We start from the raw sequence: 288358 nt of genomic DNA, 5'->3' as shown, positions 1-288358 counted from the left end.
TGAACCCCCCTCGGCTGTACTGAAACTCATTCGAGCACGTCAGGCTGGTAATGTCACCTGATACAGACCAGCAAAGGCCAGCTTTTACTCCTTCGCACGCGACACACATCCGAAAAAATAAAAACTTCCTACCCGCCGGTGCTTCCCGCCTCGGGCGGTAAAATAAAAATTCCACTCTTTTTACAGTCACGGCGAACCGAGCAATCGCTCCCTGGGCCCCGAGGCCAGTACCTAAAAAAAAAAAAAAACTCCTTTCGCGCATCTAGGGGAGGAAAAAGAAGGAGCGCAAAAGTCGAGGTTGAACCGGCGATTTCCAGACCGAGGACCTCTTTCGCAATTACGTTCGCATGCGTCGACCGAGGACGAGGTATAGAGGCTTTCAAAGCAGCCCGGGATCGGCTCTTCGAGGAAGAATCCACAGTTCCAAGGCGTCTTTATTGCTGTTTGGCTATTTGTCCGCGGCGGGAGGGACGGTTGTTTTTATTTGGTGGGGCGATTGGGCTCCGATTGTGGAATCACGAGCAGCTTCGTGACGGAGGGGTCTGTTTTGTCATTGATCGGTGGGAAGACAGTTTTTTTTTTTTTTTTTTTTTTTTATTTAGTCAATATATGAGGTTGGATTTTCCCAAGCTAGCATATAGTGGTTGTGCTTCGGGTAAGCTTACAGATTTGACGAAACAAAAGATTATTCCACGTGTAGTGCACTGTGAAGGTTTTTGGACGGTAATGGTTTGGTTGTGGGGGAAAATGTTTGATCAAAGTTGAAAGGTGGGGATCAACGGAGTTTGAATAATCCGAGGGTTGGCGAATATTTTTACCACGTATCTGACGAGCTACACGTGATCGGCTGCGTACACTTGGGCGAAACGAACAGTTTGAGGTGTACTTTTACTGATCAAAAGCAGTTTGGAAGCTTAAGTTAAGTAAATATTGTTCAGAGCAACTTCCAAATCAATCCGGTTTTAGCAAAAACAGTCAAGTTTCGTTGCAAAAGCTCATTTTGAACTTGGCGATTTCAAGTTGGAGTGTTTATAATGTCATTTACCATGATGAAAACAGGGTTTGATATTCTAAAGCTCACTTAGTCCTTTCACAATCCGATAATCACGATGATCCATCGCTAACTCCGATCGACTCTTTGACATCTGGAACTTAACGATCATTTTCAACTCTGAGGGATTTCAATCAGGTCTTAAATAATTTATGAATGATTCGCGATACGTAACTGTAGAAACGAATTTTCGAGTCATGTATTTGACTCTTTTGATATTGATTATGTTAAAGGATGCACATGCTAAAGCTTATCTTAAGACTTTCAAAGTAAAACAAGTATACGAAATAATAATTAATGAAGTTGTGAAGTTAAATTTTTAAAGGGGAACAGCCAGTCCATAGGCTATTTGAGGGATAGTATAGTTATTACTACACAACTGTCCCTTTTGTGCAGCTTTCATCTTTCTTCTATTTATAAATGAATGTTAGTATAATCGTGCATAAAACAGCACGTACCGGAACAATTATTTTGGGCTCCCACAATTGTTACGTATAAGCATAAAGTAGACGTGCGTGCGTTCTGCGGTAAGGCGTGTAATTACACCGCAAAAATACCCACCCACTGGAGGACCGCAAGAAAATACATATACATTGGGGAGAGGAGGAAGATATCCCACGCGCGTGCCTTCAAAAGTGTAAACAAACCGGGCATGGGGGCGACTGCAAGATACAAATATCCGGGTAAGGACCGTCTCCCCTCGTTTGCCTTCATTTGGAATTTTCTTTGTTTCCACTTTTGAGGCTTTTTCAGGCTGTGTTTAGTTTACACCGAGTAATTTGCGATTATTTCAGTCATGTGATCTACATGAATGTGAATCTGTGGCTCGTTTGAAGCCTGTGGTACTGCCAGGAAGATATTTCGTTACTTTTATCCTCTCGAATATTAACGAGATACTGAATATTCCGACGTCAATGCATCAGCGATTCTCACATGATTCTCTTCTTCCAGAGCTCTGTTTCATGATTACTATATGATTTGTTATCTCTAAAGATAATTTGTCTTCAGTCTTTACCTTCGATGAAATACTTCTAAAAGAAGTTTCACTTTACATCGATTTTTGGATATTTTTTCGTTGACAACACCCAGATCTTGGACTTATGTATCAAATCCAAGGAAACTAGTATAAAAAAATAACAAACGGTAGATGAAGTGATAACTTATGAATCTCAAACTTGTCTTTCATCCTGAATGGATAAAACAATTGGCAGAAAAATGCTTTTTCATTTTTATGGGCAACATAAAAAATGTACCATTTAACTGAAGTATTGACATTAGCTTGATCGACAAGGTCACGAATTTTCTACGCTGAAGTCCAAGATAAAAGAATACTCGATCTTAGATGCAAGGGTCTGAAAGGTGCACTGATGTTAAAAGTTAAAACTACGGTGAAATAAACTTAAAAGCTTCTTTGAACGCCAAACATTTCATAAAAGCACGGAACTAGTGTCTTTACGTGCGCGTAATATAAATATATCTTCGGATCCCTCTCACTATTACGAGCTCCCATAAAACGATATTTAAACGTCAAAAGCTCACAGCCAAGCAGCACATTGAGAAACGTACAAATGAGAGCTATAGACTCGGTTGCGTCAACGCAATTAGTATCACATGCACACAAAAAATGAGTGCCAGGAAAGTAATTGTGATAATGGCTCACTTATATCTGGTGAGGAATTTGGTTTTTACAACGAAACTCCGAGTCAATTTTTTTCCCTTTCTTTAAAAAAGTTCATGGTTGATCGGTGAAAATTCCGAACTATATTTGCATTTTATCGGTCACACGACAAGATAAGTATTGAAGATGAGATCCTCATGATCCACACAAAATTCTCGGTAAATCACGTCTCAAATAGCGCAGCATCGCAAATTTAAAATTTCACCACAACCTGATGCGTTCAACTTCGCGACTTGGCAGCCTTTGTGTTTAAATACGCGTTCTCGTTTCATCACGCCCACGTCCTTTTTAATTTGGTTTGCTTGGGTGCAAAGTTGCAGCTTGATTAGATGGACATACCGGGAGGTACTTCATGAACGGGCTACGCTGTAGTTACAGGATTAAATTCGAGACTCGTGGCATTGTGCAGGTACGACCATGTGGCTTGTATCGTTCTTCCTCTGAACTTGTCATGATTGTTCTTTAGTTATGGAACCACGACAAAAAATCTATGAAATTTCGATTGTCAATCCAATCTGATAAAACTTTTCAGTTTTTACAACTGGATCATTTGTATAAATTCTAGTGGATACTTCTACGAGATTTTGTAATTTTGTTAGTGTGATTTAGAAGGTTTTAAATGATAAAAGTAATGTGATGATTTACTTAGACACATATATATACCTTATTTGGTGTTACGATCTTTAAAATAACACTAAAGATATGGACTGCATAGTATGATATTTCATTGTCCAAAAAGCGAGCAAAAAGTACATACCATTCTACAAGCTACAAAAGTACTCACAACATGATTTATTACAGCTAAACACCGGTCGTGGTACAGCAATTCCATGCAAACATTAGGTAATTGAGTGTTTGAAATACAATTTGATGATATTTTTTTCCACAACAATTTTCACAAATCTATTACATTCACTGTCTCGACCTTGATACATCAAAAACTACTGCCATTGCTTGAATTAACCATTATCTATCATGTATTCGTGTTTCAATCAATTTTCAATTTCTAATAATTCGTGCAAGTTAAAATAAACCGAAAAAGAATATTATTACGTATATGACGTACACATACATGAAAAGTGATTTCATCACATCATCATTAGCACTACTTTTCCTGATACACAAAACCACCGACAGAAGTTGGAAAAAGTCGAATCGACAGTCCGCTAATAGCCCCTTGGTTTATTATTCAAAAATTACACTTGGCTATAAGCTACCAGTACTCGTACCAGTAAGTATGCACTCGCGTATGTAATTATACTCCGAGGAATTAAAAGTTCCGAGGTGAAACAGTCGCGTATGGTAGCGAGTGCCACCTGAGCACGTATACATTGTAATATGCAAGCCACGTGGGAGCATACCTCTGCGATGCACTTTATTGAGACAAACAATCTCTATATACCTATTTTAGGTCTGTTCTTTGATTTATTATTATTAATTTTTTTTTTTGCTGGAGGTATGTTGAAAATCGTTTTAATATACCATAACTTTATTTTTGCTCAGAAGTCTCTCACGCTTCGGTATTCGATTAAGTGTTCAAAATAGAACCTCTACCAAAGTAAATTAAATCCCCTTGCTGATACTTCACGTGCCCCAGTTTAAAAAAATAACTTCCTGACTTTGCGAAACGATGTAATTCTAATTCAATTGCTCGTACCCTGAACTGTATCGTTTTTGTATTCTCAAATTAATTAAATTTCGCAATTTCATACCCTACTAATTATCAATCCCGATTGTGGTTTTTCAAGCTATTCACGTTCGCGTACATGAGCTAATCTTCTTTTATATATGTAAGTCAATACATCGACATTAAACTAATCATAAGAATTAGTAGTGCATATAATGTCTAATAGGAACTATTAGTAATGAGACGATATTAGTGGCAAAAAATTTTTCACCCCCATATTACGAGTTTCAGAGTGATGATAGGGCGTTGGTTACTTTTTCATGACAGAAATACATTTATCTCGTGGATCAATAAAACATCGATACCTCTAACATTTATGTTCTATATTGCACCTAAAGACATACACGCAAAGTTCGTAACTACTGTACTCTATGCATTTTATATGGTTTTTTTTTTTCATACCACTTTTTCAACTTTTACTCTCTCTCAACGTCATTGTTTATTGAAACCGTTTACTTATAGTTTAAGACTACAATTGGAATTTTTATTATGCCTTTGGTGCTCGTTACTGTGAAGTAATGTTTAATGAAAAAAAAAAAAAAATAATAATAATAATAATAAATAAGAAATGTACACGTAAATACATTTAGATACTTTATTTTGGAAGAAACTTTGGTATTTTTGTAATATTCTAGTGTTTAGTATTTCGTTGAAGTGTACATATGAATTTTTCATTGTGAGACAATTATGTAAAACAAAACACATACTCTCTCGTGTCAAAATCTTTTTATCTGTTTAAGAGGAGATGGTCTTTCTGCGCAAAAGAACTTTAACATTTCAGAAAATACTGTTGCTTTTAACGCTAAGCTCCAAGTGAAGAGGGTAAGGGGGGTGAGAGGGTAAAGTGGGAAAAATCTATAAGTCATAAATTACAGGGGATGCTGTTGCCATTAAGGAAGGAAAATAGAAAATTGCCTTGTAGGAGTCAGTGGTGGTGATAGCTTGAGTCATCGTTGGAGAGAGAAAAAAGTAAGGGGCAAGAAGGGCGTGTAGCAGTGACGACGATAACGATGTCAGCTCCGAGAAAATCGCCCTAAGAGCTGCTGGCAATGCGATAAATCGCGAATGCATTTTCGATCTCGGCACGAAGAAGTTTTGCGTGTACCATTTTTACTAGACTAAAGACTGTCTCTGTTTGTATGGGTGACTACAAGTATGGACATTTTTTTCTCATGTCTAAGAAATTGTTTTAATTGTAATTAGGTGATGTATAGTTTTTTTTTTCCTTCATACGTCAGATGAACAATTGAATGCTGGTAACAAAAATCTTGCATGAAAAAGTATAATGGTATCATTACTGGGTCAACGTTTATCGATTTTTGTAACGATGTGTGTACAGTGGCAAATGACGTTTCTGAGAAAAGTAAAGCGACAGTTTAAAGCAGTTTTATTTAATTGTGAGAAAAATCCATTGGACTCGCCGTACTTTTACTAAACGTTTGTGGAGTTATTTCTGATAATCGGCTTACTCGAGGGAGAATTTTTTTTTGTTACAATAGAAATAACAACGAACGATATCATTAGCCTCGTAAAATAGTAACTTAAGTGTTCCAACGAAAAATGAGCCAAAATAACCAGCAAAAAAAAAAAAAAAAAGAAAAGAAAAAAAAAGTGCCACAACTCGCACCACCAGTGGCAATAAAGCAGAGGATAAGCCGAAGCGCCCAGCAGTCGACTTTTTAAAATCGCTCCCGCAGCCATTCGTCATCTTCGAGAGCCCCCCCTATGTTATACCTTCGAGCCGTACATGTAGCTCGTGCATGTGTCCTTAACTGCATTCCAATAAATAAGTTTTATGCGCGCCATGCCCCAATACCAGCACCGGTACGGTGGAGTTGCTACACCAAGATTTAAGGGGGCTGGCGTTGGAGTCTTCCGGATAGCTCCACACACGTGCCCGCAAATACGCGTCGTTATTGGGGGGGGAGGGGGGCAAGAGAAAAGTCAAAGGGAGATAGAGATGGAGAGGGTGAGGGAAAAATAAGGCGGGGAGAACACGCGCGATCGAGCGCCCGCGGAGCTTCCTAATTCGCCATTTCCGCTTCCGCGCCCGACTTTTTCGCCAACATCTGTCTCCCCCCCGCCCGTAGATCGTAACCAATACAAGATAGAAGGAGCGAAAAAAAAAAAAAAAAAAAAAGATTAAAGTGAAAAAATAAGGCCTTTTGCCCAACCCCCCTCTGCACTACTTTTCTTTTTACACCAGGGGTTCACTTATGGGTACAGATAGGGTATTTGTACGTGTGCACGATTTTTTTTCTCTCCCCCGCTCGGTTCACGCACGGGGTCAGGATGGACGAGGGCTCTTTTTTGGTTCCAGGGAGGGCGAGTGGGGATGAATTTGCCGCTTCTACTAACGAGGGAGTGAAGCTTTTTTGGTATGATTGTTGGTTTTTCCTGGAGTAAGTGTATATTGCCAATTGGTCCTGAAAAAAATAAATTACAAAAAAAAGGGGGTCCCTGGCAGGGTTACTCGATTGTCCAAGACCAAAGTGGCAGTTTTTTTAGTGATTTTAAAAACTTGTTTTTTAAGCGATTTTCTTTTTTATTTTCAAGTTCTATACGATAATACACAATACTGTGTGAGCAAAGAATATATGTAATTTTCTTGGAAGTTAAAGAAAAAAAGAAAAGACATTATTGCGTTGAATGCATGAAATCTGGAATAGTACCCGAGAGCTGTTTCTCTATGCCCCAAGACGAGCAAAATTAGTTTAGGAAGGGAAAAGGCTGCGCTCGTCAGAAACTTGGTTGGATTTTTTTTTTTAAGTTGTATCCAACGAAAAATATGATTTTCAATTTACTGGAACATATAATACAAGGCATACAAAACAGGGAAAACGTTTGTTTTATAAAAAACAGAGACGCTAGTTGCTATGTCTTTTTTAGAGTCCCTTTTTCTTTTTGCGAAGAAACTCTTGATTTCATTGTCAAATGTATTTGAAATTTTATTTAAAAATTGATTTAGTGGTAAGACTTTAAACCTGTACTTCTGAGAAAAAAATTGAAAAGCAATTAAGCTCCAAGGGTTTCTCAATCCACAAAAAAGCAAAACAAAAAAGAGAAAAGTTCAAAGAAACCGCGTTCAAAAGAAAGAAGAAGCAGATGCAGCCGAGAGGAAAAGGCAGCTCTCGACGATTCGCGGTCAATTAACCAGCGGCATTTAGAGGTGCTGCAAAAAACAATCTCGCGAAAATTACCCACTGCGGAAAAGCTCTAAACTATCGGCTGGGAAGAACTAACTTTAACGAAGCCAACTTTGATTTTTCCGTTTTTTTTGCAGATAACCAGCGCTCGGATACTCGTACCCGTTAGAGAAGGAAAAAAGCACGCCCTAACTACCAAAGTCTCCCAACTGCAGTGGCCGAAAACAGGTAAATATCTCTATCATTTTCACTCTAATGCATCGTTTTAACTGTGTTACATTATAACCTTGAAAAAAAATATATAAATCTGTTACCAAAGCACTGCTACCCAGACTGTTTGTTTAACGCAGGTTGACAATATTATCATCTGTTGGACAAACAAATAGTAATCCGATCCAAGCAATTCTATATATAGTATGTCGAAAGTCGTGCGCGCACAACCATATGGTATCAAAACTCACGGGGGACGAGCGTATCCTCGTTGAGCTGTAAAAAAAAAACCGTGACAACAGGCGCAGTAACTACCCCTCCTGGTTTGTACGCGTTCGTTCGCGAAACCTTCACGTACGGTAGTGCGGTAAGTGTTAGTTGTACGGGGGAGAGTTTGGTATAACAACGGCAGCCGTCCGAAGCAGATTTTTCCAGCCCCGTAAATCAAGCCACCGCACCACCAGAGCTCCCAAGCCCCCAGTTCTTTCGACCTCCATTTTCACGGGCGCTACAACACGTGTGCACTCTAACGCCTTGCACTTACTCTTGGAGCATTTTCTCTCCACGCCACGCGGGATCTCTGCTTTTGTTTTTGTTTTCATCTTACGCGATACAATGTTCTTGTTTGCAGTGGGTTTTTTTTTTTTTTTTTTTTTTTTTTTAGCGAAGGAACGAGCGAAAACTGTACATGTACTCATGGATGGGCGAGAGAGAGAAACATGTGGCGGGGGGGGGAGGTGATTCCCTCCCTGGGGGAAAATCTAATTCCTAAATGCTCATTCGGTCCCGCTGCTAATTCCCGGGCTCTCTCGAGGCTCTTCCCCCATCGGGCGGTTTCTCCTTCGTAACTCGATAGAAATCGACGAGTGGCCGAGGAGACGGCTCCTTTTAAAGTCGGTGCTTTCTTTGTTTATTTTCTTTTTCTTTTCACCGCGTAATTGGTGATTCGTCGCGCAAAAGTGCAGGATCCTTTGAAAACTTGATTCTACGTGGGGTTGTTTTCTCTTTTACTGGTATACGCTGTGGTGTGGGCAATTTCAAGCTTAGGTGACAACGGGAGGACGCGAGTGCGGCTACTTTTATACTGCCACCGCAATGAAAGACGATTGATTTTCTGAGGGGTAGCAATACTTTTGATTTAAAATTGTGTGTGCTCATCAAAGGGATACTTTCTACGTTTACCCATTTATGTATGCCAATAAGAATACATATTTTTACTGATCGTATAGAACAATGAAATTTTCCCACGTGAACAGTTGATGGTGAATGGGATTCAGTTTGAGTCAATTAAGTGTCATCTAGTATATATCTCCAAGATTTCGAATGCTCTTACTCTTATTATTCCAATTATGCGATGATCACTACTTTTTTTACACTTGTACATTTTCTGGTACTTATATTGAAATTCAGAAATTTAAACTGTACATAATCTGGTTATAACATTTTCGTATGCTTCATCTTACCTATAAAACTGATGCAATTTAAAATGTAAACACTTTATAAGTACTTTTAATTAAATGATAACGAAAGTTTCTTGGCGTTTCCTTCCTTAGTATACACATAAAAAACCATGACACATAAACTAGGACAAACAAAATAAGCTCTTTAAAGGAATTTACAAACATAAAATATATTGTATGAAAAAAATGTACTCCAGAAAATAAACTTTTCGAAAACGTTTCCGAAAAACCAATTGGATTCACTTGCTTGATTAACTATTTCAAATAACTTTTTTTTTTTTTTTAACGAAAGTTAGATTGAGAATGACATTTGATACGTTATTCTCCTCGTTAATGGTCGAATATCGACTAGACTGACTCTATTGAAAAACAGATCACAATACGAAAATCGAATTGGCATCGAAAAGTAAAATAAAGTACATCAATGCACAATGCGACGAAAAAAGAGAAACTAGTAAGTTGTCAATGCACTCGCTTGCACTGCCAGCAAGGCCAGTGTCTTTTAGGTAGACATCGGTTTTCCCAATTCTCTGCACACGCTACGTCCGACCTGTCCGATTTTATTTGAGCTTATTGGAAATTTTCAGGTTGGAGCGGCTAAAAGGTTCGAAATTTTTTTTTTTTTTTTTTTTTTTTGTTGGAACGAGTGGAATAAAAATAAAATATATACGCACAGGGAGCCGGGAGGAAGCGAAGTGTGATGGCAGTAACGAAAACTCGAGTAATCGGGTACAAAGGAAATTTTTTAACGTCTCTCTTGGCTCAAGTCTCGTTTGGTGATTGTTTTATTTGATTTCTACCAAATGTTCCAAAACTCGCTCGGTTTTACACCAAGTTTTAATAGGACTATCAATATAAAGATCTGAATTAATATTATTTCCTACATGAATGCAGTTATACAAAGGCTTGAGTTAAAAAAATGAAACATTTTTATGCTTCGAGGGGTCCTATTCTTTGGAAGGAATCCAATAAAATCTTAATTAAAAATTTTACAACCCTCAAATACAGGAGAAACAAGGGTAGCCATGCCGAGATTGGTACACCGGAAGGTAAAAGTTGGGGAAAAAAGGGTGGAGAGAAAAATGAACGAAAAAAGATGATCAAAAAATAAAAAACAAAAACGATGAGGGAACCAGAAAGAAAAATAAAAGACTTGCTATGGGAGCATCATCAGTCCAGGATATAACGTGCACATATACGCACACATGTACATCACCGCAATTTTTGAAAGAGTAGGAATATAAGCTTGTAGTGAGCAAGCAGTACATTCTATTACATGAAATTTCATCTCACATGTAAATACTATCTATTTGATTCCTGAAAAGAAAAAAGTGGCGCAAAAAAGGGATTTCGTTTTAAAGTCATGAATAGAATTTTGCTGCTTCTATTATTGCTGTCAGTTAGAACGAGAAAACGGTTGTGAACTAAATAAAATAACCGATGAACAAAAAAAAAAAAATCATCAGAATCGGAGGTAGTGGCTCGATTAACTTTGATTGTTATTGACGTAATCAACAATTACCAATCTACAAGATCAATAGGAAAAACTTGACGTAAAAGGCTCACGTGACAGCACATAATATCCAATTGATCGATATTTTATTTATATGCGGTTTTCTGCCAATTTGTTTACCCTTTGTCCTGCAAACTGCAAAATTTGTAAACCAAATGGACGAATGGCAATATCTCGAACTCGAGGTGATTTTTGAGCGAAAGATAGAGGAAACAGGAAGAAAAGTGTCCTGCGACATTGATGTGATGAGACAAACGTGTAAGTACACTGGGTTTACAAAAAAAGACCATGGGAGGTGATGGACATGTGCTTGGGACTCAATTCGGTGGCACAGGATAATCGAAGTGGACCGTATAAGGTACTTGTCTTGGTCTCTCTCGACGAGCACGTCAGGCTCAGACGCTCGAGAAATGCTCCCACACGTATATATACCTTTCCTGTTGTATGTCTATGGTCTGTGTGTAGACATATAGTTACGTGCAATCGAACCTTCACTATATACGTGGCGGGTGTGTATGTGTAACCCATCGAACGACGTGGTGGCTTTACACACTTGCTCAGCCATTGGCGACGACGAGCATCAAGTTATTGGTACAGCGTGCCGGTGACTTTTATCGCACTTTGGGATAGCTTGTCCCCCTTTTTTTTCCATTATTGTTACTTCCAAACGCCGTAGCCTGGCTCGAAATTTATGAAAGTTCAAGAGCTTCGTTTTCCGAAATTTAATACCACAAATTGTTTTTTGCGAATCAGGTGAATCGAGGTGGACAAGGAAGGCTTTTACGTCCTGTTGCGCAGATGAAAAAACCCCAAAGGCTTCATTTAACAAAAAGGATTTACGAGAAGTGACGTTTCAAGCGCATCAGAGCTCACGTGAACGTTATCGATGTGATTTTCAACAAGCCCCGTGACAAACTGAAAAAACGCTTGGGGCAATAACGATCGAATGAAAAGTAAATCTACAAAAAAACATTTGCAAAGTGTAGCTCTCGGTGGATTTACTGTATCAAAATAAACAAATAATACCACGAGCAGCGCCAGCTTTCCTGCAAAACATTGACAGAGCCCACGAGCACTAGGAATCCTTCCAGGTAACAGATCGCGGTGGCTCTGATTGTACGGGAGTTCTCGAAAACAAAACAAACAACCAGGAGGCTATGCATCCACACGATTCTTCAAGCATATCACTGACAGAAATAATATGAAGTGAAAAGTTTAGTTTATCAAAGTATCGAGGGTTAAAACTACAACGTACATTTGTACAGGAGAGCAGCAATCGATAGTGGCGATTAACTTATAAAGGTATACCTTAAGTTAGAAAAACGGCAGTAGTACGAGTCAAGATTACGTCAGACGGACAGTGTAATTCGACATCTGCTGCTTTCGTATGTTCTCCCTTGTTAATCTCACGTAACTTTCTTTTTGTACTTTGCAAACAACAACCTGTCGATTGATCGTAAAAGTTTTTCATTGTCTGCGTGTGTGTATTGCACTTGTATATATATTCATATACAATCAAGAGCTTTCCTATACTGCAAGTATTGATTTTCATTCTTTTTTTCTTGTTTTCAATCGGATTAATGACCACGAATCAATCAATTTCAAAAGTGGCTTGAAAGCAATTCATGAGTTTTCGGTGATGTGGATCATCCAACAGGGACACAAAGAGAAACTCGATGAAAGCGGAACACCATGTGTGCGCGTGTGAAATTCGAGAGCAATGCCGGTAAGTTAATCACCAATGACGATGATACCCTCAAACCCTGCCATTGCCCGTTACGTTTGATGTTCTGACAATGGGCGTATACATTTACGTCCCTTTTCTTAGTAAATACTCGCTTCCAATACTCACGCTGGAATCAATAGCTTCGATAAATGTTCGAATAGCGTTTCAAAAAAAAATTAATTTATTTCAATTATTTGTAAAGCCATTGTAATATTTTTTGCCCATACTTCTCTTACCTCCACCTCTGGTATTTGCATTATTGTATGTTCGATACATTTCCTCCGAAACTTTGAAATATCCATGCATGCAGTACTTTGAATCACTAGATTAAATACGCCTTTTTCACCACGCAATGCTCCTCGAGGAGGGTTTAGGCGACCTCTTCGCAGCAAAATTGCCTAATTCCCCCTACCCCCTCCCAGTAACGGGAGGCCTCCCATCCCTTTCCCAAGTGCTAAGTGCCCATAGTAGTGCCCTTATTAAAGGAGCCGGACGTGTAGAGCACTATAGTTAAAAAAAAAAAAAAAAAAAAAAAAAGATTAAATACGCAACTAAAAACTCTGATTCCGTCCACTTCGCGTTCTACCAAAATATACTACAAAGAAGGGCTGTTTATTTGAATTAAAATTCGTGCACATCTGAAACCATACGTGGAACTGATTATTTTGATAAAACGTGAACGTCCTTTGTCTGGAGTAACAGAGCAAAATTAAATTTTCACAGTATGCGCGTATACACGTTTGTTTGGTATTACTTTTAATTAGTCCACTTTTAACGAGAGAAGCTCATTTTCCCAAATGTTTGACCCTCGAATGTTTTCATCAAATTAAAACGTTGCTTTGTCACTCGGGATCTTTCGCCAAAGTTAATTAAGGTGACGAGAACGCTTTTTTGGCCCCTACACGAGCATTTCTCTTTCCACTAGCGTGGATTTTATAATTAGTAAATCTCCATGATGCGTGTACGCGCCGCTGCTACATCGTGACATACATCGCACAACTCTGGGTGGAAAAATCGTACTCCCAATTATTTTCTTTGTCAAACGTGGAAGTATTGAATTTGATTTTTGCTCATTCAAAAGGATATCCTTCAATGAAAAACAATGTACCGTGAATACATAAAGGCTGATTTTTAGTGGTAAAGTGTACCCTGTAACAACATTGCCGTCAACACATGGGTGCAAATTAATTACGAGATAACGAAGAAAAGCGAACAAGTTCCCTTGCACGAGGCCAAAGAGAACCAAACTCGCCAAATCCCAAACGAGGGGTGTCTTCGTGCTCAATTAGGTGCTCGTGCCGCCTAAAATACAGCCACTCTGGACTAATCGATTCCGCTCCCTCCCCGACCTCTTGATTAACGGCTCTTTAACTCCACCGGAGGCAGAAACGGCACACACTCCTAATTCTTAACTTTCGCCCACGTGAAAGTTAAAAGAACATTGGTTGTTCTTCGCGTGTAACTGCGATACACGAGCCCGTGAAACTGATTGAGAGTTAGATAGGCCTGCAGCCGTAATAGGTACACCCAAAAGAGGAGCTTTGCAGGTCGATAAATCAGCGGGTTGTCGAGCTTTTCTGTAATGAATAAGAAACTCGATCACCTCACGTATAAATCGGAGGAGGGTAATAGTTTAAGAAGTTTACGCCGAGAAGAGGAAGAGGGAGGGGACCGAATAAATCTCTGCAGCAACGATGTACCTCTACACTACCGGAACACGGTCGTAGTGGTGGCAGGGGTGGTAGAAAGACGACAGGCCCATTATCCCGTTCGTTCCGCTACATCAACATCATCAAGCCTTTCAATCGTTTATCGCCTTTCCCATAAATAATCTTTCCTCCCTCCTCTCTTTGCTTTCTCACCTCCACCCCCCCTCCCCCGGAGCTTTGGTACAATTCAATTTTTTTCTTTTTACCACCCTCTTTACCGTACTTACGGAATCACTATTAAGTTCCATTTTGTTTTTCATTGTGTACCTATGCAGTAGTGTTGAATCATCACTTATCAATGTTATCCACAAGTTCACTATAGTTTCTCAATGTTTATATCCATAGATCATTTTCTACTGTTGTTAGTTATTACTACTGACTACAATTGTTCAATGTATTATTTATCGTTCCTTGTTTTTGGTGGTTAAAAAATTATTTCTGATCATTATTCATCACAAGCTCACAAATAATCATTACGAATGATTCTTACTCATCATACGCTCGTTACTTTTTTATCACATCATCGTTATAGTGATTCATCGATGATATTGATCATGAAAAAAGTCAACTAATTACCGTTTTCGTCAAAAATTTATTTTTAAACACCATTGGATCACAAATTATCTTTGAACTCGCCAAAAATAAGGGAACGAAAGTTTTTCCAACGACGGAAACGCGTCAGTGCAAATAATGAAAATCGATTGAACTACCTTGTCCTGTGAGGTGTCGATCACTCACTGCCCTCAGTCCAAAACAACTGCCACTTGCACCGGTCTCAATGACAACGAATAAACAACGAGTCTTCGCGTCGAGCATCAAAATCCATTTACCACGTGGAAAGTAGGGGAGAGCCGAGAGTACACGGGAGAAACTTGCTTTTTTTTTGGCCCCCCGTGAAATTTTTCTTGTCCGTTGGATGTGCCGTCACGTCGAGTTTGGTCGCTCGAAAATTGACATCAGTGCTGCATGGACGGCAACGACGGGACAGCCCCCCGCGGACACACATACCCTCTCGCCTACTCCGGTTACTGCACTGCCATTACACGTACGAGCGGCGTCAGCTCTCGAAGGGCCCTGTGGTGAAACATCATGGAGAGCGTCGAGTTACATCGGACGAGATACGAGAATTTATACGCCCCTGGGCCATTTTTTCCACCGCCATAATCTAAACTGGCCGGTCAACCGTTAATCACGGCGTCTCGCTGTGCGTACCGATGGTCTCGTCGAGTATCGGACGTTGCCTGGAAAGCCGATTCTTTTGTCCAGGAACTCGATTGAATCACCAAAGGACTATATTTTATTTCATCCGGAAATCTTATTCATCTGATGTTGAATTAGGTCGACAATCAGTAATTACCCTGGTTTCTGGGTCCTCGTTGTATTTGTACCAAAAACGGTAATTTGTACTTCTCAGAGTTAAAAAAACACCCGTACACAATGCAGGGAAGTTTGACGCTTTGGGCCCATATATATTCGGAAAACAGTATAAAAGACAAATGTCCCGTAGAATGAGCAGAAGTAGATGTAACATCCGTGCCGATACACACACGTGTGTTCAACCCAACTCCCCGAGCGCCGTCAAGCTGGAAAATTAGCCCATTACGTGCAGAGCAAAGCTCAAGCTGGAACGGAAGGAGAGCTTAAACGAGGGACGAGGGGCTTCATTTTTTTTTTCCTTTCCCCCGTTCGACAAGATCTAGTGCGTGTATTATAATTTCATGCTCTCCCACGTACACAAACACACCCCCCGGAGCAGTGGCCCGTTAACCCCCTCGTTGTGTACTACTCGTACTCCGGACGAATATTCGCGCGGCTCATCTTTCATTTCTGCCATTTTTCTTTTTGCCAACTCATTCCTCTGCCGTTGTATACACGTTGTTATGTACATGCGAAAGAAAGTAGGGGGTTGTGATTTGTCGGCGATAAACATGACAAAGGCATTAGCCTGGTTATTTACAGATGCCTCCCCCCTACGAAGATAGCGTTGTTTGCTTCCGTAGATCGATCTTTGAGAAAGTCAGTTGGCAGAATCAAATGATGAGAAAAAGTTACGTACTGGTTGAATATTTTCTTGGAATCTAATTGGCAAATATGTACAAATGTGGGAAAATTTACTGCCACTGTTTTTCTCTTTTTTCGTATCAAACACAATAATTACCATATATGCATGAGATTTTTTTTCGAGATCGGCGGTAATTTTATGACCTTCGATCAACGTGCAAGTTCAATTTCATCCAACTACGTTTCCGACTCGCACTACCCGCCGTCTCTCCTTATTGTTTGAAATTCTTTTTTCTCCCTTTTTTCCCGCAAATTCTTCTTTCAAATTTCATCCAGCAGCAGAAACAACTGAGCCTTTTCACATACCTCAGATGGGCAGAAGCTTTCAAAGGAGGGAACCTCCTCCGAGACGTGGAGAGGAAGCTGGTAGAAAATCAATTTGTTCCCCCGACGCGACATCCTTTGAAATCACTTAGAAGAAAGGGGGGGAAGAGAGAAAATTCCCGAGAATAAGAGGCAGGAGGGGGTTGGGGGTTGGGGGTGGGGGGAGGTAAAGAGAATCGCCGCAGTGTAGCGCACGACCTGCCCTCGTTTCCCCCGCGCCGCGGCACCCCACTTTTTCATCCCCTTGTTAAGGCTGGCTTTATTTTCTTAATTTAGTGGCTGTCACCTGGTATCTCTTCATTTTCCCCCAGCCCGCTCGTCCGATGCTTTATTTGCCTTCGATCGCTGCTCTCTCATCCACACCCAGCGCATTAATTACGATATTTCATGCCACATTAGGTTCCTTCAGGGAACTTCCTTATACTGTACCTTTGAAATGAATCAAGTGCCTCTCAAAAAAAAAAAAAAAAAAAAAATCCACGCAGACGCACCCACTCAACGGAAGAGCAACAGCGACAAGGAATTAAAGCTCACGGGCGCGTGCGACCTTTTTCTTTCAGCAGCCCCCGTCCGTGTATATACCTCTTATCCCCTTCTCCCTCCGCACCGAGAGCCGTGGGCCAAAAGCTTTTCCCAGTTGCGCGCACGTGGAGAAAGTTACAACACCGTTATATATATATATATACATGTATGCATGAAAGGAAAAAAACACGGGCGAGACAATAAGGGCACGTTACGTTTCCTCGACTGCCAACCCTCCGCTTTCAAAAACGCTTGCCGCCCTTTTAGCCGTCGGTGTTTCTCGTTCTCTCGACGCTGCGGTGCTATACTATACGTACGGAAAACTTTCCGAAAGACTCACGTGCTCGTACTGTGTGTCCTCCGAACCCCCAACGACCTTACCCCCCCCCTTTTGCATTAGCTGCTGGTGCCTGAGGGCAATGATTCTTGTACTTTGCTTGGCTCTGCGCGCGACGTCTCGCTGCAAAAAGTACAGTAGGGGTACACACGTTTTGGTAAATAAGCATCTCTACCGAGGTGGACGGGAGCAGCTTTTTTGTGACAAAATTAATACTCGATGGATTAATTTAGGTGCCGGAAGCGTGTGATGAGCCCCATCGGAGTTTACGCATGAGAATAATGATTTAAAGATAAACGGAAGCAAGTATGTTTTTTTATTCAAAGTTAGAATATTCTTATCACCTGTTGTGAAATATTTTTAGGATTAGGGTGAGGAGGCACGGTAGGGTGTGTCCTTTAGATCAAGAAAAAAAAAAAGACACTAATGTGGCAAGCAAAAAGGGACATGTTGCAATTGAAAGAACGAGTTAAAACAGGGGGGTCAGTAGGTTGAGAAGAAATAAAACTTTAGTATCAGAAAGTAGTAGAAATGAAGCAAAAAAAAAAGTTCTCGAAGGAAAACTTTTTGGGCAAAGAAAGATAAGAGTACGCTGGTGACAGGAATGTGGAGACTATAACACTATAGCTAAATATGATTGCATGCACGTGATGTAAAATAAAAAACAAAAGCAGTACGAGACATGAGCATACTTTGGTGGAAAAAACAAAAAATAAAGAATCACATTGTGAAGGGTGCAGTGGAGAAAACAAAATACATTTTATACGTATAGTCATTGGGCTTACCCAAAATTGATTTGTAAGACCCATTGTTGTTATCCATTTTTCACGAAGGAAACTATTTGGTAGTGTAACTCACCTTACCGAGGGTCACTTACCCTAGTTGACTGATCCACCTGAAAGGGGAAAAAAGTCATCCCTGTCTTGTACATCTGCAATTAAAATTCAAAGAGCGAGAGGGAGTGAGGGCTGGGGGGTGGGGTTCAAAGGGTCGTCGAGTCCGAAAAATCACCAAAGCTACCCCGTGAATACTTTGTGCTCGCCTGTGTTGGCACGGACGCGCACGCAACAAAGCTGCTCGCCCGAAAGTAAAATAATAAAACCAGCTTGCAGAAGTTGGTGAACAATTTCAATACCAAAAAGAGTAGGGAGTTTGTGAAAAGGCGAGGGGATGGGGAGAAAACAGAGGAGAAAAAAGTGGTGAGGAGGGTAGCCGAGGTGCACAGGGGAAAGAGGGTGGGGCGACATTTTTCGGCTTTTAACGGACACGCGAGTGAACTATCACTCGGTTTGACGTTATCGTTAAGTGTTGGTGTTTTGAGGCCTTTTTATACTTCACACTTGGTTTTTGTATGTACGTTAAACTCATTGAAACATCATCAACCTTTTAATTGAAGAAACATTTTCAGTACTATTGATAATAATAGTTTTAATTATTCGCACAATTGTAATTGACACGTAGTGGAAATTGCACTTATTCAACGTGAATCCCGAACAATTGAACCATGTAAATGTCAAACAGCGACTATGAATCTCCATCCATCTCTCTTTCTGTCGCCCAGTGGAACTCAGTATACGCCATACACACCCCGTGGCATTTCACGTAGTTCTCCTTCGTATCCCTCACTCATTTTCCATCCGTTCGTTTGTTGCTGATTTACACCACTCGTATGAATACATACACAGATACTTGATACCACTTGATTGGTATGTTATAGCTTTATTTGCTGTATATGAGCTAGTTATGCGTGAATGTGTACACGAGAAGAGCAAATAAAGAGCAATTGTTTGCCAAGAGATTGATAAGTTCGCGGGTGTGGAGCTTTGGTAAACGCTCTGCCTAATTGAACGAATGCCCACATAATTATCCTTTTGTTTGTATATTGTTGGAGTCAAAACAGTTTTTTCAGCCAAGCTGTGGGTTTTTATTTTTAAATTTTTTCACACTCCCCTTCCAAAAATAAAAACAAAAAAACTCTTTTCCAAAAGTCAACTTTATGTTCCGGCTGGTCGCAATATTTTAATTACAAGCTCGGTAAGATGCGTTAATTCCTGGTAGAGCAAGTGATAACGTGAAAATATCAACTTCCAGGAAATTAAATGCAGAAAGAAAAGGTAAAAAGAAAACGGGGGGGGAGGGGTGAGAGTAGACGCGATGTAATTAAAACAACTTCGGTGAACGAATTTTCGCCCGCGCGGGGCTGCTCTCCGGACTTACGAGCAAGTCGTGCACTAATGTTGTGCAGCTTCTTTCTCCTCGTTAATATATCCGCCCGTTTTTTATAATCACCTCTCTCTCGCTTTCTCTGCAATTTTTCGTACTCCTATTTATCCGTTACCCCCTGACGAACGCAGTAGTCTCGTGCAAAATGGGCGAGTGTGAATTACCGAAATGACAAACTGCCAATTACTATCATTGCTGTACTGCACCCCCGGCGATGGGGGGAGGCAAGAAGCCGGGATGATCCATCCGAGAGCCATTAAAACGTGCGTCGACTCGGCAGTTTGATAGAATGCAAGAGCTGTACGGTACAGAAGAAGAAAGAAAAAAAAAAGGGAGAGGGGTATACTGAATAAGTGATGAAACAACTACGCGCGTGATTAAATCCATGCGGAATTTTCTGCCACGTGACCCTACAATTAAAAAGTGGAAAATTATACAACGATAAGTGCACGAAAGTTGTGATGCTTACACGAGTGGATTGATAGATAAACCCTCAAATAGTTTTGTACAATTTGATACAGGGAATAGGGATCAATAGTCGAATTTTTGTTACTCCAGACGTAAAAATTCATGTAATGTTTTAATATTATGCAAAGTTTTGGATTATCATATTGTAGATTAAAAAAAAAAGCAAACTTCTATGTTTGCTTTAGTGTGCAAAGTAACCAATAATCATACAGATATTTATTCGCCAATTAAAAAGCAAGTCTTAAACATTAAAATCTTCGTACTTATTTGAAAAAAAAGAGCTCTTGCGTACTCGGTGATTCTCTCAATCATGTAAGAATCACGCGTCGCACGAACCCGGCACATCGTGTTCTACATCCTCACTGATTGTTCAAAAAAATGTATTTGAAGCACACCAATAGGATATAAAATATCCATCGCATCCATGTTCTTAGGACTTGAGGGGGGTTCAATAAATTTTGCAAAGGACAGCAGATACGTATAATTGACGTTGATTTAGGCACCCTCTGAGCAGTTTATGGATATTTTGCTAGGCTACTATGAATCGATATTTCACCTACAGCTTGTTTCTCGATGTGCGAAAGTCCACTTTTCACGTAAAACAACTCTCCGGTGCGCCTGGAACAATTTTTCTACATTCAATTCCTTTACACGCATTTTCGCAACCGATGTGCCCTCGGCAAGGGGAAAATAAAAAATAAAAAACCATGAACCAGTTAGTAGCAAAAATGCCGATATCCCCCTCTTCCCCCTGTCGGTTCATCACTCGCGAGAGAGTTTCAGCGCAAAACTATTTTCACGCAAAATACCCAGCCAGATCGTTACAAAGTTAAATCGCGCTCTCTCCCGACCCGTCCTTCTTTCACTCGCGTGTGCTCACACGTGTGTGTGTGTACACGGGAACTCGACCCATTAATAACGGCACACGCAAACGCGGCAAAACTCGGCTGAAAGCGTCATAAATTCAAAGCCCTCCTTCCCCGCGCCAAACCAAGCCCTGTACCAATATCGAGCCATTGGCACTTTAATCGACGCGCACTCGTCAATCCTCTATACCCACGAGCGAGTTGCTAACTCGATACCCTTGATTATTTTGAAGCGCGGGAATTTCAAAAACGCGGCCCTTCGAGGCTCACGGTTGATTTCGAAATCGAGTCATTTGTTCGAGAATTTCGACGATTTTTCCATCTCCTGCACCGGATCAGCCTTTGGGTGTTTGGATTATTTGACGAGCTTTTTTTTTTTTTTTTTTTTTTCATGCATACGTAAACACCTGTGAACCGATGCGTGAAAGCACGGAGGGACACCGAATGCAGTTTCAAATATTTATTATTTTTTTTTTTTTCAGTTTGGTCAAACGGACTAGTGAATTTGAGATTGTAAATCCACCGAGTCGTCCCGGCGATTATCGATCGAACGTGGATGGTGTGTAAAAAGTGGAGGGGCAGAGAAAGAAGAGCTATGTGGATTCGAGAGGCTTTTTTTTCAATCGAAGCGCGCACGGGTAGATCTACATATTGGCACTCGCGCGTATACGTACAGAGGAAATGCCAAAAGATTGATAAAAAAAAAAAAAAAAAAAAAAAAAAAAAGTAGAAAAGAGGAACAGGCGTCATCAATCTGGATGAAGTAGAGAAACGATGCCTGTGGGCTTATGAGGCTTATTCGCGCTGTTCGATCCAATTTACACTCTCAGTTGGCCGCTCTTTTCACTTCACTCGAGCCCGGAAGTTATTACTCGTGTCCTGATGACGTGGGAAACACTATACTTGTAGAACTTAAGGACAATTTAACCAGTCACGTTTGAGACAGTGGAGCCAAATGTATCAAGTACCAAGACAACATTAGATCGAGCTGATGCTTAATTTCACCTGTCGACTCCTCGAAGTAACACTTGCTCATCAAACTTTTCTGCAGCTGTTGAAAATCTTGCGCGGGAAAATTAAGGCGATAAATCCAGCGAGCAGTACGCATAGCAAAAGAGTGATGTGAAATGACCGTTTGAGGAATAATTCAGAGCACGGCGCGTTAACATTAATCCATTCTTTCGCTAGCCCCGTACTTTCAACGCTTGAATAAGTCATTCTCCAATAGGCGCACGAGCATTTTTCATCCAAAATCATCTTTGATCGTCTTTTATAAATAAAGCAACTTGTAGGTAGAGCTATTTGAAAAAAAGTCCATCGTCACTTTACCGAGATGAAAAAAATTCACCATTCGTCGTTAAAGTATGGAAGAAACAAAGTGAGCAAGTTACGCGGGAAAATTGAAAAAACTTGTGACTTAAAGTAGGCAAGAAACAGCAAAAGTAAGGTATAGTTGTAAAATAAGGCACGTCTAATTCCTCCTTTCTCTATGTTGTGAAGCAAGTGGGAAAGCTCGAATTTTAGATCTCGTTAAAATACAGCCTTTTTTGTAGTATACAATTGCCTGTAAGAGGATACATACCAGGATATCGTATTAACATGTTTAGCAAAAATACCACACAAAGCCAGAAAAGTACTGAGATGGTCATACTTGCAGAAGTGAAAAAAGGTATGATGTGCCATTATTTATTATCATACTGTATAGTCATAGGTTTAGAGAATAGTAGAATCTTGTGCCTCACAGTGAGAGCTCTACCACTGGTTGGGGTGGTGCCACTTTCTAATTCATCAATACCAGTTTCTTCTGTATCAGTAGATCGAGGTGCTAGCCACTCTGGCTTAAGGGTAGTCCAATCTCAAAAGTAATAGGGAGGACCGAGAGGACTCGTCGATACTGTTAGAGTCCGTGATGGTACAGTTATAAAAGGAAGTTACGTAAGTATGGCAGTTAACAAAACGGAAACAGAGTCAATTGCTATAGAAATGAAAATGTGGGGATAGATTACAAATTGTCATGATCCTCGGAGCACTTTGCAAACACGACAAAAACAAAAAGTGAAAACATCTCTTTGAGCAGTTTTAGAATCAGAGTAAACGAGGTCAATAAGGTTGGGACGAAAGGAAGAGGTATTATCGGACAAATCGATCAGACAGCATATTCAAGTACATGCTCCCTGCGGACCGACGCTTCTTTCGATTCTCTCTCTCAGCCGCGTTGCAAGCTAATTGCTCTCGTCCTCTTTTCTCTCCACACGCGTCCCTCGGTTTTCTCCGCGCTCCTCTCGTTAATATTCACCTCGCGACTTCAGTTTCGTTCGAGTTGGCGGTGGCGTTGCACCGGCGATAAATTCGATTACACCCCCACTGCGACTACCCCCCGTCCCTTCGCGGGAGAATTAAGTCACGCGCGCTCTTCTACACGCGGAATTATTAATTTGCCCCTCCCTTGTACTTCTTCATCTTCGTGAATCCAAAAGTCTATTCAATGGGTAAATACGTTATTTAAGACTGAGGATTCGCGCGCTTGACTGCACCTTCTCCCGGTGGATGAATCGGATGGAGGATAAAAATTGCAAATTGACGGTCTCGGCGGGAGAGAAGCGAAAAGAGCCAGCCAAGGGGGAGGGGGTTTGACGATTGTATTTTAATATGAATGGAGTTGTAAAGTGCAGTTGTAGTTTCTGCGATGACTCGCGGCTCATTGTTTTGCGGATGGGAAAGGAGATGGAAGTCCCAAAGGAGAGTTTGATGAATATATGTGGGGTATACGCAACATTTATCATCCTGTAAGAATTTCATTGTTTTTTTTTTTTTTTTTTTTTTTTTTTTTTTTAAGGTAAATCGATACAAAAGATCAGAAAAAGAAATTGATACCACCGCTTGTACTCATTACCGGCTCAACGCTGTATGTACATCTTCAATTTAATCTTCCCCAGAAGCACACAAAAAAGCTCTTTGATTGCTCATTTGATAGGAAGTTAAGCGAGCAAACGTATATGCATAAAAAAAGGGAGAAAAAAAATTATGGAAGCTTCAATACCTCATTCGGAGAAATTATTGTGTCTCGAGGCAAAATCGATGAACCGATCACTGGGCGCGCAAAAGCAAAAAAAAAGTCCAACGGAGGAATATTACTTACAGGAGTTTGCCGCCCGGGGGTCATCGAACACTCAATCATCTCTACTATGTTTCACGTTCATTTGCATCAGATGTATGAATGCGGGCCTTTGATGATTCCTCCAAGCCGGTCACTATGTACGCAAATAGGCTGATATATAAGCAAATGAGTCTCGTTTACGGAGGAAAAATCGGCCGATTCAACGGATGTTTATCCCAACGCTGACCGATGCAATGTATGTACGAATCCTCGATATCTCTGGACATTTCTTTCTCTTTCAAAACTGATACTGGATTCAAAGAAATCCTTGGAGGCATTCACTCGCAATCGCGTCATCTGTTATCGACAAGACATAAAATTGCGATAAATCATGGTAAGGGGGAGAAAAAGAAAAATCGACTTGGAGCGGCATGCAATTAAACAAACGAGGCCTCGCTTTTGCGACTCGGCGAGTCTCTGCCCACTCGTGGTAGTAAAAATCACGCTACGCGAATGTTCTTCCTCTCTCTCTCTCTCGGAGTCGGAAACCACCTGTTTCGCGCTAAACGAGCGTCCTGCGATTGGAAATCAAATAAAGCTCGCTGTAGCGGTGGAAAGGAGAAGAAAAAAAAACAATTCCCCCCCACCGCGCAAGAATAATTTCTAAAATCACCCAGGCGAGGGTTCATTCCGCGAAATGAGGGAGCAGAAGAAGAAGGGATCGATAAGCCGCGCGTCGGCTTGGCGCGACACACATGACTTATTCAAGGGTACGAGTACGTAATGTGCAGTAGTTCTAGCAGTACAGAAGAGAGAGAGAGAGAGAAAATACGTATATACGTTTGACTGAACGCCCGTGCAATCTGTAAGAGATGGTACGACGCGAGAGTGATTTCGCGGCTCAATTAGCAGATCAATGAACTTTCGTAAATTATTCCCAGACTCTGTCTCACTGTACTCTCTTTCTCTCTCGGTTGCTGTTGCTTTGCTACATTTGTCTCGTTTGATTGGGAGGTGACACGTGGGAATGGTAGGGAGTAAGCGACGAATATCTTCGGAGTTTGGAAGAGCACAGGGAGGAGATTTTGTTCATTTATGTTGGATTGTTTCAATCGATCGTTTTAAGGGTTGGAGGGACATTTTTATCATTTGTATACGAAATGTTGGTATGGTCATGCGTTTTTTGAGTGCTCCAAAGAAGAAGAAAAAAGAGTGGTGGTCCGTAGCATCAATAAATGGAAAAACCTGGTTTGTTTCTGTCATTGAGAAAAGTAATTACTCGTTGTGTTTCATAAATAATTTTGCAGCAATAACACGGTTACTTACATCAGGGTTCAGAATAATGTTAAATAAAAAACTACACTTTGCTTGTGGAAACACTAGAGAAAAGTCATCATCAGCACATTGATAGCTGAGCAGATGACGAATACTCTTAAAAAATTCAACTATTGAGTACTTATTCATCAAATCTTTGATGTATAACGTGGAATTCGTTAAAGGGGATTTGACTGACAATACTTTTGTAACCATCTAATCCTATTTGTTAAACATCAGTACATGCGTATTCATTTATCGACAGTTGAATATCCTTACACGTAGATGTCAAGTTTATACATCGAATACATGTTAAATACTTCAAAATTGTGGTTGTTACTAGACATTGGTGTTTTATTGTTTTTAAAATGTCATCCAACCCTGGACGTCTCAGCTGTTTATAGAACTATAACATTTGAAGTAGTTTCTTTATATACAAAATTACGTGCATGTAATCACTATACCTTATCATATTTTATAAGAATCTGATGTATTTTCATGACACACTCAAGAATAACCTACTTGTGGAAAAGTAAATCCTTGAAAATTCATAAGGTAATAGGATTCGTGCTCTTAACGCGACAACATTGCATAGAAGCAAAAAGCAGATGACAGTGTATGCGGAAGCTCTAATGAACGCGCTTTAATGAGAAAATGCTTATTTGCATGTAATTAGTCCAGAAAAGCGTCAACTTGTAATGAACGGACCCTCCTATCCTTGTGGAACTTTGTATCTCTTGGAAAAAAAAGATACGGAACGATCGATCAAAAAGTCAACAGCGAAGCTCGTCAACTCATCGCTAACGTTGCCATCGTTGACGTCCTCGTCGTCGTTGGTGATGTCTACAAAAATAAAACTTCATTACAGCCACGGTTGGTGGTGAAGATGTTTTTTTTTTTTTTTTTTTTTTTTTTTCCATGCACACACGTTTTTTTTACCTCGTTCAGGCGCGTGTCTCCCTCTCCCCTCCGTCTCAATTTTCTCATCCGGTGAGATAATTAAACCTCCACATTTTTTTAATGGGGGCCACAAGACTGACGCCTGTTAACAGTGACAACATTATAGTCTGGCTTTCATTGAGCAATTAAGATGGGAAATATACATCGATACGGTTGCCCAATTAGTCAATTAATACCTTTATTGTAGTCCCTATAATATCTATAAGGTTAGAAGAAGCCTAATACACTCAATAGAGTTAAATTACTGTCTGTCAGTACTCATTGTAGTTTAAAATCTTGCTGCATGATTTACTCGTCTGATCATAGTCTTAATGTTATTATAAAAGGCGAAACTCAAGGTATAAGTTAACGTATGACTGTAACTGTAATCTGGAAGTAATTACAGCAGTTTATTTAAAATCGAAAAAATATCTGGTAATGAACAAAGCCTACATTCTTGTTGACATACTTTTTTTGATATACGCGGCCAAGTATGGCTATAAGGTTCTGCGGCAGCGCATTTTTTATGAAGTGGCACCGAAGCATACACGTGCTTAGTCACAGCCGAGGGTCAACCACCTCGTAAAAGGAAATTTTCTATTTTTTCCAGCCAACGACACACCCGTTTCTTTGAAAACCCACGTCAAAGCGTACCATATCTTCCTCACTTTTTCCATGCCGTAAAAACCAATTTGACACCTTTATTGCCGCACTCGTAATCCACTGAGAGTTCAACTACCGCGTAGTTGCTTTGAACGAAATTCCTCTCGACCGCAGTTTTGCATGGAAGCGGAAGGATGAAAAAACCCTTCCCAAATAAAGAAGCAAAAAAGGTGGTAGATGAGGTGGTGACGACCTCCTGGATGTTAAAATTCCGGAAGGAAAACATTTGGAATTTCACCGCGCGAGAGTCCGTTTAGCGCCCCCATATGCAAGATAGGGAGAAACGAGGTCGAGCGCCAGCGCGGAAAATGGCTCTGTTCGGCAAACCACTGAGCTTCGCGGGAACCTTCGAATGTACTAGTACCACACACCTGCCGTGGCTGTTTCTTGTTGTTGCCGCGAGCAGCACAAAGGGAAGGAGAGGAAATTTCGCCCACAATCCGGAGCACTTTGTCTCGCGAAATAATTTTCCGGCTCGTTACATCGATTTTCTTCCCCAACGTTTGTCGCTCCGGGAAAAAAGGATTATATCCGAGAGGCTTTTCTTCCGATTCAACGATTTTAAATTGCACTTTGAAATCCTTTTGCACTTTTTTGCCTTGCGTTGAAACAAAACTGTCGAGTCCGCCGGGAAAACTACTCGACACGTACAGGCACATCTTTCGAGGCAAACGAAGCATTTCGGATCGCTCCTCTCGACGACCCCATAAAGTGCCCGAAAAGAACTCGTGTCGCTCTGATCAAATTCGCCCTGTTCCCTTTTTCTTCGCGCAAACACCTCTCGAAGGAGATGGTTCCCTCAATCTCAGCTCGTTCGTGCGATGCGCCTCGCCTCTGTATCGGACTAATTTCACGTGGACCCTCGAGCCCCGTGGTCGGTGCATTTTTCATGAGCACCGGACATTTATTATTTAAAACGATCACACCGAAGGGCCTCCCTGAATCACGGGAACCCCCTTGTTTGCGCGAGTGTGGCGGCACAAAGGAAAAAGTGGAGACGAAAGATGCGTGGGCGCTAAATTAGATTGAATTTTAGTTGGCTTTGTGGGATATTGCGTTGATGATGGGATTTTATTGAATTTATGGTTAATTCAACCTGACTTTTGGGTGACGTTTTTTACAGCGATCGTTTAAGTGTCCCACTGTGATTTTTACAAGCTTGGGTTTACAGTTTTCCGTCTCTGTCTGTCGATTTATGATTACAAAATCTTATGATGCGACCTTGAAAATGGCCTTGAAGTGAAGTTTGAAGTGAAGGTTATTCCAAGGTTAAGTCTCATTACATAGTCCAAGGGATGGTCTGTTTTTGGCATGTATTGGCACGTATTGTCCATATTTAAAAAAAATGGATAATTCCGCCGTAATCTTATTATCAAAACCTAAGCTGCGATTCCCTACTTTTTGACTGCACTTTGGGGCCAATATGTATGCACACTTCCCAGATTGTTAATGAAGGAATTCGGTTGAAATATTGATGGCGATAGATCGACAATACCCCAAAGTTATTCACGTGTACCCACAGTAAAGGCACATATAACCCCTCTACTCGATCAGCGAGGGGTAGAAAGGTGAAAAAACTATAAAAAACGACCGGAAACGGTAAGGACATTTTGACCCCTTTCTCGCAAATTAGACCCTCAATACCCTCATCTGAGTCAGTTACGGCGTAATCACCTATATATGTACAATAGGTATATAGTAAAATCTCACTCATTGTTGAGATTTTTAAGTGGATACCTTAGGTTAAAAAAAATATCTACTACTTACACCCGAAGAATTCAATCATTTCAATCTCCTTTTCAGCCACGCGATCGCAGTAGTAGTAGATCACCCCAAGTATACATATAATATTCACATCAGTACTCAAACAAGAAAAAACCATCAAGATGAATATCTTCAAAGGCATCAGATCACTGCCCAACGAAACGGATCATAACCGTACGTATACGATAACAAAGCGTATATTATCCACTAAAAACTCCAGCGATGCGAGATGTATCTTCTCCTTGGCTTCACACAATCCCCACAAAAAGGATGATGAGAGAACACGTACACACACACTCCACGTAACATATAACACACACCCCTCCCCGCGACCCCGGCACGTCGGAGCAAATCGACCTCCGCGTCTTTGGAGTAGCCATCGATGCGCGACGCGACAACTGCCTTTCCCCAATTACGCTCTTTTCAAGCGCCCGACAATGCACCCGCCTTGCACAATCGAGGCTTTGAAAAATCAGGGCAGCTGCAGTCTCTCGCGCGGAGACGAGAGAAAATATAAAGGGGGGCGCAAGAAAGGCTCGCGCGGGGAAATCCGAGCCGCGCGGGTCACTTTAACAAGCCAACCGGTGGGTCCGGTGCGCGTATATCATGATTTTTCCCTTACACCGGGAGCCTCTCGGATTTCGATCCGCCGCGTTATTGGGTTACATGATGCATGGCACCGGCTAAAGGAGACTTTCGCCACGATAATGGCCCTGTGACGTTATTCGGGCCCAATACGGGGAGGCTGCTCTTTCGAATGGATGTAGGGATTGTTGTTGATTATACATGGAGAACGACAGCCGAGTGGAACGATGTATGGTCAGCTAATAACACAATGCATGTACGTTCATCGCAAAGTATTTCGGGGATACGGAGCAAACAGTTTCCTCATAAATATTATAGACTACATTGTTATATGATTGTAATTTGTTTTTAATTTTCGCGTTTGGTAATCTATCCTTGTTAGTTTGGAGTAGCGGCTGTTTTCCCAAGGTATGTGGATTGTGCGCGGGTGGAGGGGAAAAGGTAAAGAAACACGCGGAGGAAGAAGACGGAAGGGGATAAACACACGAGCGTATGAAATAGAGCAGTTGTTCTGGTGCTTGATATGGTATTCCTCTGTGGCATGTATTTTAAATGGACGGGCGCGAGTGGAGTTGCCGGGAACGAGAGGCTATGCATGTACACTTGTTTCTGTCGACCTCGTCGGAGGTACATATTGAATGTTTAACGAAATTCTTTGGCAATTGTAGTTTGAGACGTGCGATGCGTGGGCCTTTAACAGAAGAGATATCTGGAAATCACGTTGCGAACGTCGTGCAGCTACTGAATGTAAAAAAAAAATGTGTCATCTTGCCCATCACATATTTAAAGTGTAACCTCGTTGCTTCGGAGTTGCAAAAGTTGTTTTCTCGACTCGAAATTTTGATAGTCACCTTATCGTTTTCTTACTTTATTGCTTCGGACTTTTGGTATATTTTTTTTTTTCAAATTGAAATTTTTTTATGATGAAAAAAAAAAAGAAAGAAAAAATGTTTAATACAAAAAGAGAGAATCTTGTTGGGGGGGGGGGGGATGTAAAATCGTAAATCGTCTCACGCGATCCACCCACCCTCGTGTCCCTTATTCTCCCCATCAAACCGCGCACTACCGTTGAATTATGGAAAAACATCGATTCCGATGGGATGTAAAACATGCACTGCGTGCAAGAAAACGAGCATCTCGTGCATCTGTTTTCCCCATACTTGCACGAGCACGTGTATATTTATACGCGCCTGCTACCCTCCCACATGTATGCATATACATAAAAGGGGAAAAAAAGGGGGACGACGATAGATTTATTTTTTCGCGGCACGCACGGGACGACTCTTATCTCTCGCGTGCGGAGCAAAGCACACACTGGCCTCTCCAACTGTATATACATATACCCTCGGAAGGGAGATGACTGGGTTACGAGATATTTTCCGACGGTAAATATTTGACTCGCTTTTTTGGGAGTAGGTGCATGTTTATTATCGCGGAAGACGAATGGTTCCTTAATGACACGGGCTTCCTAACTTGTCGTCGCGTGTGCGGTGTGCACTTGACTTTTGAGCCTAGAAGGGACGACCCACAAAAATACCCAATACAATCGTACAATGTCTACACGCTTCCAAGTTACGATCACGAGCGATATTTATGAAATGGCCCAAAAGGACAATGAAAGAACGAAACAAAGAAAAGTTTTTTTCAATCAGCTCCCCCCAAAGTGGCACTCGGATCGTGTCTTATAAATCATTCTAAACAGGGCAAAATTAAATTTCGCCCCCTTCTCTCCGCATTAATACTTGAAAAAAAAAAAAGAGGAAGGAGAAAGAAGGAAAAGGCCCACAGCGTTTTCCCAAATCAATTCCCGGTGTGTATACGTCCCGAGACCAAAGAGAGAAAAGAGGGAAAAAAAAGGGAAGGATGAATTTGCATAAGAATCCACCGCCACCTACTCGTGTCGGAGACCCCTGGAAAATTCAACCCCTCGCCGGCCGGTGTACACCGCCTCTCGAAAGATCGATTCCGCGAAGGGACACACCGTCAGAGGCGAGAAGAGATTGCGGAGGGATGAGGCAATCTCCGGCTCGCGTGTGCGTAAACGCGCCCCTGCAGGGTGGACCATGTAAAAGTAATGCACACCCCTCGAGAGGGACGCAGTTTTTATTCGTACTGAATGTATTGATGAGGCCGTAGCGGCCGGGAGGGGAAGGACCGAGGTTGGAGTTACGGCGACGGGAGAGAGACGATTTTTGCATTATGTATACGATCGGAGGGAGGGAATAGCACACGTGGGCACACGGAATGAAGAGGAACGTATATGGACTCGTGTATTATTGAACGGGACAGTTCGCGCGCGATGGAATAACAAATGGGGAGTCTTCGCAAGGCTCCGACTAATGAAGGATCGAGTATGGAGGGGAGCTTTTCTTTCTTCTTTATTGATAACTCCAACTTTTGCGAGCAAAGGCGTACGAGAGGGAGGATTTGTTTTTGTCTATGGTTGGTTTGTCGAAAAACCATACTTTTCAATGAGACTTTAACTAACAATGAAACCTTTTTTTTCTTTTTGTTACAGGTGAGACTCTCTCTCTCTCTCTCTCTGATCTAACTGCTCCCTCGTCCAGCTAAATTGTAAGTGTTACACAATAAATATTAATTAATCATTTTGTACTGATGAAAAAATAATGATAGCAAAAGCCCAAGAATAAACGCGGAGGGAAAGTTGAAAAGTGTTGTTCATCGGGAAAAATTGTCTTGATGAAAAGCTGGGCGCTTGTCGCCCAACGGAACTGAATGTCCCGGGTAACGAAGGAGGAAGCGATGGAAAATTCACGCAGCGCGGAAAATTTAAATCTCAAATTGCCGGCGGAGCTCGTGCGCGCGACAACTTTTCGACCAATGGGGGGGGGGGAAAGGAAAAAAAGGGAAATTTCAGGGAGGGACTTTGGTACCGCGCAACGGGGAGACTGCGAAAAGCATGAAATTAATTCTTCAGAAGAGTACGAGAGAAAAAAAGGGGGCGGAGTCCGCGCTGAAGGGAAGAAAATCACTCGGGCGCTGAATTTTTCAGACCCAGCGGCAGACAACGCACAAAAGACGTAAAAACGTAAATCCATTTGCAGTGCCGTCTCTACGTGTACACCCTCTCTATCTCCGACTTTTTTTTTTCCCCTTCCCTTTCCTGGTTGTAGCCTGTACGCAACGGCCGCTTCCTAGACGCGAGGGAGCAAAGTGAAGCAAATGTAACGGCCGAATCAGGAGGGGTAGTTCCTTAAATGTCGCCGTTGGGCTCGTTGTTCTTCTTGCACGCGTCTAGTAGGCCAGAGAAATTGCAGCGTTAAATAAATTAGGCAGAGGAGGATCCGGCAGGCTGAGATTGAAGGAAGAGAGGTTACCTTTTTTTGGAGGGGGCATGAGACGCACAAGTACGAGAGGCACGGGGTGATGACGGCATCTTGGGCCATACATGGCGTGGGGTTAAAATGAACAAGACCACGCGGTGGAGATCCTTTGGTGGAGAGCTAATGCGCGTCGTTTGCTCCTTTTTTTTATTGGGATGTTACGTTGCAAATTGCTTTTTACGATCGCTCCGGCGCTCGAGCTGATGAGCTTTGAGCGGATTTTTACTGCTTTTGGCCAGTTGGGCGGTCTGAAGCGTAATCTTTTTCGGGGGAAAAGTTTTCCATACCACCAAACCGTGTGTTTTTAACGAGATCTTTGGCCTTCACTCGAAATGAACTTCGATTAGTGTAGTTAAAAAATATTTCTCACTTTTTTCCAAGTCCAGAGTTGTCGAAGGACTGGAAATTCATTCCTCTCGAAGAAATTTCGTTCGAGATGTTAAACATTGCATTTTAGCATAAAGACAAATTTGTCCTCCAAGTTTGAAGCTAATTAAATGTAAATTACATGAGTTGGTTTTGAAACTTTCGTTACATATACGTATATTACGTTTACTCTGCTGGGGAGTAGCTGTACCGTGATAAAACAAAAGCTATGCGATATCCAAACTATTTTAAGGGTAGAGATTTTCGTGAGCAGTCACACACTGGTGCAGTTCCCGTTATATTGAGACGGTCTTGTTTTACCCTCCCACCCACTCATTGCACTAGTAGGTACCTGCGTGTATTTTGTGCTTTTCTCGTGTAAACATCAAATTTTTTAATCCAAACACAGCATGTAATTTATAAAAATGAGTGTACTTTATCACACTTTTTATATGAATACATTTTTTAAACAATTCCCACTAGTTTGTTCAGGAAGACGTAAAGAAGTGATTAGCATGAAATACATATGCCCTGAAAATTAGGGCAGGATTACACGCATACGTATGGATAATAATACGTACTAATGGCAAAACAAGCAGTAATAAAACTGTAAAGTTGCAACCTTAGCAAAGTAATAAAAAGAAAATTAAAGTAATAAGTGTGAGCGCGTAGAAAGCGTTTTACCAATATTTACAGAGTCGTAAAAATAAAACAAAAGCACTAAAGGCTTAAAGTTACTTTTACGGTCTTGCTAGACAAAAAAAATCTTATTATCGTGTAAATTGCATTCCCGAGGCCGTAGTAAGCAAAATATCTGTGATCCTATTCTCTAATATTTTTATGAATATTTGCATTATCATCCCAAGCTTCTGTTGTGCACCAAAGAAACAAATTTTTGCTTTTTCCTGAAAAACGAGGCAGTTTATTATTTGCATCGATGATACACAAATTTTATGCGGATGTGCTTGATTCAGTTACTCATTACATACGAAGAAAAGAAAAGTTGGGTAGACCAAAGGGCAGCGAAATTTCTATTAGTTCTTGTTCTTACTCTATTATCCTCATCAGCCTTGAACTACTACTCTGTTCGATATTTGGTGCTTGAAAGTTTGGATATACCCATCCGCCGGGTATTAACAGTTTATTAAATATTTATTTGCCCGTCTGCACTCTATATCCATAATGGTACGATAATTCAAAGTATTTTGGATGCGATACAATATTAAAGATATGGAATCTACATATGGAATCTTGCAACATTGACGATTTCACACGAACAAATCCCTTGATTCATGGAAGACTTTACAGCAGCGTTTTGGACTCATTGTTGTTACATGGATTTGAAAATTCGCATCAATAATTACGCGATAATTGGATAACACGACTGTCTGGCCTATTTCATCTCCCACGTTCGATAATCATTAACAATTTAAGGGTAAAATATCCGAAATAGATTTGGTTTATCGTTACACTGAATTGAATTCCTCGCAAATCCACAGCATCACAATTTCGTATCGCCATCGGCTCGATGATTGTCATCCCGAAATCTTATCGACAAAACTGTATCATCGATGATTTCATTAAACTCGAGGCTCAGCCCAACAGTGACCATCCGTCCGTTCTCCGAAACTACACGAAGATCCCAAATTTTCACAAGTAAGTTGATTGATGAATTGTAGCGCTCGGCCATCCAGTAATGGATGGTAACTCGAGGAGAGCTGTCAAGAGCTGCAGTTTCCCTTGGACTAACTGAATTTAATCCTTCCTCTCTCTTTCGACACTTCCAGAGAGACCGAACGGGGGGATGAGAACTGATTTTGCTCGAGGGATAGTGTATAGTCCGTAGGTCGATGTTACGTACAACTCACCCATCCACGTTCCTCGCGCTTCATCGAATCCCTCCGACAAGAAAATTCCAAAGTGTTTTCACTGAGAAAATAAAAAAGCTGCCCTCTCCTACTAGGCCTATACTACTTGGTAAAATAATTACAGCTTCGTCTTTTTTTTTGACCTCATAGCCCTTACGTCGACTATGTGCTATTTCAATTAAAAACAGATGATAAGACTTTTGGCACCAAAGTGAGAAAGAACTTTGATGAGGAATTGCATTATAGCAGCAGGTGCCAGTCAAATGCGATGCGTTTAACGTTGTCAGACACACTATGCACGTGGGTGTACTCGTGAACGTCTTCAGAGCTCGTAGGTATTTCTTGCGAGCCCACCCGAAATCACATCAGCTCTTGCATCCCACCTTCTACCACGTATGTAAGTATATATCGTGCTTTCTCGCTCATGCCGAGCAAAACGTGTATACCCTAAGCTTTTGTAAAAGGTTAAAAACCGAAGAGAACAAAGACAACCGTGCACATTCCCAAATACCCTTGCTAAAAAGGTCTTTTTCCTTATTTATTTACGAAATCTCAATACAGCAGTACACGCTTGAAAGTAAGGGAAAAAAAAAACAAATTTTTCTCTCTGTCCACTTAACAGCAGCCATTCATTGTAATGACTTTTGCACGGATCCACAAAACGTAAGGTATAAGCATCAACGTTGGGTGAAAAGAGAAAAAATGAAATGGGACTACATATACGACAACGTCGCTTAAAACGCCCCCGCGCTTCGCTAACGCCACATTACAAGTGTACGGTGGTCTGCACGTGCCATCCGTAACTTTCTTTTTTTCATGCCGAGATAAGAGGAGTTGGGCATGCGAAGAAAGGTAGGTATTATGAGATAAGCACCAAAAGGTATGTACTTACACTTACGTAATGGTAAAAGAGCGATGTTCTTGAGGGAGGAATATTAGAGTTGAGAATGTCTGCTTACTTTAACGAGATTAGATGCCGCGGCTAATGAGCTCGTTGATGCACTTAGGGGAGGTTTTTTAAGGTCTCCTCGTCGTTAGTTGGCAGAGAATCCTTTTTGTAGCATATTTTTGTTGGATTACTGCCACTTGTTACTTATTACATCTTTGCATCAGGGATACCTATTTACCTGGGAATCGGTTGTATTAGGAGACAATAAAACAATTCTCTGCAATTAATTAAAAAAAACTCCACGTTCATCAACACAACCATCCAAGAAACGATTTGCTCTCGCGGTGTATAGGAAAGAATTTCGCGATGAACAAGAAAGTTTTTGTATAGCCAGCTCACAATACTATACGCATATGTGTACACACTTGAAGCTGAAGAAGAGGAAAACAAGGATAAAAGGGCGGGAGAAGCAAGGAAAGGAGTCAGGAAGCGTGGGCGGGGTGGAGTAGCCATGTGGTACACACACAAACACACGTGTACGTATATGGTAGTCAAGTGGGCGACGAGGAGACGGAAAGTGCAGCAAGCACGACGTTTAATGACTGCATGCACTGGAAACGTGGCTTTGTGGCGACGACCCACGCAAAAGTTTCTCCTCTCTCGTTCGTGCACTTGTACTTTCAGGAAAAGGAAGGATGCTAGGAATCACCCGATGAGATGCAAAGTTTTCCTCTATTTTTGTAATTGATTCAAGAGAGCAAACCCCATTGGTAAAGAACAATTTTGTCAAATGTCTCAGGGGGCCAACGATTCAACCGGCTATTTGGAGTAGGTATAACCGACAACCTCTCGTTTTTTTATAAAAATAACACATGGACACTTTCCCCAGCCGTCCCACGCTCTCGAAGAAGAGGTGGGTGCCGATAAGCTATTTGTAGATGCACCTATAATTGGCTGGATGGAAACAGGTTCGGCACACTTTTGTTTGAAAAATAGAGGGAAGGAAGGGAATGTCGATGCGTTACAGAGGTGGTCCGTGTGTACATGCACGCAAGGCCAATTATAACAGCTATATAAGGCGTACCAATGCAAATATATACATCTTCACGAATGAACAATGCAAAGGTGCATCGAAGGTGCGAGCATACAATGGGACACGCTCGCTACACGATATTCATACAAATCGTCAAACGAACACGTACGAGACTAATTGCGGGTAATCACCATTGAAGCCCATCGGTGGCATTTGGCTCATACTCGAGTATTTTTACCTTATCCATCTTGTGTGGAAAGTGTCGATTCCATCCGCACACACTACCTCTCACCTGATCTCCTAGTAACCCAATGGTCACCCTGTGGTGCAGAACCAGCATAGCTTATACATTTCATTGATGTAAAGTACAAGTTACATAAGACGTAGATAAGCATCCCTCCGTGCAACCATTTATTATTGCACATCCATATGCATCCCTGCTCAAGTACCCTTGCATGAAGCCGACCATGTACGCATCATCGAAACGTGGTCGTCCAGGCTTTCTCTCTCTTTATCTCTCGAAAGCAAAGCAAAGCCAAACAGCATCAACAGCGGCAACAGAGCGGCAATTGTAACTCGGGTGCAGCGAAGCGTCGCAGCCATGCTACATCCACGCAATTAACGCTAAGCGTATATCGCCAGTATGGAGCTACAGCCACCGCACGACCCGTTCTCCACCCGCAAACTCTAGCTCGCCGAAACAAACGATTGTCTCTATACCATGTCCTACTGATGCATTCTCACACATATATGTATGCCACACAATCATTCTCTTCTCTTTACATCCGTGTGCGCACTTTGATATGTATACATTTTCGAGCATATACCTCTGTGATTTTTCACATGTGCTTTTTTACCACGCAATGCTCCTCGAGGAGGGTTTTAGGCTACCTTCTCGCAGCAAAAATTGCCTAATTTCCCCCTACCCCCCCCCTCCCAGTAACGGGAGGCCTCCCATCCCTTTCCCAAGTGCTAAGTGCCCATAGTAGTGCCCTTATTAAAGGAGCCGGACGTAGAGCACTCTAGTATAAAAAAAAAAAAATATATGTGTACATAACGGCTAAACGGGTCAAAGCGCACGTATATACCTACCTACATGTATAGATGCGTACATTACATTTATCCTTCGTAGCAAGAGTTGGTGTCAGAGGGAGGTAGAAGAGATATGTTCTTTCCACTGGTCGTAAATAAACGCGAGTGTGCACGCTCATGCTTTAAGTAGCGTTTTACGCGCTTCTCGTGTAGTACCCACCACAACCCCCTGTATTACACTACATTCATGTGTAATAACAGCCAGTGCGTATACATACATACGACCTTACCGTGGTTATACCGCGGGTTCAGTTGTTATAGCCCGTCGAAATTGTGGGATTATCATGCGAACTGGACTATGACAGTCCCGGTTAAGGGATGTGTACAGCGGGGGGAAGGTCTATTGCGGTGCTCTTGCGTCCACGCAGCGAAAATGACACTCGTAGACTGCCTCGTTGGTATATATAATATATATATGTAAAAGGGGGTGGGGTAAGTTTGCGCCGTTTATACTGCGGACACGTTGATTAATCAAATGAAGCTTTTGGGCTGCCGCACTTTCGCGACTATTTCCATTTTTTGGCTGCTGTTGTTTTGCATCAGAGTGAAATTCTGTTGGTTATTGTTGCAGTCGAGGTACACGCGAATCTTTTTTTTTTCGCTCAATTTTCATTTGGCCCATGGCAATCTATACAACAAATTGTTTCAATACCCCGCAAAAACACGATCACAAAGGCTTACTGGGTTTTGTTATATCTACGATCGAGCTATCAATCAAACTCCACCCAATCCGATATTAATGTGCAACAATTAAGAGAACTAGAGATTATCCGAAACAATCACGTACTATTGCAATATAAATCATTTTCAACAAAATTCCAGATAATTGTCTCGGCACCGCTACATATAAGATCTCGCCACTCACTGATTGAGAACTCTCTCGTGAGAATTCAATACACCGCATGGAGAAGTCGAGTAAATATGAACAAGGTCCCGGAAGAGCCAACCATTTTGCCGTCCCAGCGAAATCCCTCCCTCCCCAAATGTCCTCGCTGGCAAAAATTAGCCAACCGCATTTCTCCGCGTATATTACTTTGCTCCGCCTTATCTGGTTCTGATGGTATATACACGTACACATGCACGGGAGGGTCGACGTCGGAAGTATGGTTGCTCGAAAGAGACTCAAAGCTTGTTGTAGGGGAAAGGAGACGGTTTCACGCTTGGGTTGTCATGAACTCAATTTAACCTCGGGCCGAGCCTTTCAACCGGCGACTTAATTGTATAAATATTAAATTATACCGACTACGCGGGAGACGCATGCGGGTCGCGATGTTTCATCGTCTCTCGATATCAGGGACTCGAGTCCTCGGTCTGCTGTGGCGGTGAGTTAATCTATCAAGTCGTTCCTGCGAGAGCGGAGGCTGATTTGATGGAGAAGTCGATTTTTTTTTCTCCTCCCTTCCGACGTTATCGGCAGCGTCGGGAGGAAGGATCGAGCTGCTGATGAATTCGACATCGCCATGTGGAGGAAAAAGGTATACAACCGTCACTAAGATTACTTGGACGCGATAAGCGGAAACTTTTTCCATCGGTTTCGTATCGGATAACACAAGTTCATGGGTACAGCCCATTCCTCCGCAATTTCCCACATCTCATCAAAGAATTGGCCAATTAGTACGAGCAAGGATAAAATGTCTATCCCAAGCGTTAACGTGTATATGAATCCGCTGATGTACAGGCACAACAGACTCTGGTGCAAAGAGACAAATAAAGAAAAACTACGGGGTCGGAGGAGTGTCAGCGGTACAGTAGACGTGCAGTGGTTGATCACTTCCCGCCTTTGCATCACTGCCACGTGCACTTGATATTGAAATAAACGAGCTCGGTTGCTGTTTCCCTTGAAACTCCCGTATATATACAGTTGAGAGAAAGATTCAATCTTCCCATCTAAAAAGACAATGGTCTAATGGTGACACGGCATCGATGGCTCACACGATTCGGGCAAATTGTTCCGTTTCTCTTTCTCGGGTGAGTATAAGCGAGTGGGGGAATTTCGATAAGTTGGTTCATTGACTTCCTGTACGGGAGTTAATACGTGTGAGCGTAACTTTTCCCAAATCAGCCAAGCTTTTTGGATAGAGTGTGTTATCTCCTTGAGCTAAGTAGGAGACTTTTTGATATATGCTGTAGTATTATTGGAAGGAGTGGAAACACCACTCAGAAATTTGATTAAAGGGATAAGTTTCAAACAAACGAAGATGGATGATTGTTCGAGTCATTAAGATGGAATTTTATCGTATTCAGTGAAGAAAGGATTATGGTATGAATGGAAATTACTTTGAGGTGAAGAATCATTTGCGATTCGCGTCGTGTCGCACACATTGTTTTTTAGATGTATTTCATTATGTTATGTTGTGTAGAATCAAATGCTTCGAAATTTAATTTATCTTGAAGTGCACCGGTCATACACGTATAAAAAAAAAAATAATAATAATAATAATTCCAGACATGAAAGGAACGGTAAACTCATCATGTGCTTGGAAATTATTTACATCGGCAAATCCATAATTTGACATTGGACGGAGTAAAGTACATTGATATATAATTTAAAAGAAAAAAGGAGGGGCAGAGAAAAGGCATGTCGCGAGAGAACAAAGCATTCGGACGGGGAAGTTTCGTACACCAGCAAAATAAGGAATATTGCGTACTACCCGCATAATCCCTCTTTGAAGTCTCCCCCGTGCGTCTCAACCCCCCTCCCGCATCTCTTCCATCGATGTCCCGAACCTCGACCGCTTTTCCACTTTCACTTGGCATTTCCACTCTCTTTTTCTTGTATCTGTGATATACGCGATGCCAGGACTTTGTCCAGTGATTACTCGTTTCCTTCGTCCATCGTTGATCCCTACTTGACAGGGGATGATTTTTATCATTTTTCCATCCTCTCACTTTCCTTTTTCCGCATCTGAGTCCTTGTATCATTTGTTCCAGTCTACTGCTTTTTTATCCTTAATGCTGCTGTTTGTTAGTTCCAAACTGTGTACTATATTAAAGGGTTGTTCAAACTGTACTTGTAAATTTTTTTCTCTTTTAATTTAGTTTATTGAAGAAATTTTATTAGTTTGTCAGCCTTACAGAAGAGAGATTGATGGAAAATTATTGATAAGTGACATCATTCTTTTTCACAGAAAATGGAATAACCATGTAATGTACCAAAAAATCGTTTAGTCATCAGTTGGATTACGTAACAATAAGCGATGAAAATATCAAAAGAGTAATAATATGATGGAATTTATCCTAGAATACAATCATCTTAGCTTCGATCACAAAAGTTGTCAAATTTTAGATTCAGCTGTATAGGCCTATCAATATTATTATACTATTGTCTGACTTGATTATGCAAGACATTGAAAAAGAATCACTTTAATTGAATAATTTCAATTTGGCCTCGTATAGACTCTGGGTTAACGATTTCATAGAAAAAATACCAGAACAGGTGACATTGTTAATACTTCTACTCGCACACCAATAATACTATTACCCTTCTGAACAAGATAAAAGTAAATCACAAATACATAAACGGTAATTTCCTAAAAAAATTATACCAGTATTATTCACAACAAAATTAACTCGTACCAAACCAATATGCACATAAATTCAATATACATTAAATTTTCAGCTGCATCGTACATCATCGATTATCGCCAATCCAGTCCGAGATCCCACAAATCAAATTCTCGCTCTCTATTAATATTCATCAAAAGTATATCAATTTCTATATACTTTCCCAAGCAACGTATCTGATGAAACAATAATATAATCTTGTGGACTCCTCGACGAGATTCACCAATCCAATAAATAACCAAACACTTTGCTAATTAAAACTGCAAGCATTGATTAGCTGGGTTGTCCATGCGGGGGTGGGGTTGGGGGGAAGGACAAAAAAAAAGGTATCGAAAAACCATTAGGCAGCAGAGACACAATAAATGAACCGGGGAGCGGAGAGTGGGCCCTTGAGGGTCATAAATCGCAAAAAGAGTCCACTTTGCGCGGGTAACCAAACGCAGCACTCACACGTAAGGAGAAGAGGAGGGGAGCGACCCCAAGACCACTGGTATAGGTATACATACATATATATTTATAGCAAAATCGAAAGATGGAGAGGAGAGTCCGAATGAAGGGCTCGATAGAGTCACATCAGAGATAAGGGACACGCGCAAACGGGCGAGCGGTGAAAGTAAAAGTGCGCCTCTATATATTATATATATATATACGGTAGTTGTGGTGGAGATGGGTCTAGATACATGTATACAGGGATGCGCGCAAGGAGTGGAGGAGAATCGAATTTAGGTGGCGTAGGCGAAACTAATTTCGGTGCGCCTCCTGTTCGGCATCAACTCCTCTTCCTCCTCCTCCTCTTTCTCTTCCCCCGTCCCTCTTTTTCCGGCTGCGTGAAAGCACCCGCACCCCCCCCCCCTCCATACGGCGGAGAGCCGAGACCTAGATTTCCGATACTATTGAAATCCGGTGAAGTGAAAAGCAAATTATATGAGTCCCCCAACTACCCCGTCTGTGTGTATGTATATATATGTATAAGTACACCCTCTTTCTCTCCAAGGGGCTCGCCTAGTGGGCCCTTTGATGTTTTCTCGGTCTGCGACGGCGTTGTACCTTACCCCCTGCTCCCCCCCCCTTTGCTTACAGATATACACGCACGCTATTGCACAAATGTCTTTCAATGTGCAGTGATATACTACTGTCTTAAGTATTCGTGTACATGGTACATTTTAAAATGAGGTCGTGGTGGAGGTGAAGGTCGATCTCGAGGAAAAATTGTCATAAAACCCATACTCGTGGTTGAAACTCCAATCGAGAAGATACCCTGCATGGACAAGTCCAGTTAATCGGTCGTTGCTCTTCCGCAATTGTGGTCGTATCTTTTTCAAAAATCCAAAGAATTGTTTTCAGACAGTATAATAAGTTGCGATGGAAAAGATAATACATCAGCACACGGGAGCCGTCGCATGTGATACCAGAAAGAGAGAGAGAGAGAGAGAGTCATGACTACAAAGCAGAGACGATCACGGCAGCGATGCGTGTACCAGCCGATTCCTACAAAGGCCTCCCGCGACCCTCCCTTCATTGTGCGTCTTTCGAGACACAAGGAGCCTCTCATCCCTCCACCGCCGTCATCCTCGTTATTATAAAGTTAATATCGGCCCACCGGCAACGCACGAGCCAAAGTTATCGGCGCGGAGAATCTTCCCGGAGAGGGTGCAAGACAGCAGCCGGGGAGTATCATAAGTAGCCCCCCGTGCGAGGGATAAATTGCTCGTGTATAATTGAAGACAGGCCCTTTGAACGCGGGTGCCCCCGCTAATCATCATCGGCCCGTTGCGAGCACCCACGGGATGAATGACGTCGATTTTAACGAGCTGCGAGGCTTATCTGATCTCCTTGTGCACGAGCTTGGGCTTTTCCGCACGTTGCAACGTCACTACACGTTTTTTCCCCCCAAACAACCACTTTGTTGGAATCCTCCCCGTGCATGCACATGGTGTTCATCCAAATTCCAACGTGTACCAATGCACTTCGACACTTTGGCCAAACCTGGATTTCCATCGTGTTCCGTCCGACCCGCCACAAGTTGGCTGATAACGTATAACAGCTTTCAGTGGAACAACGTCCGGATCTCTGGGAATAGCTCGCGAGACCTTTTGCGTATACATACACACACACACGCTACAGCCCCCGCGCATTCCTTCCCGAAAGTACATCGATCTCGAGGATCGAACTTTGCCTTTCTCCCGGCTCACCGCGGAACTTTGGGCGTCCAAGTTGTGCATTTCCATCCCCCTCCCCCCGCTGCAGTCAAGTTTACGAGCGATGTTTAGCGAAATCGTTTACGATATGTTGTATAACTGTGAAAATACGGCAGGGCCATTTTTTCGTCTTACCGTTTGCGCTTGTTTCTCCAAAGAACACGAGCGCTAGAGATCGGGTTGAAGCGTGTTGCGAGATGGAATTTTGTTTGTACGTCGAGGATCCGCAAAGGATGAAATATCTGTTTTCGAACGAAAGCGCAAAGTTCGAGGCAAGCCTAAGGATCCCCGTGCATAAATCACAAAGTGAGTTATGAATTTCCAAGTCCCGCTAGCTGCTTGGTTAGTTTGTACTCGTCATCCCTTTAAATAATTCACGGAATGCATCTCTCCCTCGGTAATCTTCGACCGCTCTGGTGTACGTTTTACCGGTAACTCATACTGACGTGCACCTATGCTCTCGGAACATCATTACAAGTGTGATCATCGTCTGTTTAGATTGGACAGTCGTAATTTCTTTTGCTGTGGATGCTCACAAGGTACTACGAGACCAATGCTCATGAGAACAAAGTTCATTTGCCCTCAGGAATACCTATACCCTCTTCATCAGCTTGTGTGCCCTAAAGGTTAACTATTTACAAGTAGAGCAACAAATAAAATGATGTCCATCGTAATGTGCATTGTTGAATCTATTGAAGCTTTTTGCCCATATATCGGTACACTGGCTCGAGGTTTACGTGGTCTGGATTCCTGGGAATCGGCTTTCAGTTCCCGGGAAAAATTTCACGGAAAGCAAAGGGTAGAGATACGCTAATCCAGAAGCATCGCGGCAAAGTTTTGCATTTTCCCAAAACTATCTACACCACGAGTACGCGAGAAGATATACTACGGCGAACATCTTGTTGGTCTCGTCTGTGCGCCGGTATCCGAAGCTAGCAAGTTCCATCTTTAACTCCCTTATTCCTTTGTGTGCTTTGCGGAAGAGTTTCCGGTTTTACGAGGTATGTGCTTGGAATTTCCGAGGTTCGCCAACTACGACGTCTAAGCTGATAATTCTGTACACGCCGATTCGTCCCGGATTGTTTCAATCAACTATTTTCCAAGAAATTATATTTTTTATCAGTCCATGGCTGTTCGCTAAACATGGAACGTGTAGTGTCTTCCAAGGAAAAGATGGCAGCAAGAAAGTTACCAAGATCCCGTGGATTACCACATGCTTTTGCGAAACTTGCAACGTAATCGCGTTTAGGAACGAGTACCAAAGTTCGTTCACGTGAAGTTTATAATCAACACGAGAGTAATTATATTTTGTTTGAATTTGTTTGGTCTGAATAAAATAAGTATTTAATAATAAAAGAGAATCCCACTATACAAGTACGTACCGAAATTAAAACTCGAGTAATTACGATCTCGTTAAGGAAAAGCTTACTACGTACTTTTACTTTAATAAAAGAGGAGCATATTATTTTGTACTTCAACCGATTTTTGAAGGTTTAAATGTTAACCAATGAGCTTAGAGTTAACAAAAAATCTATTTATTGCTGCATTACGATGTTAATTGACATTTTACGCAAGTGTTATTGGCACAGTGACTTTGTTATTATTTTATTGAAAAAACTTAACTTTATGTAGATTTCCATGAAGGAAACCGTAAAACGTAGTATGGTTGAAGGGCAAAGAAGGGGGTGGAGGTGAGGAAAGAAAAATGTGGCGCTTACGAAACAAATTACAAAAGAATGTTTAATCCAAGCTCTCGCGCATGGGCCCGTAAACGCAAGCAAAAATTTTCTTCCAACTAAAAATAAAAAATTTAAAAAACGTGCACTTTATCACGTGGGTACGTGCCTGAGATTCTTTTAAAAGCGCCTCAAACTGGCTCCGGCAATAACCATTTACCTACTTGAAAGTTACTTCAAATATTTATAGACTTATATATAATATACGCCCGGCTAAACGAAAGATTCTTCTGGTTTACGTAGAAGCTGCTTTTAATTGGAAAAAAAACTTACTTCTAGGGATATAAAAAAAAAGAAAAAATTAAATGGCCCCTCTCGCGCCATCCCCACGTGCCCTTCTACTCTGCTATAACTTCAACGCTTCTGTCTTTCCCAAAAGTTATTGTACGTGATTGCACTATGACAGAATTCTTTTACACTACTTTAAAATTGGATTCACCACACTAGGGAAATTTAGCAAAGAAAAATTACACCTGATCCGTGTTGGGGGTGTAAGGTGATGGTACAGATATTCCAACGTAGTAGCTTCAACCAATACATGGCAAAGTTCATGCGTTTAAAGTTATGGACCAAAACCAATGATTTATCTAAATGGTTATGCTGAGAATGTTTCAGCGAATAAGGGAAATTGTTCCCATTTGCAAGTACCTGCTTAAAAATAGACACACTCAACATTATGACCCTTCAGAAACACCGTCAAAGTGGGGGCTTTAGTTTTCTCGAAAAATTCGGCCGATTAGTTCTGCCCGCCTGCCATTGACAGACGTAAAATCTAGCTCTAAATAAAAAGTCCTCAGAGCTCGGCGGAAAAAATGGGCCGAATAAAAGAGAGCCTCTTAACCGAGGAAAACGAGAGGAAGGAAGGAAAGAAAGAGTCTCTGGTATATATACACGTCTCGCGTTAGTCGTGAAACTCGGGAAGCAAGGACGAAAAGGGAAAAAATACACGTCGATTCGACGCTCTATTTGCGAGCCCATTAATATTCGAGAGGGTTTTTTTTTTTTTCTTTTTTTTCATCCAAGGAGAGAAAAGTCGTCGTTACGCTGTGTATTCTTGTGCTCGATGACAAAGAAAGTAAATGCACGTTTATTCTAGTGCTCAAAGTGTGTTATTGTTCCTTTTTCAAGTTCCAGAGTTAACTTTTCATTTTTCAGAGGATTATAAGTGCAAAAAAAGATAAATAAATTAAACGACAACTTGGAATGAAAGTACGAGTACAAAAAGAAAAGCCAAATAGTAGTGAAATTTGGGCTTTTGAGATTACAAAATCATAAAGACCTTGGAATTGAGGATCAGTTTTTATACTTTTATAAACAAGAATATCACGTCGACGGGACATCAGCAACAATAATTTCCAGATTCTCGGTCTCGATTCAATGGGACTGGAAACGAACTTGAAATTTAAAAAATTATTCCACTATCCTCCTTCACGATCACTCTCAAGCGCTTCCTCTCTCGTTAACTTCCTCTCGAAGTTTCTTACACCGTAACTCGACTGTCCACGGCCCACTTGCCCACCCTGATCTACTCTCAAGTGCTTCCCATTGGCGCTTAGCTTTCACATGATCATCAACGTCATTGCTCGAGTGGACACCTCGCACGGATAACTTGACTCCACACACGGCGGAAAAGTCCAGAGCCCGGTTGCTCTTAGTTCGTGTGCTAGATCAGCACCATCTAGTCGATTGTCTTCTAGGATTTCATCGATGGTAAGGATATCCAAGGATTTCACTTGTACAGAACTCCTGAAACTAGTATCTGTACTTATATCCAGACCGAGGCTGACATACCACACGCGAATACGTGAATGTACGTACATGTAAAGTCGTACGGTGTCGCTGAAAGACCTCGATCGAGTGTCCTTAGCGTTTCTCACGCACCTACACAACCGCCAGCCAGAAAAATTATGCTCGCAAGGGGGGACTCTCGTGTGTAATGTTAATGTGGCCCACGCAGTACTTACGTAGACCCAGAGATTTCCTCAGAGCAGCAGCGGTCAGCTCTTCTATGAATCTTTAACCAGACTCCCCTTCGTTAAATATTCACGGATAAAGTCCTTTGCTTCTTTCTCCCCCTTTCCCCCATCCCTGTCTGAAGATAGAGGGCCTCCTCTCGCGCGCATGTGATACGCTACCGTGTAAGTACATAGTCGTCGTCCAACCTGCGTGTATATATGCAAAACCTGTACACCCCCTTCGAGCCTCTTTGGTACGAGGGAGGATTTAACGTCACCTGCACGGCTGGAAGCTACGTATACATGCACGCTCGAGTATGTATGCTCGGCTTACGTATTTGTACTTGTACGAATAGTATATAAGCCCCTGCTATGGCTTTGTCGATGTTTAAGGGTTGCCCGATTCCCGACCATCTTATATCCTTTGATACAAGTCTTAAAACAAGGATTTTCTCTGTTTTCCACGACTTTTACTCGAATTATTATAAAAAGCCGATGTACAAGAGGATATATTAATACCGTCTAAGTTAATTTGTGGAGTGTAACTGTGGGCGTCCCCAATGCACAACTGCAGTTTAAAGGTACAGCTCATGCAGCCGCACGGGGTGGTCAAACGTAAACACTCGCAAGTTAGTGGTGGCCGGCGTCCGCTAAGCGACTCTTGGAAAAAGGTAAACTCACGTAGATCGGCAGTATGACTCAAGAGAGCAATTTTTTTTTTTTTTTTTTATTCGAGCAAAAAGTGAGATTTTCAAACCCCCTTTTGTACACCCCGGACCCTGGGGTATACATGACATGCCAAAACCGCCCCATCAGACACACACTGCTCTCAAGACCGTGACACGTTTGTTTCGTCATTAAATCGTGTACAACGCGAGTGGAAAAAATCGATACGCGCTCGGAATTCGGGACGGGGGGAAAGAAAGTATGCAACAAGCAAGGCGCCTCGTTGTCAAGCCGATAAAGGACTCCCTCAAACTTTCCGGGTTTATTATTGTTTCGCTTCGACGAACGACGCAAGGGACACGCCCGTCGTATGCATAATTCATCTTCATCAACGATTATTACCCCGAAAGTGATCTTGACGAGGAAAGAGTTTTGCGACGGTCCCCCTTGGGCGGATCCTCGGTCTTGCCGATAAAAAAAAAAAAAAAAAGAGAGCCTGCACTGGCCACAGCTCCGTATAGGAAGGACCGGGGAAAAATAGACAGGAAGCGCAGGGAGGAGGATCCATATAAACCCCGCGGTGTTGAGTCCAGGGGGGCCGATCAGTCCACCCTCGAGCGCCGCGACGTCTCCGCTTGCCTTATTTTTTTTTTTTTTTCGTTCTTTACGGCCCGGCGTTTGTGGTATGTACGCGACGCATACCATTCCTCTTGTATGCACACACAAGCGCGCGTGTAGGGGGGAAAAAAAAGTTATCGCGGTGTATCACCCCCCGAGAATCGATAAGATCGTTCCGCGCGCTCGCGCGTAAAGTCCGCTCTTTTATTTTTCAGTCCCACCATATACTCTGGGCATTCTTTCCTCGGAATTGTTCGGCTTAGTGGCTGTTTGGCTGTCTTTTTTTTTTTTTTTTTTTTTTTTTTTTTCACGAGCTCGCCGCTGATGAGCGTTTTTGCGTTGGGGCCTCGTAGATGCTGGTGGTTTGGAAATTTGTCGGGATCGATGATTCATGAAACGATGGAAAAAAAAAGAAAAGAAAGGGTTGGATAATTTCGTGGGCACGGAAAAGTTGAGGGAGAAATCGTTCAGTGATAAGGACGAGCGAACTTTATTTTCTTTCTTCTTTTTTTTCTCGCTCGTTGTTCTTCTTGCGACCAAGGATAAGCTTTTGCTGACCAACTTTGGAGGAAGTGTGTTGAGGGAAAAAAAATTTCTCTCTTTTTTTTACGAGTCAAAGTACAAAAAGTTAAGGTTTCCAGTGGGGGAGGAAGAAAGCAGCTTTTAGTAAGTATCGAGCTTCTGACTCCTGATTACACACCTTTTTTTTGTTAATTCACCCAAAAAAGACTAATTTTGATATTTTAGAAACGTTCACTAGATTTTCAGAAGAGCAAAAGGTGTAATTGTACCTGTGCTCCTTCCTCAAAAGTCACTCGATGATTAAGTATGTACACGAGTCTTGACTTGAGGATGAACTCTTGCAATTATTGAACGTTCGTGTTACCGATACCTCGATAGTATCGTAAAGATGAATCAGCTCTTCAATACTTTATCGGGCAAAAACATACGAAACATACATTGATACTCTGCTGTCCCCAAGCTGTGTTCGATTCATCACTCACCGACTGCGTGCACTTTCGCGTATACGCCATAACAATATCTGACAACAGAATATGGATTCACGGCGCGGCAAAGTGCCTCTGCCATACACTCCCGATGTCACGCTCCGCAAGCGCGCCAATCTTCTTATGCATGAGGTGCTCGAACGGTATTGACTTGGTCGTTCGAGTCATGGAAAATTTATTTTTCATTGGTTCAGAAAGCATTTTTGCCTGCATACATGTATCTTCACCATTTGACGTATTTAGCGACTGTACGGCACCACTCGGGGGTTGACGTTTTCCCTCAAAACCTGTCGCATTTTTCAAGCTTGAGTCGAAGAAAAGTTCCAAATTGCAAAACTACTCTTATTAGGCTATTTTCGAGGTACGTGACCGGCAAAATAGGTTCGACAGCATCCAAGTTTCATAATACTCAGAAGCAAGAATAAATTAATAATAACTTTGGATCAATTGATATAGTAGATTGTTCACATTTTATTTATTTTCGCACAATTTTTCGACGTGTTCCTACAAACAATAGTACCAAAGTTTGTACACGTTGAATGTTTGCCGAAATTTCTTCGCCAACACTGGATGAAATCTTTTCAGATGTTTATAATATCTTAACGTAAGATTTGCAACCCTTTAATTATATTTGTATTATATTAAGTATCGAAAGTCTGCTCGAACCATTTTTTCCAAACTCATTGCTAATTTAGCGAAAATACCCTCTAAAATACATGGCAACTTTAACATGCAAAAGTAAAACAAAAGCTTGTGCAAGCCCCGTACAGTCTCGACCGTACTTTTTTCCCCGAGTGATCAAACAAACCCCCCGTCACCACCACTTAAATTCCGAACAGAGTCCCTGCAAAATCGGTTGGAAAGCTCGTTAATGCCCGGCAAACTAAGTTGAGGAAGGCGTGTATGCCCACACACATATACAGAGCATCAATAATGCAAGCTCGACCCCCAGCCGGTCGATGCCGGGCTGATTTCTTTTTTCTCGCCCACCGTACACACACACTCAGCTCGTAAGGAGTATAAATAACGCATGTCCCATTGTATACACCCATACACCGCAGCCGGCTGGGAGATGGTGCAGCGTCAAGCGGATGCGAGGAAGGTACCGCGCCACTGCTCGATCTATCATTTGTCGGTTTCGCTCGACCGGCGAACGTGTTTCAATTTTTCCTTCGTGCCCCGATCGAGGGAAAACGCGTCCCCGTGTCTGCTGGTGCGCGGCGCCGACGTTGATGGAACCTCCTCTGGCCTGGAGATAATGAAAACGTAAACAGCCAGCCAAAGTGCAGCAGTTTGTTTGTTAGCTGCACCCTTGTTTTCTTCTTTTTTTTTCTCTCTTCTCTCAAAGTTGCGTTTACCTGATGTCTAATTAAGTTCGCACCTACGTGGCGTGGATTTTAGGCGCGATATTGAGATTGATGGGTGGCTTGAGTGCATTTTGATGTTGGTCAACGCTATTGTGTGTCAATTTTTTGTTCATCAGAGGAACCGGTCACTGGTTACAACTGCGTCTGTTTACTTTTTTTTTTTCAATGACCATTGCTGTCACTCAATGATGGCTTCCAAAACGGTCAATTAGAAATCGTGAGACATGATTAGAATTGCGAATTGATAAATAATATTTTCTCGTCCAATTGAGTTCAATTTCTTATTTTATATATATGTACCGATGACATTTTTTGCAACAACACAAAGCAACAGTTCATCCGAGAAAAATCAAGATCAATAAGTCGAACGAGTATGGCTTGTGGACTGAAAATACAGGCAATGAAAAAAAAGGGACTCTGTCATTTCTCCGAAGCTCGATGAAACGTACGGGAAGTTCAAACAAAGCACTCCGTCACTTTTCTCCTTCTCCCTGTCTCTCTCCTTCATTTTATATGTATATATATATGTAGCATCCCTCGGAGTGGCAAGCCAATGTCCTCGAAAGCGAGGGGCGAATGAGTGCAATTTTCATCGCGCAAACAAATAGCCGTGGGGCACCCTAACTTACGAGCTTTAAATCTCGCTCGAGTCGTCCTCGCGATGCCGCGCACTTTGTCTCCTCCGTCCTTATCGCCCCTCCCTCCCACCGTCCCGTTTCTCTTCATCCTTTCCTCGTTTACTCGGAGCTGAAAGGAAGCCCCCACCTCGCGCCGCGTTGCACTTGGTCTTGGAAAAATAAGGTATTTTCCTGGGAAATCGCTTATGTACTCTACTTCGCCAGATTGTTTTATCTCTAAAACTTGATCATTTTAGACTAGGGGAAAAACAAACATTTCTTTCTTTTATCACAAAACTAGGTATTGGCGCAGTAGTGGAAGGTGTCGGACGATCAGGCATCACCCTTTTAGGACTGATTCAAATAACAGTTTAAAACAGCGACTTTTCAATGGCAGATCTCTCATGGTTTCGATTCAGTTCGAGGTCGCAAGTTTTCATCAATCCCAAATCATCCGGGATACTAGAAATTCTTAAAAACTGCAATTGTGGGGCACTAGTGTGACTACCTTACTACTCCAAAAATTTTTAATCACTGATACTGCGGTTTGAGATGACAATTAAATCACGGATAAGCTTTGGATCTCCAAATGAAAGTATCTGAGTATCTTCGATGGCTCGATCGGTTAGTACAAATAGATCAACAGTTTACGTCTATCGTTAGCTGGGTAAAATAACTGCACCTTTATGAGTCGATTACACTTTTATGCGAGCATTACCCCTTGGACGAAAAATTTTTTTTAAACCACCTCGAGCATCACGACCGCGCGTTGTTTCATCCTCGGCGAGGTACAGCCTCTTCCACCTACATCGGGATTTACGGGATGGCACGGCGTGTACACACAAATCAGCCCGGTTGTACACCTTAATCTCGCCTTCTCGCCCCCACTGCTCCCTAGGATCCTTCTTCCTTACCACCTGCCCCGTCCCCTTTGGATGCAATCGCGCTCTGGTCCAACGCGAGAGGGAAAAACGGAATATTTTCCTCGGAAATTAAAGGGCGTTATCCCGACGTGGCTACTTTTGACACGCTTCGCAATGTGTATATGTATATGTACCCCTAATTTCCCCCGGATACCCTTCTACTACTAGTGATTTCCACGGCCATTTGCAGTTTTTTACCTCGGCTGGACCGATAAGGCTTGGAGTTTTTTTTTTTTTTTTTTTTTTTTGTGTCACCTTCATCGTCGGAGGGTCTTTGTTTGCCCAGATGGAATATAAATGCAAGGACATTTCCATGAGGTTCTAGGCTGCAATGGAGATGAGCTCGCTCCGACCATCAAGTCCTTAAACTGCCATTCTGTACACCACACCAGAGCTACCAACCACCCCTCCTACCAGTGTAGTTTGCACAATGTCCGTAACATCACATCGAACCGAGCTGATGTGCCGTGCAAAGATAAGGGAAGATGCAACACACCTCGTGGTCGTATGCATGTATACACGCACGGATGGACAGGTAGCGACGCGTCGAATAAACAAGGGCTCCGTCGGTCCATATAACAGCTTTGCCGCGTCGTTGTGCGGAAATCGAGGCGTCCGATATAACGAGCTGTATACCGGGCCAGGAGAACGAGAACGACCGGACCGGATCGTTAATCGAGCCTCGGTGGTGCATCGACGTGCCACCGCTCTTGTGTACGAAAGGTATATATATACATATATACATGTACGCGAGTAGGCCTTCAATGGAACCTCGTACGTGTGTAGAGGCTGTCGTTCGCCGGTGTACCGCCTGCTGGGCCGTTGTACGGATCGGTAAGGTATACCGAAGGGGCGGGCCCCGTACATATATATGTATATATGGCATCAGGGATGCGCGTGAATATGCATTATCTCTCTAACTGGCGCCTCACAATGGAACCAGGCTGCTGGTCTTATGTGTAGGTACGAGACGGACAAAGGCGACGGGGCGCACGGACACCTTTTGGGTCTTTGGGAGTCAATTTGAAATAATTGTCGTACGCCGTGTAGCCACGGCCACCGCCAGGTGACACGTTTAAACGTGTAAATCCCTGAATCCAGCTGTTTCGTGTTTCACGACTTTACTTTTTTTTTTTTTTTTTTCTCTCTGTTTCTATTGAGAAAAATCGGTAAGGAGAGGATTCTTGGAAAACCGTGTGCTCATCGGCTTATACTTTGCGCGACGTTCGTTATCAGCTACAAAGTTGCATCGAATTTTTCAAACGCTATCTGACGCTCGCAGACGGTGATTGTATACACATCATACGAACACGTCGCTCCCGAGTCGATCGCTCGGAACATCCAGTGGGCGATATTTCAGGTGCCTCCGTATCAGCACCGAAAACCGATACTTTATCGGCTTATTGATCACTCCAAAGCAAAATTACACAATAAAATGAAACGAAAAAAAAAAAAAAACACGTTGGCTTGTCTATTCACTTTTCAATGAACTCTGTATCAAAGTTAACCCATTTGATCCATTCGAACTGTTATATAATAAACGACTGTTTATCGAACGTCACAAAAGGGTGAAAAAAGGGTGGCACACCCAATCATCAATCGTCAAAGAGCCACAAAACTCCAATTGCGTCCTCGTTGCATGAAAGTGTAATGTATAACAACCTTGACCCCCATAAAACGCGTGTAGAGCGACAAAGAGTTCCCCCGTGTGACGCAGGCCCGATTTTCCAGTAGTCCCTCGCATCAATTCGATTAGCGTAACTCGCGTGTCTGCCGCCCATCGTCGCCTCCGCTCGTGCCGCCCCTAGCTCATGTCACCCCACCAAATGCGTATAATCCAATACGCATCAATCATAGGCCATTAGACCCGGGCAAATCGAGCCCTCGCCGCAGCTATACCTGACACCACTTGGTTGTACGTGTACACCCCCTTGCAAGAGTCGAGCCCCTGAAATCTGGAAAGCATTACCAGAGTATTTGTATGAAAGCCGAAAGGTGTGCGCTGCCTGCGGGTGACGACTTGTGGCTCGGGAAAAATTATAACCGTGAGGTCTGCCCGAGTGTATGTATAGGAAACGTGACGAATCTACGGCTTCCCCTGTACCGTAATCCCTCCCCGAAAAAATTGTGAGGAAACGGAGGTTGGGGGGATTTTTCCGCCTCGGCCGAGCCCCGTCCACCTATACCGTCCCTGGCTTCTATGTAAATTGGCGTGGCCGAGCGAGCGGGGGTGTATCGGACACGTGTGCGCGCGTAGGACGATAGTAACGGGGCATTGTACAGACAGGGCGCTTGACTTCTGAACGCGACACCGATGGAGGGATCGGGGTCTTTTTTCTTTCGTGTCATGTATAGGCTGAGAAATTTCGGTAAATGCTTGCTGTGTTGAATACACGTTGCGGATGCGTGTATTGGGCTACAAAGTGCCGATGTTACAGTCAAATGATTTTAAAGATATACGAATGTAAGCTATTATAATTTTACTCATAGTTTCATTGCTGGTATGTTGTATACAATAAGATTTTTTAGCATGTGGTACGATGATTTGATTACAGTGATCGCACAAACAAGTAGAGAAGCTCAATCCAAATGGGTAACAATATTTTCCATGTAGTAGTAAGACAATTTTATAAAATCAAGAAATTTCATGAGGCTATAATAAGAAGATTCAATTACCGTTTCACAATTACGTGTAAATAATGGTTCCATTCAACTTAAGAAATAAATTAAAAAATGATTAAAATTTATAACGAAAATTCATCTACAACTTTGGTACCATATTGGGATCACCTGTTTCCCCCCTTATATTTACAGACCTTGTGATTGATGATCCGTAAACGGAGTCACCATCCATTTAAAAAGAAAATTAGATTGTGCTTCCACATTTTACTTCGGCTACGTTGATAAAGTTGTCCTTTGCATGAAAAATAACCATATTTGGACCATATAGACACTTTTGATTCTTATTACACGAATCAAAAATTCAGCCACGAAACAGAGACTAAACAAAAAGTTATATTCTAGACATGCCTATCATAAGAAATAAAAACTATTTAACCTTTGCTTTGAAAAACCTACACTTTATGACTTTGTCAGGTTATCCAATGAGATATGAAATGGTTAAGGTATTACATGTATTCCTGCCCATCTCCCAGACTTGACCCGATAGCACGACGGTGATCACCAAAGTATACCAAACGCATCTCTAACGTAAGACAGTATAGTTTAACGCACCACCCGGAAGCCCACGTATCTTTTACAATGCAAATAAAAGGTATAGAGGAAGGGTGACAGGAGGGCCGAAAGCCTCTATCGGGCCGAGTCGGAGGAGCAATAAAGCACGCCCGCAAGTCACCGGAACGATCCGAGGGAGATCGAGTGTGCGTACTGCAGCCACACACAGAGTCAGGGCGTTTTAATGCTGCTTGTGTACAGCGCTATGTGCCGAGTAAAAGGCGAGCCCTGCACCTAAAAGCCACCCCGTCGTCAAGAAGTAGCGCTAATAAGGGTCGTGTATACCCACCACAAGGAGGGAAAGGGAGAGGAAGTTATACGCGCTATCACTCCCCCGCATCTCTTTCTTTTCCCGGACTGACACATACGCCGTTTACTACTGCAGTTGGGATTGATGGGCTGTATGGCCGTTCCTGTCGCAGCGAGGGGTCGCAACGATACGTCCAGAATAATGGGGGGGGGGGGGACAACGCACGTCCGAAATGTCGCGTGTTGACCCTCGTGTGTTTTACCTTCCTCCATCGAGTGCATAATTAATGTGTAATTGGGTTGGATAAATGAGCCGAGTAGTACGTAGTTACTGTGTACGGAGGGTATAAGAGTGGAATGAAAAAAAAAAAGAATTACCCTCCCGATCTTGCTTCTCGGGAGTGTTCGGTCGTTCTGGACACTCGCGTGTTTTGATGCCTCGAACTGCTTGGGAATACAGAGCTTGGCCGTTTCGTTTCGCAATTGCAATCGTTTATTGGTGCGTTTTGGCTAAATACTCGAATCGCTGTTACGTCGAACATCCACGTGTTTTGAAGTGTAAAAGTTATCACGTGCCACGATAAAAATCATATCCGACTCTCAATGAATATTTCTGTATCTACTCAGAGGTGATGTACCATAGAATGATTTGAAAAAAATTGCACGCGTATACCTTACTGTGTCACTCGAAAATGCAAAACATACTTATTCATGCAAATAAATACTTGAATCGAAAAATGAACTTTATGTATCCAAACTACCCTTTGCACAAAATTATTTAATTGAGCCTCAAGAGCACGTGTATTCATTTTCAAGTCTCATGTCGAACAAAAAACATAATGTATGTTTCAGAAAGGTAGACATGAAGTACCAAGACCTACAATATCTTATTCAAGACTAAAAAGTGCAAAGTAATAAGTGGACTTGAAAGAGCTTTTAGGAATAATGACGCAGCCAAGTAGTAGCAAAAAGTTACATTTTTCATGCAGACTGACTGGTGCTTGTAAGTTGTTGTTATTATTTGCCCAACTCGTACAGCATAAGTATGCGTAAAAGGTACCGGTAAAACTTTTTCAAAGACACAAGCACTATCATGCAAATCCGATTCGGAACAGAGAACAGTCAGACACCCAAACAACTTTACGATTTCCCCCACAACGTGCAGCCAAACGTACACGCGCGAAACAGAGCCAGACGGATCGTCCGCAAGTTTGAGGGCGAGTTGGAAAATTGTTCCGCGCATTATATTGCATCCCAAGTAGGCTTACTTGTCCGACGGCGATTGTCTTGCCGGTTGGGTCGCTTTTATGTATTTACACCACTTGTCCGACGAGTCACTTTCATTCGTTAGCCGAAAGAGAGTAGTACCATAACTGAATTCCCATCACCGTGAATGCACATGGACAACCCGAACGCGAGTGCCACGCGCTAACTTTCGGAGAGGGTTGTTACTTACTCCACGAGTATAAAATTTACGCCCGAAATACGTGGGACGCATGTACTTGTGGAAGTTGATTAATGGGTCGTGTGCGGTTCGTAAAGTGTTCATACGATCCACAATTGCCCGATTCCTCGTGTCCCTTTGTCGGGGTTGACGCTGTCGCGTTTTTTTTTTTTTTTTTTTTCACTTATTTCATGGTGAGCCAACTCGAGGGTGGAAGTAACCCGGGGGTGCACGTCAAGTTGGTGCTTTCAGTGAATCACGCAAAGTTGACGGAACAACCGGAAGTAAAAGACCCCTGGAAGAAAAAAAAGCCACCGCTCGATGGTACAATCATCACCCCGTCGCATACCCCCGTGATATTTACATTGGAATCCAAACGTATTGCCATCAACGCGGACCTCCGCCCGCTGCTTCCGTGATGCATTATAGCTTATATTTATACACCATCGGACGAGAGCCCGTAATGCCCCGCACTCATCCCCCTGTCATAAATACCAACGACGATGAAGAAGAAGAAGAAGAAGAAGAAGAAGGGGGGAAGACAAAGTAAAAAAAGGGAGCCCAAAGCGAATGAGGTAACGGGGGGTGGGGAATCAAAGAAGGAGAGGGAGGAAGGGGCGGTTGTGTGTGTGCGTGCGTATAGGGAAGAGAGGGGAAGAGAGCGAGTGCCTGCCGTATGGCGTGGAGGGTCCCGGTGCATGGCTGGAGGCGCACTTGGCTCTCGTCGTCGCTCGAGCGCGCGTGTATGTACTTACCGCTCGGACGCGAGCTTTGGTTCGGAGGCGCGCGCGAATCTGTTGAATGAAGCCTGCGGGGGAGTGCTTATCTGTGTTATAAGCTCGCGAAAGTAGTCCTTCTTCTTTTTCTTCTTCATTCGGTTTGGGAGGGAAGAAAAAAAAAGGCCGAGTTTATCGCTTTGTTTAACAATTGTGGTTATTTGTTGTTACTTTTTTGTAAGTGGGGCGAGTGTGAAGAAATTGAGTGTGTCGCAATAATTTTGGTTTTGCAGTTTTTATTTTTTTTTTCTTCCTTCTTCCTTTCCTCCTTGCGAGCATTTTATTCGGGAGGCGGACACGTGCACGCAAAAATTTGATGCAAATTAGCCGGGCGACGGTGTGTAATGTGATACATCTGTACGGAAGTGAAATTTCATACCAGGGGTGGTGTTTTTTCTGTGTGTTTTTCTTTCGTTTGGAGCTAAGGATGATTTAATACAAGCCTGTGAAAGTGATACTTGTGTACTTTGGCGAACTTGATACTCTTGTTGGAAGCGATAAATTCCACTGATCGATGGATTGTTGTTTTTTTTTTCTTCGATTTTACTAGATTTTCATGGGCATTCATTGAAGGTTGGCGAGGAATTTTAGAGTGAAACTTCAAATTCGAGGTAAGAATTGGTCAATCCTATGACATGCTTCTACGAGAAATCAATGCAAAAAAATGGCACAAACTTATTATCTTCCAATATTGTTTTTAGGAGACCAAAAAACTTTTCTTTTTTTTCCATTTATATTTGAAATTTAAGAGTTTTTTTTCCAATTTCCTTCAATAATTACATTAATTTTCCATCTCTTGGGTACAGTTTATGACACACTAGTTGGATAAAAAACTAATCATTTTACGAGTATGTTCAAACGTTTTTCTAAACAATTTTCAAAATAGATGTAGAGAAGAAGAATGCGTTACTCAATATTTTTACAGTCTAAATTTTCAAGACACTACTAACGTTTCACAATTTTTGCTATTGTGTCTAATATCGACTAAAAAAATCGTTTTTTTTTATCTCTTTTTTTTTGTACTCAGAAAGTATTTTAAAAATGATTGCAGAAAATTTTTCTTCTGAATTTTCTCTTCTGTTAGATAAACATTTTGAAAGCAAAGTACAACTTAAAAGCTTTTTTACATAACTTTAATTATTTATGGATAACTTAGTAAATAAGTAATAAGAAATTTTTATTTTAATCTTTTTTAGTGGAAGTACTCATAATATCAATATTCGAAACACAAAATCAACGTGTAGAAAGCATAAATGTGAGATCATCCAATGTACATTAATGAATCACAATCAATTGACTTGTAAACTATTCATATTATTTTTGACGATGATAAGGTTTTGTGAAGTAATCTTTAATAAATACTTTGATTACATTGAATGTCCTTAAAATACCTCATAATTTTACTCTAGCTAGGGTCGATTTGTTTGAAGCATAGTAACCAATAAACTGAGGGCAAACTGTTCAGTCTCTACGCAGTATCATTTACTCTTGATTAGGAGCTAATTAAAGTTTGGATTTAATCCATTGACGTTACTGGATTGCAATGCCTTGTACCATAGTTCTTCCAAATGTCGCGACCTGTTAATTTGTCACTCAATAATTTAAGATTGAAACTTGATCATATAGACCCTTGGTAATTGTATTACACGTTTCAAATTAAGTAAGTAGAGATAATAATTCATAGGTACCCTGACCCGTGCTAATTTTAGCTAATAGGAGTTACCCCAAATGCTCTGCAACCGCATCCGTACTTCAGAAGCGTTATCGATGGCTTGGATACAAAATTTTACATCGTGGGTCAGAAAACCATCTTTTTTGTATAATATTTAAGTAGCTGTATATAGATTTTTTCAAATTTCAAATAAAAAATTCGTACATGTATAAGATATCGCGTAATTACGGCGGGTGATTTATAAGGTGGATTTTGGATTTCTTTTAAATATCTCAATTTACTTATAAATTTATCTTCCAATAAAGGGATCAAAATTGCTTTCAGGCATGAAAAAATCCCAAATTCTCTGAAAAATGTATACGTTGTACATAAAAATAATCTCCCACTGAATTAATCATAGAATTTGTGAAGTAATTCAAAATTAACACATCGTGAATAACAGTGTATGTTGGGTGAAAAAATTTTGTAGCTCTCGTTTGTCACGATCGAATAAAAGACATGAAATTTTGATGTTAAAAAGAGTGTGTTTGTCCTGCACAGATGATGACATGGACGACCGAGAAAGAAAGAAAAAAAAAATGTAAAAAAATTCTGTGCACGTGCAAAAACACCAGTGCGGGTCAATGGCCCGTAGAGTTTATGTCCTGAAAATACGGGTACCGTTAAACCGCGTGCACACACGTATATGTATATATCGGCGCATCCATCTCCACATCAAATTATATAGACGCGCGGTATACTCTCTTTTTTTCCTTACTCTCGTTCTCTCGATCGCAAAACTGCTCGTTACGCACGACGATCGGCCCTCGGCGCGCCAACACGTTCAACCGGCAAATAAAGAGACCCGCTAACTCCAAGTGCACGGCCTCAAGGTATACACAAACATTGATTAGGCACATTATGCCCCCGTCACGTATGATCGCCGCTTTTGCCCCTCTCCCTCCCACGTATATTACAAGTCCATGTGTATGTATATTCACATATACGCGTTTGTCGCCCTCGAGCTTTTTACCCGCTAATAAGGGTATAGCTTCCCTCTCCGATACGTGGCCGAGCCCACGTTTCCGTTAATATTAACCGCGCGCATGTACATGCCTCACTCACCACCTATGCCCATATATATACCAAGTATGTGCGCGTGTAATGCATATATAGGGGGAGATGCGAGAGGTTCGATTGTTTGAATTATGGGTGGTGGAGGCTTCACGGGAAGATAGGCACGTATAGGACGTGTGTGTCCAATTACTCGGTTATCGAGAATGTTTTCGTATTTACATGCACGCGAGGGGTCGATAAGATTTTCCATTCCGGCCCTCCTTTTGTGCATGGGGGGTTTTTTTTTTTTATTATCATTATCGCGATTACCCATCAGCCATATACTGCTGGTATACTAAATCACAACAACGACAATGATGGCCTCCTGGTATAATTTTATCCGTGCGATACTCGCTTTATGTACTTGTCAAAAGACCTGTATACGCCACGACCGTGCATGATAATGAAACAAAAAATAAAGGAAATTATCGAATTCGCGGTGTAATTTTGTTCGTTCGACAGTTTTGGCCAAAATCCCCGAGTACATGTTGCGTTTCTGCATTTTTCAGTAAATACATGGAAGCGCAATATGACGTACAATGAAAAAAAGGGACGGGAGGAAGAAATGGCAGGGGGATCGTTTTCCGGCGTAACGACTGGTAATTTGCGAATAACCACGTTCGCGCTCACGTTATTATTGTTACTGTCGACGGTTTTTTTTTTTTTTTTTTTTTTTCTTTCTTTCTTTTCACTCTACTCTTTGTACCATACGTTTTTTCCTACCCCCCCCCCCATGCCTACGATTATAGGTGTAGTGTAACCCACGTGCGTATACATTGGTAATTTAACCACATGTGTATCATTAAAGTAATCATAATGTTATGAAAAGTTTCAAAGTTCCATACGTTTTAACAGAAAAAAAGTGAATAAACGCATGACGCATATCGTGCAATTTACCTTTGCAACCGATGGTTCATTCAATGTAACTCATCGCAACAACTAATTACACGATGCTTCGAACTGTGTCATCGATGTGGGGAGGAAACATGAAATCCACCATTAGAAAAATTTTGAAAGACCACACTCTTATGCTAACCAATCAAAGAAAAGAAAGGGAGCCTTCCCCTGCATGCTCCGTCCCCACGTAACCGTTCCCCACTCAAAAACGCTCGTTTCCTGTTTCAGAAAGGATCCCCGGGGCATCGATTCGTCTCTCTCCTCGGGAAGGACCAACCTGCGACGCACAAAGTGAGTACAAGCACTGCTCTCTCTCTCTCTCTTTTTTTCTACCTCCCTTTTATCTTTTTCCCTCCCATTATGCTCGAAAAGTTTTTTTCCATCTCGAGCCCCTTCCCCTGAAATTGCTCCTGTAAGCCCTTGTACGTTATACATCGTCCAAAAGCAAGAGATGCGCGATCGGCAATATCGAAGCCGCACGCACCGCGACCGTATAGAACAACGCGCCTCGGCTGCACGCGAGGATAAGTGCTAAAGCATGACCCTCCTCCTCTTCTTTATACGAATGTGCATAATGATGCTCACACGCTTTTCAAAATCCAGTGATGCGTACCCCACTAAACTGGATGCTTTTTCAAACCCCCTTTGCCCAAGCCAAAATGCTGTACTCACGAGGCAGAGAGAGAGAGAGAAGAAATACACCTATACGATTCATCTCGCATCGCATCGAAACAGTTGTGTGAAAATATCAGAGTGTCCGATGGCCACCTTCATTTGGAACAAACTTGACTGGAATATACCAATAGATAGTATTTTCTCGAGCATTGATTTGTGGTGACAATGGGGCAATCAAAGGATACCTATGCTCGAATGTACTTTTTACACTCTCACTTTTAACGAAGTTATAGATCTCTGATTGTAGTACTTGCTTATTTTATGTAAATTGTATCAAAAGTCCTTTTTTTATCACTTTCTACGGTCTCTCTGGATCAATCAACATACCGATCTGTCGCTAGCTTTCAATCTTTTCGCAGATTGTTTTACTTTATTTACCACGTGTACACATTATTTCAACTCGTACGGGTCAAGCATAGTTTTACCTAGTAGTTACAATAAAGCTATTCTCTCGTATGTCTTTTCACACATTTCGTGCACCACGAAGGGGAAGATGGAGAAACACGGCAAGGGATACAGGAAACGCGCAAAAGAGAGAGAGGATGAAAAGTAGGGACTGGCTGCTGGTGGTGTTCCTAGACTGTATGGGAAAGAAGAAAAAAAAGGAAGGAGTAGCCAATATAGCATCCACGTCTTCCTCGCACTCGTCTCAAACGGAGTATAGTGCCCACACGCACGGACAGGAAGGAAGAGCCGATGAGCTCACCGCCCGCCCGAGATATATATCCTTTGATCGCTCGTACGCGAGAGTACATAGCCAATTTCTCTCTGTCTCTCCTATCATTATCAGTTTCTTCTCCTGTGCCTTCGCCGCCCCGCCCCCCTTCTGTGCGATGTATATGTACGGCTCTGGGTGTCCCTTTGGTGGCGCAGACTATATCTCTTTCCATCTTTTTTCGTCTCGTCCTTCTGAATATAGATACATGCACGGTGAGCACTGGTGTATAGTAGCCAAGACCACAAATATGAGGGGGATCGCGATGCGGACGACTCTTCTTCTCCTCGACTTTTTCATGGCAATCAGATAAGTTTACTACGAAGGTGGTCCTATTATTAGTTATATAGGTTTGCAATCGGTTGGGCCTCTCCGTCCCCCATTCCGTGGCTAATGGCCCTTCCTTTGCGGGGAATCGGGCTTCTGTGTACATCTTGCCGTACGAAAGATATCGCGATTTGATTTTATTTGCCGGGAGGGAAAATCGAATGTGTACATCTCGATGGGATGGGCGTTTTATTTGGATTTTTATCCGTGAAAGGGAGAACAGCTTCTTTGTGGAATTGCGATTTTTCTTTTTTTTTTTTTTTTTTTTTAACAGGCTTTTTACTCGATGAAATTACGGGGGTTACAGTATCGAACCATTCACTCGACAGATTCATCAATCGATTCATCAATTAAACCGAGACGTACATGGCATGTGGAGTTAACTTTCAGTGAAATTCATAATTCATAGGGGAATCTTTTTATCCGTATAGACTATGGCCATTTTCTAAATAAGGTACAATGTGAAACAAGAAACTGGCGTAGAGTTAATTTTGAAAAAATGGTGCACCAAAAAAAAAAACAATAACTAAACCAACGAGAAAACGTCCAAAAACCAGCAAAAACAACTCCCGAGTCGAACATCACGAGACTCCTCGAGGAAAAAAAAAAAAAAAAAAAAAAAAAAGAAAGAAAGAAACAGCGTATATCAGTGATGGCAATCGAGGCTAGACGATCCGTGGCAATGTCAACGTACCCGCAAGCTCGCTCTTTCCTCCTCTTCAGACATCCGACGCACCTACATACATGAATACATTGAAACGTCTCGCTGGCGCACTGTATACGAGAGAGCCAGAGCACAGGGAGCAGCTCTCTCGACACCATACTATACCCGTACAACGCGCCTATAAATACGATTATTACGCGCACAGCCTCGTCGAGGGCGTCATGATACATATATATGTAGGGAGGGAGGCTCGAGTGCATTATTACACACGCATGTGTACCAGGGCACGGGAGTGTAGTAGCGACCATACCGTATACATAGCTTGGCGTGCTCTCTCGTATTATGCGTATTAGAGGAGCGCGATAACGCGCTCGCCATTTAGCGCAATTTAGCACCGTCGGACCACCGGAGCTAACCGCCACTCCTCCTTCTCTTTCTCTGGCCTCTCGCTTGGCGAAAATGACGAGGGTGAAGAGGAGGCCCCGAGGATGAATGAACCTCCACGAGGAAGACTTGTACGTCGCTTGTACTTGCCTCGTTCAACAACGACTGTACTTCATACATATACGTGCTAGAAGTTAAGGTCGTGCGTATTATATAAATCTTACGATTGTATGTTAACTTGTGTACTGCAGTTTGACGCCAATCTACCTAGTTTTGGTTAAACGGCTTTGTAAACGCCTCGACACGCCCTTAGATAATGGCATCGATGGCGTTGACTTTCTCATTAATATTGGCTCATCGACATTTTTTTGCACTTTTCATCCACCCAAGACACTCTGCGGTTTCCTCATGTCCGTATAGAAAAAGTCTCTCTCTATATTGCGTCGTTACTTAACACTTCATGTAGCAGATGCCGTTCGGCTTGGCCATTTTTTCCAGCTCAAAGATTTTCAATGTGCTTCGCCAAATCAATGCTTCCCTCACATCCTCGTCTAAGCAATTATGCTGTGGATAACAAAGGTACGGTAGGTACATAGTGTGTCATCTTAAGGTACTTTTACCGTTTGTACTAATGATGAGCTTGCCAATAAACCCTTGCCATTTGTTCACGAAAGGTGTAATCGAATTGCATCCTTTTCCCCGCCAGTTACCTCACGTTCTCTCATTCGTATCTTTTACGAATTGTTTGTCCACTGTTTTAAATTGCATTGGCATCGGAATACATATACATATAATATATGCAAAAATCTCAATGAGACCAACCCAACCAAATATCGAAATGGGGTAGGTTTTGGGCCGTCACTCGTAAGTCCCAAGTAGCCTAAAGATATCAATTACGAGAGTCGAAGAGTCGCGCGCACCAACATCACTCATGACGCGAGTTACGAAACTAAGTTAAAGTTTGCGTTGTGCACCTTATGGTCCTGGAATTGATCGTACACCCTCTCGCATCTAAACTACACTACGTGACTCACACACACACACACACACCTCGTGGTCATGATCGATATTCTCATATCCGACTGTATTGAATTATCGACTCTCAAGTTACCTATAGTTAGTGAGTACTCCGACTACAACTAATGCGTGTAATACGATACGCGATCAAAAATACATTTGTGGCAGAAACTGCATAGTATAAGAGAAAAAAGGAGATATAGGGTAATGGAAAAATAATTTTACTCTTTACTCAGTTTTTACGTGCAGTTGATGAACAGGCCTTTCAAAGATCAAAGCTAACCCCGACACTTGCCGGGGGGGGGGGTTAATTTAATTATGTTGGTAATCTCCGCGTAACTCGTCGTCAACGCGTCAAGGGGTATACGTGGGCACAGTAGATTTGACGGGCGACGATGTGCAACGAGTTCATATCAATGTTGGAAGCTGCGTCACGCATTTAAATTACGTACAATTGATATTATACGCGCGCGTGTGTGTGTGTGCGTGCAACACCTGTCGAAACTTTTGCGGATCCACCAGCGCACACCCCTGATTTCGATGCTCCGAGTACATGCGTGTCCCTACCCGTCTCTCTCCACGTGTATTTTATTGGCTTCCGAGATTATTACCAACGTGATTAATATGCTTTCTAACTGTACTGGCGGAGGATGAATTCATCGTCCGGATGTGCTGCATCAAATTGCAACGAAGGTGAAATTCAATCAAGTCCGTTGTCGGAATGATCAAAGCAGTTTTGTTAGGTCGGCAGAACCAAGCGGTACCGAGAACAAATGAAAGACACGTGTATAGCAACTGAACAAACGCCGTGGACGTAGATTTTCAATACCTTGTAAATGAACGTGTACGAGACAACAACGGCAGAGCTATGCCAGAAGATTGCGCAACAACAATAAAAGTTAATTAAACGTAAGCGCATTTGAATCCTTTTTTTATCTTCTACTACACGAGAGGGTATCACATTCGCCTTCCCAAGTAGCGTTGTTGGGCCACGTTTCGTGCAAATGTCCAGAAAGTCTCGACTGCACGAGAGACGCGAGCAACAATTACCACCCGGGGCCAAATGATTCCGAGCAATGAATTGGCAAACGTAAGTGCACCGGCGAAACTTCCAACTTTGCTCTTAACTCCTGTTGTGTGTACACATCCATACGATGGTTGGAATCTGCATTTCGAATTTGGATGTGGGTTACGTGCATTTGTACTAAAGTGGTTCATCGGCAAAGTCGCTGAAAGTTCGAACAATCTGACACCGTCGACTGGACGATGGATGCGGGTTGTAGGATTTTTTCGTCGATCCTTGAACTGCGTTTTTAAGTTTTTTGTCTTGGTTAAAAAAGTTTTGAGGAACCCTAACTTTTTTCCCGAATGGAGTGGCAGTCGAGAAATAACACATGGTGAGTTGCACTTTGCTATCGCTTTGACTGCACTGTGTATAATTACGTTTGCTGTACCAAATGGCCTTTTTTGTCGTAGAAATAACAAATTACAGAAGAAAAAAACTCAAAAATTGTGCAGTGTAATTAAAATTGATAATAACAACCGTGCTTGTTTTATTTTTTAAGCATACATAGAGCTGTTTGTAAGAAAAAAAAATAAAAACGGAATTTCTTTTAATTAACATTGGTAACTGGTAACTACGGAGTCTCATTTACATAACGTAAAAATACACGAGCAGAAAATTTTGTACAACGAATTTTGCAAACGTTAATTTAACGATGAATTTTTCCAGAAATTCAATTATTCCAAGACTTTCGTTTCGAGAGTTTGAAATAAAATTTACAACTACAAAAAGTAATTCCTTATAAAATGACTATACTGAGGGTTTAAACGAGCATAATCCGTTTTTACCATGATAAACTGAGTACAAATGTACCTCAACATATTTTTATACCATCTAATATAATTATAATCTAGTAGGATTTACATATGCGAGATTAATCAAAAAAGTGCAACTATAGGTATCAGTCTCGGATCATTTTATCAATTTTAGTTGGTGGGAGAAAAAAAATATTTACAGACGTTTGTTTTGTTAAAAAAAATTCAATTCCATCTGGATCTGAAAAATTTATTATTTCAAAAATATTAATTCTGATCAAGTATCAAACATCAGGAGTGGATTCAAATTGGCTGCGTAGGGCTGAAAAATTTTTATCATGCAGAGCCAACAACGAAAATTTAAAAATAATTCGAAAAAAAATTTCACGCTAAGTATAACCCTAGTCGTATGTACGAGGATTGGCGGACAAAGTGCGCAGAGGGACCAAGTCCCACTAGTATGCACATTCACGATGTGCGTGTATAGAACGAATAAGCAGTAGCTCCTGCTGTTTGTCCAACGTGTTCTCTATACCCCTTAGGTATTAGTCTTCCGTCGGAACTAGCTTGTAGTTGCGTATCTACACTACCTTATTTCACACGCGACCGGATAGGGTTCATTAATTTTGCAACATTCTTTTTTTTCCTCAGTGACAAGATATGGAGACGAGGCCGTGTCGCTCATTTGGTTAATCACTTGGCTTTTTTTTTTATTCTTTCTGAAGAAGAATTGATGACATGTTTATTCAACTCTTGTATGCAGAGACACTAAGGACACAAAGAGGATCAAACAAGCTTTTGCTTCGTAAAGAAAACAATTTTTTTTCACTGGCATGTTTATGAAAATTGTCTTCCAGCTTCGTTCTATTTGTATCGAAAAGTTTTTTTTTTTTTTTCTTCAAAGTAAGTCAATAAGTTATTTCCAGAACTTTTTGAACCAGCACAACCCATGGTAAAATACAAAATGCCACGTGAATTAATCATCAGAACCGGAAACAATGGAGCGAGAGAATTGTTACGTAATTCAGTGGGCATTCGTGTTCATTAGGTTCTTCAAAAATGCCTGGATTTCCGGTGGATCTGTACTTTCCAAAATAGTTGGAAAACGGATGAAATTTTGAAAATTCAAAAGCAAAAGCGGGAATTTTGGTATATCTACGAGATAGACATTCCAGAAGCTAACACTGCATAATGCCGTCAATGTTGTTCATAGGGTCGATGATGCTCTGCTCGAATTTTTCTCAAAACACCCCATCTTTCGCAATACACTTAATCACCCAAAACTCCCACGATTTTTCATCCTCGCCCCCTCCCCAAAAAACCTCCTCCCGAAAGCTCTTTACCCTCACCTTCGTCTCGATACCACGCTCCCAAAGTCGCGAGGCTGTGGTGAAGCCCCGTCAGAGCATCGAAAAGACGCGACTATAGGCAAATAAAATCGCGACTTTACGAGGGCTCGTGTCTATATTGCACGCCCACTCGCGACCGGGCGTCTCTTCTTGACGCCGCGAGAGATTAAAGCCGCTCTCCCGCGTTTGGGGAAGCCGAGACACGACGGTTAAGCCAATTTAGCTGAATTCCCGCACGCCTCGACTTATTAACAAAGCTCGGCTTTGAGATTACTCGGAGGGATGGCGATTGATGTGTATGCATTTAAGGCTGTTCACTGGAGTGGAGCGAATTTTGTTTAGGTTCTCTCGGCTCTTGTAAGGTCTTGCCGTACCTTTGTCGAGCTTTTATATACATCAGATAATAAATTTCATTTATTGTTGTGGGGACACTTGTTTCATTGTACGCGGAAATTTACTTTGAAAAAAAAAAAACAATAATTATTTCTAATTAATTGAAAATCGTCGTTAAAAGTACTGATAATTATTTTTTATCACCACGCTGATTGGCCCAAGAGAGTACCCGAAGCGATGAATGATTCCTCACATTGAAGGGTTTCTCTTTCGAGTACGGAAAGTACCAACCTCGTTTAATCGCTTCTCCAATTAATGGCTCTTTTGATACTTTGATTCTCCATGCACCACAGTGTTCAACGCCAATTCGTTGCGTGAGTTTTATAAAGATTTTTTTTCCACTTGGCGTCAATCGGATTATCAATGTTATCCACGTGTATACATATACTGCATTTACCCAGGCTTCGATTATTTGGCTGAAATGTGTAAATGTTTTCAGTTTATGGTTTGCTCGTACTCGCCAATTTGAAATAAAAATAATAATCTGCCCGAGGAGATTTTCGACAATAATAAGAGTAAACTGGCGAACACGAATTATATTTTGTTACCGCATCGATCAAAGTTTTATTACAAGTCGGAAGCTCCAAAATTGTCCACACCACACTGCTCCATAACCCTTCGACACCTTTGCTCCTGAAAAGAAAATCTATACTGTGCAAAAGAAAACTAAAACCGGCGTATGCGTGATGCGAGAGTGGTGTCAACTTGGTAGTCTGTGTACGTAATCGCGTGGAGCACAATGCAGTTCACGAGCAAGAGGCTTCCGATGTAAAAGAGCCCACGTTACTGATGCTATATGGAGTGGATGAAGGACAGACCGGAAACGAGCGACAAGCCAAGGGGACATAATATGTTGATTCGAGAGAGGATGGAGATACTTATCGATTGCCCGACGATACTCGTTAAAGTGATATGCGGGTGTGGAAGGTAGTCGAAGGTAAATTGATATTTGTCCAACTCTTGGTTGGAAGATCTATCGAAAATTCGTATCCAATCACAATTTTAATCTTTTTTACGATTTCAACACAATCGATGATCTGGGGTATCAAAGGAATAAAATGTTAATTAACAGTTCTCATGACTTTTTGACGCAATAAAGCTTGACATTGGTTTTTCTTTACTGTGAGCTCGTCAATTCTGATACAACTTACGTTTAACCATTTTTTTTTATTTGAATGGGATCCCATAATTCCTGACAAAGAATATAAAGAATGACGACATTGTTTTCAGACCAAAGATATTGTATTGATTTTATGATATTTATAGAATTATATCATTCAACCTGTTACGTACTATTGTCGATTCCATGTAAAGAGAAAACAATTTTTTGGAATAAATCGAGAAGTGACTATACAAGTAATAGTTTGAGTCCTTAGAATATCGTTCGAAGGGGCGTCTATTGCCAAATTTTTTTTGTCTACGTAAAATGTGCGAGTAGTTTGAAATAATATTAGTCAATCGAAAAATAAAAGTAATTCTTTTGCTGATGAAAATGTCATCATGCCACTTATACTGAGAACAAGTATCGGCTTGGTTACGTTGATAAAAAAAATGTATACGTTCGAGCGACTCTGCGAACGTTTACGTGGCGAAATAAATATTTCAAACTAATCACGGTCCACAACTGTGAATATTAAATCAAGGGAGCCCTCGGAGCACTGATCGATCATGAAAAAAAAAAAAAAAAAACTTTCCACACGATTGCACAGTGCGCCCATTAATAAAACATCGCAACACACACACACAACTCGTGTAATTTCGTCTTCAATTAACAAAATTTCATGGTATGACAATCAAGGCTACTCTCTGCACCAGCACGTACACGCACAAACCCACTCTTGGTACGCTCACCGAAACAATAGAGAGAGAGAGCAGAGTTCCCGGTGTTTTTGACACTCGTTAAGCCCCCGGCCCGGAAATCCAGATCAAGCGGAAAATTAAAATTTACATGATGACGTTTCACTGCACGTGCTCTCAATGCACACGCCCCTCGTTCGCCCATCCATCGCGTTGCGCGCGCAAAGTGCATTTATTGTTAATCAACTGGTATTTACCTCCCATCCCCCCTTTTTGTGCGGCTTTTGATATATCTTCCCTCGACGACTTTTTGATCGTCCCTGGATGACTCTCCTCTATAGGCTATACGCAAACAGACCAGGGGTTTACATTGGTCGACAGAGAGAGAGAAAGAGATTTCGAGCTGCGCACGTGTGTCAAGTGCCTTTTTTCGACAACCCCCCCGGCCTCGTCAGCTCGGGCTAGCTCCGGTTTATCCGCGAATTCTTCGTGCTGAATAATCGAATTATAAAACATCGCATAAATTACCGCGATGGCGTACCGTATATACCTACGTTTATGTAGATGTGTGTGCGACGCGAGAGCGCGCGAATTAATATTTAGTTTTGTGTATTATACAATATATTTGAAGCACAGCGTCAGCAGGGGCCTTCGTTGTGCAGAAAAGTTTCACGTCATGGATACAACCAGGGAGGATTTAACGTTCCCTCGTGGCGCTTGATATTTGTTATTTTTCATCAAGTCGCCCCAGTGAGTACGCATTTGGGAATACAATTTGTTTGCTTTTCGTCGGATTTATTTCGTTTTTGGCACTAGCGCGTTATAAACTAGATAAAAACAGTTGTACAGGCTTTAAAAATATATAGATGCGATACGAAATCGAGGCTGGAATGTCGGAGGATCAATCGCGTCAGATGGAAAAACAGGAAAGCAGTGAAGATCCCATAGTACACAAAAGAGGCCCGGGAGGATGATGAATGGTCGCGTCTAACGAGCGCGAGAGAGGAGACAAATTGAAAGCGAGATAGGAGCGGGGGTGTAAGTATAAAAATCGAGGCAACGATATCAATGTGTGCGAAATATGCGACGAAAGAAAAGGCGAATAACAGATGAATGAGCGCGAGGAGTGGCATTGGGACGACGAGTATAAATGGCTCTTGACGCATGCGTGCGTACATGCCGTGTGTGGTTGAAGAACACAAGGGAACGTTGGAAGAAAGGATGTGTGCGTTTGATGGTTCGTTTTTGGTTCTCGAGTCCGTGATTTATATAAAGCCAGTGCGCGGGGGTTGTTTATTTTTAATTGTAGAGTCAAGTTTTATCGACAATAGAATAGGTCTCAAGTACGATTTTTTGTTATACTACAAATGATCAAAAGATGAGGGACATTATGATACCAAAGTCCCTTGAAGGTCAAGCAATTTTTGAAATGAAATTACACGATTTCTCAACCCTGACAATAAAAAGAGCTTAATTTATGGTCTACGTAAACGGTTATAACGAGGGGGTTGAAAAATGTTTCATTTTCCCTTTTGTCAATTTCAATGACAAAAATTATGGTTTTTTTTTTCTCGAGAAAAAGCTTGATACCTTTAAACATTGATAAAATGACATTTTTTGCTCTTTCTACTACTGGAATCGAAGATTGAAGATAATAAAACGATCGTGGTATTGATTTTGAAAACGTAGAAGCGAATAAAAGTTTCAATCAGCTAGGAAGTACACACCTGATGATTTCTTAGCCGAAAAAAATAATCCCCTTGAAATAAGACAACATTGATTTTAGATAAGAAACTATTTGTCAAGTTTGTTGCATTTAATGGTAATTTCACGAAAAAGATAAAACTCTAACTGAAACAAATTTTCTACACAAAGAATATTTTAATATTAATAAATTTCAATGTCCCGACAAAATTATACAATGCCTTTTCCAAGCCCAAACCCATCAAGTCAGAAACCGAGCGATGTGACCTGTATATTCAAACGAAACTCCGACACACACAGCAATACACCCCGTCAAGTACCAGACAGTCCCAATAAAACAACTTGAACAACATGGGACAGCGAGAGAGAAGGAAATCGAATTCTTGGAACTCCCATCCCCATACTCCAGATCACGAGGTCATCTGTAAACGAACAATACCTTGTTTACCACTAAATATAGGAATTCCATTTAAATCCGAGCTCTTTTCAAAGTATAATTTAATTACCATCCCGCTCCTGTTACCATATTCTCCGTATTGATACATCTTGGATCGATGTAGGCCAACAGATCAAGGAGCAACTTGGTATTCGGCCACGCGCGCGACTTTATGCGCGACCGATAAAAATCGTAGGGGGGAAAAGGGTCAACGTCTTACTTCGATTAGTCAAGGAAAAACCAAATAACGTTCTCTCCGGCGTTAGCTACGACTAATTGCGCTAACAAAAAAAAGGTCAAAAAAGCCACGTGGAGGGGAAGGGGAGGTTTGAAGAAGATGCCTCACATATACATTTGTGGGTGTATATGCGGAGCTTGGCTAAAATTTATGTGGTGAAGAAGCGAAAGAATAAATAACGAGACTGTCAGCAGACCCAGGACCACTCTTTCCCTTTCTCTGTCTTGTGTGGTATATACACGAGGAGAGCGTAATGCCGAGGGTAGTGAGAGGCAAAGAACAAAGGGCGCGCAAATGGCCAGTAGCGGTGGTAGCAATAGCGGTGAGGGTTACACATATATACATGGCAAAGGGAAAAAGAGACGTAGGTAGGTATGTGGCAGAAGAAAAAGCTAGTGGACGTAAACGTTAGCGAAAAAAAAAAAAAAAAAAAAAAAAAATGGGGGAAAAGGAGCATAGGCTCAAAGCTTGCAGGGCTTTACGTTGCGTGCAGACATTTTTAATTGCCCAGACGGAATTGCAAATGCCATTGTGGTGCTTTTTGGACATTTTTTTTCTTTTTCTTTTTTTTTTTTTTTTTAAATTTTATTCTCATTACTGAAATTCACTGAGTGCTCGGGTGACCGCACACCCAGCTCTCTCGAGCTCTCCTCGAATAGAATTCCGCTCATCTGCTTTGAGGGCGATAGTTGCAAAGTGAAAAAGTAGACTTTTTCCCCGACGCGCCAAGGGAGGGAAGGAGACCCTCGGAAAGCGAGCTCGAAACCTCACCTTTTACCCGCAGCTTCTATATCTCTTTAATGCGACGGCTCGCGCTTTCGCAGATTAGCTCTCGGAAGCGAGGAGGAGATGGGGTAAGAGCCAAGGATTATGACGGGCCGAAGGGGATTATTCGTGCGAAAAATTTTTGCACGGATGATTTGGAAGTTTTTGGATGCGGGAATGGGATAAAGAACCCTTTTTTTCGAGGTATAGTGCACGTCCTTTGAAGGAGGTAACCACTGCCACTGGGGCCTACGTGCTTTCAAAGTTGAGGGAGCTTTTGGCTTGTTTTTTCCTTTTGTCGATTTTTCAATGGTGCACCCTTATATAGGAATGTGGAGTACGCACGATTTCTAAACACTGTAATGCTAGTTGAATAAATACAAAGTGAATTTGGGAAGATTGCAACGGAGCAATTGACAATTGTATGACAAAAAGTAAAATAAGGAGTACTACGAGGTACGCGCACATCTATTTCAATCCCTTTCACCTTCATGAGTAGATGAGGAAAGTTAATATGGACAGTAGCACTGGTTTTCTCTGGTTTCTCTTTGAGAGGAACGTGCATTATATACGTGTATTATAATCTTGTGCTCTGATTCTATGCTTAATTTGACGTATTCAAGAAAAGCCAAGGGTATGTTGGTGATAGTAAAAAATAAAAGTTGAAGCCCAAAAAAAAGGGAATGACATTCCAAGGGGATTATAATTGATTGCTGATATTCTACACGACTGTACGTGGAATTGACTTTTTCTATATTTTTCGTGGACAGGTGTGTCTTTTCCTTTTTATCAGTTATTACATGATGTGATTTTGAGAAGTTATTATGACACCTCTCACCGAAATCGTCCCAATCGTCATATTTACTGCTACATATCTTTCTCAATGTGTACGTGTATAATGTGGCAAGGACCTATACATTACACCAACTATATATCAATAGCACCCGTTAAAAAGTAGTATCGAGTATTGAAGCTTCAACAAGTCTATTAGCCTAATGAGCAGCAAAAAAAAAACTCATATAAATGTCACACCTGGCTTTGATCAACAACAATTACGAAGTCTGCAACTACGCCCATCGCTCAAAAGTTGAAGGAAATCTCTCATAACGAACAGGACCACCGTGCAAACGGTGGAAGGTTGGCTACACGGACACACTGCATAATACAACGACGTCGACGACGATGACACCGACTTTTATTAATGACCCTTGGCTGGTAGTTCCACGTGCCACCGAAACCCTGTATACACACCATCACCGTACCACCATTTCTCTCCACCAAAAAGCAAACACAAGAGCGACCCTGCTTCGCTCAGCGCTCCGTGTACATCTACATATACGTTCACCAAGCCCCATGATCCTGGTCCGCCACCGACTCCATTTGTCTTGACCGTACGCGGGGTACAAGCTGGCATGCTCCACGCGATCCCGGATTTTCGGAAATTATACATTCCGATTTTCGTTGGTACAGGAAGCTCCTGGGTGCACCAGCATAGACTGGATCCAATTGATTAATGGTAATTGCGCCGATCGAATTCCATAGACCAAAACCACCCTCGACTTTGATTGATTCTTAATTGAGACTCCGTTTGCCGTGAGAACACGTACGACACGCGATTGAAACACATCAAAGCTGCGTTTTGCGTCTCGATCTAACTTGGTTCGTAATTCAAAAAGGGGCAGTCGATTCACACACACGCCTTATATCTTTGGCCATTGAGCAGCACAAGTGTATATATATATATAGAGGTATACGTACGTATGGGATACGAGTTGCACGCGTTTCACGAGTTCCTGGCTAATTCAGCGACATTGCGGCCTCCGGGCATCCGGAGCGGGGCGTGCAATCTCTCCCCTGAGGGACGTGGTCCTGTGAAGGAGCTCTAGAGTTTTTACTCTGAATTACTTGTGCTTGTGCCTCTTATCACGGGGACAAACACATTATAACCTAAAATGTCTACTACCGAAGAAAATTCTCAAATGTTTAGTTCAATCTTACAACGATCCCAATATCCCACCAGAGACCAAGCCATCGTAGTTGACTCAATTGATGGACACCCGATTAGAGATTACGCCCTCGCTATGGCTAGCGTCGTTAATCCAGCAAATGTCATCGGATTTTCTCGCATTGCCCAAAACAGAATTTGTTTCTATCTAAACAACAAAATCCTCGCTTCTGAGTTGGTAGCAAAGGAAACCAAGATTACTGTGGGCAACTCAATTCTACCACTGAGACCTTTAAACACCAAGTCTGTCAGAATAATCATCTCAAACGTTCAGCTGTGCATTCCGAATTCAATCATCGAAACAGAACTTCAAAAATTGAAAATAAAAACCGTTTCTAGCATACAACACGTCAAATCAGGACTGAATATACCAGGATTCACTCACTGGGTAAGCTTTAGAAGGCAAGTGTATATCCATCCAGATTCAGAAAGTAGTGTCCCGCCAAGTATTCAGATTGCATTCGAAGGTATTTCATACAATATCTACCTTTCATCTTCCAAAATGACTTGTGCCATCTGTTCCCATGAGGGCCACTTGGCTAAACACTGCACTGAAGGAATATCTCAAAATGATCATACAAGACACACCAGCAATAACAACCTGTCAGAAGAAATAATGAGTACCTCTAATATCACTCCTTCTCAGTACTCGCCAGAAACTCATTGCAATAACGAGGAGATACCTACCTTAAACGTTGCCTCAAACTCTAAAATAACAGGCAATCCAAACGTCACAGCTGTGCCCACTCCAAATTCTCTCAGCCTAACTCAAGACAAAATGTCACTCCAATTTGTTTCTCTGCCACTCAAAACTACAAAAAGACCCTTAACGGTCTCTTCTCAATCAGAAGAAAGTATACCCAAGCCACCAAGAAAAAAAAATACTGAGTATACAACAGACAATAAATTCCCTGCTCCAAGCAATGCTCCAATAAAGCCAGGTATATCTGGGGTAGAAGAAATTTGCTCTCAACTCTTACCAGCCAAGGACTATATTGACAAAAACCAAATCAGATACGGCCTGAACTTCACTGACATGACCAATCTCCTGCAAGAATTATATGGAAAACCTCGCTTCTCAACGAGAGAAATTGCTCTCAAACATACTCAAGATCTTGACAAGCTAAGTACATACCTTGGTGAGGTAAGTCAACTCATCCAAAATCGAAATTTGAAGACTCGGATAAATAAATATGTAAAGAGACTTTGTTCAAATACTGTCTTTGAATCCGAAGACAATGCGAGTGATAGTTCTTACACGCTAGATGATAGCCCTTCTCTCAATGTATAGCCTGCTGGTTGTAATGCAAAACTTTGATGCTGATCATAACTCGTTAAATCGCTTAACATTATTTTTAACATGTGCGTGCAAGGATGAAATTATGTACTTTAAAAAATGTAAATTATACTCTTTATATTTTTTTATAATTTTGCCGGTTGAAAGTACTCTCCACATTTTGAAACGTATAAATATATACACGATCACTTGTACCCACATGCTCAGCTGGAAGCGTATCCAAATGATCGCATATCTAAAAAATATATATTTGTACGTAAATCAATATGAATAGCCCTACTCTCGCAAGTCCGATCTATAATTCTAGTCTTAAAATACTTTACTGGAACGCTCAGAGTCTAAGCACAAAATTTCTTGAGATTAAAAATGCATCAAAAAATTTTGATATTATCACCATTGTCGAATCATGGTTAAATGCAGAACAAGAATGGAAAATTCCTGGATTTAACATATTCAGAAAAGATCGAGACTATGCGAGAGGAGGAGGTATTGCCATTTTTATAAGACAGGGCCTAGCCTTTAAAGAATTTGATGTCCACTCTCCGCATTACTCTGTAGAAATTTGTGGTTTGTGTCTCAACAATGTACATCCTAACATCAGCCTCATAGTATGTTACAGGGCACCTGATTGTACATTGTCTCAAGTTGAATGGAGGGAAGTTGTGCAGAACGTCGACAACTCCAACTGTACCATACTACTGGGTGACTTTAATGCCCATAATTCTTCTTGGAATTGTCCAAGTACTGATGCCAACGGTATTCATCTAGAAAATGCATACAAAGCTAGAAACCTCTTTCTGCACAACTTCAACTCAACTACCTACATTGACGTTCGCAGAAATTACAAATCAAATCTCGATTTAATCTTTTCCTCCCACAACATCAGAGACCAGATTAACACTGAAGTCAATGACGAGACATGGGGTAGTGATCACTTCCCTGTCTTCATAGATATCTCCATTAATAAACAATTCTTTAAAAAAAAGTCATTTAAATTGCACTCCATGCGCACAGATTGGGACAAGGTTGATAATGAGCTAGAGGGAAAATATTTATATTTTCTCTCTTCTGATTACGAAATCTTAGCACCTCACCTGAAATTCAACTCATTTATTAAAATAATCTCGGATGTTGTAACCAGCTGTACTCCAAAAAGAATAATGAGTTTCAAGCGCAAATTTACTAACCCTGCTCCTTGGTGGGACAGTGAATGTGACCGAGCTAAAAGACTCCGACGTGCTGCTTATAAAAAATATCAATTTTCTCTGGAATTGGAGGATCTTATTATATATAAACAGCGATGCGCTGAATTTAAAAGACTTCTTAAAAAAAAGAAAAAAAAAGATTTTATAAATTTCACAGAAAACCTGAATTTTAACACTGATCCATCTTACGTATGGAATAGGTGCAAAATCCTCAAAAACTGTTGGATAAATGTGAAACCTGCCCATGTTACAGAATATCTACAACCCAAAAACTTTAATTCGGCCCTAGACAAATTGTGCCCCCCTTGGGCTCAAACAGATCCAGAATACATACCAACGTGCCTTCCCAATGAATTTTTTGACGCGAACTTTAGCTTCCTCGAGTTTAACGTAGCGTTAGATGGCAAGAAGTCTGACTCCGCCCCTGGCGTAGACGGAGTCAGCTTCGAAGTCATTAAGAGACTTCCGATTAAATTTAAGCTCATTCTTCTGGATATTTACAATGAGATGTACAGCCAGGGCTTCTTTCCAGCATCTTGGAAAGACGTCTTCGTTTTATTTATCCCAAAACCAGATAAGAGTGGTCTTAGACCAATTTCACTGACGTCAGCATTTTGTAAACTCTTTGAAACTATCATCAAGAACCGTTTACAATGGTGGGCAGAAGTTCATGCTTGGATCCCAAACAGCCAACATGGCTTTCGTAAAGGCCACTCCTGTATCGATAACTTATTGAACTTCACACTATTCACTGAAAACGCATTCCAGGAGAACCAAAGCGTCCTGGCTGCCTTTTTGGATGTAGAGGGGGCCTTTGATCATATCAATATCGACATTCTGCTCCAAAAACTTGCTGACCTAGGATGCTCATACAAGATTATCAAGTTCATAAAGTTCATCACCCATGAAAGATTCATATTTTCTGATGACAAAAAACATAACTACAGAACCCTGCATAAAGGTGTCCCTCAAGGCGCAGTGTTAAGCCCACTCCTTTACTCGCTATACGTCGCTTCTGTAACCCAAAACTTACCTCATAATATGTATGTATCACAGTTTGCTGATGATCTTGCAGTAGCAATAAAAACTGATCCTCATAGCTTCGATACCTCTATCATAGAAAACCCCATCCTAACTATAGATTTAAATCTTACAAACATTGGACTCAGCATCTGTCTACCTAAATCAAAATTTATGCATTTAAACAGAAAAAAAATTACCCCAGGCCAATCCAAAATCTGTATAAAAGGCCAACAGATAATTTCTAGTGATAACATCAAATTTCTAGGTATAATTTTTGATTACCAACTCTCTTTTAATGCTCACGTAAAATATGTCCATCAAAAATGCATGTCAAACATGAACATCATCAGATTTCTCCGTGGCACCTGGTGGGGATCTCACCCAAGTACCCTCATGGGCCTTTACAAGAGCTTTATACGCTCTCGTATAGACTACGGCTGCTTCGTATACTACCCTGGGAACTCGGTCACAAAAAAAAAATTAGAAAGGATCCAATATGCTGCAATCAGATACGCCTTAGGATTTCGGAATAGCACTCCAACAAATATACTTCTCGCTGAGTCCAAGTCAGTATCAATTGAAGAGCGAACCAAATTCTTATGTCTTTGTTTTCTTGCCAAAACCTTCAGCAATTTTAACTCTGAATCTTCCACTATAATTTCTCAATTTTACAATATTCATAAAAACAATTCTAAAATAAATAGGCTATCTTTCGAATGCATTAATTCTCTTCTAAGCTCTAACATGGCACTTTACTCTAATCATAACTTCAACACCTACTGCTATGACTTCACTACAGTTTTCTCAACTCTTCCAATAGATACTGACTTTGGCACGATATTAAAATCATCATCATCCCCCGACGAAACACTACTAAATTATATTAACGCAAACAACAGTATAGCTCTCTTCACCGATGGCAGCAAAGTAAAAGACGCTCCTAGTGTCGGCTCTGCTTGCTACTGCCCACTTACAAAATTTCAAAACGCTCAATGTCTAAACAAAATGTCTTCCATCTTTTCAGCAGAGTGCGCTGCAATAAATCAAGCCCTAGACTACATACTGGTTCATAAAAACAATAATTATATAATTTTTAGTGACTCTCTCAGTGCTATAAAAAGCTTGAACTCTATCAAAACAAACATCTCAATAAATAAATTTATTCTCGATATTAAAAGTAAATATTTACAATACATACATAATAACCCCAACAACCATATAAAATTAACTTGGATTCCATCCCACATGGGATTACAGGGAAATGAATATGTCGACTCTATTGCAAAAACTGCTACTTTATCGACTGCTCCCTCTGAGCCCCAAATCTTATTTCCTGATCTATTCGAAAAATTTAAATCTGATTCTTATAATAACTCTTTTTTACAGACGAAAATTGATAGCGCTCACAAAGGCAAAATTTATTTCTTACTATACAATAATGATAAAAAAATCCCATGGTTTCACAACAAGAGTCTGACACGCTCGGTCATAGTCACGATAAACAGAATGCGCTCAAATCACCACAGCTTAGCGGAATCTCTCTATCGAAAAAACTTAATAATTGATCCAAAATGTAAATGCGGATATGAGGAAGAGAGCCTCAATCACGTTTTATGGAATTGCGATCTATATAATGTACAACGAGGAAACCTATATAATGATCTTCAAAAAATAAATATGTATCCACCTTTCAATGTCGAAAGTTTAATTGCGTCTCCAAATATTCCAGCGTGTTTAAGTATTTGTAATTTTTTTAAGAAATGCGATCTCGTAGTATAATCACCATATCAATTAAATCACAATTACTCTGTAATGTACTTCTAAATTTGTAACAAAAAATGTAAAAATTATATTTTCAATAAAGTAAGTGTTAATACCTCTTACGGGGTCCAAACACTATAATATAAAAAAAAAAAAAAATATATATATATACTCAGTCCTTGCTCCAATGCACTTTGTGCTCAAGGAGTGTCTACAGACTCGCGTATCCATAAGCCAAACGTGCCCCTTCGAAACCTATCGATGCACGTATTTATACGAGGAAGAGCAGATCCTGCAGAGATTGGTCGACAAATCATCATTTCGTGAATGCAGGAGCAACAATAGTAATCACTCCAAGTGGCTGTATGCCAAAAGCTGCGCATATACAGCGACCCTCAAGTGCAGCGTGGATATAACCCATCACCAATGACTTACCTCCACCTCCGTGCCTCCTTTGCTCTTCCGTGTGACAAGTCAGGAGGAGGAGGAGGAAGAGGGATTAATTACCCCCCTATACATGTGGGAGTACTGGCACAGTTGTCGCGTCCTCTTTCCCTCCAACTACTGTTCTGTATACTCTGTACATACCATACCTATGTCTCGTAGACGATGGCCCGCCTGCAGATTATTATATGGCTGAGCTGGATAATACCCATCTCTCGCTTGAGAGTTTAAATGGGAGGGACATTGTTCCGGAGGGAATAGAGTCCTAATGGCGCCTTTATACATACACTTGCCTTTTCGACTGACCCGTATCTTCGTATTCATCTTAACCCATCGCGCTCATTTTTTTTTTGTCTTCTTCATCTCCGGAATCATAGCCAAGTCAATATCACGATCGTTGTACAACAATAGAAACTGATATCCGCTTCTTCTCGCTAACCCAAACTTTGCATAAAGTGCTTCGAAAACTTTTCACGGTATCAATTTAATGGCCATATACGTGTATGGGTAGTAATGGGACTTTCGTCTCCATCGATCCTTCTTCATTCTCTTCCTTCCTCCTTGTTCTTTTTACGGCAACGCGCGTAGTTTTAAGACTCCACCGGATGGTGTTGGTACTCGTGACTTTAAGGAAGAAAATGGAGCCATTGTCGCGGAGAAAGGCGCGTTTGAACTTTTGTAGGTCGATCTCCGACAGCGATAGCCCGTGAGGAGGAATTGCTGGGTTTAATTGTTTCAGGAAGCAATGGGACGTGTCAGTGCGTTTGCCCCGAGAAGAAGATCAATGGATCGCTCACGTCGAAACTACGGTTCGACTGTACCTTCTGACAACTTGGCGATAAGAGCATACATCGAGAACCACCATATTCTATGTGAGGTATTGCAAGCAGCACTGACAGTGGATTCTATGACAATGAGCTAAATGCACGGCCTATCAACAACATAATTATCTAGTGAAACCTAAGCATCTCGATTTCTCTCGGACCGCAAGCATACGTTTTCGGTGAACGCAAGCTCGGCAAGGGAGGGGGGTCTTCTACCCGTCAATCGTTACCAGTTAAGAGGCCAACAGATAGACAGACGGGAATGGTGAACACGATTGTCTATGTAGTTCTTGTACACAGAGAGAGAGAGAGAGAGGAGGAATCCTCGCTACCTCCGTAGTTCCGTAGTATCCGATTCTCATCATCAAGGAGCTCCTCGAGCTTCGCTCAAGCGCAGAGTGGCAGCCGCGAAAGGATAGGTCCATGGGATTGCTCGACCGCACGTCAGGAGTGCGAGTGCCTGTGTGGCGATAGATTAGGTGTATAATCGACCTTGCCAGCTGGAGATGCATTGTACCCCCGTCATCCAACTGGCAGAGTACAGTGGGAGCCGATTACGAGCCTATGTATGTACCCTATTTTCGATCGATATATGTGATCTGTGTAGGTGATGGTTGAAGGACTTGGGGCTCATAAGGGCCAAGGCAAAGGCTTAAGACGATGAAAGCTGGTGCTGTTGTCGTGGTGGTGGCGGGTTATGGTCCGGGGACGTCTTTTCTCCCTCGCTCTCGTTGTCGGAGAAGTTAAGACCCTTTGTGCCATTGTCCCTTGGTTAATTGAACTAACCACTGTTTACGAAGGTGATAGAAGAGAGTGACAATAGCTCGATGTTTTTTTTTTTTTTTACACGAAGCTGTTGGTGCATCGAAAGGTTTGTTCATGATTGTTGATCGACCAAACGATCCCCTAAGGGTTTATTGCTTTTGACTCCAACAAGAAAAGTAACGTACATTTGACAAACCGATATTTCTTACATGTCCCTCGTAATTAATAATTGCCAGCGGGGTTTTCAGTAGCTCCCGAGTCGTCCCACACGAAATACCTCGGCTAACGAAGTTGTCGTCACTGCAGCTGATTTACAACTCGCATCGCCAAACCACGACATTGTCGTACCCCCCCGAGGGGTTGGCCGTCTCTCTGTCTCGAGTCCAAGTGACGGCGAAGGACGTTGGTACAAACGTGGCTACTATATGCGTACGTGGTTGAAAGTTGTAAATCAAAGGCATTGTGGCCCCTCCGGAAGTTTGCTTAATTTCAACAGCAAAAGTGGCTTATGCTCCGCGGGCTCCCTCCTTTTCTTTTATCCTTCTCCCCCTCCCCCTCCACGCTTGGACGCGTTTATCAGTCCACCCGTGCGCTGTGCGCGTTTATTGTGTGCACGGAAGGGTTTGTGGGGCTCCATTATAATATTAAGGCGAGCGCAAAACATGTGTGTGTGTGTGTGTTTGCACTACACTTCCGAAAGCCCGGCGTCTTTGCTTGGCCGCCTAGTGTGTTTTCGCAACCCGTGCGTGGGTGCCAAATTAATTTCGGAGGCAGTCCCTCGTATGTGAGTACACTTTCGCGTCCGTTGGAGTTTGGAAATAATATTTGACTTTCCCGTGGATGGCTGATGCATTTATGTGCTCGTGGGTAGTGGGCTTTATTGCTTTGTGATCATCATTCTCGTGGGACGTGTGGTAAAATAAATCGTTTTTAGTGCGTTACTCTTGACTCTGTTGCCGCTTATTGGCACGGCTCAAAATTAACTCCAACTATCGATTGTGCATTAATTCTTTTCCTGTCGAACAGCAGTGATAATGTTACAATGGGAGACTGGAAAAAGGTTATGAATTAATCTTTGGCTCTCAACTTTTACAACACCCTTCGAGTACTGAAACGCAAAATTTATCACTTTCTTCGATAAATCACTTGGAAATAACTTTAATCGAGCGATTCTCATGAATACGGCGTTGGGGGATAAAAGTTAGTACCAAACTGCCACTTGTGCCCCAGCACCGTTCTGTCGCTCTATTTCAGGCTCCGCTGTATACACTTTACGGTTGAACTTTGAAGAACCGATTTTATACCGAACAAAAATGTGATAATTTTGCACGCCTCATTTTTTCCGTACGCCTGTGTTTTTTTTCTGTACACAGAGCACAGGCGTACATACTTTGTTGCGTTCATTTTCCTCGTCGCACTTCTGACTGATTTACTCGCGAATCTCACCACTAGTTCTCTTTTCACCTCATTACTTACCATCCATTTCCTCTCTCTCTCTCTCTCTGTTTACGTGCTCTCACCTATACTATCCATTTTTCCCTCCATCTCTCAAGATTACTCTCTATTTCGGGGAAAACGCAGAGTTTACCTATGGGTAATCTTGGGATTAACGCCGCATACACGTATGGTCCAGGTTTATCTAAAGCTTTCGCTTATCTTTTGCTTGTATTCGTCCATGTTGCTCATTATGTACACGCGTAGAGTGTTTACAAACATGTTTAATATATCATGCAAGTATGGCTGAGTACGCAAGAGTAATTTATTATTTAGGCGTGTGTGGTGCACGGCTGCAATATATGTGCTTCGCTCCAGCTACACATTGGCCTCCCTTTCTCCCCATATTCACGTGAATCTTAACTGCATACAAGTTGTTACTGCATGCTGTGATTTTTTTGTCCTTACGAGAACATTTGTCTGGAGTTTGGTCATTAAAAAAAGTACATTCAGATGTAAATAAATATTCTACTGTTTGGCTTTACTTTAAAATTTCAAAAATCAAGCTTTATTTTGTATATTCGTTGGTGTCTCTAATTTGTAGATGCATTAAAGTTATGAAAAAAATCAAGGACCTGTTAAAAGTATCTCATCACACGTGAGGTACTTAGAACACCCGTCTTCAACCAGGCACTAAATTTCTCGAGTTTATCATGAAAAAAAAAAAAAGGGCAAGCTCCCCATTGCCTGCTCTCCATGCAAATCTCACATCAGCATAGTCAAAGTGCTAGTGGTGGCAACAGTACATATACACACGCGTTAGCTTTAAGCTAACCAAGGAGGAAGCAGCGACAACAAAAACAGCTGCAGTACTAGAAGCCCAGGCTACTCGAGGGACACGCGGAGAGAATTTCGAGACGCAAGCTCGGCCGTGAGAGCAGCGTCTTATCTCTCTCACCCCCTTCCACCCCAACTCCACGCACTCGGACTCAAGCTGTCGCCTCGACCGTAGTGTTTACCAAAATTTACGGATTACAATTGCAAATGGCACCCTTGTAAGGAGGGAGGAGGACCGCTCTCACTCGTACATTGCCCCCGGAGCTTGCGCCAGTGATCTGTGTGCCCACGTAGGAGGGGAGGAATTTCGCACTTCCCCGGATGGAAAGCTCTCAGGGATGTTGTAAGGGCAAGGTGAGAGAAGTCGACTAGTACGCGTACACGGGGTAATAGATGCCACCGCGCTTCGCTAGTTTGCCATACTCCTGCGTCTACTCGGTGTTTACAAGTTTTGCTGTAGATGTACAGCTGATTCGTACAGGTAACACACGGAAGAGGAGATTGTATACTGATTGTGTCGACACCGATTTGAATATTCATACGCGGGGAAGGCTTGGTAACGTTATTCATCACTATTTTACGAATTTAACAAAATATAATAGATTGAAATAATGATCCAAAGGCTACGTTATTCTGTTGTAAAAAAAAAAATCCACTGATTGAGGCCGCGGGCACTACGGACGACCCGATTCAGCAATTTCCTCTTTCGAACTTTTGAAAACCATCCCTCGGGCGTGCCTCTTTGCAATAAAAACTCCGGTGCGCAGTAAAGATAGCCCTTCCGAGCGATGATTGCACCCCGAGAGCCTTTTGCTTCCTGTAAAACTTACCCTGCACTGTACACCGCGACTCTACTCTCGTGACCAAGTGCTTATACACCGGTGTACGAAAGACACGGTATCTCGGGATCGTACCCGCGCTCGGTATACAATGGGATTGTTGTTTGCCGCACCGGACTCCATAAGTACACGGAGGATTATTGTCCTAAATAATCACTGTTCTCACATGCAAGCACTGAAAACTTCGATGAACAATAAAAGAGCATCGTCAATAAGCATGTATGAACAATAAAGTATGATGTATGACACGTTATTTTTAAGGTACACTGATAACAAAAAATTAAGGTGCGTGTGCACGGTCATTTTGCGTGTAAATATATCGTACATCGAAATTCTCGATGTACGACACAGCGTACACCGAGATTTTCGATGTACGACACAGCGTACACCGAGATTTTCGATGTACGACGCAGGATGCATCCAAAATCTCGGTGAAACTTCAGGTGCCGTGTAGGATATTTATAAGTTGACACTTTACAGGTTATGTGGCTCGTATCATATGGTTGTGAGTATCAAACGTTCCTGGTTACACAAACGCATCATTAAAACTTTGTACCTTGCAACTTATTGAAAAGTCAAACCCTTTATAAAAACTTCCCGTGTATCAATAACTTTATTAACGTATCATTGTATCATGGTATATGGATACAAAATCTCAACTTGGGTGACCGCTTCAACGTACACTGGAAATTTCAGTGAACGCTTCAACGTACACTGGAAATTTCAGTGAATGCAAGAGCGTTCACTGAAAACTTTGGTGTATGTATTGTGACATCGAGATTAGCAGTGTATGCACGCAATATAACCGTGTACATACACCTTAATTTTATGATGCTGCATGCACTTGAAATGTTTGTGTCATACATCGTACTTTTTGGTTACAACACATTAATTAACAAGGACGCTATTTTGAGAACCGACTTTTATTTGGACAATAATCCTCCGTGATGCGGACGTGCGGTTCATCCCTGAGAGCTTCGCGAGTCTCCTGTTTGCGAAGCGAAAGGATAGTGTCTATGCACACATACGCACTCAGAATCCAGGCAACCTTGGAGCTTAGGATTATTGTCTCGTGAGGGAATCTAGATTTTTCGTACTGTACGTTTGTTCAAAGATACACTGTTGAAGGAAAACTTCTTACGTAACGAGATTATTACATTTAAATCCCAATTTTTATCCTTTCCAAGAGCTACAAGTGAAAGCGGTAATTTATTCTTGAAATGTCAAAGGCTCCCTCTCTTTTTGAAGACATGGAGGGAAACGACCCGTTCGAGTTATCGTGCCTATACTCGATCTTTGCTTCTTCCAACCCGTCACGCTTGACGAAAAAAAAAAAAAAAAAAAGGGAAACATCATAAAAAGCTTTTGCCAAAGTTCTCAAGATGCATTGCATCAGTGTCAAAGCTAAAAAAAAAAAAATAAATAAAAAGACTATATCCAATTACTTAACTTTGACACGCATAGTATAGCCAAGCAGCATGACATGTAAGCGAGCACCAGCATCGGTAACAACCTGTGCCCTTTCTCGCCTAGAAACTTTGAAGCTTTCACGCTGGATGCTCGTGGCTTAACTTATTTTGTAGCCCACCTCCCTTAATTCCCCATAGTTCGAGGGGCTCTGTCTGTTACCCGCTATGCAAAAATCTCTCTGGCGTATACGTATCTTCTAATTGCAACGAGATTCGTTACCATCTCAACTTTGTCGCGGACAACTATATTGAGAGCGAACGAGTTGGCTGTGCCCGAGTCCGCGGGACTATTGTTCGAGGACTGCATATTCTTTGGAAACATTTGTTACAATTCGAAAGGGGTTTGTACACGTAAGTTTTGATTAGCGCACCTCCTGGTGCGACAGATGTTTCGAGGAATCCGAAAACTGGATGTACAGTCCTTACAATGTTATAATTAACTCGAGAAACGCGTTGAGTAAAATATCTTTCATAACGTTTTTTGCTCGAAAGTTTCAATAATGATACAGCGTCGATTGTGCTGTAGAAACTTCTAATTAAATGCCAGAGCTGTAAGGGACTCGTATATTAATTGGGGTACAGAATTTTTCTCTCATTAATAAATTGGATGGTCGGGATACAACTGGGAATAATCCTGGAAAACCAAAAACAAAGAGGACCCGGGAAGAATTTGCGTGCGTGCACGACCCAAGTGGTCCAACCAAAGAGTATAACCCTTGGTTCCTCGCCCGGGCTGACCAGATTTAATTAAAATTAGCACGACCCTCGGGAAAAGCGGAACCTCCCTCGCTTATACGAGACGTCGAGTTGGTGGCAGTGCTGAAGAGTGAACAAAAAAAAAAAAAAAGAAAAACGAAGAAGACGAAAGGTGGAAAAGTATGCGGGGTACCTCCGAGTTGACAAAAAGAGCAAACTGTTTCAGCCATAGTGTAATTAACCTTCGAGAGATGATGGAGGCGGGGGAGGGCCTCCCGATATTACGACCCCATGGGGTATCGTGTTCGATAATTTCTTCTTCGGCGGGTACGTTGATGTGATTGCTTATAGCTGCCCCTCTACTAATGAAAAAGTACTAAATTAGATTACAGTGACTGAACTTTTTTTTTTTTTTTTTTTTTTTTCAACTTTCCTTTTTCAAGTTTTAGCTCTTTTCGCAAAAACAACATTTGGATGAATACTTTTTTTTTTCTCCAATGAAAGAAACTTCATCGTGGAATAGTTTGCCACGCACCGAGTCAAAGAAAAACATAAACGCAAACCAAACAAAAAGAGCCGCGGCCGCCAAGAGGAAGAAAAAAAAAAAAAAAACAAACAAAGGAAACAAAATAATAAGCCGGCACGTGGCGTGTGTAAACCATAAGCGCATTCACACAGTGTATATACGTTGTACCATGGCAAATACGTGTGTGCACCCTCTGGTGGGTCACGTGCTTTCATACAGTGGTGGCAAAGGAGCCGAAAGGGGAACAGGGAGCCTTCGGCTTGGCTAATCTAATTGAAAAGAGGTGGAGGGGGCGATCGCGAGCATATACGAACGAAAGCGCGCCCCTGCTTTTGGCGGATTTTCGGACACGTCTTTTCGTCTCCGAACAATACGTCCCGTCGTTGCGATATGAGAAACGGCTTGGGAATTTTAATTAAAGGCCCGCAACGCGATACCTCTCTCGTTTGGTGTGTGCGTTGTCTTGACTCGGCTTTGCATCCGGTGAATTCGTTTGATGGTTGGTTTGAAAAGTGCCCGGGGAATTTCATGAGATTCGCGTGGATATCCTCGGCACATGAGAGCTTCCGAAAGCTCTGAAGACGCGAGCGTACGATGAATCGCTTTGTTTTACCAATTTAATTACCAACTGTTGTTTATCGTGAATTTTCGCGAGGCTTGGATTTTTTTACTGCATGTGGGTGGAAGCGGAACCCTCGTTTAATGGAAACAATCGATTTCCCCCATCAGCGGTACGATTGAATTACCGATTTCGGCTCACGAGAGATTTATGACCGGCAAAGTATTGCGGGGTCAAAAATTATCAATAGCGTAGACTGGAAAATTAAAATTTTACGATACACCCAAGTTATGCGCTACAATTGCTCGAAATTGCAAAATTCTTCAACGTACGGCGCGAGAGACAGACGCTCGTATCTTCGTACTCTTGGGGGCCATATTAATTTTCCAAAGAATGCAGCCTTGCCCCTTACGCTAGACCTCTCCAAGACTTTTAATTAAACACTCGCGCATGCCACAACCTCGTTTCACGATTTTTCTCTCAAATATTTTGTTTCACTTCTCACGAGCTTTCATTTGGCTGTGATTCTAGTTTCTCTCGTTTATGTATTTATGCGCCCTTGTAAAGTATCAAAAATGGTCCTTACACTTTATCACCAAGAACAGAAAAATCATCCCTCGCAAAACTCTGTTTGTCATCGGTCCTCCCGATACACGTGAGAGTAAACCGCACAGCTTTCGGTCCGATTTACAGCTAGCCACTGAGTAAGGAGTTTCATGCCCCTCCGCACCACCGCTGGCTTAAATTATGGGAAGTGGTTTTTCTCCCGCTAATGTTTACGCTGATATTATGGCGAACGCTCGTTATGGCCTTGTACATACATACTCCTCCGTGATAAATTTGAGGGGCCCTTGGGAGCATCTCTTTGTCTCGGCTGATTTATCGCGATTAACGCGTGAGCTGTTGCTGCTGCGGGAAATATTTTACGAGAGCTTTCGCTGGCCTAGCGAGAGCGAGAGCTTGAGGGTGCTTTTTGAAATAATTACTTATGAATTTCATGTCGAGTGGATTTTTGAGGTAATGAAAATACGCTTTGATTTTGATGAAAAATCGATAAAATCTGTATTATTTATTTTATTTATCAATAGTTTGATATAAAAAAGTCTCAGAGGATTTAACAATGCAGTGCATGAGAAAATTAAATATCACGTAGCTATGATTGAAATAATCAATAAATTTTGACAAGTTTTTCTTCAATTATGAACCCTTAAAAATTATAAGAAGCACATTCTTAAGTAATATTGCGCAGATATCAAATTAAATTGCATGAAATGTTGATTTTGCTTTTGTAAACGACAGGAGTGTTCCACGATTAACACCGACATCATTTTGACGCAAATTATAAACCATGAACATTATGTAGGCCAACTTCTTTCGCAACAAAGCCCGTATTAGTTTTAAAAGTGTAACATGTTATTAAAAAAATGTTTTCTTGATATTTATGATGAAAGGGCAATTTAGCCGGCCACGTGAATTATACGCTGCGCGAAGTAGGAAAATAATGAATTTCTCGTAAAATTTAGTTTGCACACACACAATATACTGCGACACACCAAAAAAAAAAAAAAAAAACTTGAAAAAACACGCAGCAGCGACGCTTGAAAAAAACAACAACAAAAAAAACAGAATTTCGCGAAAATCGAAACGCTTATTTTTTGTTCAAGTCGCATAATAATTCAGGCGCGCGTGCGACGGTTAATGAGTTTACGTCGGCATTAATATTCGCCATCGCCATGAAAACACGGCACGCGCGCACTCGCCTAAAAACATACGCGAAGAAGAAACAATAAATAAGAATAACATTTGTTCCGTGCACTTGTAAAACACACACACACATGTGGCCGATCGTTATCCCCCCCTACTTGTGCGCACTTTAATGCACTTAGGCCTTACATTTTTCAGCCGGCAAATTCTCTCGTGCGGAAGAAAAACAGAGAGAAAAAAAAAGGAGAGAGAGAGAAAGAATCGCTCGTGCGCCTACTGTTAATTTGAGACTCGCGTGACTCGGTCGACTCGTCCGCGCCGGCCGGCTTGTGCAATAATGAATTTAAAAGCTTCTGTACACACTCGCACTTTCTCAACTTCTTTCGCCTCGTGTATACGTATATACATGGTATAGAGTTTCGAGTCTCTCGATTGAAAATTAGAGCTGCGAAAGTGTGATCTTAATGCCCGAATAATTGAATATTTCGGTGTGAGGCAGTTGGACGAAAAAAAAAAAAAAAAAAAAAAAAAGATACACACAACAATACCGTGGAATTGAAAAAAATTGAGGAATATGAATGACTCAAGCTCGGGTGTTGGCATGTGTACAGTGTACGTATACATGGGTGTGCGTGACTCATGGGGGCCGAGGCTTTAATTAAGCTTATGCTGCCTCGTGTTCCACCCATAAATTCATCATCGTGGCGTCGGACAATGTTCATCCGCACGGGCTTGGCTTTATTTTTTTCGATAAACGCGCTCCATGTTTTTTCAATGTGTTCAAATTATAAATTATAAAAAATTCATTCGTGACCTTCTATTGTTCTTGTACAACCAGAAGAGATAAAAAACATTACTAAAAGGTATACAGATTTAATTTGTTTGCTTTATCACGTACAACGTATATGTTTCTATGTTTCTCGGGGTGGTTTTTTTGTTGGTATAAGATTTAATCTCTATAAACACGTTTCTTCTTCTGGATGCGTAATTGAGCAAAAATTTGTTAATATAGCCCTACCTTGCCTTACTACTAGCACATTTCTATATCTCTTTGGATGATTTTTCTAGTAGTTTATGTGTGATACGGTCGTAATAATAATACATTATTTGTGTGAACCTTACCCATTACGCCCTGGATAGAAATCAAATAGCCTGATGATGGTAAGCGAATCTCGTTTCTCAAATAATCGTTGGTGATGCGTAGTAATCTCCCACGTGCATGTAAGATGGGCGTGATTCTCACGTTCCAAGCGTTGTCCCCGAGATGCACACACGTCACAAATCATTCCTTTACCAATCGGCCAGTCAATAAAAAAATGAAAAAAATAGGGGACGAAAAAGACTCCCGCCTCCAATAAAAATCTCGTCCGCCGCCCGCATCCCATACCGTACATGTAGCTCCCACAGTGCCCCCATCTTCCACACCTTTTTCAATGAGAGAGCAAAAATGAAGAAAATTATAAGTGACGTCGGAAAATTTTCTCACATCAAAAACGCACCAACATCTGTGCTCCATCGCGCGTCGATTATCTTCCTTCCGTCTCTTCCCCCTACTGGTACTTTTCGGTGTATTTTGTAAGTAGCCGGAGATGGAAATTGCATTGCGCATCAGATCCATTTTACCCTTTGTATAATGCACAGCAGTCTGACTCGCTGATTTTTTTTTTTTTTTTTCCTATTCGCCGAACTCTATCCTTTCAGGATCTGATTTTTTCCAGCTTTCGAACAAAAGAGAAGTGAATTCGCCAGTACCTCTTTTTACAACCGCAGACGTGGTATGTTTCACAAAGTAAAAAAAAAAAAAAGGTAAAGTTTTCGTTTCAAGAGCACAACCATCGTTTAATTGTCAGTCAAGCTGAGCGCGAGTCTGTATGTGCGGAGCACTCTCTTTTCCACCCCTCGGCCCTTGGCTGCGACGACCAGCGGCGACTTTCAGCTTGTTGCCATTATATACCATGTCCCTGTTTTTTTTTCTCTCTTCATCCCTTTATACCCTTCTACTCTCATCAATGTGTATGTACGAGCATGCAGATATGACGTATCTTTATCCGACTCCGCTTTCGTGGCTCTCCTTCTGCGTTTATTTTGCTGTTTGACGTGGATTGTTTGAAACTCTGATGAGAAAAATATCGAAAAATTCAGCGAGATACGGCGCCTGAGAGGATGACGTGTATAAAAAGACCTCTGTGGAGAGGACGAGGGGCGATATAGGCCCACAGACGCGGAAAAAGAGTGGAAATTAAAACGTCGAGCATCGGGGGGGAAGAAGAGGAGGCAAGAGAACAAAAAAAAAGGGGGGGGAAGAAGGATGAGCTCAGCGCGTCATCGGGTTTTTTTCATGCTTTATTTTCGAATCGAAGAAAAAATATGGAAGCTGTTGCTGAGCGCAATCGGCGGAATCGGGAGGGTCTCTTTTTGTATATGTTTTTGCGTCCCTTCGCGCGGAATGAAATATAATTGAAAATGGATCGTGAGAAATTATCGGGGCTGCGCTTTCGTCATTACGGCACAGTTTATACACTTACGCTTAAAAGAGAGAGAAAAAAAAAAAGGAAAAGTTGAAAGCAAAGTGGCTCAAAACTGCGAATAAATTGAAAATTTCAGAAAGTCAGTCGAAGATGAACAAAGCGAGCACTGGCGGGTGTGCGTAAAAAAAAAAAAAAAAAAAAAAAAACTCTGCAGAGAGACGAGAGAAAAAAAGAGTGAGATTTGACTGGAGAGGAGCGGAAAAATTGTGAAAAAGATGCAGTTTTACCTGGGTGTATAGCGGGAGCAGCTGACATAGAGTTTCATCATCAGACCAGACCCTCGTCGCTGTTTTCGGACAAAGAGTAATATTCACGGCAAAGTTGTACTGCAGGAGATGAAAATTTTTTTTTCCAATCGTAGATTCTTATTCCGTTTTACGTTTCAGATGGATACGTACACGATATTGTTGATGTTGAATTGACTTTGGACAGTCACTAGTGATTTCATTTATTTATTTATTTTTTTTGTTTTTTTGTTATCTTCAACAACATGTAATCCAAGGTATTGCTTGTCTCTTTACATCTTTTACGTCGGAAACCGGAAGCCTCTTTTGAAAGAAAATCATGTCAGCGCTCGTCATAAAGTTTCCCGTCTCGGCTCTCGATATCCAGTCAAAACTAACAACCTTTGGGGCTATCTGCTCTCCCAATTATCCAACTCCAGACCGTATACACCCCCGAAACGCAAAACTTTGAAAAGCCGATCCAGCTCGAATTTTCTTCTCCGAGCTTGTGCTAACCCAAGCTCGTTGAAGTCTTTCCACGACCAAAAATGTTTTCCCCAAAAAAAAAAATAAAAAAAATTTTAAGAAAAAAAATCTCCAACCCCTTGCATAAACACTTTTTCTCTCCACCCCCAGTCCATAACGTATACGAGCAAAGATGTTAATCGGGCCGTAGTGTGCAAGAACCAGCGGGTGGTGGAGCTGCCACATTGTCGCGAAATCGAATTATGGACGCTTCGAGTACACCACCGCACCGATACTTTACCACGAGTGGCGGTCCTCGAGCGCGTCACGTGCACGGACAGTATAGTAGCGCCCTTCGAGCACCCATTGTGTTGGCCATGTATTTTTATGTGCTATCGATCGGTACCTACTGTACATGATAAGTAAGACTTGAGTTGGGGAGCAACTTTTTTTTCTTTTCCTTTTTTTTTTTTGGCATAATTTATTAGGATTATTTCAATTCCTCGTTCCGTTCTGATGAGTTTATGGGATATTTGCCATGCGCAGTTCTCATGCCGCTTCAATAATTCAAGAAACTACATCTTTCAAGGGAGGAAAGTTGTAATCATTCGGCTCTTGCTTGCGAAACAAAATTTCAACAATAAAAACTCCTGAACGAAGAATATCCGCGTTCAACGCGATTGGCATGAAAAATTGCAAGGAAGAGTGGCGCAGCTTGCCGCGGGTGCAAGTTATGAATTTTAAAAGGAGGAGCGTGTGCAGTGCACGTGCATCTTTCAACGGGAAGGATCGTGAGTAGGAGTCAAATGAAACCCACGGGGAAATTGTTTATTGAGTGATAGCATGTACATTTTCTCAATTTTCTAAACAAAACCATTCGACTAGTAATGTGAGTGAAAGGATTTTATAAATTATTTATTGTTAACGTGATACGTACAAACTCATCAATAAAAAACAGTACTTTTCAAAAGTAATTTGTGTTAAAATAGTACATACACCGGAAAGAAAAATAAAATGAGCACGCATGTTAATATGTGATCTCCAATACAAGGGCATCTCGTGAGACGTAGGTAATTCAAGTTAATTAGAAAGTTATTTTAACGAATAATATTTTCAATAAACAAATCCGTCTGACAGTAAGATTCTTGATTCAGGAGTCAAAAGTTCACCATCCAGTAAAAACATCCACAGACAGTCTCATTTTTCTCCCTCATTCTTTAGGCACCAAAGAATTGTTTTTCCCCGGCTGGCTGTGCAGTGCTGCTGTCATGACAATGGAACAAGTGCGTAGTGTCCAACGGTGCTGAACTAATCTCCCAACCCCGCGTGTCCCTATTGTCATTCTCGCGAAATTTCAGGTGTACACAGCGTTGGTATCGTAAGCGTGTACTTTGAGTTGATTTCCGCGGATCACAAAAATGTTTTTAACGTAGGTGTGGCTTCATTGTCTTTCGAGGAAGAGAGGAAGTTCTGGTAAAAGGGAGGAATGATCATCAGGGTGGGAGCGATCGTACGCTACTGGATTCGTGAGTTGCTCCTTGTTGTGACTATCATGATGAGATACGTGAGCTGTTGACCCAACTTTTGTTGATTTTCTAGCAGTAAGATAAGCATGACTATAATACTCGTGGTAAATTACGATGAGGCCGAACAACAAAAGTTTGAGTAAAGTTACGAAACAAATCAAAAAACAAGAGAATTTCTCTTATTTTTGTTACTTGTTTATTTTTTTTATTTTTTTTATTTAGCATTTGTTAGTACGTCCATCAATTTATTTGCTTCTTTTTTCTTTGTCAATCCATGTATGATCCAAAGGAAGATTAGTAGATGAGTTTGCAATAGAAACAGCAAATAGTCAAACGTACGGAATAAACATAAGAATTTGGAATGTGCATGATGAAAATTGCAATTCAATAACGAGACTATATCGTGACGAGCAATAACTATTCAAGTAGATTTTCAATTATGATCAGCGTGGAATAGGTAATTGATCGATCGTTGGTCTGCGTGGGGAGCCTGTACGAGCCGCTCGAGTAGCTGAAGGAAATTAATATTCTAGTTGTTTAATTTTTACTGTGAAGTAAGTCATTTGACTAGTGAAAATTGATTAAATATACTTTTTTAAACTTTTACTTCAGTTAGGCATCACAAATGAGTCCCTCTTTGAAAAGTTAAGCAAACAAAACCCTTTTTCAACACGTATACAAAAGAGAAAAAAACACTAACAAACGAAAAATGGTTGAAAACATACAGCATTGACGTACATGATATAAAGAGAGCAGCTCGTCCCCACGCATATACCATTCATCACACACGGATTCCTCCTTGACGTGAATAAATAACCAAGAGAATCACGGGACCCGTCGTTTCCTGCTTCCTTTTTGTAACCTGCAAACCTCTCGATTAGTATTATTTATTTTCGCCTCACTCGCCCCGTCTCTTGCTCATCCTTTTTTTTTTTTTTCATTTTGTTTACTCCAACAAGAAGCGCTTACTCGTCCCTTTATCTCCCCCTTTTGCCCCCCCCCTTTTTTTACGAGAGTTCTTTGCTCGTTCGTTTGTTGGTCGGGTAATATAAAGGCGCGATAATTAGTTCGATCCGGAAGGCAGGATGAATGGCTTTTCACTTGCGATTTCTTTCTGGCCAACTACCCCCCACGTTCAATTAACCCGCCCTTGTAGCACATAGAGAAACGCCAGGTACGACAATTCTACCCTTCATTTTTTTTTTCGTTTATTTATTTGTTGTCTTTTCACTCGTTTCTAAGGGGATTAATTTTTTTTTAACGTTTGCTTCTGGTAGCTTAGTTGACGTAGGACTCATTATTTAACTTCTCTCTTCCGGTACTGGGTTGTTGACGAGCCGTGTTTATTTTACATTTCTTTTAATAACTGATAATCTTCATTTCCTCTATGGTTCTGGATAGTACTGTAATTAAATAATGTTGGTGCCGGTAATTCATTTAATTTATTTCTTGGTTTCCACGGCAATTACCTCATTGTATATATACATCTCAAGTATTTTATATAATATTCACGTGACAATGAAGCAGTGTATGTATGATGCAACAGTTGATTGAAGTAAATACTTTGTCACTAGGGAAGATATTTACTTGTGACTCTCTTTTCACACCGGCAATCCGGGATATCCCCTTCTTTCCATTTTCCCATTGATGAGGGTGTATTGACTCTCATCGCGAAGAATAGCGTGAGCTATCATTTTTGCCATACAATAAAGTAGAATTTATTAAATTTGACAAAAAATAATCTAACTGCATCAAACAACGTTATTAAATAATTTGTCTTCATTTTACGTGTTTCAGGTGAGTACCAGCCCAGAAGCTGTTTCAATCATTCCAAATTAATGTGAGTACATGGTAATGTTCAACGATTTATTTCGTAAATCCCACCCTTAAAATTATAGCATGGTTTCCTGTGTAGGCTTTACGTAGATGTGATGAACACACATACTTATCGGAAAGAAAGAAAAATGTAAATTTTAAAATAAGAATACACATGTACCAAATATGCATAAGAATACGGGAGGGAAAAAAGTAAGAGATGCAAGCGGAGAACAATGCTAATTGAGGAGTGTTTATTTTCCGAGGCCAAAGCGAAAGGAAACGCGGCGCAGCAGCAGACACCGGAGCTTGGCTCGCTGCCCGTGTATCCATACATATACACATATGCACATTGTACACACCTCGAGAAATGAATACATTAAAAGCTCAGTGACACCGTGTTTCAACGGAACCGGAATAAAAGCATCGGAAACCGCAGAAACAAGAAGACCAGAGATTGAGCTGGTATCAGGAAACGGGGGGCGTTCACGCGTGCAGGAAGCTTTGGGAATGTTTGTCTCTTGGAAAAGGGGAGAAACAAGATCTCGAGATTTTTTTCTCGTGCGTTTTTTTTTTTTTTTTTTTTATTCGTGGAAGATTGATCTGACTCGGTGCAGCGAAAAAAGCTCCTGGGTTGGAACGAGCTTTTATTCATAGATGGATTTTACGATACTCGTATAGGCTCGATTTTCACTGATTCCTTCGGTGGGAAATCCGTACCGATTTAACGGAGTATAAGATACGCGATTGGTACAAAGACATCGAGGGACTTTCTATTTCCCTGTTGATCTTCGCAGGGGCTTTTACGATCTCTTTTTCTCTCTCGTAGTCCGAAATTACGTTTTTATCATTTGGGTCATCGATGAGACGTGATCCGGTGACAAATCGTTTAATTGTACTGTTATGTTATTCTTGTAACGTTGTGATTTTTATTACCTAAAAAAAATATGTTATAAGCAATCTTTAACAGCACCCAACGTTATAGAAACGTTGAAAAAACATATACTGTTCTATTGATCAAAAAACTTTGATCTTCAATGCATTCAATACGAATTTCTTATCTTGTCTTGGATATGTATGTATGTATATATTATATATATATATATTCATTTAAAACAATGTATAGATATGTTCAAACCAAACATGGTACATATACTACCCCATATGTAAACTACCCAAAATCCGCGTGCAAGCAGCATAACTGCACACCATGCAACGACGCGTGTGCGGATGCTGAGAAGGCGTTGTATGCATGGAGCTTACGGATGCCCTTCGGTATCTCGCTCAAGTTTGCAACCCATATAGTAGTCAACACACCTCTTCCGCAACGCATATTCATTATGATGTATACATGCTACACACTACCAAAGAGTGATATATATATACATCTCGAATTGACGCGGATCCTAAATTAGCTATATCCACGAGAATTGCGAGCTAGTTCGCAAATATATACATACATGTAAATGTGTCGCCTCGATCTGTTGAGTTTGTTTGCGCGTCATATTACTTGAGCGTGGGAAGTATGAGAGAAGGTGAATATACATGTATATGTTCATGCAAGTGTATATTATATACCAAGAGTGAAATGATACGACGACGGATAGAAATTGCACGTATACCCACACGTTTGGGACGTGAGAGCGGAATGTACGCGAAATGTTTGCAGAGTGAATTATGATAATTCATGCGGTATAACGATACTGCAGAGTCACGGGGATGCAGTAATTAAGGACTCCTCGTGTCTACTGGTGCGTGAGTTTTTTGCACTTTTACCCTTTTCTTTTTTTTTTTTTTTTCTTTTTTCTTTTTCTTTTTTCGTTTCATATAAGAGCTGAATCAACAGGTCGCGTGCAAGCTCCTCTTAACGATAGTTACCATTTAGGGATTTCTAGAAAATCTCACAGCAGCACCCTATATAGTGGGGGTGTATCCAACACCTGAATTTATTCAAAAAGTAAAAAAAAAAATGCTTATCAAGACAAATAAATAGTTGAGAAGGGCGTTGTTGCATTTGTCGTGACAATCAAAGCTTCATATTTAATCACCCTCACTTATCTCGACAGTTTTTGTCGTTTTGCGTTAATTTACACCACAAATCTTTGCAACAATCGATGTAAGCCACAAAAGGGTCCAGTAGTTGAACAAAAAAAAAATGCACTGCCATATCTTGAAGTCACGTTATTTCCTCAAGGATCTATTTCACGTGTATATACATTTCGAGTAGGAAAAAAAACACTTTTCCGCTACGCCATACAACACCACATCCCCATATACACATATATACATATACATATATTATACACTCGAGCACTTTGGAGAACAGCATCCCGCAAACGCACATCCGACGAGAGACGATGAGCTTCGTAAATCCGAGCGAAAGCTTCCGGCTCGTGCCCACATACACAGTGACAATGCTCGACATTGTTGCCCGAATTATACACGCCGCGTAGCTTCTTTTTATCTCTCTTCGCGTATCGTGGATAAGTACACCCATGCATATATACATATACGTATGGATATGAAATAAGAAGCGCTGTTTTCCAAGTATAGCGCACGTGTGTGTACACGGTACACAAGTATACAATGCGTATATTACGCGTATGCCGTGCACGTGGCCCGCTTAATTTTCGCCCGTTTAATTTTGCGCTGCTGTTGCTGCTTTTGTACACACACAACGGAGACCCTTGTTGACTGTGGCTCGCAGTCAGCCGGCCGGAAGGAAACCCTCCTCCGCGCGCCTCTAATCCGGGACAATCGAGATAATTTGCTCCTTGATCTACGACCTTTATTCTTGGCTGTACCGTGTGCTTTGATGCTTGAAAAATATATATGTACTCGAACTGTAGTGTTCATTCGCGAGGTGTCTATACGTAATTTTTACCGAGCGTTAATGAAACCTGGATTTGGTTTACCTTTTGGAAAAATTTATTTGGCAGAAATGAAACGTAAGCCATAATCCAACAATAGATTGACCTCGTCCGGAAACACTGAATCAATACTTAAATCAACGTGAGAGTTCTTTTTTGAACAATTTTCATTTTAATGCACAAAACAGTTTTCTTAGTGTGTGCATGACACTTAATTTTTTTGTGTCATCAAATTTTTTAATCAAGCAGTTATAAACGCGTAAGCAAACGAGATACGGAAGTTTACTTCTGATCAAAAGTTTAATGAGTTTTAGCAAAGAGGTGACTTTAATTTCCTACTGAATCTCAAATAAAATGAACATTTATTGAAGGTATCAACGGTTAAAACAGTAGTTGAAATTTCAGTTACCCAAATTCATATTGTATCTGCATAATGGTGCAACAATAATTAATCTCGGCAACTCTGACTTTCGCATAATTATTAAATATCACTTGTTGTTTCGTACTCAACAATAAACCGTAATAAACATAAATAAAACCGACCAGAGAATTAAGTGTATACCATCAGCAGGTTGCAGCTTGTAAACAACTTTGTTAATCTGCTTCAACCGATTCATATACGCCATAATCTATTGCTGAGGTGTACACTGCATGGACGCACCGTATACTCCATCTCCCCCTGGTAAACTCAAAGCTGCTTAAATCTAACGATTTTGCCAGTTCTACGCATAGAGACTAAATAACTTAAAAATTATCACTTTCGTATATATATGACACCACATTCGCTAGGTATATACTTCGACGTATCATTTACACGTTTTCATTATATGCAAATAAGACTACCCATCCAGGAACGATACGAGCCCTTGCACCGCATCTGAGGGGGAAAAAAAAATTAAGGACCCGACCATACTATTTCCTTGGTCGTAATTTAACGCCGCGCCCCGCTCGTGCGTCGCGCACCGGGGTAATAGTAGCCAAAGTTGGGTCTCCTCCTCCATACCTCATTTTTCTCCCCTGTCGTTTCCTCTCGATGGCACGAATAAATGGGACCGGCACGTACCTATACGCGGCATCTCGCTTACGTGTTTACGAGTCGTATTAAGAGAAGATGGGGGCAAAGGGGGGGGTGCACGAAACACGCGCGCAATGTGACGATGACAATAAACTACTGTACGAGGTACCAAAACTACCGAGTCCCCCCTCCGCTTTGCCCGTTTAATGTACCAGTTTCTATTTATCATTGTCAATTCACTTGAGTGCAAGATGCGATAAAAATCTGAATATTGCGCAACTCGGCTGGGCCACGTTGCTTACTTACTTACTACATTCATCTTTTTTTTTTCTTCTTTTTTTTTTTTTTTTTTTTTTTTTTTCATTCAGTGGACGGGGGCAGAAGGAAATTCAAAGTGCAAGAGGAATATATATGGTACTGCGAAGGTGCAGCTATGGGACTATACCATTGGATGCTGTGCGAGTGTATTACGCGAATACTCGCGAGAGTATCTTTCTTACTGGGTAGGAAAACGAGAGATTTTCAGAGGAATCCAATTGCATATACGTACTTTTTCGATAGATTCCTTTGGATTGAAGTAGATGGTAATATGATGGATTACTCGGGAGTTCAGGGGGATCTCATACTTAATTATATAAACAAATGATTGTATTTGTAATAAAAAATGAAAAATGCCCTGTGTCATATTATGCACAAGTAACATTGCGGTGTACATAAGGATGCGAAGCGGAAAATATACATTTTCCATCGTATTCATTTCCATAGACAAGCAAGTCTCTAAATATAGAAACTGACTGCACGGCTCTTTTACTCCCGTTCTCGTACATTACGTATACGCCTCGCTTCTGTCCGAGTCATGAATTCGCTTTTACGAGTGTGCCCCTTCCTGTTTCTCTTTTAAATAACTGAAATATATACCCTATATTTACTTCGCTCATTCGCTTGATTATAAATATACACGAGCACACATATTTTTCCTCTCTATCATCCACGTATAGGTCTAAAAGACGGTGGCGTGCTCGCTCGACAAAGTTTTCCTCGATGAGCTCGTTCTTCCAAATCCCGTGTAATAAGATATGTAAATTTATCTCGTACTCATCGCCATACAGCTGGAGAAAATTTTCAACAAACCTTCATCGTCTGTACCCATCTCTCGGTGTTAACTATGATCTCAACATCCATGAGCTTGCGACGAAGCGAGTATGTTAATGAATGGGTAAGTGACTGTGCGGTGTAACGCGAGTAACCCCAATTCGCCGTAATGAGTGGCAATACTACAACACTGGCAGGCTGGATGAAAGGAAATCCAAATCATTCCTATAGATTACTTCAATGCTGATAATGATTTTCTTTAGTATGTTTTATACGCCATTCAGTCGATTAAACAAGATCAAATGTTTTGTGGCACGCTGGAAATTTTATCATTTCGAAATTTACCACTGCGTAATAGCACGAAATCTAAGACAATGGTTGGGTTGGATGTCACTTTGGAAAGAATCTTCATGCAAATCCTTGGTCTCATTTCCAAAAATACCTATAGCTCCTTCTATTTTTCTCACTCTTGGTGTACTCATACTATCATCTCGTAACCAAGTTCATTGGAATTTATAAAAATGGTACGTAACTAGGTTCCCTAAAACTTTGGTCATACGTCCATACAGACATATTCCTTCGAATATGAGTTCTTGGTATATATAGCAAAAATAATTTTAATGTATTAGTACAACCATGACTCAGTCGGGGGTTTTTTCACAACCTACCATGTTAGAAGTCAAACCTTATGTTCAGATGCTTCTAGTACGAAATGGCCTTTTGTCAACCATTCATAGATAATATACCATGAAAAACATGTATTTAACGCTATACAACAAACTTGTTAGAAAATTATTTCACTAAACTGTTGTCACCTTAACAAGTTTAACTATGACACTGAAAAATAAATTTTATCCCTTTTTTCTGGAACAGTGCGATGATAGGTGATAAGTACTAAATGCGACACAGTTTCGAAGTTTATTATATCCACAAAACATAATTAGTTTAGTTGGATGTTATGCCGAGCAGCCACCAGTGAATAACATCACTATGCGTATGATACAGGCAAGAGAAAGATAAAAAGGAGAGGAGATATAGCCTTGCACATTTATATAGATATACCAAGACCCACCCATTACGTAAGGGTAACCAAAAAAATGGCCCATCAGGACCGAAACAAATGGCATTCCCATGGTAATGTCGCAAAACCGCGGCAACATAGTTGTCTAGTTCAGTCAAGGTTGAGTAATCGCTGGCTCTGTGGCATCGTTGAGTACAATACTTGTATAATACGCGGCTCGAGAGATCTAGGGTCGTCGTCCCAAGCAACAGTGGCTTGCTTCTTATAGCTCTGTGACGTTGACCTGCCTGCGAGTGGACGAATCGCACACGTGGGCTAAAAATAGAAAAAATGGTCCATCTTGTGTTTGACTCTTCTTTATCTTCTTTTGCTCCTTCCACACGAGTGATGTATTTAGCCCGTTTTAAGGAGTGCTGATTTATGACTCGATTAGTACGAATATCGGGTGCATGTGTTTTATCTTCTTTCACAAGTGGATTCGAGTTTCATTAATATTTTTCGGTTCGAAATAATAATGTCTGAGTGTCAATTTATGTTTTTTCATCAGAGTTTCATTACAACTGGGTAAGGATTGTGGTTTCTCCTGCGACTAGTCTGGTTTGTATGGGTTCCATGGGAAAACATAGACGACATGAAATTACTTCTCTCATTGAATCGAACAACCTCACACGTTCATAATTTTTTAAAAAGAAAATAGAGCAAGATGACAGCGAAGCGTTTTGAGAAGATTTTTTTCGACCGATGAAAAGCTCAACTTTCTTCTCCAAGGGAATTGAACGAGAAATGGAATGGGAGCTAAAGAAAATTGGCAATTAAGAGAAAAGAGGGTCAATCAGGAGCGATTCCCCGCGCCCATGAAACAAATTCAAGTGACTCGAGAAAAACAACGACCCTGCGCTGTGAGGTCAGATGAATAATTCACACGATAATATCCTCTCGACTCGAACTTCTAGCGCGTGACTCTGGACGCGACGATGATTCACGAAGTGCGGATCCCTCGGTCTGCGGAGGCATGAATTTTATTGTTTTCCTACGCCCACCGTTGCGCGGAGCTCTTCTTCAAAATTATCACCCAAGTCGACGCCCATCTTTTTCCCCGCGAGTGCTGCCCTACAAAATGCATAGAATGACGATATGTCATTGATATTATCGCACGGGGAAATCCAACCAAGTAAATCGTATTTTGATAAAAATAAAACACTCCGAAATGCGCTTAGGTGCACAGCCTTAACACTCGGTTGGAGATAGTAACTTGAGTAATAAGGTCATGGGGTGGGCAAAAACTGGAGTTTACCTACAGGTGCTGGCTGGATCCACTGGAGCGTATAACATACATGGAGTACATTATAAGCTGCACCTACAAGCATTGAAGGCAAGTAGCGGAGATGGAGGGAGGGCTCCAACAACGTCGTTCTTCCGGCAGACTGGCGATCTAATTCGACGGGAGACTGACTGACTACGAGCCTCGAAAAGACTGCGCGCATCGATTTTAATGGCAAGCAGTTTCGGGGCCTCCATAACGAGTAGCGCTCGTACAAGCTGAAGAAGGGATTTTCGGACTAGGTTCACACGAGCTTACTTCGTAAGGTAAATAACTGGATTGCTGACCTGGTTAAATGTTGGTATTTAAGTGTGGTCTCATTATTGAGGAGTAATTTGTTCATTTCAAAGCTTCTCGGTAACATTCGTATGTCTTTTTTTACAAAATGGCTTGTTCAACCTTCCAAAGTATACTGTAGTTTCAGCAATGGTCTCCTTATTGGAGATCTGTTTTTTTCTTGGGATTTGAGTACAGTTTGTAGTCGTTACACCAGGAAAGTACCGTTGACGCCTAAGCAACTTCAAGTGCCATTTCTACAAGTTTTCTGTTACTTGTGACATAGTACATTATCTTTGCCAGGGACCATTTTTTTCCTTCTACTAGATGTGTCTCATGAGATTCAAAGAAAAATAGTTTCATGTAATATATTATGAGTGATTTTTCAGGACTAATGAAATCCGAGACGTGCGATGCCATTCTTGTAATATTCACTTTTAAATTTTCATTTTCAAATGAGTGCCTAATGCTCCCACGGATTTAAAGATACCATTTTCAACAGCAAGTGCCATTTTTTTTAGATTTGCTATAAATAATTATAATGTACAAGAAGTATTATTACCCCACATTATATACTACAGAACAGAGACGTTTCGTATATGCTATTCGAAAGATGTACGATTTTTCAATGACTTGCTTTGTTTCAAATACATCCCAATTTAAGACTATCCAAAATTTTGTTGGCGATCGTGTAATGTACCGGCAAATTTTTTAGGGTGTGGACTATTGACGCTGACCAATTAATTGCCAAATTGAGCAGGTTGAGAACGACTGAAGGTGCAATGCCACCTAATGCAAACGCATCGCGGCACTGGGAAGAAAAGGAAGCAGTGAACAGACGAGAGACAATAGGGGGTCGTTATTTCTAGCCGGTGGCATAAGAAGATAGTACGGGTGAGGGGGGGATGGATTTCGATCGACATGCCAAATGGGAAAACGGAGAGTGGAAAAAGTACATAAACTCCCTGCGAAGCTTCCTCGTCGTCTTGGGGATATATTTGGAACAACGGACGTAGACACAGGAACGATGGATATAATTTTAGAGGTAGATATGGGCGGGATGGGAAATGCGAATCGATTTCATTCTAATGTTCGCGAGACAAAAGAAGAGGAGACTGGCTTGGAAGTGGACTCTGACGTTTTGAGAAAGACTAGAGAAGGGGAGAGATATTGTTTTGGTAACCGGCTGATTGACCGACGCTCTTTTTTCCACGAGCTTTGATTGCATTTGGTTTTCTGAATCTTTGTTAGTTTGGACGTTATTTTTTTTAAATAGAATAACGATTAAAAATATTGTGTTACAATTTTCGTGTCCCAACCCAATGAAGTATTCTTCTTCCACTCAATGGCCTTTATCAACAGTATTGTCAAAACAAACAACATCAATGGTAATTATACTACTCTCCATATACTCTACAAATAATTAAAAATTAAACAAAATATAAAATTAACAATTTAAAAACTTCTTAAATTGTTTTTCATACGTACCGCCACGCAATAAGTTTCAGCTGTCAAGTGTAGATTTTTACTCCTTTGTGATTTCACGCCTGTACACGAGCTGCTACTGGAGGTGGCAAAAAAAAAAGGGAAAAGCAAGTGCCAGGAAGTTTACGTCTAAGAAATTTCAAGTGATTGAGTTTAAGTGTATAGTGTCAAGTGTCGTCAAATTGGGAGAGCACCATGTACCTTCCCTATTGCTCTACCGTGGTATGGAAATTGGGAGGTAAAAGTTGGAGGAGGATGGAAAAAATCATTCATTTTGCGCTTCCTACATAGAGTTTTTTACTATGATAGAAATTCTATGATAATAATTTATTAATATCCATCTCATCCCGTCTGTGGCACCACTTCAACATCGATTCGCAACACAAACGAATAGTCAAAGGACGATGACAGAGTAGCTGCGAAATATAGTAGTAGAAAACATACGTCAAACCCCTCTGTTCATTTAATTATATATTAAACTTTCCACGTGCCGATTAAAAATTATTTAAATAGCTGTCATTTCACGAGTGAGTTAACTTTTCTCTTATCACCGATATTTTATACTCATAATTAAATTAATTAAAACCTTTGGTGAAATATTCCTGCTAATGTTTCAAACGAGCAGCTGACTCCCATTCCGGCAATTATTTTTTTTTCTCCCAAAGCCAGATAGAGCATAAATAGAGTGGAGTACGAGAAAAAGCTCGAAAGAGCTTTCGACCGTGCCTCCATAAAATAACTTTCTAAGCTCCGCAGAGAGAAACAGTCTGCTTTTGTATGATTCTCCGCTTACACAAAGTCAGAAAAACCAATTGACTATGGCATTCAATGGCCCCTTTTCCTGTTGTCCTTTTTAGAACGAAGTTCTTTATGTCGCGTTACTCGGGGGGCTGGAATTTTAAAACCGACAGATTTTTTTTTTTTTTGAATCAGAAATCCCCCCTGGTTTGTTGTTGTTTTTTTTTTTTTATTTTTTGTTTTTGTTTTTTTCTTTATTTCTTGTTTTATTTATTTTTTATTTTTTTAATTATATTAACTTCTATTGTGCAAGTAACAAATTTTAATAATTTTTTTTTTTATGCGCGAGTGCACCTTAAAGATGACTATTTAAAAATAATCATACCAATGATTATGTTTTAAAATTTTGAAAACTGTCATTTATGCTGGTTGTTTTTTAGCATCAACATAAAAAAAAAAATTGCTTCATATTTTACATAGTTATCTTGATATATAAATGTGAGATTTAAGTCTGTTTCATTGTTATTTAAAAATAATTTTTTTTTTGGCGCCATACAAACTTTTTTAACGGTTTTTGCGTATACTTTTTAAAGTGTGTGTATGTGAATTTTACTCATCTATTTTGTCTTGTGCTTTAATGGTACATGTTTTTAAAATGACTAGTAAAATGTTAGCATTTATACCTCTCCGTTCTTCTCGTGAAAGTAATTGTGATAATAACGTTATTAATTTATATCATAAGAAAAATATAAAAATAAAATTATGATTATTTTTTTTTATTTCACATTTTATAATTTTTAAATTTAAGTATCAGCTATTTATTTCAACAAAAATAATCTGTTAGTTGTTTAGATATGAATATAAGAAAAACTATAACTTAAATACATGATTTTATGGTTTTTAAGTAAGTTATAATTATTTGATCTGATTTTCATGTACTTAAGAATGTTTTCTTAAAATTTTTCAACAGAGTAAAACAAATAATTATCACTTTTTTAATATTTCACAGATTTTAGAAAAGAAAATGTAAAAAAATTTCTGATGAAACAATTTGAAATTTTTTAAATATTTAATTGTTTTATTTCTAGATATTATACATAATACATTAGTTATTATGACCTGTTACTTGTCCTCGTAATGCCTTGTTTCATGAGAGATCACTCTTAACAATTCACCTTCACCTCCAAAAGCTGTATGGTTGTTTTGTTCATCTTACAAAGCATTATTATCATTTTTTTTTTTTTTAATACTAAAAAAAATTCTTAAGATATTAGACTATGTTATTTAATATGTTATTTAATAAAAAAAAAAAAATTCTACGTTTAGCATATTGATAGAAAAAAAAAAAAAAGATTTTATCTTATCATAAGATTTTATCTTATGTTTTTTTAGTAGATAAAGAATTGATCATTTTTTTACATAATTTTTCCAGGAATATTGGAGAAATAGCTTTGTCTAAATCAGAAGTTAGTTTTATTATTAGCTTATATAATTATTAGCCTGTATCATAGCTTCAATTACTCTGATAGAAATTTTACTTGAATCTTTTTATTGTAAAATTTTCTACTCAATAGACCATTTTGCAAGTCCATTATTTCTTGTTTATTATACATTAATGGCAACAAATTTAAAAAAATTCTTAAACCGAAAAACTTTAGATCAACAGAAAAAAAAACCTTGTTAATTTGACCGGAACAGTGAGAAAACATAGATATTACGTTGCATAATAAAAAGTAGTGAGTAAAATTACAAAAGTCGCACTACGACATCCGCTAGCACCTCTGTGCTCTTATATCTTTTGCAATGTGGTGCCCAACCGGTTGCAGAGTGCCTTGTCAAGAATGTGTTTTAGAGGATAGTCTACGCCTCTTGAGAATAAAAAAAAAAAATTTCTATGTAATGTATACATTCAAAAATAATTAATAGGTTATGCTTATAAATAAATTGATATTCGTTGACTCATGTATATATATTTGCTGATTGATGTTTTCTGGGACTTTTTTTTCTGGGATCCTAGGAATATATATTGCATTATCAATGGATCCTAGAAATGTATTTCTGGGATCCTAGATATTTTATTTACTATTTTCTGGGATCTAAAATAGTTTGAAACGCATTTTGTGGGATTGTAAATTGTAACTTACCTATAATCCTCAGATATATATAGAATGAAATTGTTTGGTGGGAAAAATAATCGAAACAATGTGTTTGCTTTCAACATATGAATGTTAAGAGTAGAGTCAACAAATTATTTAGAATACACCACTAGGGACACTCAGGATTACGTAAAATGAATGAAAGTTATCATCATAGCAGATTTCAACGTTTATCTGAAAATATGCTAAAGATTAAGATTTTCTCAGCAATAAAAAAATGATTGTATGTCAAAAATCTTTTTTTCATGCAATAGATAGCCATGGACTATACCGTTTGCTGTCAAATATTTTTCCCTTACACAACTGAGGTTGTAAATATACTATTAAGTATACAATGATCTATAATGATTGAGATGAATAATGTTTTATCCCTTTTTCCTGTATAATTTACTTTTTTATTGAATAGTGTGGATTGAATCTGTTATCGCATATGGATTCCGAAAAAAAATTAACCTCGTAAGTACGTATATAATATAAGAACTGTTATAATAGTGCAATTATACATAATTAGACAATTTTTATAACCATATACAAATTTATTTCTGATCCTTTATACAGTTCCATGAATTTTAATTTTAAAATGTAAATTTTTATGATCGCTTCAGAAATAACTTTTTCTATGGAACTGTATAACTTACAATAATGTAATGTGTTTTTAATTTTTAATAGCAAAATTAATGTCTTACAAACTAACAATAGAAAAACATTATTTACTAGTGTTAACAGAAGAATGAATAGTACGAATAACACAAACAAATATCATGGACAGAATCAGACAAAAATTACAACTTTACTAAAGTCTTAATTGTTGCTGTTGAAGCAAAAGATTCACTAAGATACTGCTAAAACTTTGTAACGATGCAGCTGTTTTATGATACTCAAGAAGATTTATGAAGCAAGATTATTCTACTCAGAATGATTGATAAATTGTCACTATAGGTAATATATATTCAATTTAATTTTTACATAACAATGTTCATTTTTTTCAAATTCCAAGATTCAAAAATGTTTTTATTTCTTTTGTAAAAAACCAGAAATTTACGACTACCTATCTAATTATTCCACTTACTTTTCCTTTTGAACATAAGATCGTTTAGTACAACTTAACGGTAATAGATAACGAATTATCATTATACCAACTACATTTTTAGCACTAATTCTTATAGGCAAAGCTCTTTCCTTCTAATTATGTGCATATGAATGCTGATAAAAAAATTTGACAACAAAAACACTGTTTTCAGATAAATTATTTTTCCACTATACATTGTCTTTATTTCATATTATTCTAGCTAAATATCAAACCATATTACAGTTGATCAGAAAGAGATAATAATTTCTATTGTATCTATTAATTTATTTTTCATAGGCGTAAATAAGGATTTATTTTACCATATAAATATGAGCATAAAAAGTAAACAAAAGGTATAGGATTTTTACTGTCAGCACATCTCAGGTGGCACTGCCAACGCCAAAATTTGGAACTAAATTTTCCAGCACTTAAAGCATTGGGTATTATGGGGACGATTCTATTTTAATTAACTACAATTTCATTTTCACATGGCAGCTTGTGGAATTGATACTTCTTACACGATATTAGTAAACTTTATTGATTTTAAATCATTTTCTCGGTTCCGTTCTACTTGACAAGGTATTTTTTTCTACGTTGATCTAAAGTTTTCTTGTAAAAAAAGGTTGTTTACATTACATAGTCATTTACGTATTATAAACAATAAAATCATGGATTTATCAAAGGGTCTGTTTCAATAAAAATTAAATAATTGAAAAATTGATGGTCATAAAATTTTTCTAGAAACAATAGAAGCCTATAACCAAAAAATTAAATAAGTAATTGTCATTTCTTCATATAAAGTTAAGTAAATAAATAAAGTCTATTTTTTATTTTGACGAAATAATTTTTTCCGTTATTCTTATAAAATTAAATAAAAAAATGAACAATTTTTTCACACATGAAAAATGTAAGATTAAAAAATCTTTCTGAAAATGTATTAGTTATTAATAATTAAAAATTTAGAGAAACTATACAAAAAATTTAAAATCAATTGATTGATTTAAAGACGTTTGTTTTCTTACTATTATCTTGGGGCTCGTCACTTGAATTAGATTCATTTTCATTTAAATCATCAATACTTTCAACATCAGTATTATTATCTTCATCATCGTTTTGGAAAACGGAGATGTCAATCAATATTTATATCTGTGTAATTAAAATAATTTTTTTGTTATGAATAATCAAGAAGTTATAATTGCTTAATAAATAGTATAATGTTACTTAACGCTCTTATTTGCTTAACATTATTTTACCTTATATACCATTTATTTATAAAAAAAATAATAATATTTTTTTAATTTTCTACAGAAAAATATTTCATGTTCTTACGTAACATAATAATAATTAAAAAATGATTGATCTCTACATAATGCGCATAAACTATATCATTTGTTAATTCTTAAAACAGACACCAATAATTTTTTTTTTTCGTGCTAACACATGAAAGTTAGTAGTAGAAAATAATACTCAAATTTTTACCCAATCTAAATTCATCCGGGTATTCAACTAATTCACGACCATTTTCGTCTGCTTCACTCATGTCTAAAACCTGGTTATTTATTCTGTCGGCAAGATTACCACAGCATAGATCACCTTTAAGATTAGAAGCAATAACCAAAAAACTATCCAAGGTTATTTCTTTGTTATGCAATCGTCTCCATGCTATAAGTGTTTATATTTTTTATAAATAACTTAGATTTCATTATTTTCTCATTACGTTTATGTAAAATATGTTATAAGTTTTGATATAAATTAAATTATTTTATTACAAAATACAGACCCCGTTGTAATCTTTTGTGTTTGTATATTGTTGAATAACGAGGATGTCTACTAATTTTTAAGCCTTGCTCGAGTCTCGCAACATCAGCTCTTGCAATTTTTTGTAATTTCATGATTTTTGCTAAAATTATATAATCGATTTTAATGTATTTTTGAAAAAAGATTTCTTTTATTTTTATGAGTGTTATGTGTAATTTAATCAAATAATAATTTTTTTTCAGTAATGAGACAAAATATTTAAATGCTTTAATTATATAGTAAACAGGACACGCACGTAATTAAAATTACTCACCAAAAAAAAATTTATCAAGAAAATAATGTACATAAATCTGAGTATGATTAATTGTCCACTCTGAGAATAAAGATGGAAGGGATAAGAGAATCTCTGCCAACGATCATTGTGGTAAAAGCGTTTTATCTAAAGGTACACTACTTAACCAAAGACAATATTATATTTTGTTCTCATAAAATATCTTGAACAATAGAATTTATAGAGGAATAAATGTTATAATTTTTATAGGAGTCATGACTTATCTATACAAGTCAGTCATAACATGAGATTTTGTCAGCATTCATTAATTAATAGATGTTAGAAGTATCACAATAATGATCTCGTCTGCTCCACATGCATCGTAATTGTATAGCAGACAAAAGTGCATCGATTAGTCGGAGTTCTGTAACTTTTTTGTTCAGACTAGGAAACTAGATAATTAAACTTGTATTTTTGTTTAATATCATAAAATAAATACATTCTATGAGAGGAGCCCGACAGAAAAGAGTATGAGAGATGAAAGTACTGACTCTAAAAAGCTAGAGTCAAATAGGGTAATTAAAAAGAAAAAGAAAGTGAAAATGCTGGAGCACCAGAGTAAAAAAAAGTAAAAGGAGTAAAATAAGTAAGATTATTATAATATGGATATATTACTTTATGTGCAGATGTATTTTCATAAAACCTTATAAAAAAATGATTTTTGTGAAATGTAAAATGTTTATCAAAGGGATAATTAACTTTAAGTAAAAATTGTGTAAAAAATTAGGTTGTTAAAGGAGGTAATAGTTGGTAGAGGAAGAAAGTAGTACGTAAATAAGTATGGAGATTAAACTAGTAGAATTACACATCCATAAGCCAAATTTGGGAATTGCTTGTTTAACTATCGGTCACAACACAACCTTTTATTTAAACTGTACATAATTAGTTAGGCTATAAAATTTATGTATATCATTTTTTTCATACGACTTACAGTTTTCAAAATATTTAGTGAAAACTATTAATTTTTTGTACGTGTTACGTGAAACACTATTTAGAAACAATTAAAACAATTTATGAATTTTGTAATTGGGAGAATAATTTTGATAATTCTGATATTACATATCAATAAAATATTTTTATCAAATACTTTTTACAAACAAAAATTCAAATATAATTTTATAATAACTTACAATAAAAATCCCAAACACAAGGATGAATGCCAATTTTGTGTTTCAGTTGGGCGTTATAGGACTCGCTAATGTTGTTAGTACGTCTTGTTAATCCATATACAGAAAATCCATGAGGTTTAACGACATTCAACCAATATTGTTCATAATAATTTAAGAAATTTTGCATCCTCCTTTTTGTTGAAAGGCTTAGTTTTGATTTCAAGTTATTAAATAATTATATTATACTTTCTGGAGGGCATAGGGCTAGTGCTAGAATATTTTTTATGAAAGTATTTGCTTCATCATTATCTCGAACATAATCAGTCAGTTTTAACCTCTTTATTTTACGGAATAAAGCCTGAAAAGTAAAGGTCATTCTTAAGGTCTCCAAACATTTCATAAACATATTTGGGAAATTTTTTAAAATCTTTAACTTTTGTGACTCCAAGTACAATTGCAATTAATAAGAGTTTCTAGCGTAAAAAAAGATAATCGTTAATAATTTTACGATTTTATTCACACAAAAATAATAAGAAAGGACAAGAAACAAGTAATCCATGGAATCATTAATGCCAAAATTCATCATAATCCATCGATAATTTAAGATAAGAAGTACATTACGTGATTGTAAAAGAAAACCAAGGTGTAAGTTAGAAACTCTCGCTGTTATACTGAGTGTTCTAGAAAATTTTTTAATTTCAATATCAATTCAAAAATTTTTATATGGGATGAATTGGGCATCATTGAATGAACGGAATGTATTGATATAATTATTCTACCCATTTTTTACATTTTGCATTTTTAGGCATGATCAAGTCTATTTTTAGTATAAAACAAACTTTGAACCTAGCATGAGGGTGATCTGAGTTGTTCATGTAGTGTATGCGTTAACGTATGTATGTATGTTATCAATTTTATTGAATTTACTTAGTTGCATATGATAACGGAATAATATCAAAATTAAAATCTGTTATTCAAGTAACACATTTTGCTCTGATACCTTATAGATTGGTCGTGCCTTACATGCAAAACACTACGTTTTGCATAAATTTAGCCATTTGTTAATTTTTGCTATTTTTTGTACCCGTAATGATGATAAAAGATGTGATCAGAATAAATGTCAGTTTTTTCTATAGGCTGCCACCATGTTGATCCAATATATATTCTATAGTGCGCATTATTTTTCGAATCGTCATCGTGGAACATATTCGCTGAGTGCAAGTTGGTGGAGGGGAGGGCTGGCACCACTGGTCACTTTTACATGAAGTCTTATGGAATCGTTTGGCAAATCTGCCAGAAGAACGCGTGAACTAATTCTCTCCCATTTAACTTAACATAAAAAATCTGGCGAAATGCGGGCAGTATTGAACTTGCACACAGCGAATTACAATCACTTTTTCTATAGGATCAATAAACGTCCGAGGGGCTGTTAGAAGCGCCCTGGTCGGATGCACATGAGTGATGAACACTATTTTTATTAATGAGGGCACATCAGACTCTCAAAAATTCCTAATGTAGAATAAAGTAATTTACGGACTTCCTGGGCTGAAAATACTTATCCACCCACGGGTGCAAAATGATTAGCTGGTGAAAAGTGTTCCGACAAGCACAAAGTAAGACTTTACGCCTCTTCAAACAAAAACATCATTCGCACTTTAGGCACTAATATACAAAAACCCCCACGGGCCAGATTTTCTTACTTTGCGTCCATGATATGAAATTTTAGTTTTCATTACATTGAAGTCATCACTACCAGTGTTATTTTATAGTTGAAGGGAACATAGTTAGTTCCGGTTGGAAAACACTTATGAGATGAATCCTACTTTTCAGACCAAGAGTACGCAGTAAACGCTCAAAGGTCCAGAAAAACGCATTGTATCGAAAAACTATTATTATATTATTCAATGCCAGATATAATATAATATTTACTCACATTGTCGTAATGAAAATTGCAGCCGGCGCAGTGTGCTCTTGGAAAATTGCTTTTACATGCATTACGTAATGCTTGCTCAAAGTCAGTCATTACTGATATTACGTTCAATTTGTTTGGCAATGCATTTGCAATTACATTAATCACGCATTCGTAAGACTGCTGGCTTTTGTCTGATATTATACACGATGCCAACGGTATTGCCTAAAAAATTATTGGTAATATCTATTTAACTGGCTTAGATCTGTTTGACTAATTGATATTTTTATTTATATATTTTTGAACGTACATTATAATCTAAAAAAAAAAAAAAAAAAAAAATAGGATGGAGTTTAAAATGATAGGGAAATGAACTTTATAGAACGATAACCTTGGATAACAATATGATTTAAGGAAATTGGGTTAGTGAGATATTAAAATTATTCTTTAACTATCAAAAATAAGATGGTAAGATTTATTATGTACAATAAAATTTCTCCTACAAAATGAAAAAGTATTGTCACTATTGTTAGGTAAGAAAAAATGTATTAAAAAGATAAATATTATGACAGTCCTAGATTTCCTTCTCATTTTTTATTATTAACATTTTATTAATAATACAGCCACACAAAAAAAAATTTGGCCAGATGGTCTGACTATGCTTACTATGTGTTTTTGGGGTCGCCGAATCTAAATCCGAGGACAATTTCACCCCAGCACATCACGTTTTTGACATAACTTCGAAAAACACTTTAACATCCACTAAAATAATTTAAAAAAGTTTTTCCAGTCTGGGGGTCTGACTATGTATACTATATGCTTTCAGGATCGCTGATTGTATAAACTTAAAGTTCTGGAACTTCCATATTTTTCTCGGTATACTCTCCCATGCAATCGTTTTACGATATAGAGGATCGGATCCTCAGTATCGGCGACTGGTCAGGGTGGGAAAGTGGGCCCGCAGGCGTCGTCATCATACGACCGCTGCTCTACATTGGTTGGTGACTTGGACAGTACGATGTATTCTGTCATATTGTATGCCCAAAGTTTGACGTAAGTTCTCTATGGAAAGTCATCAATGATGATATTCGACTGACTAAAGCTTTAACTTAATATCATTGAATTCATTCATTGATTTATACACATATTTGTTAATTTATACATATATTTAATTAATTTAGTTAATTTATATTTATATTTAGTTATATTTATTTACATATTTTAATTTTTACATTTCTTACGTATTTGTTTTTATACATGGTTTATTTTTTTATATGGTTTTAGTGGATCTTATAGTGTTTTTTAAGGTTACGTCAAGAACGTGATGTGCTGGAGTGAAATCAACCTCGGATTTAGATTCAGCGACACAAAAATCTTATAGTATGCGTAGTAAGACCACCAGACTAAATTTTTTTTTTTGTATGGCTGTGTAATTAGATGAGTGCAATAATTTCTACTTAAGTTCTTTTTTTTAATTTTATGTGTGCAAGCATATTTTGTAACAGAAATATTAACTTTTGTAAAAAAAATGACTTACATGCCCATCTTTTATTCCCATTACTGTTAATATTTGATAAGCATCATCTAAACGAGGAACAATTTGATATGTTGCATCTATAAATAACTGTTGCACATTATTAAATTTTGATGTCAAAAAGTCGTGGTCATAAAATACTAAATGATCGTGTCCATTTTGGGTAACAAGGGTGCAGGTCATGGATGTGGTTCCAAGATTTCGTAGGTGACTATTATTTACATCATTTAATTTATCACTCAGTTCTCTAATGGTACGTGGGCTTCCTGGAAAAGACACTTTCCGCCATCTTTTCATTGACTCTTTCATACTTATGTAAGTGATGTACTGGGCAGCAACTTTGTGTCTACATTTGATTTAAAAAAAAATTTTATAAAAAGTAAATTAAAATGCAAAAAATTAACATAATATTAAAAATTAACACAAAATTGCAATTAACTTATCTAACTAATATTAATGATAAGCCAATATTTTAGCTGGATGTATTAACTTTTTCAGGATATATAATTAAATGATCGTTTTTTCCGGATGCTATTATATTTACTTATTTTGATGTTTTCAATATTTCCGGGAGTTAACAAAATGTCATAAAATTGCATTAGATTTATTAAACTACTATTTATGATAATCCACGATTTGAGCTGGGAATACTGAGTTTTGTTAAAGATCTAATGAAAAAACGTGTTTTTCAGATGTTTTCATATTTTCTTTTTTTGATGATTTCAATATTTTCGGAAGTTGAAAAATTGTCAAAAGTTGCAGTAGACTTATCAAATCACTATATATATGATATGCTATGATTTATGCTGGGTATATTAACATTTGCTGCAGATACAATTAAATAACCTTTTTTTAGATATTTCGTACTTTTATATTTTTTTCTAGGGCACAAAGTACATACATGAGGGCCCAAAGAGCGCGGTGATGTATGTGCCCGAGTTACGTATATTTTTTTTTTACCGAGGGTGGAATGTACTATTTTGCGCTCAGTATCTATAACCCCTAGGCTTAAAGTACTTTTCCGGATGTGGACACAAAGTGTGAGCAAAGTTTGGTCCGAGGGCGTTAAGTGGTGGTCACTTCGTGACCATCACCAAATTAAGTTTCAACAGATAAAACAATGAATAATGAAATAAATATTAAATATAATAAAATGTACACGTTTTACTATAAAAAGAATTTATCTGCATTTACCCAAGCAGTGTATGGTATATTTAAAATAGTGTTGTCTTATATAAGTTATACAATAAAAAACATATATTATCTAAACCAGAAGAAATATGGGTATGCTTATTTGGAAGATTTAAAAGGTTAGACACAGCCAATATTATACAGGGAGTAAGTAACGATAAGACAGCACTAATTTTTCGGTCACCGAATGCTACTTCGGTACAGTCTATCAATGCCCTAACGTTTTTTAAGTTTTCAAAACATAATTGTATGTTTCTTACCATTATTCAGGCAAAAAATAATTACATGTTAGATAACTCTGAAAAAATTACGTTATTTTTAAGAACATTTTATGTGCGTATACATTTGACCAAGATTTTTTTGCAGACGTACTTTCTGAAAAAAAATTATTCAATTCTGCAGTTTAACATATTTTTGTATAGATGGGGGTCACTAATTAAATTTTATTAAATCATTCTTTTTTTTAAGGTTTTTCTTTTGATTTTTTTTATTCGTTTATTCTGATACTATTCTTATCCGAATACTATATAATACGGTTGAGATGCAGCTCTAACACATACAGACAGTATATTTCTCGTTGATTGTATGGAAACTATTATATTGTAGTATACGAAAGGCTCAGTTGACTTTGAAACCTATAGCCATTAAAACTACTAGGTGTATCAATCACTTGAAGAATATGCTTACTCAATTGAGGTAGAGACATCGTCAAATATCTCACGAAGAGGGCGCCACAATAATTCTACACTCAATTTGTTTTTTATTGCTTCTCTGAATCGTATTATATCTCCTTCTAGATCATGTGAGACACAATTAGACGAGTGAGCATTTTTTGTTGAAATATATGTCCGTTTGTTAATTTTGCGGTTCCTTTGCACATGTTAGTTGCACACTTGAGATGTCTATAATATAATAATTAAAAAAATTTTTAGTACACAAAATACCCTCAAATATTATTTGCGAGAGCGTCAAATTATTGATATTTGTATAACATAAGAATTAAAAACCATTTGGATAAAATATACAAAAATTTTATTAAAAACACAAAAATTTCATTTTGTTTTGGCTACTAATGTAGTAGTTAAGACTGCTGCAGGATACTGATACAATACCGACTAGTAATGACCGCTAGACGGCCGCAGCTGAACACCAGGCTCTGGCCAGTATTGTTAAGTGACATATGGTTATAAAGTGACGCGATGGATAATAAAAAATACAAATTTTTTCAAATTTTTTTAGTGTACGTGGGCATATGTGTCGACGGAAAACATAGCTTTTTCCAAACCTTTTTAACCTTTTATAAAGTGGCGCAATTTTCTAATTTTTTTATTGGACGCGTGTACACGTATCGGCGGAAAACTCATAGTTTTCCAGGCCCAGCGGCCTATCGCAGCTTGAAAGACTAACTGGAATTGTGTGTGGGAAAGATAGAAAAATTTTTAAGGTTATTAAGCGACGCAGTAAATGAAAAAAAAAAATTACAAATTTTTTCAAATTTTATTAGTATACGTGGGCATATGTGTCGACAGAAAACTCAGCGTTTTCCAAACCTGTCGACCTTTTTATGAAGTGGCGCACTTGGTTAAAAAAATTTACAAATTTTTTCTAATTTTTTATTGGACGCTTGTACACGTATCGGCGGAAAACTCATAGTTTTCTAGGCCCAGGAGCCTATCGCGGCTTGAAAGACTTACTGGAATTGTGTGTGGGAAAGATAGAAAAATTTTTAAGGTTATTAAGCGACGCAGTAAATGAAAAAAAAAATTACAAATTTTTTCAAATTTTATTAGTATACGTGGGCATATGTGTCGACAGAAAACTCAGCGTTTTCCAATCCTGTCGACCTTTTTATAAATTGGCGCCCTTTGTTGAAAAAATTTACAAATTTTTTCTAATTTTTTTATTGGACGCGTGCACACGTATCGACAAAAAACTCAGAGTTTACCAAACTCAGCGGTCTGTCACGGCTTTGAAAACTTACTGGAATTGCGTGTGGGATTGATAGAAACATTTTTCGAACGGTCCTAAAGTGACACAATAAATAAAAATAAAAAATAATAATTTTTTCAAATTTTTTTAATATACGTGGGCATGTGTCAACGGAAAACTTTGCTTTTACTAAACTTTTTTAACCTTTTATAAAGTGGTGGAATTTTCTAATTTTTTTATTGGACGCGTGCACACGTTTCGACGGAAAACTCATAGTTTTCTAGGCCCAGTAGCCTATCGCGGCTTTAAAGACTTACTGAAATTGTGTGTGGGAAAGATAGAAAAATTTTTAGGCTATTAAGCGACGCAATAAATGAAAAAAAAAATTACAAATTTTTTCTAATTTTTTTAGTATACGTGGGCATGTGTCGACGGAAAACTTAGCTTTTTCCAAATCTTTTCAACTTTTTATAAAGTTGCGCAATTTTCTAATTTTTTTATTGGACACGTTAACACGTATCAATGGAAAACTCAGAGTTTACCAGGCCCAGTGGCCTCTCGTGGCTTAAAAAAATTACTGGAATTTTATGTGGGAGTATTAGAAATATTTTTCAAACAGTTAAAAAGTGACACAATGAATGAAAAAAAAGTTACTAATTTTTTCTAATTTTTTTAGTTTACGTGGGCATACGTGTCGACGGAAAACTCAGCGTTTTCCAAACCTGTCAACCTTTTTATGAATTGGCGCCCTTTGTTAAAAAAAATTTACAAATTATTTTTAATTTTTTTATTGGATGCGTGCACACGTATTAATGGAAAACTCAGAGTTTACCAGGCCCAGCGGTCTCTTGCTGCTTGGAAAACTAACTGGAATTGTGTGTGGGAGTAATCGCAATATTTTTCATACGTTTATAAAGTGACATAAGAAATGAAAAAAAAATTACAAATTTTTTCAAATTTTTTTAGTATACGTAGGCATGTGTCGACGAAAAACTTAGCTTTTTCCAAACCTTTTTAACTTTTTATAAAGTGGCGGAATTTTCTAATTTTTTTATTGGACGCGTGCACACGTATAAACGGAAAACTCAGAGTTTTCCAGGCCCAGCGGTCTCTCGCGGCTTGGAAAACTTACTGGAATTGTGTGGGAGTGATAGAAATATTTTTCAAACGGTTAAAAAGTGACACAATAAATGAAAATAAATTACAAATTTTTTCTAATTTTCTTAGTATACGTGGACATACGTGTCGATGGAAAAGTCAGTGTTTTCCAAACCTGTCGACCTTTAACGGCTTAGAGAATTTTTTTGTAATTGTGTGTGGGAGTGATGAAAATATACTGTTTTTAGTTTTAAAGTTGCGCAATTGATTGAAAAAAATACTAATTTTTTTATATTTTTTTTAGTATACGCGTGCATACGTATAGAGAGAAAACTTAGTGTTTTCCAAGCCTGGCGTTTTTTTACGGCTTAGAGGACTATTTTGGAATTGTGTGTGGGAGTGACGAAAATGATTCTTATATGGTCAGAAAACTCACTGGAATTGTGTGCTGTCTTATCTCTGGGGCCCCTCAGTCCCGATATTGGTTATTGGTGAGGCTGTATAGGTTTGAGGCTAGTTTTAGCTTCACAAACATACTATAACCTCTATTGTAGTACTATACAATAGATACATGATACTACACATATAAATATTTAAGCCTGCCGATGCCCTGGCGCTGATAAAAGGCTTGTTTGGCCAGACCCTAGTCTTAGCTTTTTGATGAGGTATGGGAAGAGTGATAATCTCTTTCACAAAAAAAAAATTTTTCAAATTTTTTTTTTTTGTTTTTTTTTTTAAATAAAACATTAACAAATAAATTAAAATATCAAGACACACTTTTTGTAAGTTAAACTGTAAAAGATGAAAGGAAAAACTTACAACACATTTCCCCGTTTTCCACGATGGCTCACATGATACCTTCGACCATTGTGAAATCTTTGAGAGGCACTTTGCACAACCACTTTTTTTCAGATGAGAAAGAATAACTTTATACTGCACTACGGATTAATGCTCTGAAAATTTTCAGAGTCTTCTATCACCTTTTGACAGATGTACACTTACATGCACTGAAACTGACGTTTTGTTTTTTCATATCTGCCGACACAGGAAATTTGAAGGGTGTACATAAACACAAAACTGTCAAAGCGCAGAGCTGTCGTCCACCAACATTATAGATATTATGGTGCAGGCCCGTAAGCGACTGTGTTACGTCAATTGCGCTGCGCAATAGGGCTATCCTGCAGCACAATAGACTCAACACAGCCGCTTACGGGGACAATTCTACCCTGCACGCTCTATAGCGCTCCATGTGACTACAGCCTTAGATAAACGTTAGATGATCGGTATGGAAAAGTCATTTTTTACCTTACTAAATCCAAAAATTGCCGGAACTTTAATTTTTAAATAAATTATTGTAAAAAAAAATAACTGGGAAAAGTTGTGGCTTAGTTTTGATTTTTTGTATTTTTTTGATCGATTTTTTGATATAAGATGCGTTTTAATCTTGCCGCAAATGGCACTTAGGGTCAACAACTTTTTATGTATAAAATATAATGCACTTTTTAAACACCAACAAAACTGTTCACTAAAATCAAATATGACAACAACAAAATCAAATCTCGACAATTTACAATGTTCCTTAATTCTGGTGAGAGTGGCGGCTGGTTTAGATTTTGACCACTCTTGGAAAGGTATTTTCACTTCTGACGTCATCATGCACAATAGCGAGGGCTGTGGGACAAAGTTTGAATTCACGCAATAAGTTTAATCGTGACTACAAAATTTATTGAGATATTCCAGTTACTCTACTTAAAAAAAATTTTTTTTAAGTCTTTTAAAAGCATCTGATAACACCTATTTTGAAATAAAACTACAAATAATATTTAATTATTAATTATAAATTTTTACTAAATTACATAAAACTTAGCTAAACAGAATAGTGCGGATTGTTTGGTTAAAGTGCGAATTACTCCTATACCTAACAGTCAATCGCATCGGCTGCACGGCTGATGGGTAGAGCTTTTCATGAAACTATCATGTCCTGGAAGTAACAATGATAAACGTAGAGCTGAAAGTACTCAAAAGCTAGGCAATACTTAGAATATTTAAGGACCAATAAAGACATTGTAAAAAATGAGAGTAATTTTTACGTTCTATGTAAATACTAAGCAATGTTTATTTTGGCTGAGCAATGAGATGCTGAAAAAAAGTACAAGTTGCATTTTATTTTGCTTTTTCTCTAGTGTTGCTAACACTTATTTTCAATTTAGCTCATGAAACTGCACAGTACAATTACACCAATCAATTGATAGATTCGTTAAGAGTCACTCAACATGTTACAATATTTTAGCACGCAAATTTTCCAGTATATATTTTTTTTTTTTTTTTTCAATTACTGTCGAGTGAGCAGTAATTAATGTCTGCGCAGCAGTTAGGTTATTAACACCTATACCTTGCCCTGTGCTCAACTTCTCACACCACCTGTGTCGCCCGCCTTGCCAGACGAGACAGATAAGCTGATAACATGCATTAAATTATTCAAGAATTTTTTAATCAGCTATGTTAGGAAAAAAATAGTCTCAACTTTTTCGGCGGGTTCAGTTTCACTCGGTTTAATTGTAACTATAAAAAATCCTTCTTGATACTCAAGAGGTCTGAAATGGATGTAGAAAAAAAATGGATTCGATGTAGTAAATGAAATAGTAGTCATTAACAAAAGTTTTATTTTGTACAGTTTAACGTAGTTACTTTATACAGGAATGATCTTATTATTAAAGATAGTTTTATAAAATAAATATCATCTTACATTGTATTTCATGTTAAATTTACATAGATCAGAAAATTTTTAACGAACATAAATTAAAATACATTTTAATTGTTAAATATAAGTAAGAATTGAAAATAAGTATTAATAAATTGTTTTGTTTCAATTTGTACCAAAACACGCAGTAAAAGTTAAAATCGATTTCAATTTCGTTAAAAGTGTATAAAAATTAAAAATAATAATAATAATAAAAATAATAATAATAATAAATGTAAATAGATTATTTTTTCTTATGCATACAAATTTCAAGTAAACTTAAAAATATTGCTAAGTATAGTAATCTTTGAAGCCATACGTGGTTATATAGCATGGCTTAATAAAGTTTTACATACACACATATATACACACGCATACCCCGCAACAAAGGTTGTTAATGTCCTTAAAAATCTTTCTTTTGCTTCACCTCGCACACTTCACTGTCTTGTTCTGGCGGTAAATACCAGGACGGCAGTTGGCACTTCCGCGACCTCACAACAGCAGGTGGAGAGCTGTAAGCCGGCTCGGGTCCATCAGAGCTGTTGTTGGGTGGCGTCGGCGGGCAAGCAGCGGAGGCATCTGCATAATCAACGACTGGCTCCTGTGTTTCTTCTACTGGTCCCGGCCGCTGGAACTTGTCTATATTTATGATGTTGACAAGTTTTCTGACGTCATTGTCTTCCAACATCCATTTTTTGGGGGTTAGGCCAACCTTACGTGCCTTGGCCTTACTAGAAAACTTGTTGTTAATGGCACTAACATCAAGAATTTTAATTTTAAGGCCTGGCCTCTGGCACGCAAGACTGTCACTTTTTTCACTTTTGGATAGTTTTTTCCGCGTTTGGCTGTTGGGCGACGGGGCACCGGACTCAGCTGCACTCAATGGCAACAAAGCCTTCAGTATCTCGCCCTGGTCCACTGTTGCGGCCGTTCCACAGCTACTGCTGCAAATCCGCTTTGGACGGACGAGGGTATGCTCCTCGCCACTGTCCTCATCGGAACGTCTACGCTTCAGCGAAGACGTGGAGCTTGCAGATTTTATCTGCAGCCTGTCAAATTTTTGACTCAAGGCCAATGGAGTTAAAACAATAACTCCACTGCTTGAGGCCAACTTAGAACAAGACTCGCGAAGAGTCTTTTCTTTTTGCAGCCACTTCTGTAGCTGATATCGATGAATATCAAATTTATGAGCGGTTGCGCGCTCATTCCGCTTGCCGTTTTTAAAATAAAAATCAAGCACGGTGAGTTTGAATGATTTTGGAGATGCAAGACCGCTACCCATCACAGTTTTTAAATATCCGTTGCGCGGATAATTAGGTAGCTGCTGTCGGTGTTGAGATTTTGGCTTGCATCTCAGCAGCTCGATGATGGCACTACTCTTACAAACCACTTCACTAGCTTCCGCACAAGACATTTTTCTAAGTTTACACCTGAGGTCGTAACGGATAACAATCGTTTCACTGCACTGGTCACTTGTTACTAAAGCTTCTGTTGCTACGCTAAGTTGGGCGTACTGCGATAACGACTCACCTCGTTAAACACTAACGCACTATAGATAGATGACTGATTGACTGGCTAAATGCACCAAGCATAAGTATTTTTTAATTATCAATGTAGGTACGCACGCACTCACAAATGATTAGCCGCTCGGAGAGTTTGGAGAAGCCTCTTTCTCAATTTCCTACTCTACCTCGGCCTATTATCACTGCGGCGGGCGAGCGTGATAACAGAAAAACAATGTAAGCGCGCAGTTTTATCACTGTGTTGCTGCGTTTTGTGTTTCGACACTTTTTCATGCCACTTCTGAAGAAGTCAAAGCTACCAGCTTTTTTTCCTAATGTTCTTCTACTTTTCCAATTTTTTTTTTTTTTTTTTTTTTTTTTTTTTTTTTTTTTTTTTTTTCACATTCTCTTGAAACTGCTCGAGAAAATAATACAATTATTCACGAGAACTCGAAAAGATAGTGCATCGAGCTATAGCTGGCCTTTTTGGTAGTTGGCATACCTACAAGGCCCGCTTTTCCTGATTTCTCACTAACACTCGCCTCGCGCTACTGGTAGGTAAATCCAATATGAAACAAGCGCAAAGTTAAGACGATCTTTGTACTCCAATAAGATCGAATTTTTGGTAAACAAGCACGACTCTTTCAGTTATTTAAAAATTAAATGAAAAAGTTTAATGACTATGTAATCAAAAAGCCTAAGGCTAGTTATTACCAATCCTTCCTTTGTTATTTTTCGTCTTTGTGCGATTGGGAAAGCATATACCACCTTAATTACGTTTCCACAAAAACACCTAATCACTGACGATCTTATCGTAAGATTCCATCGTTTGTTGGACGATACTAATATTGTACGCCATACAGTACTGCCGTGTTTTCTAATACGTCAGTAAGCCGATATTAATAACACATACTTATTGGAATCACGAGTTGAAAAGTTTTTAACAGGCCAGTTGACGACAGAAAGACACATTACCAAAAATTCTTTTTTAACAATTTCTACTTAGTTTACTTACAAACTTGAATAAGACTTTTTACCCCTATATTAGTTGTAAAGACTGTTATCAAAATATTAGTATTGTTAATCGATATACTGGTGGATCTTAAGCCACACACACATATACACGCACGTGCAGGTGCATGCACTGCTATTACTCCTTATTTTTGGCTGTATACCGTCTGATCTGCTGTCAATATTTTTAAAGACTAGGTATCTAATTTGACCTCTGTGTACTTGATCCAGAGTATTGCTGTCGTAACTTCTCACTAGACGGTAGTAGGAATCGGGCAGAAAGAAAATAACTGCTAGCAATCACTTTACAAATTGCTAAAAAAATTTGTTAAATTAATGACTTCAGTTGTGAATCCTCTCTATAAAATTATACGAATAAAAAGGTTTCATGTAAAAATTATTACTACGTGCATGTATATTTTGTACAAGGTCAAAGTATACATTTAATCGTATTTAAAATATTTATGAATTTTCGTACTCTGTCTGGCAAGATACTTGCGGTCCCGCGAAATTATAGTGTCATTTTATTTATAATTTTGCTAATGTACAGTTACAGTCGACTTTTAAGGGAGTCGTGATGTATCGCCCACCAGTGTACATAAAAAGTTGGAAAGCTCATTAGTTCTTGTTTGTCGATAGATATTCTACTGCTATTAATTAACATTGGTTTAATTACTCGAATTTTAATTTGTTCGATTTTATGGCCACTTGGAATTCTCGTGTTAGTGAGATAAGCGTCAATTTGGGTATCTGTACGCAATTAAGTTTTAATTTCTTACAAGATGCTATGTCTCGATTTGAAAATAAAAATAGATAAAATGTTAATGTTCGAAAATGGGCTTAACCTTTTGTTATTAGAAAATTCTAAATACGTTTAAAAAAATTAAGGCTGTGTATTCATAATTACTTAGTAATTTCAAAATTATTTATTTTTTTACTTAAATCAGCTCATTGATAGTAAGTTACTTTATACATTTATATCTATCTATCAAGGTATTTTCAAAAAGTAAAAATTTATGAAGAGGCAGAAAACTAAAGTTGAGGAAAGGCAGAAGGATGCACGCAATAATAACATTTCATTTTATGGGTTTAAAATAGTTTCTTGTTATCCTCTTAAATTCCATTAGTTCATTAAGGTCGTACAATCCTAGACAGCTACACGCTAATAAGAATATACAAAATATACTGTTAAAAAAATTCTTTAATTTAAGAGATTTTTAAGTGACACTTGTACCTAGAAAACGGACTTGTAAAAGAATCCAAAGCAGTGCATATACTGTTGTGTTGGCTCTAATACCAGCCTTATGTCACAATACATTGATAACATAATATTATATTCTATGGCTTCCATTATCGTAAGTCATAAGAAATTATTTATCCAACTTGTATTGCTGAATCAATAACCTGTTAAACCATTACAATTCAATATAATGTACTCCAACACTTGAATATAACACATCAGTGGGAGTCATTGACGCCGACGATAAACCACTTGAAAACAAAAATTGATCCAAATGTACCCTCCCAGGATTCATCCAAGCTTACATATACACTCTCGAGCTCATAACAAAGAAAAATGCGATAGCATTGATAAAATTTTATGTAATAACCCCTACTCTACAATGTGTACACGCCGAGCGCGGTGAAATCGTCAACTATATAAGCAACCCTCAGACGCGCATATGCCACAAAGGCTGAACGTTGAGAAAAAAAAAGAGAGGAAGCCCGAGCAAACAACATTAAAAAAGTGTAGGACTCGGACTCTCACTTTTTTTTCCTTATATTTTAATATTGTCATCAGTTTCCTATTGGTTATGTGATTGTGGCCCTTGGGCTTGGACGGTTATGAGAGTCGTGTGTATGCATGTCGAATGAAAAAGTGCTCTTTCTCTTTTCTCACTCTGTCTCTCTCTCTCTATCTCTCTCTCTCTTTCTCTGTTTTATATACATCCCATCGTAACCCACTATAAAGAATTTTGTTCTAAAATAGTATAAAAATTCTTTGGATCCTGAACGAAGTGCCCGTTTAAGTGAAAGTTTTATATAAAATAATTCATCTTATGACATAGTAATTTTTTTCATACAGTTCATGGCTATTTTTCTTTGAAATATTATACCTCACTCATCTTGAAGGAAAATAAATGAGACTTTGATTTCTCACGTTGTTTGTATTCGATTTTTTAACAATCCAATTTGACTGATCTAAATGAAAGATAGTCGAATAACGTTATTTTTTATTCATCTTCTCATCCACGCAGCCATATAAAATATGAAGTCTTGAAATATAATGAAGATTAGTGCATCCTGAGATCTTTGTTTTTCTCTCTTAGTATATTGGTTTCTACTAATCAAATTTGACTTTTTGTCTAAGCAAATGAGAATTAAATCACAACCACTTCATCTCTGCTCCATGAATTCTCGTGACAAATATAAGTAATTATTTATATTTATTATTTTTTATAGATATAATTATGGCTGATGTCCATTAGTTTATGGTAAATATTTACATTATACGTCTTTCTAGCATGCAATGCATGAAACTTGACTTAACAGCTAGATTGAAAATGCTGTGATTATGCATTATGATGTTCAATTTTTTTTTGACTTATCTTGCCAAAAATGATCAGTTATGTAAACTCATTTCTCAGTGAATAAGTATTTCTAAAACAAATAAACAACTATTTATAAATTTTTACACTTAGTTTTAATGTAATTTATCGAAAATTTATGTACAAAAAAATTTTTTTTTAATATTAACAATTTATAATACTTTTAACATGCAAAATACGATGATAAACATTTTTCTTTGTAATGCTATAAGTTATTTAAATTAATAATGAGTAGTATATACAAATTAATAGTTTTAATAACATTCAATTTCTTAATAAGTGATAACCAACCACATCTACTCTACAAACTGGACATCTGAATAATGAATTCGCTTTTTTTTTTCGCTCGTATTGACGCAATGAATCCAGGCAGGACTCACAAGCGTGTATATGGCCACAAGGTTCAAACATCACTGGTGTGTAGTAACCGAGGCACATTGGACATTCTGGATCTACAGAAAAAAAGATTAATACCTGGAAACAATAACTCGACCTACCTAATATGTTTATTTATTTATTTTTTTTTTTTAAGCTACATAATTTTGCGTTTACAAGAAAACTACCTTTTTAAATTTTAATAAAACATATCGTTACATTAGATTAATTTAACACTGTTTTAAAAACATTTTCAATTGTAATATAATGCAATTATTTAATTACTAAAATTTATTATTCTAAAACATCTCATCTTCCCAAACGTATGATCTTTTATTTCATTTTAGTGAATAAACATAAAAAATAAAGTCCCAACATTACACACTGGCTAGGTGATCCGTACGCCAGGTTTAAACTTTATTCTTTTACTTACAAAAATAAACGGCTGGTTAGAAACCGACGCCAGTTTGTCTTTGCAGATAAAATCATAAGGTTTCAATGCGGTAAAATTATTCTGCAATCGAAAGTAGATTAGTTTCTTTTTACACTGACTTTTGTTTTATTTTGGTGAATGAAGATAAAAAATCAAGTACCAACTTACACACTGGCTAGGTGATCCTTACAGGTTTAAACTTTATTCTTTTACTTACAAAAATAAACGGCTGGTTAGAAACCAACGCCAGTTTGTCTTTGCAGATAAAATCATGAGGTTTCAATGCTGTAAAATTATTCTGCAATCAAAAGTAGATTAGTTTCTTTTTACACTGGCTTTTGTTTCATTTTGGTTAATAAAGATAAGAAATGAAGTACCAACTTACACACTGGCTAGGTGATCCTTACAGGTTTAAACTTTATTCTTTTACTTACAAAAATAAACGGCTGGTTAGAAACCAACGCCAGTTTGTCTTTGCAGATAAAATTATAACGTTTCAATGTGGTAAAATTATTCTGCTATCGACAATAGGTTAATTTCTTTCTACACTGACTTATGTTTTATTTTAGTGAATAAAGATAAAAAATTAAGTCCCAACATTACACACTGGCTAGGTGATCCTTACGCCAGGTTTAAACTTTATTCTTTTACTTACAAAAATAAACGGCTGGTTAGAAACCAACGCCAGTTTGTCTTTGCAGATAAAATCATAAGGTTTCAATGTGGTAAAATTATTCTGCAATCGATAATAGGTTTATTTCTTTCTACACTGACTTTTGTTTTATTTTGGTGAATGAAGATAAAAAATCAAGTACCAACATTACACACTGGCTAGGTGATCCTTACGTCAGGTTTAAACTTTATCCTTTTACTTACAAAAATAAACGGCTGGTTAGAAACCAACGCCAGTTTCTCTTTGCAGATAAAATTACAAAGTTTTAATGTGGTAAAATTATTTTGCAATCGATGGTAAATTAGTTTCTTTCTACACTTGTTTTTCAGTAAAGATAGAATCGTGAGGTTTTAATGTAGTGTAATTATTTACTACCGTTAATCAACTGTTTTCTTCACTTAAAGCTAGGGAATTATGGTGTCATTTTTTATGAAAACGATAAGTAATTAATAGAATCTATGATGTTTCACTATTGGACATTCGCTAGAGAATTTTTACACAAGGTATCAATTTTGTTTATTTAGTTTGTTATATTTTGAATTTGTCAAGTAAAAAGTTTTTAAAACTTTAGTCTTTTATGTTACAGTAATATGTTAGTACCTAAGGAAAAAATACTTATAAAAAAAAAATTTTTTCTGAGTGTCTTATTTTAATGTTATAATTTATACATTTATTATTATAAAAAGTATTTTTATATACTTAAATTATCATTTAAGAAAGAAAATATTAGACCTTGTTCATTTAAAGGGGCTTCTCCAACGCGTTGGGTGTCAGTCATGAGATTTTCATGTAATGATGATGCAGTCGCACTTGTATTCTCTGAAATTAAAAGTTAAGAAATAAGATAATCTATTTGTTTTTGGTTTACATGTAGTTTAACCGTATTAGCATATTCATCACTATATTATGTCCTATCACTAAAAAAAATAGAAAAAAGGTGGCCATAATATGTTCTTATTTCTACAGTGAACAGCGTCCTCAGTGGTTTGTTCTCTCACTATTCCAAGTTGGTTGAACTTGGTTTAGCGAGAGTACCAACAACTAGGGATAATGTTTTTAGCAAAGTTTAGAAAACAGTTCACCAAACATTTTTCAGGAAATTGTCTACAAAAAATACTAGTGAGAAGTGTTAGCAATCAACAAACATTTATTATACAATGTATTACCTGCATGAGGCTCTACATTGGAATCAGGTAAATCACATGGTTCATGGGTTTCGTCTTGCTGTCTCACCTGCTGACTTCCTTCTTTAAAAATTTATTTTTTTCAATATTAGTTAATGTAAACCTTATGTATATCAATGGCAGTACTAACGTACTTGTTTTCAAGTATTTTTAACGAATAGAAAACAATCGTTCTTTTATTGATGATTTTTAATTTAATAATAGTTTTCATCATTCTGTTAAATTAGCAACCTTTGAACACTTACGATCGTATTTTGCACCCTTTTGACATATTATAGTATTACCTTGCAAATTGGAAGCTACCGCTTCAACTGGTTGGTCATCAATCATCGATCTTCCACTTAATGTTGATGGGTCATCAATCATCGATCTTCCACTTAATGTTGATGGGACATCAATCATCGATCTTCCACTTAATGTTGATGTATTTGTACTTGTATTTGCTGAAATTCGTAAAAAATGAATAGGACTTGATTACTAAGTATTTTAAGTAAACTGTATATCTGACTTTTTTTCATTTTTACTACATATTCCCATCTGCACCTTATTTATTATAACAAGTTTTATCTCCCTGTTTCTATAGCTTTATCATACCATTGAAAATGCGAGCGAAGCGAGCTAGGCGCATGCGTGTACATGGATTTAAGGTTCGAATAGACACAGCATTGAAAATTAATGATCTGAAAAAAACTGCACGATCGAAGCGCTAGTATTTGATCCAGTACTCTCATTCCGAGATATGTACGATTTTTTCTGATCTTTTACCTGAGAGGAACGTGGTACTTTACTCGTTGAAATCAGGGAAAAAGAGTAATTTTAGTGGAAGCATGAAAAAATATATTTTTCTGATAACAGTGGTTGCAATTTTTAATTTAAGTGAAATGTGACAGTATTTCTTCAAGGTGACGAAGTAGGAAGTCGTAATTATGCTAAAGGTGCTTAAAAAAATGTAATGTTGTAATATGTCGTTAACATATATTAAAAATATTTTTTTTTTTTATATTTGTCTACGAAGTTTCATCATTAAATTTTCATTTTTGAATTAAGGTGTTTCATGTCATAATGAAAAACTTGGCTATGAAAGTGAAACTCGGAAAGGTTGTTGAGAAAGCTTGTATACACTTCTAATTTTTCTGATATGATTGTAGGATAAAACAATAAGAATGAGACGTTTAAAAACCATTGTTAAATACTTCTTTAGCATGGGCTTATATTCACGTTTTTTGAAATTGAAAATACTTTGTAAAACTATTCCAGAAAAACTAAATAATAGAGTGATAAACTACAAGTTGCCCTCTTCGTAAAGCGAGATATGCACGCATTAAAAATTCAGCAGTCAACACAAGTCTTAAGCCTGCACACACTACGAGTCACCGATAAAACTATTTTTATTTTCAAATGAATCAATGTATATCTTTTATGCTCATAATCATTGTTTTGTAAGTGTTATTTTTTAAATATATGTATTAGTTTACAGATTTTTTTTTTTTTTTTTTTTTTTTTTCATACGTTATATTGATCTCAGAGTTACGCACGAATCTCATTAAAGATCATATTTTATGAAAAAATAAAGAATAGTAATTTAACGGATCACTGATCACTTTGAATTTCCAATAGTAATTTAAATACAACTGAAATAATAAATCTGTATTGATAGAAAGACCCATTAAATAATTTACTTCTGTACTTGCCTCTATTACGACGTTCGTATCTTTTTCTGTTTCGTTTTTTATTTCTTGACAAAGGTGATGCTGGTAAAATATTTGATTGATGTGGACGAGATGGTAAAAATTTTGGAGAGTATAGGTATGATGGAGTATTTGAAACCGAACTGTTCGACTGGAATGAGTAGTGATTTTGATTTTCCATAAAATTATAATTGATTGGAGTTGAATTATGGGATGATGTTGGTAAATCTATATTCAATTCATTTTCAAACGTTTGTGAATTTGTATTTAATCTACTTGCAAACATAGAATCGACTGGTGTTGATGTGTTTGATCGTCTTGGAGAAAAAAATAGTATTGATGTTGGTGAATTTGATTGGGTGTTACTAGTCGATGGAAGTGATGCCAAATTGTAATTTTGATGTGTCTGATTGATAGTATCTGATGTATTTGTTCTTATTATAGGTGAATTAACAGCAGTGACAGGCAAGTTTCGGAAACCACATTCATCTGAAAAATTAACGTTAATATCTTTATGATTGAATACATTTTTTTATGTGCTTATTAGTATTACTATTAACATTATGTTACTAAAAGAACTGCAGCTAACTTATTGTCATAAAGTATCCTCGTACGTATATCTTAGTTAAAGATGTTCATCACTTATGCATTTTCTGAAGGATCTTTTTGAAATTTTAACAATATGGAAAACACGTTATAATGTTAGGAAGTCATATAAAATTTAAGACCATTTCCCAATATTGTATTTTAGTTATTAAATGTTTAAAAAAAATTAAATATAACACTTAACCATATGGAGAAAAAAAAAAAAAAAACTGGTGTATAATAAATTCTTTGTACACACGTAAAAATATTATCAATACACTTTTTATATTAATATGGGAACTTTGATTTTCCTCACAAAAAAATGTGGGAAACACTAACTAGCTTCACAGTGCTATGAAAAAAATGATTATCACTCATTATATTTATTTTACTTTTTCTACATTACAAAAAAATTCTGTTTTAAAAAAATTGTGATTACTTTGCATCAAGTGGGCAGAAAAGTTCCACTTGAGGCCCATGACGAAAAATAATTTTGGCCCTCACTTTGCGGCCTATAAAAAAGATATAGGTGCATGTATATAGGTAAACTTGTGCATAAAAAATAGTTGTCGTTTCTGCCGCATATTTGCTCACCCTCACCGGTCTTGAGCTTACTACCCGCTAACTGTGATGAACATCCTTAACTGTTTAATTCATTATTCCATATGTCCCAATGTACTTTATATACCGACACATGCCTGTATGTTTTTTTTTATATGATTATCTTAGCAACAGTTTTTTAATAAATTTAAACGATAAACTACCATTTCTCGGTAACAACAATATGTATTATTCAGTACCAATGAGAACTGAAAGAAAATCTGATTTTTAAAATTAATTTAGTTTATCTAATAGCAAAATATGATCATTTACATGAGTATGCATATACACATTAATATGAAAACGTTGAAAAATTTTTTTATATGAAAATCAACTATTTTTCAAATTCTTTAGAATTAAATATTCTATAATAACGAGTTTAAAGTTTTTCTCAAAATAAACAATTTAACATAATGTATTAGTAATGATAATTGTTAACCAATTGGTTGAACGGAGGATCTTGGCTGTAAAGTGGGTCGTTGATTAAGAGAGTTTATGTCCAATACTTCAGTTGATGGTCTAAGTTGTCTTGAACTGTTTAATTCATCTAAAAACATAATGTCATTTTAAAAAACTTAGCACATACATCTCTTATAAAAAGACATTTGTACTTATTGTTATTATCTTGACAGAACAGGAAATTAAATATATTTATTTTCTTAAAAAGTGTATAAATTTAATTCTTCAATTTCGAGTATTGTTAATGATCTGGTGTGCCCTTGATAGAAAAAATAAGATTCGACACATAAGCGCTATTGCTCCGTGGCTACCTTATGGGCTGCAAAATAGCCCCAGGGACAATGGAACTTATCCAACGAAAACTACTATTTTTACAATATTAACAATTATAGAAACTTAAAAAAAAATTCTTTAAAATAATTTTTAACATAAAAATATTTTAAATGAGATTTAAAGTATAATAATTGATTTCTCGAAAATAGTAATATTATTTCAAAATTTATCCATTCTTAGTTTTAGACACTTCTTTTGTAATATTTTACATTTTAATTGATAAGTATTAAATTTAAAAAAATGTAACATTACGTTTACATTGTATAATTATATAATTTTCAGTAATAATATTCTTTTAAAATCATCTATAATAATGATTCTGTAATGATAATTATTATTATGAAGTAGAAACGATGTATGCAATTTTTTAGAACGAAGTTCTTTATGTCGCGTTACTCGGGGGGCTGGAATTTTAAAACCGACAGATTTTTTTTTTTTGAATCAGAAATCTCTTCCTCTCAAGTTTTTCCCCTCACCCCGTCCCCCCTCACCAAGTGTTCTCTACACCCTTCCCCTCTCCTCACTATATATGTATATCTGTCAACCGTGCCGTGTTACTCTTCTGCACCACACCTTTACCCACCATTCCCCCTCACACTCCCAAGCAATTAATTTTTTAACAAATTTTAATTTTATTTTCCCACAGTAATTTTTCTTTGACTTTGAATTTTTTTTTCTTTTACAATTCTAAAAAAAAAAAAAAAAAAAAAAAAAAAAAAAAAAAAAAAAAAAAAAAAATTTAATTAGCATAAATATGGTTATGTAGATTAAATATAATAAGGCGCGTTATTACGCATTAAATATTTGTATTTTCATTAAACCTGAGGTTTTTTTGGCATTACAGTAATGCTAATAATTACTGTTATAAATGAAAAAAAGTAATGAAATTAAATATGAAAAAAAAAGAAACGAAATATGAAAAAATGAAATATGAAAATAAATAATAATGAAATTAAATGAAATTTGTACAAATAAAATAATATATTAAAAAATAATGAAATGAAATATGAAAAAAGAAATGAAATAAAGGAAATACAAAAGAATGAATATAAATAGAAAAATATAAAAAAAAGAAATAAAGGAAATACAAAAGAATGAAAAAAAAAGTAATAAAATTAAATATGAAAAAAAATAAAACAAGAAATGAAAAAAAAAATAAATAAAACAAGAAATAAAGAAAAAAAAAAAAAAACAAAAAATAAAAAAAAAATAACAACAACAAACCAGGGGGGATAAATGGGTCATGGGACCCACGGTAAGAACGAAGTTCTTTGAACATGACGAGTATAAAAACACAATTTCTCAGGTAACAAGGGGGTCGCCAGACCCATTGAAAGAACGAAGCTCTATAAACGTTAATACAGCATTCATGTAGTTCACTAAACAAATACTTGAAAAACGAATAAAAAAAAAAAATTAAAAAAATAGTTCAGTACTCACGATGGTTGAACTTCGTGAGTACTGTATTTATGCACGACGTTCTCACGAAGTTCAACCATCGTGAGTACTGAACTATTTTTTTAATTTTTTTTTTTTATTCGTTTTTCAAGTATTTGTTTAGTGAACTACATGAATGCTGTATTAACGTTTATAGAGCTTCGTTCTTTCAATGGGTCTGGCGACCCCCTTGTTACCTGAGAAATTGTGTTTTTATACTCGTCATGTTCAAAGAACTTCGTTCTTACCGTGGGTCCCATGACCCATTTATCCCCCCTGGTTTGTTGTTGTTTTTTTTTTATTTTTTGTTCTTTTTTTTTCTTTATTTCTTGTTTTATTTATTTTTTTTTTTCATTTCTTTTTTTTATTAGTTTACTTTTTTTTATATATATACAAATTATGAAGGTATATGATTAATCGAGAGCTGAAAACTTCCTCGTACACCTTTACCATTGCGTACCACTACTGAAGAGCAAAGTTTTCGAGTCGAGTCAAGAGGTCGACTTTTGTGTCGAAAAAATGAATGGAACGGGTACGAAAGTGCTGGGTGAAAGTTGTCCAATCGATATTACTATGGATTGATCTCCTCCATCGATTAATAATGTTGAAAGTTTTGGGTTCGTGATCGACTATACTTTGATTATTAATTATAGCTGTCCATTTGACGGTTATAAAGTTGAAGTGGTCGACCCACCTTGAAATTTTAATGCAGAGGACAAATTGTGCATTTCTTTTCACTCTCGGAGCCCAAAAGTCGCGCAGCTCTTGAAACGGGATTTCCGGACGGCGAAAGAGATTTTCAAGGTAATCCTGGATAGTGCGCCTTTTAACAATGTACCTATAATACGATGAAAGCATTTCGGCCTCGGGCTCGCTTTGCCGAAACGTGTTATGGACGTATATAGTATGTGGGGAAACAGAAGCGATTCGCAGATGGTGCCTTTAATCAGTTTTTGCTCCTCTTATGTTGTAAAGCCTTCCATTAGCTTTTTCGGTGCGTGTGCTTGTTTTTAAAATGCAAAGAACCTCTAATCGACCACAAAGGGGCTAATACAACTCTTTTGAGCGTTAGTGGGATAAAATTCGAAAAATCTTTACCTAATTACTAATATTTACACTTAATCGATCTCTTTGTTTATAATTAAATCAATCATGGACTCGAGTTGGAAAAGTACCTACATTCAATTGAATAGTAACACTGACTGAAGCTTATTTGAACCATTTTTGATTTCGTAATATTGTTGCAATGAATTACTTAAATTCTTACTTCGACGAAATCAACAATGCACTTGGACAGAATCTCACGAGAGGGAAAAAATGCACCAACTTTTGAATGCAATGTCATAGCGACATAAAAAATGAGCAGAGGACTCGCAAACGGGCACGAACGTGTACAGAAGATAGTTTTTTTTTACCTAAACTCCATCGTGAGCCAAAGAAGCCTGGAAGCAGTAGGAGAAGAGAGACACATCAAGTTCGGGAGAACAAGATTCATCGCTCGGGCCAAGGAGGGTGGGACCGGAAAAAAGGCGAGGTTGAAGAGAAAAAGCGATGGGGCGGGGAGGGGATTCACGGGAAGTTTTCCAAAAGATCCCAGTTCTTTTATTGCAATAGCAAAGACATGGGCAGATATGCGAGTGGGCCAGAGTGTGAGGGAGGGAGGAAGGAGTCGTAGTGGAACGCAAATGGAAGAAAAGGATACAAAGGAGAAAAAAGAGGGAGACGATGCATTTGCAGAAAAGGTGTGTGCACCTCATCAATAGTGTGTTACACGACAATTCTAGTGTTTTTTTCGTTTGTTTAATTTTTAAAGCTTTTTTTTTACTTCCGTCGATCGTTATAAAAATTGATGGTTTTTTTTTTAATAAAAAAAAGTTAATTTAACATCGGAGAATATTCATGAATTTTATCTGAGTGTATTTAAACATTGAGCTTGTAGCTGGAATCCATCTAAAGGGTTTCCATTCCATAAATTTTCGAATGTAAAATTGATGTACAACCTAAGCGAATGGATGTGATAACGGTATCATCGTACATTTCGAGAGTTAACGGAAAATTTAATGGCACTTTTACAATATCCTGCGATTGTACAAGAGTTTCTGTTTTTTTTTTTTTTTTTTTTTTTTTGTTTTTTTTAATATATTGAAACATAAAATTAAACATTTCCAAGCTTAAATTTATTGGAATACTATCGTTGGACGGCTATACTTTTCTGAACAAAATTTCCATTTTACTTGACGTATATTTTTTTTGTGGGCACATATGACACCAACACACATAAATGCACGTAACTTCATACTAAGCAGGTTCAAGATTTTTGGTAATTTAATACTCCCTTCAACAACTATACTTTTCACTGAATATTACAGAGGGTACTTTGCATAATTTATGTACTCGTAAGTAATAGTCGTTTGCAAAAATAATTTAACGTGACACGAATGTTTTTAACCCAACGTTTGGTGCACATAAATGTCCCCACTACATTTGAAAAGTAAAAAGCGTGTGCTCGTTCAACTTTATTTAATTACTCCCATCTATTAACTCGTTCTTCCTGTAAGTGCTCAAACTCAGCCTCTCACTGTCACCGCTGTTTAAGGACCCCACCGATTTATCCGATAGAAGAAAAAAGGCCCTGCAGGCATATCCTCAAAATTGCGCCTTGAAATCGATTCTCGCGCGTCTATACCCTGAGGCTCCTCGCCTCTCGCCATTCCGAATGCGCGAGATACAGCCGATAAGGAGCCCCGTGGATTTGTTTCAGCAGCTACGACCCTAAGAGGCCAGTCAGCGAGTATAAGGATCGATTTCGAGGAGAGAAGAGAAATCAAACCGGTAAGGGGGGACCATTTTTCCAGCGCCTTATCCACTTAGTTTTTCTCTTCGCGTTTTGGGCTCTCTGCCTGTGGCAACTACTTCACGTCCATCAGAATCTGAGGATGCGATCCATCTTGCTTTTCATTTCTATTTTCCATCGGTTCGACTCGACGCTGCTGAGAGGCAATCTGATACGAGCAAGACTGATTTATTTTTGGAGCACTGATTCGGAGCATGATTAGGGTGTTGGTGACATTGTAGTAAGGTACTTTGTGATTTGGTAGTCCGAGATGCAGTTACGGATGAACGTGATTTGCATATTGATTCGTATGAACTATTCCGAGAACAAAAAATAATTTACTCCAATAGTATCTTTTCATCCTTGTTCAGTTAGAAAAAATTATCAGCTAAATTCAAGGAAGAAAAATCTGTAATAAAGTTTAGAAACGTAAACATTTTTTTACGTGTTATTATTTCTTCACATCGATTGCCAGAACAATAATACATCAACTAAATGATTCAATATTTTATGTGTTTCGCTACATTATTTTTTTTTGTGTTTTGTATTGGATTGACCAAATTATGAAAAAAATGAATGATTTTAAGTATGGACTTCATGTTAAAATGTTTCTGGAAGTATAACTAAAATTTCAAATTTAAAAAAAAATGAAGAATAATATTTCTTGTGAAAGCGAAAGAAGGAAAAAAAGGAAACAAAACTGAAAAAATTAACCAATATTTTATATCATAATTACTAATAGTTTTCCCTTGCAGCGTAAAAATAATTTAGATAAGATAAAATATCTACTCGTTGGGTGAAATTTCAAATAAGTTTGGAAATATAAAAAACAGTAATATCAGTCATACAAAGGAAATATTAACATGATTGGTTAACTAAATAATTCAAAAAATAAAGCAAATGCCATTTCGTTTGGAACTAATAAAGATAAATTTTATGTACTTTTTATACTTGAAGTAGATACGGTTTTCCAAATTAATAATTTATAAGTACTTGTATTTTGTTATTACTAGATGAATACAAGAAACATTATTATACTACTTTAGAAGAAATGTAACATTTAGCTGCTTTGAACACTAAACATGTTATAGATTTTATTGAACAAATACTTTAAGTGTTTAATCGAGTAGCTCCGTCAATATTTTATATTTAATCATCATCTATTATTTAGGGTTTATGTTTCTATTGAGATAATGTATTTCTCAATCATTAAAAGTTAAAACAGTGTTAGTCGATTTCCATTTAACCCAAATAGTTAAAGAGCATTTTAAATTTTGACTTGTTCGTTAAAGTCTTCGGTACGGCTACCAAATGCGTAGCTTATCAGCAATTAAAACGTATTGCTAAGCGCTAAGTAGTGGTAGTTACAATCAAAGCATAAGAATAGGGATCTCCAACGTAGTAACAGCTTGCTATTACTCTTTCTGTAGTCCACTACTTGCTCATCTTTTGATACCTGTGCTTCTTCACGGGTACATATTTAGAGTTAGTGCATTATCACGTATTTTCACCTTCTTGCCTCTTTATAGTTTGGCAAGTATAGTGATTTTAATTTGAACTATACTGTGATTGTAACGTTCAATCATGGGCGTTATGAATCACTCTTGTATGCAAGGTAAAAGAAATTTAAGATGGCTGGGCTTGGTCTCCATGCTGAACTGGACAGCTCTGTTCCTTAGTGTCTTCCTACTTTCAGGTAAGTACATTTACAGTTATGTGCATTAATGTGTTCCATAAAATAGTTATCTGTAATACTTTTGGAGAATGTCACTTTCCAAAGATCAAAGAGAAACTAATAAGTCAACGGGGTTCCGGTAGCTAATGCAAATCTTCAAAATTTCCATACTTACAAATTTAATTGTCATTATATAAGAATAAATTCGGGCTATTTATGACATTCCCAAGTTTCTTTAGTGAGTATGTTTCATGATACAGAGTTTTCTGATTATTAAAAAATAATTCTAGCTCCGAGGCGTATTAGGAAGTACTTTTCACCTTCTTTATTACGAAGAAAAAAGTGGACTTTTCAAACATTTTGTTTCCCTCAGTAGTTTAGCTACATTTATTTTATATCGTGGTTATAAAATCTTCATTTTCAACCCATACCACAGTCGGTTCAATAACTTTAATAATGGTAGCTTGCCCCGCAAGGTACGATTTTTGCCTGACATGTCATAACGTTTAATTCATTCATTCAAGCACGAACATGCTCAAAACACTTTGGTACCAAAAAATTGGTAATGCCTTCATAGATTGTCAAACGTCGTCGTAAATTTGGTTTTCTCATAGATCAGAACATTTTTATGGGCGCATGGGTTACATGACTGGACTTCTTGTTAACCGGATGCAGACTCATTTTTGTATTCATTATTATGAATTGCAGCATGCAAATTCCGTATAACTTTTTTTTTCTTTTTTTTTCAGTTTTTAGCAAAATAAATGTACACTTATTGAGTTACAGATTTCTAATCAATTAAATGTTTTCTCAAGTTATTGATAATAAATAAGGGAATAAAACAATCACGCAAAAATAAAAGCGCTAACATGAAATAATTGTATTATTAGATAATAGCTACACAGATAACCCTACTAGAGGAGATTGGAGAGTTGGAGATGTGGAAAAGTATATATGAATAAAGTAAATGGTACTGCGAATAATGGTGTATCTATAGGGATTAATTTAAAATAATTTACGGATTTTCCTACTTTAGCTTAAAACACCACAATAAACAATTATAATTATTTAATGAGATTCAATTTTTATTAACTCTGTTTTATAAATGCATTATTGCTAATTAAAAACGTATTATACACATCAATATTTATACGTACAGGTTGCTATGGGCATAAGCTCCAGCTTTACCCAAACGTGACTGAGTTGGAAATAAACGAAGGAGATGCCTTGAAAATAAAGTGCACTAGTAATGACTATGTTGAGTTTTACTACCCAGACACTTATTACCTGCGGGGTGTAAGTTAAACAGATTCAATACAGAATGATTATTTTCATAAAGTTTTTTCTCAAATAAATGTGGATATTTTTTAAATGTCAACAGGTAATGATGTCTGATTATGAAATTCACCCAGAAGAAAATAGTAGAAGTAAAACGTTTTTAAGGGAATCAACTGTTGTTGGAGACACCGGCTGGTATGGTTGCGCTAATGTAGATAAGAAAATCACTCACAAAACAAGTAAAGACATGAATGATCCAAGTGTCAGGTGGATGTACGTTTATGTTAAATGTCAGAATTTTGACAATAATTAATTTTTTTACTAAATTTTTCAATGGTATAATTTTACGTTAAAATACAACAACTAAAAGTGTATGCATAAAAAATCAGTATACTTTTTACGCAGCTAAAGAAAGTGCTTTTATCCAATCAAATTGGTATGCCCTACCACCTATGGGATGTTTACCTTACTTTGCCATTTTTCCATGCCGAACGACTTCACCTGGAATCAACGTAACGCTAACAACAAGTGATTCTGTAATATTAACTATTCATTAAAACTTGTTCATAAAAAAATGAAATTACAAATTTACATTATATTTTACATTAGAACTTGCAGAGAATCATAAACAGAGACGCGTTTTTCGATCCCAGAATTGGTTTTGTCCTCAAGAACTTAAATTTTTTTGACCCTGAAAAACAATTTAACAGTATATTCTGTGAAGTTAAGAATGATGATTTTACGGACAAGACAATGGTATTTCCTAAAAGTTATTTTCGCAATTGCATAAGTGAACCAACTATAAAAATAGAAGGCAAGAATAAAGTTTTTATGGGCTCCAGATTAAGCATGACGTGTACAGTTAAAATTTACGTAGAAAGTTCGTACATTATCTCCTGGAAAACTCCACGAAATTCGGTAAGAGCATTTTAACTTATCTATGCACAATTCTTACAGCGAATGTGCAAATCGTACAGTATTGAAATACTTCCTGGTATATTGTTTAATAATTCAATGGATTAGTCCTCCAAATTAATTTTAGACCAGATCCAAGAATCACAAAATTCGAACGTTGATTTGATAACATCTAAACTTGTGATAAAAAACGTTACTAACGAGGACGAGGGTAATTACACTTGCCAAGTAAGATCTTCGTTTAATGAGCATCGTAGTACAAACATGTTTATAAAAGTACATGGTCAGTTTTCACAATCACCATATAATTAAATTTTTTCATAAATATGCAGACAAAAACTTAAAATTTTTTAACATATCTCTCTTACAGATACCCATCCTTATATTTCTTTATCATCCGAAAATAGTGACAAGGCTTATGTCATTGGTGATTTAGTGATGCTTACAGCACACGTCGATGCTTATCCACCACCAACTCTGACGTGGTAATAATTGCACTTTCAGTCATAAGTTTGTACCGAAAATCCATCATTTATGACAACTTGTAATATCAAAAATTAAATTTTTTAGGCTTACATCGAACGGTACTGAAATTGTTTTTGGTAAAAAGTTCCGATTGCCACGTTTTACACGACAATATCCGAAGTATCCTGAGAGTAATTTAATGATATCTGATGTTCAAATGGAAGACCATGGCATTTATACTCTTCGTGCAAATAACAGCAATGAAATAAAGCTCTTGAATTTTTCTGTTACAGTTTACGGTAATTTTAGTCAAGTTCTTAATGCCATATCCTTTTATGATGTAGCATGTTTTTAGCTACACAGCCCTTTTTTAGATAAATAAGACATTGTTTTGCATTTCCAGAAAAGCCACGTGTTGTATTGAATCAAGCAAAACTCAAGTCTTATTATGGCTTCAATGAAACCACAACATTTTCTTGCCAGGCCGCTGGATATCCTCCACCGAATATATCTTGGTTTTATAAAATGTGCCCAGATTATTATCTTATAAATAATTGTAATACAGTAAAAATGGAGGTTTGTTTTCTTTTTATACATACATTTTCTTTTTAAACTCACATCTTTTCACATACAAAAAGAAGAAAGTTAATATCATTCTAAAAATAATCTCATCGTTTAAGGGTGAGCCAGGTAGGAATGAGATGTATTCAGAATTAAAAGTAAATATGGAATCGTTTGGAAAAATTATTTGCAAGGCTTGCCATGCGTATGATTGTGACTCAGATGAATACAATACTCAAATTACCGGTATGTATGGTTGAGCTTACGTTTTTTTTTTTTTTTTTTACTTTAAAGTAAATTTTCTAGCTCATTTTTTGATAATTTCTTATTTCTCCCAGACGGGGTCGATGATGAACCTTATGGAATAATAGGGCCGGAAGAGGCATATGATGGTGAAAATGTTACTATTATCTGTGCTGCTGTTAAATATGATTATCTATCTGTCACATGGTTGGATGACCGCTTTAAAGAGATAACTAATTCTGGTTGGTTTAAAATTACTTTCTAATGTAAAATATTGTGATTTTGCGTAAAATTTTGTCAGTCCATAAAACTAATTCTATTGTAATTCAATTTCAGCAAAAGTGCAAGTAACGTCAAAAAAGACTAAATTCACTATTCGTAAAGAGCTTGTGATCTATAACATAAGTCAATCAGATGAGAAAGACTATCACTGCAGTGTAATGTCTGATATCAAGTCAACCAAGACTATAAGTTTCTATCTCAATGTTAAACGTAATTATATTTTAAATGTTATAAAGGGAAAAAATTCCATATATTATATTTGACGTATTGAATAAGCGATAATGATTATAATAATAATAGTTACTATAATTATTATTATTAATACTGTTGTTGCTACTGTTGTTGTTGATGTTTTTATTGTTGTTGTAAACAAACTGTCTTTATTTTTAGCAATATCACGATTATTAACAAAATTTTGTGTTTGTACTTGTAGTGCAGAAGAAGCCTTATTTTATTACGGATAACATGAATGCGACCAACGTTACCGTTTTAACAACAGATGCTCGAAATGCTATTCATTTACACTGCTTCGTCGGAGGAACGCCTGCACCGAAAATTACATGGTACAAGGATGATGCACTTTTGAATCTGCCGGAAGATCGTTTCAGCCTTTTCTCTAATGATCAAAAATTAATTATAAGATATCTTGAGGAAAATGATAGTGGCAACTATTCTTGTCGCGCTGAAAATCGATTCGGAAAAGTAGAAAAATATCAGAGAGTCAACGTAACAGGTAAACAAATCTGTACATGTGTTTATTTGTAATTTTTTTTTTTGTATTACAACAAGACAGCCCTCACGTGCTAAATGATTTGACCACGAATACTATTTAACCAAGTTAATATTCAATTTCTTAAAATTGTATCTCACATTAGTTTAGATTACACAAATAATTTAGAGCCAATAAACGCAAATTTGATGTGATGATTTTTGAATAACGAGATTAAAATTAGATCATTTTATAATACTTCATAATCTTTACTCTTTTATCATCGTGGTTTTATGAATAATTATTGATAATATTTAATCTTGAAAATATTTTTACTTCTTAAATTTATTTATTTATCAATAGAATAAAGTGAATTTTCTAGACTGTCTTACTGCTCGGAAAATAGTCTCGAGTGCCATTATTTGCAACTAAGTAGATGTCTTATAGTTTGCTCATCCTATCGATAAGATCATCTTGTATGAATTACAATTGATTCCACTGAGTTCGTATTTTATTTTAATATTGTCATTTAACTGATTTTCATTAAAGTTTTACAAAATTTTCAAAATTATCTACACTATCAAGGTGCAGTTTTATTAAGGTATACCTTTGATCTAATTTATTCGTCAAGTTTTCAATAAATCAAGTACATAGTAAGATTTAAAAAGATTTGTAACGAAGCCAGTTAAATTTTAGGCAAATTATTTTGGTCAAGATAAAAAATCCGTCGTCACCAATAAATCAAACTTTTCTTGAATTTTAAAAATGTTATACATTAAATTTTTTTATTTTATCGATAATTTTCTAAAGTTATTGTATTGGTACTAGTTTTCAAGACATTTGAGTTTATAATATATATTTTCACATTGGCTTTAATAAAGTACAGCACTAACAGCTGTAAAGACGTACGTTCCAAATCATCAAAATTTGTACTTTATTTCAGTCATTTTAAATTATGGTGGGTTGACAAAAATAAAAATCAGTTTATTGATCAATATTTTTTCTGTTACAAACGTATACAAGCATAACCTATAAGACATAGGTTAGTAGATAGTACAGTAAATGAAGCACTTCACTTGCTTAAACTACTTGGTCGACAGATTTTCTACCTTAAGATAATTTAAACGAAAATTTTTCTGTCATTTTTTTTGTTGGCTTCAATAATTCATTAACCCCCTTCATTTTAAGGAAAATAGCATTTTTTCTTGTTGCTAGTCATGCAACTAGGAGAGGCAAAACTACTAACGCTGAGGTTGTATAACTTCAAAAAAGGGCTGAGGAGAAATATTATGTCATGAAAGAATTGACTATTAATGTTAGCTAAATAAACTATGTATTCCACCTTCTATAGCTGAAAAATTTTGCGTACATGGCAGAATAACGTGACAAAAGACTTTGTTATGCAGACAGTCGCTGTAATAATGAAATAACCTTATTTTTATCTGATTGACTCCATTTTTTAATAAGTAATTACACAAACGATTATGTTACGTGTATTTTTATTTTATTGAATCAGAATTCACAATACAAACAAGTGCTTAGGTCTCGAGATCCTTTGCATGAGTAAAACTTCGAAGCAGCTAACCCATAATTGTCGATAAGGAAATTTAATTAAGGAATTGTATTAAGGATTTACTCATTTATAATGAACATTAAATAAATAATTTATGCTACATTAACATTGAAGACAGCATTAGCAAAAATCATACAAATGTCATTACAATCCGTTTTTTATGAAAATAATAGTTAAAAATTCTGTGATCTTAGTTTAATACCAGAGCTACTCATTTTTTTTTAAGATAGAAAAAAAGAGAGGTTTACTGAATAAATCATAGAAACTTTTACCAAAGAAAATATGATTCATAAGATTAATCATGATTTTAGAGATTGAATATCCTTCTCTTCAACTCACAATGATAGTTTGGTTCATCATAATTCTTATCTTACTTTCTATTTACTTTCGTATGAAAGTACAAAACGAAAAGGTGAGAAAATATTTTATACTAAAAATTTTAAATAATTAAGTAAAAACTATAGAAAAATCGTTAGTCATTTATTAATTGTTAAAAGATGATGAGGGAGCAGCTATTAAAAGCTGGATTAGCTTATTTTGAAGAAGGAGCCATTGATTTAATAAATCCTGAACTAACAGTTAATGATCAAGCTGAGTATCTTCCGTACGATAAAAAGTGGGAATTTCCAAGAAAACAACTAAAGTTAGGTACAAAGTATGAGTTTACCATAAAGCATTAGCTACAATAATCAGTATCAATATAAAAATTGTGATATTTGACTTTAAAGGTCAACAATTGGGAAGTGGAGCTTTTGGGGTTGTAGTAAAAGCAGAAGCTTTTGGAATTTGTGCTACAGAGCCTGTTACTACTGTAGCTGTAAAAATGGTTCATGAAAATGCTGAATCAGTTTATATCCGTGCTCTTGTAAGAGAACTTAAAATTATGATGCATCTGGGGCAACACTTGAACGTTGAAAATCTTCTCGGTGCCTGTACAAAAAATATTGACAAGCGTTAGTTTTCTTTTGTATTTAGAAAAAAAAACAATTGACACCTTCGACTAAGAAGCAATTCATTTTATAGGTGAATTTTTAGTAATTCTTGAATCTTGTGATTATGGAAACCTGCAAGACTATTTAAGATATCATGGAGAAAATTTCGTAAATCAAATTGATCCATCTACTGGTGATTTTAATTGGTGCAATCAAAAAAAAGTTAAAAGGTGCTATTTTTATGCATTTATTTATTTGAAAATCTAACTTTGTAGGCTTAAAACTATAAGCTAATTTCTTGCCGTCAAATGTGTGAAATTTTTTTTATCATGATGCAATAAAATGGTGCATGATTAATAAAAATTATGCGTAAAAAAATTAAAACAGTAAATTATTTGATGAAGGAAGTATTGTTTTAAATTTTTATAATATTCGTAAAGTGCTTGACGTGGCATCTTTGAGAAGTCATGCTTTTGACACATAAAAATGAGTAAGTATATGGACATAATAACCTTTCAAATTAAAAAAAAAATTTAATATTTTTAATATGTATTTTAACTTTGCACTATCACTTAGTGTTTTCATTTTCATTTTTAACAATCAAATAAAAATCGATAAAATTTTAATTTTCTAAATAAAGTAAATTTTTTATTTTATTTAATTTTTTTATTTTGTATAAAATGAGAAAAATATGGCATTGACAGTCACATTTGGTTTATTACTTTGTACTTTAGTATACTTAAAAGCGGTTCATTACCTACTTTTATTTAATTTTGTATTAATTATAGATAAAAGCTATTTGTTAACGTTAAATATTAGAAAATTAAACGTTGAAAAAACAGAGAATAGTTTGGCACTATAAAATTTTTGTTAAACAGATGACGACTGAGAGAATCATGTATATATTTACTTTTTTTAATAATTAGAGCAAAACGCGTGAGTTCAGCACTAAACAGTTATCTGGATATGGCGTGCAGCAGCAATCACGTAAACTTAGCCTCCAACAAGACCCAGAACTCAAGAAATCCAATGGAGTTCCGTAGTGCTTCTCACTGTGATGATTTAAGTTGGCGGTCTAACTACGAAGGTAATTACGAAAACTGGAAGCCTAAATGCATCTGCTCCCATGACCTCCTTTCTTGGGCTTATCAGGTGGCTAATGGCATGGAATACCTATCTAAGAAAAAGGTAAGAATTTGTATACAGAACTATTCGCTTAAGTATGAATTGTCCATTACTTTGCTACTCTATCTTTATAGGTTTTGCACTGTGATCTAGCTGCCAGAAATATTTTGCTGTCAACTAATAACATTGTTAAAATTTGTGACTTTGGTTTAGCCCAGACATTGTACAAGGACATCAATTACACGAGACTACACGATGTGAAATTGCCATTCAAGTGGATGGCCATCGAGTCTCTCAGGGACGGAGTTTTTTCGACAAAGTCTGATATTTGGTCCTTTGGTATAGTGATCTGGGAATTGTTTACTCTTGCAGAACCACCGTACCTAGGCATGGGAGCTTTCGAAGTATATCAAAAACTCATTGATGGATACAGGATGAGACTACCTAAATATGCAACGAAATATCTGTAAGTAAAAAAAAAATATTTTTTAAATAGTTTATTTTTTGAATTATTTATTTATTTAATTTATTTATTTCTCAGTTACAATATCATGCTCAACTGTTGGGAGGACGAGCCAACTCTAAGACCATCATTCACAAAACTATCAGAAAGTATTGGTATGCTTTTAGATAAACGTACGAGAATGCACTTCCAGAAATCATACCATGAGTATGAGAACATTAACACGGAAGCTGATTTAAAAAGAAAAAATGATTACTTGGCAAACATGTCTTCACCAGATCATGTAGCGCTTGCCCTACCTCAACAGGACCATGAAAATGGCTTGCTGCAGGTTGAAAACCCTTTGTATTTTAATCTCAGCAATAATGATAGACGTTTAGCAAACAACGGGGAAGTTTGACATTTTTTTATGGCAGAATCTGACATGATTGATGTTTTAAAGGGCTACTTTAGAAAACTGGATAAAGAGAACGTTGACAAACCGAAAGAACATTGCCAATAAGCTAAAATGCTGCTTTCAATAAAAATATTGTCAAACATTAATTTAAATTAATTTAAAAATTTTGTTTCTAGGACTATATTATAATAAGATAAGTTCTCATCAGTAACTAATGAAGTAAAAATTTATAGAATTATAAAAAGATTAAAATCTCAGAACTCCAAATAAATAATTGTTTTATTTGTCAACATTTTTATGTAAATCTTCCAATTTTATATCATTTTCCTCGGAAAATTTATCAGTTTCTTTTTTAAAAAAGACACTCACTATGATAATCTGGTATGCTAACTAAATAACATAAATCAAAAGATTACATGAATGAATAAATCTATGGTCCTTTACAAACCCTATATAAACAGCAGTTTTAAGCTAAATTTCAAAACTTTTTTTTTAAAGCACCTAACTAAAAAAATTCAGTCCGACTTAATTTTAACGTTCGGTATATCGAATAAATGCGTAGCTTATCAAACTGTAAGCAATTAAAACGTGTTGCTAAGCGCAAAGCAGTGGTAGCCACAAACAAAACACAATTATACAAGCCTCTAACGTGGTAACAGCTTGCTGATATTCTCACTCCAGTCCATTACAGGTCTGACTTCTCAACGAAGTCCTCACAAGTGTAGGTACTCGTTTGTAATTAGTTTATTATTACATAAATTTACCTTTTATTCTCTATATAGTTTGACTACTATATTGCTTGTAATCCAAGGTTGTAATTTTTAACCATGGGAATTATAAGTCACTCTTGCATGCTATAGTTAGAGAAAACTTGCAAGGAATGAAACGAAGACCTCCAATATGGCTGGGCTTGGTCTCCATGCTGAACTGGACAGCACTGTTCCTGAGTGTCTTCCTACTTTCAGGTAAGTACATTTACAGTTATGTGCATTAATTTCGACGATAAAATAGTTAGCTGTTATACTTGTAAAGAATGTCACTTAAAGAAAGTTGAGAAACAACCCTTCAGTCAAGTGTGTTTCGATCGCTAAGGCGATTTCAAAGACTTTCATACTTATAAACCTCGTTATGTTGTTTTGATGTTAGAAAAAATACAGGCTACTTGTAACGTGCGCAAGTATCTTTTTTTTTGTTAAAAAATAATTACAACTTAGAGACGCATTAGGAAACAGTTATCACTAACTTTTTTTATAAAGAGAATAAGTGGGACATATTAAGCGTTTTGTTTCCTTAACTTGTGTAGCTATATTTATTTCATATCGTGATGGTGAAATATTTAACTGGTTTTAAGCGCACTTCATTATCGTAGTTCGTTCAATAACTTAAAAGCTTATAAAGTTACCAGAATTTTTTGTAAAAAAAAGAACAATAATAATTTTTTCCTCTGACCATTCCATTCTTTTTTACTTTTAGACGTTTACTGATACTTCAGTAAGAAAAGTAGGGCAAGCACCAAGGGTCCTATAAGCCTCATTTATCCCATTACAGGCATAAAATTCATAACTATAAACAATTTTTTATATTTATAGTTATGAATTTCAGAAATATAAAGTCGGTGCAACTTAAAATACCATAACATATTTTAATCATTCAATGGGATTCAATTTTTATTAACTCTGTTTTATAAATCCATCAAATCTAATTAAAAACTTATACTTATCAATGTTTATACATATAGGTTGCAACGGGGATAAGCCCCAGCTTCATCCTAACGTAACTGAGTTGGAAATAAGTGAAGGAGAAGCCTTAGAAATACACTGCACAAGTAATAGCTATGTACAGATATATTATCCAACTTTCGATTACCACCAGGCTGTAAGTTAAACAGATTCAGTACAGAATTATTATTTTCATAAGGTTTTTTCTCAAATAAATGTGGATATTTTTTAAATGTCAACAGGTAATGATGTCTGATTATGAAATTCACCCAGAAGAAAATAGTAGAAGTAAAACGTTTTTAAGGGAATCAACTGTTGTTGGAGACACTGGCTGGTATGGCTGCGCTAATATAAATAAAAAAATCTTACGCACAACGAGTAAAGACTTAAGTGATCCAAGTATTAGTTGGATGTACGTTTATATTAAATGTAAGGATTAGGACATTAATATATTTTTTACTACATTTTTCAATAACATAATCTTACGTATAAATATAACAACTAAAAATGTGTGAATATTAATTCAATGTATTTTTTATACAGCTAAAAAAAGTGCTTTCATTCCATCAAATTGGTACGGTGCAGTACCACCTATTGAATGTTTACCTTACTTTGCCATTTTTCCATGCCGAACGACTTCTCCTCGAATCAACGTTACGCTTACAACAAGTGATCCTGTATTATTTAAATCTTCACTAAAATTTGTGTACCAAAAGTTAAATTGAAAATTCATATTTTATTTTACATTAGAACTTGCAGGAAATCGTAAACAGGAATGGGTTTTTTGATCCTAGAATTGGTTTTATCGTCAAAAATTTAACTCATTATAGCACTACAAAACAATTTCCCAGTTTAACTTGTAAGGCTAATAATGGTGATTTCACGAAAAAGATTATGACATTTAGTAAAGACTATGTTCGCAATTGCATAAGTGAACCAACTATAAAAATAGAAGGCAAGAATAAAGTTTTTATGGGCTCCACATTAAGCATGACATGTACAGTTAAAATTAACATAGAAAGTTCGAACATTATCTCCTGGAAAACTCCTCGAAATACAGTAAGAAAATTTTAAATTATTAATGCACAATTCTTACAGCCATTCATACGGGCGTTGAGAGTGTGCAAATTTCACAGTATTGAAATATTTCCTGATATATTATTTAATAATTCAATGGATTAGTCCTCCAAATTAATTTTAGACCAGTTACAAAAATCACAAACTTCGAACGTTGATTTGTTAATATCCAAACTTGTAATAAAAAATGTTACTTACGAGGACGAGGGTAATTACACTTGCCAAGTAAGATCTTCGTTTAATGAACATCGTAGTACGAACATATTTATAGAAGTATATGGTCAGTCTCAAGAGTCAGTTTTTTAATTTGGATTAGTGTAAAGATAAATAATCAAATTTTCGAACGTATTTCTTGATACAGATCCAAATTCTTTTATTTCCTTAACATCTCATAATAAAGACAAGGCTTATAGCGTTGGTGATGTAGTGGTACTCACAGCTTACATCGATGCTTATCCAGAGCCAATTCTCACATGGTAATGATTGCTTTTTCATAAAGTTAGACATTCGTACGAAAATTTATCAATTACGCAGCCTCATGGTACAAAATATTTAATTTTCAGGTTTGCACCCAACGGCACAAAGATTGTTTTAGGGAAAAAGTTCAAGATGCCTTTTTCTGCAGGACAGTATCCAGAATATCCAGAAAGTAATTTAGTGATTTATGGTGTTGAGATGGAAGACCATGGTATTTATACTCTCCAAGTAAACAATAGCAAAGCAGTAAAGTTCTTGAATTTTCCTATTAAAGTTTACGGTAATTTTATTAAAATACCTAATACAATATGATTTCATGCTGAATCATGATTTCATTAGCGAAGCACTTTCTTTGTACAAATAACAAATTTTCATGCATTTAACAAATTATTACAGAGAAGCCACGCATTATATTTAACCGAGAGAAACTTAAGTCTATTTACGGTTTTAATAAAAGTGCAACGTTTGCTTGCCAAGCCACGGGACATCCTGTACCTAACATATCATGGTTTTACAAAATGTGTCCAGATTATAATTCCATGTATGCTTGTAATACAGTCGAGCTGAAGGTTTGCTTTACCATAATAAATAAATATCACATATGTATTTATAAGGGCGTGTATAATATATGTTAGAAAAAGGAAAAAATAATTGTTGCTCTAAAAATAATCTAATTGTTTAAGGGTGAGCAGAATAAGAATGGGATGTATTCAGTCTTAAAAGTGAATATGGTGAAGGTTGGTGAAATCACTTGCAAGGCTTGCAATTTATATGCCTGTGACTCAAAAGGACATGAAATTCATATTACTGGTATGTATATTTGAGCTTACGTTTTGTTTTTTTATTTTTATTCTAAAGTAAATTTTCTAGCTCATTTTTTGATAATTTCTTATTTCTCCCAGACGGGGTCGATGATGAACCTTATGGAATAATAGGGCCGGAAGAGGCATATGATGGTGAAAATGTCACTATTATCTGTGCTGCTGTTAAACATGATTATCTATCTGTCACATGGTTGGATGACCGCTTTAAAGAGATAACTAGTTCTGGTTGGTTTAAAATTACTTTCTAATGTAAAATATTGTGATTTTGCGTAAAATTTTGTCAGTCCATAAAACTAATTCTATTGTAATTCAATTTCAGCAAAAGTGCAAGTAACGTCAAAAAAGACTAAATTCACTATTCGTAAAGAGCTTGTGATCTATAACATAAGTCAATCAGATGAGAAAGACTATTACTGCAGTGTGTCTGATATAAAGTTAACTGGAACTATCAGTTACCATCTTAGTTTTAAACGTAATTAAATTTAAAATATTACATTAGAGAGTAGATTTATAAATTATTTTTGAAATAATAATAATAATAATAATAATAATAATAGTAACTACAATAATAATAGTAACTATAATTATTACTATCATTATTTTTACAGTTACTATTATTATTACTATTATTATTATTATTATTATTATTATTACTATTATTATTATTATCACCATCATCATCAATTAAAGTTGTTCCTTTAAAAACATCATAATGATTGTTAATAATAAAATTATGTTTATATTTGTAGTGCGAAAAGACCCTTACTTTATCAAAGACAATATGAATACCACCAGTGTCATTAAATTTACAACACATGCTCGAAATTTTATTCATTTATACTGCTTCGTTGGAGGAACGCCTGCACCGAACATTACATGGTATAAGGATGCTGAACCTTTGAATCTGCCGGAAGATCGTTTCAGCCTTTTCTCTAATGATCAAAAATTAATTATAAGATATCTTGAGGAAAATGATAGTGGCAACTATTCTTGTCGCGCTGAAAATCGATTCGGAACAGTAGAAAAATATCAGAGAGTCAACGTAACAGGTAAACAAACCTGTACATGTGCTTGATGGTAAACTTTTTTGGCATTATACACAAGGGAGCCTTTATGTGCTAAATGATTTGATTACGAATACTATTTATCCAAGTTAATATTCAATTTCTTAAAATTGTATCTCACATTAGTCCAGATTACATGAATGATTTAGGGCTAACCAACGCAAACATTGTGTACCTTCATTTACGAAAATTAAAATTGGATTGTTTAAAAAAATTTATAATGTTTATAGTAGTACAAAGCTTGTGAATTTAATAATACGTACTATAAGTTTATGAATGTAATTTAATAAAAGTATAAATAACAGGTATTGTAGCTTTAGTTGGCAACTTTAATTTATATTTCATGCAATGTTTTGTGTTAAGTATTATTTAACTATTTCAAAATTTTTATGTCACCGTCGTTTGTGCATTAATTTTAATTATTTTGAATTTTAGAAAAATTCTTTACCTTTTTCATTTATTTAAAATAGACTTAAGTATATTTTCCAGAATAACTTAATATTGGAAGAAAACTCTCGAACGCTTTTATTTTGATAATCGAACAGTTGTTAACTTACTCTTTGCTCATTCTGTTGATAGGATCATCTCGTAGGAATCTCATCGAAATGCATTGAATTCTATATTTTTATTTTAATATTATCATATAATTAGTTATCATTCATATTTTTTACAAAATTGCTTACTCAAGTGTTTTAAAATGATTTTGTCAGATTCGTCCACACTACAAGTTATAGTTTTATTTTTGGATAAATCACTGATTGAATTTGTTCACCAAAGTTTTGATAACAGATAAAACTACTACAAGAGTTTCTTTTTCGAGCATGACTACATTGCTCGATGTATTGCAGAAGTTCAGTGCCATTCAAAGACAATATATCGTACGGAGTATTGCTAGTCTATAAAATTGTTGTCAACTCTCGGTGGGATTTAAAATTCGTCTTTAAAATCTCATCTCCCGAGCTGAAGGAGCGATATCATCGAACATTGGCTTTTGAGTATAAAACTCGTCATTTTCTCTGCTATTCGCCCCATTATTTCTTTCCCGAGTGGAAAGGTAACCTCTTTTTTTGCGATTGTCCTCGTGCATCGGCACACCAGACCGAAGAAGAAAACACATCTCACAGTCTACGCCAATACAATCCACCATCGATCAATTTACCTTTGACTTCCATCCCCTTTTCCTTCTCGTTTTCTCTGCATTAGACCCCATTCCTTTCTCCTTAGTCCATTCATCCTCCTGACCTACATGCCGCCCACTTTCTTCTTGTCTCGTTCTTATCAGCCCGTAAACGTACGTATATAAAACAGACAGGGGAGCTCATGCAAATATCGGTCGTAACATCAACCCCAGCATGACCGTCGGAAGCTCGGATTTGCATCCCGACGTGCTCTAGCATGTAAGAAGCCTCAGCCCAAAGAAATCGAGGTTACACCTTTGCGGTTTTTTATCCTTTTTTTTTTTTTTTGTTCTCCGTATCTGTATAGAAAAGGGGGACGTTGTGGGTAATGGCAGAGCCAGCCTTTTGCTCTTTGTCGTGTTTTAGCCTCCAGTTGTGTGGTTTTCGTTGGCCCTGCATGAACGTATGTGTACCTGTAACATGTATAAAAAAAAGAGCTTATATACCAGTGGTTTGGTACTAAATGCAGTGGTGTGTTGTGACGCGAATGTAAAGGGTCGTCGGAGCGAGGGCTTTGAGCCGATTCCGCTCTGCGGTATATTTCTGAAAGGACGTTTTGATGGCGGACCATTTGAGGATTGAAAATAAAATCGAAAGGTTCAAGCGGATGTACAGTTTCAACTTTTTAAAGACGATAACGCCGGTTTTTACTGCGCAATGGTTTGGTGTCATTGTCACAGGGCAATGAATTCTTAGTGTGGATTACTTAATGCACATTAAGTAATTTAAGAAATCTGCAATTGAATGATGCTTCAAGAAAGTGTAAAAAATGCTTTGGTGAAATCCATTGATAGCCAGCCAAAAACTAAAGAAGGTAGGAAAAAATCTGCCGACAAAACATATTTTACGTACAAAAGGGCCAAAAACACGTTTAGGTTGTAATACCTCAAAAATTCGATGTTACTTCTGTTGATTATGGCTATTCATGAGAAGAAAAAAAAAAAAAAATAACGCTGCTCAGACGCGTGTTATTAATAAACATGAAGAAACGCGCAGTCCAGGCAAGTTGTTTCCTCTCGCTTGTATTTTTCATTAAAATCCCATCATAATTTGTCAAGCGCACTAAATTAATCAAATAAGTCAGAGGCACCCCACTCAGTGCGGCAACGAAAAGGGTAGAGCAAAAACTCATTACCATTAGCGGGAATAATCGCAAGCTCGCGAGAACGAGTGGGAGGGGACGGTGTGTGCTCCCTTGCATCGCGCCTATTTAGCTCACCTGTACGCCGCTGTGCGCACTTCCCAGACCTCCACTATAGTACTCCTCGACTTTTGTAATTTAAATGCCTGTGAGAGCAACGCACGCGCCCACACACATACACTTGTAGTCGCGGCGAATTTACACTTGAGAGAGACGAGTGTGGGGGAGAGGAAGTAGTGTCGTAGTTGAACATGAAAAGGAAAGGAGTGACAGAAGGAGGGCACGCGACGAGTAAAAAGATATAGTACCCGATGGGTAGATTGCGGGCGTCGGTCCGTGGTAACTTTTGGCTTTTTTTTTTTAATTTACACCTTTGAGCTTCGTTGGTCCGTCCATAATATTATTGTAATGCTTGTGGGAGGCACCTTAACAATCCTCGACAGCTGCATGTTCCCACACGCTATGGCTTAAATCTTTCCTTTGTGTGCAGTGCATGCGAGTACATCGATGCAAGCAATTGTCGGGTGATAATTCAACAGTTATCAGAGCATGCGTCGCTGTTGTACGTCTATACGTTATTTACTGGGTGTTGGTGTCAAAAATTCGTTTGCCAGAATCGAATAAGGCAAACTGAACTCAAAAATCTGCTGTTAATCGTTGTTATATTTTATTAATTATTCTGTTGCTATATTTGAACACGGGACAAACTTATATAGTGGAAAAATTTACCAATTTTTTGAAGGTAGTATGAACTATATTTCGTTGCAAAGTATCAACCTCATGAAATTTGCATCACAAAGAGCTTGAACTAATTTCCTATTTCTCGTATGGTCTCTGCAACTCAAGTCTGAGGTGGAAATTAATTTTTCGTACAAAGACCCTTTTTTTTAACATCTTGGTCCACAACATCAAAAACTTTTCTTGTTATAAACTTTGTCAGAGTACGTTGCATGAAATTCTTATGGAATTCAACCCTCCACTTTTCTTTTTTTCCCCTGCTCTTTCCTCTCGCAGCTCCAACTTGAACCTAATGAAATTTATTTCAAAAACAAGTGGACAAATTTAGAAAATACCAGTCAGTAACGACAGTGGCATAAATAACGCAAGCGCTCGACAATCACTTTGCCCCAAAAAAGCTCACTACGAGCTTTACTAACGAGCCATGAATCCCCCTTGCAAAACCTCGCCCCTCTAAAAAAAAAAAAAAAAAAAAAAAAAAAACCAGTGACACCTCAACCGAATAAAAAGAAATGGGCAAAACCAGCAACGTCGTCCTCTGAAACGGGAGAAAGCTGCAGCTCCCAGACACCCGTCTCGGGGCGTCAAAGCTCTCGAGCTTTTACGTCGTCCCTCTCGTCCGCCCATCAAAAGTACATGCAACAGCAGTAGAGCCTTGAGGCACGTACATGTTTCCCTTCTCGGTGTTGTTAGTTATATTATTTCCTGACACTGACACGTGGCAAAAGCACTGAAAGCTCCCTGTCGTTAACTATGCACGGCACCGGTGCACACACGCGCGCGCATCCGTTTGACGGGCCGAATCCGCGCCCAATTAAATGACGCGACCAATTACGTGGCCCTTCTCTCTCCCTCACTCGCGCCAGAGTACGTGTACGCGTGGATGTGTGTTCACGTGCTACATGTAGAAAAAAAGAATTTTTTTCTGTAAAAGCAACGGTAAATTTGAAAACCGGAGAATTTTTAACTAGAACTTTTTGCTGCAGAGCTTTACTGTACTTTATTTTTAATTCCTAATTAGTTAAATCGATAATATGTTGTTGACACAGATACTTATCTGGTTTATTATTTATCCTTAATTTGTTCCATGTGTCAATAATACAAACAGTTGTCTTATTCGTAATCTAAATATCAGATAATGGTTGGATAAAAATCATCAAAACTCTTGTTTTTTTAAGTATTACTACGGATAAAATAAGGGTATTATCAAATGTTTAAATCCAGCGAGATTCTTTTGTTATTTATACGATTATCTCTGTGAGGCAATTGATTGACGTGCTTTGTTAAGAAAAGATATTTTTTTTATTTCGATTCGATCAAATAAAAACCAGAATTATATTTGATATTTTTGAAACTGATTTTTATTTTTCGACGCTAAGCTGGTTTTGTCAGCTACAACTACCGAAGCTTTGCAATAAAAAGATAAATTTTAATATAAAATAAAAATGTCATCGTGAATCTACTGCCAAACCAATTAAACAAAGATTAGAGCAACGGTACGCACATGTTTGGAAAAAGTTTGGATAGGTAAAAAAAAAATGTGCAGAATCGATTTGACGTCATTTTGAGCTTTTTCGCGTTTTGAATTAGCGAATGGGGTGGGAAAACAGAGGAAGGGAGTTGTTTGACGCTTTAGCGCCACTTTGAACAAACGAGCTGGTGATTTAGCCAGAGAACTGATAGACAACTGTGGTGGAGGATTTGATTGAGCACCTAGTCAAATAAATTGCCTGCATTTTTTCTGAAACTGTTTGAACTGCGCTTCTCTCTGTGGGAGATTGGTTGTTTTGTGAGGTACCTACTTTTTTTCAAATAAAAAAAAAAGATAGCTTTAGTGTATTTGAATTCTCTTCACCAAGTGGATGACACAATTGTGAAGCTTTGATTTGTAAAGTCTTCTTTTCGAAGAATATACGGAAAATTATGCACGGCATTGTCTTGTATTCTTGCTAATGCAATCATAAATCAATAATCCATACTTAGCATAAAATAAATTTTTTACGAAAAATTTGTGCGTTCCTAATCGATCCGATGGTATACATACTATATCTCGATTGTCTCTAAAAATTTACTTTACGAAACGTGCAATAGTTTTTCATGCTTTGATGAATAATTATTTTTACGTCAAGAAAAAAAATACGTAACATACGTTTATAATATACTCAATATTAATTTAAAAGAATTGAGGATTAAAATATTATGATTTACGTAGTAGTTGGTAAAATCGTGTCTTATAAAAAAAAAAATTTGGCACAAAATTAGCTATTTGTATGATTTGTTTCAAAAATTGCTCAAATGGTGCAGTCAATGTGAAAAAGTAGACCACGCGTTGAAAAAGCGACGCTGCGAAACGGCAAAACGTAAGGAACGAGTGAATAAGGCCACTAAAGCTACTATACTATATAGCAGTGAAAATTGCTTGGTATACACAACCACGACGCGCCATCGGCAAAGTCGGCATTCAAATCTTTGCGGGAATAAGACCTGAAATTAATTTTTTTTTTCTCTTTCTTACTTTCTTTCACGAGCTTTGGATTTTAAATTTCTTCCCTTCTTTCCTTCTGTTTTCACAAACTATTTAATTAAACGGGAAACTCTACCGAGTGAAAAATACGGTTCCCCGAGTTTACCTTTCATTTGAGCGACTGAGACGATGTTTTTATCTATTAAAATTTTATTCAAACCCCCCAGAATACGGATTTTTTAATTGAAATTCCAATCCTACGATTATTACCAAGATACGAGGTCGTTGATACAGAAACGCTGGATGGATATTAAAAAAGCCAACTCTGGAAGATGAGTTCACTGGAATGCTTGTTTTTACAAAATTATGCTCTAAAAATCCCGAGTAAAAGAGGAATGTCTAATTACGTCGAATGAAATTATTACATTGGAAATTAACGGAAAATAGAAACTCTAGTCAGTAAAAATTTACTGATAAAACAGAATGTTGCAACACAAGTTTTTTTTATTTGAACCCCTCGAAAAATAACCCCATACCAAAGTCACATCAACAAAACGAAAAATGTTTGGGTCCAAGTCCACGTTCAGAAATCCCATGCGAATACAAATGCATTTTCCATAAGATTCAAAATTGGGTTGCATTTACCTATATCCAACAAATAGCCAAAAAAAAAAGCCTTGCAGTACTCCCGGTTTTGATTAAACAATGAAATCTCTTCTCCCAAAATCCTCGTAATTCTTGCACTAACAAAACCCAATCAATGATGGATCAATCGAGCTAAAAGCACACCGAGACGCCGGCACAAATCAGGTGGGCGTGCAGTGTATCCGTTTACCCGCATAATTAACGTTTCACAGGCAACTTGACCTCGATCGGCGCCTGCTGTTAAATCACGGGAGAGTCTAAAGCTACGGGGGTAGTTCTGCAGATGCGGAGGGTAATTAATCGGCTTACGCGATCGGAGCGCAGTGGCATGACCGAAAGCTCGAGCGAGATATTTAACGCGCGAGAAAAGCACATCCCCTGCTTGAACTGCTGCTTCTGATAAGGACGACGGGAGAAATTTTTGCAATTGTTTGACTTGACTAGAGCACCTGTGGGTGACAAGCTGCTAGCGGCGATAGGCCTGTAGAGCAATTATTTCGTCTGTCAAAGCTGACTCTCATTACTTGACACATTATTATCTGTAGACTATACAACATTATTGTATTCATTGGTCTATCTTGGCGTTGTTTTTTCTAATTAATTTTCTTTTATGTTTCAGGTGAGTACCTGCACGAGCACTCGAGGTCCTTCATACCAACCGGGAATCTTTCATATTGTGGAGTGAGTAGATACAGCACAACCAACTCTATTTGAACGAATTTGACGACTCTACACTAAAACACTATGAATTACGTTTTCAACTTTGTAGAAAATATTTTATCGAACTTTACTTTCGCTCTCGGGATCCAATAAATCTCGGTTTCATCAGTATTTTTCACGCAAAACCATAATACTTTTTTTCTTCCTTTCGCGTTTTCACTACTTTGTTTTCACGCTGGTACGGCATACCTCGAACCTCGTATATTGTTTCAGAAACCAATAAAAAAACTCTACAAAATAGTTTGACGAACAGTGCTGTGTAAAATAGTTCCACGAATAATCTGGCAAATATATATATATTTTTTTTTTTTTTTTTTTTTTTTTTTTTTTTTTTTTTTTTTTTTTACTCCAATAAAAGCGAAGAATTCACTGCCGAAAGAATTCCCCTTTGTTGCTCGATAAATGAAAACCAATAAAAACCAATGAAATTCTTGGAAATCCGGTCAGTGCACAATTCAGCGCCAATTTCAACAATTCCATGTCTCGGAAAATCAACGGTGGTGGATGATTGAGTTAAAAACAGCCCCACACAAAATTCAACTTTATCGAGAATAACAAGCCCGTTTTCGTAAAAAAAAAAAAAAAAGTACATACACCAAGACACGCATAGCCTCGAGCTGGGAGGTACTCGGTCCATTCGCCTGTCCATCCACGCGTGTGTACACGCTTATTCTCGCGAGGGTTGTATTCCACCTTCATTCTTGACTGAACTGGGGAATCCATTGAGGCATGTGTAGTCCACTATACGCGTATATACCTATACTCTGATTGGAAGCAACATGAGGCATTGCGTTGGCAGTATAGGTATACCTATATACCGTCTGATTGGACTGAAATGACCCAAGGAGGGGCTCAGACGAACCGTCATATCTAAAATCACGTGTGTACATCAATGGATGGATCTGTTGTGGTTGTTTGCCTACAGGCTTCTCCGGAATGAGTCGGGGATTATTGCATGCGCCATTGAGTTAAGGGGCGTACCTACAACTGGACAAGGTCTCGTACGTGTACGCGTTACGATGCTAGTATACGGTGGTGATGAAAAGGGAAATGGGAGCCGTAAGGTTATTTGAGAAGTTGATGGAATCGTCTTGTCTTATTGTTTGCAGGAGGGATTATAGTTGCTTACTTCTTTGAAACTCGAGCGCTGACTTGGATATTCAGGCGTACATTAGGAAGCAATGCTGTTAATGAATATTGCGGGGGGTTCGTTGGACAATTTACAATGACATTGATGATTATGGCATTGGGCTTAATAACGTGTTTATCAAAGTAATTGGTTATATCCCTCTAAAAAGAGGGGTACTAACGGTTGAAAATCCGACGTAGATTTACAAAAGTATGGCCAAATCGTGGTTAATTGATGTATTCCCTACCGTGATTAAAATACCATACTTCTGGCGAGTGAAACAGTTTTTACGAAGCGTGTCTGGATGAAAAGTTAAAAATGTAATAGTTGCAACCCAAAATGTTTTATTCATTACACAGAACCACTAAGGAAACTTCTTTCAGATGATAAGCACGTTAATACAAAGCCAAATTTTTCCATAATATCCCCGTTTTTTATGTTTATTTTGGTGTATTATACTTCCTTATTGTTATCCAGTGCCATTGAATTGAATTCGATGTTAGCAAATCTTCCTTAATTGTTTGACTGAAGTCTTGAATTACCATTATTGTTCTATGAATAAAGTATTCAGTAACTATGACTAATCCCATCTATCGGTAGAATCTATCAGATGGATAAGGAGTTACCGTTTTAAATAACTATTTTAAATGGTAACTCCCGGAAAAATGGCCAAAATTACACGTAAAACTGCAATAAGGTACCAGTGGTTTCAGTAAGCTCTGTACCATTAATGTAGCATACACAATATAATAGTATTAAGTAGAAGATAAATGGTACGCAACACAGAGAACGCATCTTCCTGCACGTACATATACGTCCATGTACAGTCTGAGAGAGAGAAAGAGGAAATAATGGACAACAGAGCAAATGCTATATACTCATGTAAGTCGATGCGCTCAACTACAGTACACTTGGACTTATATAGCCATGCATCTGCACGTAAGCCGTACATACGTTCTACTCTACGTCCACGTCAGAAGAATCGTGGTGAGTGCGAGGATAATGGACAAGCTTTTGTCCACACGTCAGCTTATACGTACACGTGTGCACATACGAGTTTGTTGGCATACAAGCGGATGTATAAGCTCTGGCAAGGTTGTGTTGCCTGCTAAAGGAAAGAACGATAACTTATCCCACCTCCTCCGAGGGTTTGGTATACCTAATGAAATTGGGGCTAGTTTCGCATCGGAAGCAACAAGCACGAGTATAAGAAGACTAGCCCGTGGAATCGGAGAAAGCGTAACGGCGAGTGTTTGCCAAGAGCATAACTCCCTGCGCGTTGTTTTCGGGGCTTACTTTATCCGGCTTTTCTCATCTTTGCTCCAGTACGACCGAGTGATATTTTATACCCTCTCTCTTTGTGCGTTCGTTCACTGATCGGGTTATTGGGTTATCGATGAGGCTCGCGTGTATTCATGTGCACGAGAAATTCATTGGGCACCATCCAGGAAAACTTATGTGTCAATGTGTCCTTGATGTGCCGATCCTTACGCTTCATTTGCCCCCTTTTTTTCATCGGATTGTTTTAAACCAGTGACTTCAATTAGTAACTTTTCGTGTGATGCTTCAACTTGAAAATAAAAATCAATCAATCAATTATTTGTGGGAGGAATCTATCTTTTTTTTTTTTTATTTTCTTTTGGTTACCTACTACCATTTGAAGAAAATTACAATAAAGTATGAAATTAAGATTACAGTCACATTCTCTAAAAACTGACGTAGATTAAAGATAAAAGTTCACCTGAACTGTCAATTTAGGCACATTCAAAGCTTTTTCTCCAAAAAAAAAAAAATAAATAAATAAAAAAGAGAAAACACGAATTTTCAATTCCTCTTGCTCGCGGCAGCGCGCATTTATCAGAGTCACATATACCTTGCATTTTTCCTTCCCCGCATAAGCCATCACACCCTCGGGCCCTTCCAAAAGTACACGCAACACATATCTCGCGGTGCACCATCTCATACGTTTCCCCCGCACGCGTACCATGCATGCAACGTCTGGATAAATTTCTCGCGCCTTCGTCTCTCGCAGAGAAGGGGCGCCCAGTTGAATATCCCAGCTTTGACGTGAACGTCTGCTTTGAGCCTCGCAGCTCCTGGGAACATCCATCCGCTACACCAACACAACTATACACGAGTCTCAAAAAAGATATTGGCCATCGGTTTTTGTGAAAAATATTTCTGTACACCTAAACGCGGAATTCGAAAAAATGGCTTTTTCCTTTTTTTTACTTCACCCCACGCGGGTATTTGAAATCGTATTTTTCGGGCACATGTGAGGCCATATTTTTTGCTGAAAAAGAGGAGGGGAGAATAACGGAGGGCATATATTTTACAAGAAACCTGATAAGCCGGGAAATATCATGCGAGCTTTTTTTCCTTCTATCCTACTCAGTTTACAAACAGTCCGTAAATTGAAAAGTTTCGGCGCAAATATTAAATTTCACGCGTGTATTTCGTTCCGCGGCGGAAAACTTGCGCCATGGTACATATTTTCCTTGGGAATATTTTTTACGAGTGCTTGCGCACTTTTTTTTTTACACGCGCGTGTATACATACCCACACGAACCGCGAACGATTCATTCGCGAGATTTTACGTGATTTTTATCGTGCAGCTGCTGTGTAGACCTTTCACTGCAACTGGAACGGTGTACATGGTGGGAAACCTATAAGCAACCAAAAATGATTTCAATGAAAAATAAAAATATATTAATCATGGAACTATATAAATATATTAATGAAAAAAGTTGTCCCTTCGATTCTCAACTCGCCGATGGAATGTTTAAGTTTCTCCGTTCATTTGTGACGTATGGCACACGCAGTGCGTATGGTCCTCGCCTTTCGAAAGTTTTCGAGTCGTAAAAATGTCTTCTCTATATTAAAGGTGCCACTTGCTCACGAGTGTTGAGGAAAAATCGAACTTTGGTAATCAACCGTGGGAACGCGAAAGAATTATAAATGCAAACTCACAGGCGAAGTAAGAGTGCATCTTGGGAAGAAAAGCGCGAAGATTCTTGAAAAGCCCTCCCGGACGCGTAGAAAAGGCAAAAAAAAAAAAAGAAAAGTTGGCTTTGCAGCTCCTTGGAAGAAAGCAAGTCCGGGCTCCGGATATTTTTGGCAGGCACTTCCTTTGTGCCCCGCGTTCGCTTCCTTTATCCGCGGGAGAGAGCCGCGCTGTTGCTGCAACAGCGAAAGGCGAAAATAAAGAGTCGGGCTGGAGTGAAAAATAAACCGGAGGAAGGAAAAAAAAAAAAAAAAGTGCTCCGCCGGGGAAAACGAAATCAAAGCTCGCCCGATATTTTATGGGAAAAGTATATAGAAGCGGAACGCTGCACACACATACGTAAAAAAAAAAAAAAAAAAAAAGGACTCGCGAGAGCTTTACTCCGCCCTTGCTGAGATGGTCGCTGCGTCGGCAGGGCTTTTCGCCTATTGTGACGACGACGCTGCTCGGAAAGTTTCGGGAGCGTTTTATCGGAGCTGGAGCTCTTTCATCATTATTATTGGTGATATTATCTGATCGCCGTTGCTGTTCGCACTCGCGGCTTCTGGAACAAAGGGCTCTTTCATTACATACTGCGGAACAGAGGTAATAGGTGCAGCGGAAAAATTTCATACAAATGGGTGATATTTGGCACTTGGAGTAACTTTAGCTCGAAAGTCAAATCCTTCGATTTCCATTACCTACCATCTTATCGAATTGCACTTAACTTTGGGGCGTATCGTGAATACCCGATCGGGGTGATCCAACTTGGCGGGAGGGTACAAATTATTTTTCCCCACTACGCGATTAAGCTCGAGTTTTCCCTGCTGGAACTTTCTTTCACAAACTCCCCCGCTTGGCTGGTCGTCCAGCCCATATTAATTCACCAGCGAAAACAGACTTTCGGCAAAAAGGCAAAAATCCAAGAAGTGCGGAACAACCCTCTCCCAGCTCGAACTGAAAGAGCCCACGTTGCTTCTGCTGCTCCCGGTAAAAATAAAAAAAAAACCAAGAGTGCGCTCCAGCTGCGGCTTCGAGCAAAAAAGTTGCTCGTCCAAAGTTAGAAAAAAAGAAAAAATTGCCAAAGTGGGGGGGAATGAAAAAAAAGAAGACTATGTAAATGTACGCACTTTTGAAGCTTTTTCAACCCGTGAAGAAACGATGGACTACGTAGGTAAACAAAAGCTGTAACGAAGACGTCCCTTCTTCATTATTCGGTGCGAGGAGTAAAAAAAAAGGAAAAAAAAAAAAGAAAGATTTCAATTAATAAGAAAGAAAAGAAGAGGCAGCGAACGGAAGGAAAGATTTCCGCGCAAGCCGTGACTCGGGGAGGGAAGAAACGCCAGCCCCGCGTAGAGACGGAGAAAACTGTCCGCTCCGAGAGAATTATTATTGCCGGGGCCAACAGCTATGATGGAAATACCGGTGCGACTGTGCGCGTTGGCTTTTCTCTCCTTTTGCTCTCCTGAGCTGTCCCTCTTTTGGCCTGACTATTCGTCGAGATACGATGGATAAATTTAATTGTTGCAACGCTTTGGTCCCGAGGGAGTCGAGTGGTCATTTTGTGAAAAACATGATACACGGTGCGAGCAAAAGTCAAACCAGCGGAAAGGCATGAGAAATCGAGTTCGCGCTGGGTGAGGAGATTACCCCCGCAATGCACGTCATGTGCACAATGATGGAAGAAAAAAAAGGGGAGAGCAGCGTAAGAAAAGCGACGAAGAACTTGCGTGGGAGGAAATGACGGATGAAGGACAACGACGACCTCGCGAGACGCGGAAGAAAAGGTATAGTTCTCGTTTCCCGCGACGACAAAGATGACGATGTGCATTACGCTTCATTTGCGTTGGGTATATTCCCTCGCGTGTATATATACTGCCGAGTGATTTCTTTTGATGCTCGATCGCGATGGGGAGGAAAAAAGAGGGGGGGGGGGTACGTAATGGTGGATTCACGATTTTATCAGATCGGGAAAATACCTGAATTCCGATTCCAAAGGGAAGATGGCTTTTTCCCACTGATGTCTTCGTACTCGTCATTCAAGTCGTTACAGTGATTTTTATTGCTCTTTTACCATGGGTGCGTGCAAATTTCTTTTGGACATTATCGACATTATGGACATGTTGGAGGAAGATCGATCGTTTGTTTGGTCAAAACAGCCCCAAGTTTCTTATGACAACGGTCATATTTATTATTTTGTGGCTCGGGTGGTCGTGAAAAAAAAAACAAGTACTACAACTAAAACGAGACATCAACAACTTGTGTACTCTATACATAAACATTTCATTAAAGGAAAGTCATAGTAAAACAACAGTTTAGTTAGTTTAAATATTGGCTTAACAATAATTATTTAATAGATGAAACATCACAGGAAAATGAATAGATGGAAAAGTATACTTGTAAAATTAATGCTTACAAAGATGGAAAAATGTTACTTGCATTGTTTCAGTTGCTGGTGCTCTAATGAAAAACGTAGTACAACTGACTCGATACTATAGGATTGAAAAAATAAAATAAATAAATGTACCTTTTTGGATGTTAACGACTATATAAATCAGGAACAATAGAGAAAAAAGTGTAAAAATTTTGGCATTGTTTATGCTAATTGACAATTCGTGTTTATTCATTTTTTAATAACGGTGTTATCAAAAGTTAAAAATAAAATATGACGGGAGGAACGTAATTACGAGCTGTACGTCAAAAACTGTCAGAAACCATGAAAATTTTCACTCCAACTTTTGTGTGAGTGCACGTCATTTTTGAAACCAACGCAACAAAACTCCAGCGGATGATAATCCACAAAAGCTTTTAAAAACATTGAAAAGTTGCCTTGAATTGTCCGTACGAATACGAGTAGAGGCTGTTGTGCTTTCAGCCGAAAATTGCCCGCCAATGTTTGTGTACTGATACTTTTCGTACTACAAAATAATTTGAGTGTCCATTCTTCCCTTTTCTCGTCTACTTTAATTTTGGTCCATCTACGCAAACAACTTTTTTTTTTTTTTTTTTTTGATTGAGAGAAAACTTTTTTAAAAATTTACATTCAAAGCACAAAAATATGGTGCACCTTTGAAAACCCTCCTCGAGAGTTGACTCGGCAAAAATAAGGTTTGCAAATGAGGAAGTTGAAAAGCATCCAATTTAAAATTTACCAAACTCTCGTTTCTATTTACAAGCCTCCGAGAAAACGTCTAGCGCATACTTATCTGTATAACTCCCCGTTACCCACTTTTTTTTTTTTTTTTTTTCTCTCCTCAAAAAAGAAAAGTGCGACAAAAAACATACCCCGCATACCTATACACTGGATATGTACCATACAGTTGAGAGAACCGAAACCACAAGCGAAGCAACAATCGGCCCCTGTCTCGCGTGCTCGGACTGACCAAGTGCATATACACGCGCGCAACAAAGCCCTTCTCCGAAGAAACGGCATTATTCCCGCGGTGAATTTATATGCGCGCAGCCGGTGGCAGGACCAAATTTACGAGCGAAAAAATACGTCCCTCGCCAAGCTCGTACGGTACCTGTACCTATGGCAAATTTTTTTTTTTTTTTTTTTTTTTTTTCCTCTTTCCTCTTGCAACAACACGCGTTTCGCAGTCACGCGGTTATCGAAGCTGCGATGACAGGCTGTCGCGTGATACACGGATCTTAAATGTTGGCTGGTAATTTATTTTCCCACCCAAAGTTTTCGGTTGTGCTATGGTCCCTCGTGTGCAGTGCCTATACAGCTGTTGGGAGAAATAAATTGGCTGGTGAGTTTATTTTTTCCATATGATAAATGGAAGTGCGGACCCCCGTGCGAGGTGGAGTTGCTGCTGTGTGTTGCGTATGTACATAATATGCAGGGAGCTGCTGAAAAATCGCTTCTCTCTTTCTGTCTTGGTACGAGAAGGTGCGTGCGTGGATGGTTTTACACTGCAATTTACTATTCATCATTTTTCTCCTCTTTGCTGGTTTTTTTTTCGAAAATCCTTTGGTAACACGCGTCACATCTATTTTAGGTGATTGTGTAATTCATTGGGATACAAGTCTATGATAACTTGTAAAGTGGAGCTTGAAGAAAGAAAGACGGGGTCACTTGGACACGATTTGGTACTAGCTAATCATCGTATCATCTCAAATCACAAGAATTGGCTGAAAACCCCAACTGCTTCTTGTTTTTCGGATGAAAAAAAAAAAAGAAAAAGAAATTTATTTCAAAGGACTTTGAGTTGTTTCAGCGATTAAATAAAATTTACAATTATCGATGTAGAACTGAAATTTAACGCCTACCATAATTCACCTCAACTCCGCTTGTAGCTCCATGGCATTAAACTAAACAGTTTGCGTGTAATCCCGATTAATTTACGTACCACGTGGGAGTGCCACGCCAAGGCATGACTTACTTATTGATTTCATTATGGCTTTCGTGTGAACGCATTTAGAGATTATACCCGTTCGATAAACAACCTTTAATCCTCCATGTGTTCCATCGTCGGGTGCCCCTTCAAGGGACCTTTACACGAAGCAAGGCTGACCTCGTGAAACTGTCCTAGTAATTCGCTCGACTGTGAACGCAAAATTTGTATTTACGTGCACTTCAAGGGGGAGACTATTAAGTTGGAAGGTGCATTATCATTTTGTGTTTCTTTTCGGGCGCGAGCTACCAGAGAAAGAGAGAGGGGGGGGGGTTGCGTCTTTACTTAGCAACGCAAGCAGCTGCAGTTTATTCAAATTTTGCAGGAGCAGCGCGAGCAGTGGCTTTTGAAGAATTATTTCCGCAACGTGCACATCGTCCTCCTCCTCCGACAATTTTGCGCGCATTGTGGGGTCGCGGAAAACTCTCGTTAATCCCTGAGACGCGCGCCAACGGTGTATGTATGTAGAAAAAAAAAAGAAAAAAAAACCATTAGAGTAAATACAAGCACAACGAGGCTAAATGAGTTAACGCCGTGTACCGCAATGCGCGCGGCCTTTTCAAGCGACTTCCTCCTCCCTGCTCTTCCTTTCCTTTTGTTTTAATTCGCCTCCACAATTAAACCCACAACTTGACCTCTGTACTTCCCAGCCTTACACCACCTACTTCTTACTTTCTTGTCTTGTGTGTGCGGCTGCTGCTGTTGAATGGCAGTGGAAAAAGGGAAAGGAAGCAAGGGTCGTACTTCGCATTAGCGTTAATTCCAGCCCCGCGCTGCCTCTTCTCGTAAACCATAGTATATGCTGTGGCGGTTGTACTTGGCTTTTGTAAGAAAGGAAGGAGTCCTTGGTTTTTTCAACCGAAGCACGCTTTCGACGTTTCATTCATGTCGACCGGCAGGACACTCGGCGCGAAGTTGGATGTCTGTTGGTTCCGTGAGAATTGAGGACCCAACCTTGCGGGGTGCAGAAATTTTTCTTCCCTTTGTTTTTAAATAATCAACCCTTGTTTTGGGGGGGAAAACACAACGAATCTCCCCACCCCGTGTCTGCACCTTTAGCCAACGCAACCTCGCTCGATCGCGTAGAGCCGTGAAAAATAAACCAGCGCGAATCTTTTCGGTCCAACCCCCCCTCTCTCTCTCTCTCCGTGTCGAGCGTCGTACAAACACCCATCCAGACACGGCGGTGCACACCTCATTTGTCGCGGAGCGTGTGCAATCAAGCGCAGATACATCCCCTTCTCCCTCGCCCCCTTGCATTGCACACCCACCGTCGTCGAGGTTCGATAACAGGTGATACTACCACCCTATCGCAGTAACGGCATGACAGATCCATCCCTCGATTGTGCCGTCCCAGTATGGCGTGCTCTCGAGGACATCGGAAGAGGATATATACCCAACGGTGTAGGTGCTCGAATGAAGAGGAAGGAAGGAAGGAAGGAAAGATGTCTAAGGCCTCATTATGGTCGTTGTCGTCGACGAGCGCGTCTCTCTTTTTTTTTTTTTTGTACGAGAGAACGCTCGAGCTGTAGAGGTGATGGGGAAGAGAAAAGGGTTGGTGGAAGCGCGTGTGCAACTATTCCAACGAACGGATATGTAATTATTCTTGAAGTGGGCGAGGGAGTGTGCCTTGTGCCTGTAACCGAGGAAACTGATGGTGGTGGGCTCTGACTTTCTGTTTTACGTCCGGCGCCCGTGGGAGGACGGTTTTGTAAAACTTTGGGTAAAAGAAATTTGGTTTGATTTTACTTGACCATAAAAAAAAAAAAAAAAATTTGAAACAATGTTACTCTGAATATCTCATCGAGGGGCTGCACTCTTCAAGTCATTACACAAGACTACAGATGTTTTATCAGGACTTTAAGAGTGCCTGTGGCTTTAAGTCATTAAAAAAAATACTCCAGAGCTCGCAGCCCCTTGTATTACGATGTTTCAAATGTCAGACTTGAGAAATCCAAAAAAGTTATAATCAAAAAATGTGTTTATATCATGGCTTCTTACAATATTCTAAAGCGAAATGAAATAAACTAACACGTCACATGGCGAGATAAAAAACAGTCGGATTAAAATCCCGAAACCAAATTGATTGTGCGGATCATTGGATTATTGTTAATTGCACCTGTAATTTAGCTAATAGAAATCAGTACAGCAACCACATTCAGTTGGGCCAATCAACAAATGTCGTTCCCGTAAACACTCGCAGTACGCGACAAATAATACAAATCAAAACGCATTACCATGCGACGAGTGAATCGAAAAACTGCACCGCTCGCTAAATCCCTCCCGATGAACAACTCGATGAAACACTGAACCAACCCGCTGGATGAAAAATCTCGGGGGGGGGGGGGCCTTAAGCCGTCTCGCGACTCGAAATTCAATTCCGCGGACAATAATTGCGAGCGATATTGGACTTAAAAACAATAGTAAGAATGACACGATAGCCCAACCTCCCTCCACTTCTCGTCCTCCTTCACCGGGGTATTATTGAACTTTTCGCGAAAGTGGGCGTCTGGCGCGAAGAGCCGGGGGATTGTCTTGCAATTTGCCGAAGGACGGCAAGAGCCTCGTCCAGCCCTGCCTGTGTTTTATTTGTCTTTTTCCTCCCCCGACCTCTGCACGTATATATAACTTTCGTCGCCCGTAGGACTTTTCTTCCGTACACCGATTCTCCAAGTACACGTGGAACAGCTGCTGTTCGAGGGCTGGGGAATTACCGAAAATGGCAGTCGAGACTTTTCCTTGTACCGGGCAATTATTTATGCTGATCGAGACACTTCTTCCCCCGTGGAAACTGTGCCCCGAAAATAGTTTTGGCGGAGACAAATATTGGACTTTTCTTTGGAATGTTTCGGAAAACTCGGAAAACGACGTCCTGTACTCTCTTGATACTCGGATTTTCGTTAAATCGTCAACAGAATATCGTGAATATCCGATCTGTTAAAAAAAAAGGAAACTGCAAGAGACCCGAGTGCATTATCTCGAACAAATGGTCCGAGCCCGTCGACGACGGGACAATTAGGAGATCCAGCTTTTATATATACATGCAGCAACGTCGACAGTTACGTCCAAAGTAAGACCTCCTTTCGTCTCCTCCCCCCCCCTTTGCTCGACGCTCATTGCGAAGAGGAGAAAACGTCCCGGGCTTATCTCGACAGCTGCCCTTTCCAGGTCTGCTTTAATGGGCGTTTTTACCTTTAATGGCCCCCTGAACTCTTTTTTTTTTCTTTTTTCTTTTTTTCGCGAAAACGTAACGAGGCGCCGACGTCGATTCCAGCAAATAAGCAAATCAAGCGCCCATAACGTGTATCGTTTCAAACACCCACTTGAATAACCCGAGAAAATCGTCCAACTGTAGCCAAGATGGTCGTCGCGTTAACACCCAAAGCTGCTGCAGGGCAAAGGTGAAAAGACGCCAGAGCTAAAGAGTAAAATTCACGCCAATCCCCCGCAAGTTGGGGGTAAGACGAAGAGCGGTTTCCCCGAGAAATCGCCAACTGCACTCTGGGTAATTACTCCTCGCAGCGGCCCTTGTACATGTATTACGTGCTCTCTCGGCATTTGGGGGGACGGGTATCACGTGGGCCGGTGGGGGTGGGACTGATGATTGCGTATTAATCAGAAAATTGCCAAGACCAGAAGGGGCTGATGCGGAGATTTGTAGCGTTGAGACGTGGGTGGTTTTAATAGCAGAGCCTTTGATTGCCTTTTTATCGCGGGGTTGATGCGCTCTACATGTACATTTTTTTTTTTTTATTCCTTCGTGAAAATAAAAGGGTTCATCGGAATGATGTATCGGATATGGTGGATTCCTCGGAAAAGGGGGCGTTCGAAATAATGCAACAACTGTATAGAGGAGGTGTATCGATGCGAACGGGTACATATTATGGGGTTGAAAAATCGAGGGGTGAAAACACACGCGTCTGAAATCAAATTCGGGGGGTTTATAATGCTTGGCGAGCCGTATGGTTTCGGCTAATGATGATTGGTCGATCCGAAGCTCAAACGGACGTGAAATTATCTACAACGAAAACAAACAACTGATGCCCGCTAAATCAATCGTCGGAAAACACGGCTGTTTCCTCGTGACTGATCAAAATCACCCATCGTCATCATGCTAAGTACGTGTTGTATAAATCACCTCTCGAACGATCGCCGTGTCCAAGTGACCCATTTTTATACATACATATTTTTTATATTTGCTTTCTTATGGAGGAAACTTCGTTGTGGACGTAAAATCACACGTATCTAGGTAACATATTCTTTGGTAAAAATTTTCGTATTTTTGTAACCAGTGATGTCTCGGGATTCCCTCGACAGATTTTTAATCAACAAAGCCTTTTTTGTCTCAACTTTTTTTATAATCATTACAAAAAAAAAATGTTTTAGTTGACTTTATTCATATTTACCTTCTAATAAAGTATATTGCCTGGCCCGTAATTAATTATACACTTTTATAAAACAATGATTGTATTAAAGGGAATAAAATCAAGTGCAGGTCAAGAGGCTATTCTTTTCATAAAATTAACAAATGGTATCGTTATTTATTGCACGTAGTATTCATTTTAAAAATAAAATAGATGAAATAATAGATACAAGTGCCAACGAATGGACTACGTTTTTTTATTTATTTTTCAATTGCTACGTGAAAAAAGTAAGATAATTTGCAAGCAGGTTTCCCATTTTCGTGGTAATTAAATTTTCGCAGTACACCCTACAGCACGACTCCTCCAACACAAGTCCCGAAAGAAAGGAAAAAAAGGCATCGTGGCGCTCATTATCCCCGCAACTCAAAGATTCAAAGTTCGTAATTCCGTATCGGCCGGTAAACTCAACAAAAGGGCAAGAAATCTCGCCGGGCAAGAAAACTTTGAAAAAAAAGAAGCCGCCGAGCAACTACTCCGCGGATAAAAGCCGAAACGTAATACCACCCCCCTCCCGCTAACGAGAAACTTCTTACTTTGAAGAAACGCACGCGTGTGTGGACTCGCGTATGTATCTTGGCTCGTGGAATCTACCAGGTTTCTCCTCCCTTTTTTTTTTTTTTTTTTTTCCTTCTTCCCCCTCAAGTCAAGTTAAATTGAAAGAGAAGGATTCCTCGGCGAAAGCTCTGATTGCAGGTGCACCGCTCGATGTGTGTGTTTCAGTTGCGCCACGGATTTCGATTACTCCCCCCAACCGGGGGTGGTTTAAATTTCACGTGTACGCGAAAAAGCTTCAAACGATCCGCCGGTCGTTCCAGCGGCGAAAGTTGTTCGCGGGGGCTGCCAAGCGACGAGGTATAATTGCACCAGATGTCGCCGTCGCGGCCAATAACTTCTCTCGGGCTCTCCTTCGACTCGACAGAGTTTTGGCCATGAACAGGTGGAACCCCCGTCCGGCTCTTTGGACATGTATACGTATATATATGCTCGTTGATGGCTCTTTCATTGGGGCGTATACAATATGACGGGGAGCCAGAGTTTCGGACACGAGAGATGCGACGCTGACGAGAACCGATGCAACTTTGTCGACAGCTCCCGTGGACCAAGTTCGCTTGTTTTTGGCGGCCCTTGTTGGCCCGTGCATTATTTATTACACTCTAACCTGCAGAACAATGGTCACCGTGGACGGATAGGAGTTGGCCAATTAAGAGGCTTCTTTGTACAAGTGTATACATTTCCTATGCCCGAAGAGAACCGAGAAAAATATTTTTACGAGTGCCTATGAAAAAAAAAGCCCCGTGGCATTAAAGTGCCTTATCGGCCCAGTCGATCATCCCCCTTCTGCAACAACCGTGGGTTGTGCAGGTGAAAAAAGGGAGGGAAAAAAAGCTCGTGGCGCTCGTTGACGACGGAGTGAGATGTCACGACGCATGAGAGAGCCTCGTTACTCAATCAGGCCGCACTTGAGGGGTTGGGAGGGAAAAAAAAAAAAAAAAAAATCAAGGGTAGAACACACAACAACACGTATAGGGTTGAATGCGTAGAGGGGCCCGTATAGAAAAAAAGGAGCAATTAAAAGTAATGTAATCCACTCTGATGAGGGGGTGGGAGGAAATCGGGGGGGGGGGCATGTCGGGGCATGTGTATATAATATGAATCAAGCCGCGGTGGGCGCGCGTGTTGGCGAGTTATCGCGAATTATGCTCTGCACACGCTAACTCACCCCCCCAAACGCGAATTACATCTGTGCTCTTGTATGTATACTCGCCCTCGCTTATTTCCTCGACTGTGCTCTTTGTGCTTTTTTTTCCTCCCTCTGTTTAGCGATTCGTCGACTTTCTTTTTTTCCCCGGCCACTTGCCCCTCTTGCCCCTCGTTTCGTCCGCGCTTTGATTTACCCAATGCTGTTCAATGATTGTAATTATTATTGTAAATAAAAGTAACCGTTTATATCAGAGGTGTATCGAATCGACAGCATATTAATTATAATAAAGTGAGGAAAATACATTGGACCAATCTGACGTGGAATTGCCTATTTGACACATTTCACGCCATAAACGTATACTGATCATTTGGCTGTACAAAGAGATAGTGTATATTTTTGATTTAGCACAGAGTGAACGTTGTAAGAAAAATGTTATCAAAGAGCAATCACGAAGCTCCATGAGAACAAATAATAGCACTCGGAAGAAACAACGAGTTGGATGAGCGAAAAAGAAAAAAGAAAAACTAATCCATCAACGGAAGCAAGCAATACAGAGATGTGTACTTTCCTCCGAAAAACCTAAAATCCACAACAAATCCCTCAAAAGCCGGGACGGCCCACATTATACCCAGACAACTACCGTACGGTACATCGTGGCCATAACTCAAAGCCCCGGCGGAGCTCATCGCTTCCGCTTCCACTTCTCCCCCGTATTCCCATGCAAGCCTCCCTCCCTCCCCCTTTGCCAGAGTCAAGCAAGACCGCTCGTTATACCTCGTTATATTTTCCCCCCTCTCTCTCTCTCTCTCTCTCTACGGAGTAGGGCCAAAAGCCATCTTGTGCACATACATTTTTCGCTCGCGTGCTCAGCGCCCACCCTTACCCCCTACCCCCCACTAGTACGTATACGTACACACTCACGCACAAACGTGATAATCGTACCTTACCTCGGAGGGATTAAAGTGTCGGGAGGCACGAGACGGACGTACACAGGGTGTGACAGCGAGAGTCTCCCGGCCCAGCTCGAAAGGATTTCACCCCCTTATCTGCCTTGGACCCGCTATGTTTGCTCGCCTATGTATATACAACTATAGCTGGCTGTGCAGTGATTACGTTGCACGTATACCATATACCACCACCACCACCGCCACCCCCGTGTGTGTGTGTTTGCCTTTCCGCGCGCTGTTCGTCCTCCGCACCGCGATTTTTCTTTCCTTGGGTTTCCATACCGGACTACCCCCCTTTTATACCACTAATATACACACGTAATAACACATGTCCCGCTCGGTGCTTGCTGCGGTGATCTACGGCATACTGTATTCATTACGAAAGGTCAACAGTCTATCGGTTTACAGGGGGTAATGTATCATATGTAATGTTTGCTGCGACGGAAATTGTTCCAGGGTACGTATGAGTATTCCATTGGACCCGTAAAAGGGTATATGTATACTTGGTCCGTTTATTCGGTAGGTATTCCTCCCCAAAAATAAAACTCGAGGGTAAATAAACCGATCAGCCCCCAAGTGTATCGCAACGAAAACTCCGCACATGTGGGACAACAATTTGAAATTCAAAGCGCGCATACCTGGACCCTAAATTTTTCTCCCCCTCCCCCTATCAACAATATACCTCTCTCTCTCTCTCTATCTTGGCTAGAGCATTGCTGGTATGTATATGTATATGTATGAGTTGAAATAGTTAAAAGAGCCAGTTTGGCGTCCGATAAAACGATATCGGTGCCGTGTGTGCATGAAGAAGGTGGCCAAGTAAATGCCCCCCCGTTACTAAGGGGAGACGAAAGCGTCGTCCTCTCCTACTAATTGAATTTAACCAACGCGAGGTAATTGTCGAGCATGTCAAAGTCTTCCAACGTGAAAAAAAAAAAAAAAAAAAATGTATTAAAAGATGGTAAATTATACGACTACAGGGAAGGTCGTGCAGAGCTGGTCCCGGATGATGGGGCTGTTTCAACTGCGTACAATTGAAACTGGTCTTGGGAAGAGGTAAAGGATGTTCATCCCCTTCAAATTATTCGGCCTCTCTTGTACATACAAATGTTTATACTTACTGGCAAAGTTTAAGCTCTTTGCACCAAGTTGGCTCCTACGTACTACTCAACCATCGCAAAAATTTTTACTTTCGTTTTACTCCATCTGTGGTTAAAAAGCTCTTTAATTAAAAATAAGCTCTTTGATCTAAAAGTAAAGTGGTTGGATAATTAGATCCTGACACTCTTAATTCCGTAAATGTTGTACTCTTTGCTCGAGCTAACTTGCTTTTTTTTTTGTATTTTTAATTTTATCTCTTCATCACCTGCCATCCACCTGTACGAGTCTTAGTTTTCGTCCCCACATTTCTATTGACGTGACTTTGGAAACTTATTTCTGGTTATCGTCTATTTCAAAGCGTATGTTTGTAAATGATTGGGTGCACGAAAAATGTACAAACAATCATCCAAAGTAGTGCGTTTGTTAACTCCTGCAAAATGTACGGGACGGGGTTAAATGGACTAGTGATCGTGAGCGTAGCTGAAAATGACAACAAGCTTTCATTGCGCGGGGCAAATAGCCAAGTGGTAATTACTCGGAAACAGGAAGCCTCCTCCAGTGGGAATAAAATATCGACTGGCGAAAAAAAAAAAGGGCAAAATGAAACGCTTGAAAGCCCTCGGGAGAGCGGGTCCTCTGTAGACGTGTAACAGTAGCCTTGTAGTGACACACACATAGTTGCTCGGTGGAGGGCACTTCAAAAAGCTCGACTGCACGCGGTGCACTTTGAAATTCGCAAGCTTTATCACGCAGCATAACCAGAATTTCGGGCCCCCATCATATATGATACAAAAAAAAAAAAAAAGTATTTACCATGAACGTGCTCATTATATAAATTAAATACTCCATGGATCTTTCCGACTACAATTTAGTGAAAACAAGCGACATCTCGTTATGGACGTACTGGATCGCTGATGTACCTACAAAATAAATATAGAGCTGCTTATTAGGAAGATGAGAAAAGGACAACGGAGCTAGTGATGATGGTAGGGACGATTTAAAAGCCTCTTTCTTATCTCCACACCCTGAGTGGCGAGAGAAAGGAAAACGTGATACCGAAAACCTACGATAATCCCTCGTAAACACTAACTCGGCACATTACGTAACATAAATTTTAGAAGAGCGCTAAAGCACGCGCTCGCGCCTTCGTCCTCTCCCACCCTCTTCTCTCTCTCTCTGTGGCTGCTTTTGCATGCATTTCGTGCGTCGCCAGCGTAGATTAGCTCACTCTCTCGCTGCCTCGTCGAGGAGCTTCAAGGAGCCAGACTGCCGCCAATAAGTCTCCTTAATTAGAACCTTATCAGAAATGCGCACCAGCCGGTTTGTGTATATACGTACACAACGTTCCTCCTCTCGTATGGGAGTGACTGAGCGCGATTATTTCGAGCCGATAGGCATCTCCGGCTGTCTGAGTTGGGAGCTTTTGCCACGTAACGAGAAGGGAATTTAGGATCTAGCCGTTATAACAATGACCAACTCGACTTTGTTTATCCTTTTTATCCACTTCCGAAGCCCGGGTGCCCAGGGAGTTGGATGGAATTAAATCATCCGCAGTGAATTTTTTTTCATTTTTTTTTTTTAGCGAGCCCTTTTTTCAATCACCTCCGTCTCCCCTCCAACCGGCCGAAGTAGGAGAAAACTTTCATCTCCGAAAGCTCCTAAAGTATGACGAAAATAGCCCCGACTTCCGTGACTCTCTCTCCCTCTCGGTGCTAATATCGATTGTGTCCCAGCTCCGAAATTAACGGGCATTTTCCGGCCGGAGAGACGGAGAGGAGGGCAGACAGAGACAACAGAGCTCGAGATATTTTGAAGGAATTTTCATTAAAAAGTTTGGCAGAGCAGGGAGGGGGGACGTATACCGATCTCCGGGCGCTCCAAGGGCCGCTGATCAAATTATTGTTCTTCGGCGTCGATTTATCCGAATACCTCGAGCCGAGAGTTTGATAAAAGGTGACGTGGACCGTTAGTCGTCGACTGGCGGGACAGAGAAGTCACAGTGGCCCGGAAGTAAACCAACGATTCTCGTGATCAGTAGATACAATAGTAAGGTATGAAGTGACGATTGAACGTGGCTCTAGACAATCTAGGCTCTATTTTTTAATTTTTCCCTCTATCGACTCGAGTCGTAAGTTTTCATTGCCCCACTCATCCGACTCTCCGGTTTGTTCAGTTGAGGTGGCCGATTCGTTAAATCTTCCAATACCCGAGTGTAACTCGCACCAACTAGTTGTAAGCCGCCTCGAAACTCCCCTGGGCCAAGGGAAAAAGTAACATAAAAAAACAAAATTTCAAAAAAAAAAAAAAGAACCACAAAGGATCTTTTACAAAGTGCGCCCAAGTATAACGAACCACGCGGCAGTGGACGCGTTCCGCCATTACCCGTACCCAGGAACCACGAAGAACTTCATTCGAGGAGCACCGACCAATGGGTCCTTTGCCCTTCAAAGAAAAAAACTTGGCCCCGGGGAGGGGGAAAAAAAAACTCAAAACTTTGTATATCGGGCAACTTTGAATGAATCGCGGTACAACCAATGTCCTTTTTTCCCCCTCCCCGCCTCTTTGTGATCCTCCAGCATTTAATATGCACGCGCACCCCCTGTCTTGGATAAAGTTTTAATGGCTCGCAAATACACGGGGTCCAAAGCACGGGGCAAACAAACGCCGGTGGTGGAGGTGACTTCTCGCATGAGCGAGCACACACTGGCAAACTCTCGGGGCAGTGTGGCGTTTATTCGAGTATACAGGAGAGGGCCGCACGTTTGTATGGGGAATAAGTATGCGCGATAAGATGGAGTTTATCAACCCACCTGGCTTGCGTGATTATGGGATATTTTGCCTTTTGGTTTGTTTACCAAGGCTTCCCTCGTGTCTGTTAGCTTTTTAATTTGGATTTCGCCACGTTATTATTTACTCGGTGCTGAGATTGTTCATTCGTTGGAAAATTGATCAAATGTGTAACTTGTATGGTTTTTATTCTTAATCAAATTGAAAAAAAAAAAAAAATGAAGCCATACCATGAGTCAAAGGGCAGAGTACAATAATTGGATGTGCACGATGAGAATGGAATACCAACGATACCACTGATATTCGTCAACAAGTAACCAATGCGCTTTGCACGAGGCACACCTGCAATAGTATAAAACCCACACGCGTAAAAGTCACAGTATGATATGGGTGTTCTTAAAAAGCTATCCGAGCGATGCTGCAGCTTGTGTCGTACTAGATAGTGCGTCGAAACGGAAAAATTGAACAAGTGAAAAAAAAGGTAGCGGTACAATTGATCTTGAGCTCAGGGGGAAAGAGTCAGGTGCGCAAAAACATCTTAATCGGGGGCGAGAGATGCTCATTCGATTGGATCTTTTTTTTTTTTTTCAACTCTTGCATCGTTACGATGAAAATCTCGCAAGTCCTCACACGAACCTTGTTTTTTTTTTTTTTTTTGTAACGTCCCCCTTCCACGTGTTACATCTCAAAGGACTCCTGCGCCGCGCTATTGTTTTTTACTCTCACCGCGCAACCCGATCAAAGTATCCGTCCGTTTGCTCGCGTGGCGTGAACGCGACAACGTAACAAGTGAACAAAATAAAAAATAAAAAAAAGAAGAAGAAGCTCCTTCTCTCGAGCGAGGGAGCACATACTCGTATCATACGTATGCAAGTCCTTCCACTTGAGGGGATAATTTTTCAAAGCTCGGCAAAGCTTGCGAGCTGTCCTTCGTTCTTCCTCCTCCTTCTTTTTTTTTTTCGGCAAAAAGGCCGCTCTTCTTTTCGAGCTTCTCGCCCCTCCTCCCCGACGAGCCTTTTTTCTCACATCCCACTCCTCCCGCCTTCTTTCTGCACTGACACTTTGATACCACCATCGTCTTCGTATTGAAAACGAGTGGCTGAATTTGTCAAAAAGGCGCGACTTTTGTGCACGGTTTTTCCACCAGCGCCAAAAAAAATGTCGTATTTATTTTCAAAACCCCACTTTTACCTGTGTGCGTGTGTGCATCAGATGCCACTTTGTCGTCCAAGTAACCCCTCCCACCGTGCCCGGAAATTCCAAATTCATCATCATCAGGGCGGTATGGTTGAGCCACGCGAGTAAACGATCGTCTTTAATTAACGCGACCCCACTTCGTTACTCCCTAATGAATTCCTTTCCCTCCCCCGTATACGTAGCCACAAAGTGCCAGCTGTACTCTCGAGAGCGTATCGGCACATTAGCTATTTATAACTCAAGTTTCCCACCCACCGTTCCATCGATGCCTCGCTTGTATCCGGAAAAGTACTACACGAGTCAGTGTGTTGTTTACCTCGGTGCCATGAAACGAGCTTATATTCTTGGTTTGTCCATCCGCAAATGGGACATTGATTGATATACGGATCAAAAAGAAAAAAAAAGAAAAAAAAAAAACATACCACAAGCTTCGATCAACTTTTACGCTCTTCACACCTACGCGCGACGTAGCAAGCCAACCATCCAATCTCCTTTCAAGTATCAGCGCTCCTCCACGTGTACGCCGTAACAACCAGTCTTGCGATGCACATCGGGTTGGTCTTTTTTTTTTTTTTCCTCCCTATCATACCCTTGGGAGACGCTACGTGTACACCCCACGACAGCGTTTTCTAGCCCAGTGGAGCACACTCGCATCGTCGTGTATGTATAGGCACGCAGCGTCGTGCTGACCAGACTGGAAGAAAAATTTTCCGAGATGATCCGGGAGAGGCGCTCCTTCTGTACACCCTTGCCGGGGGTTTTTTTTTTTTTTTTTTCCCTCCTATGTCCCGCCGAGAGAGAGAGCTCTTTCTCCTTTTGCATTGTGATGCGGGGTCACTGACTCACGAGGCGCGCGGCGTCGATGTGTATACCTACTTGCGACGCGAAAGTGACAGCGCCTCGCGGAGGGCTACACTGGTCGAGCGACACATCCCTCGCGAGGGCCTTGTTTAAAAAAAAAAAAAAAGTGTAATCCAATTTTTTTTTTTTTTTTCTTTTTTTTCGGGTGGTGAAGCTTATTTGGGATGTGTTTTTCGGTTTACTGGAGAGTGAGATGGAAATTGGACGACCGAAAAGTTGATAAAAAAAAAAAACCAGTTTTCACCGGAACCGATTTCCACACGGTCCGTCTCGGTGTACAACTCGAGCGTGGAGTCCCATCCATTAAGTAGTGGACGAAAATAAACACGCGCTCTACATCTACACAAGTTGCATGTATTATTATTTTGTTGAAATGAAAAAAAAAAAAAAAAAAGAAAAAAAAAATGAAAAAGTTTATATATACTAAAGAATCGCTCGTCCTCGTATATGTTTCAGCGCGACAATGAGTACACGGGGGCAGAGTCCGCGGTTGCTGCTGCTGGGCCTACTGGTCTTGGCATTGTCGGTGGGCTTGGGCGAGTCCGTGGTGCTAAAGACGCGCGCGAGGCGGGTCAAGGCCTCCAAGGACAGCCGAATCGTCGAGCACAAGGACATAAACGTGTGCGACATAGAGCAGGAGGAGACGCCGCTTTACTGCTACTGCAACGACAACAAGCTGGCGAGCGCCGAGGACGTCAACTGCTTGATCTTCAATCGGCTCGAGCTGGCCAATCCGATATGGGCGCACTTCAACTCCCAGATGTACATACGCAAGTTGAGCTTCGTCGTGAGGAACGACGGCAGCTTCACGTACATACCCACGGCTCTGCTGCGACAGCTCAAGAGCCTCAACACCATAAGCTTCCAGCACGCGAAGCTCGATGCCATTGAGAACCAGGCCTTTGCCGCCCTGCCCAGCATATCCACCATCAATCTCAGCAAGAACAACATCAACGTCCTCAAGTGGCACTCCTTCGAGAGCTTGAGGAACCTCACCGTCCTCAATCTCGACGACAACAACATTGTCGAGCTCAACAGGTATTGCCTTTTTTTTTTTTTTTTTTTTTTCACATTTGTACACGCCCCTTGAAACTATACACTCAATTGTACAATCGTGATCTTTTTTCCTTCTTTTTTTTTTAAATGAAATCGAATATTTTCTTTCGTCTCGTTTCCAAAGAGGTGGATGATGGTTATTGTGCACAACGAGTCAATTGTTTTCTTTGTATGGCAAGCACGAAAAAGTCACCCCTTCTTTATGAGTTACGAATGGTATAAGAAAGAAAACCTTGTCCTCGAACAGGGACATCTTCTACGACGTGCCGAAGCTGCAGAAGCTCTTCGTGAACCACAACAACGTGTCGACCTTGCACGAGAAGGCCTTCTCGCACCTGCCCTCCCTGCAAGAGCTCGAGCTGAACAACAACAAAATCTCGACGATCAACCCCGCGAGTTTCCAGGATCTGCGTATGCTCGAGCGCCTCGACCTGCGCAACAACCAGATCGCCAAGCTGGCCGAGCGCAGCTTCATCGAGATGCCGGAGCTCCAGGAGCTCGACCTCGACCAGAACAGGATCACCAGCATCGCCAACTACGCCTTCGACGGCTTGAGGAGCCTCAAGAAGCTCAGGCTCAGCGAGAACAAGCTCGTCCAGCTCGAGCCTGACTTCCTTGCCGGCGCCACGTCCATCAATCTGCTCGACGTCAGGGAGAACGAGCTGCGCACCATCACCTTCGACAACATCAAGCCCATCGTCACCAACTTCTACAAGAACGCCAGCTACCTGCATCTCGATGGTGAGTCCTTTGTGTGTACTTGTGTCGCCTACGTCGCGTGTTTTTTTTTTTTTTTTCCGTTGATTATTGTTCCTGAGCCATCACGTGCGCGTGGGAACAACAACGTGGTCGTTAAAACAAAAGGAGGGGAGCAAAAAGCGGTATGTGTGGTGTCGAGGAATTTTTTTCGACGCAAAACTCGCGTTTGTGGGACTTTTCTGGCTTTGGCCGTAACGTGGGTACCCACGTGTATACATAAATATACAGAGACGGTGTATAGCAGCCGGTGAGCGTTACGTTACACCTCGTTATTTCGTTGTGCGCCAGGATTCGGTCCTCGTTGCGGAGAACGAGAAACTCGCGGGTCCTTTCTTTTCTTTTTCGTTTTTTCACTTGTTTCCGTGCGGTTGTTTCACTTTTTTTCAATACGAGAACAAGAATATAATTGGTTTCGTCTTACTCGAGCTTTTTTTTTTTGTAACCGTAGCTTTTCTTCGATTTTTTTTTTTTTTTTTTTTTTTTTTTTTTTTATTTAATATTTGATGTTTCGTTCCGAGGACGACCATCTGGGTTTAACAGAGGGGCTCGATGATAAGTCCGAAATGTTTTCGGTCTTTGAAAGACTTTGGGAGAGTCCACAGTCATTAAAAGTCTTGGGTAACTTTAAAATCTCTCAGAGACCTCGAAAAGTCTTTTTGTGTCTTTGAATGACTTGAAACGTCTTTTCGAGACTTTTACGGTGTTTTCCAATGACCAGAAAAGTGTGCAGCCACTCTACATTTTAACTCAAACTACTGCAATGGCACATAATTACGCAAAATAACAAATACTTATTTATTTACCTTAGGAATTTTTGCTACACCAAATTACATTTGACAGTCTTTATTGTATAACATCATGCCATGAGTACGCCCAAGTGTTTTTCGCAAAACCTTTCCAATTATCCTAGTAAAAAAAAAAAAAAAAAAAAAAAAAAAAAAAAAAAAAAAAAAAAAAAAAAAAAAAAAAAAAAAAAAAAGCCGTTCTAGAATGAACAAGTATACGCGTATGAAAACCAAACGAACCAACAAAAACTAGCTATTTCCAATTCCCATGCAGGACGAGCTCGCCATATACGTAGTTCGCTCCGTATACTTATCTGTTTACAAACTCTCGTCGCGGACGCCTCCACTACGTGTGTGTGTGTGTGTATGTATTCGCTCGAGACAAAAGCACATCGGCCGACCTGACGTGAAATTCGAATCGGAGCTTTACCCCACGTCGCGCTTCCGCGAACTATCGCTCCAACTTTGGGGACGCAATTACGGCGACGACGAAAGAGAGGCGGAATAGAAAACAGCCGGGGAAGGACGATTGTCGCTGCAACGGCGGAGCAAAGTTTCTTCTCCGGGCGACGATACTGCGGGCAACTGTCTGGCGGAGCTTGTTGCGCAGTTTTTTTTCTTTTTTTTTTTTCTTTTCTCTCTAGGTTCCGGTTTTCAGGACCTCCTCTTTCCACCGAATAAAGCCTGCGGACGAAGCGTTCACGAATTCACGTAAATATGCAACGAGTAGCAAAAAAAAAAATTATGTTTATCCTCCGTTGGATCAAACGGTGCAAGACCTATAAAAAAAATGAATATCTGGTAGCAAACTTTTACTCCCTATCCATTCAAGCATAATCAAGCGCGAAACTAATTTTTTTTTATGCTCATTCTATCTTTCCGAAGGATTATTTTTTTTCGTGAGGGATCCTGCAATTCCTGGAATGAAAAAAATTTATCGGAAAGTTATTAACATGTTATTTGCGCTGTTGTGGAAAAATATCACGGATACGTCAACTATCTGGAAATAGTTGGTTATCGTGTAAAATTCCAGATAAAAAGTATTGTATTTCTCATAGTTTCGGAAAAATCCGATATCCGAAAAATAAAATTTTGATAACTTATTGCCATTTTGGGACGTTTGACGTATGGCGTATGGGAAAGATTGGATTAAAAAAAAGCTTCCCGCAATCGTCTAATCTTCATCGGATAATTCATCACCTAACCAACCTGTAATGCTAATGAAAAAACTTTGTTTTCACTGTAAATCAATGCCAATCACGATCAGTTAACTGCGCGCATAACCGCTTATACCTCAAGCCGAAGATTGACGCTCCGTCGGAACTAATTAACTAGTCATCACTCGAACTTCCGATCGAAAATACATAATACCCACGAGAGAGACGGGACGATTGAACCAAACACGTTATCATCCTATATGTACGCAATGGACAGATGTTGCTACATTTTTACTTTGGTGAAGCGTATACAATAGCTTCATCGGTAACCACGAAAGCACGCCCGAAGGAAGGTATAAAACTTATTTCTAAAATAAGGACGTATAACTGGTATTATATCTTTGATATTTATTGAACGAAAATGAACGGTAAAACGGAGGAAAATAGAAACGGTGTGAGAGGTTCGAGTCTTCAGAAAGAAGTGAAGAGAGAGTTGCTCCTGCTTGACAACACAGTCACTTTGTTGATTTCTCTGGTTTCCAAGTTATTCGCTGCATAAAACAATTGCCACCATAGCCTCCCGTCCGCAAGAGAGCCATTACCCCCCTTGCCCCGGTGCTCCTTTCATTTTTGAACAGGAAAAATGCGGCCCCGGACATTCCAAACGAAAGCCGTGCACGCGGCTTTTCGAATCGTCAACTTTACGATTCGCGGGCGCAGTTATACAAACAATCGATAACATATAGTATTTAAAAAAACGAGCTACTCTCTCCTTCTCTTTCATTCTTACATTCTTTACATTTCTCCCACTCATACAAAACTTTATTTTGTACTCAAGCATACTTGACAAGTTTTCTCGCTGGTCTTGTTAATGTTCCGTTCGCAATTCGAACTTCAGCGCTACGTACTTGACCGTCGTCACGATTCACAAAAACTTTGGTAATTATACCCTTTCTCCAATAATTTCTTTCAACCTTATCATCTAAAATTATTACTAGATCACCCTCTTGGAGAGGTGCCTCACTTTTTTGCCACTTTTGTCGTGGAATTAAAGTAGGAAGATATTCACGCAACCATCTTTTCCAAAAAGCGTCAGCAAAGCTTTGAGAAATTTTCCACTGTTTTCTCGTACAAACGTTTTGTAAATCGCACCGACTTATTCTTATCTGCCCTGAAGACGCTCCCAACAAAAAATGGTTAGGCGTTAGGGCTTCAATATCTCGGGAATCAGAAGAGACATGTGTAAGAGGCCGAGAATTAACAGAATGCTCTATTTCTGCAAGAATTGTCGCGAGCGTTTCCTCTTTTGGAGCATGTTCTTTCAAAACAGCAGTCAGGGCAACTTTAACCGATCGAATGAGACGTTCCCATGCACCTCCCATATGAGGTGCGGATGGCGGATTAAACTTCCACTCAATATTTCGATTAGTCATATAATTACCCAAGCTTTCGCGATTTAAGTTCTTTATACATTGAGAAAGCTCTTTACTCATTCCCCTGAAATTCGTACCATTATCAGAATATATTGTTTCAGGAGTTCCCCTTCGGGCGGTAAAACGTCTCAGAGCCAATATCGCGGAATCTGTACTTAAACTAGATGCAAGCTCAATATGAATGGCACGTGTAGTCATACAGGTCAGTAAAACTCCCCAACGTTTTTCGCGCCTCCTCCCTATTTTAACCTGAATAGGCCCAAAATAATCAAGTCCGCAATGAGTAAATGGACGACAACGGTAAGCTAAACGTCCTGGGGGTAGAGCAGCCATTTTAGGTTGTGCTGGTTGACCTTTCCGAATTTTACAAATTATACACGAACTCGATAAGCTTTTAAGACCTTGACGCAAACCCACAATCCAATAATTCTGTCGTAGTTCGTTAAAAACCGTTTGATGATTAGCATGATAATATTTTTCATGGTATTCCTTAATTAATAATTTTACGATCGGATCTTTTGCACAAAGAATAACAGGATTTTTAACTACACCGTCTGATGCAAACTTTTGTATCCGACCTTCAGATCTTAACAAATCATTTTTGTCTAAAAAAGGTGTTAAAATTATAATTTTACTATTTCGTGGTAATGGCTTTGAATTTTTTAACGCATGTATTTCTTTGTTAAATGACATTAGTTGACTATTTTTAAAACAAATTTCTTCAGCTTTTTTCTTTAGCTCTATAGCTGTCAAAAAATTATTATGCCATTGTTTATTCCGTTCTAAAGCTGAGTGACTTTTTCTTTTCCAATTTTCTGCGGCTTTTAAGACTCGTGATAAAGCGGAAATTAAACGTTTCCAACTTGAAAAACGCGAAAAATCAATTAACTCATCTTCGATCGAAAGAGTAAAAGTATTAACCGAATCCTTTTTAAGTTCGCAATTGTCCTGTATATTATATTTTTGCCCAAAATTTTCTTTTGGCCAAAGGCTTTCATCCCTGTGTAAAAATGCTGGTCCAATTAACCAACGACTGTTAGAGTCTAACGCGCCAGGTGCTATTCGAGTACCGTCATCTGCTGGATTTTCCTTTGTAGGAACCCACCGCCACTCTTTCACGTTTGAATTCTCGTTTATTTCATTGAGACGATTAGCTACGTACATCTTATAATCTCGCGAATCTTTCTTAATCCACTGTAATACTGTCTTAGAATCTGACCAAAAAAATCTACGAAAAATTGAAAAAGTATGTTCTAGCGCAATAAACTTAGCTAATCTCGTAGCTAACAAGGCACTCTGTAGTTCTAAGCGGGGAATAGATTGCGCTTTCAACGGCGCAACTCGACTTTTTGACATGATAATTGCCGTGTGAAAACTCCCGTCTTTTAAAGCGAATCGCCAATAAGCTACTGCAGCATATGCTTTCGAACTCGCGTCACAGAAAATATGTAATTCTGCTGAATCAAGTTGATCGGTAAGGCTTTGATAACAGCGAGGGATTCGACATTTTGTCACGTTATTTAAATCATGTAACCAAAGCTTCCATAATGAGAACTCGTCCTCTCGAATTTTCTCATCCCAGCGAACTTCACTAAGCCAAATCTGTTGCATAAGCATACGCGCACGAATGGTAAAAGGCGCAAGGAAGCCCAACGGATCAAAAACCGACATGATTGTTCGTAAAAACTCCCTCTTTGTAGGCTTTCTTTTCCCACTGATAATATCACTGTCTATTTTAGACTCTTTAAAAGTAAAAGATAACTCATCAGGTAAATTGAGCCATTTTAGCCCGAGAACTTTCTCCTCACCGTTATCTTTTACCTCAATAAAGCTTTCGGTCGAGTTTCCGTCATTTATAGTGTCTACAACTAGCTTTGAATTACTAGCCCACCCATGCATTTGCCATCCTGCATTAGCATTTATAATTTTCGATTCTTTAACGCGATTGGATGCTTCCTCAGCTGTCATGCAACTATCCAAAAAATCGTCCATGTAACAATTTTCTTTTAAACTCTTTACCGTTGCAGGAAAACGAGAAGAAAATAAATCGGCATTTTTGTCCTTGATAAATAAAGCTGTGCAAGGTGAAGATTTTGCCCCGAATAACATGGAAGTCATGACGTATTCTTGTGGAGCCTTTGAACTATCCCCGTCTCTCCACAAGAATCGCTGAGCATCGCGATCTTCTTTACAAATCTTAATTTTTAAAAACATATCGCGAAGATCTGCTTTAACCGCGTAAGCATATTGACGAAATCGCATTAAAACACCTGGGAGAGATTTAAGAAAATCTGGGCCAGAGAATAACAAATCGTTAAAACTTAATGATTTCGTTTTTGCCGCTGCGTCAAAAACTAAACGTACTCTGCCTGGTTTGTTTATATGACGCACACCGAAATGGGGAAGATACCAAACTCTTTTGCCGTATGATTTTTCTGCTCTTTCTGCGTAACCATTTTCCAATAAACGAGTCACTTCTTTGTTATATAAATTTGCATAATTTTTATCACGAGCTAGCTTTTTTTCTAGTAGTTGAAGCCTTCGCAAAGCGGTTGAACGACTATCCGGAAAATCTGTATCGTCTGAAACCCACGGTAAACCGATCTCCCACGCTCCATTGTTATATTTACACGTATCTTGTAAAATTTTGATAGCGCATTCATCTCTTAAACTTATTTTATTTTCGCAGTCTTTCACGCCGATATCATCGATTAAAAAATAGTTCCTAACCAATTCGTTAAGCTCCTCGTTCGTATAAGTCTCCTCTCGCGAATTGACACTGAGACTCGCGGAAATAGCTTGCAAGCTTTCAGACTCATTTCTACTTAAACACCCGTGAATTGACCAGCCCAAAGCACATCGAGAAACTAGTAACGAATTCTTTCTTAGTTCTTTAAACTCTTGGGTAACTATCAAACCAACATTATCCTGACCTAGCAACATTTGCGGAGCTTCATCGTACGGATGAATAAAAACTTTTGTTTCTTTCTCACAATATTGAGACAATTTATAATCCACACTTTGCATGGGAAGTGCAAGGTCATCGACTACAAGTAGATTTTTTAAATTAAAAATCTTTGAATCATGCTTTAATTGACAATTAATACGCTCTGTGGAAAATGTAACGTTATCGTCACCACCAATCCCCTTCAAAACTGCATTTATACGTGAAGTTTTTAAATTAAGCTTTCTTACAATCTTCGAGTTAATTAATGAAACCATGGAACCTTCATCTAATAAGGCATGAATCAAAACCGAAGATTGGTTATTCAATAAAAGAACGGGTACTGATTTTAATAAAACTCTTGAATGTAGTCATGACTGTTTGCTAACTGACAAAGCGTCAGGCTCAGAATCTTTTAGGTTCAAAACTTCTGTTTTAGTCTCAGTTTTGACATTGAAATTAGCATTATTCTTAAAAGGAGTATGTAGAAGTTCGTGATGCTTAATACCACATTTTCCACACGATCGCGCGGTGCACCTATCTCTCACATGACTCTTATCTAAACAATTAAAGCACAGCTTGTTTGTTTTCACAGTTTTCCAACGTTGAGAAATTAGAGATTTTGCGAAATCTCTACATTCAGTAATAAAATGGTTCTTGCGACCACAGTGAAAGCATTCTTTTTTTTCTGTACGACTCTTTTTTGCATCTTCTTCAACATTAAGGTTCAAAACTACTCTTTTGTTACCGTGAGACGTTCGAAAATTAGGTTCAGACAGTTTCGCAGTTGCTTCGTTCAAATCTACAGCAATTATACCAGCTTTGATGTTTAATTCGGCTTCTTGAAAAACAAAGTCAGCTATTTTTTCTAAATCAGGTTTTGATGAGTTCTCATTAGCAGAAAATCTTACATAATTGTGTATCATTGAATTTGGCAACTTTTGATACAATTGATTTGCAAGCTCTGGACTAAAAAGATAACCTACATTTTTATCAATCGATTTTATCGCAATTACAGAATCTTTTAATTTTGTCGCAAAATCTACTAAGTTAACATTTGAATTTTTCAAGCTCGGGAGCTCTCGAATCTCTTTGATTATCTTTTCAAGAATCAGTTTTTTATTTCCAAACCGCATTTCTAGCGTCTTTAAAATTTGCTCTGTATTATTTCCGGCAATAAACAAAATTCGAGTAGCTTCCTGAGCTTCGCCTCGCAGAGCTTCAGAAAGACGAACAAGATTTTCTGCATCTGAGTAATTTCCCAAAGAAGTCGAGATTTCAAAGGATTGCTTAAATCTTGACCATTCGAGCGGTTCTCCAGAAAAAATAGGCAATGATTTAGCTGATGTCATTCTATTTAAAAAAACCGAATTATCATTGCTCAAACTAGAATTTCGAACTTCTTTTAAGGTCTCTTTTATTGCGTCTGCTAAATCTTTTATAGAGTCTGCGTTTAAACGGTCAGAGTGAGTATTACAATTCGCGAGTCTATTATGAAAATTATTAGGATCGTATAAATTCTCAAAATTATTTTCAAATTCAAACTCATTTTCAGATGCAATTTCGGAATTCGAACCATTATTGGCAAAATTGTTTTCAAAACGATCTCCCATCATATCAAAATCATTTCCGAATTCATTACGGTTAGGAAAAGATGCAAAGGAAGCCGATGGTTGAGACGCATAATTCGGAAAAGGGTGCTCCTGATCTAAAGTTGGTTCAGTTTGATACGCGTGACCAGTCGCTACTGGTAATTTTGACAAGGAAAACAGTGTACGCTTGTGTTCCGCTGTAGAACCCGTCGTTGAGGTCGTTGCACGGGGTGGTAGTGCGCGCTTGTGTGCCACTGCGGAACCCGTCACTGATGTCGCCGTAGAAGATGGTGATGTGCGTTTTCGCGTCACTGCAGAGCCCTCCGCTGAAGTCATCTGAGAAGGTGGTGGTACGCGGTTACGCGCTGCTGCAGAGTTCGACGCTGAACTCTTTGCACGAGGAGGTGGTGGGCGTCTGTGTGCCACTGCAGAGCCTGTCACTGAGGTCGTCGCAGGGGGATGTGGTGCGCGTTTACGTACCGCTGTAGAGCTCGCCGCTGAGGTCTTCGTACGGGGTGGTGCGCGTTTGCGCGTCGCTGCAGTCCCCATCGCTGAGGTCATCGAAAGGGACAGCAGTGCGCGTTTACGCGCTGCTGCAGCACCCGTTGCAGGAGGTAGCTGTGCGCGTTTGCGCGTTGTTGCAGTGCCCGTCGTTGAGATCGTCGTACGGGATGGCGGTACGCGTCTGCTTGCTGCTGTAGTGTCCGTCGCACGGAGCGGTGGTGCGCGTTTGCGTGCCGCTACAGAATCCACAGCTGAATTCATCGGAAGGGGTGATGGTGCGCGTCTACCCGCCGATGCAGAACCCGCCGATGCAGAACCCGCCGTCAAAGTCATCGTAGAGGTTATAGTCGGGCGCGCAGTTACGCGTTTACGTGCTGCTGGGCTTTCAACTGCAAAAGTCACGGTTGATGAAGGTGGTGGGCGCCTCCGCGCTGGTGCGAAATTGACATTCTCAGAAATAAAAGCAGGTGGTGCGCGTTTTCGCGCTGCCGCAAAACCGAGTTCACCAGACGTCAAGGTCGATGAGAGGCCCTGTGATGCTGCGGTTGAAGGAGAGAGACCCATCTCCTGCAATTCTCTGCTTCCTTCCTCCATTTCCTCCTCCGAGGACTCGCCAACATTTTGGAGCACAACCTGATCAGCTGCACCGGTCCCACCCTCGAACTCGTCAGCCAGCTCTTCGTCTGATACGGCATCGTCAGCCTCGTTAACCTCATCACCTTCAAGGACTTCGTTTCGAGGCTTTTCCTTCGTTAATGGACGGTCTTTGATATCTCGTTGTCCTCTCTTCATGTTGAGAATTACACGTTCGCGGGGTTTTTAACAAGATGCCCCACGTCGAGCGCCAAAAAATATAAAACTTATTTCTAAAATAAGGACGTATAACTGGTATTATATCTTTGATATTTATTGAACGAAAATGAACGGTAAAACGGAGGAAAATAGAAACGGTGTGAGAGGTTCGAGTCTTCAGAAAGAAGTGAAGAGAGAGTTGCTCCTGCTTGACAACACAGTCACTTTGTTGATTTCTCTGGTTTCCAAGTTATTCGCTGCATAAAACAATTGCCACCATAGCCTCCCGTCCGCAAGAGAGCCATTACCCCCCTTGCCCCGGTGCTCCTTTCATTTTTGAACAGGAAAAATGCGGCCCCGGACATTCCAAACGAAAGCCGTGCACGCGGCTTTTCGAATCGTCAACTTTACGATTCGCGGGCGCAGTTATACAAACAATCGATAACATATAGTATTTAAAAAAACGAGCTACTCTCTCCTTCTCTTTCATTCTTACATTCTTTACAGAAGGAATGGGCCGATCCTCTGCGCGCCCTGCAGTCCAAAACCCAACGAGTCACCCAAAAACCCGCGGCTACCCCCGCAAGCCGAGACGATCAAACTTCCATGTATCCATACATCAGTGATCAATGGGTGCGATACACCAAAACAGAGCATTTCCCGATTCAAATACGACGGAACACTCGTCGCGGGCGCTCCCCTTGAAACTTTGTCGATTAAAAGTTATATGCTCGGGTCCCTAAAACCTCCCCAGACACGCTTTTCCCAATCACCGCGGAAGTTAACGGGGCGAAAATAATTTGCGTGTACCTCCATAAATAACCCGCGTCTCGTCAAGCCCATCAGTGGGGCCTCATCCACCGTGGCCCAACTTCTCCGGCTCCCCGAGGATATAATCCGACGCAGCTGGTTCGAGGCAATGCTCCCTGCTTGCGTGCATGTGCGCGCTTTGCTTCGAATTTACATCGATCGGCGCGTTGACGGACGAGTTGGGCGGGAGTCATTAGCGCCCTTGTGCGAGTGGTAAGTGGAGTTTTGGAAGCAAGTGTAAGGGGACTGAAGCTGTCGCGCGTGGGTTTGCTCATCTTTTTTTTTTTTGGCGTGACGGCAGTGGGGGGTGGATAATATTGCCCCGATGCTTTTAGTAATGTATACACGCGTGTTGGGGAGAGGAGGTCGCTTCGCCCATTAACTGCTTTGGTACTTGGTGGTCTTATCGTTAATTTCGGGTGTGTTTGTTTTTTGCGGGATTAGCTTGACGGGCTACCGAGGTGTCTCATTCGACTGACGCTGCATTTGCAAAATGTATGACGTGCAACTTTTTGCCCTGATATATCATCAACGCGCATAAATATGATCATGTTTGCTTGATTTTTCTTCTTTTTTTTTTTTTTTTTTTATTTCTAGTCGTTCAGGACCACGCAATATACACCTATCTTTTACTGTGCGAAAAAATTTAATCATTGGTATGCATCTGTGGTAAGGTACGCGCATTCATCATGGCAAAAGGAATTAATAAAAAGTACGAATCTCGATTGGAAAAAAAAGAATAAATTGGTTTAAAAAACAAATTGTAAAGTTGAAAATATGATGCAAAAAAAAAAAAAAAACCCGAACAATCAGGTGTACCGCAAAGGCAACCTCGTACAAGTTTAGCGTGGATGCATCCAATTTTTTTGCACCGGCATACACGCCCAAACCCCGGCAAGGGCATCATAACCAGCTACTATTGTTTTTACAATCAGATACCTTTCTTTTTTTCAATCAATAACACGATTACGCGTCCAATCGATCACCAAAAGCGCAGACAGGTGGGGGGGGGGAAATCGGGTTAATGGGGATCCGCAATCACCGCACGCGGCCTTCGAAATTCGATTAATCAACGTTGTTCGCAGCGGAGGGAGGCATTAAATTTCATTCGCTCGCCGCGGGGGGGAAAAAAAGGCGCTAACATCACCAATCCGACTCCCTCTTTGCTGATTCATCATCCCCAAACACACGTGTATATACAGCCGCTCATTGACGATCAGAATGCACTGGCCGAATTTTCGCGTGTCCGCACAATTCACCGCACCAGCCGATCTTCGCATCTTTTTTTTTTTTTTTTTTTGTCCTTTAGCAAAAGTGGACTACTTAAACGTTGTATTGAAAACCCTTGGACGCACGAGGTCCCGATCCCCCATCAGCAGTGATAGTCGAGGTTCCGGCGAGAGACTAATGGAAAAAGGAGGAAGAGTCACACTCCTTCGGCTCTGCCGAGCTAAGCTGCTTTGATAAACGCGACGTGCGGTGGCCATTAGACGGCTTCCTCCCTCTTGTCCCGAGAGCTAATCTCCCCGTGGATGCCACCGTCGGATCGATGTTTTCCCTGGTCTTTCGTCGTCAAGCCTCTGCGAGCGCGTTGGGGTGTCCATCGGGTGCTGGACATCATACGTTACATCCGACGCGATCGGGACTCATTTCCATTGGGGGAGCTCTGGTCAAAGTACACGCCATTGGCATGCATCCAAAAAAAAAAAAAAAAAATGCTTTTTTGAAAAAAAGGTCCGCAAACTCGGAAACGTTTCTCCTTGGCAATCGCGCGTAGGGGGTAACAATCAGAGCGCGGATGAAAGGCTGCTCGTTGGATGTCGAAGGGGAGGAGCAATTTAAAAAAAGGGGGGGGCGTACTGGCCACTCGAGCGTGGACCTCCTTATTTTTCCAAGCGGCGGGTTCGAATGGAACATGATAATGAGCGCGCAAGGACTTCAACTCGTTAGTTCAACGAAAGGGGTGGCGACAGCCCATTACGACTCTCGGACATTGCGTTCTTTCTGTCGTTGGATGTATGTTTCTTGTGTATTTTAATCTTGCATTACACGCTTCAGCCTTTTTGCACGGAGTAATGGTGTATACATACAGGGGTTGTAGTTTGAGGAAACTGAAGAGGAGAGAAATGGGTAACGAGAGAAAGAGAGAGAGAGAGTATACGATGTTTTAGTTTAATCCCGCTGTTTCATGAATTTTAATTCAATCCGAGCACTTACGAGTACTCGTCAAAGTCTTTAGGGTTATTTTTTTATTTTTAACTCGTGATATAGAGGACGAGATGAGTTTGAGCTTTCATATAAAAGTACCTAATGAGTTGCAAGTATAAGTAACGACAAACTATAGATGTTTGCGTAATACAATTGGTAAAAAAAAAAACAAAGGATCCCATCGTCCCAACACGTGCCTCCACGCGAAGGTCGGAGGAATGAAATCTTTGGCGATTGCAAATGTCAAAATAATTCTAAAGACGCGCACAAAGCACCCCCCGACGCTTAACTCGATGCCAGAGTTTCGGCCGTGGGATCGTTTTAACGAGGCCCCCCTCGCGTTCACGCAACGCCCCTATCTTTGGTAACAACCACCCATAGTCACCCGCGTCCACGAATACACCGAAAATCCCCTCTCGGCAACCGCGGTATTATACGCTAGCCGGCGTTTAACCCTAGAGTACCCCCTTAAGGGGGTGGAAAGGGGGCAAAGCCCCGAGTGCGCTACCACGACTGATGTTGGGGCTGATTTATTCATAATGGCCCGGACTGATCGAGGATCGAGTGCGGCGACCGTCCGAACTCTTTTGGCCGTATGCATTGCACACGGCTATATACTTATCGATAGATTTGAAGCAACGGTGTTTTTAAAAGAGCAATCGGTGAATCGGCGTTGAGATGTAGGGTAATGCGCCGTTATCGCGAGATTTTTTAGTATCGATCGGGCTGTTTTTACTCTTATATGATTCGATATCGAAACTTTTCGGGAAAAGGGAAAAACACTTTTAACGACCCGGGCAGCTGTAAAAATCACGGGACCACCGGACTTTTTAACGACCGGTACCTTTTTACGGCTAGGGGAAAATTTCTCGCTCGTAAAAATCGGGAAAGCACGGCTTGGCCACAATTCCCGAAAATAACGCCACACCAGGGGATGAAAAAAAAAAAAAAAAAAAAAAAAAAAAACAATCAAGCAGACGCCGCGTTTGGCAATTTTGCTTCCGTCAACTCGGTCGATAAGGCGAACAACGACGCGACCTACATCTCTGAGTTTGGAATGAAAATTCTAATCTGCCGCGAAAGCGAGAAAAGCCGAAGAAAAAAATGAATGAAGGAGAGTCCTCTCTTTCGCGCGACATTCCGTTATTATAATTCCTCGATATGCGTGAAAACGAGCGCACCTCCCTCTCCTCTTTCGTTAACTTTCAATTCACCCTCTCTCCCGTGGAACACGACGACGCCCGATGCCAACCAATTATTCCCAGCCCTTACCCACCTACTCTTTATTCAATTACAGTAGAGAGCACCACCACCGGTATCGGGGAGAGGAAAGAAAAAGAAAAAAAGAAGATGAGCAAGGAAGAAAGTAGCCGTAGTTTGAAAAGAGCAGAGGGGGGGGGGGCTAATAAAATTATTAATTAACGAAGAAGGTGGAGCAGCCAAGAGGCGTTTTAGCATAATGAAAATCGTAAGCCGCAGTGTGCAGCACCTAATAACCATATACATACCCCCGTAGGTATACGGCTTTTCCTACTCGGGTGCATTAACTTCTTCCCTCGCTAAAGAGAGAGAGAGAGAGAGAGTTGATGCTCCGTTGGGGGCGTGCGGATAATCGGGTAGAACTTTAACGCGTTGGGTGAGTATAATTTAATGTATTGGGAGCGAGGCACGCGTGATCGATCGGTTGCTTCGTTACCCGCGACAGCGAATAAGCAAAGTGGCACGGTGTATACGGCTAGATGTACTTTTTATCTCTCCCGGCTTTCATTACCATTCATCGAGATGATTTTCGCGAACAACCAAAAACAAATGAAAAAAAGAATGTGCAATAGTTACAACGTTTGTGTGTGTGTGTGTGCCGCTCGAAGCGAGCAACTGTACTGCGGGCCGCTCGAAAAGGAACAGAACCGAGGGCGAATCCCAGCGGAGGCATCGGCAGGGAAAATATATTTTCATTGGCTCGGTTGAGCGTTAATTAAGCCCTGAAAGCACGGCAAACACAAGAGAGAGAGTGGAGATTTGCTCTCGAAAATCCGCGACTCTCCAAAGAGAGGGTGGATCGAACGACTCCCCCCCCCTCAACTGATGCTGCCGTCTGTCTGTTTCTTCTTCCCCCTTCCCTCCCCGTTTGAGTGTACACCACTGAAAAGTTTTCTCGAGGACTAGACGAGATGAGGGTATATTTTTGTACTGTATTACCCCCCCCCCTTTTTCTCTCTCTCTCTCTTTAACAGCTGTGGTAATGAAAGGGTAAAAAGGATCCTCGCGGAGGATTTGTTTTGACTACGCCGAGTCTGGAGTTGGAGTCTTTTGTTTTTGTTGCGCATCGAGATCGGGGTCGTTCGAGGAGGGTTTTTTTGTTTTTTGCTCGTCCTAAAAGACGTCCCACCTCGTTTGGAGAAACCTCGTTGCTCCCCACTTACTTGCATAATCATTATTGCGACCCATCAATGCATTCATTTGTTAGGACGAAAAACCCTGTCACTCATAGTTATTAGATCATACGGCCAGACAGATGGTACCTATAGCACCGATGGACTGACAAATCTCAAAAATCTTCCCGATTGTCTTTTCACCTCAAATCCAATGGAATTCCCCAAAACGTTTGCACAATGAAACGCGAGGCAAGCCGCAAAAAAAGCACGACGGGCGACTCCAAAACCAACATTATCGGCCAATCGATCATCACCATCCATCCAGCCCTAAAGTCCCCGTGCCCATTGGCCAAAAAAGCGCTGCCAACGCTATATGTACTCCTCGCAACTTTAAATGGGGCGATGACTCCATACGGACCTCCCGTACACATCGCGTGAGGAAAACAAAGACCACATCCACATAAATATGGCGAGGAGGAAAAAAAAATTACGCTTCGGCCGGAGGATCGATAGGGCGTAATTGCTTGTTTGCTCGCGCGTCTGCTCAAACACGCGCTCCCCTGAAAAATTGCCGCTCATATTTTCAACTCGCTCCTTCTTCCACGTGCAGTTTTCACGGTCAGACCCCCTGTTTACCGAGACGGGGGTGCCGTAAATTATTTGCCCGAGCTCTCGCGTGTCTCCTTTTTCGTTACCGAACAACGTGCAAGTTTCATCAACCCGCCAACGCGTAAGTTAAGGGGGGGGGGGTCGAGTTCAATGCCTGCACAATGGGCATTTAACATTTCAAGCGAGGATCATCGCTTTGGACCCTCGCCTCGGCGTCCGGGAGGAAGGATTGTTTGTGGGTGTTGTTTCGCTCGAAAGACTCACTTTTCCGTGAAGCATCACCTGGCGCGCGGGAGGGATGTGACTTCTCGCGAGTTATTCGCCCCCGTAATCGCAGATGGTAAGCGACAATCGAAAGATACAATAGAGACGTACAAATGAGTCTTTTAATTTGTCGGAGCGCTGGAATCGGAGGAAAACTGTACGAGGGACACGAGAGGTTTTGAGCGAAGGAGAGTCGTGGACGATGCGCGAGTCGGGGAAAAATGAAACAGGGAGATGGCAATTTATTAGTAGGAAGCCAAAGGGAAAGAAAAATAACGCAACTCGAAGTATACGGTGGGTGGATAACGCGAGGGTGGGGGAGGACTATACTCTATCCCTGGAGAGTAAATAGCTGAGGGACCCTTTCACCGATAAAACAATGGAGAGGTACGCGTAAAAAAAAAAAAAAAATGCGTGGTGTTTTCTAGACTCCCCGCCAATTCTAGCTAATGGCTAGGTATTTGCTCCTCGTTTCGAAAAATCTCGTGGAAATCGGTCGCGGGTTATGCCTACATGTATACACCGCCGCGCGTCCATGTTTACGCGCACCGAGTGATTATGCGGGAATGTTTGACATCCTCCGTCCGCGCGTCCGACGCGAGTATTTGCGCGCGTTATTGCTCGTTTAATATTTGCCGATTCCCCGGGGCCCAATGTGTGTACAACTGATAATGGCCGTGATGATTGTTGATATCGTGTTTCGGATTGATGCCGCGTCGGTGGAGGACACCGGTGGAATTAAATTTTGCGATTGCTTGTTCGGCCGTTGGACGGCAGGGACTTTTGACGTCTGTGTTTGCAGTTTGCACGGGCCGATGATTAATGCCGTTGTGATGGCGATTGACACTTTACGTAATTGTCATTGACCGGACGATGACCGATTTTTCAGTTGGAAGAGGTTGCGTTTGTCCATTTCATGATTGGTAAACGTCCCCTTTAAGCTGATCGTTTAAGCAGCTCGGACCTGTGGTTTGAAAGTAAAAAAAAAAAAACAAGAATAATCTTCAGTGTAGCATACTGCTCTCGTCTCGAGTCTTTCAGTACTTTCCTCCATTCGTATAAATGTGGTTTCGAGCACCCATACTCCATGCTCAAAAGGTCCGACAAAAAATCTCTCAAGTGCCTTTTTTCGCAAAAAATATATCCATGAATTCCAATTTCAACCCTCCTATGCGCTCTTTGGCGAAACGTAAATCTACCTCGTGGAAGAAAAAATTCACCAGCCACGACACTCGTCTGTATGTCCTTAACTTTTTGGAGAAACAGTCCAGATACAGTGACATATATGTCTTCATTCTTAATCACTCACTGTTTTTTTGTTGTTGTTGTTTTTGTCTCTTAGTCTTTTACACCATCGAGTCTCTTGCAATAGTCTCTTCTATCTTTGCTCCATAAATTTCTTTTCTTAGCTTTGCGTTGGTGTAGAATCTTAAATTTTCTTCCTCCCTGACTTCGTGTGTATCTGTAATCCATACTGACTTCGAGAGTTCAGACCCTTGTATTTTTGTCTCAGAGTTTTTGTATGTCTTTGTGTTTTAAATCTTACACTTTTTCTTTTACGTCTACTTATTATTACCCATGTGTCTAGTTTTGGTTCTACTTTTTGAAAAAAAATTTGTTTTTCTGATTGTATGCGTATACATACAGTTTTGTTAATCAGAATGAATTCTGTTGAGTCGCTGCCCTAATGTCTTTGATTTTTATCGTTCGGTTCCTGAATGATTTATTGGCCTATTGCTTATTCTATCCTTTAGTTCAAAAAACAAAAATAATAATAATAAAAATAAATAGGTAGAGAGTAATAACTGACTTAGAAGATCCGAAAAATCCGTAAGTCAACGTAATATGATCGAAGATGATTGATAAGCCGATAAGAAAGTACATTTGTGGATGATGTTAAATAAATACTGTTAAATTAAAAAACTGGGTATTTTTATCGCGTACTCGTATATGTACGAAAGAGAAAATTTCACAAAAAGAAAGTAGCATGAAAACCCCATAAGATCCAAACCCGATGAAAAAACTCAAAGGCGAAGAAGCTTCCGATACATTATATATACAAGCATATCTGCAGCGAAAGAGACATCGGCACAATAAAACGTCCCAGCAGTTGCTCATACCTGCGCGCAGACGACGACAAAATCCTGCTTTACGAGACTTGGCGAAGCTGCATCATCTCCTTTTTCTCCCCCCCCCCCCCCTCCCAAGCAGTATCGTTACGACATCAGCTCGCTCTCGAGGACATCTCGGAATCATGAGAAGTGCCTCTACCGCTCCGTATCTTTTTCTTCCCATCCCTTTATTTTTCCTCCGCGACGGCTCTCGTATCGACTCGCGAGACATTATTATAAGACAATGGTCGGCTCCTTTACAAGTAAATGGGACGCATTACGGAGACAAAATGGAAAAAAAGGTAGGGGGTGGGGAGCAACTGCGGATGTTCCACGGGAAAATAAAATCGAACGAGGCAGCGAGAATCTTCGTATGACATGTGCGCGGGGGGACCGAAAAAAGTTCAAAGATGGTACTGCGATACTTATAGTACAAAAATTCTATGTGAGCGCATCACGTCGCACGACTGTTTCAAAGAGAAATAGAGTAGGTGGGGCGAAAAAGAAACAGTCTCTTGTTGTTTTCCTTCTTTCGAGGGAAAGTAATGGAAAATTAAAGAAAAATGAAAATTTGTAGGCTTTACCAAAAGAAACAATTACTGATGAGGTAAAGTGCTTTGCTTTTGATTAAGTCATTATTGTCACCACTTTAATTATCGTGACAATTGTTTTATAACTTTACGATTAAATGTTGCCATCGCTGTAGCTGAAAAAAGAATAAGGATAGGTCAAAAAATGTTTTTGACAAATACTGATACGTCATAGCTTCTTTTTATTTTAAAGTGGAATACATGGTCACAAAACTCAATATACCACATTAATATTAAAATTGTGAATATGCCTGCTCGTTACAAAATACAACAATAAAAAACCAGTGCATAACATCATGAAAATTAATGTCAACAAGAAACTAAATTGGTTATTAAAACTCCCAATATCGAAGCCAATTTAGCTAATAGAAATCAATAAAGCAATTGTTCGGTTGGACTACCAACGAAATTAATTGTGCATTTTCCAACCGCACTTTGGTTTAGCTAACTAAATTTTGGACGAAAACCAAAATGGAAAAAAAAAATGAATTTAAATTCCCGTGATACGCCTATTCGACAATAAGAAAATGGAAAAACGTGCGGAGGTGGAGGGGAGAAAAAAAGGGGTCGTCCCGGAGGTAAACAGCTGTTCAACGGCATGCCGGCTTTTCCAGATTAGAATCTCCGAGCTGCTCCTCTCTAATCGCATTACAGCCCGACGTGTGCATAATTCATTCCGTTCGCGCGGCGAGTGTTTAAAAAAATGCCTAGCCCACCATTAGGCCAAAAGGGTGTTTTATACAGTTGTCCCGTGATTGATGGGGGTACGGGGGTAACCAATTTCTTTTTTATCTTCTGTTTCGAGTCCGCTTGGCTACACGGAGATTATTGCGATTGGATTAACCTAGAAGGGGTGGCCTCATTGTGGATTTGTTTTATTTTTTACTGCACAACGAAAATTGTTCGTCGTAATAAAATTTAAAAAAAAACTGTTTTCTTTTCTGTTCCAGGTGAGTAAACTGTACCGATCTTTCATGACCGCACTACCGATTGCAAAAAGGCGCAGTTTGCGAGTAAAAACTTTCGATCGATTATTGTCGCGGGATGAGAGTTGAAAAACAAGGCCGTAAAAATCCCAGCTGCGCCCCAAACGTAAGTATCATCCGAAGAGCCACCTTCGGGCCGAAAGCGCGAAACAAGCGAGAATCGAGCTCCATTGAAAACAAACTGTTTGATTTAACTGTGCATCCCTTGCCCGGTAAAAGAACAAGGCAAAGTGCAAAGGAAGGAAAAAAAAATCCAGAGGCTGTACTGCAGGAAAAGTGTATACACTTGTCCCCCCAAGGGGGGTGGCGACAACTCGAGCGACGGAGGTAGGAAAAAAAATGGGGATGCGGAGTGTGGGTCACGGCGGCGGAGAAGAAGACTGTATGAGAAATGTTAAGAGAATACCCGGCCTGAATACCAATTTTCCCATTTTCAAGGGGGCCGCGGGCCGGGGGAGTCCTGCATTCTTATCTCGCGTTCGACGGAAAGCTCGTGACGCGCTCGAGCGCGATGAAAGGCACATAGGGGGTGAGGGGGGGGGTAATAAAACGCGCGTCGATCGGGTGCTGGGTTTTCTTGTTAGTATGCGCTGGCGCTTACCGGCCCCGATATCGACGACACACACACACACGTATATACATGCACACGCGGAGGGATGCTGCATCGGGATGACGTGTGCCAAAAGTGTTTTGTATGCGCGTGGAGTGTGAGGACGGACGGATAGGTTGATGGAGGTGGGAACTGATATTTGGAGGAAAATCATGAGGATCCGGGGGGACGGGCAGAAAGGGGGTGAAAGGGCATTTTGAGCAATTATTGGGTTATTACAATGTGGTTGGACTTGAGTACGGGATTGGTTGGCGTGGAAACAGGTAGAGGTGGATTTTCAATACTTGATTATTTTGGTGATTGAAGTATGATGAAAGTAGCAAATGAAAATGAAAAAAAATATTTTTCATCACGAAAAACGTGCATCGATAAACTGAGTTATCAAAGTAATTCCACCAAAGTTTTAGAAATATTATACATTTGATGAGGTTTTTTATGTTTTTGGTTGAATCCTATAGGTTGTTGTATGCCATTTTTACATCCACTCCTCTATTGATTAATTTTAATGTTTTTAATATGAACATTTAGGAAAAAAAAAAAAAAAAAAAAAAAAAAAGAACTGAGGTGGATGGTAAAGGTGCATGCGTTGCACTTTTCGTGGATTTACCTTTTTTGCCAAACAAGCGTGCAGAGTGCTCTACTTTTTCTTCTGCATCAGTGATGACGTATACTATCTCTGTGCCGTTTCCGTAGGTATTGTGAAAAGTGGAGAAAATGGCAACATTTTTCCACGTGCTTTTGTCAACACGCGTATAGCAGTGCTAGCACTTTTTTCCATATTTCCATTTTTTTTTGTTCCTATTGACGATGACTGCACTCCTCGATACGCCTTTCCAGCAAATTACTCCGAGTAGAGGGCCAAAAAAAGTTATTATTATTATTATTTTTTTTTTTTTTTTATAACCATTGAAAACTGTTGGTTTTCGAAAAAGTCAAGTTTTTATTTCAAACAAGACCCACCCACGCGTATACAGGAAGCAGAACTCTGTGAAAAACGTGTCCCTCGAAAACTACGGCAAACACACAAACGGCCCATGAGCCCATGCATCTCTCCAGTCCAGCCAGCAGCTACACGCTAATGATATACAGAAAGGGGTTGAAGCAAAGAATCATCTCCTATACCTCCCCTTCCGCTCCGCTTCATTGTCGACAACGATGTTTTGACGTTAATCCAGTAACGCTCGTTGTATCCTCGTGCAAACGCGAGAGCCAGCACGTGTGCTAGTCGGATTGTCAAAGGGATCCAGCCGGGGAGCGTGGGGTGGAAAATTCGTGGCACGGGGGTGGAAGAAAAGTTGATTTTTGACGCACGGCTCCGAGTCTGTTGGTCACGCTCGTCACCCTTTTTCCCCGGCACACGCGCTCTTACACAAGATTAAATTTCATTGTTGCGTGTGGTTTTTAGTTTTTTTCTTTTTTTTTCCTCTCGCGTCGGTCTCTCTCGGCATGGATGGTTATTAATATTTTACTGTTTTATAACATTACTCACGTCTGTTGCTGTTGGCTGAGTGAAACAGGGATACCTTACAAACGTTCCTCAAATCTACCTACTTTTGTTTTATTTGTTTATTTTTTTTTATTTTTAATTTTTTTTTTTTTTTTTACATAAATATTTTAAATATATAGTGACGTTCGAAAAAGAAAAAAAAAAAAAAAAAAAAAAAGAGTTGATTCAAATTAAAAATCGGTCGAGAGTAGACACTTTTTCACTTTTTCTGTGGTATTGTTATTATAATTCTTTTTTTTTTTTCTTTTTTTTCGTCGTAGTAAATCAAGTAATTCTAATGATTTATAAAAGATTGGCCCACCCACGTGTTCTACATCACATTGATCATTTCACATCTACTATTCGAGTACCCGAAGCTTTTACTGCGAAAAAATGCATGCAAAGGATTTGCTTCAAACTCCGATCCATGCAGATTTTCCCTGAAACGAACAAAAAAACAAAAGACATTTCATCCCCCTCGCACATGTTTCACACCCAAGAAGAAAAGAGACAAAGAGCCTATAATCTCTTTTGATTCCTCAAGCAAACCCGTATGAATAACAGCTCCTATTTTACGGGATTTGCGTACGTTCGATCGACTCGGGCAGTACGATTGCTAACGTGCCTTCATTTCCGCTACCTAATTGGGTGAGGAGGACAAGAAAAAAAAAAAAAAAAAAAAAAAAAAAAAAAAAAAAAAAACATTTCTCACAGTTTCTACGGGTGTTTCAAAAACGTTCGTTTGGTCAAACGGAGCCAACCCCCGGCAATTATTTAATCGTCAAACTGCAAAACAAACGGATTACACGCTCTCGTGCGTTAGAATCGCGCTCAACATTTGCACGTACGCTGGTGGTGACAAAAAAACTCATTTGCATGAATCGTTTTTTTTTTTTACAAACCAACGAGAGAAGGGATAGAAGAGTCCCTTCGAAAGCGATATGGGGTTGTTTAATTGACCCCCCCTCCCCTCCCCTTGGACTAGTGTGGGAAAAAGGGAGTGTGCGGCGCGTGTACTGTACACACATACGGGCAAAGTTTGGCAAACAAAGCGATAAATCAAAACAGTTGTTAGGCCCCTCCGGTGGCCCGATAAGGCTGCAACTCGCGCATTAACTCTGACAAAATTAAATCGGAAACTCTCGGGCGTGTGATCCGGAAAACAACTATTTCGCAGAGCCACCCCCCCCCCCCCACCCCTTGATGCATCCCTAGGTGTGTGCACGCGTGCAGAGTTTGTTCGAACTCGCCGAGCGAATTATTGTTGTTGCTGGTGGGCTTTGGCGTGTTGTGTGAACCTATACCGTACCTCGAGATGTACAAATGTGTTTTCAAAACCGCCGAAGTGAAGGATGATAGAGTTTTTCCTTCAACCCTTTGAATCGATGTGTTTTTCTCCCCCGACTCCGATGGGTATACGTGCGTTTGCTTTTTGTCATATAGGATAACGGGGAAATGTACAGCGAGATGTTAAGTGATATAATAATACATCAGGGTAACTAATTGGAATGTCATTTACATGATTTTTGTACTCCTTCAGTTTTAGAAAATATTTTGTTGATGATATTCTCAGTGGCGTAAAAGGTTGAAACAACTTTTAACGCTAGATTCACTTACGTGAAAACAGTAAGTTTTTGCATCGTCTATTGCACAGAATCATCAATACCATGTAAACAGTATATTGATAAGAACGTTGTAATACGTCTTTTTTATTTGTACATTTTCATATTGTATAATCCTTGCACTTTTGTTAAGAATTTGGGATGAATATACTTGGAATAATTTGAATCCCTATAACCGTCGATGCTTTTAACCGCCACTCGAATTCATTTAACAACTGTTAATATAAAAAGTACATTTTTTCAGAAACTCGTATCCAAATAAGTATATGCATTCATGAATACAGTAAAGAATAATTATCTAGTTAAATCCAAAGCTATTTCAGGTCCGTAGACGACCACAAAAATCCAAAATCGCTACGAAGCATCACCACTTGTCGGTACAGTTGCTAAAATGAACCAACTGCGCAACCAAATATACTTATCACAACGATAACAATAGTTCCTGCGTAACATCAAAACCTCAAAGTGTAGCCCCCGTAAGCCTAATTTTCCAGAAACAGGGCAAAACGTACCGCAACTAGTTCATAAAACTCGATTCAATATCGTTATCAACAACAAACAATTTGAAAACTCCCCGTACCCACCCGTGACGAGACGAGCTTTCCCAAGCCCCGATTACCGCAGTCGGCGGAGAGAACGTCGGCCCAAAATTCCTAAACAGCCCGCGATAAATCGTTTTGGACGTGCTCCAAGAGATTAAATTCCAACTGATGCATATTACTGCACGCACACACAAGCATGTCCTAATGGAACCACCAGACCGGGAAAACATATATATATGTATATACCTTGAAACGTGGCACGGATTCGCCTATGAGCTCGCGCTCCCTTTTTAATTTTGGCCGATCGCGTCAACCACCTGCACCCCCGGAGACATCGCAACCGCAAAAGGGAATTCGCGAGCAATCATATACCCCCGCAACCCCTCCCCTCTGACCCGTCAAACAATAGCCGACGACTCGGGTGTACACCCACACAGAGCATTGCGGATGGAATCTCTGATTTCGAATCTCTCTCTCTCTCTCGCGTCGTTGTACACATCACGGGGTATATATAGGCGAGCGAATTCCGCAGCGTCAGGTAGAGGCCCCATGGCCGTACGCGCGCGCCTATAACGCGCGGGTGTGGCGATTAACGTCAGAGCTCGTTTCAAGGGGGTTGAAATCTCGGGCGGGCGTTGCGCGGAATTTGGCCGAGTTTCGGACGCGCAGGGTGCTCCCCGGAATTCCCAATTTGACTGTTACCATCCGTCTTTCGGTCTTTAGGGTATGTACGGCGTGTGGGTGCGAGAGTATACCCGTTGAAAAGGTGACGGTGTGCGGGACGCGAGTTTGCGAGCCTTTGTGGGCTGCTCTAGTTTAGAGTCGCATACCGTTATCGAAACTGTTCGAGAAGAGACGTTCGTTATCCCGTTGGTCCAAAGCTCAATCGTTCCGCGGTCCCTTGTCCCGTTCCTGGGAGTTGACGCTCATCGTTCAGGTGATTTTTACCTCCACAATATTGTATGGAAACAAAACTGCAGAGGATTGTTTTTTTTGCGTTTCGAAAGTTCTTGTGGCTGACGGTGACTCGTGGAGTACAATCGGGAAAAGTTGGGAATAACTTTGTTTCGCGAGCAAAGGGATCGTAAATGGGTGTTATCACTCAACGAGATTCCCATGGCTTTTTTATCGTTTCTTACATCATTGTTAGAATATAATTTAAGCATGTATGTTTTTAAAATCTCATGTTTCTGTTTGTACGATACACCCGAACTCAATGAGAGCCAGTTCGATGATTAATTTATTTCGCGTTCACTTCATGACAATTAGACAAATGCACAATTATCGTAGCTGCTGAGTAAACATCACGAGATTCATGAGTCGTCCATGGAAATACATACATTTACGAGTAAAACAATTAGGTACATTGTAAGCAGCACGATATAATTATATTATAAACAGAGCAGGGTTATTCATAATTTTGTTTAATCCCCATTCAATTAGCATTCGATTAAGAATTGATATTGGTTGTTTATTCGATTTATTTTTAGAGCTAAAATGAAACGTTATTTCCAATTTATTAGTATTCGAAATACAATTGTTTCATAAAATATGTCAAAAATGGCACTTTTCGTCGACAATTCATCGTCCTTTTCTTGAAACTTGAAGAACAGTGCTTGTCTTCCGCATTGGATTTAATAAAATATAATGTACTATTTAAACAATCTTGCAACATTGTTATCATCAACCGAAACTTGTTTTCATTAACAATTAAATAGAAAACTTAGTTGAAAAATAAATCAATTAAAGAACACAGCATCTTTGTTTACATGTAGATATTGTATTTCTATGGATGGTACTCATAAAAAGAAAAGAGAACGTAGGACCAATGCCATGCTCAGTCTTGGCTCTTTATATGTACATCTCACACCGAAAAGTGAAAAAAAAAAAATCTCGCCTCATCGCTCCGGGTATCTCTTCCAAAATCGGTACATAGCATCAAAGTATATACTCATACACGGGAGTCTCTCACCTCCGGGAAAAAAAAGAAATCGCTCCTTCGTCAACTCCTTTAATTTTTTCCCCCGCTCCGCCCAACGAATAAGGTGAAAAAAGACGAAAAGGAGGTACAGGTCCTCGGATGTATATTTAGAATCCCGCGCGTCCTCCAAGGTCGGCCGCTCCAGCGCTCATTAATGCGCATAAATCACAAACAGCCGCTGCACTCGCAGAGAGAGAGAGAGAGAGAGAAAATAGAAAAGGGGGAAGAAGAAGAGTCAGCGATGGGTACACGCGAGTCGGGGCCCACCCGTTGCGCAAATACTCACTGCTCGTCACCGCCTCTGTTAGTGCCTGTACCTACACGAGTGTGAGGAAGGATTTGTGCGTAATGCCCCGACTTTTTTTTTCTCTCTTTGTTCTGTTTTTTAACCCCTTGGATGTACGTATGGGGAACATTACGGAGCGAACGATGATGTTTGCTATTGTTGGGCACGTTATTGCATCCTGTGATGCAGGACAGTGCTGTTGGTACATGTGCTTGGTTGTAGCGTGATTTTCTTGACTGCTCTCACGGTAGACTTTTGTCCTTGTTGCCAAGAGTCACGGCAAACTATATGATTTAGCCCATTGTGGGCCATCCCGTGATTTTGATGAAATGATGCGAGCCCGGTAGGGCGGATTTGTTGGTCAATTGTCCGTGAACGCATGGATACGAAACGGGAGTTTGTGTATTTCAGAAACTCTCTCGATCATTTTCGGGACGATGGGTTTTTACACGTACGCCGAGCGCATCATCATCTGCGCCCCCTGTTGGATATAATGCATTGTTTTGACAGCGTTGCGGTCGCCGTGTCGAATATGTACACATCTGGATGGCTTTTTCATCTTTTTTAAACACGAGATTGAATACCGCGGGCAAAATCGCGAATGGAAAGTCTGGTTATTCCGGTGCATCGGGCGGGCACTTTGGGAGGAAACAAAACCCTGTAGGTACTTGCGCTCCAGAAAAAAAAAAAAAAAAAAAAAAATTGAAACCAGCGAGACATGGAGTCGAGCCTGAAGCGTCTCGTCCCACCCTTAGAGATGGAACGTGGACATTTTTGTCCTTGATTTTACGCTCAGCTGCATAAATTTATTTTTTCAACGTGCTATCGCTCGTTCGTCTAATGATGGGTCGATCAAACCTTCCTCCCCCAAAATAAGGAAAGTTGATACGAGGACGACGTTAGTTTGTTTGTTTGTTTTTTTTTTTTTTTTTTTTCTTAAATGTATAAATTTGTGAGTTACCTATAAGGCCAAGGACCGTTGTTTTTATCATCCCTTCACACCCACTCTAAGGGTGAAAAAACTAGTGGGCAAATTTTTTTTTTAAACTATGAGACGAGCAAACTTTGGATGCGTTATACATGTGCAGGAGAAGGAAAGAGGATCAAAGAGGGATATGGGAGAAATTGGCAGCAGCATGAGCGATGAAAGTTGGCGCTCCTGGGGGATCGGCGCCCCTCGGAGAGATAAGTGCCTGCTCGTGCGATATTACTTTGGGAGGGAAGATGCTCTTTTAGGATACTTTTTTTTTTTTTTTTTTTTTTTTAATACTTTCCCAACGTGCAGTGCGAGAGGTTGTCTTTTACTGCTCGATTTTTGTATTTTTTTGTTTCGTGCCACGGTTATACAATGTATACGACAGATTTGATCGAATAAACTTTAAATGTTTAAAAACGTTTTTTTTCATGGCTTATCTATGACAAAGAAGATTTCATATTCCATGTGCCAACAAGGATATGGAAAATTTTGCGTAAAATAAACATTACAGGGATATTAAATTTAAAAAATTCCGAAAGCCCGAATAAAATTTATGTAATCTTAAAATACAATAAAAGCCAAGAATTTTTTGAAAAACTATAGAAACATTTATTTCATCTACTTATTTCTCAAGGCACGTGGAGTACAAAAACCGTTGTTCCGAAAGAATGTCTCGAAATATTTTTCAGAAGACCTTCTATCATTAAAAAAAGATCTGGGTATCAAAAACATGAAAAAACTTGCACTGATTTTCACTAGAGCAGCGAAAAAAAGAAGCATTTTAGAAAAAAATCGCATCAAACATCGACGGACGCAAAAAGAACAACAAATCTCGGAATGTATGCATCGACGCCCGTGGCAGTGTTGTTGTCCCATCCTCCGTCTCTAAAACGCAATATTCTCTTCCGTTATCGAGTATTTACGTGATCGAAACCCAGTCGAAGAAAAATAAAGCAACATACTCGGAGATTTTTTTAAAAAATCAGTAGCCAGAAAGCACGAATCTCTCATAAACCATCGGACCCTTTGAAAAACGAAGAGAAAGAAAAACGCCGTCATCTCTGAAAAAAAAAAAAAAAAAAAAATCCAACGACAGCATCGACAAACACATACTTTCGTGCCCTATCAGCCCCTTCGTATCGTCAATTTCGTTATTCTTATCTCCCTCCCCGACTTTGGACTCCATTAAATCGGGGAACCCCAAATATTTACGCGCAAAGAGCAAAAACAAGCCGCTAATCGACAACACGCTCGAGGAGGCTTGTTTTTCCCCCGTCCGCCCTCACGTATAGGTACACTCATAAAAAATGCAAAACCCCTTTCGCCCAACGTTTTGCATAGTATACCTTGTACATGTATATATATACCCCTCAAAAACAATGTAGCCGCAGCGAACGAGAGGAGAAGGCCCACATAAATCCCACTCCCCCAAGGACTCGCACAATCGCAACTGGGCGCAAACGAGGATCGTCCTCTCATACAAAATATGTATATACACAATGGCCGAAAAATCGCTACTTACACTCACGCTCGGTTTATCAGAGCGAAAAGCTCGCCGGGAGGTGAGAAAGAGAGCGGGGGCGCTGATCACCCGGGGATTAATGCTCTCTGCTTTCCTTGGCTCCACGCGCGCTAAAAACGAGGAACAAAAAGAAATTTGTACTTGCACGTACAACGTCCGGGGGCGTAGCCGAGTCCGGAGGTAATAATTCCATGATTATTTCATAAGGGAAGGCGCGGTTGAGGGGGTGGGGGTGGGGGGGGGGTACTTTTGAATATGTATGCAACGGAATTTATAGCCAGGGGGGAGGAAAATCTCGGTGATGATGGATGTCCTGGGGGGAGGGAAAAAATCTTCCGCACCCACTGGGATTTATATGCTACGCGTTTTCACGTGTGCGTAGGCTCTTAAATTTGGAACCCGTCATTGAATCGTGCCCTGCTCGTGCAAAGGTACGTCCATGCCTTGGAGTCGTTTTTTTTTATTTCCATTGCCTAGGGGAACAAAAAAAGGGAGAAAACAGGGAGAGTCACAATAATGCAGGCTTTGGACTAGAAAGGAGGCAAAACTGAACTGCCGAGCATACAAGAGTTGGCCTTTCAAACGCAAACATGAATATAAATGCAGTCGAGCGAGAGAGAGAGAGCATAAAACGGACAAGTAGTACGACGACGACGACGAGTGGCCCAATGTTCCCTGCGGACTGCACGTCATATTAAAGGTAGTAAACTCGCGGAAGGACGATTTTGAGCCGCGTGTGCGTGAGTGTAAACGTTCGCGTTTCAATGGACTTTTTATGATACACGAGCGGTGCATGGGCACGAGAGCTTGCGAGAATTGCGTGACGGTTTTTCAAGGTTTTTTCATGCCATCGAGGCGTGGTTTATGCCGTACGAAGTTGTTTCTGGCTCGTGCTCGTCTCGTGTGGATGCATCGACAAGAGCGTAACTGTCTTTCGGTGGATTTGTTCGCGTTTTACTCGTGGCTAGTGTCATTTCTTGGGGATGCAAGGAAAAACTTTGCTCGTCCTTGGAATCAGGTTTTAAGTACGTATAAATTAATGCCAAGAACTCGAGGAGGTTCGTTTTAAAAACAAAAATTTTTATAAAGTCATGAGACAAATTACATTTTAAATGTACATTCAAAAAGCTATACTTTCATTGTATTTATTACAGTTCAATTAAAAAAAATCCTTGAGGCAATCGAAAATACTACCTGCTACGTTACAATCAGTCGTTTCCAGGTTAGCTGCAACATAACAAAATATCATTGAATAAATTTGTATGCGTGCATATTCTCAAGTGAAAAAGTATAGTACCTTAGAACATATATGATACACATTATTAGATTATTTTAATTAATTTCGCAACGTAACATGTACATCTACTGTATAAATGCGATTTTTCACTAAAAAGAAATAGGTGGTACGAGATATGTAGCATCCTCCACCGCAAAAGAACTATTACTTTGAAAATCTGTAGTCTAAAATTTAAGGACCAGACTGCATAAATATTTGAGAATTTGTATATTTTTCCAATGTTTTTGACAAATGCTTATCGATAAAATTGTTTAATCCTCAAGAAAATTTTTGCTTTTTACGACCTAATTTTTACATTACCAAACATTCACATTTTTATACCCCGCAAATAGTAAAAATACTCTACCTACGATAAAAATTACTATTCTGAACAGTAAAAATTATTGTCTTTGCAGTGAAAGCACAGTAATTTCCATACTTTTCTCCTAGTGGTATTATTCAATTCTTTCATGAGTTAAAGCTTCAATTTTTTACAATAAATTGAGTTCGCAAAGTCAACATGTTAAATGAAACATTTAATTATCAACAATCTATACACAAAAAAATAATTGTACAATAAAAATAGTGAAAGACGTATTAATGAAATAATCTTACCTATGTTAAAGCACTGCCTTATTTGTTGATAATTATTACGAGTTGGTTGAAGTTCTAAAGCACGAAGGGTGTTTACTTCGTGAAGTACACCATGTACTAACTATTAACATGAACAACAATTGTAAGTTTGTTGTGATACATTTTCGGTGTTAAAATATTATATTTGCAATCATTTAATGTATATAAAACTTACCGCACCGCTTTCTTTTAACATGCAAGCCAACAAGCATCTTCCGCTTTTTTTTGTAAAATCATACTCATCTTCACTATTTATTTTAAGTTGTTTTTTACATGTTTCGCTAATTGTTTCCATACCTTTTTCCTCTTTGGCTGAGACACAAACCTTGAAAATTTTGACAAAATGAGATTTTAGTTTAGGTACAGTGTTAAACACCAAGTAAATACTTTATTATAATTGAATTTTATATAATAAGGATGTAAAACATGTTTTTTTTTTTTTTTTCATACGAGCAGCGCCCGAATTATAGAATGAAGAAAATAGCATCACTCAAATGCAAAAAATGGGTACTCAACTTGCATAAAGAATACATGTTTTTTTTTTAATAAAGGAGTTTAGCCTTTAATAAGTAGTATCCACTCTTTAAATGAGAATTTAAAAAATCGTCCTTGATTGCATGCACATTGTATTCTTTGACGCATATAGCATTTATGAGCAAAAATAAATCGCTTTTCGATCCTCTCTATATCGAGCCTAATTTTCCAAATTATAACATCAGCATTTTACTTACCATAAATGTAGCCAGGATAAGAGCACAAAGGCAAGCTTTCATCATGCCTAACGATGACACCGTAGTAACTCCGGACAGTATGAATATTTTTTTAAACCTGACAACAAATCTCGATTCCCTGCATTTATATTTATAATAGTTTTACGACTAATTAATTGTACAAAAATGTGATTAGAGCGCACTGGAATTCGCTGGAAATAGGCAGTATTGTGATAACCGTAGGAATTATTTTTGTCTCTAATCTCTTATCATTTTTTATTCAAAAATTAATTACAGCTTCCCATACGCCAGGGAACATCCAATTAAACGCCTTAGGCATTAAAAACGTTTAGAAATGAAATACTTTTTCGTAGAGTATCCTAAAACTAAGGTAGTGCTATCGTACATCGATTGACCTACAAGGTGTCAATAAAATTGTCAACGTAGGTTAATGTTCATCCAAAAATATATGTCTGTTGACGTTTTATGGGCCTGCGGTCCATGTTAAGAAGGTTAATGACGTTTCAAGTTTTGGACAATCTTACGGAATATCACTTATTTTGTATATTAAAATCAATGTGAATAATCAGTAATAAAAACATTGATATGGTACCTGTTAGCGCTGATAGTAATTGATGGAAGTTGATAAATAATTGCTAAAATGCTTTTCAACGATTCAACAGTACATACAGGCATACTCTGCCAGGCATATAAAAAGGTTGTGTGACTTTTAACTCGTTTGACTTTTGCAGTATCGACCAGTCCTAACTTAAAAAATGACATAAAATCGAGATAAATTTTTCAATTCAAATACCAGAACATTAATGATTGTTTTACGAATGGTTATAAGCTCTGTCCCAGGTAAAAGTATACAGTTTATATAAACTGGATCAAATTTTTTCCCAAAATTGATTCTACATTATTTGTATATCAATTGTACACCCATATGAACATTTCTTAAACAATACCAAAAAACATCAGCTAAGACGAAAAATTTGTAAATGATTAATTGTTGTATAGTTCTCAGGATAATACACAACTTATAAGTTGTGCGTCGTGTGTTTTACAGCTGATGATCCATTATTTTAAAAACCCGAACATACAAGTTGCCGTTATTTGGGACCATACAATATTTAGATAATGAATTTATTGAATTTTTTTCTCTGGACATTATTTTTTTCCTTTTTTGTTGGTTGTAAAACATACGTAGTCCTTAACACACATTATTTTTTTTACACTTTCTAAGGAAGTGACGGGAAACAAGATGATGGCAGTGAGTCGCTTTTACAGGCACACTATTATGAGACAAATCAATTCCTTATTGTATTATTAATATTTTTTGTTTCGCTCCATAAAATAGTTGATCTTTTTTTTTCAAAATTATACATTTCTGAAATTTCAATTTCTTTCTTAATAAATGTTATACTATAAACAAAATATTTTTCATTTTAATATTATAAAGGACACGGAAACGTTCTACTATTTTTGTTCCTTTTCCATCGCAAATTTTAATCACTGGTTTTGCCAAAATTATATCAGGACTTAAATTTTAAAATTTCATTCTTTTTTATCCAACAAAATTAAACATATTTCAACAAAATATTAAGATTTTTAATTTACAAACAATGAAATGTATGTATTTATCCATTAAAAAGGACTTAAATTACTAATTTGTTGTTGCAAGAATGACTCACTGAATTTATTTTATTTCCTTGGAAAATTTAAAAGAAATAACGTATTTTAAGAAATAAGTATCTATGTTTTTCAACCAATGAAGAATTCGAAGAAAAAAAAATTTCAATAAATTCGTTATCCGAATGAAGGCAACGTACTTATTTATGTTTGGGTTTTTTTCATTTCAAAAGTAAGTAATGGATTATAAGCTATAAAACATGACGCATAACTTATAAGTCGATTTGTGAGTTGTGTGTTACCTTGAAAACTATAAAAAAATTAATCATCGAAAAATTTTTAATATTTGCTGACGTTTTCAGTACAATCATTTTTTGGGGAAAAAATTGATCTATAGTTCTTACACAAATGGTTTATAAACTGTACATGATACTTTCACTCGGGATGTTATCTTATCGGGTGAAAATACATACTCAAGGCTCCAAAGAGCAACGAACGCCATCATCAATTATACGCACGTCGCCAAACCCTTTAGTCAGAAAATAAAAAGCAGACGCGCCTCGTTACGCCCACACTCGCCGGCATAAAATTTTCATTATGTTTTCTCATAGGCTCTCGCCCGTGATTAATTCATGCAAAATCAAGCTCATACCCTGCGAGCACAGCCTCATCATCCAACCGAGCGGAAAAGAAACGAAAATCGCGTGGCTAAAATCAAGGTCAGAGTTTACGCGCAAACGGGGGATATGTATATATATATCCCCCTACCCATAATGAAACCAAAACAAGCCTCTCCTTCGTAATGTGTATACACATGCATAAACATACCCGGAGTCTCAACTCTTTCTCCTCCCACGCGTCCCTCTAATTACATTTTGGACCCCCGCGTCGTTCGCCTCTCCTTTCCATTCATACTCTCAAACTTTTACTCCACACGCCCGTGTCCCGTAATTGGCCCCGGATCCCCCTCTCCTCCTATGTACACATCACTATACATCCCCGAGCGGGAAGAAGTGCGCTCGATTGTAAATTGGATTTGCCCGCTAATGAAAATGAATGAACGAGAGAGTTTCGCTCGACTCGGATTTATAACTCGAGATGAGCCTGTACATATAATATACACTCGCCCTTCCGTCGTTGTGTCGCTCCTGTCCTCTATGCATATATACACGTTGCGTATAGGCCGAAGATTCATTCGCTCGGTGGTGTGGGCCTTTAAATTTACTCCAAGTGACGCGGGATCCTATATCTCCCTCTCTCGTGAGATGTACATTATATATACCTACGCACACGTACATTACAGATCGATTCGCATGCCTTATCGGGATGGGTTATAAATTTCCACGCGATGAGCCACGTCCGCCTTGATTTTTCTCGTTGTCGTGAGAAAAAAAAAAAAAAAAGAAGAGACCCCCGCAGCGCGGAACTCCCGTTTCTCCGGGGGGTGGCACTTCCAGGTCCCACAAATCTCTCGGCCCAAAGCCGCGGCTCTTATCAACAAGTCCCACTTCTTCGCACAAAACGGCGAAATTGTCGAGCAATGAGAAAGGAGAGCCAAGCAAACGAGCTTCCTTATCCGAGTGTGTATACACGCTCTCTTACCTCGAGGGTCGTACTGAAGGGGCTTCACGGGGGGGGCCTCCAAGTCAAACAGAGAACTGTAAGAGAGCCTTGACTCGTACCTATATATATGCACAGGGTATACGAGCGCCAGAGTCACCCGGGCTCCTTTTGACATATAATACGGCCGTGCTCTGATGGCAATTAGCGCGCGACTTTCCTCCGCGGAGGAGAGGGGGGAGGGACGTTTAAGGACGAGTGTTTGCGCCTTTTCATGCCTTTGGTGTTTCTTGAGCGTGTACGGGATCGAGCAGAGAGAAACGCGCGGTTTTTTGATGTTTGCATTGATATTATCGAGGGGGGTGGGTCTGTTTCGTCTTTTGTCCCAATTGTTGCGCTTTTCGAACGAGGGGATGTGAAGTGCGTATTTTTTTGCGCCACGAGGACACGGGGGGGGGGGAATAATTTATGCACTCGGTCCGTGTATTGTGCTCGTGGCTGGATAGCGCGAGCGTACAAAAGATGACGAGACGCGAAACCGGTAAACTTTATCCGCGTTATTCATGTGGTCGAAAAAACAACGGCATATCTCGCTGTTCGTACAAAAGGCACGTGGAGAAGGAGAAAAAAAGGAGTGACAGTAACCCAGGGACTTCCGAATTTTCCGTCGGGCAGGAAAAAAAGCGCGTTTTATCAATTCGGGAAATTTCTGTGTTACACGAACGTTAAACCTTATAGGCGTCGTTTTTTCCTTTCGGTGCCATTCCGCAGCTCGCCGCATTATTCGGGTTAAATGTTTGTCGAACAAAGGGTGCCGGCCACCGCTTATTAATTCTTTTGTCAAACGCTGACGCGTCCGTTATAAAATAATGTATAGGTACATCACAGACAATGTATATATACATAGCCCAAAAGAATGGCCAAAAATGTTTTTCGACCTTTTACTGGAAAATTACGAATGAATCTCGGGGTGTATGCGAGCCTTTTTTTTTAAGAAAAAACTACAGTCGTTAGTAATAAAAAAAAAAAAAACAGATCAGGTTTTATCTCTCCCGTACTCGAACCTTTGAATATTTTATCGTGGTATTGTTTAGGCAAATGAAATTATGAATTTTATTTCGCAAATTTGAATTTAACTAGATTGAAATCACTGCAAACTTCCTTAAAAATACTATTTGTTTTGCGACGTACTTATACGCTCCAACAACAGCACAGACGATTTTTCATAAAAATATCACTGCGTATTGGCGACATTTTGAGGATACGTCACTAAAATTAATGACACCAATGCTGTTACTAGAAAAACTAATTAAACACCATTAGCAGATCATCACCAACACAAAAAAATTCAACGTTTGATTCTACGATTCAAATATAATATCGATGGTTATATTTTCATGTATACCTGACGACTTCACACCACGACTCAAGCCCAAGACTTTAGCCTCTGTGAATTGGCCATCACCAATTCTGACAGTTAATAGCGAAAGAACACAAAAACACAAGACCTCTAACCCCGAAAAATTCCCACCGAGTGCCGATACACACGTGGCCCAAAGACAATTCTCCATCCCAGTCCAAAGAAGAAACGAACGGCAATAACAACCGCGAGCAACAAAAAATCATCGCAACGCGCTGGACTCCCTCCTGTCGCGCTACTCGAGTATAGCCGTAATTCAATGGCAACCTAATCGCAAGCGACACTTGTCAAAAAAAGGGGACAACAAAGCGAGAAAACTATAACCCAATGTACCCACAGTATCCATCCCACAATACACGCCCTTTGTTTCCCTCCCCCTATTTGCGACGCGCGTAAACTTGCACGCTTTATACAAAGACATAGGCTGAGTCAGCCAACTAGCCCTCCCCGTAATATCCATTAGCGGGCACTTTATTAAATTGACAAATATATATATATATACATGGTAAGCATCAAGCGCGACTCGAAAAGCTGCGGGACGTTTGTGTTGACTTTACGATTGGGGGAGGCTTTAGTGCATACTAAACACGGGACGCTTGTGTGCGTAAGATTTTTTTTTTTTTTTCGTTTTGTTTAAACGATGTGCACGAGGGTGTGTGTGTTTTTTTTAAGCTTTACGTGTTTGCCAAAGGTGTATACATATGCGCGATCAATTTAATTGACACGTGGCAGATCGAGGCTATATATGTATCGGCTCAATCAATACATCGGCGTTTAACGATCGTCGAAAATTTACGCCAGCCCGACTAAGTATACCGTATGTACGTGTATACCAATGGTATAGTTGATTGAAAGGATTTATCATGCAAATGAGGAGATTATGCGCTTATTAAAGTGCTCCCTGTTGCGTGCCCTCTTGTCGTTTTGGACTTGGTCATTTGCATTTTTCACAGTATGCCTTTGCGGGGTATCGACGGTGCCGTGGTATGCGCGAAATTTTCTGGGTTTTTCCCTTTTTTTTTCCAGGAATAATTGCATGCAGCAGCGACGATTTGAATATCATTACTCGAGTTGAGCGAAAAAACAAAAAAAAAAAAAAAAAAAAGGTCCAGTGTCTGATGGGGAACTGTTTTTTTTCTTCGTCCATTGATTAAGTCTTGAATAATGCCCGCAGAAACGATGCCAATTAAAAGTTACATCTGTATTGTGTGCACGTATACGCTCTCGACGAGGCAGATTTACTTTTTTTTTCCCCTACAGTTGGCTTAGCGATAAACTCGCTGGTATTTAATTCAATTTGTTCGAGAATGTGAGACACCGTTGTCATTAAATTTGAAATATCATAGAAACGCGGCGCTACATGTTCGGAGTATGATGGCTGCGATATTTTCGAGCACGTATAACACAGTAGCAAACATTTAATTAACGGCCGCCCGTGAAACAGAGCCGTGGAGATGCTGGTTTCTCTATTATGCACGTATGTACCTAAAACTCGATCATATAAATTCCGCGAAGCCATACTTATTGTATACGTGTAGGCACAGCACTGTGCGCTCCTACATTTTGCGTTTATACAGGTAATTAATGTACAAGAACCAATTAAATGGAATGTCATTGCGGGTCATCATTTTTTAAGCAGCTGAATAAAAATTAGGTAGTCAAAGCTTTTTTTACAAACTTTTAAGTAATCGGAGCTGTGATGTAACGTAAATCTTCGAGGTTATAATATAGTTTAGGCAAACAGTATAAGGAGTTGGATGATAAGTATTTCACGTAAACTTGGACTTATAAATGTTTTTATTAATATAATAATGTAATCTGTTAACAAATTATAAGTTGTAAATGTTTGCTATTTCTCCGAGTGTTTCAACGAGCAGCAACGGAACAACAACAGCGTGATGTGGTATTTAAACAAAATAAATAAATAAAAAATCAAACTCCTATCCAAGCAAGCATTAAACGTCCCCACTTTTTAAAATCGCCTGACACCATGTGAAGCATCGTCGAACTCTTTATCCCCATCACGATAACCCTTGGAGCGAATGTCGCCTTTAACGTTTCTTCTATCTTTCGCATCGCTCACTTTTCGAAAATTAAAAACTCGCATAACCCGCGAAACACTTTCCTATCGATGGCTCGGGAAATACTCGCCACAGCGTTTGCACAGACTGTTTGTTCGAATTTCCATAACCCAGTAGGTAGGTGCCCAAGAAAAACACTAGGAAGGTAGAAAAACTCTCGTTCCCCTTTAAAGTCGAATTCAAATAAAAGACCGGCGAGGCGGATCGAGGCAAAAGAGGAGAAGAGGAAGAAAAGCCGCCAGCTGACTCGCCGCGAAAATATCACGGCTCCTCGGCTTTCAATTAAATCTGCTGAGGGTGGAACCTCGATAATTATGATTATCCGCAGCTGGCTATATATATATATAAATATACGTATGTCTGAATTACACGGATTTTCTACCGCAAAAGCTCGGTCCGTCCTTCTCGGAGCGCCTCACCTTTCCCGTGAGAGCGAGTTGAGAAAACGACGCAATTACCGAGATTGACCGGCAGACTACTACTTTTTCATCAACTTGGAGAAACGAGGGGAGATTCGAGGTCGCTGTTTTGTTATGCATACTCTCTTTTTCTTTTATTTTTTTTTTTTCAACCGTAGAAGTTCCGAAGAAAAAGAAAATAATCTCGATTGAAGCATTCGCGACGTGATTAGTAGAAGCTGATCGAGAGACTTGCTTCCCTGTGTTAGTAATCAACTGGTGGAGTGACTAAATCGAGTTTTGTTCGAGCCATAATTATCAAGTATAATGAAAATATGCTATTTTAATCTGGAAAATTCGCGTAAAATGATGTAGGTTACAAAAAAACTGTGAATCCTCGTTACACGTGAGCTGTGAGTGTAAAAAAAAAAAAAAAAAAAAAAAAAAAAAAACTCGAGAGTACAAAGTGATGTATGATCTCGATTCGGGTCCACTTGACGAAGTTGAAAAAAAAATTTCAGCCGGATAACCACGTGCAAGAGCCCATTCGGTGTGCCAACTCGCGTTCGTGTTACCCCGTTTTCCTGTAAATCAGTAAAAAACACCATCCAAACTCCACTCGAGTGTCCGTCCGAGCAAAAAGTGGTTGCACCGACAAAAAAAAAAAGCCCCAACTGCTGTTAACCATACATACCCCACGCGGGGCACTCGCAGTGATTTTCCAAGCAGTTGTTGCGCGCCGCCTAGATTTTCACAAGAAACAAAACAAGTGCAGGGTGCGCGCATGCATCACGGGACATTAAACAAACTTACTTATCAAAGTTTCGCGTGCCTCCTTAAAAGCGCAACGCGGAGGGCTGGAAAAGTTGCGAGAGAGAGATTTACGAGGTCGAATTACACGCGCGTGGCCCTCGAAAAATGGAGACGTCAGCCTGACTCGCTTCTCCTCCTCCTCCTCCTCCTTGAAACTTCACTTGTTAATCATCTCCCTCCCTCTGGGTGCAAAAAGTCGGGCTGTGGGAGAACAAAAGTGTTTCCAAGACGGGGATGGAAAAAAAAAACAGGGTATTTTTTACATGTAATCAAAGGGTGCCAGCGAGACCGAACCCCTCGATGAGCTTCTTCGATGTTTTTCTAATGCACCCCTGGACTGGAATATTCGGCTTATTGAGATGAATCAAACGAGCTCTTGCGTATGATTCCTTAGGTTTTCTCGGCGTGAAGACGAATTCCAGGGGTAGGTTCGCGTGAGTTGTGTACCCTCTGCACGCTTGTCTCATCTTTAAAAAAAAAGGCACGCCACCACCGAACCAATCACTTTAAAAATCCATGGGATGAATCCTCTTTGGAACGAAATTATACGTTGAGGAGCAAAAGCAACAAAAGTACCTCACCCACTTTCGACGCTGTGAGGGGGAAAAAAAAGAACTCCCGGTGCGATGAGCTTGACTTTATTCGGACACGGGACGAGGTTTTTGTTGCACAGCGAGAGCTTGTATGGGACAAAACGCGTGGTTTGAAAGATTTTTGAAACCCACGTTGTGTATGGTACGTATCTCATCTCGATGCTCGTGTAAGCGGCGAAAATCAAAACAACAGCAAAACTGAAATTCCCTCGTTGTATACACAGGTATATAGTACAAAGGAAGAAGGGACGAGAGGCCAGTTGGGGAGATGTGTATGTAACTGTCGCAGCCGCAACTCCGCCCCGAGATATAATGTAGCGTGTACCGATTCGTGATACGTGCTGGGGGTGGGCGAGCAAATTCCCCCTCTGGGCCGGGGGTTATTTTGCTGCCCGGCACTTTCCTCCCTCTCTCTTTGGATGTCCGTCTGTCTCCTCGTTTGGGAATTCGTGTGTTTGTACAATTTCTCTTTTCTTTTCAATGAGAGGTATACATATATACCTGTACACCGGTTGCAGAAGTATACGAACCGCGGGTAATGTGTATCGTACCGAATGATGGGGGCTTACGAATGGACTTGCTCTATGATTCACCTTTTGGTATTATCGATACTTGTCTTGTATTTGCAATATGTTTTTGCGTGAAATACAAAAACCGCGAGTGTAACGAGTACCACGTTTTGTACAAAAAAAAACTAAAGTTGCATACAACATTGACAGCGTGTAAATCTTCCAGACAATCAATTGTGCAATAAAGTGTATTACAAAAACAATATCGCCCCGTTGTTTTATACATATCAACGGTAGGTGCGAGGGGTTGGGGGTGTGAAGACAAAAGCAAGAAACATTTGCACACTCACAATTTCATCTTTAGTTTCCTTGATCGTCTGCCGCAACTTCATCATCGGGGTACGCCAAGCCGTGCCTCGATTCCTCGAAACGTCAGTTTTTTCACTCCTGGCATCACAAATCCCGTGACGTGGGAGTTTAGTGACCCCTTTCTTTCGGCTTGAATCCGTGCGAATCAGCGGAAAATCAATTGAACCACACTTCAGCCGAACGCACGAATCCTCGTGGATAATCCTTCGCGGCAAAAGAGACGCACAATCGAAGCCGAACAGCGTACGTATACAGCGCCCTTCTTTTCTCTCCACCCACGTCTCGCGCGCACGCACTACATGAACATGAATATGTATCCTCGAAGAGGCAAAAATCGACTAGCGCGAAATTGTCGGGGCGAAATTGCCATCTATTACCCGACTCGGCTGCGCCATCTTTGCCCCTCCCGGCGCGCTTATCTGCGAAAATGCAATTTTCTCCCATGCGCTTACATTATACATACGTGAACGAAGGTAGTCGCGAAGAGAAAAAAAAAAAAAAAAATCGGATCCACGGAAGAAGGGAAGCTCACGCGGGCGTTCGAGAGGAGCTGGTTTGTAAATTTCATCTTACGCTTACTCCTTGCTCTTTGCCTGCTTTGCTTTTTTTTTTGCGATGGAAGTGTTGCCGATGATTCCTCGGTAGTTGGCTCACGAGGAATCTGACGACCCTTGCAGCGTCGCGGATTCCATAGGTTCCGGTGTTTTCTAAAAGAAAAGGGACTTGACGGTCTTTCAAAGTTTTTTTGTTTGTTTGTACTGAGAGCTAGCGTCATATGCATCTATCTTTGCCGTGTCATTGACTCCAAAATCGGTCTCTTGTGTCCGACTACAAGACTACCTGGTTTACGTACGAAAAATGTATCAATGAGCAATGATGCAATTGTAGCCGACCGGTGTCAATCGATTCGATCGTCCTGGAATCATATTGGCCGATTCACTCAAAAATTAAAGAAACTTTGGTTGGAGTTTTTCCGTTTCATAGATGGACGTACATGACTAGAGAATCTGGAATTCGTACAGTATCGGAGGGAGAGAAAGTAGGAGGTAATCCTGACAACTCTTCTTTGAGGACTCCAGAAACTAACAATACGTAGAAGAGGTTGGTTTTGTCAAACTTCCAAGTACTAACAAAGTATACTAACATTGCTATAGCTTATTCTCATTAAATCAAAAAAAAAAAGAAGAGAAAGTGCACATATTCTTTTTATGTGATTAATTGTACAACACTTGTGACTTGTCACGAGTGTGCAGATATTGTTATTGTCTATAGTCTACAACTTTCAACAGGTGATTCCTTAAATCCATGTAATTATGTATTAAAATGGCATATCCATAATGTACTCACAAAAGCAATGAATAAGCATGATTCATCATTGACAGTTCCTTTCAAGATTTTCGGTTCTATGATGTTAATTTATTCAAACAAATAAGCACGTATATTTTTATTCGTACGTTATACCGATGATGAATTAAAATTTTATCAAAGACTAAAAGGTTAAGTTTTGAAATGACTTTTAAATTTTTTATTTTATTTTTATTGCTACTCCAAAGTAGTCAGCTGTTCGTGGAGAAGGAGATATTATTTGACGCACAGACACTTGCATCAACAAAAAAAAGACACTTGATTTCTCACAATATTTTCTTTTAATAACAACTCCGAGCGTACGCTCAATGCAAAGCAGCTCCAAAGCCCTTGGGGGGTGCAAAGTCACACACCGCGTAATACTTATTTTGCGTCCTTTTCCACCTGACTGCCGGCTCTCCCATCCATACTTACCTAAGCCTCCCTCACTCCCTGAGTACGTGCACACACACACACACACACACATATTTATATGATAACAATAATTCTTCATGTCCGTATATACGCAGGTATATCGTTACCTCCCATATTCCACGGCTCGGCGTCTCAATTACCCTGTACCTTATTTTCCCTTTCTCCTCCTCGCCGACTTCTCATCTCGTTTTACTTTGAATTTCATTTCTCGCCAACCGAGGGGAGAGAGAGTCCTCGGAAGCAAATTGATTCCTCCTCTCCGAGCAAATTGAACAGTTGGATATACATGTATATACATATTTTGCGCGTCTAACTGTGGTGGTCCGGGAAAACAGCTCTGCTAGGGTATATTGCGCGAAAAAGTATTTTTGATTTCTCGACCGTTTCGACAAATCGTTTTTGACATTTTTTACGCTTAGTTTTTACCACAATTTTACATTTGGTTATTATTGTGCCCATATTTTGGTCAAGAACTGGTGTACATTTATGTATATACAGACGAGAGCGCGCGGTGGCTCGGTCGGCTAGGTCGTGGATTGGCACGCGGGAGACCGTGGTTCAATTCCCGGCCAGTGCGACTTTTACGGGCAAAGTACCTCTGTGTCTTTCACATGTGCTTTTTCACCACGCAATGCTCCTCGAGGAGGGTTTAGGCGACCTTCTCGCAGCAAAATTTGCCTAATTCCCCCTACCCCCCTCCCAGTTATGGGAGGCCTCCCATCCCTTTCCTTGTCCCTTTCCCAAGTGCTAAGTGCCCATAGTAGTGCCCTTATTAAAAAGGAGCCGGACGTAGAGCACTATAATATAAAAAAAAAAAAAAAAAAATGTATATACAGATGCAGACCCAATAACCCTTTTCAATCATTTATCGCTATACTCTATCAAGATCGTGTGAAAACACCAAGGGAGAAAGAAGGAAGAGAACACATGTATTAAAAAGTGTCCGTGCAAGTGGTAACGATGTACAATTGATAAACGTACCAAGAAATCAATGACACGAGTGCAATCGAAACACGATAAAAGTAATAGTAGTCAAGGGTGCTGCACGTAAAACAACAAAACTAGTATTTTCAGGATTATTTCATAATTCCATTGAAAGGCAGAACCGCAAAAGTATACCACGGAGCTTGATGTAGTACAATTTTTTTACATTGAAAACGCACGAGTATGCCATTAAATATTAAAATCAAATGAAACGCCAATGTCTTGAAATACACCCTCCTGAGCAGTATAGTCGAGACTCTGATGCTGTCTGCATTTGTCACGCGAACCTCCCATTACCGCAACCTCAATGCGTCAGTTAAGCGGCATTTACCAACTCCGTGCAATCACTGCATCAAGTATCGAACGGCACTTGCCAAAACATTGGAAAAAATTGTAAAATATAGTCCCACCCCCGATCGATCGAATCGACAATGTAATTGCCGCACACCTATATACTTTAGCAAAAAGGTCGGCATTAGCGGCGAGACAATATTATCGTCCAACCCCGGCCCAGGGTACACGACCCATTAGCCAAACTGCGTTTTAATCACTCGTCGGAAGAAACAGCAAATGGATCAAAGCCTCGTTGCCGGCGTTACTATATGGGGAATCGATCGAAAATACGCGGGATCGGGTCGTAAGTAGTAAAACACCGGTTTAGTCAGACGGCTGATGTTTGAGCAAATGCAGGCGTGTGTCACGTTTGTACCCACCCACGCGTGGCTTCGTTGTGGCTGAGGGTGGACTTGTTTATGTTGTCGGGCGAGTATACGCGACAAGCGAGTCTACAAACAGCACCTACGTGCGATTCGTGGCCTTTAATTTTAGCTGTTTGAGCGCGTGTTTATTTTTCTCCCCCCCCCCGCTTTTTTTTCAATCCTGAACGCAAACCTCGACTCTCGGATGATCATTAGAGGCCTTTGGCTGAATACACGATTACCCAGTGCATTCGCCCTCGACTCGCTCTGTCGGTGCTATTTTCGGGCTATGGTTGCTTAAAATCGCATTGCAATATAGAGTAGAGACTCTCGGAAAAAATAAAAAATAAACTAGTAATACCGCACTCCCCAAATCGGTATCGAATCGTCCGAGTAATCCAGCCTTGAATCCTGACGGGGCGCCACGCTAATCCAACCTCAAGTGCTCGACCGCACCCCCTGATTAATTCCTGTGTGGGCTATACGATGACGCCTCGCCCTTCCGTGCAGGGGCTCATACAGGATCTCTGGCCTCTAGCGCATTCAACAGCTGGACGTGTCTTTTCATCCAAAATCGACTGGGCTCCATTGCTCTTGTTGGATTTTTTTGAGTATAGCGCGATAAACGGAATTAATTGTGTTGGGCAGGAAAACAACAGGAGCCGCAGTTCGGGAGACTAGCTTTGACGATTAAAAATGCGCAAGGCCAACTCCCCTCGCGAAACCTGCACCAGCACCCCCCTTCCCCCAACTAAACATCGTGCCCCCCCCCCTCACGCAAACAACTATGAATACACCAAACACCCGAGATTCCGTCGTCGAACCAAAGCTAGAGCGAAGCTAAAAATTTCCACGGGCTCCCGTTGGGTGCTGGGCGCCCCCCCGAGTCTGGCCGAGCGGAAGCCCCCGACGCAGTAGGCGTGTTCCCTATATTAGGTTTTAATCATTCAGGAGCATCAACCGAAGGGGTGCGAAATTTCGAGAGCGACGCAGACGACAGAGGCGTGGTGGCTGGCTACACCCCCTTCCTGCTTAAACACCCTTCCGTCAGCTCTTCCCTCCCCCCCCCTCGATTCTCCTGCGCCGATGTTACTCATTTACCCTCGACCCCCTCCTATCTTCCAGCCTCTGCTGTCTCCGGCGCGTCTATATGTTGCTCGATCTCTCTGTTGTAGCCGTCTGGATGTCTGCAGCGCGGGACTTTTGGCGCCGCGGCGCGAGTTTCCAGGCTCCTCTTCTTCTTCTTCTTATTTTTGCTCAAGTCTGAGATGGCCTTGTTCGACCCGTTTTTTTTTTTTCATTTGTCGCTGACTTGGAATTTGGGCGCAATTGTTGAAGGAGGTGTTATTTTTCTACGCGAAATATTGCACTCGAGGAACGATGGGATCGATGCTTGGAAGTTGCATGTACAACTGCGCCATCTACATGAATGTAGAATAAAAAAAGGGTCTTGGAAAAAAAAGGAATTCTTGAAATTGCGTTGTATTCGAATGTAACGGTGCCCTCCTCAATCCCTTCGTTGTAGATGATATACGTTACGCGTAGGCGAGAGTTATACATGAGCTTCTTCGGCATATAATAAACTTCCAAGTGCCAACTGATCCCTATATACATGTATATTGCACATTAAATAAATAAAAAAAATCGTACGTGCAGTGCACCTCCTTTCTTTTTTCCCTCCCTTTCATTCCATCCAGCGCGTCCGCCTTTTTTCGCGCCAGTCTGGCTGTCTCTCTGTACTCTCTCGTCTAGCACTACATAACCTATATACATACACGTAAACACACACACACACACACAAACGCGGGTTCAATCCTCTCTGTGTGTACATATATACATATCACTCTCTCCCTCTCTCTTCCTCTTTACGTCCACAAGCCAAATGAGTTTCAACTTGCTATCTAAGCTTTTTTTTCTTCTTCTTCCTCCCACTTTGTCGTGTGTGGGTGGGTGTGTGCACAATGTACACACCAGAGTGCGCGACGCTCGTGCGTCATTTCTTTTTTGCGCGGCGGATTGAATGATTACGCGAATTCGCTCCGGGTTTTGCCGCTTTTGCTCCTGCACCCCGATTCCCTAACTAGTTTAATTTTCTTGCCATCTAGCCCTCTATCCCTCCTCCGAACACACTTTTTTCACTCTTCCTCGTTTCGATTCGTTTCTTATTTGGTCGTTGACCTTTTTCTAGGGCCAATTTGAGCCAAGGGGGTGGGTTTGGGCACTGAGTGTTTTTCAAACATATAGATTTCCTTTGGAAGTAAAGGACACGCTAATACCAATGATGCTGGACACTTTTTGAAAAATACATCAACTTTTGAAATAACCTGTCCCTTAGAGTATTGTTCAAGATGATGACAGTATTATTTTGGTTACACAAATTAAGCGTTTATAAAAATTAAAAAATAAACAAATTTTAATGACACACGTTTTCCAATGTTAATTCTTCTATTCGGATAATACGTTTTTCCATTTGAACATCAAGTGCTGTAACGGCCTAGCATTCGTTCCTGGAATTCGTGGTGCATTAGAAAAAATATTCGAGTACGTATGCACGAATTTTGGTGTATAGTCGATGTGCTTCTACCGATGACAATAGACTCATTAGTGTGTATCCATTTGATGATCGCTTGTTAACGCGCAAAAGCAGTGTAATCTAAAACAAATTAAGAAAAACCGTCAAAAATATTACTGACTCATATTATTTTTAAAACTTTCATTGTTTATTTTACATCAAGCCCAACAAAACAAAATTTACCCAACTCCGAAAACAAAAGGCACTAATCACGTTTATCGTATTTATCGAAAAGTTAATGTCTCTCCCAAATAGCGCAGCACTAATCGCTATCTCCTCACCAGAATAAAGTAACAATGTCGAAAAAATCGAGGAAAAACTGCAGCCACGAGAAATATTGAGGAGCCATCAATTTCAATAATTTCATGAATCGTCGATGGAAACCTCAACATGTATGAATCAATCAATCACAAGTGAACCTTCCTATCAATGTATACTTTCACACAACTCGAAAGAAAACTCATTTGCTTCACTTTATTTTATATACCACACATATTGTATACATCCCCTTTACCCCGGAACTTTGTATCGCAGTGCAAAACGTACATCGTATTATCGATCTCCATAAAACCATTCCTGCAGGCTCTACACTTCTTGCACTGCACGTATAAATACGTTCGAGGGAGGTAATAAACTAACTCAGTCACGTATCATCCTGTTTTTCTCCTCTCGCGTCGATTCATATATTTTACGACTATACGCGGCCCTTCACCCTATCCCTCTTTTTCTCCCATCTCACGTGCCTCGCAACAAGCCAAATGACCTTTTTTTTCCGAAGCGAAGTTTTGTTTCATTTTTTATACTCTTGTACGTCGAGACGAAACAAGGGAGATTCCGCGATAACAATTTTACGCAACGATGCAAATCGAAGGCCTAGAAATCAATTCTCCGGAGGGATGTCTCGCTTGTGTATACCTCTTACGGCCATCAACATAAATTCCAGACTTCAGAGCTCATTTGGCGCACATATACAGTACTCGGTGTACGGAAAATTCATGCCCGAGCAGCAGCTCCGGTCCCTCCTTCCTCGCCCCAATTGATTCATCCAATTATCATTTGAACACATCGGGCGATTATTCACGTGAATTATCGAACCAACTACTAGTGGAGTACGCGTGAGAGCAGGAGAGAAAGGAACAGGAATAAGCCATAGGTTATTGTTCCTGTAATGCAGCATTACATTATGCACTACGAACGATCGCGGTCGGCGGGATGTTGCATTTAATGTCGAAAGGTTTGCTTGACATCTTTGATTCGTCGATGACGCATAAGGACTCGCTTAATCGGAACTGTCAATCAGTATCGTATGGTTTATTATTTCATTTATTGACAGTACAGTTAATCCAGAATAATATTTGATTAACGTGGAATATGTCTCAACAACGTTTACGCATAATCATATTCCTCCGACTCGATGTTATCTTGCATCTGAAAATTTCACTTTGTCTCTCTCTATGAAACGTAGATGGAAAATGTAATACTTACTAAGTTTTGTTTCACATGGTAATACAAAATCCACTGAGATCAATAAATAGACACCAAAATTGTTAAGTTTGTCTCTCTATGTTTTTACGAATATTTTTTTCCCCCATTGTCAGTTTACCAAATTTTGATGTCTCTTTCTACGCTAACCAAATCATTGGGTGATTTACGTATTGGATATGTATCGTATACTTAACGTTGGCACCTTCTATTTCACGTAGTTTACGTGTAGTTTTGTACTTCCCAATTTAAATCTATTACGACTAGTTTTTTTTCTTTCAACTCATACACGCACGATCTTTTACATCGATATCTTGAGTTATACGCACGGAATCCCAAACTACCTATCACCTAAATACTTTTGTTCCACCTTTTTCTACCTTATCTTTTTACTGACATCATTTCTACTGATACCAATTTCATGTAGTCTTTGAATTTCGTCATCAATTTTCTAGCTTAAGAAAAAAAAAATTTTCTCAAAATTAAGTTTATCATACTATGCTTTGTTACACCTTCGTCTACTTTTGTCTAGATTACTTTAGTTTCTACGTAAATTCCTTTTGCTCTGTAAATCCAATACAAACTCATCCTTTTCTCTTAGCCATTTTCAGCTGATGCTTCGAGGGTTTTTACATTGTACTTTCCTCCTTGGTTATAGCCTCATGGTATCTCGGTGTGGATAAAAACTACGGTCCAAAGACCCACCTGGTACTGCAATAACAAGGTACACCTTATCACAGATATTTTGGAGAAAATTCCACCCAAGACTCGACCAAGGCATGTATCCTGTAAAGTGCCCCTATACACATTCCCCTCGCATACATTTTCCCTCACTGTGTGTTCGGGGATGCACTCCCGGATGCATAGAATTTTCCAATAGCTGCAAAACCGTCGGCACGTTGGACCCATAACGCGCTGCCGTGCCACACACCGCACACTGTGGTATATCTTTGGAGGAAACTGTCGAGGAGGTGACGCGGCGTTCGTTGCAATCGGCGCTTTGTTCGCAGTTGGTTATTTCATCAGCTGCGCTTCTGGAAAGCTCGTCGGCGTGACTTGGCGTCGTTGAACTTTTGCGAAGCAACTTGACCAGTTTGATGAATATTTTCTGGAAGAAATAAATAAATGAAGCCCGAAGATGCTCAGAACGCCGGTTTCTTTTAAGAGGAAAAAAAAAAACACACCAGAGCAAACGTTTTTGCCGCACTCTTGCCGGGCTCGGGATGCGTTGAAGGCGACGTGAGCCGGGTAACAAGATCAGCCATGGGTGGTATGGAAGCGCAGCTGTAGCGCTCCCAACTGGATTTTTCATCAACCCCCGATGCGCTCCTTTTACTCAGTAGTCTGGGTGTTTTCCCCTTCCCCCGGTGCCCTTGTTTTCAGCTCATGTTTTTCATCGTGAACGAAGAAATCATGAAAACCCGATCGAAATCAAAGGGTGAACAGTTGGGTCGTTTTTTCTGTGTGACGGGCACGTCGGATGAAAAAGCTCTCGTTTTGAATTCGAACGCGAGTTAACGCTGCTGGTTGGAGGAAAACTTTTCCGGACTAGTTGGATTCCAATCTCGAGCGAACCAATCCTCAAGCTTCTTTTTTTCTCCTTGACCAATGTCATTACGGGAGTTGAATTTTCTATTGCACTCTTGAATCAACGGGTGGGCGCTGTGCATGGCGCAGGCAAATCCAGGGAAGGAAGAAAAAGAAAAAGTACAATTGATTTTCCTCGTTTACGAGTCTGATTAACTTAGTTTTCTTTTTACGGCCAGCCAACGACGATTTTTATTTTTTTGGTACTTGAGTGAGCGTACCATTTTTGGGTGTGAAAACTTTTACGTGTTTTAGGACTCGATAGTCTTACCATGGCATTCTACAAACTGAGCCTCACATTGTACGCTTGCGTCTTTCGTTAATATTTTTATTCCCTGATACTCTTATTTGAAGCTTTTCCATTAAAACCAGTATTAATCGATGAAATGAATTTTCTTGCTATTCATCGTACAGTTTTTTTATCTCGAGTAGATGCAATTATTGTTTTTTTAAATCATCCTATCACAAAATGCCCAGCAAAACTCTGGAAAACCTCATTTGTTAATAATGTTCGGTTATAAAAAAAGACGGAACACACACCTATAGCCTCTGACCAACTTATAATTGATTTTAGTCTTTATGAAATTTAAACTTTTACCGCGAAAGACGTTTTCACTTTTTTTTTTTTTTTTCTTGCGCCTTTAGTTCTGACGAGCTACACACCATTTTATCAAACTCAAATGTTTATCTTCTACCTGAATGTCGTGAGTATCTTCAGTCGCGACGTCCTCCTTATATAAAACATCGCCTCAAACTAATACTCGCATTCTACCGTTTGTATACCAAAGCAACTACAAAGGAATTCTAAACGTTGCTTTGTGGCACTCGAATACGGCCAGTGTTCCTTGTATGAAGACTCTGTTGATATTGTTGCAAGCCACACTGTATATACTTACTGACAGCTCCCGTTTGATTCGATAAATTGTGAGTATCACAACTCGTGCAGGTAACCGTCTTTTTCCCAATTTTTACGGATATTAATATTGTGATAGAGCAACAAATGCCATTTTTAAATAGGAGGTTACACCATACTCCAAACCACGAAAGAAAAACAAGTCGTACATTTTTCACTTATTGGACCAATTAAAGTAAAAAGGTAATGCTAAAGGTCATATAAATTAATGAAAAACATTAACAATACATCCAATGCACGTAAAACATCATTTTTTGCGTTTTTAAACCAAACTTACATAATCAAAATAGCGAACGCAATATGCACGAAAAAACATTGAAAACTAGATTTTATAGCTTGTCAAAAAAAAAAAAAGTATTTAACAATAATTGTGGGTATCGAAAAATCCAAAAAATTACGCTTCCTGAGGTTATGTTTGGTAAAAGCTCCGTCAGTGAAAGACAGTCAAGGTAGCGTGAACGCTTTCAAAAAAAATTTAAGTATTTCTCGAAAAAATTTTATCTGCCAAAAGACGGATTGGTGTCACTTTTTAAACTCATTACGACACATATTTCATGAGATTGTTAATCCTAGAGCTTAATTGTTACCCAAGTTATTGTAAAATACAAAAAATGTATTTTTTTATGGTTTTTTGCCATTTCTCATACATCTGATAAGTGTACATTGGATTCAGTGGTAACTGTTTCGTTAGGTTTTAAAAAAAATTAGTGGCTAAATTTAGGCAAAAACTTAAATTTTTTACCAGAGCAAAAAGTACAAGTAAATGGGCGTGAATTGTAAAAATTTCATTATTTTATTAGTATTGAAACTATTTATTACACCTGTTTTCAGCTATTTTTATAGTTATTTAGACCGCAATTATCACATTTTTTACGTAAACATGCACAACGATAACGAATAACGAGATCTGCAACTTTCCTCGATCACACGTAAATCTAAAACTTAAGTTGTAGCAAAGTAACTGATTTATTTTAAACTTTTCAAAGTTTCCTTAAATTTTCAAGTGTAAAGATGGCTCTGATAAAATAAGTAAAAATATTTTTAAAAAGTGATTTTCGAGATCTACAACTTTCTTTTTGTCACCGAATGACCAAGTCTTTGAATTCTTAAGATATACCTAATACTGATTTTTTGAACTTGTGTAATATACTTTGTTTTTTATTTTTTTTTTTAATAAGTAGTAAAAAGTTTTTAATTTTCTTGACTGTGTGGGTATCTAAAATATTACATGCAAAAAATTCATTTTAATTTCTATACGAGTTACCAAATCTTGGGGCTGATACACGTTTTCATACATGCACAGAATACAATTTTTGCTCTGTTGAAAATATAAGAAACTTGTGTGAAGCCATCCTGCCGAAAACGGTGTGAATTTTTTTATTGTTTAGATTTCGATAGACGAAATATTACACATACATGCGCTCCAATAGTGACTCAGAGATAAATAAAGTGTATTTTGATGTTTTAAAACGTGGAATATATATATTTCTAAGACTTGCTTGCAAAATTCTCGACTAATATGCATTTGATTATATTTGTCGATAGATTTCAGTTGGTATTTTATCAGTTTTTTTGGTATCTAGTCATTAGACACGTAATTATATTAGTCACTTGTACTATCGGTTATTTTATCAATAACAATTATTCCGTATTTTAAGATATAACGTATAGCATTTATTGTCTGATACTCTGATGCCTACGAATAATTGTTCTTACAAAAAAAATTGGCGAATCACATGATGAGGCCACCAAAGTCAGTTACTTTAAAAATTTTGAAAGTAACAGAGTTTTAATGAATATCGGAAAATTATTAATAACGCACTTAAAATTTATTCACTAAATTATCATGACGCAAGTAAAAACTATCATGAATAAAGGTTTATATAAAAGGAAGAAAAACGAGTAGCAAAATTTTATTAATCTCTTTCTTTCAAGGCTCAAATCATTCTGTCCTATGATTATATATAATCTCCAACTTGGTCCAATTCAATTATTTAATTTCTTGTATACAAAAAGCTTTGAAACGAATAAAAAAGTGTCTAATTTTATGTGTGTGAATGGGTGTAAGTATGTATACGTCATCAGTTATATCTCAGGATTCCCTCGACCGAATGTAACATATCTTATCCTATTTTTTTTTTTTTTTACTCTGGATACCTAACACCGATAAAAAAAATTCCAGTTTCATCTATTACTTCGTATTTTCATTTCGATTTCATCAATTTCGAAAAAATAATTGTTCCAAAAAAATTGTTTTTTTGCTGATCATATTTAAGAAATATTGATACAGTATACAATATGAAAAATCATTGAATTTGATACCAAAAAAGTTGTTAAGATAAGAGTATAAAATAATATGTACGGATGTGTGTAGATATATCAGTGCATACATGTGTAATTGAACATATCTAACAATTTTCCTTACCGATTTTGATATGAATTCTTTTAGACGGATGATAGATGAAATCCAAAATCACTAACGAGTTTTATTGTATATGAGAACATATTATACACTGTAGTCGCTCTGAAAATTTAATATTTTTTAATTTGACTAGAAAGTAGCATAAATAAATCAAGAAATTCAATAAACAAATGAAGAAGCTTTGTGCCACTAAATTCACAACGAATTTTACTCTGCGCTATATATTCACTATTTACTATTAAGTACCTTGGAATAGTATACGCGAGAAAAAGGGGCCCAATAGAAATACGAAATTTTCTAAAAAAATTACTGTCTTCCTTTTTTTACTCATTAACACTCAAGAAAGAAATAAAGATATATTATTAGAAAATAATCTAAAATATTCGAAGCGAACTTGGATTTAATCTCTATTAGCGTGTATAATAGAGAAAATAATCGGAGTAAAAGTAGCCGACGATTGAAATTTTTTTTTAATTTAACGATGATTAAAAAATTTGATAGTTGCTAACTATTGATAGAATAAATCAGCCTATTTCAAATTGAAATTTTAATCGCCCGTTAATTTCTAAGCAATTAACATTATTGATCTAACCAAGGCTGATAATATTGTAGCTTGTTTCGAGAACTTGTGATTTATTCAAGGACAAATATTAAATCTGTATCCTAAGAAATAGTTTAAAAATTTAGAAATCGTGTTCACTCAAATTTGAACTTTTTTTACTCTGCATTCTTCGAGTGTGGAAATAGAACAAACAACATGAGCTAAACCTATAGTTTTACAGACCAAACTAAAGATAATATGGTTACCATGTAATATAAATTTTTAAATTGGCCTTTGTTCTATTTTTGGGCTTCCTCAATTTGAAAGTTTTTCCTCTGCAATAATGGCGAATATAAAAACCAGAGAAAATAAGAATTACAAAAGAAAAATCATAACTGAATTCTCATTATTAGTTTTAAAGTTCTTGAGGTAAAATGTCGTTCTCAACTTGCTTACTCGATTATTTTATAGTATAGGTACATTCCTAAACTTATAGATAGTAAACTTTCTCGTAAATTGTTGACCTTGAGGCACCGGATTGTCATATCAAATATAATTTAACAGATAGACATAAAACTCCTCAGAGCAAAATGAAATTGTATTGGATTAAATTTTTTAAAATATTATTTTAAATGAGTACCGAAAAGGTTTTTCCAAAATTTTGTTTCAAAATTTTTTAGAGCATAATAATTTCACGCGCTTGTTTAAAAGGTTTCCGAATGATGCCTAAAAAATGTTTGGAACAATAATTTTGATTAGTTGTCACAATTATTCCAGACGACTTTACTTACCGATATTTTTTTCATAATCTTCATTTCTTTGGATTCCTTGATTTTATTTCTGCTTCTATGTATAGAAAAGCTTTACAATTGACAAAAAATTGAATGTTGTCCTAACATGATTCAAACACATACAAATTACACAAAGATAAAATACAATTTTTAATAATTAGGTCCAAAATACAAAAATACAATATTTAGCAAAACCGGGCCTATCAGACAAGTATACTGGGCTTATTCGTAGTCATTCGTTGAAAAACTTTGGTATAACACTGCTCTCGTACGATCATCATGATTGCAAATCTGTTCTCTCTAAAAAATGGAATTACGCGAAATCAGTTTTTTATTCCACGTTTAAAGTAATGGATAGACATTGTAGATGGCACAGACAAATGTTGAGGAGGAGGGGAAAAAAAGTCAGATTAGTTTTTGATAAAGATTTATTTATAGTTTACAACTTCACTCTGTTACCCATTATTCATTAAAATGAAAAAAAAAGATATACATACTCACAACACGTATAAAAAAAAACCCCTGATTGTTACAGCTCTGAAATTGTCCAACAATTCCTTTAAACATAATTTCTTAGTACGTATAACAAAACAAATATCAGCAAGCAAAGTTCGAAGTTAGGGATTTATTGGATAACATAGCTATAGTGATAATATAATCACACGTATAACATCTCTGGTATGTACTAAAGAGTATGATTTTTGTATTAAAATATATCAGCTGATAGAAGAAGGAAAGAAGAGAGAAAGTGAAGCAGCGATAATTGACATCACTACCTCAGTACTGTAGTATCCATATATATATATATATATATATAAGAAAAATCGTTGTCCTTCAAGATGCATCTCCTAAAAATTTTAGCTACACTTTTGACTATTCAAGGTAATTGATTTAATTTTTTCACATACTCTGCAAATAAAACGTTGTTTCTTCGAAGAATTTTACTGACTGTTGGTTAACTAAGTTGCCAGAGCAAACAATTGGAGACCTTCTACGAGGGAGGAATATCCCTACGTAGTGACAATTTTCAGTCATATCTCCGGAGACGAAAGAATATGCAACGGTGCACTCATTAAACAAAACTTTGTTCTAACGAGTGCCAGTTGTGTATTTGACGATACCCTTGACTACATAGTCGGTGTTGATGGAACTGTAGAGGAAACCCTACGCATACCCGTGAACAATGTTATTATTCACAAAGGTTACAGGTAAAACGTTACTGTTAGCCGTAAAATGTATTGCTACTCTTATCACAGAAAAACCAAAAGTCGTGTCGTATTTTTAGCCACGATAACATAACAAATTACGAGCACGATCTAGCAGTGTTGCATTTGGAACAAAAACTGGGTCTCAGTAAGACTTTAAACGTCATCGATCTACCCTATAAATCGATTCATAAAAATATCGAAGTCACTTTGGTCAGCTACGATTCCCATAGCGAATCGGCGGATTATCCACTCAGACGTGTGGTGCCTCGCATTGTCGACGGCAACGTTCATCGCCCGAACATGTCAAAAAATAACAAAGATGTTGTTAAAGTGTACGAATCGCAATTTTGCATCAGTGGCGTCCAGTATGGCTACGAGTCTGTGGTAAACGCCCAAAGGGTGACTTTGTCTTGTAAAAGTTCAAACTGCAAATGTTTGGCTAACTGTGTTTAAATTTAATATAGGACAAGTATGGTTTACCTTTGGTTCAAATGGAAGGGAATTATGCCGTGCTGGTTGGCCTCGCAACCAGTAGGAAAAATGTCTTTACCCGTATATCATATTACGTCAGCTGGATCAAAGGTAACAATTCCCTTGCATCGTAAAAATGATTTTCCATTTACTAGTCGCTGTCCACCAAATTTAACGGGAGAATTGCAATTTACTTTCAAGGTGTCGTAGCAGAAGAATCTTCGTCCATCGTAGCTTTTTTTTCATCCAAATCGAATTCTTTAACTGGGAATATTTTGTGTAACGGGGCACTAATTAGAGAAGACTACGTTTTATCAACTTATAGCTGTGAATTGGAAGTAGGCTACCTCGCTAAGGTTGGCTCTCCTCATGTTTTCAAAGATGCCAATTGGATGGAAATCTCAAAGATCATTCCTCATCCCGATCATTCATACGAGTGAGTAATGTATTTACGTCCAGGGATGGGCATGTATTAACCATTTAAATATACTCAAATATCCATTTTCAATAGATATGAAAAATCGTCAAAACCTTAAACTACTGTATTTCGAATGTATATTTTTAAGTTACGCCATTAAAAAAAGCACTGGAATACATTCAAACACTGTATTTAAAATATACAGCGTTTAATATGTAATTTGCATTTGAAAATACCGTTGTATTTTCAAACACAGTGGTTTAAGGTATTTCAAATGTGCACTTCACCCATCCTTGTTGACAATAAAATTTGTGATCTCCCGTAAAATGAATTTTTAAGTCTAATTGCCGGAATTTTATAGTGAAGAGAGTGAATTTTACAATAATGATCTGGCTGTTGTGAAGTTGAAACGAAAATCAAACCTCAGCGACGTTGCTTATCTGCCAGAACAGAACGAAGATATCGACAGTCATTTTGCATCTATAATGATCGGCTATGTATTCGTCAACTCAATGTATCATCATACAACTGCGAATTTTGTGGTCTGTCCCAACGAGTATTGCACAAAGGATTTAGAAGTTGCGTTTTCTAAACCTGTAGTATACAAAAATCAATTTTGTAACGTTCCGATCTCGGAAAACAGGATTATAGGAGTGAGTGTTTAAAATTTACGTTAATTTTACCAAAACCCAATGAGACAAAAGTGTGTTATAATTTTTTATACTTCACAGTATAATGATGGAGTACCTTTCGTACAAAAAGATGATGAGAAGAACGTGCTCATTGGAATCGGTACAGAAAATGAATTTATTGCGACGAAGGTATCGATGTACGTTGACTGGATCAAATGTGTCATCAATAAGACGGAGAAGGACAAAACCCGTGCAGACGTGGGGATGATTTGTGCCGGCAAAACCAGTAGAGCCAAAATCAAAGTTGCGGAAGTATCTGTCCAACTTGTTATAATTACTCTAATAGTCCACAAAATTTTGGTTTAAGCTTACTGTAAAAAATGTTATTTTCGAGATCTACAACTTTCTTTTTGTCACAGAATGTCCAAGTCTTTAAATTCTTAAAATATACCTAATACTAATTTTTTGAACTTGTGTAATATACTTTGCTTTTTTTTCTAAATAAGTAGTAAATAGTTTTATATTTTCTTGATTGTGTAAATATCTAAAATATTACGTGCACAAAACTTATTTTAATTTGAAGCACTTTTGTGGAGCCATCCTGTCGAAAACAGTGTACAAATTTTTTATTAGTTAGATTTCGATAGACGAAATATAAACATACATGCGCTCCAATAGTAACTCAGAGATAAATGAAGTGTGTTTTGATGTTTTAAAACGTGAAATATATATGTATTTCTAAAACTTGCTTGGAAAGTTCTCGACTAATATGCATTTGATTATATTTGTCGATAGATTTCAGTTGGTATTTTATCAGTTTTTTTGGTATCTAGTCATTAGACACGTAATTATATTAGTCGCTTGCACTATCGGTTATTTTATCAATAACAATTATTCCGTATTTTAAGATATAACGTATAGCATATATTGTCTGATACTCTGATGCCTACGAATAATTGTTCTTACAAAAAAAATTGGCGAATCACATGATGAGGCCACCAAAGTCAGTTACTTTAAAAATTTTGAAAGTAACAGAGTTTTAATGAATATCGGAAAATTATTAATAACGCACTTAAAATTTATTCACTAAATTATCATGACGCAAGTAAAAACTATCATGAATAAAGGTTTATATAAAAGGAAGAAAAACGAGTAGCAAAATTTTATTAATCTCTTTCTTTAAAGGCTCAAATCACCCTGTCCTATGATTATGTCGACGGCTCTCACGAAAAACAACGGAACTCAGATTTTCCCATTTAAAATAACACTGGAATTTCTGAGTTCCGTTGTTTTTCGTGAGAGCCGTCGATATATAATCTCCAACGTGGTCCAATTCAATTATTTAATTCCTTTTATACAAAAAGCTTTGAAACGAATATAAAAGTGTCTGATTGTATGGATGTGAATGCATGTGAGTATGTACGTCATCAGTCATATCTCAGGATTTCTCCGACCGAATGTAACAAATCTTATTCTATTTTTTTATTTCTGGATATCTCACACAAATAAAAAAAATTCCAGTTTCATTTATTACTTCGAACTTTTATTTCAATTTTATCAATTTCAAAAATTGATTATTCAAAAATAATTATTTTTTTGCTGATCATCGTTTAACAATAATTTATATAGTATACGATATTCAATAACAATTTTGTAGTGTATATAATGAATTTTACAATCACGGAAAATCAAACCTCAGTAATGTTGCTTATCTGCCAGAACAGAACGAAGCTGTCGACGTCGATAGTCCATGTACAATGATCGGCTATATACATATATATATATAAATATATGTTCATCAACTCAGTGTATCATCATACAACTGTTAATTGTATGGTCTGTCCCAACGAGTATTGCACAAAGGATTTAGAAGTTGCGTTTTCTAAACCTGTAGTATACAAAAATCAATTTTGTAACGTTCCGATCTCAAAAAACAGGATTATAGGAGTGAGTGTTTAAAATTTACGTTAATTTTACCAAAACCCAATGAGACAAAAGAGTGTTATAATTTGTTATACTTTACAATTTAATAACTAAGTACCTTTCGTACAAAAAGATGATGAGAAGAACGTGCTCATTGGAATCGGTACAGAAAATGAATTTATTGCGACGAAGGTATCGATGTACGTTGACTGGATCAAATGTGTCATCAATAAGACGGAGAAGGACAAAACCCGTGCAGACGTGGGGATGCTTTGTGCCGGCAAAACCAGTAGAGCCAAAATCAAAGTTGCAAAAGTATCTGTCCAACTTGTAATAATTACTTTAATAGTCAACAAAATTTTTGTTTAAGCTTACTTAATCTCTGGCTTACTGTAAAAAATGTAAGGTTGCTATTAACATTTTACAGTTGTTTCTATACTCGATAGTTTACCACAGTGAAGTCTATACGTAATTGAAACAATTAAAGGTAAAAATTAAATTAATTATTAATAAATTTATCTTGGGACAAAATTATACCATATGAACCATAGTAACACTCGGAAACAACCAAGACAATGAGTTATAAAAAATTTACCAGCCTTGGGATTGCAATCAGACTCAGAAGTATAAGTTAATTAAAGTATTGTTCTAACACAATCACTTTATCAAATAAGTAAATTCCAAGGAAAATTCACATTTTTTTCGATTCAAGAGAGAACCGCAGCTGTTAAAATTAATATGTCAATTATTTATGAATTTCAACAGCTATAGTTTCCTGTAGATTTGAGAGAAGTGAAAATATTATCTCCTTGAAAATAATGACAATGTCAGTGCAGATATTTCGAAAAGAACAATATTTGCGGAAAGACAGTGTCAGAGGAAGCTTGTAACATCAGTTGATATTGCTCCATACGATTGTAATCCTTAAGCTGGTAAATTTTTTACGACATATTACAGAGCACCATGTATAACAAAATATCTGCATTTAATGACCACGTTTCTGGTACTAGGATAAATTTAACATTTAAATTTTGGAAACATTCGATATGCATGTACAAGCGTGAAAACGTCCAGGTCCCTCAGGTAAAATTATTTTCAAACGGGGACTGTGCAGCCCCTCAGGAATGCCGACTGATGGGGTTGTATGAATACATATTCTTGCAGCGCGCCATACACCTGCATACACCCGCACTTTTAATATTGATGAGACGCGAGGGTGTATACTATTACATACTTCGATAAACGCATGCTCCACGGGCGGTGGCTTTGATTATTTTGTGAAAAGAGCTGACGCGTACATGCCGAGGATCCGAGACGAACTCGAATTCCATACTTATCGTGTACCACAACTTTGCAGAAGCGCCGTCGCTTTGTTTCTCATGTGCAGTGGAAGTACTGTATATATGTGTGTAGGTGACGAAATCAGCTTCGCGCAAAGAAAAAAATACCTTAAGAATATTATCGAATAAAGCAAACATGTGTAATTAACAAACAAAATGTGATTCTTGGTCATCGTAATTCGTCACAAACTGAACGTCTTTTTTTAAAAAACAAATCAACAACATTTTTTCTAACATATCACAACGATCGTCATTTTACATTAAAATAAATTTTCCTTATTTTATTTCGTATATACGACAGAAATAATTTCACATACTTCCCTTTTAAGAGATAATATATATTACAGAAGAGTATCAGGAGGGATCCAAAATTCATAAACTTTCAAGCCAAGAGCAGCGAGTCGTAGAACTGGTCTACCTTTTGGCGCGGCTACTCAGTGGAAAAGTGTTAAATACCCCCCAACCGATCCGTCAAATTAACATTCAACGATTTAAACCGATTTGACGAAAAAACATTGTTGTTCCTCGTTCGAATTTAATTACCTGGCGGTCTTGAGTGATAGGCTTTTATTAATCGCTTGACACCCACTCCGTGCACAACACGTCATGCACTCGGGCGCAATACCACCCTATATAAAATCCATATTAATTTGATGAACGACAACTCTGGAGCTCAAAGGATTATCGGTATAAATTGCGTTTGGAAAATTCGCTCGTACCCGCGTTTATTAATATTAATGAGGTTTTTTTTCTTTTCTTTTTTTTTCCACTTTTCAATTACTTGATAAACGAATGTATAAATTAAAGTAATCGACCAGCGTTTGACCGGAATCGAGTTGGAAAAATTCATCATCTACCCCGGACTACTTACATCACCATTACCCCCCACTTCTCTTATCGATTTTCCTAATCGCCAAAGGGTAGGCGACGCAATAATCTACGTGAAAGGGTGTCGCGTTGTGGGAGGGAATATTTCATCAAGTCGGAATGCACTCATTCCCCTCCCCTACCCTAATCCATTTCCGACCTCATCCTGATATCGCAGTACCGCGAGCGGATATTTAATTATTCGAATAACGCGAAACTCCTTGGCGTATACGGTAAAAGCTACTGCTCATAAACTGATGTGCCGGAGAGTAGGGGTGGGGTGGGTTCGCCAGCCCGACTGGCCATATTTTTCAATCTTGCTAATGTTTTCGCCAATCCATCTCTCGTCGAGTTCCGAGCGAGAGGTCTTCCCTCTTTCGTCGGGACTAATGTGCCGGGAGGAAAATCGATGGGCCGTCCTAACTTTCCTTTCGTCGCTTCTAAGTGTATGAAACAAAATTTCCTACCTTTTCTGGTTTTCGGGTGGCATGCTTTGCTAGGAAATTTTCATCAAAAATATACTGGAGGAAAAATACCACTTTTTTTATACCAATGAACGAAACCAGTCAACGGATACAAATTTATTTTTTATATTTTACTTTACTTACAACGTAGTGCTGTACAAAATATAAATAAAAACATTTTTGAGAAAAAGCAATTAACACAAAAAAAAGAGCAAAGGTGTTTTAAAAAGTACTGAAGAATATTTTATTTACAATAAAATTTATTATTACATAAAATGCATTGCAATTATCTGAAAGATAAATTTTTTCCCATATTGCATTGTAGATAATGATGAACTAAAAAAATTTTTAACAAAAATATCCATAAATTTATTCTGCCATAGACTAAGTGTATAAAATCGTGTACATATACATTTAAAATACAAGAAAAAATATATTTTTATAGTTTAAACTACTGATTTCTGACAACATTCATAAATATGATGCGTACATTTTTTAAATTTTTTATTTTGGGTGTTTTAGTGAAATACCCTTTTTGACTCATTCCTCTTCTGGAGCTTCAAGCAAACATTTTGGGATGAGAATTATTTCTAAGCTATAAATATCCTAAAGAGGATGTAGCCAAAGAATCTATTTAAGGACAAATCAAACAATTTATGTTGATAAATAAGTGAGATTTTTCTGAACTTTTCTCTAAGGTTATTCTTAACATTGTTCGATTGTATCTATACTCGATAGTTTACCACAGTGAAGTCTATACGTAATTGAAACAATTAAAGGTAAAAATTAAATTAATTATTAATGAATTTATCTTGGGACAAAATTATACCATATGAACCATAGTAACACTCGGAAACAACCAAGACAATGAGTTATAAAAAAATTACCAGCCTTTGGATTGCAATCAGACTCAGAAGTATAAGTTAATTTAAGTATTGTTCTAACACAGTCACTTTATCAAATAAGTAAATTCCAAGGAAAATTCACATTTTTTTTGATTCAAGAGAGAACCGCAGCTGTTAAAATTAATATGTCAATTATTTATGAATTTCAACAGCTATAGTTTCCTGTAGATTTGAGAGAAGTGAAAATATTATCTCCTTGAAAATAATCACATTGTCAGTGCAGATATTTCGAAAAGAACAATATTTGCGGAAAGACAGTGTCAGAGGAAGCTTGTAACATTAATAATTTTTTTTGTATACTACAGTTTGAGAAAACTCAATATTTAAATCTTTCTTGCAATGCTCGTCAGGACCGACCATAAAATTAACAGTTGTATGATTATTTAATGAGTTGAAGAATATGTAACCGATCATTGTACATGGACGGTCACTGTCCATAGCTTCGTTTTGTAGAGGCAGATAAGTACTATCGGTGATGTTTGATTTTTGTTTCAACTTCACAACAGCCAGATTGTTATTGTAAAATTCACTATGTACACTACAAAACGATGGCAATTAGACTTAAAAATTAATATTATGGGAGATCACAAATTTAACTGCCTACATCTAGAACATGAGAGGAAATATTTTCATAATTTTAATCACTCATGTATGGCAACATTAAAAAATATGATTCGTACAATTTTAAAATTTTTTATTTTTGGTGTATTAGTGAAAGATAATTTTTGACTTATTCCTCTTCTTGAGCTTCAAGCAAAAATTTTAGGATGAGAATTATTTCTAAGCTATAAATGTCCTAAGGACTACATTAGCAAAGAATCTATTTAAAGTGAAATCAAACAATTTAATTTTACAGGGAAATATATGTTGATAAATAAGTGAGATTTTTTTGAACTTTTCTCTAAGGTTATTCTTAACATTGTTCGATTGTTTCTATACTCGATAGTTTACCACAGTGAAGTCTATACGTAATTGAAACAATTAAAGGTAAAAATTAAATTAATTATTAATGAATTTATCTTGGGACAAAATTATACCATATGAACCATAGTAACACTCGGAAACAACCAAGACAATGAGTTATAAAAAAATTACCAGCCTTTGGATTGGAATCAGACTCAGAAGTATAAGTTAATTTAAGTATTGTTCTAACACAATCACTTTATCAAATAAGTAAATTCCAAGGAAAATTCACATTTTTTTTGATTCAAGAGAGAACCGCAGCTGTTAAAATTAATATGTCAATTATTTATGAATTTCAACAGCTATAGTTTCCTGTAGATTTGAGAGAAGTGAAAATATTATCTCCTTGAAAATAATCACATTGTCAGTGCAGATATTTCGAAAAGAACAATATTTGCGGAAAGACAGTGTCAGAGAAAGCTTTTAAAGTTAATAATTTTTTTTGTATACTACAGTTTGAGAAAACTCAGTATTTAAATCTTTTTTGCAATGCTCGTCAGGACCGACCATAAAATTAACAGTTGTATGATTATTTAATGAGCTGAAGAATATGTAACCGATCATTGTACATGGACGGTCACTGTCCATAGCTTTGTTCTGTAGTGGCAGATAAGCACTTTAAGTTAATACACATGAAGTGTTTCCGTACAATGAGAAGGTATTTTAATTTCAATGTATAGCTAGATTTCGAGAGATTAGACGCATTGAAAACTTTTTGCATGTACGTTAAAGTTCAATTCAATTGCTTATAAATCCGTTCATTGATACTTGAGTGTTTTTATACAAAAATTTACAAGTCTCGCATTGTGCCCTTTGTTACAATAAATACTGATACCACCAGTGTATATAATGGTGACACGCGTGGATATACGTTTCATCGCGAAACGTTCAGAAAAGCGAGCACGCAAAAGATTGCTCGAAACGAACAAACGAAAATTTATGTATAGGTATAAATACGAGTATATCCATTCCCCGTGTTCGACAAAACTTGACAAACGAAACATTGCAAGCATGTGTATCTAGGACGGAAAAATCCGAGTTTGCAAACAAAAACGGAAACTCTTGTGCGCGCATAAACACAAGCGAGTTTCATCTCGTAGCATCTTATATATATATCGTCCACCGTGTACATACAATGTACGCAGAAGAACACGATGAACGAAATCGACGACTGTCAGCCCGCGCTCTCGGGACAAATGAAAAAAATGCGCCACGCGCCCAGGCGTATATACGCGTTCGTCAGTCCGTAAAGTGATATAAAGAAAAACCAGTGGATATGGAGCGGATAAAGTGCGCGAGGATGATGCGACACGTCCATGACAACGAGAAGAAATGCAGATATTATATGTATACCTATCTATCCACAGAGTAAGGAAACGCGCATATATACTTATTCTATTTTCATGAACTGATGACTCCGGCACAGCCGGATGGAAAGAGTATACCTTTTTCCCTTATCTTGCAGCTGTAGCGACTGTTAAAAAGTCGCCCTTCCGAATCGCTAGAGATAGAGGAGGTTATGGAGGGTGGCTCTTTGTAGTCAGGACCTCCCTATGTTGACAGAATCAGCAGTGCAAGGTAGGCAGTAAAGGACTTATTAGCTTGGCTGCTGGGTGAATCCTCGGGGAAGGCGTCATGTCCCGCTTTTTCCGATAGTTGGTACTTGTTGGTCGTAGATGGGTCCAGCTTGCTGGTGAGTGTTTGGACGGTGTTACTCTTCCCCCTTAGCACCAGGATCCGAGATCAATTTGATGATTTGGGGCTTCGGAGGAAACTTGGCCGGTCTCGTAGGTTTCCGGATTGTAGGGTCATCATGGAGACGAGTCTGTGCACTAAAAATTTTTTTTGTAAATTTACTAACGGCTTGTAGGTTTTTTTGTAAATTCACAGTACGGATTATCGTACGAGTACAAGTGACTGTGTAACACTACCAAAATGTAGTCAAATCTACAAAATGTCTTATAATTTTACTGTATTGGGTATGGGTCGCATTTTTGTCCAATAATGAATGGAGTAAAATTACTAGCCAGTTAGGTAGCATATTTTACTAGTGGTCTAGTAATGTTACATTATGATGATAGTAAGTTTACAATACTTGCTGTGAAACCACTAAGGAATCGTTTATCGAATTGATACAGTGTTCTCTACACGAGAAAATTAGTATATATTGCACAAGCGTTGTGTTCGGACAATGAAAAGAGTTTTAAGGCACAAAAGACATGTGCCCGCATATAGCAGTTTGAAATTTGAGTTACCTTGGCGGCATAGGCCTTAGCGAGAGACAGCCCAATATAATTGCTGATAGACAGGTCTGGGCCTCCCCCATTTTGCTCGATGTCACTGGTAGAAGCCACGACAAAGGTTGTTCCGATACCTTGTGGAGGAGACTGGCTGCTTGGCTTATTTGTCTCTGAAGATGAAAGGTAAAATGGGGTATAGTGGGATACTTTTTTAAGCAAAAAATAATTATTTCTTATTTTTTAAGTTCCACCAATGCTAATTCACCTAAATTTTTTTTTTAATTTAAAATATAGGTCTCTACTTAAGGAAACAATATTTATTGACTGTGCTTATCATTATCCATTTAATTAAATAATTTTTCAAATAAGTCGTGAAATCTGCAGTAGTGGGACATAGTCTTTGAGGATTACGGTAGTAGTAGGACAATATAATATATGTGATAGTAGTGGGACAGTATATGACAATGTTATTTGCATATAAGTAAATACACAGAGTTGTAACAAACTTTTTTTTATACTATTCTTTACGTACTATGGACTTGAAAAAAGTTATATGATAAATGTTTCCACGTTAACAAAATTTATTATTTCTATATATTTTCCGTTATTTAACTATTTATTAATTTTAAAACATCCCATCAATTGAGACGTTGTCTCGCAATCGGGACATTTACTTTACCTTACCTCATTTTACCTTGGAGGTTGTTGCTTGAGAAGCTCCTCTCAGCTGCTTTGATGCCTGGCGCGTATGTATCACTTGGGTTACATATCGTGAATAATAATCAAAGAACTTTACAGAACGTATTTGTTGTACACCTATTGTAGTGTGACGTATGATACTCTCGACCGCTGACTACACACGACATCTTACAGACCATTCTTATAATGCCTACGGCGCGCTGATTAAGTAGTGGGTACATATTTTTTCGATGGGGCACCGCCTAGCGGTAGATTAGGTTACCAAACTTAAAGTTGCGTGGGAGTTTTAAAATTGGTGTAGAATTCGCGGTTAATGATATTATTAACGCGCCCAATATCACAACGTTTTATCAGATATGTTGTCGCTACTGGTTGCCAAGTGTACCATTTACTTGCAAATTCGTAAAATTTTAAGACCAATGATAAGTATAGGTACACTCGCAGGATTTTTACACGCTTTTCCTGTGCAACGCTACCAAATAACGCTTGGCCGGAAAATCAAAGCTTGAATTATTCGTCGGACGAGAGGTAGGGACGAGCCGCGTTAATTGATCGCTCAATAATTCACAGCACGAGTCCCTTTCGCGTTGCATCTTCCATGGTGCGTGTGTGTATATACTGCGATCTTTGAGAAGAAGCTCAGCCGGGAGACTCTCCCCCATGGTTTTGATTAATTCAGCTGGTCGCTGCGCGCCTACGTGCACTAGGTTTCCCGGGAATCTCGAGAGGAAACGTTTCGTAAGTATATATACAGGGTACGCGTTTTCTCGCTCGTGAGATCCCTACGGTCTTTGAGATGGAAATTCACTTAGATCCACTTGCGTTGGAAACTCGTAAGGGGGGTCGTATTAAGTTTGCATCGCGTTTCAAGCTCTGAAGAACATCCGAACGAAAGCTCCGCTCAAAACTGTCGCCTTTGCAATATTTATTCTTTACAATTATATACACCCAAACTTGTACCCATGATTTTTATGATTTTTTTTTTTTTTTTTTTTTTTTAAGGTAACAAGCTCGTTTGCGACTGTAAGCTTACGTGGATCTGGGGCCTGAGGAATGAGACGAAGAATCTGAAGCTGCGCGAGGGACTGGAGGAGCTCACGTGCTATCTCGAGGCCGGTTACGAGCCGAAATTCGACAATCCCGGCGAGGACATGCATCGGGCACTCGAGGCTGTGCGCAATGGTAAGTTTGGTTGCTATATTTTTTTTTTTTTTTTTTTTTTTTTTCAACGCGGGGTTGTTCTTGGAAGATGTGTTGAAGAAAATTTTGGGCAGGGTTTTTCGGTTAGTAGAGTTTTTAACTGACAACCTTAAATATTTCATTAAAAACAAAAAAACACGATAAACGGAATCTGATAAGTAACGTGACGTTTTAATGCAATTTTAAATGGTTCCTGCTCTGATAGTACAGAAAAAATTTAAAAACTATAGGAATCTAAAGTTCAAGGTTAGAAAAATACCAAATTTCGACGATGTAGCAACCTCATTTTGTCACAATATCGAATTGTGTTTGCACATCCTCAAAATAGGTCGGGTGATTTTTTTAGTTAGAGAGTATGTTTCACCAAAATTAAATTTATGGGAAAAAACGAGTAACAAGTTTGTACATCGTATTCATTTTTCCACCATCTGTGCATAACAGATCGTCAATTAATTTATTATTATTATTTTTTTTTTTTTCGAGTAAAATAATTACATTGTACGTACCTAAGATCTGGAATTTTCGCTGTCGAAACTGGCGTGAATAGAATTTCGGAACATGTCGAGATCACAGAAATAACTGAGCACGGAAATATTGGTGAGATGAATTTATAGTGAAACCAATTTTCTATCCTTATTACAGAACTGGCGAAAAAAGTATAAATTATTTATCAACAAGCAAAACAGAATCCAACATTATGTTAATTTTTTATCCATTTTTGCAAAATAATATACACCGTGAACGTTATTACTAGTATAATTCATAAAAAATCAGCAAAAAAGTGTTTTCTTCTTTAAACAACACAAAATTTGGCTAGGATTCTTTAGACGGTCTACTGATCCCAATAAGAGCAACTGCGATCCATCGGCACTTTAACTGTCGTATTTAACTCTGAAGATGAAAAAATCCAATAAAATATAACTAAATGTGTTTTCTCAGCTGATTCAGGGCTATTTTTTTTTTTAAACTCCAATTATCTTATCAAAGTAAATTGTCATTTCGTTCCAGGCTTCCAATTCAAATCCGAAGATTCTTATTCATCTGACAACTACGAAGATGATTACAGCGAGGACTACGGCAATCCCCCAGTTGGACACCAGGTAATATCAGGTTAAACCCCATTATAGCATTGCATGTTATACGTGCACGCCAGGGATAATACGGAAGTACTCAAAATAAAATTTTTTTTTTGCTTGGTGCATATAGTACCTGATTCTACACCTATACCATAATGGTCATGATGATTTGTTCACAAAATCTATCCACCAGCTTTTACACCAATTTACTAGCTTTTACGGACACCCAGCATCACAAGGCACAGATATTGGAGGGTGCTTACTTTCTAGCCCTGAACTGGTCCCGTTTACTTGCCTAAGGGTAACCCGAAGTCGTCCGAACTATAATATATGCCCTTAATTTTATTACTCTTTTTGTATCATCATTTCTTTCCATTTTTCGCTGTAAACCTCTTTGTCGTCAATGAACTTTTGCTTGACATTGTTTCTCAATTGCGCGTAGGTTTGCATCTCTAAGTCAAGAGAAACAAGTCCTTGACAAAAACCACAGGATATTCCTCCCACCGTAAACCCATCACAAAACGTTTTTAATATTTCGACTCCGAGGGGAATCAAACCCTCAACCCCTTAATCGATCAAATGCCCGTATACCAATGCCAGTGGTAACCAATGCCGTAACAAAGCGTGTTTCAATTCCAGACCGAAATGGACGGGAAAACGGTGTACGTGAAGCACCTCCTCGACCTGAAGCCCGACCAGCTGCCCTGCCAGTCGAGGGAGGACGTGATGGCGTCCGAGCAGCCTTCCGGGCGCCGCGAGCACGGCTCATCGAGTTCGATCTTCTCCTTCGCCACCGGTGCCGCTCCCGGACTTCATCGGCAAATGCTCGCCAACGCCTTGACGATCTACATCCTCGCCAAGGCCGTCCTGTTCACGTAGAAGCCGCGAATTCTCGATTCATAAATCTTTTTCAGCAAAGGCCGCAATCGTGCCAGCCAAGACGAGGAGGATTCTCTTTGTTTGCGCGCGTACACCTTTCATCACATGGGTTTTTTTTTTTTTTTTTTTTTTTTTTATCTCTCAAATTCGGACGGAGTTGGTGTGCAAAAAATCTTTGACCTTACTCCGACTCGTTACCTGATCAACCGTACTAAATTACGCGACTTGAGGTCAATTGTTTTTTCCAAACGGGTGGATTATTTTTTATTTTTTTTTATTTTTATTCGTATATACAAAACTGGGAGATCGGAAAAACGGGCTCGAGAACATTATATACGCGAGGCGTTGCGCCGATGAGGAACTCGAAAAAAGCAAAAAAATGAAAATTGACAGGCGAGATCTCGTCGCTTTGTATAGTGTGGCCGCTCTTGTCGGTCCTCGATATTGCGGGCACGCGTCGAGCGCGGCAGAGACATCACACGCAAGACAATCTTTCGATGCCGATCGGGGAGGAAACAAAGGGTGGTGTAGAGGTTTTAAAAGCGCCTCGGTGGAAGGGTATGGATTTATGATAGTCGCACGCGAGAGGGGTTTTTTTCTCTTTTATTCTCCGAACTGTCTGTCGCGCCGAAGTGATACGTTTGGTTTCGCGGTAATGGGACTTTGAAACCGCGTGGAAATCCGGGATTTCCTGGTCGTTTTTTTTTTTTTTCTTCATTTATTTATCGAGACACGCAAGCTTTTGAAGACAGAAAAAAATCTTTGGTGGTTCTTTGCAAGCGCGATGTCGGAGGAGTGAGATTTTTCGGCGTTCGTGAAGCGCTCCCTATTAAACGTGTGTCGCTGTATTGTAAGAAAACAGAAAATCAGCAAAGCAAACAAAAAAAGAAAAAAATACCAAAAAATATTGTATCGTGCGCGCGATGGAATGAAGAAAAAACAAAAGGCAGAATGTTTTTTTATTAGTATTTACATACATTTCGCTTTTTTCCGTGTAGGTGCCATTTTTAGCATTACCTAAGTTTAATTTGTACTTTTTTTGCGAAGCCATTTTATTTTTTACGAAATTCGAATTACCTAGATGTGAGGAAGAAGCTTTCCAGACGATTTTATTTATTTATCTGCGTAATTAGTAACTTATTGTGAATAATGATGCAGAGTGTGGTTTGAATGCTAAACAAAAAGAATTTTATCAAATGAATATCACACATTTTTTTTATATCTTTCACGTGATTTATTATCATTTTTACAATAATTAAAAGAAAATCGCCAAGTGTTATTCATTTCCAGCGATCGATGAAGGCACCCTTTTTTACTTTTCAATCATTTAAGTAAATCAACTCTGTATCGGCGCTATTATAGTTGTAATTATTAATTGTACGTAATTTTAGGGCTAACGCGGGTATTGAATGATTTTAGCGATGATTATTCAAGGCTGCAAAAAAAGGATGTTTTTGTATGATTATTACAATAAAGATAAAATAAAAAAACATGAAAACTTCCGGCTTACACTTCGATAATTTGTGTAACTCTTTTTCTATGCGCTTATTGGCCGTCGTTTTTAAGAAAGTCAAATTATCATTGATAATTTTTTTTGGATAATTTATTAATATTGTCATTAAGATAAGGAAAAGTAAGATGGAAAATTAAAAAAAAGAAAATTATATATAAATAAATTTATGATAAATCTAAACACAAAAACTGTACAACGTTGTTCAACTCGTCTATACGTATTACCTAAGCAAAAGATTAATATAAATGGGAATTTTACCGAAACTAAAAGACAGATCAAATATCGATGTAAAGTGCACGAGCCACTGTGACGGACTCGACCGAATAAATAATAATAATAAAAAAATTTCGATGTTCTCTTTAATAACGTAAGAATTTACCGAAATACACTGTTAAAATATAAAAAAAAAATAAACACACAATCTATAGAATTTTAAATAGGTAGTTTGACATTTTTCCGAGCCATTTTCGACCCGACAGCCAAGATTTTTTCCGGTGTTTTGAATCTCCGATTTGTTTGGAGAAGCTAATTTTAAAAGTTATTAATTACCAAAGGCTGAAAAGTCGGTTTTTTTAAATATTAAAATGAATCGATGTAGTGCAAAAAAAAGGAACGTATACGAAAAATGCATCAACTTTAAACAACCTGGAAATTCCAAACACTGACACATATCCTATGTAGATTATTGTGCAAATCATCTGAATTTTTTAACAATTTTAATATTCAATTTAAAAGCCTAGCCTATTATACTGCCATTGAACTTTCATGTGGATTTATATCAACTTTTTACATTTTTGTATTTTACATTTTCTACATCGATACACGAAAAAAAAAAAAAAAAAAAAAGCAAGTAACACTGTCGGGTTGAAAAAAGCGTAATTTCGCAAAATTAAAAAAATAAAGAAACAAAGATATGCTTGACGTTAAAGAAATTCTATTAGGATTAAGGAGAAGAAGAAAAAAATACAAAGAAGATGTAAGCTAAACATAGTGTTACACACTTTTTCTAAACCTATATAAGCGTTCCTGCGTTGTTGTTTCAACTGCCGAATTTATCATACAAAAAATATAACGAAGAGCAAATTGCTTCCCGTTCCTCTTTTCTACCATTTTATTTTTTCCTTGTAACATCTGCGATTTAAAAAATTCATGCGTTCGCAGCGTCAATTTTTTATTATTACATTGTTGCGTAATGTCGAGCAAAAAAACTCTACTTACTGTATATGGATCACTGTCCGCTGTATTATGTACGATACATGTTCTTTTATAAGGTTTAGCAATAATGACGATAAAAATAAAGCCACACTAAAAATTAAAAAAAATTTCCGTCATTTTGTGTTACCCACGCCCACGCTATACTACACCAGCAACTATACGGGTTGCACCTGGCAACGATTTTCCCTTTTTCTCCCGCGATAGACGACTAATTTTATTGGCACACACGAGCACGTCTTGACTCGTATCGATTGGAACGCAAAGCTCCGTCGTAATGTCAAAGTAACCTAGGCTTTCGTGCAGTGATGGTCGGCCAACGAGTCGGAGTCCGGTGCGATCGCTGCTGAAGATTTTATTCAATTTTTTACGGAGGACCGACAAATTGGGCAAAGATGCACGTAAGTCAGCCGGAAGTGGACTTGATTTGTCTTTTCTTTCAAGTCACACTTATATTTTTTATAATCGATAATTACCGTATTAAAAGGCATTTTTGGGGGTACGAGAATCATCAACTCGATGATATATAAAAATATAGTTTTTTTTGGATAATTAAAACTAAAATAATTCAATGATAATTAGATTCAAGTAAATTTCTCCTTCCTTTTTTTTTTATTTTCAATATATTCAACAACCATATAATTTCTGAAGTTTGCACTAATTCGTGTGTAAAAAAACTCGGCCCAGTGTCATTTTTATGAATTACCAAGAGATAATCTTGTGAATTTCTTGTAAGATATGAAAGTCGCGCCGTCGAGACGACGAGTATCAAAATTTCAGTTAACCGCGGGACAGCCAAGGTATTCAACAAAACAACGATTCGTCAGACAGGCGCGTTAATTGAACGATTACCCCATTTATGACCGTCTCATACAATTAAAATCCTTGTGGGAATCATGAAAATAGATTTTGCAATTATTTTTACACGAAAAAAATCTCACACGAGCGATTTCTCCTAAAATTATTTTAAGCCAAATCTCAGGGACGAAGATTTATTGTCTTTTATATATATATATCTTTAGAAACGTGGAAAATTTTACAAATAACTTGTAACAAGCGAGTTTATTTATGATGATTTTCCAATTTTTGGAAAAAAAACTGCTCTATCAATGTCGAGGGGCTCCTTAATCGAGGTTGTTCTCTGAAATCGCTGTCATAATTGTTTTTCCCGCTTCCTGCTCCAGCTTGTGTCAAAAATCACATTGTCTCCACCCACGACCACACGAGTAACCGATAAATAATTGACGATCAAATGGTTCTCTTGGCGTAAATAAAATCACTTTTCAAACCGAATTAATTAAGGAAACAATTACCCGGAGGATGACGGGGTTAATGAAATCCTTATTTCCAAGACAGGCGGGGACAAAACGAAAACGAGAGTGTACGCGAGGACCCTCGCAATCCCCCGACGGAAGGGCAGCGAAAATTCCACTCGGAACGCAATAGCACCCGAAAAGGGGGGTGGGGGCGCTAAAGACTCCCCCTTTTCCCTATACGTGCGCCGTGGAAATCGAGGGAAAATTCCGGTCCTCGAAATTAATACCGGCCCCGAATCTACGCTCCGCTCGGCCAAAGGTATCTCTGCTCTACCCTCCCTACGTCTAGCACTTCTCTCGTAAGGTATACCTTTGCGTAAATAGCAAAGTGGGGGTTTTGTTGCTGCAGCGGCCATTAGACCGAATAGTTCGTATCGAAATACGACTTGGCCATTAATGAGATGGCCCCCGCGTTCCAAGAGGTACACCCATTACAGAGATTACCGTCTTATATTTGCGATACGCGCGTTGCGAAAATAACAAAATTAAGCTTCTTTTTTAATAATGAATTGAAGAAAAAATGATTACTTTCATTGAAATCTGATGAAAAGAAAAATGAGCTCTTGTTGGGAAGTACGTTTTATTTATTTACTTTTTTAGTTTTTGTTTTTTCTTCGTCGAAGGACTTGGAAAAAATAGCCAGAAGGATGTAACCAACTTAACATATATAGGTACAACTGTTAGCAACAACGATTTTATCTATCTTCTTATGGAAACGAACATCATTTGTTTATCATATACTTAAATTCACAAGATAAAGATTCTTAAAAAAGGAACAAAACTCCCTCGTGCTTACCTTAAAAAACACAATATAAATGAGATGCTTGTACGTGAAGTATGCAAAATTTGCCAAAAAATCGCTTTTCCACCGCGCACCCCCAAAAACACGGAAATTTTACGAGAGACAATTATCATTGCCAATCGTAATTGTGCCGATTTCTTCAACTTCATTAAAGTCGCACCACCTTTTTTGTTTTTTCGTTTTTACATCGTATATATTTTACTGGCATTTTTACTTCGCACAAAAGGACGCTTCGTCGGCAAAAAAAAAAAAAAAAAAAAAAAAGTAAGAAAGTTTTATTCCCAAGCCGCTCGAACTGTCTCTCATTTCAATCGATTAACTCCAATCCCATCCGATCACTGCTCACTCGAGCGTATTGGGATATACGTATACCTGCATCGAATAATGGGAGCATATGTATACCCAATCGCCCAAAAAAAAAATATATATATAAACGAGACATATATTAATCACAGGGAAGGAGCTCACTGGCTAATATTCACGCTCGATAAAAGCTTTATGTTTGCCTCGAACTGTAATAGGCTCCGGGGACCGTGATGTACATTTATGGGGCACCAGCAGTGCCGAGATTGATGCTCGCCCTGTGTAAGCAAGAGATTCTCTCTCGAGATTCGACGTATTATGTTCAGCTGACGTGTCGTGTTTCGTGATTTCGATGAATTCGCGAGTGTGCGCTATAGTCGACAACAAAAGTAAATATCGCGGGATTTTAAAGCAAATAACGGAGTGCACATTATAATGTTTGTGTGTGTGTATATATATATATACGTATGTGATACGTGCACGCGAGCGATGAATGATTTAGAGAGGCATTCCGGGGATCGGCAACAAGTCTTGGGTGTACTTAATACGTGTGTATCCAAAGTCGCGATTTTCAACGTTACAACTGTGGAGGGAAAAAAAGAAAAATAGCGAAGGAATCGGAGGCCGTTGCGTGCACGTTATGCATCACGGACAGTTGGCTACGGGTCGCGTGTCACGTTTGCAAAATACGAGTAACTCGAGCCAATTTGATGTGCGGCCTAATCGACCTCCTTAGCATCGATTTCAGGTCGAGAGAGAGAAAATTGTAGGTGCAGCGCAACGCGTTACGGGTGTACCGACTTATGTATTGCACGCGACAGTTACTTTTTTCAAGCGAATTAGAGCTGGAGATTGATAATTTTAATTTTTCGTGTGTGGTTGTTGTAGCTCGTTAAGTACATTATGAAAAAAAAAAAAATTCATTTTTTACGTTCATCAATGTAAGTCGAGCTGGAATTTAGAGAAAAAATTAGTGACGATCTCAATTGATGAACAAAAACATATACAGCTTGTAGTATTACGTACGAATTCTGAAATATTTCTATATGTCGTATTATGAGAAATTTAAAAGTATTTTAAAGATTTGAATCCAAAAGTTTTGGAGATTTTAAAACTTGAATCAAAAGCGCGCGAAGGGGATACTGAGTAATGGAACCTAATACCTATACCCGATCCATGCACACTGTGAACTCAAGTTTGTTGAGCGAATGCGTTTGTAAGATAAAAGTGTTGGGCATCTTAAAAAAAAAATTAACATCTTATCAACTACAGAACAAAAAAGTTCCTTTAACTACAGCAAGTTATTCCCAAAACGATTTACCCCAACAGATCCGTAGATTGCAAAACATCCCCGAGCTTTCCAGCCTCAATTTTTCAGCTTAAAAATTATTTTCCACTGAGCTGGTTATATGGTCGATCAATTTAGTTGTTAACTATACTCATTAACTTTTTTTTAAACCAAAATAACACCCATACCGTGTGTCAGCTCATACGTTGACTCATACTACTTGCAGACTTCGGTACAGTAGTATTTAGCGTGTGTCTGCCCATTCGTTGACTCGTACTACTGACAATCTTCTGTATAGCAGCAATTAGCGTATTTTACACCAAAAAGTGACGTACCAATGTACTTATTTGGCAAATAAAATAAAAGTTTTTCCAACAAAGTGCAACATTGTACATTGTTTGATGAAACTGTTTCATTCAATTCAACCAAATAGAAATAAATTACTAATAATCGAGTCAAATGCAAACGCAGCATTGTAACATCATCTCGTACAAGATAATTATGTATCCATGCTTACATGTATTCGATTACAATGTACAATTTGACAAATCTATCGTTTTTCCGTGTGTAACGTGTGTATACATACGTATGAATGTTTCATTCATCACCGAGTAAAACGTAAATTTGTCCATTAAACAAACCGAAACAACCAACACTTTACACCGGCTCTCAATTCTACATCAATTATCCGCACTCCGTCCTGATTCTCTCTATATACATATACATATATGTTCGCCGACTACAGGTCAAGCATCATCGAGTGAGAGGGACAGCTCATACACGCGGATCTATATTAGGAAACCAGCATCAAACATACGTCGGGGGGTATTAAGCTAAGCGGAGCCTCCCCCGAGTGCCCATACCCGTACGTCTTCCGGAATGATTTAGCTCTCAAAGTGAATTGCACTCTGCTCTGTATATGTGTGGGTACATATTATACGCTTTAGTCAAGTCGTGTACGTGTGTATAATATGTATAGGGGGTATTGTACGCGCGTCTGCCTCGATCGGTTTACGATCTGTATTGCTCTGTTGTTTTGACATATACATATATGTATATATATATTTGGGCGTTTGGGGTTTGTTGCGGGGCGCCTTAATCGCTTTGTTGCGTAATCGATGTGGGTTTTGTCGAATGAAATGTGCAAGTATGGAATTTACCGCACACCGAGCGAGAGAGAGAAACCATTGTTGTTGGACTTTGTACATTTTGATTTGTGTGATGGGAGAAGATACGTTATTTCATTGTTTTAGTCTTTCTCAATATATTTCGACATTTTTGCAGAAAAATTACACCTGTCCGCGTACATCGAACGAGTGAAAGTTAAATGTTACAATGATGGTTTTTATTTTTGTATGATTACCATGCCGATCTCGATGTTTTCTACGATTTCGCGGGCACTGGAACTTTTATGATAGTACACGCGCTTGATCGCAATTCTTCAAGAATTTATTATGCAAAGTGCATGAAAAGTATGCCTATACGAGAGTTGTACACCTTAACTTTCGATCCTCCGTCAATTTCTTACGGTATAGTTGGGGGATCGGAGGTTATAAGGAAAATCGACGATCCGCACGTGTGGGATTACTTTTTATTTTCATAATCGTGCTTTTACCATTAAAAGTATTCTGTGGTTAAAAAACGAGGTTCTTGACATACTCGTATTCTAGAAAAAGTGCCATTTTCAAGATTCTTTTTTTTTTATCGTTATAATAATTTGTTATTACGAATCAATCATTGAAAATTAATTTAAAACTCGAAGATTTTAATGTTCATTAAAAAAACAACAACAAAAATTTTTGCAAACTAACGATTTTATCGTACAAAGGGTGACGTAAAAAAGGAATTTTCATCAACGAAAAGCGACCCCACTGCTATTTATACATACATCGTAATTCTAAGTGGACCCAGTATCTTTTTACAAGACCCCAAACATATATTTCCTTAAAGTTATCCTATTGATCTTTCAAAAAAAATAAAATAAAATAAAATGACAAAAAATAAACATCTATGACGAGCACATTCCATGGCACCGAACACCGTGAATCCTTGAACCCACCACTCGTGCACCATCGAATCTCCATTGCAAATCCTCAGCGGCAGAAAGCACCGACGCTCGCGAAATTCACGTCGCCGAGCGAGTTATCACGCGTATACGCAACTGTAGCCAAGGCCCCTGCATCGGGGCTCATCTCAATGGAGTGACTTGATTAACCCGGCCAAATTATATATAACACCAACGCCAGTATATACCGAGGCCTGGTACTCCCAACACACGCTCACACAGAGATGGATGTAGAGTTAATCAACCTCAACAGCAAACGCGCATTATCATCCCCTCCTGTATACATACATGCTTCTAGCTCGTTGAATTTTTAAGCGTTACATAGGTCGAGAGAGAGAGAGAGAGAGAGTTGGTGGAATCGGGTCATCATCGTTCAACTAGAATCTCTCACCACCGCGTGTGCATATACGTAGGCTGCATCTCCACCGAAAAGCTTTTCATTAAACTATGTGTGTTTGTAAAATCAAGAGCTGCAACTCGCAAGGACACGCGTTTACGAGAGAGCCATAAATGATTATATGTGTAGTAGATACCGAAGCCTTTTTTTTTTTTTTTTTTTTAACTTAGATTCATTGGAAAAATGAGAACGCACATTTTTTTATTTTCCATCTGCCATTTGGTTATTTTGCTGTTAGAAATCATATATATCCTTTGGTTACACATTTGTGCCATAAATTGAAAAATGCAACGACAAAATCGTGCGGTATAGCTGAATATATTTTTGACGTAAGGAAACAAAAACAACACTATTAAAACTTGCAACTATTTTTTTTTTTTTTTTTTTATCAAATTAAAAAAACTGCTCCCCTCCCACTCTTTCGTGATTAACCAACCCCTCGGCTACCCCGACACCCAAAATTTCCGCGAACAAAAAAAAAAGGTAAGTAGTAACCAGATGGCACGCGGACGAGTAGGGCGTCTTTGACAACATATATATACCTTTGTCACCCCTCGTGGGCAGTGATGGCATCCAAGCCACGCCGTCTAGAACGGCGCGATATATATACACCTTTCCTCGGCTCGAACCACCCCCTCAACCAAGACAAAAACCGAGGGAAGGTCTCGATGACTCAAGAATTTTGTCGTGAAATTTATCAAAGACGTGACAAAAGTAAACTTACCTACAAACAACGCGTCGTTTGATCGGAAACAATAACAAAAAAGGAGAGACGATGATGCTCAAGTGGCTGGAATAACCATCGCCGGTCTCTCGTACTCCCGTGGGAGGGTATAAGCTGCTTACGTACGTTGGATATCACGGGCGCGGGTGAGGAGCTTTTCCGTCTCGGCAAATGCCATTTGCTCTTCCAGTGTGACTATTGTATTTCTGACTTATACCTTGCGTGTACGTATACATTACAGTATACACTTGGGTTTTCAGTCGATCGAGCGTGTAATCGGTAAGTCGGGTTGGATTGTTTTTTGTGTACTTGTTCGAGTCAAAGTTTTTCACGTAAGCTGTTTAAACGTTATTGGGAGTCCAATCTATGCAATTTATAGAACTTTACGGTTTTGCATGAAAAATAATTTTTTTTTTTTTTTTTTTTTCAAATAGAAAAATGTGTATACAAGTGTAAATTGAAGTTTTCACGAGTTTGCGGAAACGCAATTTTGTATAGACTACCCACTACCTAATAATTTGCTCATACGAAAAACTATATACGTGATCACAAAAGCCCTTTCAAGGTAATCGAACGAATCGTAAAGGGTTGACTTGCGTCTACTACGAAAAGGACGTATTGTACCTGTTTGAGATAGGATTATTGTTCGTACACAACCGAAAGTTTATACAAATTTTAGTGGATGAATTTATTTTTCGACAGTATGCGATTGGACTATATTAGCGCACAAATGTGCAATACAACTACTGTCGTCGTATGTCATCAATTTTACTTGATGAAAAAAATTCAACTGCACATCTATTCCTTATATTTATGATTTTACCACGTGGATAATCACGAGAAAAAAAAAACCATCCGCACTGTACATGGAAAGGTAGCAGTGCAGCATGGAAGGGAAACAAAAATAAACTTATTAAAATGTAACGCAGGTAAACCTGAGAGTCCTCGGCAAGAAGAAGCAGGGACTCGCGTTCCTGGCTCTGCAGCTCGTCCTCGTCGGTCTGATGTACCCGTTCATGGAATACGGCCCCGATGCCCTGCCCAAGCCACCGCGAAATCGCTCGCGTAAGTACATATTTATGTATACGACATAAATATAACGTACACGGGTAACCTTCCGCGCAATGACACGCGTACGCCAAAAATATGCAGCCGGTGCAACGCAACGTTGGATAAATAACCCAAGAAGCGTCGGATTTCAAAACCGGCATTAGCATAAAAGGGCAATAAAGTTTCGGTTCGTTGGTTGTGGCCACCAAGTAGGGGAGAATGAATTTGCTTTCGAAGCGATAAAATTGGGGGACGTTTGTGTAGCGTGTACGGAGATCAATGATAAATTTATTTGTGCCCCTCGCTATTCCTATAAAAAATAGAAGCTCGGATCAAGGGGTTATACGTTTGGGTTATTGACTGATTTGTCTTCCATGTTGGGGGTGGCCCAACAAAATTTTTTTTTCATCCCGTGATTTGTTGATGCGTTTACCAAATCATTTATTCCATTTTACTCCATATGAGACACTGTTTTATTCGTGTAGTAGGTATGTTACGGATAACAAAAAAAAATGGCAAGGTGGTCACAACTTTTAGGTACGAAAAGTTGAGCTTGGCGTAGTGAAAAAAAAAAAAAAAAAAAAAAAAAAGAGTTAATAGTAACCATACGTGATGAGTTTCAGATCCCGCGCTGTCGACAAACACCGGAGATGCCACTTACGCGAGGACGATACCCAACGACGGCCCCAACCCTTTCTACCCAAGTGAGTATACACATTCGAGCACGAAAAAATAATCCTACCAAAGACGTACTTCGACAGGAGTTATTCTGATTGCGATTTAACTGTACCGCGCTCAAATTTTTTAGCTTTTCATTACATGTATGTATGTATGAACTAGAGTTACCAACTGCATGTAGTATTAGGCGGTGAACTCCACATTTAATTATCTTTACAAAGTGAACAAATGAAAAGTAATCGTTAAATAAAGCATACGAGGGGAAAAAGGGGGGGACATACTCGAACGTGGTTGGTCGCCACGCGGGGAGCAAAAAAAAAATCGTCTCTCGGATATTTAGTGTGTATACGCATCTTGTTGATTATTCGAGTTCAGAGGCAAAATTTCCTCGAGCCTTTTGCGACAGCCCCGAGAGTGTGACTATTTCCATTCAATGCGTAGAAACAACAACACTGTGCACTCGAATCGATTACCTATAAATAATTATTCGAAAGAAGGAAATGTAATTCAAGGTAGTGCGCGGAAAATAAACGAGAGGCACGAGAAAACGAATAAGAAGAAGAAGAAGAAGAAGAAGAAGAGCGCAGCTGTCTGGTGCAGATATTGGTTTCGGGAGAGGCGAGATTGAAAATAAATTGCATCTCGATGCGATTTTCTTTTCAATGAGCCGTTAAGGGATGCACTGCTCTCTCTCACTCTCTCCCCACCTCCATTTGTACGCGCGGGATTGAGAGAAAAATAGGGAGAGGAGGTTTAATTGAAGTAACGCCCGCGAACAACCATTTGTTCGTATACATGTATATTTACGTGCACTTCTGAGAATTGAGTTTCTTCCATTCGCCTGATCGGTTCGCCTTTTGTCTCTTTTGCTCTTTTTTTTTTTTTTTTCTCTCGTTATCGATTGTATGGATGATCGGAACAAATTGCTTTTTCTTCGTTTGTTTCGCGGAGGAAAAAAAAAACTGATCCAATTTCTCATTGAGTTTGGAGCGTGTGTGAAACGCGTGGGCCTGCAACGTGTGGTCGCGCAGTCGAAAAGTTGCATCGTTCAAACGCCCGTGGTCCCACTCACTATGTGGCGGGACTCCAAAGCGCTGGTCTTACAAGCTGTATGGATAGAGTGAAATTTTGTGGTAACTTGGATTATTATCGGCTTTCCTTCCGTCATAAGCACGCGCGCTAATAATTACATGCTCTTGTGGAGAAAAAGCAAGAGAGACACAAAGAGACACAAGTTTGATCAAAGGCTCTTGTAACGTACGCTGCTGTACGAAACATGTATGCATTTTGAAACGGTTTCCATAAAAAATAATCCTTTCAATGAAAAAAGTAACAATAGCTATAATGAATTATAACAAATTGAAACTTATATAGCTCATAATATTTATTATTACTATGCAATTTTCTTTAACTAATAATAATTTTTATATGTATTATGACTGAGAGTTGATAAAAAATATTTATTGTTTATATTCAATGACAAGATTAAACCACATTTTTCTATTCGAATTTTACAAATTTAAAAAAATGTAATCATAATTATTAGAAACATATAAATATTATTTATGATTGCATTTAATCAAACATTACCTTTTAATTGTTCCATTTATCATTGACTTCTCACTGTATGGTAATTTTATTTGTTAACTTATTTTTATGAATTGTTCAATGAACGAGATTAAGTATTTTTCCTCGGGATGGAAAAGAAATGTTCGTCGATCGAGTAACACGTAAACCTATCCGTAACAATCAGCCTTCTCTCAGTCCCCCGATACCGATTTTCCATAGCCTACCAAGACGTCCACGTGATGGTATTCATCGGTTTCGGCTTCCTCATGGCTTTCCTCAAGCGCTACGGCCAGAGCAGTCTCGGCCTGACGTTTCTGCTCGGCGGCTTTTTCACACAACTCGCCCTCTTCGCCGAGGGCTTCGCCGTTATCGCGAGCGACAACACCAATGGGACCGCCAAAATCTCGCTCTCCCTCGAATCGTGAGTTTTTCCTTTCATCTTCCCCGTGCAACATATAATGGATACACCAACACCCGAGACTGTAACCTCCCCCTTTTTATATTCTCGTTGCGGGGGATGGGAATCAGTTTCTTCGCGGCAGACACGGCAGTCGCCGCCGTGCTGATATCGTTCGGCGCGGTGATCGGCAAGACGAGTTTCTTCCAGCTGATCGTCATGGGTACGGTCGAGATAGCGGCCTACACGCTCAACCGGCACCTCTGTCTGAGCGTCCTCAAGGTACCCACGACCAAATACATCTACTTTGACGACGACGATTCCAACCGATCGCTCATTACTTGTACACTGCACAGGCAATCGATACCGGTGGTAGCATCGTGGTCCACTTGTTCGGAGCTTACTTCGGCCTGGCGGCCAGTTATGCCTCATACGGCCGAACCCGATCGACCAACTCGAAACGGAAGGTCCGCCGACTCGATTCCTCCTACAACTCCGATATCTTCGCCATGATCGGTAACTCATCGTGCAACGCCATGCAGTGCTTTTTATTGACATTTTGAAACTAGTTGTTTTCGTGTGCTTTTGTAGTGTACAAAGAGTTTTGTATATTATGTTTTACGTAAAGTTTAATTTGTAAGTACAAGAAGAAATGTCTTGGTAAGGGTGTACTTGAGACTTTTTTCCAAACGTGATAAAGTTACCTTATGTCTTCACAGAGTGCATTGGAAAAGTAGTCGTGATTTTTGTGGTTACACTAGGTTTTGCGTTTCAATGATCAAAAGTTGGAAAACCAATGTTGAGACCAATTTGCTACGTAAGACCATTTTTTTCAATAAACCGACGGTTTTTTTTATTACTTTGTGTCATTCAACATGTTGAAGATACTTATTTTAATTATTTTAATTACAGAATTTGTGCCTACTTTTACATGCACTTTAAATATACATCATCCAAGTCTCGAAAAAAAAACTCAAATACACCTATATCGAGCCTATTGGTACGTATATCAGTAGAAAACCAATTGGAACACAAAACTCAGTGTACACGTAAAAATTAGGACAGTATCTTTAGCTCTAAAGCCTATGTACTTATAGAAGTTTCTCCCGTTTTCAAAGGTACCCTCGTCCTCTGGCTGTACTGGCCGAGCTTCAACAGCGCTGGTCTCAGCCGTGACCTGCAGACGCGGGCCATCATCAACACGATGATCTCGATGTGCACGAGCTGCGTCCTCTCGTTTGCCTGTTCCCTCTTGCTCAGCGATAACGACAAGTTTCTCATGACCCACGTGCAGAACGCCAGTTTGGCCGGTGGCGTCGCCATTGGGACTGTCACCGGTATACATATAATATAATGTACCTTTCATCCGATCTTTTGCTATTACTATCCATAAAATTAATCAACCAGTCACTTTGCACAGGCTTGATGATCGGACCGTTCGAGGCGGCGCTTGTTGGGAGCCTCGGCGGCATCGTTAGCGTGCTCGGTTACCACGGCCTCCAGCCGTACCTGACCCGCAGATGCAAAATAACCGACACCTGCGGCGTCCACAACGTCCACGGGCTACCATCGTGGATCGCCGCTTTCTACTCTGCCGGTCTCGCGTACACTGCTTCGATCAGCGATTACTCCTACTCGCTCTACGAGGCAAGAGATTTTTTTCTTCTCTGGCATACCTTGAACTTTGAAAAATCTTTTCCTTACTCCTCCGTCCGTTCGACAGCTGTTCCCGGCGAGAGCGCCGAGTCCCGGCCACGAACTCGACCTCGTCAACGCGGCTCATCTCCTCGACATACCGGCCGGCGAGTCGCGCTCCGCCGGATCTCAAGCTCTGCATCAGATGGCCTCTCTGGCCCTCACTTTTGCGATGTCCATTACCTCTGGACTCTTCGCGGGTACCTATACTGTTATTTTCTAGTCCGCCCCTTTCTTCGTCTTACATATACTACTTTTCAAGGTGACACTACTTGCTTTTTCAGGTGCTCTCATGCGAATACCCTTCTTTGGCTCGGTGCCGGATGACCAGCTGTACGAGGACTCTGTCATTTTCGATCTGCCTTCGGGTGCTGAGGATCCTGACATTGACACATCCCGCATTAAAGAGGACCGCCGGGAATCCTCGCTCGAAAACTCCGCGGTGCAGAGCACCAGGTTCTGACACGGGGTTTCGCCTTTGCAGCGTGAGCGATACCTATAATGTATCTATGTGGGCTTTTTTTCGTCCGAGACGTAGAGCGACAGAGAGAGAGAGAGAGAGAAAAAAAAGAAGACACGTTGTTGAAAGTCTGTACATGAGTGATTTTGGTGCAAGATCAGTAAATTGTTTCAATTGTTCCTTCAATCGGCGTGTGTATATAACATTTTCTGCACCTATAGCTGGCACATGGAGAAAAAACAAAAAAAAAAAAGCACTATTCATTCAACTCAACGAGAAAACACTTTGCAGGTTTCTCTTTATATTCTAATTAATACAAGATATGCGTACAAAAACAATTGTTGAACAAACGATTCAGTCAACAAAGAAGACAATTGCCGAGCTGACGGTAATAGTTATAAATATATATATATAATATGACAATAAAATCTTTCAACATACATATATAATTATATAGTAATAATTCACGCTAAACATATTATTTTTAATAAATCAGGTAACACTCATTTCATGAGAGCGTGCACCACAGCCTTGGCGTTCAGGGATTTGAGGTCCGTGTAAGTCTGGCCAGTGCCGACAAAGACAATCGGCTGGCCTGTGATGTACGTCATCGAAATAGCAGCTCCGACCTGGAAAAACAAACACACATACCGCCTCTGTCAATCGATTTCCTCATCACGAAAAAGGGGGGGTCTAAAAAAATCGCTAAACAAACCTTATCATCGATGGTGTCAAACTTGGTGAGTACTATGCCGTCAATAATGTGAGGATTGGTGGAGCTACTGTAATCGGCGAGAGCCTGATTGAACTTGACGAGCTGGTCAACAGCCTCGTTACCAACCAGAGCCTCGCCAACAAAGAGTACGAGATCGGGCTCGTTGACCTTGATGAGCTTGGCGAGGGCGCGCATGAGCGGCTCATTGTCCTGCATACGGCCCGCCGTATCGATGAGGACGATGTCAAAGTGAGCGTCTCGCGCGTAATTTATGGCCTCCATCGCAATGCCTGCCGCATCCTTGCCGTAACCTGTTACATTCCAAGTAGCCATAGTGTTTGTTACTCGAGTGCCCAAAGTGATAGTGTATATCACGTAAACGAGAGGAGGAAAAAAAAAAAATACCTTTTTCGTAGAGCTGCACCATGGTGAGGTTGCTGTGCTTTTCTGGAGGATGAAGGGCGTTGAGATGACGCATATGGGTCCTGAGCTGTTCAACAGCACCGGCCCTGAAGGTATCGCAAGCAGCAATGAGTACTCTAAAATTGTTTTCTATCAGCCAGAAACAAATCTTGGCCAAATTGGTGGACTTTCCGACACCGTTGACTCCGCAGAATGCCATGACGTAAGGTTTCTTCTGTTTCTTAGCCTCGATGGCATCGCGAAGAATATCGACGCGCCGTTTGGGCGAGAGAATCTGGACGAGAGCGTCGGTGAGGGTGGCCTTAACGGTACTGGAGACACTCTCGAACGTGCCGAGGACCTTGCCCTCTAGCTTCACGCAAATGGAGTCGCAGAGCTTTTGAGCTATGTCGGTGGCTACGTTCTTGGCGATCAGGTGGTCCTTCAATTTTTCGAGCACAGGCTGCATGTCCTCTTCCTTGAGGGACTTGTTACCCACGAGGCTCTTGAACATGGAAAACACGCCACCAGATTTTTTGGGAGTTTGGGGCTTGTACTGCTGGACCTCGGGCTCGTCGGATTCTTCGTCCTCCTCGGAATCGCTCTCGACTTCCAAGTCACGAATACCACCCTTCATCTGACCTATGATCTGAAAAAATCATGAAATCATTGGTCAACAGATCATTAAATCGTACTTGACTTGAAGTTAACGCCAATAACAAACTTACAGTTGTATCAGCAGCGACATACTCTCTACTCTCTTCTGGCTTATCCTTAGTACGCTCCAAGTTTGCGACATCCTTGTTAGTTCCACTTAGTTCCCATACTCTAGGTTTCTTTCCAACTTTCTCAGGCTTAGGACTCTTTCTGAAAGGGAAAAAAAAAAAATTATACATCGAATATCAACCGTGTATCGTTACTTGTTTAGTTTATACAACAAATGGTGAACCTACTGCTTGTCCGCCTTCTTTTTTGGTCCAGTTGCCATTTTTTGAACAAGTTTCATACGATTGGCCAACATTGTGTCCTCATTCAATTCACCATTGAGAAAAGGTGCTGCTTTAGGGGAGTCTGGTACTTTAGGCACTTCTTGAGTTTTTGCTGCGCTCAAGTAAGTTTTTATTGAAGATAAAATTATTTTTTTGTACAGAAAAACATTGAAAATCAAAGTATTAAAAAAATGTATAGTGATGAAAAAAAAAGAAGCGGAAATTTTTAATGAATCATGCAAAACAATATAGAGCAAGTTTTGTCTCACTATTGACTTACGTTGACCTTCGTCAGCCACATTGGTCCCTTTTTTCTTTTTGTCTATAAATATGAAAAAGGATAATACCAACACCATAAGCTGTATAATTACGGAGAAATTTTTATGCATCCACAAGCACCAAAGAAGTATGAGAATGGAGTAAAAAATACAATCAGATATGATACTCACTTTGTTTTTTACTATCTTTATTATCATCTTTTCTCTCTATCATACTAGCTACAGTCTTTTTGGACTTGAAACTTTCATCGAAAGTTCTCATTTGTTTAGGAATCTTGGCTTGAGACTTTCCCCATTGCTCAGCCAAAGTCAAAGTACGTTGATAAGGCTTGGAAAATTCGTAATTGGAGAACCAACTGGATTTCTGCAAGTCGTTTTTGAACCGATCTCTAAATTCCAGATGGATATCGTTTAAAAACTTATCCACATATGATAACTGTAATATTTTTTGATATGCCACCACAAAAACCAAATCAAATTCATTGTCAAGCTTGTACTGCAGGCGCAGGTTTTCATGCTCAAATGATTGATTTCCAGTTCTTTCCTAAAAAATATTGACAATCCATGTGGTTACAATATGATTACAACTGTTTACATAGTGATATTAAGTATTAAAATAGTAAGAATAAGGCTTTCCAATAAAGGTAAATAAAATCGTCCCAAAATAGACATTGAACGAGCCATATGGACTATAAATACTCTAGAACCACACAATAGATAGACAGAAATCGATGGAAGTATAATTCAGCCTCAATAGTTTATCCCCAATCCTCTATCCTCTCTAATCAAATTAGCATATATAACGATTCTAATCTTTCAACCCACATCCATGAATTAGAAAATAAACAAGCTTCTACAAATCAAACCAATGATCCCTCAATCCTTCAAAATAATTAGATAAAAATAAAAAAAAAATACTGAAAGCACTATAAGAGAAAAAAAAAAATCACATTTGACACATTCATGTTATACCATATGGAATCACAACATACTCTTTAAAAGTCTCGAGCTCAAAGAGCCAGAAAATCGCAATGACTCAGCACCATTACCATAATATTGTTTTTCAACGAAACACGCGAAAACAAAAAAACCAAGTACTGTAAGTATCGAGAATCAGAGGGTAAAAATACCTGGAGGATGACACTCTTGATGAGGGCGTTCACGCTTGGTGTAAAGATCTGGGCTGTGCTCTGAAAGTACCAGAGCACAATGCCACCCTTACTAAAGATCGTGAACAAATCAAGCATTTTGAATTTTTGTCCGAAAACTCTGATGTAGTAAAAAAAAATAAAACGCTGACTCCAAAATGTTGTTTGCTTTGCTACTGCGCACACTGTGTGTATAGTATGCCCTAACCTACATGCACACAACTAAAGCCGCGCAGGGCAGCACACACACTGAAACTGAACACTTGAAGTGGACATTCCGCATCCCCAATATCCCCATTCCCCAATCCCCATCGGCTAACGCGTCCGAAAGTCACTGATTGGCTCCGCCATTTCTGGGACAATTAACTTACATAGGGTGTTTTCCGCAATCGTCACCAGCAAGTAATTTAAGGTTGCGCTCTACGCTACCATCAGGTCAATAAGTTAACTACCTTGAATTAACTGGCGCTCTGTTCCGTAATCTGGCCATGGTAAAGAGAGCACGGTCTAAGATGTACGTGAAGTTATGTGTAGTATGTATTAAAGAAATTACTACAAAGTAATGCCATATGGTCGATTTTATTAAACCATATAAATATCTCTATTTTTAGAGGTCGACTTTTGAGTAAAAATAGATTGTAAACTTGCCGCAAACAGCACAAACTACGTCAACTTTTTATTATCTATCTGTAAGATTAGTTGCGGCTGGTTTGTATTTATCAAAGTGACTTTGCTGTAAATAGCAATAATTATTTGGATCAGCGCCATCTAGCGGTCTTTATTTTTTGGCCAAAAGTGGCTCCTAAAATTCTCAATCAGAGCATTCAGGATTAGAGCCATTTAATCAATTATAAACCAGCCGCAATTTATGATGAAGCTATAAAATTAAAAAATAACGATACGTGTGTTTTAGGCGGCGAGTTAACAATCTACCTTATGCTTAAAAATTTATTTTCAAAAGTACAAACACATAGGAGGTCGATTTTTTGGTAGAAAATAGATTTTTAACTTGCCGCCTAAAACACACGTATTGTTATTTTTTTATTTTATAGCTTCATCATGAGTTGCGGCTGGTTTATAACTGACTAAATGGCTCTAATCCTGAATGCTCTGATTGAGAATTTTAGGTGCCACTTTTGGCCAAAAAACAAAGACCGCTAGATGGCGCTGATCCAAAATAATTATTGCTACTTACAGCAAAGTCACTTTGATAATTAAAAACCAGCCGCAACTACTGTTATAGATAGATAATAAAAAGTTGACGTGTTTTGTGTTGTTTGCGGCAAGTTTACAATCTATTTTTTACTCGAAAGTTGACCTCTAAAAATAGAGATATTCATATGGTTTAATAAAATCGACCAAATGGCATTACTTAGTAGTAATTTCTTTAATTACTACACATAACTTCACGTACATCTTACACCGTGCTCTCTTTACCAGAATGATAAAATCAGAAGCTGTAAAGTTACGTAGGTCGTGGTGGTAACGCCGCTTGGGGTGTTTTCCGCAATCGTCGTCACCAGCAAGTAATTTAAATTTGCGCTCTACGTTACTGTCAGGTCAGTAAGTCAACTATAGTTGATGGTAGTGTAGAGCGCAACCTTAAATTACTTGCTGGTGACTCACCAGTGGTGACGATTGCGGAAAACACCCATACTATATAGTCCCTTCACCTATGCAACGCGATTGACCTACTATAGTTTATCTATATACGCGTCTAGTAATTTACTTCTGCTAGAAATCCCTAGAATCTAGGGACTTTTTCAAGACGGTTCCCCTAGAAAATAGTTTGCGTCAGTCCGAGGTCCGAGAAATCCGAAACGCTAGATGGCGCTGATTGCAAACTGAATGTATATAGGGAAGTAGGGAGCATCTTTTAACAGTATTAGGCGTTGTTAAAGTACGTTAGTAGTGCATCATGCGAATAAATAATAAAAATAATAAACGAATGAATCAGTTTTATTACAGTATAGGGTAGTGTATAGTAAGAGATAGAGTGTCCGAAAGTCATCGATTGTATCTGGCGCAAATGTTCGCGCGCTAGAAAAAAAAATGTGGTGTGCGCGCGCGGGTCGACGTTACGTCAACGCAACTTGAAAAATTTTTTTATCTCGTCTCTCCCACCTCCCACCTTCAGTTCAGAGAGGGTGAGGCAGACACCTCGATATTGTAGGTGTGTGCGCACATAATATCTAGAAAATCTAAAAGAATTTGTTTATCAACCAAGCATTTCAACAATTGAAGAACTCAGGATTGAGAAAAGAAAAGCAATTGGTCCTGCTGTGACGCTCTTTTCAAGAATACTCCACAAACATCCTCGTCAGCTGGAACAGTCGTTGAAGCAGCTGTGCATGACTACGAAACGTCTCGTGCGTTTGTGTGTGTATTTACATTTGTCCTGCCTATTTATAAGTTTTAATTACGATTCATACCTTTCTCAGCTTAAATTAATGATTCATTACACCGTATATTAGCACATTAATGAATTTATAATTGGTGCTAGGGGGGTGGGGTATACTTGATAAGTGTTGAAATAGAATTTGAATATGTGTGGGAGAAAGTGTGTGTTATATACACCAATACCAACAAAGCTATTTGTTTCAATTTTTTTTTTCAAATGCTAAAACCAAGTATCACTCATCTTCTTGGGTTTGTTGGATGTTTTTTAATACAAGTTGGTCATTGGATTTTGTTTGATAATTTTTACTCTATATACTTTGGAAAAAACTATACGTAAAATAGAATAAAGAATAATTTTCATTGGTTATAGGGACTCTCGTTGCTTTCACATCTCCCCCTCTTGTGTAGTTGTGTTTATAGGTATCAATTATATACAAATCAAATTAATATCTGTATTATTGTTTATGTATTTTTACAGTTCATAATGAAGAAATACCAAGAACATCAAGGATCAGTGGTGTGAACTGAGTTGCATCCCCCCTTTTTTTAAAAGAACGATGCATTTGGAGAGTAACACTCCAGCCAAAGAGATGGTTCAACTTAACGAATCGCTGATCCAAGAACGCAGACCGTCGTGTCTCGAGGAAGATTTGGCTCTCAGCTCTTCTACACATGGTGAGTTGGTTTGAAAATCAACGTTTTACATTGGCTCAAATCTATTGTGAAAGTAAAATTTCTGTGACAATACTTGTACAAAATAATGTATTTTAAATTACGAACAACTAAATCATATAATCATTACTGGAGACTATTACTCACGCACCATGAAACGTCACAACGTTTGACTTGCAAGCAGTTGTCTTTCCCTTGATGAAACATCCTCTTGAGGCGTGATATCGAGTAAGAGGAAAATCGCACAGTAGATCATAATTATATTAATCCGATTTTAGACACGACAAATGAAAAAACGATGACAGAGCTGGAGGAAAAGTCGCTAGATGAGGAAACCGAGCCAAGCGACAGTCCAGCCATTGAGACGACGACAACGCGCACCGAGGCATCCGAACCCGATCGACAAATCATTGAGTCGCCAACTAAGCCAAAAACGGTTGATCCAACCGTGGTGTACGAGGACGCAATGGACTGCAACTACGACGAGCCGTCCTCGACAACCAACATATCTACAACGACCACAGCACCCACAACGATAGCGACGAACCTGCAGTTGTGGACAAGCAGTAAACAATTCAATCTCCCGGATCCCGAGACGAGTCCCGAAATGTTTTGCGAGAGCGACGCCGACGACGAGGCCGAGAGTACAAACACGACCACTGCTACGTCATATCCAACCAACAACACGCTCGAGGAACCGGTAGGAATATCCCCGCCGAGTCCTGTCAAGCTGAGCCAGAAGGAGATGGTACTTAAGGCGGACAAGTACTTACTGAAGCAAGTGAACAAGTACTTATGCGGGGTGCCACCGCCACCCAATCACACGATATCACAGAAGGACTGCGACGACTTCCTCGCGTATATCAAACAAAATCGCAGCTACTTCTGGGCGGATCCGTTTCTACTGGACAATGGCAAGACAAACGAAATCGACGCGTCCTTAGCCACGTCTTCTCAGCTAGAACCCTCGCAACAGGAGTACTCGCAAAACAGTCAAGTCATTAGCAACGAGTCCAAGAGGCGGTCGCCTTTAAAGGCTGGTATGCGGAACTTGAGCATGGCGTTCGACGAGTGCGAAAAATTTAGCCCACACGATTCCTCCGTCTTGGACACGGATGAGTTTGAAGCGTCGATGTGCAGGTTCGACTTGGGGAGTTCGCTGTTCAGCACGTCGCTTTTGTCCATGTCAGCTTTTGCACCGACGCAGAGCAGTGCCAAGACCGAAGACAAATTGTACGATATCGGTGACGATAAGTGCAAGGATTCGCCTTTCAACTTATCGCTCTTGTCGACCTCGACGTACGCACCTACGCAAAATACAGTAGATAACGAGGATAGCAAACTGGGTGATATTAGCGATAGTATGGATAACATGCCGACCCTGTACGCGACGTGTTCGGTCGACGAAGCCAAAAGTATGACATGGCCTGTGGTGTACACGCACCGTTGCCAGGGAATATAGTAAGTACACGCATTTTTCTACTATTACATTTTCATCTGCAAAGCATTTTGTCCAATGTACATGTTTGTCGTTTCAGTTACAACAGAAACAGATCGTTGGAAGACTTTGAAAATCTGCGGATGAAGCTGTGCGAAAGGTACATTGGCGCCGAGACGCAGTCGACGTGCAACGTCTGGTTTGCCAAACAGATGCCGGGTAGTGCGAGACAACGCAGCCTTCTAGCTAAGCGTAACAACGGCCAGAGCCCTGGCAAAAGACTGAGTTACCTTGCCAAGCGGAGGCGCACGTTCTCAAGCGCCAATCTGCAAGTTCTCAATTTCCCGGAAAAGAAGCTCATGCTGAACGTCAAAAGAGGACCGATGAGGAAAGGCAAGAGCCCACGCGGAAAGAGTCCGAGGAAATGTAAAAGCCCTCGAAAAAAGACTCCGCGCAGTTCCGCGAAGAAATGGATGAGGCGACTGCAACTGGAGGGTCCGTCGCCGAGGAAGGCCAAGATCGAGACGTCGAAGCGAGCGCTGTTCCAAAGTCCACCGGTTGACAAAGCGGGTCCTAGTCGAGAAGTCGTTGCTACTACGACGACCGCCCAGTTCAACGGTGCTAATAATCCGAGGAAAATCAAACGAGCACTTTTCCAAAGAACACCAAAGAAGAACGAAGGTAAAATACAGTTGTTTGAATTGTAATCCTTGTTGATTTATTTTTTTTTCTAAGTGGTCGATAATCGAGTGTTATTTTTCGTAGCTGGAAATAACGATGTCGAGTCCTTGAGTTTTCCAGAACTGAAGAAGCGAAAGAGCGAAGAAGAACTTGAACGCACACGGTACAAGTGGGCGAAAAGTTTGTCTTTCGACACACCGAGAAATTCAGAAAATAGCGCGTCCAATGTAAATCCCTTGCGACACTCGACGAGTAGCGTTACGTCCAAATATGGATCGTCGAACAGTGGAAAATGTGAGCTCAGTGAAGCGCATCGAAAGGTAAGACAACTTTTGCAGCAAATAAAATAGTTATAGGAAATGTATTTTTTACTTGAAACTATTTTTTATTAGAAACTTCTCTGGGCCGTCGCAGAAGCGCTGCGAAGCAAAGGTATCGGGATAAGCCATCCACGGTTCAAACAGCACGCGTCTGCGTTGGCGAGAACAGTGCGAAAGTACATGCCCGATCTGGAGAATAAAAACATACCACGAAAGCCCGGCAGCACGAGTGATCGTATGGTTAAACTCGCCAAGCGACACGTTCTTCTCATCATTGAAGCGAAAAAAATTGAATCCACTTGTTGAGCGTTACTTTTATTTTTATTTTTTTTTCCAAACGAGTGAGATTTATCATTATAAAAAATATCTTAGCCACCTGTTGGTGCTGGCTAAGTAATGAAATTTTGTCTTATTAGAAAGCCGTTGTTTTATTTTTTTTTTATTTTTCCGCTGCAAAAAAAGCGATAGCGTAATTGAATATTTTATGAAAAATCCGATTATTTCAAAACAATTAAGGATTTAAAATGTTTTATGTGATTTTAGTTTAAATTATTAACCAACAGGAAAGTATGCAGGATGTGTTATCATTTCTAACAAGTGTTACTATATATATGTCAAGCAAACGATACGAAAAATAACTGTATATGAATCCGAGTGTTGAAAGGTTTTTGAATTTTAAGTTGTATTAATTCATTAATTTATAAAATGAATGAAGGATAATTGTTGTTTAGCGCTAATAACTGGTCTTAACTTTTTTGAAGAAATAATTTCTCGAGTGTAATTTAATTGGAGGAAAAACTTTAAAACTTGAACGTGATTGTGAATAATAAATAATGAACTGAATTGTGCTTAAACTCAGAAGTTATTTTTATAAATACTTATGAGTACATACTGTTACTGATACTATATGAAACGAATAATGTAATAGTTTGTACAATGTAAATTTAGGATTTGGGGATACACACGTATCATGTATATATTATGTGGTTTGAACAAGCCTTGACTGCTTTATTGCGATAAAATATTATATTTTACAACTTACAAATAATTAGTAAAAGAGGCTTACTTCAAACTGACAGAGATGTGTTTTCTGCTTTTATTTACTTCCCTCTTCTCGAAAACACCGCAATTATGCACATATTTGATGTATATTTCATTACATTTCGTTCTTAAAATCTAAGAAATAAAAATAGTAAATCTTGTCGCGTAGAAAAAAAATATCCCTAATCAACCCTTGCAATCATCTCATCAATGATACCCGTTAGCTCTTTAATTTCTTTATTCTTCTGCTCCACAGTTTCCTCCAAAGATTTACTCTTCAGTTCTGCTTTCCTTACGAGAGCCTTTAGTTTCATTGTTTCAGCCTCGTTATGTTTCCTGATTGCATTCAATTCAAGATTTGCTCTGCAAAAAAATCAAAGCACCAAATGATATAGCGTTTATATTTTGGTTTTCCATTTTGGTTATTTTTTTTTAAGGAACAAAACTTACTTTTCAAGCTGAGCCATCGCATGACTCTTTAGCTGCTCGTATCTGTGCTCAAGAGTTTTAATAGTCTCTTGATTTTCCGTTATGCTCTCTTTGAGCACACTCTCGTTGGTCTTGTACGCGGCAACGACGTTCTTTAGCCTTTCGTACTTGGAGTGCACGTCGCTAAATGCCGCTTCTGTATTGCTCAGATGCTGATTAGCGACATGAAGCTCTTCTTGGAGCTTCGCCTTTTCCACCTCAAAGGTCGTCTTGTCCTTTTCCCTCTCTGCTATCAACCTGCTGATAGATTTTTCGTACTCTTCCACCACGACCCTATCAACAAACATTCATTCATTTATTTTCAAATCCATCGTTTAGCATCCAAAAAAAAAAAAAAAAAAAAAAACATCGATACGTGGCACACTTACGTCATCTGGTCTTTGCATTTCACTTCCTGTAACAGCTGGGACTGCATCTGAGTGAATTTAGCTTGTATGCTAGCTAATCTCTCTTCGTTGGCTGCCTTTTGTTTCACCGACTCTTCCTTGTGGACTTTTTTCTGTTTTTCAAGCTCTGCTTCCAGTTGAAGCACTGTCGATCTTACCAGCTCCAGTTCCTTCACCATTTTTTCGTCAACCACAGGCACTTGCGGGACCACCGGTTTCTCTACAACTTCCTGAAACAACAGTTTATCTCACATTATCAGTTTTAAGAAACGCAATCAAGTAAAATTCAACAAATTGCATTACCTTCTTTTGTTTGGCCTCGGCAACCGGTTGACTCCCTTCGGTCACCGTGGGACTGAAAAAGAGTAATCTGTCAATAGCCGCTAAGGCTGGATTTTTCTTAGGCGTATCCATATTGGGTATCGTCGGCGTGGGATTAGCCGTGGCTGTCGGCGATGCCCGATTTGCTTCCTTGACGATGTTTTCTTCCTCCTCAGCTACAGGTGCTGTAGGTAAATTCTTTTGCGGCAACATGCTCTGTCTCTGGGCCAGTGGATCGAAATTCATAAACAGCGAGTCATACCTTTCGCCACGTTTGGCGACTTGGGTGCCAGCTTGGTCGAGAAAATCAAATGCGTTTGAGTCACCGAAAACTGCAATGAAAAAAATTATCATCAATATGTCACGGCACAAATCACAAGATGAAAATTGAAACACTCACCCTCTGAGGCAGAAACGAATCCCTCGTTTGCTTCGATTTTCTCCAGAGAAGCGTCAATGTCCTTGGCCACGGAGAGAGCAGCCTCTGACAGGTCGAAGTCTTGACTAGTCAGCGGAAATAGGCACTGCTTCTGAGGCTCCAATTCAGGTTGGAAGTGAGTCAGCAATACGTTCTGCTGATTATTAACCTGTTCGGGATGCTTTATCACTACAGTTGAATTTAACTCAGTTTCGACATCTTCAACTGACTCTACGAATAGTGCGCTCCTTCGACGGAAGGTTTCTTTTGGCACGGACTCTTTGTTGAGACTCTTGTCAAAGGGTGTAGAGGCCACCAATTCGATTTTATCTAAGGGCAAGAATTCAGAATCTTTGCCAACTTCAGCAACAAGTTCTGTCTTATCAGGTGTCTTTATGGTATTTTTCACTATTAAATTTCCTTTAAGTGGACTTGTGGTTTCTTGAATCAAGAGTGAACTTTCTTGTTTTTTAAATTCCTTATTTGTCTGTAGAAGTGGCTCAGGATTCAAGCTTTGAGTTTTGTTATACTGAACGCTCTCTTCGGTTCTTTTCAGAGCATCTGCGTCTATCAAGTGTTGCTTTGCTCTCTGTACGATAAACTGAGTTTCGTTCAAGTCGTCCTTTTCATTCGTAAACGCACTATTGTCCAGTCTGTTCTCTTTATCACCTTGTATGTCATTATCATTAATCTCTTGTGTGATTGATTGGTTTTTATTGATGGTGAGTGTTTTCTGAATAACAGCTACGTTATTGTTGAGTGTGTTTTCCCTCAGGATATCTTGAGTTTGATTTGCAATATTTTTCTCCTTTACAACGTCTTGCGTTCTGTTAAGGAAACATTCTTGTACAACTGTACTTGTGGTTTCATTTAAATTGTCATCTTTCACAACAATATTTGGCTTTTCATTTAAGACATTTGCTTGTACAACACCTGGGGTCTTATTTGAACCATCTAGAGTTTTATTCTGAATAATTTCTTTTTTTTCAACCACCTGAGTGTCAGTTACAATATTTTGATTTATAAAATCCTCGGCTTGATTTATAATATCTTCAGCTTTACTTGAAAGGCTTTTATCGTTTACAACATCCTGAGGTTGATTTTCATTTATAACATGTTTATTGATTACTTTCTGAGTCGTGCTCAAAACGTTTTCTTGTACCACAATATCTTGATATTCACTCTGGACTTCTTCTTGTACTAAAACACCATTAGTTTTATTTAATATACTTTCTTGTTTCACAGTTTCTTGAGATTCATCTGTAACTTTTTCTTCTACCGCAATATCCTGAGTTGTACTTTTAATATCTTGAATATTACTTTGAATTTCTTTTTCTTCTTCTTGCAGAGTATGCTGAGTTCTAATTAGTATACTTTCTTCTTTAGCACTATCCTGCGTATCAAAACTTTTTTCTTGCACAATACTTTGAGTCGTACTCAAAACACTGTCTACCTTCAAGATATCTTGAGTATCACATTCAGCTGACACGATACTCTGAGCTTTGTCCAAGACACTTTCTTGCTTTACACTAACATCAAGACTCTTTTCTTGCACAATACCTTGAATCGTGTTTAAAAGATTTGTTTCCTTCAAAACTTCTTGAGTATCACACTCAACTTTGTCTGATACAACACCCTGAGCTTTGTCCAAGACACTTTCTTGCTTTACACTAACATCAAGACTCTTTTCTTGCACAATATCTTGGGTGGTGCTCAAAACACTTTTTTCCTTAAAAATTTCTTGAGTATCACACTCAACTTCTTCTCGTACAATATCCTGTGTCTTGTTCACTATACTTTCCTGCTTCAGACTACCCTGAGTCGCGTTCAAAACATCATCTACCTTCAAGATCGCTCGAGTATCGCACTCAACGTCTTCTGGCACAATGTCCTGAGCTTCGTCCAAAACACTTGCCTGCTTCGAACCACTTTGATCTTCTTCAACGATATCCTGAGTGGTACTCAAAACGTTTTCTTGCACCAGAATGTCTTGAGCCTTGTCCGCGACGTAATCTACAGTTTCACGCAGATCATTGTCCAGCACGGCATCCTGGGTAGTGCTCAGAACGTTTTCTTGCACCGCGACATCTACGACGCTCTCTGGTTTCTCTCGACTCTCGTTCAAACTCTTTTCCTGCACCAAACTATCCTGCGTCGTACTCGAAACGTTTTCCTGACCCGCAACACCTGCAGCCCCGCTCTCGTCAACACTCTTCTCCCGCGCAACGCCCAAAGTCGTGCTCAAAAGACTGTCCTGCGTTGCATCGGCCTTGGCGGCCTCCTCGCTCAAGATGGACAGAGACTTGGGCGAACTCTCTCGAAGCCTGGCTTGCAAATCAGCCGCAAACACAGACGAGCCCTCCGAATTGGAGATCAAGACCGTGGACTCGTTAAAGCACGAGACTTCCTTGAAACTGACGTCGGGTGAGTTGAAACCCGGATGCTTGATACCTGCAAGGAAATAACAAACAACAGGTTGGATCGGATGACTTTTGGTTGCAGGAATCGCACGAGATCGTAATATACACGAACCATCGGTCTTGTCGACGGGCGAATCGCTTGGCTGGTTGTCGAGGGTACCGACGACGCTCTGCTGGAAGGAGGCTAGGGCGCTCCTGAACTCCTCGGATTTTTCCTGGTGCTTGCGCAAAACGCTCTCCTCGAACGAGACGTAAGGCAAGACCGAGGACTGCGAGCTTTCCTTGGTCTGAAACAACGTGGATATTAATTTGTTTCCCATTGCGGAAGCTAACTAAGAGATTACAATTGGGAGTGAAGAACCAATTTCCCCTTGTCTAAATACATGAGGTAAAACTGACTCGTCGGTAGATGAGATAAGAAACAAGTTTGCGCCTATGATTGTGCTTACCTGGTCCCCAGCGTCGGGAGTCTTAAGCGTCTGGAGAGCTTTCTCGAGCAGTTGGGCGTGCGAGTCCTCGGTGAGGGTGTCGTCGGCGGCCGAGGCGAAGGTTTGGTCGCAGCTATCCGCCTCGTCCTCCTCGTTGTCCTCCTTGGAGGTGGATGGGCCTAGAGTGATTCCAGCGCAAGCGGAGATGAGGTCGTCGAGGTCGGGGATGTCGGCGTTGGTGTAGGACTTGTCGGGTGAGTCCGGGGCGGAGTCGACGCAGATGCCGCTGCTGCTCTTGGAGCTGAGGCTCTGGAAACTCGAGGCCGAGGAGAGGCTCCCCGGGGCGAGGCTGCTCGGACTGCTGGTGGTAGTGGTGATCGAGGGTGGGAGCTCGGAGGCCGGGGTGGATTTGGCCGCTGGGCTTCCTCGGTGGGATGGAGAAGTTTTCGATGGACCGTTGGAGCTCTGAAAACACGAGAGATCGGCGAGTTGTGTATGGGGTATATATTATGTAATTGTAGTCTCGAAGCTTTGTTTGAAGCATTTTGATCTTAAAAATTTTAGTTTCATATATTTTTTCTGATAAAACACCAAGTATTTTTGTTTCATCCCAAGTCAATTCGATCGCGTGATCTGCACAAAAAAAATCTGACAGCATTATCCAAGCGTTACTTGATGTTAAACAGTTTTTTCCTCAATCTGAGTTATGCATGAAAAAACATTTGGTACTCTATTCATCGTCTGTTACGATTAATGTACACATACATACGGTCGTGGATTGCGTACATACACATACAAGTACACAAAGAGAATGAGACAATCGAAACATTTTCCAAATTAGCTGTACCCGCATGTATTGGGCATTGGACATACATATACGAGGGGTTCTACGAAAGTGTTAACAAAATTAAAGAAAGTTATTCAAAGAAACACTTTGGAGACAAAAACTTGGTAACACACATTCGTGGATTATGGGACAATAAATAATTAAAAGGCCAACCAAGTACCTATACTTATTGATGTGAAAAAAATGTGTTCGAAGGTCAAAAAAACGTGCGAATTTTTCACCCATAAACTTGGGAAACGCATATGATAAACAAATGTGGCCAAAGCTCCCGAAAAGATCTATTCAGTGTAATACCCGACGCAAGGCCAAAGGAGTCCCTGCCAAGTTTTAAATTTTTTCTCCGACTTGGCATCCGATGCGCGCAGCGTATGAAGGAAGAGGAGGAGGCGCGCACTCGAAAAACCAGCTAAATGTGTCAAGTTTGCTCTGTTACTGGTATACGCTTCGACTCGACGCTTTTAGGCACGCCTGACAGGTTCAACCGACACCGTCATAACAATCGTTTGACGTGCGTGTGTTTACATTTCATGGGTCAAAAGGTACATTGTTTGTACAATACGCGTACTTGTTTTTTTTTTTTTTTATTTTTTTTTTACACAATAAGTACCAGATCCCTTTTTTTTCTTTTTACGATCGAAATGGCCAAAAATGGCTTTTTTGTGGAGCTACCTCATCAAAAGGGGGCATCATTCACACGGCACGCTCTAGTAAACGCAACGTATGCATACACGCAGCGTCGTGTGTGTGAAAAGAAAGAAAACATTGCAAGCGGGGGGTTTATACGCGCGACATACACCGAAATGGCGCAAACAAACCATCGCGGGTCGCGTTATGCGTGACATTTTTCATACTCAAATATACGTACAAAAGTACGGAGCAAAGAAAGAAAAAGAGTTGCACCGAGGCGACGATCCTTTGGCGGCGCGCGAGCATTTCCAATAATAGTTGCACCCTTTTGGCCGTTGTTGTCTGCCAGACCCGATTTTCGATTTATATATGTATACACACGCACTCTATACCGGTGCCGATTGGATTTTCGTGTTACCACCTCTCGCGCATCGTATATATCATTGTCACTCCGTGCATGTGCACAAAAAGACAGAAAGAAAGCCCCCCTCCCCCCCGCCTCTCTCGGTAATTAGACTTAATCTTTCCCTTCGGGGGAAGCCAAACGCGAGCCCTTTACGTAAGAAAAACACCAATACCTCACGAGAAGCGTTAACCGTGGAGGGGGCCGCGCGCAGAGCCGGCTTCTGCGGGGGCCTGTTGAGCAGCTTGTTCAAAAAATCCATGGTCGGGGCCACAACTTTGCACTATATCAACTTGTACGTGCCCGGTGTAACTTGCAGGAGGAGGAGGAGGAGGAGGGTTTATCGGGGGCGGTGGTGCATCTGAGCGCGTGGGGGAGTGGGCGATGTGTTGATCCGAGCGGCGCTGCTCGGTTGTTACTACTGAGCATAAGATAGGCGCGCTTGCGATCGACTCTTTCTGATGACGGCGCGAGACAACGGGGATCGGCTGCCCCGCGTGCTCTCGTTTGTTGTTATACATGTATGTATATAATATATACTTGGGGGAACGAGGGTATAATACCTATACCTTATGCTGTGGTAGTGGTGGCGCGCACGCGTTTGTGTGTAAAGGTGTGGGAGTGAGTGTGTGCACGCGAGAATTAATATGTTACGTTTTCATACGGATTATTAATTTG

At 39.2% G+C, this 288358-nt stretch overlaps 9 protein-coding genes and 1 long non-coding RNA gene across 12 annotated transcripts; 7 read left to right on the top strand and 3 right to left on the bottom strand.

Moving 5' to 3' along the window:
• Positions 1-62202: 62202 nt before the first annotated feature.
• Positions 62203-255875, top strand: Con (leucine rich repeat protein connectin). The gene is made up of 7 exons (XM_023390008.2): positions 62203-62244; positions 163109-163170; positions 185197-185778; positions 186044-186537; positions 253636-253815; positions 254842-254933; positions 255549-255875. Exons 3-7 carry the CDS (start codon positions 185204-185206, stop codon positions 255786-255788), a joined length of 1581 nt encoding a protein of 526 aa, XP_023245776.2. The 5' UTR covers positions 62203-62244; positions 163109-163170; positions 185197-185203; the 3' UTR covers positions 255789-255875.
• On the top strand, positions 142130-143811 carry LOC149374205 (uncharacterized). Its single transcript, XM_089594803.1, has 3 exons — positions 142130-142241; positions 143380-143516; positions 143602-143811. Exons 1-3 carry the CDS (start codon positions 142130-142132, stop codon positions 143809-143811), a joined length of 459 nt encoding a protein of 152 aa, XP_089450929.1.
• On the top strand, positions 143921-145947 carry LOC106638867 (vascular endothelial growth factor receptor 1-like). Its single transcript, XM_089594802.1, has 8 exons — positions 143921-144034; positions 144108-144416; positions 144522-144696; positions 144784-144898; positions 144984-145177; positions 145282-145454; positions 145559-145685; positions 145778-145947. Exons 1-8 carry the CDS (start codon positions 143951-143953, stop codon positions 145945-145947), a joined length of 1347 nt encoding a protein of 448 aa, XP_089450928.1. The 5' UTR covers positions 143921-143950.
• On the top strand, positions 148587-151268 carry LOC149374204 (vascular endothelial growth factor receptor 1-like). The gene is made up of 8 exons (XM_089594801.1): positions 148587-148658; positions 148744-148894; positions 148975-149199; positions 149270-149408; positions 150156-150366; positions 150438-150769; positions 150845-151160; positions 151209-151268. The coding sequence occupies exons 1-8, from the start codon at positions 148587-148589 to the stop codon at positions 151266-151268; spliced, it is 1506 nt and encodes a 501-aa protein (XP_089450927.1).
• LOC106638865 (uncharacterized) lies at positions 152044-153321 on the top strand. Its single transcript, XM_023390034.2, has 3 exons — positions 152044-152128; positions 152902-153038; positions 153124-153321. The coding sequence occupies exons 1-3, from the start codon at positions 152044-152046 to the stop codon at positions 153319-153321; spliced, it is 420 nt and encodes a 139-aa protein (XP_023245802.2).
• LOC149374203 (uncharacterized) lies at positions 250038-252772 on the bottom strand. The gene is made up of 3 exons (XR_016293169.1): positions 252619-252772; positions 251950-252104; positions 250038-251526 (listed from the first exon to the last, which is right to left on the bottom strand). It is a non-coding gene; the product is annotated as an uncharacterized LOC149374203 (long non-coding RNA).
• Positions 255876-258908: 3033 nt separating the features above from the next.
• Positions 258909-271344, top strand: Rh50 (Rhesus blood group-associated glycoprotein Rh50). Its single transcript, XM_014352236.2, has 10 exons — positions 258909-258914; positions 266338-266473; positions 267082-267162; positions 268925-269126; positions 269234-269384; positions 269459-269618; positions 270221-270439; positions 270523-270749; positions 270826-270997; positions 271082-271344. The coding sequence occupies exons 1-10, from the start codon at positions 258909-258911 to the stop codon at positions 271258-271260; spliced, it is 1533 nt and encodes a 510-aa protein (XP_014207722.2). The 3' UTR covers positions 271261-271344.
• A 192-nt stretch (positions 271345-271536) lies between these two features.
• Positions 271537-275039, bottom strand: SrpRalpha (signal recognition particle receptor alpha). Of its 2 annotated transcripts, XM_014352257.2 has the most exons (8): positions 274772-275039; positions 273813-274185; positions 273644-273685; positions 273328-273475; positions 273103-273241; positions 272378-273023; positions 271973-272283; positions 271537-271886 (listed from the first exon to the last, which is right to left on the bottom strand). In XM_014352257.2, exons 1-8 carry the CDS (start codon positions 274886-274888, stop codon positions 271761-271763), a joined length of 1902 nt encoding a protein of 633 aa, XP_014207743.1. In that variant the 5' UTR covers positions 274889-275039; the 3' UTR covers positions 271537-271760. The 2 variants fall into 2 exon arrangements, with proteins under 2 accessions (XP_014207743.1, XP_014207744.1); XM_014352258.2 differs by lacking the exon at positions 273644-273685.
• A 1649-nt stretch (positions 275040-276688) lies between these two features.
• On the top strand, positions 276689-281154 carry mi (cyclin E-interacting protein minus). 2 transcript variants are annotated; one of them, XM_089594886.1, is made up of 6 exons: positions 276689-277158; positions 277668-277864; positions 278140-279322; positions 279400-279980; positions 280065-280300; positions 280373-281154. In XM_089594886.1, the coding sequence occupies exons 2-6, from the start codon at positions 277747-277749 to the stop codon at positions 280604-280606; spliced, it is 2352 nt and encodes a 783-aa protein (XP_089451012.1). In that variant the 5' UTR covers positions 276689-277158; positions 277668-277746; the 3' UTR covers positions 280607-281154. The 2 variants fall into 2 exon arrangements, with proteins under 2 accessions (XP_089451012.1, XP_014207780.2); XM_014352294.2 differs by having other exon boundaries at positions 276689-277168.
• Positions 281155-281382: 228 nt separating this feature from the next.
• tacc (transforming acidic coiled-coil protein) lies at positions 281383-288014 on the bottom strand. Its single transcript, XM_089594885.1, has 7 exons — positions 287856-288014; positions 285825-286268; positions 282938-285662; positions 282520-282869; positions 282199-282446; positions 281792-282103; positions 281383-281704 (listed from the first exon to the last, which is right to left on the bottom strand). The coding sequence occupies exons 1-7, from the start codon at positions 287940-287942 to the stop codon at positions 281524-281526; spliced, it is 4347 nt and encodes a 1448-aa protein (XP_089451011.1). The 5' UTR covers positions 287943-288014; the 3' UTR covers positions 281383-281523.
• Positions 288015-288358: the final 344 nt, after the last annotated feature.

This window comes from Copidosoma floridanum, unplaced genomic scaffold, assembly GCF_036245765.1.
Source record: "Copidosoma floridanum isolate Cflo_tuat_1 unplaced genomic scaffold, Cflo_Japanese_pri ptg000021l, whole genome shotgun sequence".
Taxonomy (NCBI): Eukaryota; Metazoa; Arthropoda; class Insecta; order Hymenoptera; family Encyrtidae; genus Copidosoma; species Copidosoma floridanum.
This window is presented reverse-complemented; position numbering and strand designations above follow the sequence as displayed.

Excerpts from the sequence above, each read along its gene's own strand:
- SrpRalpha (XM_014352257.2), bottom strand. The coding sequence starts at position 274,888 with ATGCTTGATTTGTTCACGATCTTTAGTAAGGGTGGCATTGTGCTCTGG. Across the intron at positions 273,686-273,812 it reads TAAAGATAGTAAAAAACAAA|ACAAAAAGAAAAAAGGGACC; the intron begins GTGAGTATCATA and ends TCATATTTATAG. Across the intron at positions 273,024-273,102 it reads ATGTCGCTGCTGATACAACT|ATCATAGGTCAGATGAAGGG; the intron begins GTAAGTTTGTTA and ends TGATTTTTTCAG.
- LOC149374205 (XM_089594803.1), top strand. The coding sequence starts at position 142,130 with ATGGGCGTTATGAATCACTCTTGTATGCAAGGTAAAAGAAATTTAAGA. Across the intron at positions 142,242-143,379 it reads TAGTGTCTTCCTACTTTCAG|GTTGCTATGGGCATAAGCTC; the intron begins GTAAGTACATTT and ends TTATACGTACAG. Across the intron at positions 143,517-143,601 it reads ACACTTATTACCTGCGGGGT|GTAATGATGTCTGATTATGA; the intron begins GTAAGTTAAACA and ends AAATGTCAACAG.
- LOC106638867 (XM_089594802.1), top strand. The coding sequence starts at position 143,951 with ATGGGATGTTTACCTTACTTTGCCATTTTTCCATGCCGAACGACTTCA. Across the intron at positions 144,035-144,107 it reads CGCTAACAACAAGTGATTCT|AACTTGCAGAGAATCATAAA; the intron begins GTAATATTAACT and ends ATTTTACATTAG. Across the intron at positions 145,178-145,281 it reads TTTTTCTGTTACAGTTTACG|AAAAGCCACGTGTTGTATTG; the intron begins GTAATTTTAGTC and ends TTGCATTTCCAG.
- mi (XM_089594886.1), top strand. The coding sequence starts at position 277,747 with ATGCATTTGGAGAGTAACACTCCAGCCAAAGAGATGGTTCAACTTAAC. Across the intron at positions 279,323-279,399 it reads CACCGTTGCCAGGGAATATA|TTACAACAGAAACAGATCGT; the intron begins GTAAGTACACGC and ends TTGTCGTTTCAG. Across the intron at positions 279,981-280,064 it reads AACACCAAAGAAGAACGAAG|CTGGAAATAACGATGTCGAG; the intron begins GTAAAATACAGT and ends TATTTTTCGTAG.
- tacc (XM_089594885.1), bottom strand. The coding sequence starts at position 287,942 with ATGGATTTTTTGAACAAGCTGCTCAACAGGCCCCCGCAGAAGCCGGCT. Across the intron at positions 286,269-287,855 it reads CGGTTAACGCTTCTCGTGAG|AGCTCCAACGGTCCATCGAA; the intron begins GTATTGGTGTTT and ends TCGTGTTTTCAG. Across the intron at positions 285,663-285,824 it reads CTCCCGACGCTGGGGACCAG|ACCAAGGAAAGCTCGCAGTC; the intron begins GTAAGCACAATC and ends ACGTTGTTTCAG.
- Con (XM_023390008.2), top strand. The coding sequence starts at position 185,204 with ATGAGTACACGGGGGCAGAGTCCGCGGTTGCTGCTGCTGGGCCTACTG. Across the intron at positions 185,779-186,043 it reads AACATTGTCGAGCTCAACAG|GGACATCTTCTACGACGTGC; the intron begins GTATTGCCTTTT and ends GTCCTCGAACAG. Across the intron at positions 186,538-253,635 it reads CAGCTACCTGCATCTCGATG|GTAACAAGCTCGTTTGCGAC; the intron begins GTGAGTCCTTTG and ends TTTTTTTTTAAG.
- LOC106638865 (XM_023390034.2), top strand. The coding sequence starts at position 152,044 with ATGAAACGAAGACCTCCAATATGGCTGGGCTTGGTCTCCATGCTGAAC. Across the intron at positions 152,129-152,901 it reads GAGTGTCTTCCTACTTTCAG|GTTGCAACGGGGATAAGCCC; the intron begins GTAAGTACATTT and ends TTATACATATAG. Across the intron at positions 153,039-153,123 it reads CTTTCGATTACCACCAGGCT|GTAATGATGTCTGATTATGA; the intron begins GTAAGTTAAACA and ends AAATGTCAACAG.
- Rh50 (XM_014352236.2), top strand. Across the intron at positions 269,619-270,220 it reads CGATATCTTCGCCATGATCG|GTACCCTCGTCCTCTGGCTG; the intron begins GTAACTCATCGT and ends CCGTTTTCAAAG. Across the intron at positions 270,998-271,081 it reads TACCTCTGGACTCTTCGCGG|GTGCTCTCATGCGAATACCC; the intron begins GTACCTATACTG and ends TTGCTTTTTCAG.
- LOC149374204 (XM_089594801.1), top strand. The coding sequence starts at position 148,587 with ATGATAGTTTGGTTCATCATAATTCTTATCTTACTTTCTATTTACTTT. Across the intron at positions 150,770-150,844 it reads AAATATGCAACGAAATATCT|TTACAATATCATGCTCAACT; the intron begins GTAAGTAAAAAA and ends TTTATTTCTCAG. Across the intron at positions 151,161-151,208 it reads GTTTAGCAAACAACGGGGAA|GGCTACTTTAGAAAACTGGA; the intron begins GTTTGACATTTT and ends GATGTTTTAAAG.